At 37.5% G+C, this 258767-nt stretch overlaps 3 protein-coding genes and 1 non-coding gene across 10 annotated transcripts; 2 read left to right on the top strand and 2 right to left on the bottom strand.

The window, feature by feature from the left end:
- Positions 1-61359: 61359 nt before the first annotated feature.
- On the top strand, positions 61360-173349 carry Lnpep (leucyl and cystinyl aminopeptidase). 6 transcript variants are annotated; one of them, XM_090331594.1, is made up of 20 exons: positions 61360-61399; positions 95282-96122; positions 98900-99038; positions 100539-100670; positions 102789-102909; positions 103516-103670; positions 107121-107234; positions 110263-110394; positions 114126-114257; positions 116563-116723; positions 117162-117250; positions 124414-124597; positions 126154-126310; positions 132330-132514; positions 132592-132753; positions 133933-134073; positions 134573-134654; positions 135247-135454; positions 146031-146098; positions 146275-146499. In XM_090331594.1, the coding sequence occupies exons 2-18, from the start codon at positions 95305-95307 to the stop codon at positions 135376-135378; spliced, it is 3036 nt and encodes a 1011-aa protein (XP_090187720.1). In that variant the 5' UTR covers positions 61360-61399; positions 95282-95304; the 3' UTR covers positions 135379-135454; positions 146031-146098; positions 146275-146499. The 6 variants fall into 6 exon arrangements, with proteins under 6 accessions (XP_090187720.1, XP_090187717.1, XP_090187715.1 ...); XM_090331591.1 differs by lacking the exons at positions 61360-61399; positions 146275-146499 and adding exons at positions 62071-62301; positions 173331-173349 and having other exon boundaries at positions 146028-146098; XM_090331589.1 differs by lacking the exon at positions 61360-61399 and adding an exon at positions 62071-62301.
- Positions 173350-176308: 2959 nt separating this feature from the next.
- Positions 176309-228997, bottom strand: Lix1 (limb and CNS expressed 1). 2 transcript variants are annotated; one of them, XM_090331108.1, is made up of 6 exons: positions 228685-228995; positions 205728-205891; positions 187994-188134; positions 185948-186043; positions 179203-179280; positions 176309-176986 (listed from the first exon to the last, which is right to left on the bottom strand). In XM_090331108.1, the coding sequence occupies exons 1-6, from the start codon at positions 228764-228766 to the stop codon at positions 176699-176701; spliced, it is 849 nt and encodes a 282-aa protein (XP_090187234.1). In that variant the 5' UTR covers positions 228767-228995; the 3' UTR covers positions 176309-176698. The 2 variants fall into 2 exon arrangements, with proteins under 2 accessions (XP_090187234.1, XP_090187235.1); XM_090331109.1 differs by lacking the exon at positions 179203-179280 and having other exon boundaries at positions 228685-228997.
- On the top strand, positions 209597-209700 carry LOC150064181 (U6 spliceosomal RNA). Its single transcript, XR_016535361.1, has one exon. It is a non-coding gene; the product is annotated as a U6 spliceosomal RNA (small nuclear RNA).
- A 9222-nt stretch (positions 228998-238219) lies between the features above and the next one.
- Positions 238220-257148, bottom strand: Riok2 (RIO kinase 2). The gene is made up of 10 exons (XM_090331588.1): positions 256936-257148; positions 255140-255278; positions 252725-252841; positions 251181-251356; positions 250297-250385; positions 248449-248640; positions 245067-245159; positions 243663-244166; positions 241286-241382; positions 238220-238443 (listed from the first exon to the last, which is right to left on the bottom strand). The coding sequence occupies exons 1-10, from the start codon at positions 256999-257001 to the stop codon at positions 238279-238281; spliced, it is 1638 nt and encodes a 545-aa protein (XP_090187714.1). The 5' UTR covers positions 257002-257148; the 3' UTR covers positions 238220-238278.
- Between the last annotated feature and the right edge of the window lie 1619 nt (positions 257149-258767).

Here is a 258767-nt window from a genome sequence, read left to right as displayed (position 1 = left end):
GAGCAAGCCAGCTCATGCAAATGAATCTAGAAAAAAAAAAAGGCACAAGAGACTGTGCTTGTTTTATAACCACCTGCATTTACAATAGCAAATTGAATACGATGGAGAGCAAGAACTCACTCACTTTAAGATTAATCTAATCATCAGGGTTCTTCTCCCAAGATCCCTCCATCTTTCACCGGACTCTATCTTCTATCACTGAGGAGTTAAGCCCCACCATGTTTTGGTAAGGGCAACTTATGACTGAACAATAATAGTATATTGTAACATTGAAATGGATGATCCTTCCATCTTTGTTTTGAATATTTTGATTATTTTATCATATTTTTGAATATTTTTATTATTTTAAGTAGTTGTACAAAGGAATCACCATATACCAAAGCAGTTTATGAATACAGTCCAACTTGATCAGTTTCACCGGATCAACATTCTCATCCACCCCTCCCAACCTACCCCTTCCCTCAGTCAAAAAATTCAGTACATACTCATCAATCTCTTAAAATAAACTTTACTAGGTTGAACAATAAGAAGCTAAATAAAATTGATTTCCGTGAAAAATGCTGATTTTTATATTAAGTACTTTAATTTTCTGTTAAATATGTACCTCAACTTTGTACATTTAATTTAGCACCTAAAAACATTGATCAATAAGATTGATACAAGTAAAAATTATTTCTGGAGAATTATACCCAGCATAACTGATCAGTATAGATTGTAATATCCTTGTATTACTCTGTTACCAATTTTTAGCCTTCCATTTGAAGTGTGTCCTAATAACTAATCATATTAATTACATAGTGTGGCATTCACAAAGTCTCTTCCATAGAAGAGTAGATCAGAAGATTCTCTATTATTTTGTCTACATAGTATTAGTACATACTTTATGCATTGTTTTCTCTGGTAGAGAAATATTGCAGATGGCATGTTTCCAAATGCTATTACTTACATTTCTTGCCAACCCTCCCCCCCCAAAATAAAAGTAAAATCCTTCTCAACCCTATCCAAGCCACTGCTTTCCCAATATATTATTCCCATTTTCTCCCCACCACACCTCTACCCTTTGAATATACCAGGGCATAGAACTTCCCTAGAGTCGTAAACCTAAAAATATAGACTATCCAAGTTAAAATATTTATTCATTTTTCCCTTATCATCTTCTCTCTACAAATTATTTGGCAGTTGAAAACCAAAGATAATCAAGTTATCTATATTTAATTAATGCCTTATAGTAATTAATTTTTCTTCCAATTGTAGGATGAGGTTAGTTGATTATCTAAAGGTAATCTTCTATTAAATAATTCTTCCATGATGGAACATCACTTGGAAAATGGGAAAACATGGGTCACTCTAGCTACACCAGGCCCTGGAGCCCGTGTCTCCTTTCATTGACAAAGAAGAATGAGAGGTGCCATCAGAACCCACAACTTATACTGAACACTGCCTCTCCAAAACTAAAAATCCTGAGCTCTCTCCAGGTGTAGGAAATAAGTCAGTATCTCTATTATTTAAAATTAATACAGAATTTAATAACAGATACTTTCATAACAATAAGAATCACATCACGTTGGCATAAATTTAATGTTTTTCTTCTTTCAAAAGAACAATTTTCTATGTGAAGTTAGCCTGACAACTCAACTACACTTTTCGAAAAGAAAATCTTATAGTTCTATAGTATTTAATTTAGTCTTCCAATGTTCAGATGGCAACAAGAATAGAAATGGTGACTCAGTTACTTTTCAAATGAATTGCTTTGATGAGTATATTCACTTTCTCCTGACGGGGAATTATTATTGCCTTAAATTTAACCTTACTTCTGCACATGCTACAGGAATTTTTTTTATGGCTAAATAGTTTTAAATTACCTTAACTTATGATTCATCTACTATGAAAAATGAATATGCTCCACCCACAAGATGTCAGAATGATATGTAATAATCTGTAGATGACATTAACTGTGACTTCTTTAAAGATGTTTTCTTAAAACATTTCTCCAAAATGACTAAAAACCATGCCTTTTGATTCACTTCAGGAGCAATACTGGGAGAATGACCTGAGCTGGTCATTCAGTCTACTGAAGACAGAGCCAGCTGGTCTTCTCTAGCAAGTGTTATGGTTGCTCTCTGTCCTAGTTTGGAATAACATGTGAGCAGAAAGTAAAGGGGAACAAGATCTAGAAACAGAGTAGAAGTGTGTAAGTGTGATTATAGAAGGTAAAGTCAGACTATCTGCCTTCACTTCATACCTATCAACACTGCATATGCTACAGAATCCTGAAAATTATTCTTTTTTTGTACTAAACACATTTTTTAAAGAATTTATTAATGTTGATTTTTACATCATATTTTAAATGACAAGTTTAACAAACAAGTGTTCAAGGAGAGAATCTCTATTTACAATCACTGGGACTTAGTAACTAAATACATTTTTAACCAAGTGTTTTTCTGATAAATATGCCAGTGCAAGAATATCCACAGAGAAGAAATTATATTTTTACATTGTCAACTTGAGACATGCTTCCAACCCTTTTTGCTGGTTATTTTTTTTCTTTTTATATTTTTTATTGTAATTAATAAAAGGGTTACATGATATTTGCCATATAGAAGGTGCATTAATTCACATACATTGATACCCTTTCACATGTCTTGGTACCCTTTATCCTCCCCCCACTGCCCCCCCGTCTTGGTTTTCCCCCCTTCCCTATCAAATTTCAAATAATCAAATACAAATAAATTCAATATATCAGATAACAAAGTGAGGTACTGTAACAATATGAGATAACGAAGGGACAGCAAAGAGATGAGAGACAACATAGTACCTTAAGGACAACAATCATTCGTTATATGGCTTTTGTTTCAACATCCTGGAGGTCCTTTCAATTAGCTTCATACTATATGGCCTTATGTATCAAGGTTTTGCTCTATTGCAGATCTCTGCTAGTAGAGCCCAAGGTTTCTACTGATAAAAATTATTCTTAATGGTAGTAATGACTGCAGACTTTCTACTAGTTAGTAATGCGTACCAATAGACAAACATTGACAGGCAGTTCTTAGATAAGTGGGACAGATAGGATCAGCTGAAATTGGCCCAGTAAACACACTTTCCCTCAGCTAAGCTTTGTGTGATATGAGTTGTACTTATTCACAGTGACCACTAGAGAGCCAACATAGAAAGGCCACACTCCTTTCTCACACAAGTTACTGGGAGATGTGAATTTGAAATCTGGTAAATGTGACTTGAGAACATTTGTCCTCCTTGTGCAGTATTTAAAAATCAGTTTGATGAGTTGAGTGCCTAAGTTCAGAGGAGGTAGTGTTCTAAGTTGATAAGACCAGCAAGTCTTCAAGTATTTAAATGCAATAAATAAGAATTTTCTGCACCTTAGAAAGGTTCATGAAGCAGTGCAGGCTCTTAGTATCAATTGCAGCTACTTTGTATCTATACGTTCACTTATAAAGTTTACCTGTAAAATCATTTTTAAGTAGCCATACAAAAGTTTAAATTCAATGTGTCAGTTTACAAGTTCAATGCATCATGATCCATGTCACACCTTTCATTATTCTCCCATTTTTCCCAACCTCATTTTTTCCAGCTCCCTGTTCACATATATACATTGGCTATTTGGACTTCATCAACCTATCTTTCCTATAAGACAGATCGTAAGGAATATAACTTCACTATGTAAAAAATGTTGGTTATTTGAAATAGGATAGGGAAGGGGGAAAAGAAGATGGGGGGGAATGTGGGGAGAGGGAAATGGGGACAAAAACATGAGAAAGGTTATCAATGTTTGTGAAGTAATGCACCTTCTATCTGGTGAATATAATGTAACCCTTCTATTAATTACAATAAAAATATATGAAAAAATAGAACAATAAAAATGTCTGTAATCTAAGCCACTTCCAATTTCATTCTGAGTCAAATAATTTGGCTACAATCCATTCCTCTCCTCAAATCTTTCATACATGTGGACACATACTCAATACTTAGTTATTTCTGAACTAATTATTTAATGTCCAGTAATTCTGCTTTTCTCTTCCATAAAATGTGAGTAATGATATCAGCCTCCTAAATCTGTTGTGGAAATTGCAACAGGAATTTTTATGATAGCATAGTGTCTTTCTCACATGCAGTAAAGGTTCGCATGAGACTGAAAATTGTTCTGTTCTTGATTCCATGGATGCTACACGTTTTTAAATAAATATTTATGAAGTGGTTTATGATCTACAATTGAGCTTGGATTTAAAACAAATTATACCAAGCAGATCTAAGTACTCAAATCATCGAAGGCCAAATCAAGTAAAAAGACTATGAGTACTATGGATTTATTTTTAATATATATAATATTATACTAATATACTTAATATATATTATACTATATGTATATACTATATGTATATATGTAATATATAGTATACCACGTGTATACTCTATATTATACACATTATTTTCCTAGAAAATATTACATTTTGCAAAAACTGAACACAAGAATAAACAAAGCATAGAAAAAAATAATAAAACGTGTGAACCTGTTGGAAACCAGTATGTCAACAAAACAATTAAAATCCTGAAAATGAATTCTATCATATTGTTAAATTTCCAAGGACATTTGCTATAAAATTCCAATCATACAAACCTTGGTGGCCTTTTAGAGAAGCCCTGCTTCCCCCTCCCACCACTTTTGTTCTCTTAATGACATTCACTTCAGCTTAATCTGAATTTTAAAATATAAACCTTTTTGATCACTAGTTTTTCATCTTATGTGAAAGAATAATTTCAGCCTTTTTACCTCTGTAGCAAATTCTCCAGAAAGCTTAACATAATAAAATAAAAATGTACCTCTTTTGCCAGGTGTGGTGGCTCATACATGTAATCCAAGCTGCTCAGGAGGCAGAAATCTGAGGATTAAGGTTTGTAGCCAGCATGGGCAAAAATATCTGTGAGACTCTTGACTTCAAACTCAAAAATGCTAGAAGTGGTGCTGTGACTCCAGTGGTAAAGTGCTAGCCTTGAGCAAAAGAACCTTGGAGACAGCATCCAGGTCCAGCTCTGAGTTCAAGCCCCAGAACCAGCAAAAACAGGTCTCAACATGTTGTGAAAGTTGTTCTTTTCCTGTTGTAAAGCCTTCATGGATTTAAAACATTATCATGCAGGGGAAAATTGTGCCTAAACTACCACACCTCTTCTGAACTGGCTCATCTGTTTACTAGTCACATGTGAGTTAATATTACAGATATGTACTGGAATTGAATGGACTACATATTTGCACCACAACTATGATGACAACATATATCATATTTATCACCAATCCCTATTGCCTGTGGAAAAACTACTCTCAATCAAAGATAAGGAACGTTCTAAAAGAATAAATGGTTGGAAACTGAATTACAAGAGTACGAACAATGATTTTGTCAGGAGTACTTTCTCAGAATATATTGTCTCTCTCACACTTGAGACAACTGTGTATCTAGGTAGAAGGCTTTGGAAGGGAAGTAAGCAAAAACAAGCCATGTGAGTGATCCCACTTTAGTCCCGTCAACACTCTCTCTGGGGCTCCCAACAACTTTTATGACAAGGGATGTCTGAGAATTTATAATATCACTAATGCATCATACAAATTTATCAGCCTCAGAATTATCCCATTCTACTTGTCAAACATTTAATCAGCTCACCTCTAAGTCCTGTCTTTTCTGGTTCATGTCCATCAGCAGGGGAGAATTTGGGCTCTTTGGGATGGAAACTTCTCAGAAGAACAGCTGACAGCAGTAAGTTGTTTGAACACAGCCGTGTTTTTCAGCGGATGTCTTTTCCATGTTTGATTAGTCGTCATTGCTCATGTAACAGCAGGAGGTACAGCTTTCAGCTTAGCATTGCTTTGTAGTTGAATGATTTCTTGTATGTTACCCAGCTTATCAGCTGGTTCCACTTCCAACTCTGTGGCAAAGATTGTCAGCTCCTTTTGTTTATGTTTAATACCTTTGACTCTTCCATTAAAGGTTTCAGTTAGTTTTGTACTTCTTCTCAAGTGCCCGAAAGGCTTCCTTCCTTTCAGACTGGAGAGATATACCTTTTGAATTTCACTTCCACAACATTTATATTTGAAAAGCAGGGAGCTGAAAAGCTTGCTGCTTGACATTCTGCAATGAGAAATACTTGGACGTGGCTACCATGAACACTAGATCACAGAAGCATGTGCTATCACTTATTCCCTGATAGAATTTCTCTTCATTTCAGTGAAGTGCTTGACTTTATTCTGCAGTTTGTAGAGCCTCAAAAGGTCACAAGCTTGTTACTGAAATCCAGCCACCACACTTCACAATGATAAGCAACATCATTGTATTGAATTAAGATGACCCACTAACTCCAACTATCAGCTGTCAAACACTGCTTTTGACAAACTTCCTGCATGACCCATCATGATACCATCTGACACCATAGTATTGAACCATAATAACTCTTCACAGAGGCTTTTTTTGTAAATATAAGAAGCAAAGGCAGATAATTAAATCACTAGGATTATAATGGAGACTTCTCAGTTTTTTCTTGACGAATTCATTGAACTCCTTTTGTGAGCCAGCTCTAGCTGGTACCCATCAGTTTTAGGGTCACTGAAGTTTTCAAATGTTAGCTCCAGCTTTTCCACCAATAAAACAAATTTCCACAGAGCTTGTAGTTCCATCCATATCTTCCAATGACAGCAATTCCTCTTATGCGTCTAATTATGGTTATATTACAAATACAAGTGGCCTGCTGGGAAGTATTTGTTATGTCCATTGACTCATCACAAGACAGAGAAAAATTATGGAAATCTCTTGCAGAAATCATCAATGTTTTAAAAAAATGTTGTGCTGTCAGTAATTTGATTTGAGATGGTTCTGAGACAAACATGTTGAAATAGTTTTATTTTGCCTGGTGCTAACAACTCCTTGCAGTCGCTATGCACACTCACAACTCCCTCTACATGAGGTAGGGGTCAGCTTTTGTGCAAATAGCCGACTTACCACATATCTTCTCTGAGTTTTGAAGCCTACTGAAAATGGCTTATTGATCAAACCCCAAACTGTATTGAAGAGCAGAGTCTGATTTTATGCAGACATTGTTGACTTTTGAGTTGCTAGAGCTTAGCATGTGTTGAGCTGGATTGACACTCCAGACTAATTTTTATCATTGCTGCTAATAAAACACCACAAACACCATACCAGTAATAAAACACTGCTAATAAAACACAGATTTGCCTAGAAATGCTTTATCCAATTTTCTTTTTTGTAATTTGCTATTTGTAAGAGGTTACCCCACATAAGTGTCAATAACTATCCATTTTGTGTTGTCTTGATGTAATTATTTTGCTTTGATTGCTCTTCTAATCTTACATCTTGGATTTGCAACATATCTAACTCAAGCTTTTTTTTGCATAGTGTAATTTTTCTTAACCTTCATCTTAGATTCAATTTGGGGTGGGGGAGGGCATCTGTCATTTTGCCACAGTAGTTTTGCCACAAACTCTCAACACTTTCACAACCTGTGCACCCCCAGCCTGCCTGGTACTAACTGTCCTCTGAGTCACCACATTACAGGCAGATGGCAGAAGGCAAAAAAAAGCATGCATATCTTTCCTTTTCACATGTTCATATGTTCCTATGTGTTTATCCACTAGCTGTGACCTGTTACTCATTTAATAATGTGAAAATGTATGCTGCTTTGAAAAAATGAACAATTTCTAGATTTATTGAATTTCCAGTGTCACCTGTGATCTCCTTGGCATGGCTGGACTAAATTACTCCATGGGGCTTACATAGCCTGTGGGTCAGTCATTCCCTGGTGGCCAGGATAGAGATCTATGCTTTTACCCCAAAATCTGTTTATTCCTTTCCAAGGTTTCCAGAAACCAAGCACTTAGTTCCAAAGAAAAGAAAGGATAATGATATTTTAATACTTTGACCCACATTAGAGGGAACTGTAGTTGAACTTTTTCCAATACGGGCTCATTTTCACCTCTCTCCCACTTACTGATAGCATGAGTAGCCCTTGGATCTGCTTTCACAGTCAAGTGACTCAGTCCCCAGACATCCCATGTTAAAGGGAATAGAAAGATGCAGGGGTAAGAAATTTTCAATTACTCGATCATATGTGCATATATACACATATCTGTGTAGGTACGTATATATGTTTCCCTCTCAAATATAAACAATAAATCACAGATGGACTTTTCTGAACATTCCTTGCTAGCAATGGCATCCAGAATTGGGCCAAAACAATCAGGCAGTTAAGCAGTCTCCCAGGTCCTCAATCTTTGGTAGCTGTCAAAGCTAGGACTGAACTGTATGTGGTGGTCTCACTTCTCATTCCAGAACTCATGAGGCTGGACCAAGTGGATAAAGAAAAAGAAGTCACACCTCCCCACCCCCCATAAATCACAGCAAAAATTCTAAGCCTGGTACAATTCTTTCAGTTACTAAAACTTCCACATGGATAATCATGAGCCTTACAAGGCACTATGCCATTACCCTCATGTGTCTAGTTCTTCCTCTGACACTTTCACATGACCTTACCCCTTGATCAAGAGAAAGAAAATGTCTACTGCCTGGCCCAGCTGGGTGCATACGTCTTGTGCCAGGGCAGCACAACCATCTGATTGATCTAGGTTAACTACGTAGTGTGAATTATTAAATTATTAGATGCAACCATTCTGAGAATGTTACACATAGGGGAATAATGATACTGCTGGAACTTTTATAAAGGAAACCACTATGAGATTCTGGCAGAATTAGCATTAATATCTTTGGTAGCGATTTCAAGAGGGATGTTCAAAGTCTATGGATATCTGAGAAGCATGGAGTTTGTTAATTAGAGCCTTAGGAATGATTGTTTGTGACTACAGAATAATCATGGCAAAATAGTGATTTTATTCTCTCTTCCTAACATGGAATCGTTAATCTTCTCTTTCAGTAAATACTGAGCAAATATTTAAAGTATTTTAATTCTTTATGTGTGGGGGTCATGGGGCTTGAACCTGGGTAATCAGCACTGACCCAGATCTTTTTTCTCTCAAGGCAAGTGCTCTACAACTGTGCCACAGCTCAACTCTTAAATTCAGAAACTATGGCTAATATTTCTGATAGCACCATTGTTAACATTCTGTCTGGCTTCTATGTCGCACCTACTGATCTCAAGTTCAATAAAATCAGCAAGGTCAATGTTTAATGATCCCACAGAAATTTGAAACAAAATCTAAATGGTATAGAACAATAGCCAGAATGTTGCCTGCTATGAGCATCACTAAAAGCCTGCCATCATGGAACACACAATTTAGCTTAGTTCTATGCATACAGTGTCATTCTGTTTTTTATGTTAGCATTGCAATGAGATTTCTAAAAAACGAGCCTCCCAGAGATAGCTACTACACTGTTGGTGGGAGTATAAACTCATTCAACCACTATGGAAAGGAGTATGGCAGTTTCTCAAAAGACTAAACATCGAGCTCCCCTGTGACCCAGCAATTCCACTACTTGGCATTTACCCACTTGTCCACTAGCACAACAATGTTCATTGTAGCACTATTTACCATAGCAAAGATATGGAACCAACCCAGATGCCCCTCAGTTGATGAGTGGATCAACAAGATGTGGTATTTATACACAATGGAATTCTCTACTGTCATTAGAGAGAAGGAAATTGCCCCATTTGTAAGGAAATGGAAAGATTTGGGAAAAATCATATTAAGTGAAGTAAATCAGACCCAAAGGAACATAAATGGTTTCAATCATTTTTAATAATTAGTACACACCTAGGACTCTTCTAGCAGAGGATTACAATAGCGTAAAACCTAGATACATAAGGTCATATAGGAGGAGGCTAAATAAAAGGACCTCCAGGATATGGAAACATGAGCTTTATCATGTGTGATTATTGTTCTTAGTGTACTATGTTATATCTTTTCTCTTTTGTTGCCCTTTGGTTAATCTCATATTGCTACTGTATCTGACTTTGTTACCTGGCATATTATATATACATTTATTTGTTTATTTGAAATAAGAAAGGGAAGGGGGGAAAACAAGATGTTTGAGAGGGGGTGAAGGGAGGGAATTGGGAAAAAAACATGAGAAGGGGTATGAATGTGTGAGAAGCAATGCACCTACTATCTGGCAAAGTAACTGTAACCCCTTTATACATTACAATAAAAAATAAATTTAAAAAATAAGCCTCCCTAATAAAAGACCCCATATAGCAAAAACAATTCTTAGCAGAAAGAATAGCGCAGAAGGAATTTCAATACCAAACGTTAGACTCTATTATAGAGTGATCAAAACACTTGGTACTAGCACAAGAACAGGCCTGAAGACCAATGGAATAGAACTGAGGACCCAGATATTAAACCACAAACCTATGACCACCTAATCTTTGATAAGGGAACCTAAAAAATAGAATAGAAGAAAGACAGCCTCTTCAACAAGTGGTGCTGGCAGAACTGGTTAAGCACGTGCAGAAAACTAAAGTTGGATCTTTCTTTGTCACCCTGCACCAGGATTAACTCCAAATGGATCAAAGACCTTGAGGTAAAAGCAAATACACTGAAAACCTTATAAGAAAGGAGATACAATAGGTCTCCTTAGCACAGGTTGAAACTTTCTTAATAAAGACCCAAAAACACAACAAATCAGAGAAAGTCTAGATAAGTGGGACTGCATTAAACTGCAGAGCTTCTGTATGGCAAAGGACATGGCTAGCAAATTAACTAGAAAGCCTACAGAGAGAAAATCTTCACTAACCACACAATGGACAAAGGCCTCATATCTAAATTATATCAACAGCTCAAAAAATTGAATCACTCCAAAACTAATCTCCAAAGAAACAATCATCCCTTTAAAAGATGGGCCAAAGACTTAAAAAGAGTAATCTCTGAAGAAGAAATAAGAATGGCCTATAGACATATGAAGAAATGTTCGACATCTCTGGTCATAAAAGAAATGCAAATCAAAACAACTCTAAGATTCCACCTCACTCCATTTAAAATGGCCAGGATCAAGAAATCTATTAACTACAGATGCTGGAGGGGATGTGGCCAGGAGGGATCACTATTACACTGTTGGTGGGAGTGCAAACTCGTTCAACCACTATGGAAAGCAGTATGGAGGTTCCCCAAAAGACTAAACATAGAGCTCCCCTACAACCCAGCAATTCCACTACTTGGCATTTACCCAATGGTCCAGAAACAAGGACATACTAAATCCACTAGCACAATGATGTTCATGGCAGCACTATTTACCATAGCAAAGACATGGAACCAACCCAGATGCCCCTCAGTTGATGAGTGGATCAACAAGATGTGGTATTTATACACAATGGAATTCTATGCTGCTGTCAGAAAGAACAAGATTGCCCCATTTGTAAGGAAATGGAAAGACTTAGAAAAAATCATATTAAGTGAAGTAAGCCAGACTCAAAGGAACTTAGGCTCAATGGTTTCCCTCATCTGTCATAATCAGTAGAAACCTTGGACTCTCCTAGCAGAGATTTACAATAGAGCAAAACCTAGATACATAAGGCCATATAGATTGACACTAAATGAAAGGACCTCCAAGATATAGAAACAAAAGCCATATAATGAGTGATTGTTGCCCTTAATATACTATGTATCTCTCATCTCTTTTGCTGGTTATCTCATATTGTTACAGTATCTCACCTTGTTATCTGATATATTTTATATATGCTTAGTTGGTTATTTGAAATAGGAGAGGGAAGGGGGGAAATCAAGATGAGGGGTGGGGGTGGGAGGAGGGAAAGTGGGATCAAGACATGAGAAAGGGTATCAATGTTTGTGAAGTAATGCACCTTCTATCTGTTGAATATAATGTAACCCTTCTATTAATTACAATAAAAATATGTGGAAAAAAATGAGCCTCCCAAATATATCCTACCTCCCAACATGATAGAAAATCTTCCTTATTCAATGTACTACCACACAAGTTAAATCTCTGGAAATACTCTCACAGATACATACCAAAAAAAATATCAAGCTTTACTTATTGTTGAGGGGCTCCACAATCTAATTGTCATGAAACATCCCTTATCATATTCCTCCAAGGTTTTTAATTCCAGTCCCATTCTTCATATGTCCTCACGAAGCCATTTGTATCTGTTGTATCAACTGTACCAAGTTTCCCCAGATTCCTCTCACAAGCTCTCAGTCCTCCAACCACCACTTAAGGTAGCCTCAGTGTGGTTTAAATGGACTCTTGTAGTATGTCACCAAACCCAATGGTCCTTTCGACCATCAAGCTTATTCATTTTGCATTGTCTGTTCTTCCTCACACTTTGCTTACAAAGCTCTCCTCCTAGGGCTTCTGTGCCATTCTTTGGTGACCCTCCTTTTCATTGACTTCTCCGGCTTCTTTTCCTTTTTGAGTTCCTATACAGGGGAGCTCCTTTCCCTCTCCCTCTTAGTGCTCTATGTATTCTCTTCACAGCAGACCTCCAGTACCATCTTTCTTGTCATTTGAAGTGATTTCAGCTTGCCTTCATCCCCTGAATTCATATTTATATACAAACTAACTGATGATGTCCACATGAAAATTCTTATCAGTTCTTTGTATTAGATAAAATTAGGACCCAATCATTCCTCTCATTTTTCTCTCTGTAGTTTAAACCCCCAGGTTTCATTCAAGAAATTGAGAGCTTTTCTGTCCTTTACAAAAATCTCAATCTGTGTCACTTTGCTTGTTTAATATAACTTTCTACATGTCTTTTCCCCTTTATCAGGTTCTTATTTTGTTTTTCACGCAGTCTTTAAAGAAAATTTATTGCAAAGGTGATATACAGAGGGGTTATAATTACATAAATAAGGTAATGAATACATTTCTTGTTGAATAGTGCTACTCCTCCTTCACTTGCCCACATTTTCCCACAGCTCTCCCCGCCCTGGAAGTTGTAAATTTCATTTCCAACATGGTATCTTGTCAGTATCTCTGTTGCATCTGGTTCATCCTTAAACCACTTCCCTTCCCCAAATCAAATAACCATAAATACAAGATAGAATATACAGAAATCAAAAACAGTGACATTAGGGAATTTTACCACATGCATATATTATTTGTGATTTTAAAAAGTGGACACATTCATAATTTCCCATTTACATATATACAAGGTATTTTCAAGGTGTACTTGACTCCCTAGCAGTGTGTGTGTGTGGGCACACACACACATACACACCTGTTCCATGAATCACATTGCTACAACCTCTATTTAAGTAAGCTTAGTGGTGATTTGTCATGGTTATCTTCCAAAGCAAACAAGATTGTCTTATTGTTAACATAGTAGTCAAGCTTAAAATAACAAAACTTACACCAAATATGTCAAACCCATGTGTCTTTATGTTTTTCCTTAGACTGGCAAACAGATGCTTGCTTATTCACTAAACTAACACTCAGTGTTCTCAGCACTTCAAAGAAAATGAATATACATTAAAATCAATCCAGTTCTCAGTACAGAAAATGTGACATGAAGTCTGATATACTTTGCCACTTTTTGTAAGCATCATGTTGTTCACAATTGTACAGAAACATTTAATCAAATGTTAAGCCAAAGTGTTAGTTCAGTCTGTTAGAAGGTTTAAAATTATGTTAAACAAAATCACCAGCTAAACTGTTAAGCATCAATTACTCAAGAAACATAATCTCTTAAAAAGAAACGATGCTTCATAAAAGAATTCTGGATTTTTAAGTGGTATTGATTTTGTTCCTCTGGAAGATGAAGTTAAATTGTGGTTTCCTAAAATATAAATTACGAGATATTTCTGGACTCTTACTTTACCACTGATATATTTTCTACTCTATGGCAGTAGTCTGCTGTCCTGATTGCTGTAGAAGTCTTGAAATCAGCTAGTTTAATTCCATCAGCTTGATCCCTTCATAAAAATTCCTCCAGACCCTTTTATACAAATTAAAGAGATACCAATTTCTTCAAAAAGTGTAATTTTGCTTAGAATTATGCTGTCTGTATAAATCAATTGGGAGTCATTATTTAGTTTTGGCTTTTAGTAAACCATTGTTAGCCTATTTCAAAAAAATTAATGCCAAATATCTATAACATACTTTGAAAGATCTCCTATTTATGTTATTGGGTTTTTTGTTGAATAATATATAGAGGGGTTACAGTTACTTCTTGAACATTAATACCCCTTCTCATGTTTTACTCCCTTCCCTTCCCCTATATGTTATTGATTTATATCTTATTGATTTCAAGCTTTTTTATCTTTTTATTTATTTATTTATTTTTATTGTAATTAATAAAAGGGTTACATGATGTTTGCCAGATAGAAGGTTCATTAATTCACATATATTGATACCCTTTCACATGTCTTGGTCCCCATTACCCTCCCCTCCCCCTCCCCCATCTTGGTTTTCCCCCCTTCCCTATCCAATTTCAAATAACCAAATACAGATAAATCCAATATATCAGATAACAAAGTGAGATACTGTACAATATGAGATAACCAAGGGACAGCAAAAGAGATGAGAGGTAACATAGTACATTAAGGACAACAATCATCCATTGTATGGCTTTTGTTTCAATATCCTGGAGGTCTTTTCAATTAGCTTCATACTATATGGCCTTATGTATCAAGGTTTTGCTCTATTGCAGATCTCTGCTAGTAGAGTCCAAGGTTTCTACTGATTATGACAGATGAGGGAAACCATTGAGCCTAAGTTCCTTTGAGTCTGGCTTACTTCACTTAATATGATTTTTCCTGTCTTTCCATTTCCTAACAAATGGGACGATGTTGTTTTTTCTGACAGCAGCATAGAATTCCATAGTGTACAAATACCATAACTTGTTGATCCACTCATCAACTGAGGGACATCTGGGTTGGTTCCATATTTTTGCTATGGTGAATAATGCTGCAATGAACATTGTTGTGGTAGTGGATTTAGTATGCCCTAGTTTCTGGATGGTTGGGTAAATGCCAAGTAGTGGAATTGCTGGGTCATAGGGGAGCTCTATGTTTAGCCTTTTGAGGCACTGCCATATTCCTTTCCATAGTGGTTGAACGAGTTTGCACTCCCACCAACAGTGTGGTAGGGATCCCTCCTGGCCACATCCCCTCCAGCATCTGTTATTGTTCGTTTTCCTGATCCTGGCCATTCTAACTGGAGTGAGGTGGAATCTTAGAGTTATTTTGATTTGCATTTCTTTTATGACCAGAGATGTTGAGCATTTTTTCATGTGCCTATAGGCCATTTTTGTTTCTTCTTCAGAGAAGACTCTCTTTAAGTCTTTGGCCCATTTTTTAATGGGATGGTTGTTCTCAAATTAAGTTGCTATGATATCTGCATAAAAATATTGTTACAAATTAATCATAGAACTGTGACTTTACTAACTTATTAAATCATTGATAGTAATAGTTCATATAAAAAATTGTGGTTTCCTCAGAATGCTGCTTTCCTTAGAAAAAATTGATAGATTGAACAAAGGATTTGGGAGTCTCATTGGTAGAAATATGCAGATCTCTTTTTTAATAAACCATTTATCAGAGAGCTGATAAGCAACTGGGTATTATACCTAACCCAGTTTATATGTCCCACTGGCACCCAGTTGCTCTCTTGATTCCTGTCTAGAATTTGCAAATAGCCAAAACTCTTCACTTAACCATAAAGCCTTAGCTTCTGTCACTGTAGCTACAACGCACATAGGCATCAAAGCAAAGCATGTTCTAGCAAGGAAAGACTTGAGACTTGCACAACAGCCATGCTAGAGGTTTGGCAGACAGGGAAAGGAATCTGCTAAAGCAACCAGGAACTCCTGGGCACTGAGATACTGTGGAGGTGTCTGATTGCTGACAGTCAATAGATGAGAAGGAGCTGGAAGATCCCCACACTTTAACTCTGATGAAGCCCAGTGGTTCCCTATAACTATGCAAGATTTCTTTTATAGCCCCAGGACATTTTCTTGAGCTATGATCAGCTTCTCTGTTTTACTTTGTCTCTGATAAAATTTTTAAAAAATGAGGCAAAGATGATCTGCAGCTCACTAGCTCACTTTACTGGCAATGGATGCTGGCTGTCCTCTGGATGTACCTAGCTAGGTAGAGGTGTCTACAAGAATCCTGTTATGTGGTTTCACCTATTGGCCCGAGCTTCTTTATCAAAGCATTGTGTCTGAGTTCTAAGAACCAAGAAGGATGCAAGTGGCGTGGGGGAGAGGAGAGAGCCATGAAATAGAAGTATGTGGTTTATTTCGAGCCACTAATGATTTGAAGTTATTGAACATGGGCAAGGTTAAAAGTCATACATCAAATCTGTTCTCACTTCTAAGCCAGCTCTGATACTTAGCTGGTACAGAGGTCATCTCTTTCATATGACCTGGCTGTAGAACACAATGTCATTTCTACTGCTTAAGTTGAAGGCAGTGAGAAAGCCTTACTGCAATTAAAGGGACACAGAGACCTCACTGAGGTAAAATATCAGCCTCTAAACTTTGTGTTTGATTCTCTTTTGGGGGAAAGTTTGAGTAAAGCCGCACAGATTGTTTTTATTGTATTTGAGACTGGGGAAAAGTCAGAGGAATAATTTTCTTCCCCAAGGCCACCCAGCCATTAAGAAATTGAGCTGAGCTGGGTGGGAGGCATGCTTTGGTAAACACTATCCTAGAATATACTTCTAAATCACTTACTCAAGCATCCAAATTAGATTTGGTAATGGTATCCTATGAGTTCTGACCCTCAAATCATTAGCATTACTTCTCAGAAAGCTAAGCCTACCTACAAATCTGATTATCCTATATCTAAATTATATATTGCATAAACAGATAAAATTGTATTTTGAATTGTGTGTGTTGTCAAAGGTCATGTATTTGCAGTGTTAACTATACATGACCCTCTGTAGTTAATACTTATTACTACTAAATGAAGCTCCTGCTGCTTTTTCTCAAGAGAACTTCAGATTAGATTGTTTAGAATTTAACATTTATAACTAGGATTGTTCAAGTTTCTCTGGGCTTTGACTGGACTTGTTAATTTCAATACAATTCAGAAAGCTAGCAGTTTGAATATACACACTTGGCTTTAAGGCCATAATCAGTTAAAGACTTCATAATTTTTTTGGAAAATATGGTTCATGACCATAATCATTTTATTTTTTAAATGAAAAATACAAAAAGACGCAGAAGACGCCTTGAATTTTAAATGCTACTAGCTCTGTGGGGGAAAAAATAATCCACTCAGAAACAATGACCAAGTCCAGAGTTCAAGCCCTAGCAGAAGAATCAAAAGACTCAAAGCCAGTAGTTGATATGTGACTCAAATTGTAGAGACTGCTATTTTGGGGGTGGGGAGGTCATGGAGCTTGAACCCTGGCCTGGGCACTGTCCTTGAGCTCTTCAGCTCAAAGCATACCACCCTATCCTTGAGCCATAGCCCCACTTTCCATTATCTAGTGATTGATTGTAGAGTAAGAGTCTCTCAGGTTTGTATTGCCCAGGCTGGCTTTGAACCTTGATCCTCAAATCTCAGCCTCCTGAGTAGCTAGAATTAAAGGTGTGAGCTACCAGGACTGGTGAGGCAAGACTTCATAATTCTTTATTGTTATTTTTTTTTGCCAGTCCTGGGATTGAACACAGAGCCTGGGCACTGTCACCAAGCTTCTTTTGGCTCAAGGTTACTGCTCTGTCATTTCAGCCACAGCACCACTTCCGGCATTTTCTGTATATGTGGTACTGAGGAATTGAACCCAGGGCTTTGTACATGTTAGGCAAGCACTTTAACCCTAGGCCACATTTCCAATCAACCTATGACTTCTTTGTTTATTTAAAAAATATAAGTAAATATCATTGTTATGCTAAGTATTGGATTCTGACAGATACAAGCAAAAACACATCATGCAAAGAGTAACATTCCATTTCCTCAGCATTTTTATCCTATTCTCTAAAGCGTAATGATGAACCACCCACATGTACAGATTTGTTGGGGGATAGAGACAGATCTGGAATTTTTGTAGAAGACAGTGGTACAAACAGCAATTTGGTTAGAAGAAAGTGTTGTACAAGGAAAGGTTTCAAATGAGTGGATCATTTAGAAATTGAGGAGGAAGTTTTAGATTATGCACACTAGTCCTAGCTATGAAGTACTCAATAATCCACATATCAAATTGTAGAACTACTTTTCAGTAATCAGATATGTATCTGGGTTGAAATAGTTCTAGTAAAAAAAAAGATGAATGTCCAGCTAAAGGCACACAAACCCTTTTGAAGACTGAGGGAGAGCTAGAGATGAACAGATACTTTCAGTTCAGTGACAATCAAACCAATCTGCAGAAGACAATCATAAATATTAACAAAATATGAAAGAAGACAACTGTAAACATTAACAAAGTATAAAAATATCTTTTAAAAAGAATCTAAGCTAATAAAATATTGAATATTTACTGAGCTAATAACCTAGGAGGGATGAAAATCTGAACGGCATGAGCAGAAGCACCTAAATAATTCTGCAAGGTACTTTTTAACACTTTCAGAGATCCTACTAAACAGAAATGGAAGACGGGGAAAAGGCAACAGCTGTTAAAACAGCTCCATGTTGAGAGGCCATGACAAAGACCAATCCAATGACGGCGTTAAGATGAGAATATTTCACAGCCATTCTCGCAAAAGGGAGGAGAGTTACTACTTTCTCATTTGCTAGGAAGTCATTTATCATTTCATTTACCTTGACACAACTGGCACAACAAAGTCATTTTTCAGCCACCTGGGTATCTGAAGTAATATCTCTCTAACTTCTTTGCTATCCTTTGAGCTTGTGGCTCATCAGCTAAAACAATCTGGAAACAGGCCTAGGGCAGAGGTTGAAAATGACTGAAGGTGGAAATACAGGTAAAGGAAATAATTGGTAACAATTGGTAATAAACTCAAAAAATTCCTAAAGAGAACAATGTGGTATGATTTATTTATTCTCATTTGCTTCAAGGATAGGATCAAAACCATTGGTTATCATTACAAATGTCACTGACACATGTAAACAAATATAAATTTTATAAAACATTTACAATTTTTATCATATATTAACTGAAATTGATTCAGTGACTGAGAAGAATTCCCTGTAATAGTTAAGGAATGCATTTCTAATCTTTTTACACATTTAATTGAATTTTTAATAATTTATTGCAAAGGTGATGTACAGAGGGGTTACAGTTACAAAGTCAGGTAATGAGCATATTTCCTTTTGAACAATGTCACCTCCTGCCTCATTCTCTCCCAGATTTTCTCCTCCTGACTTCCTGTCTTCCACTCCCCAAGTTCACGGCCGGCCAGTGTAGTGTCTAGTGAGAATCACTGCTGAATTTGTTCATCCTTTGTCTCACTGTTTCTGTACTTTCCCCTTCCCTTCCCCAAATCAGATAAACTTAGCTGCAAGACAAAGGGATCAGAACTCAGAAGGGAATAAACCCAAGAAAAGGGGAAAGGAAAAGAAGAAAAAAAACACCTGCAAACAGTACAATAAAAAAAATCTCTTGCTTCCATTCCTTGGAGTTCATTTGTAATCTTAAGAAGAAGTAACTGCTTTTAAGAAGGTGACTTAATCCCAGTTCTTTTGATTGTAGGTTATGTTTGTCACACGTAAAAAAATTTTTAGTCATTAAGATTTAAATCTTAAATGTTTTTAAAATAGACAAATTCAAACACCATTGATAGGACAAGTGATACATATGACAAGAAACCAACTCCCCGGCTCCTGTGCCACCTCTATATTCCTTCATACAGAAACATTACATTTCTACAAACAGAACTTTGAAGCATCTTCTTTGTCTCCTTTTCCTACTCACTATTTCTACACCCCACCCCGCAATCCCTTATTGCACTTCTAACTACGTGAATTATAACTCAGAGACCATATTCAGCTTTATGCTCCTTGCCTTAGATTTGGTTAGCTCTCTTCATTTTGCCCCTTCTACTTTATCAAATTATCTATTGAGGCTGAAATGATAAAGTACAGAAAGAGAGAAATTTAGTTCTCAGGGTTAGTACCTACTCATGGAAACTTGTAATTCTGGACAAAATCAGAGGCTGAAAACAAATGTATAGGAGAATAAGGAAGGTAATTCAAGTGTATGGAGAAGACACATTAAGACCACAAGAGCTAGTTATGCTTCCATTGAGACTAGCACTTGTGATTTTTGGTGCCTTTTATTACACTGGGATCTACAAGAAACAACGAGAGGGTAAAGCACAGCCTGCCTCTTGGCTATGCATTGTCTTCATATTGAGACTCACTTCCCTAATAAGCCTGTTAACTGCAGAAAGATCTTGTTGAGTAGGAAGCGGCATGATCCAGCAGTACTTGCAAGGATTTATCTGGTGGTGAATAATTAGCTTCCAATGGGAAGCCAGAAGACATGTTTGAGGACCCTTGTCTTCAATTGCTCTATATAATGGTCTTCAAATGGGTCATCCTGAAGTCATGGACTTAAATGATTATGGGTATTTTCTTAAGTTGATTAGAAAAAGACTTTCATGCAAGAATTCACAGGGCTTGGTAGCAAACTGGAGGGTAACAGATTTGTAATAACTTTGTGTTCCAGTCACAGACAGCGGAGGAAGACTTGAAGCAGATGATCAGAGAAGGGTGTTGATGTGGGCAAAGGAGACATTGTTGAAGCTGTTGGAAGAACAAGTCTGTGACAGTCCATTAGGCAGTTGGATCTGCCACAGCTGAACCACTAGAGGACAGAGAAGAATGAGAGAAATGTGAGACAAATTAGGCTAAATGCTAACCTCTACACTGAAAGGGGTGAAAAAGAAAGTTGGGCACAGGACAGTGGTTTTGTCTGAACAGAAGTCCCAACTCTACTTGGCTAAGAAAGAAGGAGACATGCCCAGGAGGCAGGAGGCTAAACATGGAGAATCAAAGATTTTCCCTTAGAAATGAACAAAGGTTTTGTAGTCTTGGAGTTACTTTTGGAGAGAGCATGGACAGAGGCCTGATTTCATAGCACTTACAGCAAAGCATAGTAAGGATTTCAGGATCAGAGGTTAAAATAACACTAAAACATTAGCTAGATACTGAAAGTACATTTGGAAAGGAAGCTACAGGGAGATAAAATAGTAGCAGTAGCTGCCGTGCTTACTGGAGTTTGATCCTATCTTGCTAATTCTAGAATTAGCAAAAACTTTGGAGAAATTAGCTAAAAGTCTAGAAAATAATTTTAAGCTATTTAGAATTAATCTTTTGGCTTAGGCTTCATATATACTCACAATAACACACACTAGATAGAAGTATGCAACTTTTGAATGTAACAGAGTAGAAACTGAAAGCAAAAAAGAAATCTGTATTCAAATCTACAGCTACATGGGTTAAAGAAACATATCAGTGTTTTTCTTGGGTTAATCTTAAATTCGGATTTTGTTGTTGTTGTTCAATGACCTCAACTGCAGGCACAGAACTGCTATACTGAGGAAGTTTTGTTGTCAAAGATTGGACTCTGGGGAAAGAGGATAGATTTGGCATTCTATACTGGAATGTCTATACACATGAAAACAGGATCTGATATAAGGTTTGTTTGGGTTGATTGACTGATCCCTCTTAAGGAATCTTTTAGCCTTCTCCATACATTTCAATTCTTTTATCCTAGGATGATTTGTTTCCTGCAATACAATTTAAGGTATAGAGCAGCATAATAGAAAAAAGTCTACTTAGTTCAAAGGTCAGATATCCATATCTTAGTCTGGAATCTACTTCAAACTTCTTACATGAATGTGAGAATTTAATTTACCCTAGAAGCTTTACATGGACAATAAGACTTGTGTTATCTGGCCTTTAAAAACCTCACTAGATCTACAGGCTATCTGAATAAATGTCAAGGCCTTTTTCTACACTCTTATCAGTAAAACTCATTACTCTGGAATACTGTATCTGCCACAAGTGGGCAATGAACTCCTTAAGCCAGGAAACCCAAGTTACAATAACTATAGCAGCTGATGCTCCTGACGTGCATCCTACAGGCAGTGGTTGTGATGTGTCAACTTCTTTACATTAGTGAGTTTATTTAGTCCTTCCAACGTGACTTTATTTATCTCTTATGCATTTAAGGAAAATGATGTCCAAACATTGAAAAATTTACCCCAGATCGCATATGTAAGTTTGGTGAAACTAGTGTTGGAATTTGAGTGCTTTGACTTCAAAGTTTGGAATAATCAAGAAGCCATTTGCTTTTAATTCCTCAGAAACTTGAGCTACACTCTGAATATGAGTTTATTGTTTAGAGGTTCTTAAAACAGAAATTCATTAGCCATAATTTAATGCTTGCCTTAAGAGGGAGAGAGGTATATTATTTAACTAATATTTTCTCTTTTGGTTGGTTCTTTGTGATGCCTATTGCTTTTTATTAATATTGCAATTTGAAAATTTGAATTGTATTATTAATTCAGAAGAACTTAGAAAATAATAACTAAAATTGTGGGACTAAGTTGGAGTAAGAAGGAGGTAAATAGAAGAAAATGGCATGTGGGAGACAGATACATTGTCTGAAATAATTACATTACTTGTCCTAATTTTGTAAGTTTTCTAGTAGGAAGATAGTGTCCTATTTTATTTATATGGCTAGTGAATTAAAATTTCACTTACATGTAGGCTTTCCCACATTTTTATTGCATCAATTAATTATACAGGTGGTTCCATTCTGACATGTTCATGTATGGATCCAATTTGCCTTGATCAGACTCACATCCTCTGTATTCCCCTAGCTCTTCCTAAACCAACTTCAGAATGTGAAGATGACCAAGACAATTTGGTGATGAGGTTGGGTAATTTGCTCTGTAGCTCTAGAGTAGCCTCAAATTCTTGATCCTCCCACCTCGTTCTCTTCAATATTGGGATATGTGTGTACCAACGTGCCAGGCTGCAATTTTAAATAACTTCTGATGCTTTGAAGGAAGTCAAGAATAAACATATAACTTGAATCCTGGCATCAGCAATCACAGAATAAGGTCACTCAGGTGATATTATTTATTGAAAGAGGTCAATTAGTTCGACACTATTAATAATAATGTCAGTACAAAGTAGTATATTCTTTTTGACTCATTAAGACAAAATAGACCCATAATATACAGTTTATTTTCAGGAATATAGGAATATAATGATATAACCAAATTTGATAAACATTCCACATGTAATTAATTTGCACACCTGCCATGTGCTCATTGCACAGGAATGCAGAAGGGATCCATTACTTGCAATTTTAGAAAGATGACTTTAATTTGAGCATTAAAGGATTCTGATTTTTAACACAGAGAAGATAGATCACTTTTACTACACTTATGAATACTTTCCTTGATTCAACTAGAGGGCAGTTTTCCCTATTCACATATTTTATATCACATAAGTATCACATATTTTAAGGTTTTATTCTTGATGTTTTTTCATATTGTAAGTGGTTTTTCCTTTCTGGGTTAAATCCATTTATCAGGGCATATTTTACAAATCTTCTGTGATATAACTAGCACCAGTGCAGTGTAACTATGAGATTGAGGCTGGAAAAGATAAACAGAGTTTCCCTATGACCAGGTAATCCCACTCCTGATCTTGTATCCAATGGACCAAACCAGATCACACTAAAGTCACCAGCACAATTCTGTTTATTGTAACATTGTTTGCCATAGCCAAGATATAGACTCTGTCCCACAGTAGACAAATGGGTCAAGAAAATGTGGCATATATACACAATGAATAATATGTAAGAAAGAATGATATTGTGCCATCTGTAAGGAAATGAAAGACTTGGAAAAATTGTATTAAGCAAAGTAAGCTAGAGCCAAAGAAACATTGTCTGCATCATTTCCCACATTTGTGGTAACTAGAATGTGCCTATAAATCTATAAGTAAATACACTGAATGATTTAAAAATATAGATAGGTAGATATGCACATACACTGGGACATGATAAATTATATAGGATTCTAGACATTTACACACTGAGGCCAAGAAATGGTTGACAAAGGCTCAACAAGTGCAGATGAGCATATAAAATAATATTCTGTGAAACGAACTCTGAGAATAAGAAACAAGAGATCGTTTTAGTTGCAATTGTTGCTGTTTATATTTTCTTTTCCCTTTGTCTTGATTGTTTGCTTGTGTTTGGGAGGGTAAGGGCACAGAAAAGGTGGGACAAAGATGCATACAGCAGTGGTCCTCACTAGATACTACGTGCAAAATGAACTGTATGTCTTGTGGGTGGGGATGGGAGGGGAAACCAAGAAAAGAGTGATAGAAGAGGAACATGGTTCAAAAAGAATTGTATTCATTACTTATTGCCTGATTCATGTAGCTGTAATCCCTCTGTATATCAAGTCTACAATAACAATACAAAATAACTCGTCTTCTTAGAATAGCATTTCATACTTCTGCACAGGCTAATACTTAATATTGACATAGGATTTTTACTGCCCAGATACAATCCTATTCCGTCTATGCATTTGTTCTTACTTTTGTCTACCATCAAGCTATTAGCTCAATAAGAACCCAATAACCTTCAGTGGGGAACCATTTCCTTGGCCTGAGCTATGGCTCTCCAGTATGGTCAGTCATTATGGCCTTGCATTTCCACCTAAATCTCACTTCCCTGGACTTTGAGAAGACCGAGGTTTTGCTCATAGATGATTCCCATTTACCATCATGCATAGCAAATACTAAATGATAAATGACACTCTTAATTCAGACGAAATTTTGAGATCCATAAACACAGAATAAAAGATGTCTATTTTTAATTACCTGCTCATCAACAATTTGCCTACTTGTTCCGGAGAAATATATAGATTGCCTGACTTATCATGTTGCTATTGATTTGTAGGCCAAGTTACCTGATGGCATTAATACAGAATAAGAGTTCTGGTGAAGGAGGTGTCTTTGCTCTAGTCATTTGTGCTTGCTTATGACACCTTCTTTGTGAGTTATGCCCTTCTTTTTTAAAGTGAAGCTGAGGATGCTTCACCTTTCATTTCCATGGAATCCAGTAAACTGTAAAAATCTCACCATTCCTGATACTGCAGTAGATGCAGAAAAACACAATGCAGTGACATGCATAGTTGGCAGGAGGAGATCGGTCTATGATTATGATAAGACAGACTCATAAGCTATTGGAAAGAGTCGACAGGGTAGAGAGAGCTGAAAAAGGGAAGATTGAAAAGAGCTAAGTCTTCATCTAGGACCAGAAAGAAATGTGAAAATTTGGTTAGAAAAGAAAAGAGCATAAACATGGCCAGGAAATGCCAGGACTCAAATCCAGGAGACAGAAACATGGAACAAATCTGTCTGGCAACTTGCAGAATGTAGTCAATTATTCATTCATTCAGCACATTCTATGCGCCAAGCACTGCCATTGACACAGAATGTCCAGTAGGGAGAGATGGTGAAAGGCACAAGAACAAAGAAGTACATACAACAGCCAAGGAGGATGACAATGGCAGTAAAGGGCATGGAACAAGACACTGCCATAGCAAAATGAGGGGCTGGGGGACAGCATATGTTTTGACAAGTTGGCTGGGAAGTTTTTGTTTGAGAGAGAGAAAAAGAGACAGATAGAGATGGAGACAGACAGAGATTCATGAGAGCATTGTAGGGACAAGTGATTGCACTTCTAAAGTAGGTCTGTAGAAAGAAGGATGGTGTCAGTAGGGGCGGAAAGAGTGAATGGAGGAGAAAGAGGTCAGATCACGAAGAGCCTTGGAACCCTGTGAGCAGGTTCTTGCCCTCAAGTGCAAGAGGGAATCATTGGAAGTTGTCACTTTCACTTATGCATTCTGAGGGCGGATAGTATTTTTATAGACAGAAAACAAAAGCAGTGCAATAATTATGTAAAATAATATTAATCCGTTTGTGTAGGAAATTATGGAAAAATAGGACTAGTCTACTGGCATTGCTTCTATGATTGAAACTGGCATTAATTTTGGAGGTAAAAATAGCAGAAGTTAGAATAGAATAGATAAATTGATATTGGGTGGGTGACTAGCAGGGTTTGCCACATCCTTGCTTTTCCTTCCTCATCTTTGTGTTTACTGCCCCTGGAGCTTCAAAGAACTATCCACAGCCCCAAGTCCATCTCTCCCATCGCCTTGGTGACATTTCACCTCACTGTAGAGCCAGTGTTCAGGGCTTAGCACATTACTACAAATCAAAAATGGAAAGTACCAACCCCTCATAAAACACTATATGACCAACAACTGCTTTCTCTCCCCTCCCCTCCCCTCCTCTCCTTTCCTCTCGTCTCCTCTTCTCTCCTCTCCCCTCCATTCTCACCTCCCCCCTCCCCTCCCCTCTCCTCTCTTCTCCTCTCTGAGCTACCTGCTCTCTTCATTTTCCTCTCATCTCCCTCTCCTTTCTTCCCTTCCTGCTCTCTTCATTTTCCTGTCTCCTTCTCCTCCTCCTCCTCCTCCTCCTCCTCCTCCTCCTCCTCCTCCTCCTCCTCCTGTTACTGCCCTCCTTATTCTTTCTCCTTTCTCCCTCTTCTCTTTATCTCTGATTCTTTCTGTCTCTCTGTCTCTCATGCTCTTATGAAAAATGCTCTGCCCCAAATAAATAGATCTTTCCAGACACCATTTGTTGAGCTGCATGAGATGTCAGGGGTAGAAATTTGGAGTAAGAGCTGGAAGACTTTCATTGGGCCTCTCATCATTAACTGAAGGCTATTTCTGCATCTTCTTATGATTAATTAATTAGTTCTGTTCATACCCACTCATCTAGACTAACATGGGGGATAATGTGCTACATTAAGCCAAATGGCTCTAACTGAACTCTCTCTCTTTCTCTCTCTCTTATCTCTGTCTCTTTCTCTTTCACACAGACACGCAGACACACACTTGCACATATAACTCAGTGATCAATAGTTCCTTTGAGAACTGTGCATGTAGTAGGTATGTAAATGTATGTAAAAGCAAAGAAATGGTTCTCATTTTTGCTTTATTCATAACCCTACCCCTCCCCTTTAGATCAAAGACCTCGAGGTAAAAGCAAATACACTGAAAACTTTACAAGAAGGAATAGGAGATACACTAGGTCTCCTTGGCACAGGTCGAAACTTTCTTAATAAGGATCCAGAAACACAACAAATCAGAGAAAGTCTGGATAAGTGGGACTGCTTTTTAGGGTTTTTTTTCCATTTAGTTTTTTGAAACAGGATATTTCTGCATTGTCAAGTCTGCCTCCAGCTCTGGATCCTCCTGCCTTAGCCTCCGACTGCTGGGATTGTCAACATATACCACCAACTCTGGCTAAATTTACCTTTCCCAACAAGCTCCTAGGCTTTATTGAAGATGGTCCATGTTTGCAATGGCAATCACCTCAAACATCCTGCCAGGACTCAGTGTGTAATGGAATTTTTTTCATATATTTTTTATTGTAATTAATAGATATTTGCCAGATAGATGGTGCTGTAATGGAATTTATGATCCCTTTCCTAGTTTTTCTTTAAGTTTCACAAGCCATTTTTCAGCTGATTCATAAAATCTATTTGTTGTGGTTATATACATTTTTTGTTGAAAGATAACTTTGTTTTGGAGGGTATGCATTTTAGTTTTCAAATTTTGAAGACTCTGAACGACACAGAGATTATCATTTTTCCTCACTACTGAAGTAGTTGTTGCTTGTGCTGTTCAAGACTGTCTTGAAAGGAGGATGAAAATAGAGACTTTTCTAGCTGTGCTTCTGAAAGGCATTGGCACCAAAACCATCCTGGTCAGCAGCAATGTACACAGTGAACCTGTGACCATTTTCCTCTCTGCCCTGTGCTGGAACTGGTCTCTGCTGATGGAGGAGAAAAATGAGTCAGAGCTCTGACCCTGAGACTTCTTTTGACTTCTGTTCAACAGCGATGAGACAAGGGAGAGGTAGGAATTGTTCAAGTTTTCCCATGACTGAGCACACACTAATTTGTTCAGTAATGATGATCTGATCTGCCACCTTAGTTCGGAGTCTTCTTTCCAATACCACATTTATTTAAGGGTGGTAAATCATTTCTATCCCTTTCTTGGACACTTTGAATTGATAGAAAGTTTTCATATAAGCCAGGCACTGGTGGCTCACACCTATAATCCTAGCAACTCAGGAGGGTGATGAGATTTAAGGATCATAATTCAAGGCCAGCCTGGGCAGGAATGCCCCTGTGACACTCCTATCTCCAAGCTAATCACTCAAAAAGCAAATGTGGAGCTGTGGCTCAAAGTGGTAGAGCACTAGACTAGTGCAAAATGAACCTAAGGACATTGCCCAAGCCCTGAGGTCAAGCCCCATGACTGGAAAAATAAGTTTTTATGTAAGTAATCATAGAGGTGAAAGTACAAATACAATAAGGTCTTTTAATTACAATATGATGCAAACAGAAATTGCCATTATTGTCAGTATGTCCAGATGTAACTATTCCTGCTTAAGGAAAGATTTCTGTGCCAGATGACTAGAATGGCTTGATGAGTTAAGCGATTCCTAGTTAATCCTGGTTTACCTCGCTCACCTTTGATCACCCCACCCAAATCACTGGTGATTAATCACAATCTAGATAATTTTTATAACTCGTAAGATGAGGTATTATCTGGTGGGAAGAAGCAAGAGTGTTTGTTTGTTCCTTGGTTTATTTTAAATCTTGGAGCTTACATCACCATCCTGGAAGAATTTGCGCTAGTATTTAGTATACCCCCATTATTTTTAAAAGGAAGAGTAAAGGAGCTGGGAGTTTGGCCTAGTGGTAGAGTGCTTGTCTAGCATACACAAAGGCTGGGGTTTGAATCCTCTGTATCATATATATATAGGAAAAAGCAGGAAGTGGTGCTGAGCTTCAAGTCGTAGAGCTCTAGCCTTGAGAAAATCCAAGGACAGTGGTTAGGCCTGAGCTCAAGCCCAGGACAGACAAAAAAATAAAGAAAAAAAAGGAAGAGTAAAATTGTTTTGTTAAACTATGTACATCATGTGGGTAGTGCAGAGAGTTTAATTAATAGCTTAATAATTACCACTGGCACATTAACATTCTGTGGTGGAGTGAATTTCTATGAAAGAAAATGTTAACATTCACTAAACTATATGTCATTTTTCTACAAGTCATTTGTGACTAATTACTTTATAACACTAGTGATCTTGGGGCCGAGAGTTTGGCCTAGTGGTTAAAGTGCTTGCCTAGCATGCACGAAGACCCGGGTTCGATTCCTTGGTACCACATACATAGAAAAAAGCCGGAAGTGGTGCTGAGGCTCAAGTGGTACAGCTCTAGCCGTGAGAAAGTCCAAGGACAGTGCTCAAGCCCTGAAATCAAGCCCAGGACTGGCAAAAAAAAAAACAAAAAAAAAACTAGTGATCTTCCCAGCAGCCATCCCAAATTGCTTAAACTACAACATTGAAAGTATAACCAATGACTTTCAAACATCTGAAGGCAAATTCTATGCTAAATTCTCATTTCAATATTTGCCCATATATATATATTTTCCCATAGGGTATTCAAGACAATTCATTGGTATTCCTTTCTAGTCGACTCACTGAAAAATTTAATGATGTGATACTTCAGGTTATTCTATAAACTAATAAACTGGATTGAAATAAATAAGGTGCAGTAGAAAGCCATAGCCAAACTTCTACTTCCGTGGATTCAGTTTATCACATCAAGATGGATTTAAGAATAGACATTCATTTTAAGAAAATGCTAATCTTCATGGGCCTTGAGAATGGACCCTTGAAATCAAAGTGAATTCTCCTCTGTCCCTTTTAACAATCTTTCCTCCAGCTTTCACCACTGCCCCACAAATCCCACTGCCTCCCACTCTCCATCTATATGCTTGGCTTGATAGTTGTACTGTTGAGTTTGACAAAGGTCACAATCATAGATAACTCATTTTTGTCCCCAATAGAAAAAAGTGCATTTACTGGGAGCGCATTTTCATAGAACCCTAATTGAAACGGATTTCTTAACGTAATGTTTGTTGCTAGGCAACATTATTTTGCTGAACAGACTAAAAAATTACAGATCTATATGTACCCCTATCTTTCTCAGAATATCTGATAAGACTTTTGATCTGTTGGCATTCAAAAATGGATTTTGGTCAATAGATTTCTGTAGAATTAAATTTTGTAAAACAATAGCTGGCACATTTGTGGAAGCAGGCAAAGTTAATAACACTTCAAGCTATTTTTTCTGGCTAAAACAAAGTATAATCATATCTAACACATAAAAGATGATTAATGGACTGTGGTGATCGAGCTTATTTTTTGTATGAAGGAAGCAAGTAGGGAAAAGAAAGCTAGAATTGTGAATATGTGTCTTCAGGTTGCTGGGGCTGCATTCATTGAGTTTTTAATGGCATTATGCAATGATGAGGACCATCTCTGGGACAAGTTACACCAACTAAAAGAAGATAGAAGTCAGTAATTGCCCAGCGGACTTGATGGATGCAGCTGCCCAGACTATGGGCTGAAGACTTGTACTTCCGCAGTCGATGGACAGAAGCTTAAATTACTAATGACCTTCTTGGCCTGGTTTTCATTGCTGAATCAATGAAGCAAAGATAAAATAAGACTATGACTCAAGCTGTCATGTAGCCAGCGAAAGGATGAGCAACGTCTTTGCAGTCACACGGTCACATTCTCCACATCTTGGTCGTTGTGAAACTAGGCGTGTGACTTCAAGCAGTCCAGTTAACATTTCTGAGCGTCTGTTTCCTGTTCTGTGCAGTAACACCTACCTCATCTATGCATAATAAGGAGCTGGGAAGATTATGTAAAGCACCTAGCATGGTGTTGCTTCCCATTTCTGTCTGCTGCAGAGATTTATCATGCACTAAAGAGATGGACCATTCTCTGACATTTTTACTGTGGCGTAAAGAAGCTGAATTTATATCAACATTGGAGAATATTCCATTTTAGGAAACTAGAGCTGAGTACCAGTGACTCATACCTGTAACCCTAGCTACTTGGGAGGCTGAGATGGAAAAGATGCTGTTTTAGGTTCAGTCAGATCAAAAACGTTAATAAGTCCCCTCCATAGTGAATAGCTGTGTACAGTGGCAAGTGCCCAGCCATCCTATCTATTATGGAAAGCCTTAACTAGGTGAGTTGCTGACCAGGTGATTCCTGAACAGTGATGCTGCTTCCTGAGCAGAAAGCAAGACCCTATCTTAAAAAGACAATAGGGTTGGATTAATGTCTCAGTGGGGAAAATCTGTCTAGTAAGAGCGCAGCCCTTTGACAGTATCCCAGGAATGTAAGGGAAAAAAGGAGGTGTCTAAGATGGTCTTATGATTTCAAGCAAAAAAGTAAACTCTGGGTATATTTTGTGATCCCCAAAGCATCTTCAAGTAAAAGGAATAAACATGGAGGTGGGAAGAGAAAGAAAATGGGAAAGAATGATTTAAAAAAAAGATTAGAGTTGCATATAAGCATGTCTGGAAATGACATGATAAACCCCCTTACTATATATAGTTTAGTACATGACAATGTAAAAAAGGGGAACTTTTAATTCTTTTCATTAGTTTAAAAAAATCAAACAATAAGGCTTAATTTACAAACAAAAATAGGTTAAAATTACATTAAAATTATCATTCATCACATGGGTACTGGTGGCTTATGTAAAACTAGCTATTCAGGAGGCTGAGACCTGATGATCATGGTTCAAAGCCAGCTGGAGAAGGAAAATTTGTGAGATTAATCTCCAAGCATCCACATGCCACAATTAGAGCTGTAGCTCAAGTTCTCAAAAGAACTTACCATGAAGAATCAAATTATATAACTAAAAATATCTTTAGAAAGCTAGGCATTGGTGGCTCATGCCTATAAACCTAGCTTCTCAGGAGGCTGAGATCTGAGGATCACAGTTCAAAACAAGCCAGGGCAAAAAAGTTCCAGTGAGACTCTTATCTCTAATTAATCACTCAAAAACTGAAGAAAGCTGTAGTTCAAAGTAGTTGAGCACTAGCCTTGAGCAAAAGAGCTCAGGGACAATGTCCAGGCCCTGAGTTTAAGTCTCATAGCTCACACACACAAAAATATGTATATATGTGTATATACAGGTATATATACTTATATAAGTATTTATATGTATATGCATATGTATGTGTGCACATATATATACACACATTTTTAGAGAGTCCATAAAATAATGTCTAGGAAAAATAGGTCTACAATAGCTATTAAAACTTGAATACAAATTATACTGTGGTTTCTACATATGTATTATTTCTGTCTATATACATACCATCATATCTTTACACATAGATGTAGGTAGACATATAGATGTAGTAGCCTGTACAGTCATAGGTGTTGTAGAGGTAAAGTGGAACTTCATTTTGGAGGGATATATACCTGACAGCTTCCTTGAAAGCACAGTGTAGTTCTACATCTTTCTAGACCTGGGTGAATTGTAAAACATCATTATGATTTAATCTTCATATGTTTTGTGTCTTTTGCTTCAATGCACCCATTTTGTAGAGGGTGTGTGTGTGTGTGTGTGTGTGTGTGTGTGTGTGTGTGTGTATGTGTGTATGTGTGTGTGTGTATCTGCTTATCAAGGTAGATTTTCCACATGATATTCTACATAGTGCCTGGCTTAAAATAATATGGTGCTTAAGAAAAATAAAGCAGATAAAAATACTAATGGCAATGGGAAATAATCCAATTAATATAAAATAATACAACTTAGAAAACTTAGTTTCATATTTGAAGGCTAATGAATACTAAATACTATTAGTACTATTTTTGTCTTTTTGTTGTGTTATAAATACTTGCTTTTATACACTAGCAAAACTAGTATTAATTCTAAATATTGTCATTGTAAGATACATGACTTGGTTACATTTCAATCTTAAAGAAAAATTCTTTTAAAAAAACACAAATTTAAAGCATCATCTTCCTCTCTCTCTTTCTTTCTTTTTTTATTGTTGTTGTTGTCATGGGGCTTGAACTTGGGCTGGGTACTGTCGCTGAGCTCTTCAGCTCAAGACGACTGCCCTACCCTTGAGCCAAGCCCCACTTCCCTTTTTCTAGAGGTTAATTGGAGATAAGAGTCTCAGGTCCTTTTGTGCCTGGGCTGGTTTTGAACCTTGACCCTCAGAACTTAGACTCCTGACTAGCTAGGATTACAGATGTGCACCACCTTGCCCAGCTCATCTTCCTCCTTAGCCAAGTGTCTTTACAAAATTCCCTGAGAGATCTAAGACTAAAGATGAGCCAAAAGTTTCTAACCTACACGGAAGTAATTGCAAAAAGATGCACATGTGTATGTACATACGGTGAAAGGGAAGTATAAACAGAAGCAAACATTTTACAAAAAATATTAAATAAAATTTTACCACTAGGAACAACTCAATAAATCTGTATTCTTGCGTTCAGAGTGCATGCTAGGCAAGCACTCTTACCAGTAGGCCAAATTCCCGGCCCAGAGTGTCTACTGATGTCTGTTTTTGAATGTAGTTTTGAAAAAAATAATCACAAGAGTTTTATTGAGTTCATCCCAGAACCTTATCAAACCAGCAGAATCTCCTAAGCAAATACAGAAAAAGTATGATTCAGTGTTCTATAACAAAGTAGTAAATGTCTTGTGTAGGTGTAAGTTCTGATTTCAGATGAGCTATAGTGATAAATGTAAACTCAGCACATTAAATCAATAGTGCCAGGGTACTGCTTTCCATTTCGTTTTCTGTTTGCTATATTTTTTCAGGCTTCATACATGTTTATAAAATTTGTTTCCTTGTGTAATGGATGTAAGTTGAAGACAAATTAAGCTACCTTTAAAAACATACAGGACTACCTTCTTTTTAGTTCCCTTCTCTCTGTGTTTGTTTCAGGGCACTTAAAATTTGCAAAAGCATCAAGGATTTTCTGAAGAGAGATTCCAGAAACAATTTACTACTTAAAGTAGTTCAGCTATAGAAATGCCAAGAAAGATGATTGGTAGGACAGTCTGTCAAATGTAAGTCATATGTCATGTAATAGTAGACTATCCAGTCTAAAAAGATACAGGATAATTGTGAAAGTTTATAAATGGTTATGTTGTCCATCCAGAACTTTGGTCCATTTTCTAGGCTGCTAGGGACCACAAGAGGCGACTTCTTCCTTTTTCCTCTGGTACCATATGAGGATAGAACACTGGATGGCATTAATATTCTGTTTTCCCTTCTGTGGCTATTCCTAAATTGTATTTCCTTTTCTTTCAAGAGATTTAATGACTTCCATATTTCTTCCCATATAGTCCCTAGTTTTCTCTACTGTTCTTCAATCTGGTTTTGTTGTTATAGTTATTGTGGGAAACTACTCTCCCACATTAGAAATGCTGCTCAATTGTTTTATCACTAGTGTTAGTTTCTAGTGCCCTTGACTGCCAGAAATTTTCTTACTTCTTTCCAACAAATCTAGTTTTCAGTAGCTGAGAATTTTGCCTTCTTCTATGAATTGCTTCACTCGTAACTGGTTTGCCCCTCCTAAGTGAGTTTATGATCTGTTCATGCAAAAAGATTCTCTTTTATCAATTCCTGTTGATTTGATCATAATCATAAGATCGTCCTTACAGCCAGAATCATGTCAATGCACTGTCACCTGGTGTACTATTTGGCCTATTTGAAAGTGATTAAGAATGTTAATGATTAAGAATATGTCTTTTTGAGCTTATATGATAAAATAGGAAATGAAAATCAGAAAACTTGGGTGATATTAAAGCTTTACTAAAATATTTTAAAATATTTTAGTAAACAAATGGACTGAAAAGGACTGTGCCTGTAGGTAGAAGGACCTAAGCCATTGTACCAGGCGATGTCTTTCTGTCTATCTCTTTTAGCAAACAGTAATAATGATGCTTCATATTTGCATAATACTTTATAGTTTAAAATGCACCCTCATTTTACTATCTCATTTCATTGTCACTCTCTTATAATGTACCATTATATTCCGAAGTCATGTTACTTTGTTGTCAAAGAAACCGAGCCCAAGAACGAAAACAAATGTTTCAAAATATCTCAAATCTTTTTACTTGAACTCCTTGAAATGCCTCTTAATATTTATTTATAAAACGGGTCTGTAGTATGCATTTCCACCACCCCTTTTCAATGATCCAGATACTCTTTCCCCATGACTCTTCCTAGACTTCTCATGCTCCAACTCCCTAGTTCCTCCCACGTGTGTGTGTGAACATGTGTGAGTGTGTGTGTGTGTGTGTGTGTGTGTGTGTGTGTGTGTGTGGCCTTCAGCCCACCCTTCCCCCAACAAGAAAGACCTCGTCATTTGGTACACATTGTCAGAATGGGGTGATGAAAGGAAAGTAATACTTGGAGAATCGAAAAATGCTCTACCCAATATCATAAAATCACGTATGACAGGGCAAGGTTCCCTAAGTGCTAATAGGATGGTGTGTAGTACAGAGTGTGCAAAATTAAAATAGGACTTTTCCTAGGAGAAAGAAAAAAAGATGGAAAATCCAGTGAATTTATTCTTCCTTAGAGGTGACTGACAACACTGAACTTAAGTGTTCACACACACACACACACACACACACACACACGATAATAACTATTGTGCAGTTCTACCCTATGGTCACTAAAATGGTGGCTTTTACATTTCCACCTAGATGTGGATGACATGGAGAATTATCTACCTGCTGCTTATTTTAAAAACAGGAAGAGATATTTTACAATTTAAGAAAAAAGAGCTAACTGGAGGAGGAACGGTCAGTCTGTTTGCTATAGGAATGGAAGTCATGCTATTATTACTGTATTTTTGTTGTCATAATTCAGTTTTCCCACAATTCCACTGAGAGCTAAAAATATTTCAGCTCAAAATTCTTTTGATTTTTTTTGCATTGGCATCCATTATTCTCTAAAAATGCCAAGATAAATAAATGTTATATTTGAACACAGTTTTCTTGAGATTTTGTATTTCTTTATTGCTGGAAAATAATGGAAATGCTGCGGGGGGGCAGGAGGAGTGATTGGGAGGGAACTAGCCAATTACATAGTCTTCTAAGTTACAATTTAAAAAAAAACAGAGGAAGGAAAGAAAAAAGGAAGGAAGGAAGAGAGAAAGAGAGAGGAAAAAAATTCAATATCACCCAGTGATGAGAAATGCTATGAAAACCATGGGGACTAGAGGTCTGCCTCTTCCTTATTCAGTGTAGTCCTTTTGATATGAGTGTTCTTGGAATATTTATGATTATAAACAAAATGGAATAATATGACAGAAACGACGGAATGGAAAACATTTCTCTTCAAAACCTGCACAATCAGACTCTACTATGGGATTGTTTGTTTGGTTGGTTAAGAGGCAGAAGAAGGATGCTCTACTTCAACCCTTTCCTTGCCTCTTTTCCTGCCATATATTACCACCAGCAAATCTCTTGACTATCTCCCATTCAGGTTATTTGCAAAGCATAGCTCTGGGGTAAACAGCCCCAAACCACTGCTTTGCACAGAAATACCAGCCTGAGCCCTTTTGCTGTCTCCTTCCCCAAGCCTTTTTTTCTGAAAATCCACAGACCTGGAAGCTTCTGATGCCTCTGGAGAGTCTTTCCTCTCTTCCATGTTCCAGTGGGGGGTCAAAGAGAAGCTGGCCACATGGACTCTCTTGAGAGGGATCTGCCTGGCCCTAGCTAAACAAGGTGGGTGTTCCCTGAGACTGCAACAGGATGGCTTCCTAAAGGCATTCTCAAAGAGAGTTCTGCAAGGAGGGCCCTGCAGGAAAGGTGGCAGGTTTTCTTCTTCCAGTCTGATTTACCTTTTCCAAGCTGCTCATGATTTCATTAGCTTCCTTTAGTTCCTCCAGCAGCTTTGTAGGATACCATTTCTATATAGGAATCCCATGCTGGAATGAGCCTTAGAGGTTTAAGAACTTCAGGTGGCCCAGATGGCTTTGTTCAGCAGCCTCATTCCTGGAACTCTCATGCCGCTTTTAGAGCCTTTGTTCTGGTACAGAGAGTGGATGGTTATGTTTCTGTTAAATAGCAGTGATTTGTAGGTACTAGTAAGTGGTATGATGGGCCTACACTTAGGAAGTGCTATGACAGCATGCTTTGTATCCCTAATGACTTCACTATCTGACAGTTTGCATACTAAGACTGCCTGTTGCCTTTTTGTTGTCCAGTAATAGATGATATATTTCTGGAAAAGAGGTAATTTTCTTGATAACAAAAGAAAATCCATTCAATTTCCCTGCCATCTTGTTTACTAGCCTATCTTGGGAAAACTTGAAGTTATCCTGAAATAATAAAAAATAAAAACACTGTCTATACTCCCTGGATATATTGGTCCTATTAATAAAATGAATGAAGTTAATTTAAAATGAAATACTTTAAGAGAACCTTTGCTGACTCTTACAATTATTATACTATTTCTAAGGGCATCGTGGTCTAATTATTTCTAGAATTTCATTGAAGGTCAGAAATAAATGAAGACCTTTAGCACAAGTTATATTAATATCTTTTCTGTTTCAACAGTTCCATATTTCCAATACAATGGGAATTCTCATTTCACTTCAGTGTGACATTTCTCACCCTTCTCTTTCTGTATTTTCTTTTGAAATCTAAGCCTTAGAGCAGTAACACAATCTAGGAAACACAATATTGGATCCAATGTTAGTTAAAATGTCACAAGAGAATAAAACTGTGAATGTTTAGAGAAATGCATAATTAATATGATAATCCCTATTTTCTTTTTCTCTGGAACAGTATTTACACAGATTTTGTGAAATGATTATCTTTTGGAACTTGATTTAAAAAATATGCCCTAGACCTGTTTATCTAGAAAAAATTCCTTTTCTTCTAGAATTAAGACCTATCTATGAATCCCAATCCATTGTGTCTCGGCAATATCCATGTTTCTATTTTATCCCTTAAAGTTTTCAAGTTGGCATAGAAATTAACTATCTGTCCTCTGCATGTTAGCATACAGATTTATTTATTCTGATTCTTTACTAGATGGAGTTGATCATGTTGTTTCCCTTTTCTTCCTTCCCTCCCTCCCTCCCTTTTTTCCTTTCTTTTCTTCCTTCCTTCCTTCCTTCCTTCCTTCCTTCCTTCCTTTCTTCCTTTCTTCCTTTGCTTGCTTGCTTTCTTTCTTTCTTCCTTTCTTTTTCTTTCTTTTTGTGGTTCATGGGGCTTGAACTCTGCCTGGGCGCCGTCCCTGAGCTCTCCAGCTCAAGGCTACCACCCTACTCTTGAGCCAAGCCCCATTTACCATTTTCTAGAGGTTAATTGGAGATAAGAATAAGGATCTCAAATCCTTTTGTGCCTGGGCTAGCTTTGAACCTTGATCCTCAGATCTCAGCCTCCTGAGTAGGTAGGATTACAGGTATGAACCACTGCACCCAGCTTCTTTTTTTTTTCCATTCCTGGGGCTTAAACTCAAGGCTTGGGCACTAACCTTGAGCTTTCTCAAAGATACTGCTCTATCACTTAAACCACAGCACCACTTCTGGCCTTTTCTATATATATGGTACCAGGGAATTGAACCCAGGGCTTCATGCATGCTAGGCAAGCACTTTACTACTAGGCCACACTTGTGACCTATTGTTTATTTTTCTGTGCTATAGTTTTTCTAGGGAAGAATGGATAACTCCCACATTATGGGTTTTGTTTAATGCCTATTGGTGTTCTTAAGCACATAACTTCACGTGTGTGGGATTTATTATAGCTAAGATGTCCTCGTCTAATAAAACAAAAGCCTCTTGAAAATTAGTTTTAAAATAAATAAATGAACAAACAAAATATGCACATTGCTCTTACTTATGACAGCAGAGCCACTGAAAGGTCATGGAGGTTTTGTCTTCTAATCAATTTAGCTTTCTGCTCTCTGCACTCTGCTCAGCACTGGCTGACCAAGATTTATTTTCAGTATTTAGCAGATAGAGAATATACTAAACAATAAGATGACTGTGTTATTACTTATGCATTTCCCTGCAGCTGTGGTTTAGTTCTTTGAATTCACTTAAAACTAACTAGCAGCAGTCATGTGTGCACACACACAAACATACAAGCACACACACACACACACACACACGCACACACACATGCACACACAAACCAGCCCACTGCCAATTCCTCTTTCTTCCTCATTCTCACAGAGGAAGAGGGCTGAGTATGGATGGTCTCCCTTTAGGCTGGCTTATGATTTCTATGCACAAATTTCCCAAATGACATACAGTGAACTGCTGTGTGGTGCTTTTGACCTGAATTTAAAGTTTGTTCATAATATTTATAAATTCCTGTGTAATCTCTGTCCTCCTTTTTTTTTGGTGGTTCTAGGGTTTGAATTTAGGAGCTTTCAAACCTCTGCTACTTGAACCAAGCCCTTTTTGCTTTCCTTGTTTTGTCAAATGAGATATTTTACTGTTGTCCAGTCAGGGTTTGCATCATATTCCTCTGAATTATGTCTCATGATACTTGGGATTATAGGTAATCACTACCAGTTTTCCAGGCTGGTCCGGAGCTGCAGTCCTCCTATATCTGCCTCTTGAATTGGAATTACAGGCATGTATCACCATACTCAGTCCACATCTCAGAACAATGCATATCTATAGAATTACCTTTTATGATTTTAAATGAATTGTTAGCTTTGGGCACAATTCATTTGTTATTTTACTTATGGTGTAGAAATCAATGTGAAATTGGTAAGACAATGAGTAAAAAATGGCTGTTACTATGTATTGCTCTTTAGCTTTTCCAGGAAAGATCAAAAATGTGTTCTTTCCTGTCTCATTTAGCATCCACAGACTAATATGTAGAATGAGTCAGGTCACAATCTGCCAATGGGAAAAACTGCATAACAGATAGAATATTGTGCATTCTAGGCTGCTTTTGAGAATGACTGTAATGTACTCAGTTTTTTCAGTGACACATTGTTTCATTTCGGATGGCTATTTAAGTCTAAATGAGTGAACTGAAACAGCATGACTTTTATCAGGTAAAGCGTTTTGTACAGCAGAACTCCCCAGTTAGGGAGAGGAAAGATGCTAAGTCTTCAGTCCCCTGGCCTCAGAACAGCATGATGGCATATGCACTTTGGAAATCAGGAGGAGATAAAAGCATTTCACTTAAGGGCAGCTAACTGCTCTTATCACCAGCTAACTAGGAAGCAGGTTGTTGGTAGCTGGAAGATAACTGTAGGATGGAATAGATTTATTTATAAATAGGTGATTTTTTGGAGGGGGAAACTAATAATCTTTGCAACTCAGCAAATTCAACCCAATCTTTCAAATAGTGGAAAAGTCCTTTGTTCTATTTCTAACCTACACATTCATGGGTAGTCTAAACTTCACAGGAGGAGTCCTACAATTACTGATGCAACAGTGGAAAACAATCTTTACTAAGTAGACAGATGAGTAAAGAGTGTAAGTTTTGGACTAAAGCAGAATATGTGTTACCTCTTCACTGAGTCTCCGAACTTGGGCAAATGTTGCTGTCTCTCCAACTCTAGAAGTAATAATGTATAATATACAAGATTGCTTGGAATATTGCATTGAAGATTAAGTACAGCACCTATACAAATTCAGCTGTTTCTGGGGCTGGGAGCATGGCCTAGTGGTAGAGTGTTTGCCTAGCATGCATAAAGCCTTGGGTTTAAGTCCTTGTTACCACATACACAGTAAAAGCTGTAAGTGGTGCTTAGGCTCAAATGGTAGAGCTCTAGCCTTGAGAAAGCCTATGACAGTGCCCAGGCCCTGACTTCAAGCCCCAGGACTTACAAAAAATCAGCTGCTTCTATAAATACAATTGTAATTGCAATACAAACTGCTTAATACATCTGACTGACTGAGTAGAAAGAGGAGGGTACAATATAGAAAACTATATTTCAAATAATGTGACATAAGCAAAAGCATGATTGTATTTTTGTAACTACAAAAAACCCAAATGAATGATTCCAAGCTGCTATTAGTAAATATAGAGGGTAAAAAATTTTAGTCTTTCTTCTTTCACTTGTGAGATTTCCAGTTGTTTTATAATTTGTTTAAATTTCTTTTATCATTAAAGTATCGCCTACCTTTGTATTGTGGAAGATTGGCACTTGAGCCTCCTTTGAATGCTATATTTGTAGTTGGTCAAAACCTTATATATTTAAACCTTGATATATTTTAATGATATAGTAGTTAGGAGTACCCTCCATACATTTTGCTTTATACTTCGGACTAACTCTAGATTGCTCATAATACCTAATAAAATGTTAAAATTTGTGCAAAAGGTGGCTACATTATATTGTTTAGGAATAATGACATCCTCAAAAGAAGTTTGTATATGCTCAGTACAAACACATTTTCCCCAAAATATTTTCAATAGTTTTCCCATTTTCTACCATATTTTCATAGATTCATGATTGAATTCATAGATATCACAGATAGTGTCAGATAAGGATGACTGTATAAGGAAACAATGTAAAACTCTCATAACTGATCTTAAATAGTGTTGCTTGCTATTCCCTCTGAATAAAATATACAACTTTTCCTCCCTGCTCTATGAAACATCAGTAAAGTAAGTTATCAATGAACATAATTAGTTTGGAGATAGAATGTTTCAGGAATGGATGTTTATTTGCATTTCCTGTTCCTTTTTAAAATGGGCCTTGTATGTTTATTGAATGAAATTATATTAGTAACTTGTGTGTACGTGTGTGCATGCACTTGTGCTTTGGTACTTTAACTAAGGGACTATGTGCTATCCCTTAGCTTTTTCACTCAAGGTTGGCATTTTACCACTTGAGATACAGTTCCACTTCTGGCTTAATTGGAGACAGGGTGTCTCATCAACTTCCCTACTCTGACTGGCTTTGGACCACAATCCTCAAATTTCAGCCTACTTGAATAAAGTGGTCATTTTGAATTAACCTTTTACCAAACAAAACAATATTTACTTTTAGTTTGCTATCATAAAAGAAAATCTCCAAATTGACGCTGTAGGAATATTTTGGATCTTTATTTCACAAAGTTAATATGTAGCTGAATTTGTATACAAATAAATATAGTTTTTTTGTTAGTTCAGAATAAATGCTTACATATATGCTTATTCTTTTTGTATCTTTGAGCTTGTTTTGGACTCAAGGCTAGGACTGTTCCACTTGAGCTATAGCTCCACTTCCCACTTTTTTGGTGGTTAATTGGAGCTCCATGGACTTTTCTACCTAGGCTGGCTTTGAATTTTCATCCCCAGATCTCAGCTTTCTGAGTAGCTAAGACTAAAGGAATGAGCCACTGTTGCCCAAGTATGTGTGTTTATTCTTATGCTAAACAAGCATTTATGTAATTTCTGTTCCTAAAGATGCAGACTTTTATTAAATAATATATTAACTATTTTAAAAGAATAGGGTCTCCTCACAAACAATATTAATATAAAGTATACAAATATAAAAGTAAAGATTTCGAATTATGGCACTTGCCATATAAGTTAGTTTCTAATGCATCAAACCCTGAATGGTGACCCTCATATACAATATCCTCTTCTTGCTGGGGTTAAGGTCATCAATTGTTCTGTATCTTATGATATCTCTGCATGTAGAGAGAAGCAGTGACATTTTGAGATCTGTTTCTTTAAATACAGACGACTATAAGTCAGACCATCTGGTCTACCCCTCTGTCTTCAGATAAAGTTTTTAGGGAAATTGACATACTTCTGTTCTGAAACATGCCATCATACTGATTGGGAAGAGAAAGGGCATAATAGAACATGCTCTTTTCCTTTTTATCTCTTTCTAGCCTCACTTCTTTCTTTTGAGATATGTTGTTTTTTTTTTCAGTTGAAGAGTCAAAGAAGTTAGAGCATTATGTTAACAAAACTTCAACAAAGATCTCCCTGTTCTTGAGTTTGCCATCGCTGGACTGTGCTTATTCTGGGGGTTGGAGGTCAACAAGAATGGCTTGTAGATCTGCATGGACTACATCCATCCAGAAATTGGCAGAGAACTAATTCTCAAAAGTGATATAGTAATATATACTGTCTCCTTTACAAAAGATACTCTAGCATTTTGGTCCTCAGAATAATAATTCTGTTTTGATCTCTCATAGCTTTGGAGTCTGAATTGGATAAACATTATGTTTTGTTTTCATCTACCTATAACAGTCACTTCATTTTCAGTGGGATTGTAGCTCCTCCCCAGGCCCTTTTGCCTACTGTATATCACTCAAAGGAGCTTTACAAACTAGAGTTTATTCCTTAGGCAGTCAAGTGTGAAGGTGGGAGACACAAATCTTCAATCCATCTCTTCAGGGATAGGATTTGGGATATTGATGACATAAAGAAGCAAGGGGAGTCTGCAGTCTAAGGAAAGATGACAAGAGGTAAAATAACCAGTAGGCCTGTGTTTGCAAAATCAAATTTTGGGGTTTCCATAAGGCACATGTTCTGATAATGACTGAGTTAGTATGATCTGAGGGTAGAGTTTTCACCTTCCTAATGTCAAATGGTCACAGAAACTTGTGAGATGATGGTAGTTACAACAAAAGCAGCCTTCAAGTCTTTGAAAAGTAACCTAGGAAATCTTCATCATCAAAATCCACGAGTCATAAGAATTATCCTCAGCAAATCTAGTTAGATATTATGTATTGCTCAGCTGAATTATGGCCAATATTACTGATTCTTAAAAATAACTAAAAGTAAGTGAAGCTGAAGGCTTTAGTCAGAGTTTGCCTGGGTTTTATAAGGTCAGATATTTACACAGATGTCATAAATCCTTAGAGGTTTAAGTTTGTTTAAAGGAACAACTCATACCTATGAATGAAGTAATAACGGACCAGTATAGAATTGGGGCCATAATTTTATGCTAATTTTATATTCCTTATATTTATTTAATTTATTAACTATGTATTATATTCTAGAGATTGGTCTAAGTGTAGTTTTATGTCATCTCATTTAACTTTCACAATTGCTTGAAAAGAAGACTAATTTTGTTCTCCATCACAGAGGTCAAGAGTGGTTAGGTAATTTGTTCAGAATCACACAGCTAACCAGTGGCAGAGGTATGGTTTAAATCAAATGGTCCAGTTATGATGAACTACTTTTGTCATTGCTATTTCAAAATTGCCTTACTCTTGAGAATGCTAAAAATTAAGATATGCGCAAACCACCCACATTTGACCCTTAGTGCATGAAGACTGAACAAAGGCCTCGACTGGACTCACCATTTCCCATATGAGAAAAGCAGTCTCAATGCTTCTCAGGTACTTAAAAATACAGAATTGCAGGGTGGGCAGAGAAATGTGTTAGATGCCTCTGGAAACTGCAATGTTTGTGTTTGTTCATTTCAGAAAATGTATTAAGTGAATTCATAGTCTATGAGGCCTTGAAGGTGGCCTTTGACTCCCATCATTCAGAGAGCAGCTGAGCTCTTTTCTCAGTGGATGGAATCCAGGGGAAAATTAAAGTAGCTCTAGCTTTCTGTCTTATCCTTTGTTCTTTTCACTTTGATGCAGAAGTCTTTGATCAAACAAGACATGAGATGTAAAACCTTTTAGTGAAGATAGAAAAAAAAACTAAAAAGCAGGCTGGGGATCATGCACTCTACTTCACGCTCTCACATAGGTGTGTGATAGATTTGGCAGAAAGCAAAATCTGGGGTAGGGCAGGGGAATGTATGGTATGGCATGTAACCGAAGGGTAGCCAGCAAGTAGAGACAGCAACATGAAGTATACATTCAATGAAAACATCAGGGTTCATTTGATGAAACTCATTAAAAAATGGGGGTGGAAGAGACAGATTGCTGTTTTGTTTTGCTTTTTTTGTTTTTTTTTTTAAATGTCTTAAATTAATTACCAACTAATACCAAGGGCTGTGTTTTGGCCATAAAGTTTCAACTTCGATGGAACACTGATCATTTTGATTATGTTAAGATGGATATGGCTGCAAAATTGGTTCTGATGATGCTTATAATAAAAAGTTGCACAGTGATCAAATAGGTTAGAAAGAAGCTCAGTTCGGCTGCTGCAAACGTAGACAGAGATTATCAGATACCACAAATTTGTCAGTGTAAGTTTTGATTTCGTCCAACAGTTGCCACATATTATTTTAATAATTTAACTCCACAGTTGGATGCTTTCTCCAAATCATACTTACATAAAAAGTCAGAAAAATGTAAAAAAAAAACAAGCAGAAAAAGTTCACATGTTACTGTTATGGGCTACAACAGTTATCAATCTTTCTTTTGGCAGTCTTCTATAGTATACTATCAGTGGACTCTGAAATCTTTTCTTAAATGTTTGAAGAAAAACAACTATAGGTTTTTCTTTCCTTTTTATGGACTTTTCTGCTTGTTGGGATTTAAGCTTGAAACCAGTTTTAGAAAACATCTTTTAGAGCTATTATTCTCGTTTGTTGTTCCTATTTGAATGGCTATGTCAAAAATGTGAACATCATACAGTAGAGTATTATTAATCCATCCTATACAAGCTATGGGAGAGATGATCTTAACCTGCTACAACTTTATAACAGACATGAGATTTCAATAGGTTGCATATACCTATAAAATATGCTAGGTAAAGTTCCTTTACTCTCCTAATCAAGAGTACATAACTAAATCTCAGAGAGAATTTTTTTCCTACCAAACTCCAAGTCTGCTAGTATGAATTATAATGCAACATGGCCTTACAAAGATTTGCTTGCTTCATACATTTGTGAATTCAATTAAATCTCTTCTGTGCCAGCTAGAGCTCCAATAAATGTTACAAACAATTTATACAACCAGTACTATTCTATATCAAAAGGTGTTACATATTTATGGGTTTAGTATACTTCCTACTTTTTTGCCAGTCCTGGGCTTGAGCTCAGAGCCTGAGCACTATCCTTGGACTTTCTCAAGGCTAGAGCTCTACCACTTGAGCCTCAGCACCACTTTCGGCTTTCTCCTTTGTCTGTGGTACTGAGGAATTGAACCTGGGTCTTCCTGCATGCTAGGCAAGCACTCTACCACTAGGTCAAACTCCCAGCCCCTAAAATATTTTAAAATAAAAGTTTGACAAAGTACACTGGGCACTGGGAATCATTGATGATTGATTTTATTATAAAAAGAAATTTGTAATAAGAAAAAGAATTTCTTCTTTGATAAAACTTTTCCTTTATTTTTGTGAATAATATTGAAGTATTCCAATAAATATGTTCTCTTATATTAGCATATACAAGTGTGAGCCAGTGATACCTGGCAATTTCATTCTTCTTTACGATTGAGTAATAGTCTGGTGAAAACATATGCCACATTTTGTTGATCCACTTGTTGGCTATCGGGCATCTGGACTCTTTTCCTAGCTTGGCTATTATGAATAGTGTGCAGGAACTTTTACATTCTGACTCACATTCCTTTAGATAAATGCCCAGGACTGGTATTTCTTGATCATATGACAGTTCTAATTTTTGTTTGCCAGTCCTGGGGCTTGAACTCAGCGCCTGGGCACTGTCCTTAGACATTTTTTGCTCAAGGCCAGTGCTCTACTCTTGAGCCACAACACTACTTCCAGCTTTTTCTGTGTATTTGATACTGAGGAATTGAACACAGGGCTTTGTGCATGCTAGGTGAGCACTCTACCACTAGACCACACTCCCGGCCAGACAGTTCTACTTTTTGAGGATCCTCCAAACTGACTTCCATAGTGATTGCACTCATTTACAGTCCCACCAACAGTGTTTTATGGTTCCATTTTTTTCACATTGCCTGCATTTACTATTGTGTTCTTGATTGTATTAACTCAGACTGAAGCGTGATGGAAATCTCAGTGCTGTTTTGATTTTCAGTTTCTTTATGGCCAAGAACGTCAAGCATTTCCCAATATATTTATTGGCCATTTGTACTTCTACTTTTGAGAAGTATCTGTTCAGCTCTTTTGCCCACTTGTTAATTGGACTATTCTTTGTGAGTTTGATTTTGTAATTCCTTATATATTCTGTTTGCTAAACCTCGTCAGATTTACTGCTGGCAAGTATTTTCTTCCATTCTGTAGACTGTCTTTTGCTTTACAGACTTTTTGTTTTTAGCTTGCCAATCCTCTTTGCCAATCCTTATTATTATTTATGTAGCCATTGGAGTTCTGTTCAGGAAATTACTGCCTGAAAACCAGTAATTTCTACTACTTTCCTTATTCTATTCTGTAGCTGCTTTGAAGGTTCAAGTATTAACACAGAGTGAGAGACAGAGTCCAATTTCAGTCTTCTACATGTGCGCACTCATTTTTTGCCATCACCATCTGTTAAAGAGACTATCTTCTCTCCAGCATATGTTTTTGGTTCCTCTCACAAAAATTAGAAGGTTATAATATGTGGTTTCATTCTGGATCTTGTAATATGGTCCATTCTTCTTCAGGGCTATTTTTGTGCAACTAACACAATGTTTTATGCCACTAACACAATGTTTTTGCTGTTATGGCTATGCAGTGTACTATTTTTTCTTTGTCAGTCCTGTGGCTTAAACTCAGGGTCTGGATTCTGTCCCTGAGCTTCTTTTGCTCAAGGCTAGTACTCTACCACTTGAGCCACAGCACCACATTGGGCTTTTTTTTTATATGGTACTGAGGAATCAAACCCAGGGCTTCATGCATGGGCAAGCACTCTATCACTAAACCCCATTCCCAGTCCCTGTACTTTTAAAGACCACCACAGCATTGATTTACTTTATTTTTCTTCTCAAGTTTGCTTTGGTGATTCAGAACCTTTTGTAGTTCCATATAAATTTTAGGACTGAATAATCTGTTTTGGTTAGGGACAGCATTGAGAATTTGATGAATATTGTACCGAATTTGTAGATCTCATTTGACAACATAGCCATTTTCGAGATATTGATTCTACATCCATAGGCATAGGAGGTCTATTCTCTAGTGCCTTGTCTTTATTTATTCAGTTTTATAGTTTTCATTCTAGATGGCCTTTAGCTCCTTGGCTACAACCTCAGGAACTTCAATGAGAGTTATCTCCGCTTCCAGTTCCCCAGGGAGGTCTCAATTAAGGTCTCAAGAGACCCTAGAACAGGTCAAAGAAACCCAATCACCATTTTTGAAAACCTCTTCAATATTGTATTGGTTCTGAGGTTATTTGGGGCAGAGGGATTCGACTTTTGAGAGAATTAAAACTTATTCCAATATATTCTTGGGCCTAAAATATTCTGGAAAAAACAATCATGAATAGATTTCATTGGAATAGATAGGGTCTCTCTTTTCTCTCTCTCTCCCTTCATCCTCCTACATGCACACACACACACACACACACACACACACACACACACACACACACACATTTTACCAAAGCATTTAGCCATCCTTCATCCTAATCTGAATGTCACTTGTGATCTACATTAAAATAACTAACTAAACAAACATACAAATGTATCATACTTATCAGTGTATTATCTCAAAAAACCTGGATGAACACACTTTTGGCGTGAACTCTATTTTTTCACATGTCTAAACTGAAAATTCAGTTTGTCTCTTTCTGTACTTGAGTCATATGCAAGTGGGTTTACAAAAATTCCATTTCTTGCTTAACTAATACATTTATACTGTCAACACAAATGATAAACTTTTAGAAGGGAAAAGAGTATGTAAGAGGACAGACAAATGCATATATGCAAAAATTATTCCATTGTATATAAGGCATTTGATCATTTCTGGATTTTGATATTCTTATATGTTCAGATGTGAATTACTGTGGATGTAGATAGAGGAATATGTTAAATTCTCTGCTGCTTAATACTTTAATTTTACCAAAATCCATTCCCCAACAAATAAAGAGGAGGGGGCAAAAGAGATTGTACCAGAAGCCAGGCTTAAATTCAGAGTCTTGTTTTTGCTCCTGGATCACTCTCTACCACTGGATCCATGCTTCCATTTCTGACATTTTCCAAGTTAATTGAAAGTGTCTGTCAAAGTTTTCTCTGTCTTATCAGCTCCACATCTGATTCTCAGAGCTGAGCCTCCTGAGAAGCAAGGATTGTAGACATGAGCCACTGGCACTGGCAGGAGTGTTAATTATAGCCTTTCATACTGTACTGAACAATAACAGATTTAGTTAATTGTTTATCTTTAATATATTATCTATAGCACCATTTCTTTGAATTTTTCTATATGCTTTAGTTTTAAATGACTCTTTTGCAAGCTGAGTCTATGTTTATTCTATCCTTTTATTTCCTATTATGTCCTCCCATTTAGTCAAGCCCTGGGATATGCCATCTATTCCCAACATCTGGATTTCAGATGACCTCAAGGTGAGGTTGGTGTCACCTTTGTTTTACCCTCTTGGTGTTCCTGCCTTCACTTAGATGTTGTATCATGTTTTTTTTCCTTGAAAACTCATTAGGCCAATCAATTAATGAAACTAAATGTTCAGTGTTTTATTCTATATTTTTAGCTGTTTATTAGCAGGGAGATCGATAAGGGTTCCTGGTCTAGCATGTTCCCAGAAACCATTATAATTTATGCTCTAGTATGCAAATGCCTAGAACTTTTACATAAAAGGTTCCTCAGGATGGAAATCTATTTGCAGTATTGGTGACGTAGAATTGATTTCTCATAAATAAGGCTGTGGGTTGCTTAACACTGTATCATATTTATGAAGTTGTCAGAAAACAGACCAGTTGTCCATGATTTGGACATTTTCTTTTGGACATTTTGGAAATTTTCTTTTTTCAATTAATTTTTATTAGTATAATGATACAGATTCATTTTGACATTTACTTACATGCATGTGATGTATATTAACTAAATTCATACCACGTATACTTCACTTTCCTAATGCATTCCTCCTTCCCTCTCTTTTTTAAGTCTTTAATGAATTTCATAATGCTGTTTTCACATATATAATATAGTTCTAGTGTGTTGTCTCCATTGCCAACACCCTATCCTTTCCCTAGCACCCTTCCTGCTGATTTCCTCAGAGATCTCTTTTTATATGTTATTGTTATTATTACTTTTAGGTCTGCATTTCACATATAAAGAAAAACATTTTTCTTCTGAGATTGAGTTACCTCTCTTGACAGGATGATCTGAACAGTTCCATCCATTTCCTACAAACAACATAGTCAATTCTATACATACATGGAAATATCACAATGAATGCTCTTGTACTCAATATACATTAATTGCTATATTAGTAGCAAATAACATTAACAATCAATTCACAAAATGATATTAATATAGGAAAGTAATATTTTAAATTAGGAAATTTTCAAATATTCATAGGTAAAAATTCATTAGAAAATATTGGAAATACTGACTTCATTAAAAATAGGAAAATATTCTATATCTTGCCCTCATTTTTTTTCAAACTTACTTCCCAACAGTATCTTTTGCTAATTGATTTTGCTACCCTTCATCTACTATGCTGTCCTAACCTACTGTGCTCAGCTTTCTGTTTTCAGCATTGACTAAGTATTCCTCATTTTTAGTACCTAAATATGTAATTTCCCAAGCCTTTCTCTGCTGAAGAACATGTGTGCTTTAAGTACAATATCTCAGGTTCATTCTTCTGTAAAGAATTCCATATTAATGTTATTCCATGCAGTCTTCTGAACAATACCACATTTAAAACTACAAGTTTTCTGTTAAAGAAAGTAGAAAGGACTTAAAAGAAACTTTGCTTTGCAATGATCAAAGGAAACTTCTGACCTGAAATAACTGTGTACAATTCATGTGAAACAGACAGAGCCTTCTATGGCAGAGGCTTTGTGGTCAGACCCTTGTTCCTGAGATGGATAATGCAACTCACACTCAGGCTAAGATAAGGTTACCTAAACAGCTATTGATTAAAGAAAGAGAATGGATAGCAGCTAAACATTTGTGTTTCTGCATTCCTGTTAAAAGTTGTGCCTTGAAAAGCTAAAGCCATTCCCTCTAAAATCAGGATGCCCACTCTCTCCACTCCTCTTTAACATAGTATTAGAATTCCTAGCCAGAGCAATAAGGCAAGAAGCAAGAATAAATGGGATCCAAATAAGGAAAGAGGAAGTGAAACTTTCTCTCTTTGCAGATGAAATGATTCTGTACATAAAGAACCCTATAGACTCCACTCCCAAGCTCCTTGAGCTGATTCAAAACTTTGGCAAGGTAGCAGGGTATAAAATTAACCCTCAAAAATCAACTGCCTTCCTCTATGACAATAGTGAGAGGAACGAGGCAATAATCAGGACAGCAACTCCTTTTGCAATAGCCTCAAGGAAAATAAAGTACCTAGGAATTAACTAAGAATGTAAAGAACCTTTTTGATGAAAACTTTAAAACCCTGAAAAAGAAAATTAAAGCAGAACTGAGGACATGGATAAAACCTCTCATGCTCTTGGATTAGAAGAGTCAACATTGTGAAAATGACAGTCTTGCCAAGGGCTATCTACAAATTCAACGCAATACCTATCAATATCCCAATGTCATTCTTTAAAGAAATAGAAGAGGCAATCCAAAATTTCATATGGAATGATAAAAGACCTCGTATAGCAAAAACACTTCTTAGCAGAAAGAACAGTGCAGGAGGAATTTCAATACCAAACTTTAGACTCTATTACAAAGCTATAATTATCAAAACAGCTTGGTACTCACACAAGAACAGGCCTGAAGACCAATGGAATAGAACTGAGGACCCAGACATTAACCCACAGGCCTATGGCCACCTAATCTTTGATAAGGGAGCCAAAAAAATAGAATGGAAGAAAGACAGCCTCTTCAACAAATGGTGCTGGCAGAACTGGTGAAGCATCTGCAGAAAACGATCCTTCTTTGTCACCCTGCACTAGGATTAACTCCAAATGGATCAAAGACCTCGATATAAAAGCTGATATACTGAAAATTTTACAAGAAGGAATAGGAGATACAATAGGTCTCCTTGGCACAGGTCGAAACTTTCTTAATTAGGACCAAGAATCACAACAAATCAGAGAAAGGCTGGATAAGTGGGACTGCATTAAACTGCGGAGCTTTTGTATGGCAAAGGACATAGCTAGTAAATTAGTTAGGAAGCCTACAGAGTGGGAGAAGATCTTCACCAACCATACAACGAACAAGGGCCTCATATCTAAAATATATCAACAGCTCAAAAAATTGAATCACTCCAAAACTAATCTCCAAAGAAACAACCATCCCATTAAAAGATGGGCCAAATACTTAAAGAGAGTCTTCTCTGAAGAAGAAACAAAAATGGCCTATAGACACATGAAGAAATGCTCAACATCTCTGGTCATAAAAGAAATGCAAATCAAAACAACTCTAAGATTCCACCTCACTCCAGTTAGAATGGCCAGGATCAGGAAAACGAATAACAACAGATGCTGGAGGGGATGTGGCCAGGAGGGATCATTACTACACTGTTGGTGGGAGTGCAAACTCGTTCAACCACTATGGAAAGCAGTATGGCAGTGCCTCAAAAGACTAAATATAGAGCTCCCCTATGACCCAGCGATTCCACTACTTGGCATTTACCCAATCGTCCAGAAACAAGGACATACTAAATCCACTAGCACAATGATGTTCATTGCAGCACTACTTACCATAGCAAAGATATGGAACCAACCCAGATGTCTGTCAGTTGATGAGTGGATCAACAAGATGTGGTATTTGTACACAATGGAATTCCATGCTGCTGTCAGAAAGAATGACATCGCCCCATTTATAAGGAAATGGAAAGACTTAGAAAAAATCATATTAAGTGAAGTAAGCCAGCCTCAAAGTAACATAGGCTCAATAGTTTCCCTCATCTGTCATAATCAGTAGAAACCTTGGGCTCTCCTAGCAGAGATTCGCAATAGAACAAAATCTAGATTCATAAGGCCATATAGTATGAAGCTAAATGTAAGGACCTCTAGGATAAAGAAACAAAAGCCATATAATGAGTGATTGTTGTCCCTAATGTACTATGTTATCTCTCATCTCTTTTACTGTCCCTGGTTATCTCATATTGTTACAAAATTTCACCTTGTTATCTGATATATTTTATGTATGCTTAGTTGGATATTTGAAATAGGAGAGGGAAGGGGGGAAATCAAGTTGTGGGGGAGAGGGGGAGAGAGAAATGGGGACTATGACATGAGAAAAGCTATCAATATTTGTTAAGTAATGTACCTTCTATCTGGTGAATATAAGGTAACCCTTTTATTAATTATTATAAAAATATATTTTAAAAAGTTGTGCCTTGTCTATAGATAACAATCATAAGACTACTGATCAAAGCAACTTTGTGCATATTATAGTTTTACCTTATACAAATGTCATTATCAAATAGATAAAATACATTATATATCTAGTATTATATAATTGTGCCTCCAGGAAACCTACCTATTTGGATTTTAAGGATAAGGTAAATATGCCAACTACTGAATTTTCATTCTCACTGAGTCTTGAGAAAGAAATAGCATCAAAAGAGCTAGTCTTCAAAATTAAACCTACAAGAGGTAGTCTGAAAAAAGAAAATAGCAAATGCTTTTGTTGAAATATTTCTTACTTTAATTAGTTGCCTTCATTTTATAATTTCACCATTGCGCACTAATTTCTCTGGGCTAATAGAAGGGTTGCACATATTAAATTATAACTTCTAATCAGACTTTAATATGACTTAAAAATGGATATTTATTTATTTGTAGCTTGCTAAGAGAGAGGTCCCTGAGGAAAGAGAGGATCTTGATGATTGGGATTAGACTGAAAAGCAGATTTTGGAATTCTGGAGATGGCCCCGAAAACAATGGTTGAGGAAGAAGGCCTAAGAAACACTCACCTGTCTCTTACTGGGTGTTATACACAGATAGCAACTGACAGATATTTGAATGTGAAAAGAAAATTAGGAGATGGGACATAGGAAAACTGAAAGATGAGTTTGCACTGCAATTTTGCATCAGGCTGATCTTGTTAACACTTGATTTTTTTACACATTTGTGCCATGTGTTATGCATTATGTATGTATCTTACAAGCTTGTCCTGGTTGGCTCAGTATAGTATATCATAAGTGTCTTCAAAGCAAAGCTGTAGCACTTGTTTTGGTTTTAATTATCTTTGGTACTTGTGCACTTTCGGCCCTTCCTAAATGTTTCTAAGTGACTGACAACTTGTGCTGGCAGCCTTCAGCCAGAGGGTGGAGAAAAGCACCTGAGTCAGCTGAGATTCAGCCAAGAACCACAGTCAAGTGTAATTTACTGCATAAATATTACAGGACACTCTCCTGCTAAAACACAAACAAATGGGTGAAGGACATGTGTTACAGAAGGAAAAATTAGGCTCTCTTTCAACAGCTCTGGAACAAATAAAAGATTAAAAAACTAAATCAAAATGTACAAGAGTATGAGTGTTTCCTTTGAAAGAGCAAGATCAATAATTTTTTCCAGCTGTAGATCATGTCTAAAAAATATCTGATATGCTTTCTGACTTTTATAGAAAAAAACCCTGTGGTTTGCCCATCACCCCGTTACTTCTAATCTTATAATCCGGGTTTGAATGTTAACTCAACATGGAAAATTGGTTTGGTCAGAACATTCTTATTTTAATTTATCAGCCTAGTACCATCAGTATTCTAGAACTTGGCTTCTATCTCAATATACTTTCTCAGGCCTATTTTTTTGCATGCAATCTAAACAGTATTAAAATTCATAATTTTGGTAGGAAACACATCTTTAGAGGTGAATTCCTGGCAGCCTCTGTTCTAAGTGTACTTTGGGTAGGGTAATCACCCTGTCCTCACTTTGGAAGAACTTGTCTTCCATTCCTGAAGCCCAGGAAGTGGTATGCCATTTGTCTCCAACACAGAGGTGGGACATGTTTAATGAAGGCAGAATTTGAGCCCTGAGAGTATAACCCCAGAGGTCTACTCTACTCTTCAATTCCATATTCTCTGTCATGTGTTCTAGTAATTCCATTACATATAGTTAACTGATTACCAGCCATACATAATCATCAGTAATACTTGGCATAATCAAGATTTTTATGGACTACTTTAGACTGACTAGGATAAAGCCCAGGAAGCCATTTTGTTAACATGGTCTCTGACTGTACTACTCACCATCTTAGAGTATAACTTCCAGAGTGAAGATTTCTTTTCAAGCATTTCTAGTAGCTTTAGTGTACCTATTTGCAAAAGATGTATTAGAACCTGCAGGATTTTCTACAGCATTTCTCTATATCTAAATAGGCCAATGCTTAATTGGATGAATCTAAACATAAGGATAGGAGCCAGCTTAAGAAGAACAAAGAACACACTCGTAGTGTGTGATTTGTATTGCTATTTAATTCAAATCAAGCATGATTATTATAGGTATGTAAAAACACTTACCTCCTAATGTTTTATATGATTCATCCATTCAAAGTTATAATTCAGTAAGTTTTAGTATAGTCAGAGTTGAGAAGCTATGAATATAATTTTACATTTTTGCTTCCGTTGGAGAACCAAGGTCTTACATACACATGGTAGACAAGTGCACTGTCCTCAGAACCACATACTTCCTTCTAGGGCATTTACTCCAATAGGAAACCCTGTATCTCTTAGTAGTTACTTATTATTATTCCTTCTCTCAGTGTCAGGAAACCACTTATTTTCCTTCTGTCTCTAAATTTGCTAAGTTTTGGAATTTTATATGAACGAAATAATTTGACTAACTTCTTTCACAGGACATAATATATCATGCATCAGAGTTTTGTTATTGCAAATTTCAAGTATACTACATGTTTAATTTGCCCATTATTGGTTGAACATATTAATTATTCATAATAATCAGAAATGCTGTTATGAAAATCTTTAGCACAGATATCTTTCCAGTTGTTTAGGGTAAATACCTGGGAGTGGAATTTCTGGTCATATAGTGCCTCTACATTTAACTTTTTAAGAAATTTCCAGACTGTTTTCAAATGATGCTGCATCAGTAGTGTATGAAGGTTCCATTTTTTCTACATTTTGCCAGCATTTACCACAGCTGGCTCTCTGGTTCTGTCATCCTAGTGGCTAGGGTTCTGGCATCTGGATGTATCCCAAGACAGCAAAGAAACAGGAAGGGAATTTGGCTGTATGCAGAAGGGAGAGACAACACAGAAGACAGCAAGCAAGAGACTTGGGAAAGGGGCTATGACTACACTTTTTTTGTCTTATAACACCTGGATCTAATCTAGTTTCAGATTTGACACTTCCTACAAGTCAGCATTAATCTATTTCCAAAGCTAGAGCCCTCATGATTACCTTCCAATAGGTTCCATATCTCAAAAGTTTTGCCCCTTTATCGTTACTATTCAAGGAGTCAAATTCCATTAGGTGGACCTGTTAGGGTTACATTTAGACCATACCAAAGTCATAGTAATATTGAACATATGTTCATATGTTTTTGTCATTTCTGTACTTCTGCTGTCTCCTTTAAATCAGAGTATTTTCATTATTGAAATGTAAGAGTTCTTTATAAGTCTTTATGAATCAAATGATTTGCAACTATTTTCTCCATTTCTGTGTTGCTTTTTCATTTCTAGATGTTATTCCTCAAGTTCCAATTCATCTTAATACTTATTTGTTACAACAATGATGTTCTGAGTTGACTAATGCTCTACCAAAATTTTACATGTTAATATTTTGCCATCTCTCCGAGTGTGACTTTATTCAGATAAAGGATTGTTGCAGAGTAATTTAGGGTAATATTGGAGTGGATACATGTTCAATCTCAGTAGAGTTCTTACAAGAAGGACAACCTTGAACACAAAGAAGCATGCCACTACTAGAACTAGGAGAGACAACCAAAACAGATCTTTATCTGGTGCTCTGAGAGGGAGTACAGCCTTTCCAGCCCCTTCATCTCCTACATCTGTTCTCCAGAACTCTGAGATAAACTCACTAAAATTACAGTTTTAAAGAATCCCTAGGAGAGTAATATAGGTGCTTAACATGAGAATTAGATTTATGCTTCAGTTTCAGTGGTTACATCAGGTTGAAATTCAACAATTGATAATATTGCATTTATGCAAATAATTTAATGAAACCTAATTAAATCACCTAGTTCTATGAAAATTACTTTATCTGTGTACGTTTCATAGGGTTGGTTCTATTTTAGTTTGACTGAAACAATATATCGTACTAGATAGCTCCTTACATGCAAAAAGGGGAAATTTGAGTACTCATAGTACTCATGCCTCAGGCTTCTGAGTGCTGAAACTACAGGTGGGTGCCACCATGCCTGGCCCTGTCATAGCGCTTTAAAAAGTATCAAAATACTGCTGAGACCTACCCGCCTTAAATGGACATAGAAAGGTTTTGATTTTCTTCCTCAAATATCCCCTCCTTTCTGTCATATGAACCAAAGGAAGTGACTCTAAAATTATCACTTCAAGACTGCTTTGCTTGAGAAAACAATCATGCTAATTTTTATGCTCCTGGTGGGTGGATTCAAAATGTACAAAACACAATTTCAGGGAGTGAAATTTTTGGTGAATTTTAATGGATAATTTCTGAGAAAAGTTTTCTTGCTATTGACAAAGAAGTATGAAGAAAAAGGATTCTTTTTCCTCCTTAATGACAGCCACATTCTTAAAAATATATTTTTATTTTCTTTAAGTAGTCGTACAAAGGAGTTACTACTCATTCAGAGCAGTTTATGAAATATAGTGCCTCTTGATCTTAAACGTTCTCCCCCATCCTCTATTTTTTTTAATCACATAATGGTTGGTCTTTCAAAAAAATTGCTCACACAAAGGATATCAGGATTAAAAACATGGGAAGTTGAATTTGTGATGTGAAGGAGGTTATCCAAGTCTTCAGAGTTGCTATGTGAAATGATAACTTCCTCTTTGTTTTAACTAGTTTGCTTTGGTTTCTGTAGTCCAGAGCTACTAAACTGCCATACAGCTAATAATGGAACTGTTCCTTTCTAACAGTTACTTTCTTTATTTGGCCAACTATTCTTATTAATGTGCAAACTATATAAGAAATCTCTTTGCTATTTGTTCTGCATTTTTGGTGTGCACAAAACACTTTAAAACGTGATGTAACTTCAGACATCATTAGTTCACGCATAGTGGATGTGCTGAAGATGGATAACGAGGAAATGAGATATTGTCCCTAGTCCTTTAGGAGGCTGGAAACTTCCCACTGTTCATTCCTGTAGCAGCTGCTGCTTTTTTTTTTTAAATTCAAGACTGCTGAGTAAAAAAATGTTTCCATAGCCAGGTTCCAGTGGCTCATGTCTGTAATCCTAGCTATTCAGGAGGCTGAGATCTGAGAAATGCAGTTGAAAGCCTGGGCACAAAAGTCTGTGAGACTCATCTTCAATTAACCACCAGGAAACCGAAAGTGGTGCTGTGGTTCAAGTGGTAGAGCACTAACCTGAACTGAAGAGCTAAGGAACAGTACCCAGGCCCAGAGTTCAAGTCCCACAATTGATGGGAAAAAAAGAATTTCCAAATGTGGGCTAGGAGTTTGGCCTAGTGGTAGAGTGCTTGCCTAACATGCACAAAGATCCGGGTTCAATTCCTTGGTACCACATACATAGAAAAAAGCTGGAAGTGGTGCTGAGGCTCAAGTGGTAGAGCTCTAGCCTTGAGAAAGTCCAAGGACAGTGCTCTGGCCCTGAGCTCATTCCCAGGACTGGCAAAAAAAAATTTCCAAATGTGTGTGCTGAACCAATATATTGCTTATCATTTATTTCGTATCAGCTAGACCATTTAATAATAGTGGTACATTTAAAGATGACATATCTATTCATAATTGATGGAATAGCCTTGTAGCAATTGCATGTTAGCTGTATTTTTAGATCCCTTTAATAGACAAGAACATTGGGGGGGGGAATATAAGATAAAGTATTTCACTATGTATACCTGATGTACTGATCAAGCCAAGGTATTTGATGTTCTCATCTCTATATTATTTTATGCTTTCAGCCTTTGCATTCATGTCTTCTATTTATTCATAAAATATAGTAAGATATTTTAAACTATAGTCACTATAGGCCATATGAATTCATCAATTCTATTGAATGTAGATAATGTACCATTATCTAACCTCTCCAATATGTCCCTACCTCCCACTTACAAATTACTGGTAAACATTCATGTGTGACAGGATTCATGGTATCTGTTGTCTGACTTGAACGCATCACACAATGCCCTGTAGTTCAATTCATTTTGTTAAATGTTAAGCCCACATCTTGGGGCCTAAACTCAGCTGGGATGCTGTCCCTAAGCTTTTTACTCAAGGCTCTATGACTTGAGACACAGCTTCACTCTGGCTTCTTCGTGTGTTTGTATGTGTGTGTGAAAGAGAGAGAGAGAGGGGGGGGAGAGAGGAGAGGAGAGACAGGTAGAGAGAGAGAGAGAGGCAGAGAGGCAGAGAGACAGAGACAGAGATTAATTGGAGATAAGAATCTCATGGACTTTCCTGTCCAGGCTTTGATCTATGATCCTAAGATCTCAGCCTCCTGAGTAGGTAGAATTACAGTCTTGAGCCTCCAGCACCTCTCATGGCACATTTTTCTTTATAAACAAAGCTGCTTGATATTTTTCCTTTCATTGGTACAGTTAAACATTGAAATTTAAATGTTACAATAGTATACAACAATGAACCTGAAAGTTATAGATGGCTATGGGAGATAAGAGCCCTTTCTCTATTGGTAATGAATATTGACTTGGTAATCACTTAAAGCATTATAACCTTAATCTAAAGAGGAATTTATTTAGAAACATAATGGGTTTTAAAAGTGAAACTCTAATATTTTGCTTCAACAAAGTCAAATGTTAAGATATCAAACAACAAACAATGAAAGAAAATTATCACTTCTTTGGGGGTAAGTAGGCTTCTGAAACATACTGGTTTTATTTACTTTTTATCTCCAATATAGAAATCATGAGTCCTTTAAATGGCTAATGTCTTTGGGTATGTGAGAATAGTAAGGATGAGAGGCAAGAAGTTGGCAAAGAAATTATTTGTCTTGTTATCACAGATATCTCCGATAGGCATCTTGATCCAGCTGTATTTGCTAATGCAATTGTGAAGCACTTTTACCAGAATTCTTCAAAGCTGAAGTATTTAAACACCAGATAACGTGTTTCACACTTAAAAGCATGATAGACTGTAGCTTACAGGTAAGGTGAGGTGATTTAACAAGCTATGGAGTTTTAAATATCTTGGATACTAAGTGCTTTGGTTGAAAAAAAATAACATGACCTGAAAGAATAAGGGTTTATTATCTAAGCAATAATATACGAGGGCCCATTTGAACAAAGCCCAAGTTTTTTTTTTAATACCATATGATATTTGGACATCCATATCCTCCTAGTCTTGTGCTTTACTTTCTGAGTTAGTGTAAGTCCCTTTTTATAGAGATGGGGGCTAGAGGAAGGGCTCCCGGTTACCTTTCACAAATGAGAAGAGGAATCATATGATAGAACAGAAACAAATCAATCAATCATTCCCACAAAGGAATTGTAACATGCACAGAGAAGTAGGACTCTTAATATCACCATGCCCATTCCCTTGCTCACTCGAAGTACTCATTGCACACTTTTCCAGGATCAGGATACAGGTCCACCCCACCCCCGCCCATTCCCAATTACTAAAGTAATTATCTGTTCTTCCCAAATTTGCACTCTTGGAAAGATTAATAATTAAAGGACAGATCACAAGCATTGTTTCAGTCAGGAGTGCTGTGAAGGAAACAAAAGCAGAGCCAAGTCTTGACAGCGTGGATTATGTGTGAGGCTATTTTAGATGTGTGGTCAGAGAAGGGTTCTCTGCAGAGGTGACATCTGCTGAGACCCGAATGACAAGTGGAAACCAGCAAGAACAACACGAAGCGGAAGGGCAGAGGGCTGTTCTTGGGCGAGGAACCTGCGGAAAGCGATGGTTACTAACGTTGGAAGGACTGGCACAGCTTGAAGGCCTCTGCGGTCAGCGCTTGGTAAGCATGTAGATGAGCTCCCACGGTTCGGTACTAATATTTCTAAGTGCAATTTGGTATGCATGTTAAGTTTTAAAGCAGGAGTGGGAAGTAATCGATGTAAGACAATGGACATTTCAAAAAAAACACGATATTGCACTTTTGAGTCTTCGAACCTCAATTTCTAGCTCCCCGTGTCGGTCCAACACTCTCTTGGCCATCTCTGTTAGCCCAGGATGTTTGCACACGCGGAGACTTGTTTGCACCCCACACCCTGCTGCGGACAGCCTCTGCGGAGCTTGTGACAGTTGGCAGGCTCAGAGCCAGACAAGTGGCAGCCGGAGCCAGGGCTGAGGGAGGGGAGGGGGGAAGAGGAGCCGTAGCGGCGGGCCCGGACGGTGGTGGCGGCGATGCTCGGGCGGCGGCCGCCCCGAAAGAGCCCTCCTTAGAGCTCTCACGGCCCCGGGACGTTCAGTCCCCGAGGCTTTGCGGGGGCATCCAGGACCTGGCACCGTAAACAATAGGGCTCCGAGGCTGGAGGCTGGCAAACGCACGCGGGCGGGGGCCGAGGGGAGCCGGAAAGGCTCGGGGAGCTTCTCCGGCCCAGGAAGGCCGAACCGCGCTCGGAACTCCCGTCTCCAGCGCCCCCAGGAACCGCAGGTGTCAGTTTAGGGCTGGGCGGGCGGGCGGGCCTCTACTCACACCCTGCAGCGCCCCGGGCGGGGTGGTCCGGGTCGGACGATCCGGCACCGGGTTTTGCCGTCCGCCCATCTCTAACAGCCCGGATTCCCTTGCCCGAGCGGTACCTAGGCGCGCTCCTCCGGAGGGCCGCCCCGCCAACGCCCAGCCTCCACCCCCGCCCGCGACCCCTCTGGACCCCCTTCCGGTCGCAGTCCGGTCCTTAACGGGTCCGGACCTCAACCCACGCTTCACAGCCCGGGGAGCGACTGTGGTCGCCGTCCGTTCCCGCGGCGGCCGCAGATGGCGACTTCTGGGGCCCCTGGGCGAGGCCTCTCCCCACCACGCCCTCCGGACGAGCGGCCGGCTCGCCGTCACAGCGCCCCGCTTTCATGTCCTGCGGGGCACGGATTTCGTTGACTCTGGCACGACTGGGGAACGGGGGTTTTCCCGCGGAGCGTCGACGTCGCGGGCCCCGGCGGGACGCAGCCGGCGCAGGCCAGGGGCTCCAGGGATAGCGCACCCCTCCGCGCCGCGCCGCGCAGTACGGGGCGGGGGCCGAGGGCGGGGCTTCTTCACGCCCCGCCCCCCTAAGACACGCCCCCGGTATGGCTCCTCCCCCGCCTCCGAATTTGGCTTGGTTGGAGCGCTGGCGGTCGCTCTGGCCATCTTCGTTCCTTGTGCTGCAGTCGTGAAATCCCGGAACGACGGAGTCTCAGAAGGGCGGAACGGCGCCGCCCCTCGCCGCACCTCCCTGGCAGTCCTCCGAGGCCGCGCTGGGCATGCTCAGTCGGCAGGGCCGCTTCAGCTCTCGGAGTGGGAAGCCTGGGCGCTCGGCTGGCGAGGAGCCGCGGCGAGGGGGAAGATGGAGCCCTTCACCAATGGTGAGTGGGCGGCCCGGCACCCGGGTTCCCGGGCTCTCGGCGGCCCCGGGGGTCGTGGACAGCGGTGACCAGCGAGCTGGGGCTGCAGTCGCCCCCCCCCCCACCGCGGCCTTCCCCCGCCCTCCCCCGAGAACTGGGGTGAGGGCGGCGGAGCGCGGCAGCTGGGAGGGGGGCGGCCGAGGGGGGCGGGTGAGGGGAGGGGGCGGCGGGCAGGGCCCCGCGCGGCCGGGGGCTGGCGTGAAGGTCAGCGCCGCTGCCCGCCCGGGCTGCGCCGGCCCCCGGCTCCGCTGCGCCGCGCTGCCAGGTGAGCGGACCACAAAGTTTGCGCGGAAGAGGGGGCAGCGGAAAAGTTGGCCGCCTCGTTGACCCCCGAGAGGGGGTGCCGGTCCCGAGCGGGCCGAGTGGGGCTGGCGGAGCCGCGGCTGCCGCGGGACTCGGCTGGCGCGCGCCCCGGGAGCTGCCCCCCTGCCCTTCACCGAGTTGCCAGCATGACTTTCCGTCATAGGGCGGGGTGGGGTGCGGGCTTCGGCCGGGTGGGTCGTGAAGGGGGGGGTGTGGGGGGAGAGGAAGGGGAACTTACCGAAAGGCAGGGTTGGCTCCGGGTCCCGGCGAGGTGGCAAGCACCCCGCCGCCCTCCCGAGCGTCGGTCGGTGGCGGTGGCCCGGGGAAGGAAGGACCCTCCCCCTGGCTGTCCAGTACTCCCCCCGCCCCGGGCCTCATCCGTGTTTTCTAGTCCATCAAGGGCCCCCCCATCACGGTGAGATCACAATGTGACAGGAGGCCGGAGTGGAAGCAGGCGCCTGCACCCGGAAAACAGCCCCGGCCATGCCGGGAACAGGGAGAACACAGTCCCCACCTAGTTAAAAACCATGGCTTTTGTTTGGACCAGAAGTGCGGCAGTCGCAACGTTGGGGTGAGATTTCTTACTCTGAGTCTATGCATTCTTCCTGACCATAGCCCAGGGGGAAGCCCGCTGATGAAGATGCTAAGTGCGAGACTTAGGGGCTCTGGGGTCAATCGGTGTTTCCTAGGGCGGGGGGCTGGGGCTGGGTACTTCAGGTCGGTGGAATATCGAGATAATGGGAAGCAGTCTCTAGCCTAGGTTGTTGGGTGGGGGGCGAGGTTCCAGGACCTCTGAAAGATCAAGACTTTGCCCACTCTTTTCCAAACCCCAGCCAGACTTGGTTCTGCAAACGACTCGCAATAATCTCCTGGTCCCCAGTTCAGCACTCTTTATTCTACAGCCATCTTTGTAAATGTGCTGTTTAATCAGGCTTAATGATGACAACTTGAACTCTGAACTTCCTCTTCTCATTCGGGTCCTCTTCGTAATTAACCCAAGACTCAAAGACGAATCTGGTGAAGTTCACTCAGAGAATTAGGAAGACCTGCAGAGGCAGGCATCTGCATAGAGAAACCATTTAGGACTGAAACATAAAGAATGTCTAAAACACAGGTCTTAAATCCTTGCAAATGAATCACTCCAAAGCTTATTCTTTGTGCTAGGCAGAGTACTTGGGGGTTTCTATATTTGTAGGATTTTTAAATGTGAAGTTTCACCCAGTTCTTTAAAAAAGAAAAAAAGTCTCCACAACAGGGATGAGTTCCCGGTGTGTGTGGTCTACAGGAGTATTGTGGGTTTGTTCAGCCCATCACCACCCAGGGCTGTGGAACCACTAGCCTGCGGGCATTATGAGACCCAGTGAAAGCATTCGGTTGTTGGTGGGGGACAGTGTGCTTTTCATAGACTGCCCCAGGCTATCTGCCTGCAGAGCTCATTTTTTATGTCCCTGGAATGATATAGTATCCAAATGACCGTTTGGAGAAAAGTGACCCCACTCCTAACAGCATTAAAGTGCATTCTCACATCTTAAAAAGGAGTGAGTTTTTTTCCTCCCCTCATAGAATATGCTGCTGCAAATAAGAATATTTGCAAATTGTCATATTTTGAAGGACAATGGAAGAATCAGAGAGGATTTAAAAAATAAGCAGATTTTGAAGTTTCATAAAGGACATTGCATTTCTAATTCTTTCCTATCTATTTTCCAGATTTTTCAAAGTCCCTGGTGAAGACAGATTGACAATGTATCATTTTAGTTAATGTAGTAATCACTTACCTTTTAAAGAGGAAAATAAAAACTGGAACATGCAGTGTAAGCAAGACAGTAGTTATTGATAATCTGAAATGCTTTGAAGGTTTACAGTAGGTATTTACCACAAAACTTTTTGAAAGGTTGACTGTAGAATTTTCTGGTGTCTTCAAACAACATAGTGTAATGGAAAATATACTTATTTTTGTATTTAATCCTTCTAAACAGAAAAATATTTACACGAAATTTTCCCATAGATCTATGTGTTGTCCAGCTGAATATTTTATCATCTTAGAACATATGATTGAAAGATTTCTAAAAGCTCAGAATTGGCTTTGGTTCCACAGTCACTCTCTTCATAAAGCATTTCCCAATTAAGCTATCTTGTATATATCTATATGTATACACAGAGAGAAGGATTCTAACAAGAACAGATTATATAAGTCTGAACTGCATATCGTTGAGTTATAATAATTTCATTATTTGACCTACATTTGTAAGAGAAGTGAACTTAGTTTCTATTCTGTCATTCTGGCTTCTAGTTTTGTTTTTTGCTTTTTGGGTTTTTTTTTCCTCCCTAGGGCCGTGCTTACTAATGGGTTCATCTAATGAATATTCAATGTTATTATACTCCTGAAACCTTTTGGTGTTTCCAGAAAGGGTTTATGAGGCTGTGCCTTAATGCCAGGAATTGGCTCAGGAGATATTTTTGTCCTTGTCCTTCAGAGGTACTAGTGACTATAAGACTGAAGACTGGACATTAGGTTTAGATTTGGACCTTTGATGACTTTTTTATGGGGGAGGGAGATGTGTTAGATTAGTGCTTAAGATTAGTTTGGCAGTAACTGTGTTCTGTGAGACAGATATAAATGAAACTTTGAGGAAGTAGTGACTTCTATATTTTCCATCACAACAAAAAGTTGATGGCAATGTTTAGGTAGAGGTATCTAGATTAAGGTATGTGATAACTTGATATCTATCTACTTTTGTCCTTTTCATTCAGGGTTAAAATATTCAGAATAAATTGTTTACCCTAATACATGTCAAAACTTTAGCTCAACCTCCATAATATGACTGAGAAAACCTGAGGTTGGTCTCTGAAGTCTCTTACTCCATTTTGAAGATAGTAGGAATATTTACTCCAAAGGAGTATTTGGTAAATTTAGTAAATAAACAAGTTCAGGATTTTGAAAATAGCACTGAATAAATTTCCTCATATTATATTTTGTCATTACTTACTGACTTATGATGTGATTTGAAATATATTTATTTGAAGCCCCTGAACTGAAAACATAAGTGTGTCATTTTTTTAAGAACAGAGGACTCCATGAATCACTTATTTCTACATCTTGGTGCATAATAAAACAAAGGAGACGTTTTTACAAATGTAATTGTTTGCGTTGTTTTGACTAGTATCTGAAAGTATTTTTCAACAATGCCAGGTTTGGGCAACATATATATTTTTGGATAGAAGAACATTATAAAATTGTGTTGTCATGTTTTTGTCTAATAAACAACAGGTGTTCTATAGATATGTGTATATTTCTAGGGAAAAACTTTTACTATTATCTCAGAAATATTTTGTTTTCAGATATATAAATAAACAAAAAACATTCACACAAACATTTATGCACATATAGTTAATTTGTTCCATGATAAATTACTGTATTGAGAGAAAACATAAAGTAGAAATTTATAATTTCTCTGTGATATGTTGTTTTGTTTTTGTTCTTTTATGTTACTTTTTAAATTTCAGTAGATAATATGATATAAAAGTTGAGGTTTAGCATCATTGCTATTTGGTAACTAGAAATCAACCTAGTTTTTATTAGAAAGTAGAAGCAAAAAACTTCTTTCGTGTTTCCCATGTCTGCAAAAATGTCTTGAGATAGAATATAAAACAGCATAGTTTAGTGATTATCATACATTGATGTCTGATCCTATATCTGAAGGATACAGAACTATAAGCAAGTTATCATATAGCACAGGAACTATTATGATTTCCTGCTGTATAATTCAGTCAGACACCACCTTTGAGTGTTCATTTATAAGTGAACTTTCTTGCTAGGTATAGTTACAGAAAACTCTGCAAACCCATCATCACATGATGCTAACTAAAGAGAACTGATTGGAAGAATTGGGTTTTGTTTTTATGCTAGTACAAAATTACAGAAATACAGAAGAAATAAAAAGCAGTGCAACTTTGTCTAAGATAATATTCTAGTGATGAAAGAATGTATAGAATGGCCTTTATATCCTTTTCATAGAATATTTGTCACCAATACACTGAGATTTATACTAATTTATGATAGTATCCCTATTAGGATGTAGGGATATGGAAACGTCAAATCAAGATCATCCAAGACTTTGAAGTAGAGTGTAGATGGGGCCTGAGGAGCTTGGCACTGGAGGGGAGATGGTTGGTGTAGCCATGTTCTGCTGATGATAACCTCAAGTCTTGCAAACTGCAGGAGTTAGTGCCGAGCTAATACTTCCAGGCCTTTTCCTATCACCACTGGAACAAAGAGAAAATTGGTATTTTTAAAGCTTGAATCCTTAGGTATTTTCTGACCATTTACAGGAAACCAGAATTGGGAATGGAGGGAAGTTTTGGAGTGCTTTGTGTCTTACAGTCTTTGTAGAGAAGGTGGCTGCTCACTACAGTAGTGTTTCTGGATGACATGAAGACATCCTGTGTCTGTAGAAGGGTCTTCAGGAGACCTTTGTAACCTGATCCTCTGGCATAATCCATCTGTGATTACCCAGAGGTAGCACTTCGAATCTTGCAAAAGACCTTCAGAGAATATTGGAGCTTAACAGAAAAAAATTGGGAAGAAGATAAAAAGAATATGGAGATTTGAAGGTAAAACAGGAAATTGCTACATAGAAAATTTCAAAATGGTTGTGTCTTAAGCTGTGCCACTCTTAGCTCAGAAGGGAGCCTTTTTAGGGGAGCAAGAACCTAAATGTAGTCTTTCCACCTTTATGAAGTTAAATGATAGGAGTAGAAGGGGAAAGATAGGTAGGCCTGTTTGGACAAACGTTATTGAGAAGGCGGGAGTGAATGAGCCTTTGAACGTTCTAGGCAGGAGATAGAGAACATTGGCTTGGAATTTTTTTTTTTTTGCCAGTCTTGGGCCTTGAACTCAGGGCCTGAGCCTTGGGCTTTCCCAATGCTAGAGTTCTACCACTTGAGCCACAGCACCACTTCTGGCTTTTTTCTGTGTATGTAGTACCAATGAATCAAACCCAGGTCTTTGTGCATGGTAGACAGGCACTCCACTACCAAGCCAAACTCCAGCCCATTGTCGTGGAATTTAATTGGTGTTTTCTTTTCTTCATAATCAGGAAATTTATAGTCAGTTGTAAGTTATTACTGTTTATTTTCCAGAGTATTTTAGAGTTCAAGGTAAAAAATGCAAAAATGGCTAAAATCATCTACACTTTTCTACCATAAAAGCAGTTTTTCTTCTTTTGTAGCCTGTTGTGGTGTTTTGTTTTGTTTTGTTTTGTTGGTGTTGATGGATTTTGTGTGTTTGTGTGTGCCAGTCTTGGGGCTTGAAGTCGGTCTGGGCACTGATTCTGCGATTTTTTCGCTCAAGACTAGCTCTCTACAATGAGAGCCACAGCTATATTTCCTGAGTAGTTAGGATTATAATCAAGAGCCACTGGTGTTTAGCTACTATTGCCTGTTTTTTATTGTAATGTATAGAACGGTTACAGTTATATTCGCCAGGTAGTAGGTCATTACTTCTCAAACATTGATACCCCTTCTACTATAGCCTGTTTTTAATTCACTTTTCTACTATTGTTTATGGTTGAACGATGAATTAATTTAAAAAAATTACTGTACCATCTAAATTAAGAGGAAACCAGATTATTTGCCAGATGATGTTTGGGCTAGCAAAGAGTGTCTAAAGAGAATAAAGCTTTGTTGTAAAAGGCCCTTTGAAGTTTTTTTTTTCTTCTTTGTATTGCATAATGAACGTTTCATGTATTTCAGGAATATAGTCACTGAAGCAAAATATGAGTCAGTTGTGTGTACTTTTCCAAGTTGGGGCATTGATGATAGATTTTCCAGCTCCTGAGTACTACTTGGGGAGGTAAGCCAATGATACAGGATTTGGTGAGTTGAAGAGGCTTCTTGATTTTCTGTAAGAACACTATCAGAGAATAGAGAGTGCAATGAGAGGATACCTCTGTGGGTCAGTGAGCCCCTTCTTCTGCAGCAAATGAAGACCAGGGCTGTGTGGTAATGGTTCTCAGGCAATTAGAACAAATGCTAGTTGGTATGTTAGAGGAAATTTCGATGGGAAAGGAGTCTTTGGTGCATGTTACTTCTTATAGCTAAAACAGTTACTTTTTAAGATTTAAAATAACATCCATCACCAAAATGGCATTATGTAATCTAAAGGTCTCCTGTAAAGAAGAAATGCATAAAAATTGGCAGGAATACTTGAGGAGAACTAGGTGTTTAAAATATCTTTAAGTTGATATTGGTAGTATGATCTCAAGATAAAAATAGAACCACCACTTGTCTAGTTTCAGTTACACAAAGGCCTCCATGTTCAGTAAGGAACTGCTGTCCCACTAGCGTGGGACTAGTATTCCCTAATTTACCAAGATCACATACGCAATCATCCTTACAATAATTATACCCTTAGCAGTAATTTCTCTGCTCTTCAAACTGGTTACTAAATGTCATCCCTTATAGCCACTGATTGGGTGGCGACATTAAGAAAACTCTGATCACAGAGTATGTGTGGGGTGCTCTTCTGTATAAATAAGAACTGCATTGCTCTTTAAAGTAGCAGTCTGTCTTTTGTATATATTACTACATGCTACTGAGTGACTTTCCAGTGGGAATAAACACACAGAATGCCCAGTGAAAGATCTAGTTTGATGGGAAGGAAGAGAATGTGGAGGAGGGAGTCTGTTACTCTCCAGAATTTTCAAAAATCAAGATCAGAATTCAACTCAACATTTTCCATTTCCATCTTTCATTTTCTGCGCTTCATGACTGGAGACCTATTGTGCATCTGAGGCTAAGTGGTGCAGTTAAATCAATTCCTTTTCCTGCAGTACTGTAGGGCCATCTGGGTGACCTGTGTTGAGACACTTTGCCCTTTATTAAAGAGCCACACAAGCAATTCCTAACTCAATTAGATTCAGCCTTTAAGAAGGAATTTTCTAGTATTCCACAGAGTTGTTATGAAGGTCACACACAACCTTTCACAGAGCCCTATGGAAAGAATAAAGAAGGTCATGGTCTGTTATAGCTACCCATTGGATAAAGTCACCAAAAGGCACAGTTCAGCTAGTGATATAACAAAATGGCTTGTGTGATTTGTTAGTTATAGTACGACAGCATGCTAGTCTGATCCTAACCAGAAGGAAAAACTATGGTTGTTTCTATTTTAATGTTAATTAAAGGATAAATATCAGATATATTTTGAAAAGAAATAGAACCTAATCAGTGCTTTAGCAGCCATATACTAATTGCTGTTGAAATAGGAATGTTATATATATTGTGATGTGTAGTACTGCAAAAACATTGATTCATAACTCTTCTTTCAAGTTTTTCCTGTAATTTCTTCTCTTTCTTACTCATTATGCTTAGGGAGCATAGGACCAGGAAATAGGCAGTACATGTCAGTTTTGGCTGCCTCAGTGAAATAGCAATAGTCATTTATCTATTCAAAGAGAAAGGTACCAGCACAGTTAATTTTGCCTCTCTTTTACACTTGCAGGTAGCTGTCTTCTATGTTCTCACTTGGCCATTCCTCTGTGCAGGTGTGGAGAAAGTCAACTTTAGTGTTTATTCCTCTTCTTGTAAGAACTCTGTCTTTATCAGATGTGGGTCCTGTCCTAGTTGATCTAATTTAATTCTAATCACCTAACCTTAAGTCATTTGTTATCACATTGGGGTTAAAGACTTCAACAAATGAATCTGGAGAGGATCCCAATTCCTGAGAGGAGTATTAATTTTGTCAGATTATCAGGGTAAAGAAGATTGTGGGTTTTTTTTTACATAGGAACAAGTTATTAGAATTCATAATCTTATTTAGAGATGTTCAAAGGAGCATAGATTGTTCATTATTTTTTTCTTCTGAAGATAGGTGTGCAGAATGACTCGTCCTTATGTGTGTTTATTCCAATGCTTTTTCAAATGGTATACTGAGTTTTCATGCTTAAATAAAAAGGTTTGGAGAGTTAAGGAAGGTTTTTTTATCTTTTTTAAATCTTCAAGGCCATTATGCTTCTCATTCGGTTTATTCTCAAGACCTCTCATTTTCTGAAAAATGTCTGTGAGAGCTTTTATGTATGAGTTATACTTTTAGATACCATGTTAGAAATTAACACTGAAAAAAAAGCTGTTTTCCAAAACATAAAAGGTAAGTGAGACACATTACTTCTTGGTGATACACATCTTTTTTTTTTTTTTTTCCAGTCCTGGGCCTTGAACTCAGGGCCTGGGCACAGTCCTTGGACACTTTTTGCTCAAGGCTAGCACTCTGCCACTTGAGCCACAATACTACTTCCAGCTTTTTTTGTATATGTGGTACCAAGAAATTGATCCCAGTGCTTTGTGCATGCCAGGCAAGCATTCTACCACTAGGTCATAATACACATCTATTAATGTCTGGCTTAATACAAGATAACTGAATTTTCAGGTTGGGGCTTCATGCAGTTCATTGTAATATCATATATCATTCATAGCATGAAAAAGTATTGTACATTCATGATAAGGAGGAAAAATATAAAAATATATAAAATAACATCTTATTATTATAAAAATAATTTCACTTTGAAGATCCTCTGGGAGTGTATTGCAGCTTCCCCAAGGTACTGTGCCACTTCTGGTTACTTGAGACATTAAATCCACCTTTTATCATAACTGAAGAATAACCTAGGTGTCCACAGAATTTAGGAAGTGACACTGGAATTGAGAGCAAGTAGGCAGAAATGCTCTAAATGCTCTGGCCTGGAATATCTGCCAAGGAGCCACCTTATTGGATATCTGCTTGACAGTTCCTCAGCATTTCTTCCAGCATTCAATGATTTTAAAGCAGGGGAGATGCTGAAGTTTTTAAAACTAATTATGTTATGAAATTTACTTTTAAATCCTTGTTTTATTTTTTAAACTTGAAGAATTTTTAGTTTGTAGCATGTACAGACTTCTAACTCATACCTAGTAGTGGGACATAATTTATCTTCTCAGGCTTTTTAGTGAATTAAGGGTCTTTATAGCTAAGCTCTACATAGCCCTGTCTGTAGACCTAGGGGTCTAGGATGACACAACATATTTTGCTTAGATATAGAATGATATAGAACTTTAAGAGAATAAAAGTCAATCCATTCCTTTCTTCTGGGCTGTCTTGAGCCATGAATAACTAGATTGATCTATGTTTCCAGCTTTACCCTGTGCCTAACTAGGTCATTTGGGACCAGCCTGTGAGGTTTGTCTGTACCTGAAACCTAATCTGTAATTAGCTTGCTATGATATGGTTTCCATGTAACTGGCTGTGGGAAAATGAGGGCACATACAAATATTCACCCAGAATGTTGGACTCTCACATTCCACACTGGCATTTTGTTGGTGTGATGGGTGATAAAAGGTATTAACCTAGTCCCATCACAAAATGTGTAGACATCTTTTATCTTGTCCTTTTCCTAGAGCAAATTTAATAGAACAGTTAAGCACATAAGACTTACTTAAAACATTATTTTATCCTACCAACAACTATTATCTGCTTCACGTCTCTCTCACATAGGAAGTCATAGAAGGCAACCTAAGGTGTCCAGTTAATTTATCCTATCGTATAAAACAAAATGGAGGACAGACATTCTCCACATTGGCTTCCCTTATATGGAACCAATATGTGGCTAAATAATACATTTCTATATAGAAGTGTGTGTCTTTCATTTTCAGAACTGCTATGTGTCTCAGCTGTTGGTAAGAAAGTTTTCTCTGTCTAGTTATATTTTGGTAGTTTCTTTTTTAATTAAAATTTTATTTTTTAATTAAAAAAAGCTATGATCAAATGTACATCCTACAATGTACATGTAGGTTCAGGTTGACTAAACTAGACGTCTTTGTAATCCATTAAAACATTTTGGAACAGACAAGTAGCCCTTTACTCTGCTAGTGTTTGTTTTAAGCATCAGGAATATGTTTTACTGAGAAGACTTTGTGTGGCTCCTTTATATGAGTGGACAGAAAATAACCTAGAAAGACTTGGAATCTAGCATATAGTAGTTTAAATGAATTAGCTTCTCAAAATGACCTTTGTATGATTAAAATCAGTAATGAAATCCTTCAAATTCCCAATTATTGGTATTATATATACTAAACTTAACGGCAAAATAACAGCAGTTAGAAAATATATCAGATGTAGTGACACATTCCTGTAATCTCTGCTACTCAGGAAATAGGGATCAGGAAGATTGCAATTTGAGGTGAGCGGTAAAAATTTAGGTGTTATTACAACAAATAAGCCACATATGTACACATATAATCCTAGCTATGCAGGAATCATCAGGTGGAATGATCTCAGTCCACAGCAAATCTGAGAGCATTGTCTGGAAAAGCAAACTAAAGACACAAAGAGTTGTGGACATTGTCAACTGGTATAGAGTATCTGCCTGGCAAGTCAGAAGCCCTGAAATTGTATAGATCATTATATAAAATAGAATCTTTTTCCACTTAGCTTGCACTCAGCATAATTTTTCATTTAAAAATTATTGAATAGTGTTCTACTGTAACATCATTTTGTTTTACCATTTGATGTACATTTTTCAAGCCTTTGCTTTTATTTCTTTTATATTTATATTATCTTTCAGTAGCTCTGCAAAAGAGTTGTCATTCCAGTTGATGGAATACAGTGCATCTTGATCAATTCCATCCCCTTTATCAGTCTCCCTAAAGCCTCCCAACTCCCCTCCTCCCAGTTTTCTTAATTTTGCAGGATGTGTCTTGAACTTCATGACTGCAGTCTTCCCTTTTCCCTTTTCCTCTTTTAATTTGTCTGCTCTCTTCACTTGTTATCCTCCCTCATCCCTTCTGAGTACCTATTTCTTGGTGTTTATTTTGTTGGACTGTGAGTTAACCTTTCTAAGGTATTATGCTTTTTTTGAATTCTCCCATGAAACCACCATACCATTCTGAAATGGTTATTTATTTATAAATTAATTCTAGATTCCACATATGAAAGAAAATGAAATATGTATCTTTTTTTGTCCCTCTGAGCCTGACTTCACATAATAGCCTTTTCCAGGTCTTTTCATTTCTTGGCTCATGATGCAATATCATTCTCTCTATGGATGAGCAAAATTCCACTGTGTACATATACCATATTACCACATTTTCTTTACCCTCTAGGGGCTGTGGTGTATAGTGAGGCAATGAACATGATTATGCAGGAGGCCTTATTGTATGCTAATGTGTAATCTCTTGGAAAATACTCAAGTGGAATTGCTGAATGGTATAGAATTATGCTATGCTTAATTTTTTGAGGAACATCTATACTACTTTTCAGAGAGATTGAACATGTTTACATTACTACCACTAGTATACTAGGGCTTCTTTTTGCCCATATACATACATCTGTTATTGTTTTTATTCTTGATGATGGCCATTCTAATGGGGTTGTGTGGTGCTGTATTTTTTTTATTAGTTGTGGGACTTGAACTCGGGACCAGGACACTTTTCCTAAGCTTTTGTGCTCAAGGGTAGAGTCACAGCTCCACTTCCGGAATTCTGGTGGTTAATTGGAAATAAGTCTCATGGACTTTCCTACCCAGGCTGACTTTGAACTGAGCTCCTCAGATCTCAGCTTCCTAAGCAGCTAGGATTACAGGCATGAGTCATCAGCACTTGGCTTTAGTATTGTTTTGATTTGCACTTCCTTTATGGCCATAGATGATGAACATTTTTTCATGTGTCTATTGGCAATATTTACTTCTTCTGAGAAGTCTCTGTTTAGCTCATGTGTCCTTTTTTTTAAAAAAATTTATATTAGGCCATTTTTTGATGAATAGCTGTGAAAAATCTCACAAACTGTAAGTTGTCATTTTGGCTTGTTACTGTGTCCTTTGCTGTGCAAAAATCTTTTAGTTTGATGCAGTCCCATTTATTGATATTTTTCTTTAATTACCTGTACTTCTGAATCTTTACTTAGAAAGTTCTTGTTTATGTTGAGTTATAGTATTTCTTCTACTCCTTCCCGCAATAGTTTTGTAGTTCAGATCTTAAATTTAGGGCTTTGATCCATTTTGAATTGATACTGATGCGAGGTGATCCAGTTTCAGTCTTCTTCAGTAGCTATCCCTACAGTTGTCTTAGCACCATTTGTTGAAGAGGCAGTCTTCTTCCTCTTCCTCTTGTTCCTCCTCTTTCTTCCTTCTTCCTCTTTTGTGTTTGTTATTTGGTTGTATCATCTTGTTGTTTTATGTTTTAATTTTCTGCTAAGGTTTCAAACAGATTGTACATTTCACAGCCCCATCAGCAGTATATGAGTGCGTTTGTTCATTCAGTATGGTTAATCGTTTTAATTTTAACCAATCCCATACATGTGTGTAGTAGTGTCTCCATGATTTATCTTTGTACTTCCTTAAGGAATGTTGACATTGATGATCCTTTAGTGACTTTTTTTAACCATTCATTCATCTAATAATTGTCTGTTTTATTGAATGGTAAGAAGTTGTCATATACTCTGGATGTATGAGAGATAATGAAATGCGTCTATATTACATAAATATTTGTAGTAATAGTTCTTTCTGTACAAAAATGCTAAAGCTATTCCTTTATCATTTTCTTTTTTTTTTTTTGTCAGTCCTGGGCTTTAAGCTCAGGGCCTGAGCACTGTCCTTGGATTTTTCTCGAGGCTAGAGCTCTACCACTTGAGCCTCAGCACCACTTCCGGCTTTTTCTAAGTATGTGGTACTGAGGAATCGAACCTGGGTCTTTGTGCATGCTAGGCAAGCACTCTACCACTAGGCCAAACTCCCGGCCTCTTTTATTATTTTCTACTCTCTGTAGTTTTCTATTAAGAATTCTATAATAATTTAAATTGTCCTTACATTGTATGTAGTAGTCAGTTTTTTTCTTCCATTTTTACCGTAATAATTTTTGACTTTGCTTAATTACTTGTATCTTAGTTTGGATTACTTAGAGTTTATTCTTTTTAGGCTTCATGGATTGTAAATGTTTGTTTTTCATCCTATTCACAGAATTTTTTTAGATTATTTTTTTACCATAATATTTTTTTTCTGTCATTCTGGGGCTTCAACTACCTATTTTAGTTCTTCTGATATTTTTCTGTAGGTACTGGTCATTTTTTCATCATTTTTGATATTTCACTACAGGTATTGTTCATTATTTCCTCATTTTTTTGACATTTTCTTAGCAGGCACTATTCATTTTTTTCTCAGTAACTTTTCTTTTTTTTTTTCATTTTATTTTTTTTATTGTAATTAGTAAAAGGGTTACATGATATTTGCCAGATAGAAGGTGCATTAATTCACATACATTGATACCCTTTCACATGTCTTGGTACCCATTTCCCTCCCCCCCCACACCCCCCACCCTTCTTGGTTTTCCCCCCTTCCCTATCAAATTTCAAATATCCAAATACAAATAAATTCAATATATCAGATAACAAAGTGAGATACTATACCAATATGAGATAACCAAGGGACAGCAAAGGAGATGAGAGACAACATAGTACATTAAGGACAACAATCATTCATTATATGGCTTTTGTTTCAATATCCTGGAGGTCCTTTCAATTAGCTTCACATTATATGGCCTTATGTATCAGTAACTTTTCTTGATGAGCTTCAAACTTTGTTTAAGCTTATCATTTTTGGTCATTACCATTCTGCTCTTGAGACCAGAAATGTTTTGTTTTATATTGTTTTTAAATATTCTTGTTAGCATTAATTAGTTGGTTAGTTGTATAAAGAGATTTTATTTTGACGTGCACATATGTATACTACAGTGTACCTGATTGCGCTCACACCTTTTGTAACTCTCATTCATTTCCCCTCCTTTTCTCAAGCAACCACAGTAGGATAGTTGTTCTGTTTTCACACATGTACATAAACTGTTTATTTTATCTTATTTTATTTTGTTGTTGAGGTATTGTAAAGTGTTTTGACCACAGTCAACCTCTTTTACTCTCTTTGTAGCCACACCTGGACAGGAAGTGGTTTACGTTCTTGGCATTCTTTTTTCTTAGTGTATGTTAATCTCAGCATGGTATTTCACATGTATATGCAGTGCTGATTGACCCTCCCACTCACTTTCCAATCCTCACTAACCCCTCTTACTTAAGGTTTCCAATAGGTTTTTTCTTGCCATCTTCATTCACCCTCTAACTTTCTCTTTTCCTCCCTTAAACAGTCCCACAATTACTGTACATTCAAATGTCATCAAATAATCATATATATGTGTGCATGTATATATGTATATGTGTGTATGTACATGTATATATATATATATATAAACATCAATGATATATGTTTATCTTTTAGAAAACATGACCTTGTCCTCTGAACTTGGCTTACTTTACTTACCATGTTTTCCACTTCTCTCCATTTTCTTGGAAAAAAAAATTCATCCTTGTTAAAGGCTAATTTTTTAATTTAAAATGTTCTAATTCTTCAAATTGTTTAAAAAATTTTTCTGCTTAGAATTTCAATTTCATTCCAACTGGTTTCAATATGCTGTTTATTTTAGAGTATAGTTATGATAACATGAAGTGGAAAATTCTGTCAGCTGTTGTCTTTTCTATGGAAATTTGTTCATATTTTCTTGATTCTTTGTGTGTGCACTAGGTTTGGATTATATCTTGGACATTGTTAATGATATGGTATGTTGTATAGACTCCAGGTTCTGGTTTGGTTTCCGAAAAATGCTCAGTTTTAGTAGGTGGTTAGCCTGCTCAGGTTTAGGCCATTTTACTTTCTGTGCAGTATCTTTTCTATCTCAGCTCACTTTTATTAGCCTTTGTAAAATAGGCAGAATAATGACCTCCAAAGATATTTATGTCCTAATTCCTGGGGTCTGAGAATAAGTCAAGTTACAAGGTAAAGAAGAACTAAGGTTACAGTTGACAGTTAGAGCTGGGCTGAGTATAGAGATGCATATTTATAATTCTGACATTGAGGAGACTAAGGCATGGGAATTGGAATTCAAAGCTACAAAGTGAAACCCTGTCACAAAAGGCCAAAACAAAGTTTCAAATTTATAGTTGTTAATCTGCTAATTTTAAAATAATTATTTAGGATTATTCGCATGGGTTCAATGTAGTATAAAGGATTTTTTTTTTTTAAGTGGAGGAAGAAGAGGTAAGAATCAGTATTAGACTGAGATAGTATGAAAAAGACTCAGCCTGGGCTGGGATGTAGCTCAGTGACAAAGTACTTGTCTAGCAAGTGCAATGTCCTGGGCTCTATCTCCAGTACCAAAAAAGTAAAGGCAAAAGAAAAGGCAAAAAAACTCATCCAGCTATTGAGAGCTATAAGAGGGAACAAGCCAAAGAATGCAAACAGTTTCTAGAAGCTAGAGAAAAAAAACAAACAAGGAAATACTCTCCTGTAGAGTCCTAGAAGATCACTATTTTACAAAGGGATTTCACTGTTAACCCTTTGGGTATGGCCTACTGAGACCCATTTCTAACCTGCAGAACTATGTGATGAATTTGCATTATTTAACTCTCCAAAATTGTTAGTAATTTGTAATAGTAAAAGCAGAAATTAATGTCATTTGCTATATTGATTTTGATTTATCTTCAATATTTGGTCATTGTGTATTCATTGTATATTCATCGGTCTCATAGGCTAACTTAGTGCATCCTTGTGTTCTTGGCATTACATCCCTTTGGCATTACCTGAATAGCCAGGAGGGTTTCTGGCTCCTGCTTGTAGAGATGTGGTTGGCAGTGATGTTTTACCTAATTGGCATTGTCACCCAGGCTGACCCTCAGGGATAAGTGGAAAAGAAAAAAAAAAACAAAAAACAAAGTCAAAATGGACTTGCATTCCCATGTGGATTGCTTCACAGAGTTTTGACTTCATAACTCACCGTAAAGTGAAGTGAAACGTAGACAGGTGAGAAGTAATCTGAGTGCAACATTTGTCTAGATTTTTGTCAGGTCTCTTCAGTATTGTCTCATCTCTAACTTAGGTGCAGTTTTAGCGGATTGTCTCTATTGGGTTTTTCCAAAAGGTTTATCTAGAGTAAGGCAGTATGATAAAAACTCAGCCAGCTATTGGAAGATATAAGTGGACACAAGCCCAAGAATGCGAACAGTTTCTAGAAGCTAGAGAAACAAACAAGGAAATATTCTCCTCTAAAGTCTCTAGAAGAATCACTATTATACAAAGGGATTTCATGAAGTCATTGAGTGCCTGTCTGCTAGGACAAACTTGACTAGAAATGCCACTGTTGATTTTGGCTAAGCTCTTAACTACACTGGATTACAGGCAAGAAAATTGATCAGCCACTAATGTTGGATATATCCTGGGTGCCAGTTTCTTAGTTTCTTTTTTCACCATAACAAATACTCATAGATTTAAACATTAAAAGAGATATTTGTTAACATATAGTTTCTATAAGTTGGGGCCCTAAAATAACTTACCAGACTCTAATCAAGATGTTACCAGGGCTGCTGTGTTCCTTTTTGTAGGTTCTGGGTAAGGTTCGCTTTCTTCACTTTTCCAGCTTCTACAAGTTCTCTGCATTCCTTGGCTATTGGCCCCATTTTCATCTTCAAAGTTGGCAAAGGGATATTAAACCCTTTCTGTATTACTTTACACTGCTTTCCTGTTTTGTTTCCCTGTCCCACTTTTAAACATTGCTGTGGTTATATTGGCCAAGATTAATTTTAACTTTTTATAGCTTTTTTTCCCCCAGAGTTGAGGACAGAACCTTTGCACTTGCCGGCAAGTGCTCTCCACTGAGCTAAATGACTTTACATTTAATATAACTTTGCATTTTGTGGAGATATTCTGTGGATAGAATTGAGGAAGAGATAGGAGTAAGATTATTTTTTGTCATAGTTCCTGATATTCCAATATTTTTATCCCTGTGGTCAGTTTACCCACATAGCCATACAGATTTCTTTTTTTCATATATTTTATTGTCAAATTTCTTTCTTTTTTTTGCCAGTTCTGGTGCTTGAACTCAGGGCCTGAGTGCTGTCCTTGGGCTTTCCCAAGGCTAGAGTCTACCATGTGAGCCACAGCACCATTTCTGGCTTTTTCTATGTACATGGTAATGAGGAATTGAACCTGTGTTTTTGTGCATGCTAGGCAAGAACTCTACCACTAGGCCAAACTCCTGTCCCAAATTTCTTACATATTTCTATGTGTAAGGCTTATACGTGTCTCTAATATCAGGGAATGTGTATATCAGTCTGCCATATTACAGCTTAAATTTACATAATTTCACAGATTTGAAAAGTGGCTTTATCAAATATTTTTCTGTGAGACTTTCTTTTTTGCCAGTCCTGGGGCTTGAACTCAGGAACTGAGCACTGTCTTTGGGTTTTCTCAAGGCCAGAGCTCTACCACTTGAGCCACAGTACCACTTTCAGCTTTTTCTATATATGTGGTACTGAGGAATCAAACCCAGGTCTTTGTGCTTGCTGGGCAATCACTTTACCACTAGACCAAACTCCCAGCCCTCAAATAAATATTTTTAAATAGAAGTAATAGCTTACTGTCTGAAACTGTGAATCATAATCAAAATTGGCTTTCAGTCTTATGGACAAATTTTCTGAAAAGGGTAGTTTCAGTAAAATGTAGTGAATAAATCTAAACATAACCTTGAACAAAATAATTGAATGTGCATTACTTCACATTAATGCACGTTCTATCTGGTGAGTATAATCTAACCCTTCTATTAATTACAATAAAAATATATGGAAAAAATAGAATGTGCTTTGTTGTAAAGCCTAAGCTGTTAATTGAAATGCATTTTTGTCAAGTTGGCCAAATTCTGGAGTATAGGTTGGGAATTGTCATTACCTATGTTTTAGCTAGAACATAGTAGTTGTGTCCAAAAAGTAACAGAACAAATAGTGATTTTTCTCCCGTGGTGTTCAGACTAGTGTTTTTAAAATACAAGAAAATAGTAAAATTTGTTAGAAATAATTGTAATAATTTCTTAATTGATGAGTTTCATTACTTAGACAAGAAGCAATTAAACAATTAACAATTGCTTATCCTATATGTCTCACTTTACTATTTCTATTTTTACATATGGAAAAAGAAACAACAGATAACTTTTTCACAAAAATAATACAAATTTCTCTAAAAGTACATTTTTTCCCACAGTAATATCTGCTGTTTGTGTTATCTGAGATCAGTATAGAATTTTGTTGCTTCAAGACTGTTCAGTCCTGAACTAATAGTTTGTTCCCTGATGAGACTTTTATTCTTCTGATTTGGTTTTAAATCTTGAGACTTTATTTTATTATGAAATGTAAGCATTTGTTTCTCTAGTGCTCTTTTTAAAGACATGAATATGTCTGGAATTGAGCAGTAACATGCATTATGTAGACTTCCTTCGGTTGATGAATACTTTGACAATTTTAAGATACCCTATAATTTGAAAATAACTATTAAGGGCCAGGAGTTTGGCCTAGTAGTAGAGTGCTTGCCTAGCATGCACGAAGACCTGGGTTCGATTCCTCGGTACCACATACATAGCAAAAAGCTGGAAGTGATGTTGTGGCTCAAGTGGTAGACCTCTAGCCTTGAGAAATGTCCAAGGACAGTGGACAGGCCTTGAACTCAAGCCCCACGACTGACTAAAAAAAGAAAAGAAAAGAAAATAGCTCATTAAAAAAAATGCTTGTCTGTGGTACAAAGACAAATGATCTTTCTGAGGTTGCTTAATCATTTCCTGTGAGTCTGGGAAAGTGGTTGTTTTCAAAATCAAGATGAATTTAGGTAGACGTTAACTTAGCCGGACAGTTCTGTGGGTTAAACTCACTAGTTTATTTCTATCTTTCTGTAGAGAAGTACCTATTAAAAAAAAAAAAACATTTAAATCCCATTATTTCCATTGACCAATAAATATCTTTAAATAAATGGTAATTGTTTTATGTATAAAATACAATAGAATTCAATTGCTTTCTTAAACACTTATTTGGGGCCAAGTTGTGGCTACCTTTCTTCTCTAAAAACTGATATAAGTTTCCCATCACAAAAGCACCTCAGAATGTAAATGTGGAGTTGCGCTCTTTAAATAGATAATTAAATTAAGTTAAGGCCTCTGGGTATGATTTCATTCACGTCTGTTGCTGGGCTTATAAGAAGAAATTTGTGTGCAAGTTTGTGTCCACAGAAACATAGGGGTTGTGTATGTTCACGGAAAAGGCCTTGTGTGGTTGTATTTAGAAGGCAGCTAGATGGAAAGTGGCCAAAGAAGAACCCACCTCTACTGATATGTTCCTCTTTGATTTCCAGTTCTGAACAAAAATGTCTTCAGAACAAAATTTATGAGAACAAAAATGTCCTCTGGTTAAGCCATCCAGTATATTGTATTTTTCTGCAACAGATCTAGAAAACAAATATATATGCTTATTGTCATTAACATTGAAATCAAAGCCCATATATTTGTATTTATAACTAGAATTATTGATTCAGTTAAATTTAGACGTTGTGATGGTTGAAAAGGTAAATTGAGGAAGTACATGATATAAAAGCCATGATATAAAAGTCTCCAACCATTAAGTCTCCCAGATCCTTGGCATTAAACATTCTTGTTTAGGTTTAGTCTGGGTCTACTTCTTGTGAAGATTTGAGTTGGGACTGTTGGAAATCTTGCTAACAGGACTCCTGTGTCTTCTCATAGACCTTTTCTTTCTTTTCCTTTGTCATTTCATTTTGTTTCACTAGAATAAAAGCAATATTACACAGATCAAAAGAATTATTGCTTAGTGGATGGTGTCTTTTTCCAGTTTTAAAAAAGAAATGAACGCAGGGAAAGATAACATGTAGAAATACTAGTATCATATAAAGAAACTCTGTGAAGTCCAGATTACTGTTGACCAAGTAGAGAAGGTGCTTTTCTTAAATTCAGCTTACCAAGCAATAGTTAGAGAATTTACATCAAAATGCGGGCAGGGAGTTTAGCCTAGTAGTTGAGTGCTTGCCTAGCATGCATGAAGACCCAGGTTTGATTCCTAGGTACCACATACATAGAAAAAAAGCCAAAAGTGGTGCTGAGGCTCAAGTGGCAGAGACCTAGCTTTGAGAAAGTCCAAGGACAGTGCTCAGGACCTGAGCTCAAGCCCAGGACTGGCAAAAAAAAAAAAAATGCTAATTAAGCTTATATGTCTGGATCTCTTTACAAACCTTAGGGAATGAAGGAATGTTCTACCAAACAGTCGTCTGTGTTGCAAAATTTGAAAAGATGAAATTTCTCTAGTATTTAATGTTATTTTTTTCATAGGTCAACCATTGTGGCCCCTGCCTATAATCTCTGCTATAAAAGGAGTATAAATAGGGTGATCGTGGTACAATGCTAATCCTGGGGAAATGAACTTTGTTTAGTATGTTAAGGAATAGTCTTTAGTGCTTTAGTCTTAATAACATGTGACCACTAAAATAGATGTTAAATAGGAATTTTAGGCTTATAAAATAGATATCTAAAGTTCCAGAATGGCATTTCTATGGCTGCTCCTAAAAGATATCAAGAGCCATAAGCATAAGTGTTTATGGGAGCCAAGGACCAACTGAGATTTCTGCATTTCTGTGATTTGTCTACAGATGTGTTACAGATGACATTTAAGAACCATCATTCACAGTGAAGGTGTGAGGAAGAAAATTTGTTTATGTATCTTGAAGGGAAATCCTACTATGCTTGGTTGAAAAGTAAATAACATGTCTATTTGCTTATCACTTTGAAGTGTCCACACTAATTATTTAATAGGAATGAAGTCAATGTTAATATGATACTTTATAGTGACCTACTTACCTTATTTGATCCTGGGATAAGCTAAGTTGACAAGGTGTAGCTATCCTTATTTTACTATTGGAAAAAAAAAGTAGTTTCAGTGTTATTAAGTGTTAGCCCTTGATAAAAATCCCTAGGTTTTGCTTCAGTGTATTTAATTCCATAGCTGATTTAAATTACATACCAGTTTTGAGAAAAGAAGAGGAAATGTAATGAACAGGGAATCGATGTCCACTTTGCAATAGTCCTGCATCCATAATCTCTGAAGTATTATGAGATTGAGCTTATTTATTACCCAGTCCACTGCAGGTACCTGAGGACTTTGTTCACAAATAACTAGGATAGACTCCATCTTATAACAAGTTTCAATAGACCTAGATTCAGACATTGAAGAGGTTGAAAATTGACATGGCACTCATTTCCATCAATTAAGACTTCATTTTAATGTGTTAGATACTGTTAGTTCTATTACAACATTCATTGCAGGCTTCTTTCCTGTTGGACATTGGAAATGCCAAGATAAACTATATAGGAGCCTCTCCTTGGAAGAACTTTCCAAAATTCTGCAAAATTTGCAGTTGCAATTTTCTTGAATTTTCCCTTCTCTCCAGAGTAAGTTGGGCCTTAGATTTTTTCCTAATCTTTGTTTCTTTAAAACTATAATTTTTTTTTGCCAGTCCTGGGCTTGAGCTCAGGGTCTAAGCACTGTCCTTGGACTTTCTCAAAGCTAGAGCTCTACCACTTGAGTCTCAGCACCACTTCTGGCTTTTTTCTATGTATGTGGTACCGAGGAATCAAACCCGGGTCTTTGTGCATGCTAGGCAAGCACTCACTCTTCGTGCATGCTAGGCAAGCACTCAACCACTAGGCCAAACTCCTGGCCCTAAAACTATAATTTTTAATAAGCAAAAAGTAACCAGGATTTATATGTACCCAGTATTCTCAAAAAGTGCATATTGTATCTGTTTTGGAATTCACTATTTCACCCGTCAGGAAAAAGGCTATATAGACTAGCAGTATGTTCAGTTTTCATATTACAGAGTGTTTGCTAGTATGGGGAGAGTGACGTGACTCATGATTTTGGAATGAATGTTTTGATGGCTCTCTGTAACCTGTGTAGAACATTGGCAGGGCACCAGTGTAATTAACACTGCACTATCTACTTATAAACAAAACTCTATATGCAATGGCTTCCAGTGCACTGGATAATCTTCCAAATTGGCAGACTAACTAGATAATGTGAAGTTTATTGTAAATTAAATTGCTCTTCCTTGATAGTTACCATGGAGGGAAAAATATATGTATAAGTAATATATGTGAAAGTCTTGATTAATTTTTAGAAGTCTTATAAACAGTTCTACACTGCATTTCTTCTATCCATTTTTTCCTAAAAGAGAGCTATGTATCTTAAATAGTACACTATTATAGGAGAAGAATTGATCAGTTAGTAACTGATTTGAATTTTGTGTTTGTGTGAGTATGTGCTGGTAGTGTTGTTGGAACTAAGGGCCTGAGTACTGTCTCTGAACTTTAATATGTATTTTTTGCCCAAGGCTAGAGCGCTACCATTTGAGCCATAGCTTCACTAAGGATTTTTTGATGGTTAATTGGAGGTAGAAGTCTTGTGGATTTTTCTGGCTTAAAACTGTGATCCTTAAATCAGCCTCCTGAGTATCTAAGATTAACGTATGGGCCACTGTCTCTGGACTGGTTTGGCTTTTTTCCTTTTATTTTGTTTGTTTTATTTATTTTTTATGTGGTACCAAGAATTTGAACGCTGGAGCTTCCTGCATGCTAGGAAAGCATTCTACCACTAAGCCACATTCTCAGCCTGGCTTGACTTTAAAGAAAGAGACTAGGAATTTGAAAAAACTGTGGGCTGCAGAGACTGTTATAAAGAAATGAGAAGAGGGCTCAAAGTGTGCATAGCTTCAACAGCCATATACATGCTTGAGAGAAAGCAATTTATTTAACTTGTGTATAGTCTCAAGTACTGGTCAGAAATAGCAACACTATGTGTGGTTGTATTGCTTTACAGATTTATTTACGCATGGCCAAGAGCCAAGGTCTGATTTAATTAGTTTATATATAGGGTTAATTAGTTTATATATAGGGTTTGGGCATTAAGTCTCAGAACCAGAGCAAAGGTACAAGCTGTGGAGATTCATTACATGTAGCTGTTTATACTAGTTCATGATCCTTGTATGTGTACAAAATGGCCTTACAGTTGTTGTAATTTTAATGAAGTGGGGTTTTTTTTAAAGCAAATGCTTAACAATAAAGCCCTTTTTCTAGTCATAAATACTTGGGGTCAAAATTTAAATGGCTCTTTAAATGTCTTAAAGGAGGTTTCCCTTTTTTTAAAAAAAAAATGGACTTGTTGAATGGCCCACACCTGTAATCTCATCTGTATGGGAGCTGAAGGGTCAGTAGGATTGTAGTTTGAGGCCAGTCTGAGAAGATAGTTAGCAGGAGCCATATCTGGCTCCTGTGAGCATGGTGGCTCACATCTATATTCTCACCTATGAGGGAAGCTGAAGTAGGAAGATACTGGTCTGAGTTTGGACTTGAGCAAAGATGTGAGATCCTACTTGAAAAATATGGACTGGGAGTTTGGTTCAAGTGGTAGAGCACCTGTTTAGCAAATGTGAGGCCCTGGTCCCTATAGTGATAAACTTTGACTTTTACTTGGAGTGTTTGATCTATTCACAATACATGTGGTTATTTATAGTTAGGAGTAAGTCCAATATTTCACCAAGTGTTCCTTTTGTTTTTGTTTGTTTCTTCTAGATTGTTTGAGATGAGTTTTGTCAGTTTACCTGAAAATGTCTTTATTCTCTTTTTGTTTCTGAAAGATATTTCCACTGAGATGGATAAGTTGATATATAAGTTGATAGTTGTTTTTGTTTTGGTTTCCCTAGAAACGTTGTCTACATTAATCTTTTGGCTCTCACTGTTGAGAAGATAATTCAGTGTTTTTTGAATTGTCTTTCTTTTGCATGTGGTGTGTTATTTTCAGGTTCCTTTTTTGTTGTAGCTTTGGTTTTAATTTTTGTTTGGTCTCAAATACCTAGTCTTCCTGCTTTCTCCTCCTGAGTAGTGAATTTACAGTTATGTACTACATGCTCAGCTTAAGGCTTCTTTAAACATTTTGTTTTTAATCTTTGGTTTTAAGCAGTTTAACTATCATGTGCCTAGATATAGTTTTCATTTTCCTATTTTCTTTGCAGTTTTCTCAGTATTTTGAATTCTCAATATTTTGGTATTCATTGAACTTAGATTTCTGTTGTTGTGGTCTCCTTTCTAAAACCTTTCGTATCTTCAAAATTAGTGAATAATAATAATGTATCAAGTGCATGACCTTTTTCCCTGTACCTCTATTCTGCTGCTAAAGTCATCCAGTGAATTTCTTTTTTTTTTAAATTTTAACTCTTGAATCTTTCAGTCCTGCAACTTTTGCTTCTATTTTGTTCCTTAAATTTTTTTTGACAGTACTGAGGATTGAACTCAGGGCCTCATGCTTGCTCAGCAGGCACTCTACCACTGACTGAGCCACATGGCTATCCCTTTGATTCTTTTTTTCCCCCTTAATTTCAAATTATTTGCTGATTTTTCTATGTATACATATTCTCTTATTTAATTAAACAAATTCAACTTATTCATTGTAACATTCTTATAATAAACTACTTTAAAGATTTGGCTAAGTGTAGTATCTGGGCCACATTAAAGTTAACTTCTAACGACATTTTCCCTTGAAGCATTTTCTTGTTTCATTTTTATATTATGTTTTGAACAGTAATGAGGACACATGGTAGAGGTTTTACTTTTTTAAAATTTCTTTTCTTGTACACAGCTAAGTTACTAGCCAATCAAAAATGTAGGCTTAGTTTCATAGTTTGTCAGGGCAGGTCTCAGTGGAAGTCTGAGAGTGATTTTGGGACCTTTCTAACTTAGTAAGACTCATCTTGAAATGCTCCTTTTTTTCCTATGGATTTCATTAGAACTTGGTATTAGACTTCCTTAGTATGAGTGTATTACTATAATTTGCTGTAGAGTGTGACTGTATGTCCATACTGATGTCTTTCCAGTGTTTCAAGCTGATGCCCATTGGTGTTGATTTTCTTCACACTGGCTAGCTTGAACCGCTCATATTTCCCTTACATTGCTTTATCTCTAGTATTTCTGTTCTATCTTAACTTCATTGCAGCTACTGTTTTGTAGATATTGCATAATTATGTACTGCATTTGGCTAAGGAGTCTCAGCAAATCTGTGAAAACTTATGTGTGCCCTCTCCCCCTAGTACTCAGCTCACACCTCTTGGGTGCCCTGGTCTCTGCCTGTCAGAACTGTATTATTTGGGCTCCAGGTTGCCATAATATAATTGAGAGATCCTCCTAAAGCATGCTTATTCTGTATGTGAAAATAGTAGTCTCATTTTATGCAGTTTAATACTTGTTTATAAGAGAAGCCATACTCCGATATCAGTTACTCTGTAGTATTGGATGAGGAAGTCTTCCACTGAAGTATTCTTCCCTTTCTCTCCTTTCCTTTCCCTCTCCCCTCTCCTCTCTTCTCCTCTCCTATCCTATCCTCCCCTTCCTTTCTCCCCCTTTTCTACTTTTTTCCTCTTTCCTTCTTTTCCTTTCCTCTCTAGTAATGAAATCCTATTATTTTGTGCAGACTGGCTTAGAACTCGGAGCTCAATTAATACTTTTGCCTCAGCCTTCCAAATAGTTGGGACCACCAGCAAATACCATTGCTCACTGATGAGAAAAGTAAATCTTGATTCCTCATGTTGAAGATTAGAGTAAAATGAATTTAGGGTGCTCACAGCCTAAACCATTTTTTGTTATTTTTTTGCCTCTTTTCCTGTTTCCCATTTACTTCTTTCTTTTAAAAAGTGACAGATTTGAAGTCGGATAGGGAAGGGAGGAAAAAAAATGAGGGGCGGGGTTGGGGGAGGGAAATGGGGACCAAGACATGAGAATGGGTATCAACGTATGTGAAGTAATCTGGTGAATATAATGTAGCCCTTTTATTAATTACAATAAAAATATATGAAAAAAATGACAAATTGGATTAAGAATGGAAAAGGGGCTAAAAGAAAGACTTTATGTGGATTTAGCATTCAGGGTTATTATCTTTCTGCATATTGTCTAGAAAATTAAAGGTTGTGAAAAAGCACAATATGCCAGGGGTAAAGTATATCCAGAGATTTTAAAAAAAAATAATAGGGAGAAAAACCTGCAGCACTTTTTGTGTTTGAATTTTATGGCACTGCTTATACATTAAGATATAAGTAAACAAGGTGTATTAGTGAAAGGAAGTACTTACAGGCATTTTGTTCTGTGTTAGTAAATGCCTTTTAGATTCTGGCCAGATAGGATATATCTAAATGCATAACAGAAAACAAGCTTGGTGACTAATGAGAAGAGATTTTTCTTTGATCATGGGTTAGGAAGGTTGGGGAACATTTCTTACCTGATAAGACCTAGGCAGGGGGAAAAAATCACCTTGTTTTTGTTTCTGAACTCTACATTTTCTTTTCTTCATTGAGATGAAATTTCTTTTTGATGGAAGAAGATTAGGCAAATACTATGATAATTTGCCATCATTTTGGAAAATATAAGTCCTGTTTGATACATAGAGCTTTTAGCTTCATGTAACTATATCTTAGGGCTAGAGAAACAGAACAATGCCTTTTATTGTTAGGTCTTCATTTGAATATAGCTAGCTTTGTCTTCCTGAGAACATTTACTTAGATTAGGTCTATTCTTTTAAAGATGTTTTGGCTCGTTAATTTGAAAATCCTATTTCATTTTCTCAGAAAATGGGATGGCTAGCTGTGGGAAGTTTGCTCCTTTGTAATTTAAGTTACTTATTGTGTTATTTATCATGGCTTTTGTACTGACTTCTAAATTACAGTTAGCCCTCAATCTCTTGCCAGCACTGTCTGTACATTCCCCCTGGCCTCTTACCACTTCCTCCCTATATTTATAAAACCAGAGCAATCTTTTGTTTTGTTTTGTTTTTTTCTGTTTTAAACTTTTTGCTTTTACTTTTAATTGTAATAAAATATGGCATTTGTCTTCTCTTTACACCCAAGCTGACAATATTTCTGAGTATGTTTATGAAATCACATTGTCTGGCAAACTCCACTAGGCTTCTGAATTTCTTAGTCATATGTTATCTATGGAGTTATTGTTCCCCTGTTTTTCCTACGTGTTACCTGTCCTTTATTATTCTCAAGCCATCTTTGAATTCTTCACAATTGCCTATGGCTCTGGGCAAATGATCTCATTTCTCCTGTCACGGAGAACATGCAGCATTATATTTTTCCACTCTCCTAGGTTTGATTTTTTTCTTTCTCACCTCCAGGCTCAGAAGAAGTGTGCCTACTGTCATGCTGGAGTTTTTGTGATTTCTCTCAACTTTCTGAAATTTTATTCCATTTCTTTCTCTTGTATGCCTACATCTACATTTTATCTTTCTTTAATTTTAATATAGAAACACATAATTTGTTCCCAAGTTAAAGCAAGCAAAAGAAAAAAGGAGTTAATATTTCTGTAAATTATACTTTCAGTTTAACCCTATGATTCCCTTAGTCATTTCTTTGGAAAACTAGAATCTGGCTCTATTTCCCTGTTCCACTGAATGTACCTGATAAAAGTCACTCATTCTGTGGCTGTTAAATGCAGGTGCTTCTCTACTCATCATTTTATTCACCTTCTAAGTCAGTTTAATGTCAACTACTTCCTTGCGAAAATTTACCTTAGGTTTGTGGAATGCTCCTGATTTTCCTACTTCTAGTCCATATTTCTTAGTCTTCATGGTCACCCTTCTTTTTTTGTATATTTTTTATTGTAATTAATAGAAGGGTTACATTATATTCGCCAGATAGAAGGTGCATTAATTCACATACATTGATACCCTTTCTTATGTCTTGGTCCCCATTTCCTTTCCCCCACCCCCTTCCCCATCTTGTTTTCCCCCCTTCCCTATCCAATTTCAAATAACCAAATACAAATATATCCAATATATCAGATAACATAGTGAGATACTGTAACAATATGAGATAACCAAGGGACAGCAAAAGAGATGAAAGATAACATAGTACATTAAGGACAACAATCACTCATTATATGGCTTTTGTTTCTATATCCTAGAGGTCCTTTCATTTAGCGTCATACTATATGGCCTTATGTATCTAGATTTTGTTCTATTGTAAATCTTTGCTAGGAGAGCCCAAGGTTTGATTATGACAAATGAGGGAAACCATTGGGCCTATGTTCCTTTGAGTCTGGCTTACTTCACTTAATATGATTTTTTCTAAGTCTTTCCATTTCCCAACAAATAGGGTGATGTCATTCTTTCTGACAGCAGCATAGAATTCCATAGTGTACAAATACCATAACTTGTTGATCCACTCATCAACTGAGGGACATCTGGGTTGGTTCCATATCTTTGTTATAGTAAATAGTGCTGCAATGAACATCGTTGTGCTAGTGGATTTAGTATGTCCTTGTTTCTGAACAATTGGGTAAATGCCTAGTAGTGGAATTGCTGGGTTCACCCTTCTTTTTTTGTGCTCCGTGTAAACACAGGTTATTTAGAAATTTTTACTTTCCAGTATCCCTCTTCTGAGCCCCAGACACATATGCCACCCTTATGACAATTCTAGAAATAAAGTTGTAAGGTTGCCCACATTTATAGATGAAGAAACTGAGGTTAACAAGTAATCTATTTGCGAGTAGTCAATAGAAAAGTAAAGAATTAACCATTCATGTAAGATTAAGTCTTCAACTTTGGTCTATGCTGTAAATGAAATATTCAGATATCTCATAAGTAAATATATCATATCAGATATCTCATAAGTAAATATATCATAGCCCATTCAGAATGACATTTTAGAATCCAGAGAGAGAGAGAGAGAGGGGGGGGGAGAGGGAGAGGGAGAGGGAGGGGGGAGAGAGAGAGAGAAGTATTAGAAAACATTTTCAGTTTTAATGAATGACTACTTCTCCCACTTTTTCAAACAAGAATTTGTATAGGGATTGATGCGGATTTCCTGCTATCTCTGCTCAAATGGTCCATCTGGCCTAAAGGAGCATTTATTTCCATGTGCTCTAACTCTTTAACATACCTAACTTATCAGTCATTTCCTCTTCACCTCCACTGCTATTATAGTTGAGAATTTTATCTTGAGCTAGAATATCATACTCTTTATAACTCAAAGTATCTAACCTAGGACCCAAAGTTTTTGATTTTTTAGTTCAAGTTTTACTCTGTTGCATAGATTTTGTAGTGTATACAATTAATCATTGAAAAAAATGACATGAATATAAAAACAAGCATTTAAAATGCTACTAAATTCAACAGGCACAAAAGTATTGTATCTAATAGCAATACAATTTATTTTTTTATTTTTTTGCCAATTCTGGGCCTTGAACTCAGGGCCTGGGCACTGTCCTTGGGCTTTCTCAAGGCTAGAGCTCTACCATTTGAACCACAGCAGCATTTCTGGCTTTCTTTTTTAGTTATGTATGTGGTACCCAGGAATCGAACCCGGGTCTTTGTGAATGCTAGGCAAGCACTCTGCCACTAGGCTAAACTCCTGACCCAGCAATACAATTTTTGAATACGAATTTTCTATCCTGTCAGATAGGTAACAAAAGTGTATGGATTGGCACTGGTCCACAATGTCAAGGACCACAGGTTTGCAATATCTGAAAGGAAAACACATCTTCACTTCCTAAATTCTGATCACAGGGGTTTATATTGTATAAAAGTAGAACATTTCAAACAGGAATATTTGGCTTGTAAATAGCTCCTGTGTTGGGGTTTTTGAGGTTTTACAAAATTCCTGCTTGGGTCTGGTAATGTGGCTTAATGGTAGAGTGATAGAAGCACTGGGTTTAATTCCTTACTACCATATAAACAGAAAAAGTCAGAGATGATGCTCTGGTTCAAATGGTAGAGTGCTGGCTTTGAGCAAAAGAAGTTTATGGACAGTGCCCTGGCCCTGACTTCAAGCCCTAGGACTGGGGAAAAAAGGCAAAAACAAAAACAGAAAATGTCTGCTTGTCTAGGATACTGTCTTTTAGTAGAAATAAATTCCAGTAAAGTAAGGTGTAATCATCTATTACATTGTAATTTGTGCTAAAATCTTAGTGCATTAATTTAAGAATCAAAGTAACATTAAAAATTGATGCAAAGTACAGTGTTCATAAGCTACCTGTAATAAAAGTGATTTTTACCTAGTGTTATATGTTTAGCTTGAGATAACTATGTACATCAAAATAGTATACTCCTAACATCATTGAATAAAATATAGCAGATGGTTTGATATCTTCTAGTACTAGAGAATTAAAATTCTACATTAGAGTTAATCTGATAAAGTACAAGGTGCAGTAGCTCACGCCTGTAATCCTAGCTACTCGGGAGGCTGAGATCTGAGGATCGCAGTTCAAAGCCAGTCCAGACACTAAAGACCATGAGATTCTTATCTCCAGTTAAACACTAGAAAACTGGAAGTGGGGCTGTGGCTCAAGGGGTAGTGTGGTAGCGTTGAACTGAAGAGCTCAGGGACAAAGCCCAGGCCCAGAATTCAAGCCCCATAACCGACCAAAAAATAAGTTAATCTGATGGAATATTAAATAATGAAGGTAAGTTATCTGAATTTTGCCAGTCTCCCGATGAGCTCAAAGTATGTGAGAAGGAAGTGAAGACAGGAGCTGGTGAATGGTCCAAGTATAAAGTGCCCCTTTCCTGGATGCAGGACTTGGATGAAGACTCAAATTCAAAAATAGAGCTCTAAGGGAATGTGAGAAATGAGAAGATTCTAAGTATTAGGCGGAGACTCTATGCAGATTTGGGTAGAAATTTATTACATAGAACCAAACCAGGTAGTTCATATTGTTGTCAACACCAGGTCCAGCACAGAAGAAAACACAGTGTCTAACAGCCTTTTCCTAAAGGACAGCAATGAAAACAAACCAAGCCAATGTAAAAACCAAGACAACAACAACAAAGTTTGAAGTAAACCAAGTAAACAACATCTAGTTTATAACACTTGAGGTACTAACAAACTACCATAGAGAATTCCTACCCCTTAGAAGAATTTATTGAGAGTTTAAAAAGTTTTTTTAATTCAAATGAGGTATGTGACTGTCAAAACATAAGTAACTACACATTGAAAAAAAAAAAAACAACAAAAACCCCAAACCCTAGAAGGTGGGTCATTATAGGAAGCTTAGAAAATTAAAATTTTAGAAGCAGAATGTGTAACCACTCCTCTATCTCCAGACCATTACCAGGAAATGGATAGATAGCTGTTTGCTAAACCTAGACCTAGAAGATTATTACAAGTTTTATTGTCGTCTGAGTTTTAAAGCTATAGTATGGAATAAACAGATGCTTACCAGAACCCTAAGGAGGGAAGGAGAAGTGAGGGCCTCCAAGTTGAAGGCTGAAAGGTAGGTAGCAGCCTGGTTTATCAGAGTAGTCAACAGTGTGGGATGCCAGAGCACGCCCAGGTCTACCAGGACTACTGTCACTAGGGTCAGACCATACTGTGTCAATGCTTTCAGGCTTGAGTCCATATAAATCAACTGAGCATTTTTTTAAAATTCATACTTAGGGACAGGGTATGAGACTCTGCTTTTTTTGAAGAACTGCAGTGTAATGAGGGTACCTGCCACTGGCCATAATACAACACTTTATCCTAATATGTGTCAGTGCTTCATTTCTGGGCCCGGATATCAGTTAAATGTTTATAAATAGCTATATGACTATACAAAGAAACTTATATTTTTGTTCCTTCATGTCTGCAATAGAATATTTACTGCTTTATGCAATTTATTGTAAGGGTTAGAAATTAGATGTGGCTAAAAAAGGACATTATTGGGAAAGGTTAGTGGTGTTTTAAAGTTGATTATTTTTGGGATCTCTTAAAATGTGTCTAAATAAACAATATTGCATAGTCTAATACTAAATTTATTGATATATGTGTGGAATTATTTGTCCTTCTGTATTTTGAGGGCATTTTTCTCATCAACTTGTAAAATTTGGAGGGACATTTCTTTGTAGTTTGTAAAAAGCTCTCACAACTTCTTTACCCAAGATTCACTAATATTTGTGCGGTATATTGTGGAAGTATATTGTACTTTTGAATGCTGTAAAAGTGTGAAAAAATGGGTTGGATTGTAATTTTTCTCTTGTGTAGAACTTTTATCATGTTTTTTTATTGCTTGATTGTGAAGTCTTATAATTTGCTGTTTCTAGTTTGTTGTGGGACAGGCCCATCCTCATGTTTTGCTACCACTTGAGCCTAGTAACGTGCAAACAAACTTTGTACTAGTCCTTAGGTAGAATGTGACTCAGTGACCATGGAGTCACTGGGTCATGTTTTTTTTTCCACAAAGCTTCTGGAACCTAGTTTGAGGCCTTTAGGGCAGGAATACTGAGATCCCAGGACTCAAATACTGGAAGCAAGACCAGGACTACATTCTATTTGATCCTACTTTCTCTGTGCGGTCAGACCCAGCTTCAGAAAAACCAAAACTGGTAAAAAGAGCCCAGGTTGTTGATTAGGAGTACATTAAGAAAGTTAGTAGATAGGTCATCTCAGCTGTCTTTTTCATCTTACTACTAATTTGTTCATTTAGCTTTTTGAATTTTTGACTGTACTACCTCTATGCTTGCATTTTTTAATGGTTAACTCAAGAATATGTGAAGCATCTTCTTTAATTTTATAGCTCTGAGATGGGACTGTAAGTTGTGTGATTTAAGGAATCTTAAATCTTTAAACCTCGCAATTTCAATAAGTCTTGGATTGAATTTGATCTTTCCAGAAGACGTTGTGCTATTGTCTTTCCCCCTAACTCTGAACCTCGTCCTTTTGTTCTGACTTTTTAGAGCGACTTCAGCTTCCCAGGAACATGATTGAAAACAGCATGTTTGAGGAAGAGCCAGATGTGGTGGATTTAGCAAAAGAGCCTTGTTTACATCCTCTGGAGCCTGATGAGGTAGAATATGAGCCACGGGGTTCACGACTGTTGGTGCGAGGCCTTGGAGAGCATGAGATGGATGATGATGAGGAAGATTATGAGTCATCTGCAAAACTGCTAGGCATGTCCTTCATGAACAGAAGCTCAGGCCTTCGGAACAGTGCATCGGGCTACAGGCAGAATACCGATGGGGCTTGTTCTGTGCCCTCCACCAGGACCTTGGTGGTCTGCGCTTTTGTCATTATAGTTGCTGTCTCTGTGATCATGGTGATTTATCTGCTGCCTAGATGTACTTTTACCAAAGAAGGATGCCATAAAAAAAACATGTCAATCGGACTCATCCAGCCAGTTGCAACGAATGGGAAATTGTTTCCATGGGCACAAATTAGACTTCCTACTGCCATTATGCCACAACGTTATGAACTTAACCTGCATCCAAACTTAACCTCAATGACATTCAAGGGTTCTGTGACAATTTCACTTCAGGCTCTTCAGGCCACCTGGAGTGTCATTCTTCATAGCACAGGACATAATATTTCAAAAGTGACTTTCATGTCAGCAGTTTCAAACCAAGAAAAACAAGTTGAACTCCTGGAATATCCCTATCATGAACAAATTGCCATTGTCTCTTCTGAAGCCCTTTTAGCAGGGCACAATTATACCTTGAAGATTGAGTATTCAGCAAATATTTCTAGTTCTTACTATGGGTTTTATGGCATCACCTACAAAGACGAAAGTAATGAGAAAAAGTATGTAGATCACTTTAGTGATACTTGTTTTAGGCTGGATGATGACTTCTGTGATATATATCTCTTGGCTCATACCAGAGACATCTTTTGAAGTTTAGGAAGTTATGTGAAAATGATATTTTAGAAGATGATATTGTTTGACTTAGACAGAACTTAGGACTTGTATATAATTGTGAGGTGGAAGTAGGTTCTGCTGCTGATGGTATGAAATAGATTAAGATTCAATGAATTATATTCTTTATTACAAAAACACTATCTTGAGCTTTACGTATTTTAAGAGATGAATCTCATTTTCTATCACACTTTGGAATTCCTATCAGTAATTGACACTGATTATTTTTTTAAGTCCTACTTTCCTAATGTGTAGAACTTTTAAGGCATGTTAAATGAGATAGAAACAGGGCAGGAGAGTGGAATGCTTGTATATACCATTTTTAGTATACTTAATCTTTACTGGTTCATTTTTGGTTAAAAATCTGATAATTTAATTTCTCATGGCAACTTTGAAAAAGTCCAAGAGGAATAAAATGGTTTACAAGCGAGAGAAAACATAAAAGTACTTAGCACTTATATTTTGTACCTTAGTATTAGTATTCATAGCATGTAGCTGGGATTTCTAGAAAGATGCACCACATATTCATTCTTTTATTGAAAAGGTCTATTTTCATCTGTTTTGTGCAATCTGAACATTCTTTCTTATCATACTGTGTAAACAAGTATGTGAATTATTGACATTCACCATTTGGTTAATATATGTTAAATGTTTTAAGAGAAATAGAGAAAACTGTGTTAGAATACTTGTCTCCTTGCCAAATGAGTATAAGTCCCTAAGTTAAATTTCCAGTAACTCCAAAAGAGAGAGGAGAGAGGAGAAGAGAAGAAATTAGAGGAGGAAAGAGAAAAGAGAGAAATACTTAGAAAATAATATTTTTAATCTATTTTAAGAAAACTTTTTAAATGTGGAAAGAGACAAAGAAAAATCTGTAGTTCTATTCTCATGATAGTTTGTTGTTGTTTTTATTGTTTCAAAGATTTTAAAATGTTAAAGTCCATTGAAAGAAATGAAAGTTATGTTTTTAGAAATAGCAAGGCTGGAGTAAGAACAAGTCAATATTTTTTGAGATGCATATTTAATCATCTATAGAATGGACTTTTCTAACTTTGGTCAAGCTTTTATTTGTTTTTTAACTATTTGTAAATTTATCAAAAAGCACTGTAATGCTAAATGGGCTGTTTGAGTATAAAGTCTTACCTTCTTAAGAAAATTGATAACCATCAAAAGCTGCTATAATTTCCCATATTGTAGTACTAAATTATATATTTATTTTTTAACATAAGTTGATAGTTTTACATCCATGACTTGAACTTGAAAAGTCTGGTCATATTTTAGTGAAGTTTTACTACATTGTAAGAATATCTAGATAATTAGTTTTCATATTTTCTTTTTGTAAAATACTTATAAATATATAATTTATGAAAGTATTACATAATATTATAAATGGTATGCTGTCTCTGTATTTCTGTTCTTCCATGGTATCTGAAGTGGACCACAATTTGAGATTGCAGGGACTGTCCTTTTTCTTTAATTCCCATAACCCTAGGAAATACAAAATATACATGGAAACAGTTACTTTGTGGATGAAGAGACGTTTTAGGTTTCTAGCCGTCTCATCCAGATTATTGCCCCCAGTCCTTGAACCTGGTACTGGTCAATAGGAAGGATGGATGTTGTGTATGAGAGTAAAGTGGCATTGTCACATGCTTATTCTTACTGTGAATGGGATTGACTTTTGGAGCATTATTCCTTAAAATTAAGAAATTGAGTCATAAGTTAGTTTGTGAAACTGCTGTTAAAAGCACAATAGAAGTTTATTAGCCTGCCTGTTAGAATAAAATAAAGGCCTCACACTCTTGTATATATTGGTAGAAGACAAAAGTTGAGGAGATTATAATTATACCTTTTTTAGTGGTTAATTGGAGATAAGAGTCTCATTGGTCTTTAGTGCCCAGACTGGCTTTAAACCGTGATCCTCAGATCTCAGCCCCCTGAGTAGGTAGGATTATAGGCATGAGCCACTATGCCCAGCAACTTAAAATTTTTTGTATTCCTATTAGATAAGTTTTTATACTCTTCCTTTCTGCAGTACAATTAGAATAAATCATTAGGGGATTCCATATTGTACACTTTGCATTGATACTGACAAAATGTCTATGCAAAGTAATAAGGGGATTTTACCCATTTTCCATACAGCTGCTACTATTTCTATGTATTTTATTATGCTTAGTATCATCATTATCATTATCATTTATCTGGTATTACTAAGGTTTGGATTCAGTGTCTCATGCTTACTAGGCAGATACTCTACCACTTGAATCATGCCTTCAACTCCCTCAGTGCTTTTTTTCTCTCATAAATTTTTAATAGGGCCATGGCTAAATGACAGGCATGAACCACAGTGCCCAGTTGTTAATAGCTCGTGGGAGTCTCTAGTCTCTACCTTCTCAAACTCTCCTGAGGTTTTTAAGACCTTCTTCAACCTCTAGTCAGAATTTGTTTCCCACCTTTCGTGTGCACTGCTTTGTTTTCACTGTTAGCATATTACTTGCAGCCTCACATATGTTTCTATTCTTTTTGTAGATCTTTGCCTCCCAACTAGTTGTGGATTCCTTGATAACTGATATTTTATTTTATTTATCTTAATGTCTCTGGTTCTTGGCAGAGTGCCTTGAATAGAAGGTGTTCGTTAATTATTGGATTGGATTTGCATTTGTTATAGGTACTTTGCAGCAACTCAATTTGAACCTCTGGCAGCAAGATCTGCTTTTCCTTGTTTTGATGAACCAGCATTTAAGGCCACATTTATCATCAGGATTGTAAGGGAAGAGCAATACACTGCTTTATCAAATATGCCTAAGGTACTGTTCTGTTCCTTGAAGGTAAAATCTTTTGAGTTGGTTCTCTTTCTGTAAGAATTTTTGACTTTTTTAAAAACTGGGCATCTACTGAGAATGATTAGAATCATACAAATAAATCATTTTTTTCCTTTTTTTGTCAGTTGTGAGCCTTGAACTCTGGGCCTGGGTGCTGTCCCTGAGCTCTTCAGCTCAAGGCTACCACCCTATCCATTGAGCTACAGTGCTACTTCTAATTTTCCAGTGGTTAACTGGAGATGAGAGTCTCTTGGACTTTAGTGCCTGGGTTGGCTTTGGACTGCAGTCCTCAAATCTCAGCCTCCTGAGCAGCTAGGTTTACAGGCGTGCCTGGCTTCAAATGAATTATTTCTTCAAATACTTGAGTCAACATGAAATAAAGTTGTTGGGATTAATTGGGAAGTCAGCCTGAGAGGACCACTTAGGTAAAGACAGAGACCTGCTAGACTGGGAAAGTATAGCTAGGAAGTGTGATGTGAGTCCTATGTACTACTAAAGCTCTGAAAATACAAATACTATGAACCAGTCCAACTCTAGAGTGATATTTTCTGAAGTATAGTGAGTTCCTTATTTGAACAGTGTTATACAAGAGAATCTTGTTTGTGTTATTGTAGTCAATGAAACAATTACATGCTTATAATTTGGAAGTTGAGGACAAGAACAAGGAGCATCTTTCTTGAGTATGAACTCTCCATGGGAGGCAGTGGTGGTGTCACCAAGTGCAGCAATTTTCATCCTAACAGAATCAAAAATTGCTTTTTTTGAGTAACTGCATGTGCAGCTAGATGGGAGCCTCTTGAATTCATAATATAGTGAGGGGAGGGAAGCAATGAAACCCAGTAGGTATGGATTCAGCCCCAGAAGAAAGCAAATGACATATTTTCTTAACCAGCACAATACTCCCAAATCTCTATTCATCTATGAACCAATAGTATTAGCTATTCTCTAAAGGAGACAAACACCTGCCTGCCTACTGTCCCAACACATACTCATGATTGGCAGTACTGCAAGTTGCCACCATTTCTTGATTTTATGTCTATTTCAGACATGCCACTTTAACTAGTGACATACCATACCACTTTGACCTCATTATACTTTCTTAGGGATTCTCAACATAGTTCTTTGGGAAGCATTTCCAGATAATTTGGAGGACTATCCAGTCATATATCTCCGTAAAGTAGGACATTCCTAGGTCATAGGGGAGTTTTGAGGCTTTGGTGAAACTTTAAAGAAGACACGGAGAATCATTGTTGCGGTGTGTGTCTTATACTTGTTTAAGACCACATTGGAGCCAACACTCTAGGATTTCCACTGTGTCTAGTATGTCTTCATGGTGAAAGATGGTAAAAACAAATGTCAACTTAAGACCCATCCCCTCTTGTTAAACGTAAAATGAGGGAGTGCAATACACCACCTGTTTCCCATGTGAAGTTTTAGTTTCTCTGTGTATTTCCCATTGTGGTCTTTTCTTCTTCTTGTCTACAGAAGTCATCAGTCCATATGGAAAATGGACTTGTTCAGGATGAATTTTTCGAGAGTGTGAAGATGAGTACTTATCTGATTGCTTTCATTGTGGGAGAGATGAAGAACCTTAGTCAGGATGTGAACGGAACCCTGGTATGTTGATGTGGTGACTGCCTCAAAGCCTGTTTCACAGGACGCTGAAAAGTATTTTTTACTTGAATAATTCCTGGTGGTTGCCTTAGGTATCTGAAATTGTGTTCCCTTTTCTAAAACCTTTTGCGTCTTCTTCAAATTAGTAAATAATACTAATCTGCATGGCCTTTCCCCCTTGTATCTCCATTCTGCTGCTAAAGTTATCCAATGAATACTACATTGGATATGTTGTAAATATTAGATTAATCCTCTTTAAAAAAGCAAGTTATGGAGACGAAGGGTTAGGTGTTAACAGCCTGTGCTTAGCATAAGTAAGGCATTGACTTCAATCTCTACCATAAGAAAAAGGTGGGTGGGGGAGGAAAGGAATCAAAAAGATAGGATAGGAGGAAAAGAGAGAAAGTGGGAAGAGAGATGGAGCAGTAGTGAATGAATGAGATCATTTAACTTAAGGATCAAGTTTATCCACATCTTGTCAAAATTGACCATTTCTTCAAAGAAGTCTTCTCCATTGTTCTGCCAGTGTATCTGTACCTGTCAGTACCTTAGCTGTAAACGATTATTTGATTGGGTATTTAATTTCATTAGAGATCTAATAAAGATAATCTTTTCCTGTATCAATGATACAGAAGGAAAAACAATTCTTCCCCTCCCACTCTTTTTCTTTCATCTTTATTTTTACTGCTCATGTTATTTTTAGAACAACCCAGATAATAAGCACAAAGATTAGATGGTTTATCTCTAGTAAGAACTTAAAATACATGTTCTTTGAAGAAAATAAAAATAAATAAGTGCATGAAAAGAACAAACTACGTTTATTTTAATCATGGTATTCCAGGAATAGGAATAGGTGGATCCTTTGAGAAAATTTCACTTTATAGTTATATTTATTCACCTTTCGCATTTTACCTGAAAAAGAGAGAAAAAATATCACCCTATTTAAGTAATTGGGGTGATTCTTCCTTTAGCATGTAACATAGAGTGTATGGATGATAGCAATTATAAATCTGTTATTCCCTAATCTGGTTTTAATTACTGTATGTCACTCATAATGTGAGCCTTTAATTTTTTTATACTGGAACTTGATCTATAAAAATAAACCAACAGGGGCCGGGAGTTTGGCCTAGTGGTTAAAGTGCTTGCCTAGCATGCATGAAGACCCGGGTTCGATTCCTCGGTACCACATACATAGAAAAAAGCCGGAAGTGGTGCTGAGGCTCAAGTGGTAGAGCTCTAGCCTTGAGAAAGTCCAAGGACAGTGCTCAGGCCCTGAGCTCAAACCCAGGACTGGCAAAAAAATAAATAAATAAATAAACCAACAACTTAAACAATCTTTCCCAACCCTATAAGAAAAAAAAAACACCCTGGTTGGCCATACTTGCTAAAAAACAGTACATTGATCAATAATCAGTTTTTCTCTAATACAGTTTCAATAAATGTATAGTTTCTGTCTCATATTAACTTTAGATTCCTCTGTGTTAGTGCCTACTAGATACCAGTCACTCTGATAGATGCTGAAAGGATAAAACTTCAGTATTCGCTTTCAAATAGTTTACAATCTTCCTAACTCCTGAGAGCAGCTGCATATAAGGGCAAAGTAATTGTATCACAAAATTAAATGGGGAGGTACTTATAAATTGCTGTAAGATAATTAGCTAATTTGAGATATCACGGAAACTTTAAGAAAACAGGAATTAGTACTTTTTATTGTTTCTGTTTTGAAAATTATTGTGCGGATGGAAAGAATTTGTTAAAAATTGTGGCATCTGGGCTGGGAGTTTGGCCTAGTGGTAAAGTGCTGGCCTAGCATACATGAAGACCTGGGTTTGATTCCTCAGCACCCCACATACATGGAAAAAGCCAGAAGTGGTGCTGTGGCTCAAGTGGTAGAGTGCTAGCCTTGAGAAAGCCCAAGGACAGTGCTCAGGCCCTAAGCACAAACCACAGGACTGGCAAAAGAAAAAAAAATTGTGGCATCTGAAACAACGATAAACAAGAGTTTTGTCCTTAAAAAAAAATCATACAACTAAGTGTTCCCAGGTGTGAGAGTCCTGAGAGTGCTTTTGTGAATAAGATGGCATTTTAATTATACGTGCCCCTAAATCATCTTTCCTTTAGGTTTCTCTATATGCTGTACCGGGAAAGATTGGTGAAGTTCATCATGCCTTAGAAACAGCCGTGAAACTTCTTCAGTTTTTTCATGACTACTTTGAAATTCAATACCCACTTAAGAAGTTGGGTAAGAATCAAGCAGTGTCTTTGGTTTCTATTGTAATTATGATGGAGCTACAATGTCTTACAAATATTTTGTCAAAGGAGTACAAAAGAAATATCAAGAGACTTCGTTAATGTTTACAACAATGTTTTTAATTGTCGAGATTATTCAGATTCCATTAATGTATCCAAATTTGGTTATTAAAATCCTTAGACATTTTAGAGACTATCATAAAAGTACTATATATAAGTGGAAAGTTTCTAAAAGCTTAGGACTTTAAATCACCCTAACTCCTAAGAAGTTCCTGCCTCAACTAACTGAAACTAATGGAAGCTCAGGGAAGTGGGAGGATTTAAGTACTAGTAGATGTGCATTGGCCCTGAAACTTGGCCCTGCTTTGGTTCTACTTAAACTACTAAGAAGTTCAGTTGGAAGAAATTTTCTTTCATATACTAAGGAACAGTTACCTGACAAGAGTCTATCTAGTATTCTCAGCTGACAGGCACAGAAGACTCCATTTGTTAAGGAGAATGTAAAAAAAAAACTCATTGCTGGATGTATAAAGCATTTTGATTCAATAAGGGATTTCCTTTGATGAGAAGTTGATCATGGCTTTCCTGTTGTATCTAGATTTGGTGGCCATTCCTGACTTTGAAGCAGGGGCAATGGAAAATTGGGGTTTGCTCACATTCCGAGAAGAGACACTTCTATATGATAACAATACTTCATCAGTGGCAGACAGAAAACTGGTTACTAAAATCATCGCTCACGAGCTGGCCCATCAGGTATTAACAGCCAATAATTTTATACTCATACCTCCGGGCAACTTAATGTCCTAGAGTTATAGATTGCATTTAGACATTATCACTCAGGTCCTTTTATTTTGTAGTTTCTTTTTTAAAAAATTATTGGCAGGGTGATGTATAGAGGGGTTATAATCACATTCGTAAGGTCGTGAGTGTATTACTTCTTGAACGTTGATACACCCCTTCTTATGTTTTTCTCCCACTTTCCATTTTCCCACCCCCTCCCAACTTGTAAAATTCATTTCCAACATCTTGTCTTATGACTATTATGGTTACATTGTTTCTTCCTTTGTCCTTTGTTTCATCATCTTATTTTTCCCCTTCCCTTCCCTAATTCAAGTAAACAAATAAATGTGTATACAATACGCTAGTTACTAAAGTCAGGAGATAAACCATAAGGGAAAATAAAAACCCAAAAGAGTAAAGAAGTAACTTCTATAGTGCATTAAAAACAACAACCACAAAGATAAACCTCTTGTTTCCATATCCTGGAGTTCGTTTCACTTAACCTCATCCTATACAGCCATATACACATAGCTTTTGAGCTATTGGGATCCTCTGCAAGGAAAATTCTACACGTATAATAATTATTACAAATGAGGGAAACCATGGAGCCTATGTTCCTTTGGATCTGGCTTACTTCACTTAATATGATTTTTTCCAAGTTTTTCCATTTCCTTATGAATGGGGTGGTGTCTGATGGCAGCACAGAATTCCGTTGTGTATAAATATCACATTTTCTTGATGCATTCATCTATTGAGGGGCATCTGGTTTGGTTTTATCCTTTTTTAATATTGCCTTCTTTCATAATAAAAAAATGCTTTTTATAGTCAAACTTTCCAGATGAAAATATAGTCTGTTTTTATAGCTTAAATATTTCTCACATTTATTATCTCATCACTTCTCTAAAGGGAATAATGATCCCATCTTACAGGCATGGAAACTGAATCCAGGCTTAAATAAAACATGGTGATTAAGGGTAGCATAGAAGAGTCTTCATGCTTTCTCCTAATAATAAATACATAACTGCTTCTTCTCTGACCAATGCTAGCTGCTCAGTGAAGAAACCTTTTCCTTAAGTTTTATACCTTCTTCTAACAACTTTAAAACTATTAGTGTGTGTGTGTGTGTGTGTGTGTGTGTGTGTGTGTGTGTGTGTGTGTCTGTTTACTTTTGGATAAGGTCTTGCCCAGACAGACCTTGACTCATGATGGTCTTGCCTCAGTTTCCTTAATTCTGGGATTGCTATATGTCATAGAAGACTTGGCTTGCAACTCTTAAACCATAGTTGTTAGGTCCAAACATTCTTTCGTCTTCAACTAGAATTGAGTTCTCTATTATAGTGAAAGAGAAGGTCTTCAGTGAAGGCTGAGCTATTTTCTGCGTGACATAGAGTAAAAGAGAGAATATTATATGAAATCTCTATATATCAGATGTCCTTCCCAACACCTTGTTTCTGAAGGGAGGTGCTAGTTGTACCTCACTTAGATGTAAGGTGTTTATCAGTACTGGGGGTGGTTTGGAATGTCATGAAGTGGCAGTATATGAATGAAGAATAGAAGTGCTTTGGTCAGTCTACTGTCTGCCCCCAAATGCAATCGGTATTAGACCCGTTCTTGTCAGGATTTCTTGACAAGCTGGAATATAAAATGGGTGCTTACTGTTATAAATGGGCTGTTTTATTTTGTGGAATCTCTTCTGAGTCTGTTATTTCTGGGACCATCCAACATCACATAAAATATTTCTCTGACTTTTTCTTTAGGACTTGTAAACCAAGATGGTTTTAAGATAACATCTTAGAAAGTATAATAGTTCTCAAAAAACAAATATTTTTGTGTCCATTCTGGGACTTGAGCTCAAGGCCTGGGCCCTGTTCTTGAACTTTTTTTATGTTCAAGGCTAGTATTTTACCACTTAAGCTATAGGTGATTAGAGATGAGAATCTTCATGGGCTTCTCAGGCCAACTGTAAATCTCATTCTTCAGATCTCAGCCTCCTCAGTAACTAGGATTAATAGGCCTAAGCCATAGGTGCGAGTTCCAAAAAATGTTGTGTTCTAACTTCTGCTATTGAGTTGAAGATTTTTTTTGTATTTTTATTTTTAATTAATGATTGTATTTTAATGTTGGGATAATATATAAAGGGGTTACAGTTACATTCATCAGGTAACTGATGTGGGTACATTACTCTTTTGGGGGGGAGGTATCATGGGGCTTGAATTCGTTCGGTCTGGGCACTGTCCCTGAGCTCTTCAGCTCAAGGCTACTGCCCTATCCTTGAGCCAAGCTCCACTTCCAGTTTCTAGAAGTTAATTGGAGATAAGAGTCTCAGGTCCTTTTGTGCCCAGGCTGGCTTTGAACCTTGATCATCAGATCTCAGCCTCCTGAATAGCTGGGATTACAGGCGTGAGCCACAGTGCTCACCGTGGGCTCGCCATGCTGGTGAGGTACATTACTTCTTGAATGTTGATACTCTTTCCCAGATTCTTCTCCCAATTTCCCTCCCCCCATCACCTCCTAATCATCTTGGTTTGTTTTCCCTTCCCTTTCCTATTTCAAATAAATAAGTGAATTTACAACATACCGGGTACCAGAGTCAGATACAGTAACAACATGGCATAAACCATAAGGAGAAAAAGAGAAAAATACAAAACAAAGAGAGAAAAGAAATAGTTTCACATAGTACATGAAGAACAACAATCATAAGTATAAACTTCTTATTTCCATATCTTGGAGTCATTTCACTTAGCCTCATCCTCTATCGTCATGTGAATTTTGACATATATAGTTTAGGAAAAACTTTGATTCTAAAGCTCTCATAGAAGAAAGCTTTCAAATATCTTTCATTTGTATATGTGTGTGTGGTATATGTGTGTGTATGTGTGTGTGTGTGTGTGTGTGTATCTGTGTATATCTGTGTCTTTGTTTATGTCAACGTAAGAAATTGAATTAAATGGAATTTTACTCAAACATGGGCAAGTGAGAAAAGAACAGAAAATATGGGCCTTTGACTATAGAAAAATTACCTCACATATAAACTTCCTAGTTATCAGAGATGTTTGTACATATAATAGAAAATAATCTTAATACCCTGATATTAGAAGATCAAAGAATATCATTATCTAGAAAATCTTACTATTAGGAAGTACCTAAAAAACAATATTTCCCAGTTTAGCTGTTTGTAAGTTGACAACTATACTGATAGATAGGCTTCCTTGTTTGTTTTTGCATTTAATTAAATCATTACAGTTTTTACTTACCTTTAATAAGTAAATTGGTATGACTTTTTGTAAGTAATTTGAAAAATTGGCTTAAACTGTAATACAGATACTTTCATTACAGGCAATTAACAGGACAATTTATCTAATTTATTAGAGTATTCTTGAGACTGTACACATCATGTTCATTAATAATGTGTTTCTCCCGCAGTGGTTTGGAAATCTGGTAACAATGCAGTGGTGGAATGATTTGTGGCTAAATGAAGGCTTTGCCACTTTCATGGAATATTTCTCTTTGGAAAAAATATTCAAAGACCTCTCTAGTGTGAGTATAGGAAGTCTTTGTTTGCTAGAAATGTATCTTTATGCACGTGGGGTCAAAAATGTTTCTAGAAAGCAATAGTAAAATTAGACATTGTTATTGATACTAAAAACTGTACTTATTGAGCTGTTTTATTGATGGCAAAATTATATGTGATTATTTTATTCTTAGGATGAATATTTGAAATTGATACATTTTATTTTATTTTTTCCTTTTTAATATTTTTATTATTTTTGAATGAGTGTACTACAAAAGAGTTACCATTCAACAAAGGAATTTATAAGTACAATGTATCTTGATTCATTTTGCAGGATTCATGTCATCATTCTCTCCCATTCCCCCAACCAAACCCCTCCTCTCAGTTTTCTTAATTTCATAGGATATGCACTAAATTATTATGACTGAATCTTCCTCCTTCCTTCTTCTCTTCATTTATCTGCTTCTACCTGTTGATTTTCTTGAACACTTTTCAAGTTCAATTTCTGGTATTCATTTTTTTAACTTTATGTTAAGAATCAGAATGCCAAGCACAATTCTGGTGTACTTATACATTTGTTAACTACTTGCATACACTTTACTAACATACGATATGTCATCTAATTTTAATGTCATGTAGCACTAGAATATAAGGATTAAATTAGTATAAATAGAAGTTCGGGTATTCCCTTTTATGGCCCACTGTATTCTCTTGAGTGCCTTGTACTCAGACCTGTAGAAAAACACCAGAAGGCATTGGTTCTCACAAAGGAGTGCAACATTCCAGGGCAACATACAGGCTTTATGCCCTTAAAATCATTACATTACATTATCCCCTCCATATTACTCGAGTATATAAATATTTGTCAGGTTACACTGATTCACATTTCATTTCATACTTTCAAGTTCAGTTTTCAATTCTTTTTTAATTTAATTAATTAATTAATTTTTATTGTCGGGGTAATGTATGGAGGGGTTACAGTTACATTCACCAGGTAGTAGGTGCATTACTTCTCAGACATTGATAACCCTTCTCATGTTTATGTCCCTATTTTCCTTCTCCCACCCCTCCCAATCATCTTGTTTTTCCTCCTTCCCTTTCCTATTTCAGATAAACAAATAAATATATATATATATACACACAATATACCAGGTAACAATGTCAGATACAGTAACAATATGTGATTAACCAAACTGATAAATTTTATTTTAACTACTGTGACCATCCTACTTGAAGAAAAGGTTGAAGTCTTTTTTTTGGGGGGGGGTCATGGGGCTTGAACTCTGGCTTGGGCATTGACCCTGAGCTCTTCAGCTCCAGTCTAGTTCTCTACCCCTGGGCCTGGGCACTGTCCCAAAGCTCTTCAGCTCAAGGCTACCACCCTACCCCTTGAGCCACAGCCCTACTTCCCCTTATCTAGTGATTAATTGAAGATGAGAGTCTCACAGTCTTCAGTTCCTCTGGCTGGCTCTGAACTGCGATACTCAGATATCAGCCTCCTGAGTAGCTAGGATTACAGGCTTGAAAGTCTTTTTTGAAAAACAGAAGAATTTTGCCCCATGTTTAAGGAAAGAAAACATTATGAACTCTTCTACTAATGCTTCCACATGATAACTATTGCATGCATACTTATAATAGTGATGCATATATTGATACAGAAAAGTATCTTGCCTTTATTAGCTTCGAACCATGTTTTGTGGTTTTTTTAAGACTCAGAATGCCATTCTGTTATAGAGCAGCATAATGATGTTGTTACGGTATTATTAAACTGTCTGGAGATATTTCCTGTTCTTAAGAATATTTGAACATATTCAGTCATGATGTGACAGATATCCTCAAAATAACTCAAGTGCTGGGTGGGAAATTGCAACTATCCTTTTCACCACTAAAATTTTCTGACCTTCCATTAAGCCTTGTGGAAACAAGACCCAAGTACTTGCATAAGAAGTATGAGACTTTCAGTTTTAAGTTTCTGTGTAGGACGTAATTTAAAACGTTAAGGAATAGGGTGAATTACTTTTTTTGCTAAAATACCAATCATGATATTCCAAATTTGTGTATGCTTTCTCAAGCAATGAAATATACAGTTCTACCACTTGGTGGCGCCCAGAATGTTTATAAATCTTTTATGTATTTTCTAGAGGTAGTCATTGGCTCTTATTATTATTTTTGCATTTTAAAAGTGGCCCTCAATTAAGAGACCATGTATATTATCTTATTAGAAAAGCTGGACTATATATCAGGAAAAAAATTTAAACCAACTTTCTTTAAAAAAAAAAAAATCAGGCAAGGACAGTGGCTCATGCCTGTAATCCTAACTACTTCAAGAGGCTGAGATCTCAGAATTGCAGTTCAAAGCCAGCCAGGCATGAAAGTCCATGAGACTCTTATCTCTAGTGAATCACCAGAAAACCAGAAGTGGCACTATGACTCAAAGTGGTAGGGCTCTAGCCTTGGGCTAAAGAGCTTAGGGACAATGCCCGGGCCCAGAGTTCAAGTTCCACAATGGACCAAAACAAAAACAAAAAAGATTGTGTGTGTGTGTGTGTGTGTGTGTGTGTGTGTGTGTGTGTGTGTCTGGGCTTTCTTGCTCAGTGCTAATAATTTACTACTTCAGCCATACTTCTTAGCTTTTTGCTGGTTAATTGTAGGTGGAATCTTGCAGCCTTTTCTGCCTGTGATAGCTTTGAACTGAGGTGCCAGTGGCTCATGCCTGTAATTCTAGCTATTCAGGATGTTAAAATCTGAGGACCATGGTTCCAAGATAGCTTGGGCAAAAAAGTCCTCGATGAGACTCCTATATCCAATAAACTACTCAAAAGAGTGGTACTGTGGCTCAAGTGGTAGACTGCTAGCCTTGAGCCAAAAAAGGCCCAGGGACAGCATCTAGGCCCTGAGTTCAAGCCTCAGGAGCAGCAAAAATAAAATAAAAAATGAAGCTTAGTGAAGCTTTTGTAGTGATTTTAAATACTAAATGCTATATATCATGTAAATAATTGTTAAAAATACATTGACTTTTATACTGTTCATGACACACATTCCATTTTTTGCTAGTATGAAGATTTCTTAGATGCTCGATTTAAAACCATGAAGAAAGATTCCTTGAATTCATCTCATCCAATATCATCATCTGTTCAGTCTTCAGAACAAATTGAAGAAATGTTTGATTCTCTTTCTTATTTTAAGGTACTGCTATGCACACACAAAAATGTACCTATGCTAGCCTTCAAATTAGTTTCCTATATAAACAGTCTGCATAATTTGAATTATATTAAAGGTGAAGTGCGTATTAGTTTTCAGTGTTTCGTTGAACTTCAAAGTGTTTAGATGTTAAGCATTTAAATGTGTTGCAACTTTGCTCCTAAATTTTTGGGATTTTCTTTGTTTCTGTCTCCTTTTAAGTTCTGTGACTAATGTTGCAGGTAGTTAACAAGATCTTCTAATGTTGGTTTGTTCTGTAGATCTATAGATAGCATATGTCCTAAGAAGGTCCTCAGCAATCCCTAGGCTGTGTACTTGAAATTGAGGTATATTTTAGGGCTGGATATAATGGTGCAGGCCTATGGTCCTAACTCCTTAGTGAACAGAAATAGAACTGCATTTTAGGCTAACCTGTACAAAGTGAACATGAGACTAACGTGTAGTAAGCATGCGGCCCTGAATTCAGTTCCTAATACCAGGACGGAGTTATGTTCTAAAGTTAAGTTTGTCAAAACAAGTACAAAAAAGACATTTAAGAAGTGAATATTATTCTAAGGATGTGAAGCACCAAGTTTGGGGATGAAGAAAATATGGAATATTAATAGACCTGGCAGAATCACCATTGGTTTAAGAAAAGAGAAATAAAGATAGTATTGTATTGGAATGATAGGATAAATGTTAGTATCTATTTTATTGAATTAATTAGTTAATAAATTCCTGCATTAGATACAGAAGAAAATACATAAAATGTGAGGAGATATTTCATATAATCAAAAGCAATTTAAGAGGAAATTTGTGCTAACATAATACAGAGAATTTCTTCTGCCTGAGGTGTTGAAAGAGAATCTTTAAAGTAAAATGGAAATTGAACTGAGTTCAATTAATAATAAAATAATGAGAAAATAGATGAAGAGGGGTGGGGAAAGTATGGTAGGACAGAAATAGAATTATGCGGTCTAAAAAGAAAAAGTCAAAAATACCCATAGGCAAGGAATACAGGAAAGATGAGGCAGTTAGGATGTATTACATGCCAAAGTCCTGAATTCCATAAGGAATCTGGATTTTTTTTCTATAGTCGATAAGAAACTTTTGAAACATTAAGGTGGTTCCAGTTTATAAAATGGGTTTAGGTGTGTAGAGATCTAAAGTTAGGAAATTGCTACTGAACTACAGATTGAAGCCTATCGGAGAAATTATAGCAGTGTTAATAATGAGCAAGGAAATCAGGAGTTTAATTAGCTACATGATATATACACTAGTTACTCCGTAGTTGCCTTTGAAAAACATTGAACACTCTGGAAATAAATAATGTGATACAGCTCATGTTGTCCTGCCCTGACTTGAATCATCCACTTATTCCATATATCTATGCTATACCTGTTTGCTTCTTAGTAACCAGCCCAGTTATCAGATCAACAGTCACAGAATCACAGTGCATGTGTTTGATTAACCCTTAGCATTTCCTTTAAGTGAACCATTAAAAATTGTTATCGTCATAAACAAAAAATGTCATATGGTAAAGTTGTTAAGGTCAGCAATGAAAATAATGGTATTTTGATATAGACAATTATCATATAATTTTCATTATAGTGCAGTATTATAATTGATTTTTATTATTATTAATGTCTTGCTGCCTAATTTATGAATTTAACTGTCCTGTGTATACATAAGGAAAAAACACAGTCTATATAAAGCTTGGTACTACCTGTTATTTTGGCTATACACTGTGTGTCTTGTAAAAGTATTCTATATGGATGTGGGGGAATTACTGTGTTCCAATTAAAGTTACTATAGTGAGCTTTAAAGCTCATACTGAAATTGCCAATAATGAAAAAAATTAATTTCAGTCCTGTTCTTATAGAGAACTGAAATAAAGTAGCTATGTTCAGATGTGTTGTAACAGAGTCTTCTCTATGTCCTTTACCAGACTTCATTGTTTTCTAATCCTGTTATTTCTTAAGCATAACTACCCAGGTTACTATGGCAACAACTTATTTTACAATTGAGAATCTGACAAATATTCCATTTCACTACAAAATAACTATACTTGGCAGTTATGTGTATTTTGTATATCATATAATATGACAGTTGTTACACCAACAAAACAGTTTATGTTGAGGATCTGCTTTTTTTGTGGAGTCTGGAATTTTAGTATATGCCAAGTAGAAGGCACCTAATCTTGAGTTCAAACCCCATTCTCTCCTCCCCTCTCCACCCCACTCCAAAAAAACCCAGTAGATGAAGTTAGCAGAATTATAAGGATCAAATTATAGGCCATAAGAAAGACCTTAATTTTAATGTAAGTGAAATAAAAAGGTTTTTGAACTGAGAAATATTATGATGTATCTTATTTTATGAAATGAGCACTGATTGAATAACAACAACATATAGAGTTAGAGTGACTAGTTAATTTGTGATAACAGATGGACAAATGGGTAGTAGTAGTGAAGGAGAGATAGACTTGTAAAATTTGACACTAATAATTGCTGATAGAATAATAGTTGTAGAATGTAATAATATAATAATGTAATAATAGCTGTAGAATGTAAGAATCAAAAACTTTATTTTTGGTCTGAGCAGTTGCAAAGTGAACTACCATTTGCTGAAATGGAGGTTATTGAGGGAATGAAATGAAGGCAAGAAGAAAGTAATGTAAGACATATTTTAGATCCATGATTGGACTAATATTAAACAGACAGTTGGTGATAAACCTGGAATTTAGAAGGGAAATGCAGTTAGATATATGTAAATCAGGAAATGATTTAAAATTTCCAGAGTTGAGTTGACCAGGAAGTAAATTTAGGTAAAGATAGAGCAAATACCAGGAAATGCAAAAGTTTAATCCTTGGGAAAACAAGGCCCAGCAAAAGACACTGAGGAGACTCTCCTGGATCAAGGTATAGCTAGCATAACATCCTAGCCAGAGACAATGGTGCTTGCCTGTAGGTGTAGCAACTTGAGAAGGGAGATTGGAATATCAGGATTTGAGGCCAGACTAGGCAAAAATTGTTAGGGACACTCTATCCCTATATATTATAAATACGGAAATCAGGAAAGGATTCACAGATGAGGTGGCTACTTCCATAATGGGAATGATTACATGTGTCTCAGTGAATAGTCTTACCTACTATTTGCCTGCCTGCCTGCCTGCCTGCCTAGTTGTGAATTATTAGTGTATGCTTACTGCCATGTGCATTCAGTAATTTCAAGAATGTTTAAAGTGATTCTTCAGGAAGAAGAGAGATCCTTATTACCTCACACCATGGTACACTGAAATTAGAAAATAGTACACTACCTATAATTAGAGTTATGAGAGCTCGGCTAACTTCTTGTGCCTGTCTGTGAATTCACCTGATACTTTAAGCATCATGAATGGGATAGAGATGCCAGAGAAAATTTAGGATCGGTTTCATTGAAATTATTTTTTAAATAGTGAGCATTTATGATATTACTAATAATCAAACAGTGAATTACTGATAAGACCACACAAAATGGCTCATGACTCAGCATATATGGGAATCTAACTTCATTCATTCTTCAAATCCCTTAAAATAATTTTACTTGAATATAGTCTACATCTACTTAAATGAGACTAATAGTGTATTATGTTGTACATAACACATGTTTACAGAGATTATCGTGTAACTTTAGATTCTAAGTTCTGTAACATATGATCTATTATTTTCTTCTCTCCCCTCTACCTTTTTTTGGAATAGGGAGCATCTCTCTTGTTGATGTTGAAAACTTACCTCAGTGAAGATGTGTTTCAGCGTGCTGTCATTCTTTACCTGCATAATCATAGCTATGGATCCATTCAAAGCGATGATCTTTGGGATAGTTTTAATGAGGTAAGTGACGGATGATTAAATTCTTTCTTAATGTAAGAGAGATTCTGTTTATATGTAAATAAGTTTATAGCACCAAGAGTCATAACTTAAGAGAGAGTGGGTAGTACCTTCTATATTAATACTTGAATTTAAAGTCAAGAAATAAGACTGCGGGTCTTAAGTGTGGAACACCTAGGCATGGCCTTGCATAGCTATGATTATTGTGTGTAAGTAGTTTCCGCTTGTATTTTTTTTTAAAGGAAAATTGTCTTCCCTGTGGTAATGGAGTAATACCATATTTTTGGTACTTTCATTCCCCCTGAAATCTCTTTTCTCATTCATAGAATTCGCCTTCCATTCATGGTTTTATACTGTTTCCCATGAATCTCTTGTCTCCCAAATCCAGGTCCTCTGTAGTAGAAAGTATATTGTAAGCTGAATACTCTGAGCTGCATCCTGCCCTAGGTTGTTGTGTGCTCTTTGGATTGTATTATGTCTACAAATATTCTAAGAAGCAGGTTAATTAGGTAGAAGTTATGCTTCAAAGCCGTATACGACCTTAGCCAGATTCATTGAATGTATGTTGACTGAGAACCCAGAACTTTCATAGTGTTTGAGTTTGTTTCTCTTATCCAGAGCCATAGTTGATGTTCTGAACAATCAGAGATGTGTTTAAAACTGGTTGAACTCTTGACCATGTCTTCCTTAAAATGTTAACTACCTACATGCATATGCTAAATACATATAACACACAGTGTTTTATGGCTGGTTTATAAATACACATTTGCTCTGAATCTTTTCTGTCTACGTCTGCTTCCTTAGCTTCTAAATCCTGGTGTCTCCTACCTTCTAATTTTTGTTCCCTAGAAGACCTAACTTCTCTGCTTTCTTAGTTCTCTTTGAGAAGAAAAATCAGCTTCCAAATTATTGGGTTTTTTTTTCCTCCAGTCATGTAGTAGCATTTCAGTTAAAAGCCATATCATGTACTTTATACCCACTCTTTGTGCAAATTAATTGTACAAAGGAGCTTCACTGTGATAATTATATACATGAAAATGTATATAATGGATTGAATTCATGCAGTCTCTATTACTTTCTTAACCCTCTCTTTATCTCTTGACATGTGGAACATATTTCTGCCCTTCTGGCTGACTGTAACTTTTACATCATGGTATTGTCTTAGTTCAACCTATTCCCTGGTTATCTTCAGTTTTTTCAGCATCCACTTAAAATTTTCACATAGCCATAACCAGCCCCTTACTTTCCTTTTCCAGCCTCAAATCCAGAAAGTTGAGAGGCCTAGAAATATAAGATTAATAGCACAATGACTTTGGAAAGAACTACTCCCATATCTTTGTGCTCTAATTGAGTGGGCATATCAATGATTGGAGGAGGATCTGCAGTAGTGGTATAGTATTGCAAAATTAGATACATGATGACTTAGTTGTTTGCAATTCAAATCTGTATGTAAACTGGAAAAATAATCTATATCATACATTCAACCTTCCCAATTTAGAGTAGTAGTTTATAAATTTCCTCTTGATTGCTGATTGTAGATTTTTTAGGGACAGCAGGCTTTACAATGTCTGTGGACTTATAGCTCCGTGGATTCTATCTTGCCAATAAGTTTGTCTGTTTTCTAGGAAATAAAATCTATGACAATTACAATGTCTATAGTTATTCTCTACTAAAGAGATTTCAAGTCAAGGAACTGGATGCTTTTGCTACTGCTGCTGCTGGCACTCCCTCAGGACTGGGCCTTGAAGGGACCAGCTCTGAGGGAGTGGAGGTAGGAGAACAAGAAAAAACTTTTTGAGTTGTGGGGAAGCCATTCTAGAGCACATATAATCATGTCACTGAAATGATGTGTTATGACCAGAAAGAGCACTCATTCCTTCATCTTCATGAAGTTAATGATTTTAATTTTAATGAACTCTCAGCTGGTTGACATCAAAGATTCTGCTTTTCATCATACTCCCCTTCTCACATCCTTTCAAAACACGAAGTTCTGTTCTAGGTTATTTTCCTTTTAGCATTTGACCATTTACCTTGGTTAAAATGAAAAACAGAAAGGGGTAACAATGTTCAAGAAGTAATATACCCACTATCTGATGAATGTAACTGTAGCCCCTTTGTACATCACCCAAACAATAAAATAAAATTTTTTAAAATGCAAACTCAACTTAGCATTTACCCTTCTTTTTTATGCTAACCTACCATATCGTTTTCATAAAATATGCTAGGGAGAAAGGGAAGGTTACTGACAGACTATAAAGCTAAAACTAATTTTTCTCTTCAAGTAAAAAAAATTGTTTTTTTTAAATAGGTAACAAACAAAACACCAGATGTAAAGAAAATGATGAAAACGTGGACTCTGCAGAAAGGATTTCCTTTAGTAACTGTTCAGAGGAAAGGAATGGAACTTTTTATACAACAAGAGAGATTCTTTTTAAATATGAAACATGAAATCCAGCCTTTGGATGCAAGGTCCTTGTCCTTTTTCTTTGTATGCTGTTGGTCTGTCTGTCTGTCTGTCTCTCGTTGCAGTAAAAAAAAGACTTAGGTTCTTGGGAGTTGGGAGTTTGGGCTAGTGGTAGAGTGCTTGCTTAGCATGCACAAAGACCCGGGTTTAATTTCTTGGTACCACATCAACAGAAAAAGCCGGAAGTGGTGCTATGGCTCAAGTGGTGAGCTCTAGTCTTGAAAAAGCCTAAAGACAGTGCTCTGGCCCTGAGTTCAAGGCCCAGGATTGGTTTTTTTAAAAAAAGTCTTAGGTTCTTATGAACCCTCATAAGATTACCTCTCTCTGAGAATACTTTGAAAAATATCTCCTTTCTGCCCCAAACTCAGCAAATCATGTGTACCTAACTGAAAGATTGGAAAGAGAAATAATGTTGGTTTTTTTTGTTGTTGTTTTTTTTACAGCTACCTGTGGCATATTCCAATCTCCTATGTCACTGATGGAAGAAATTTTTCAAAATATCAATCAATGTCATTACTGGACAAGAAATCAGGTTTGACTATAATTAGCATTTGATAAGAAATAAAAACAAAACAAAATTTTAGAAAGCTGACCAAGCACCAGAAAAGAGAGTAGATTTCCAGATTAGATTCCTGAACTGGTCTAAGATGTGACTAAAATGAGATTGATTCTGTACATGCACAGAATCATACAGAAATTTGCATGGTGTGTGTTATCTTGGTAGGAAACTGTAAATGACTTATTTTTAAGTACTGGATAAATAAACTATTTTATAAACAAGAAAGAGAAGTAAAGAAGGTTTTTAAAGAGTTAAGCTATTATTTACTTCCTACATGTGGTGTGGGGCAAATGAGTTGACCGAGGTATGACGGATGATTCATAGGACCTAGACTTATTGTAAACACTTAATAATATGTCCTGTAGACATAGAATGCAGCTGGTAATAAGAAAGTGAGGTAGGCAGGGAGGAAAGTGATAATAAAATTTTCAGCAATTTGAATAATAATTCAAAATCTGATACTTTGAGTACTACAAAACATTCAGAATGTTTCAGATTTGGGAACAATTTAGATTCTGGATTTGGGCTATACAACCAGTAAATCTGTACAAATAGTACAAAATCTGAAACAAATTCAAATTGGGAATATTTCTGGTTCTAAGTATTTCAGATAAAGGATATTCAGACTGTATATGCTGACCCATAAGGAGTCTATAAAAAGCAATTGAGTTTTCAACCATCTGTTAAATGCCACTGTGATATGCCACACCATGTATCGTCTTAATTTACATGCTAAAAGTGCATTTAGCTCTTTAGTTCTGTAGGAATCAGTAAAGATGCTTTAGATTTGTGGCAGAGGGGAAGGAAAATTTCTTGTTTGAACTAGAAGCAGGTATTTAAACTACACTTGAAAGATGAATGGAGCCAGATACCTTGGTTCATTTTTTGGCTCCACCATTCATCCTTGTATGATTATAGATTAGTTATTTGACTTCTCTGAGCCTGATCCTCTAGACAGTAAAATGGAGATGTTAATTGTACTTACTAAATAGAGTTGTGGTGAAGATTATGAGTTTATACGAAACCTCTACAATAATGCCTGGGTGATAGATCCTATATAAATGTTAGCTGTTATTACTAATATTATTCTTGAGAAAAACTTGTCTTTAGACATAGGCTATGTCAAATAAACTATAAAAAGAATAAGTCATAAGGACTCTTAATTTTTTTTGCATTTTAAAATTAATGTTTCTACTTGGTTGATATCATCATGTACATGTGATTTTTATAACATGCCTTAAAAAAAGACATAGTATGCCAGGTGCCTGTGGTTCATGCCTGTAAATCCTAGCTACTCTGAGATCTGAGCCCATCTGGGACAGGAAGCCCATCTGGGACAGAAAGTCCATGAAACTTTTATCACCAATTAACCACCAAAAAAGCCAGAATTGGAGCTGTGACTCAAACAATGGAATATTGGCCTTGAGCAAAAAAGCTTAGGGATAGCTCCCAGGCTCTATGTTCAAGCCCTAGGACTATCACACACACACACACACACACACACACACACTCTTTCTTACATAAGAATAATAACAACAACAATAATAACATAGTAATTGATTTAGCCTTCCCTCATTAGTAGATACTTGATTCAATATTTGTCTTTCATTTTTTAAAGTTCTTCAATAAAAATTTAAAATCTATTTTCTGTATTATATGAACTGTTACTTAGGAGTGCTTCTCAAATATGAAGATAGTTGCCTATGGTGATATGATACACATGGCTGAATTGCCCTATAATAACAGTAGGCACTGCCCTCTGAGATATCAGAATGTGCCAGTTTCACTGACACTAGACTAAAGACTGCAGTGTAATGGTACTATTACTTCATAGTAACAATAGGAAGTCTGGGCATTTAAACCAAAGGAGCGATTAGTAGTACTGTGCTATCTTTGATTAATATAACATGGATATAAGCAAGGAAGTGCTGCCTTCTCTAATCAAAACTCTGCACATTTTTTACTTTCTTTTTTTATTTTTTATTTTTGACCAGTCCTGGGCTTGAGCTCAGGGCCTGAGCCCTGTCCTTGGACTTTCTCAAGGCTGGAGCTCTACCACTTGAGCCTCAGCACCATTTCCAGCTTTTTTTTTCTATGTATATGGTACTGAGGAATCGAACCCAGGTCTTTGTGCATGCTAGGCAAGCACTCTTATCACTAGGCCAAACTCCTAAATGTTAGATTTGAATTCAGCCTCAGACTGCTAGCCTATACTATTTGAGCCATAACTTAATTTCAAAACTTTAAACTTCAAAGGGGCCTTAGAAGGACACTCTTATTACCCAATGGAGGAAAATCTCTGCCTCTTTATTGCCAGCTTTTTTTTTTTTGTATGTATGTGGTACTGAGGAATCAAACCCAGGTTTTAATGCACGCTAGGCAAGTACACTACCACTAGGCCAAACTCCTGGCCCAATCTGCCTCTTTGTAGCTAACATAAAACATGGCTGGAATATTTAAAAGGAGCCAATGAAGGAATCTTGTAAATCTCTTGATAACACATTAAATATCTGTTGGTATTATCTCCTTTAATATGTGACCTTATTAAACGTTTGAAATTCATAGGTCATAAGTTCAATTTTTTTTTTTGGCCATTCCTGGGCTTGAGCTCAGGGCCTGAGCACTGTCCTTGGACTTTCTCAAGGCTAGAGCTCTACCACTTGAGCCTTAGCACCACTTCTGGCTTTTTTCTATGTATGTGGTACTGAGGAATCGAACCTGGGTTTTCATGCATGCTAGGCAAGCACTTTAACCACTAGGCCAAACTCCCGGCCAAGTTCAAATTTTTTAAACCTTGCATTTCAAAAGTGACTCAGGTAGCCATGCTTCTTACCCTCACTGAACACTCTAATAGGGGCATAGGTATAAGAGAAGCCATTATGTTCAGTAGAAAAGTAGAGAATGTTATTTGAAAACAAAAGCAGAGAAAGCCTCCCTGGAGAAAGCTGTGTTTTGTCTCTATGACAGGATACATAAGAGACAGTTTAAAAGGGAGAATAACTTCTTTTGTTTGGCTCACAGTTGCAGAGGTTTCAGTTCATTGCCAGCTGGCTCCATGGCTTTCAGGCCTGTGGCCAAGCAGAGCATCCTGTCAGAAAGCCATGGCAGAGGATGCTCAACTCCTCACAGCCTGAAGGCATGTCATTGAAGGATGTATTTTGCTCTGGCCCCTTCCTCTATGTTTTGTATTTTGCTTCCTGGCTGTGGTGAGGTGAGCAGCTTTTTTCTCTGCCATGTCTTTTTCCCACAATGTAGTGCCTTGCCACAGGCAAGAGTCTTAGTCTAAAGGAATCTATCAAATGTAATTAGTTTAATCTAGAACTGAATCTAGGCCATTATGCACTGAAAGTAGTATCTGTTTACCTCCCTTTCTTAACCTGTGTTTTTCCTCTATTGCTGCTACTATAATTCAAATTTTGAAATTCACTGAAAATGTTAGGTTCTTTTTTCATATATTTTATTGTAATTAATAGAAGGGTTACATTATATTCACCAGATGAAGGTACATTACTTCACAAACATTGACACTCTTTCTCATGCCTTGGTCCCCATTTCCCTCCCCTACCCCAACCCCTCATCTTGTTTTCCTCCCTTCCCTATCCTATTTCAAATAACCCAAATAAGCATATATACAATATATCAGGTAACAAGGTGAAGTATTGTAACAATATGAGATAACCAAGGGATAGCAAAAAAGATGAGAGATAACATAGTACATTAAGGACATCATTCATTTTATGGCTTTGATTTCTATATTCTGAAGGTCCTTTCATTTAGCGTCATTCTATATGGCCTTATGTATCTAGATTTTGTTCTATTGTAAATCTCTGCTAGGAGAGCCCAAGGTTTCTACTGATTATGACAAATGAGGGAAACCATCGAGCCTATGTTCTTTTGAGTCTGGCTTACTTCACTTAATATGATTTTTTCTAAGTCTTCCCATTTCTTTACAAAAGGGGCGATGTCATTCTTTCTGACAGCATCATAGAATTCCATTGTGTATAAATACCACATCTTGTTGATCCATTCATCAACTGAGGGGCATCTGTGTTGGTTCCATATCTTTGCTATGGTAAATAGTGCTGCAATGAACATCATTGTGCTAGTGGATGTGACCCCAAGAGCAGTTGAATGTTCTTGGTTCCTAATCCTCTAATGCTAATTTCTCTTAAAGTGTCTTTTTATATTTTTTGTTCTTATTTTTATGTTGTACAAATTTAATACACTATTTTTATGATGGTTTCTTAAGTCCATACCATATTGTGTGTGTGTGTGTGTATGTGTGTATTGTTCTGGTATTGGAGATTGAACTAAGGGCCTGGGTACTGTTTCTGAACTTTTTCTCTCAAGACTAGTAGAAAGATCTACTTTCCAGGTTTTTAGTGGTTAGTTGGAAATAAAAATCTCATGGTCTCATGACTGGACTGGCTTCAAATCACAATCCTCAGCCTTCTGAGTAGCTAGGATTATAGGTGTGTGCTGTATTTGAAAATTACTACTTTGCATTAGTTTTAGGATGTCTGGATTAGTTCATTAGTTTAATCACATAATAATTATGTTTGGCTAATATCTTTGTCACATTTGCCTATGAACAATTATTTGTTGTTTTTCATAAGAAAAGCTAAAAGGGTCCAGTTTCAAAGCTTCATATTGAGGAATACACTGAGAATATTTCTTTCTCCTTTACTCTTACTTTCTTACTCTGTTTTCTTACTTTAACAATAGGAGAAATCTAGCAGAAAAAATCATGTTTTGAAAAACATTTAGCTGTATCAGAAATATTTCTGTGAGATTAAAAGACATAGAAATAGCAGGCTTATGCATGTAATCCTAGCTACTCAGGAGGCTCAGATTTGTAGATTGTGATTGGAAGCTAGCCTTGGCAGGGAATTCCTTGAGATAGAGTACTAACCTTGAGCAAAAGAAGTTTAGGGACAAAGCCCAGGCCCAGATTCCCAGATTTCAAGCTATAGGATTGGTGGGGGGAAAGATATAACATGAAGGAAAGGAAATGTGAAAGAAGAATTACCATGTGCCCTCCTGCCATTTTTGTGCTTGCTATTTGCTTTCCTAATGAGAAAGGGTTTGAGTCTGGGGTGGTAATGCTTGTTAATGAGTGGAGGTGTTGCAGAGCAGTCCTCTGGAACAAATGGACGTCACATTTTATAACTCTGTAGAAAAAACATGTTTTTGCTTCCATTTTAATGTTTCTTTGTGAAACAGTAGTTGATTTCATAGCTCACTGACAAGTAGTTTTTGAAAAATCACAATTTAATTATTTTAATAAATTAAAGGCAGATGAGGTAGTTTCATCCACATGGAAACTTCAGTAGTTACCTCCCTTGTGTGCAAATTTATTATTTTGATACCTGTGGTTTTCATTTTGGATCATTTTAGATATTGATTCTTTAAACGATGACAGTCCTCCCACTTTATGCTGCTGGCTGCAATGCTTAATATTCTGTCAACCTCATGACCATAGTAAGTTCTCCTTAGCTCCATTCCTCTGCTCTACCATCTGGACACGGCTGGGTTTGCAGCATAGCAAGTTGCCTCTCAGCCAAGATACTCAGTATTTCATAATTTCCTGCCCTGACTACTGCAACAATTGCCACCCCTATTCCTTGTCTCCTTTTTTTCAGCAATGGAGACTTGGATTATTTTGCCCTTCATTTTTAAAAGGACCCAAAGAATTACATGTAATAACTTAGAGAGTGTTAAATAACAGTAATTTTATTAGTCATAAATTTGTTAAAAATGGCTCCATAACAAATATTCCTTAGAATTGCATTCTACATTTAATCTAATTTATTTTTCCCATCTGTTGCTGTCAGCAATATAACAAATTAGTACTGAATTTCTCAATAAGAAAGAATGATATATCCTATTAAGATGTATGTGATCAAAGGCTGGAAGCAGGGCCCAAGCTGTAGAGTACGTAGGTACAAGTACAAAGCCCTGAGTTTAACAGCCAGTGCCTAAAGAGAAAGGTCTTTTCTCTCTTAAACAACTTTTTAGTAGAACAGAACTGAAATAACAAAGGTAATTTGATACATTTGACTAATTCATGTATTTGAAGTTGACAAGTGACAAAACTATAGGTACTAATATGTGCATCACTTTAAAATTGTCTTTCTGAAATATTTCATAAATGCAGAATTTCACTAGAGAATTATTGTAATGTGAAATGTTAAAAGTCTAAATTCTTCAAAATAGGAGCTGTAGTAGACCTTGAAATGGAATATTAAAAGATATTTAAAAACTATGAAAACAAGATGAATGGGAGGTGGGGGGGAAGGAAATGGGGACAAAAACATGTGAAGGGGTATCAATGTGTGAGAAATAATGCACCTTCTATTTGGTGAATATTACTAACTCCTCTATACATTACAATAAAATTTTTTTTTAAAAAACTAAGCATGAAGAAAATGGAAAAAAGGGGAGACGGAAAAAAGGGGAGACCTGGTAGTTGAAACTGTAGGATTAAAAATAATTGCATATAGTTCTACTGTATAATATATATTAATTAAAACACATATAGGTAAAAGCTTGACAGGAAATACACCCCAAGATGATAACAGTTCAGATTGTTTTCCTGATTTTTATTCTTCTTTATTTGTAGTTTAAAGTATTTATTACAATGAAATAGAATTATATCATAAATATATAGTTTATTAAGATAGGATTTGAAACTTTCCCATGTCTTAGCCAGTATTTGTTTATTAATTCATTAATATAACCAGTGTCTTGTTAGCACCTGCTAGGTACTAGCTAATCTACAGTATTAGCAGTAACAAAACAAAGCTCATAGGACAAAGCACATAGGACAAAGTTCATATTCTAATAAAAAGTGAATCTCAAAATACCTGGAATCATACTGCTGTTATATTCTTATTGCTGACTTTAAAGATTTTTAATTTGGGTGTTAGTTCCTCATGATTTGTTAATCTATTAGTTGAAAATATTTCCATAGAGATTTCACAACATATATGTATCTAAAGGTAGGGACCCCCAAAACACTTTCCTAGTACAAGACCCCTAGTTCTATCTTCAGCTCTGAAAAAAAAAAAAAAAAACAGTTGTTTTCCATTGTCCTATTGGGTTTTCACATGATGTCTCACTCTTTGGTGTCTTAGGTGTCATCAACCTTACAGAGCAAGTACAGTGGGTCAAAGTCAATACAAACATGACCGGCTATTATATTGTACACTATTCAGATGAAGACTGGGAAGCACTTATCAAACAGCTGAAAATAAACCCTTACGTTCTGAGTGACAAAGACCGAGCCAATCTCATCAACAACATCTTTGAACTTGCAGGGTAGAGTATGCTTGATTTGCACTATTGTTTTGTTGATAAAAACTGTTAGTGAAATGAGGAACATTTCAGAAATGGTTTGAAAGCAATGTTAAGTATGACTCAAGTACAGTTCATTTTCCAAGATGAGGGAAATGCAAGTTATATCTGTCATTTGCTTGCAGGAGCTTTATAATCTTTTTAGAAGCATCTACTACAAACAAAATCCCAACAGCTCAGTAAAATAGAATTTAGTAATAATATCAGCAAGTGGGATATATATTTTGCCAAATAAATTATTGTAGGACTCCAAGCTTCATGTTGTTTCATGAGAATTATCAAGCACTGGTTTGTTTAAGTGTGAAGCTTAGTGCTTATCCATTGGTCTGGTACACATGGCTAGTTGTCTGACCCTTTCTGTTTGCTCTTCTTCATGCATTAGCAAATCCCAGAGCCAAGATTGGCAGTGGTCTCTTGAAAATTATCCTCTACAGAGATTAAGATTGATAATAGGTCTAGAAACCTGGAGAACATTCACATAGATCCCATCTGACTATACTTGACTTTCCTATTTTGGTTCCTTCTTATTATTTTTTTTGTCAGTCGTGGGTCTTGAACTCTGGGCCTGGGCACTTCAGCTCAAGGCTGCCTCCCTACTCCTTGAGCCACAGTGCCACTTGGTTCCTTCCTTCTTATACATCCTTAACTAACACTGCTATGACCTCTGTGCACTGACTAATTTTTAAATAGATCTTTTCTTAACAAATTTTGCCGAAAAATTCCATACAGCAATAAATAAAAGTTGTTTTCTTTATTTTTTCTTCTCTTCTCTTTTCTTTTATTGGTGTGTGTGTGTGTGTGTGTGTGTGTGTGCCACACTTGGGCCTGGGCACTGTGCAACTCAGATACTGAGTGCTGTTCCTAAACTTTTATGCTCAAGGCTAACAATCTACCATTTGAGCCACACTTCTACTTCTGGAGTTTTGGTGATTAACTGGAGATAAGAGTCTCCTGGACTTTCCTACCAGGTTGGCTTTGGGCCTTGAACCTCGCATCTCAGCCTTTCGCATAGCTAGGATTACAAGCATGAGCCACTGGCACCCAGCAAAACTTACTTATTGGGCTAGGGTAACTTTCTATGTCCTTCCTTCTCTAGTAAATATAAATACTTAATAAAATTAATACTAATTATTTTGTCTCATCTAAAACATTCTGATGAAACTACTGTTAGTAGAACAAATGGCTTATGGAATAAAAAATGAGCTATGCTAGGTATTTTTCTTAAAATTCTGCTTTACCCATGGGTGAAGTGTTGAGTGTATGCATTACAGTATTCCACTCTAAACTTAAAGTTCTGATCTACAGAACTTACCATATAGCCATGCAGGTTTCTCTTCAGCATGCCTAGAGTTCTGTGCATCTCATAATGTTTACCTTCCTATTGTATTCTTTTATTAAATTTTTATTTTAATGTATAGAAGAGTTACAGTTATATTCGCCAGATAGAAGGTACATTATTTCTCACGCATTGTGATACCCCTTCTCATGTTTTTGTCCCCCCATCCTATTGTATTCTTTAGTCTAGGCAAGGTGCCTCTGAAGAAGGCCTTTGATTTGATTGATTATCTTAAAAATGAGAACAATACTGCGCCCATCACTGAAGCCCTTTTCCAGACAAACCTCATCTATAACCTTCTTGACAAACTGGGGCACATGGATCTTGCCTCAAGACTAGTGGTAAGTCTACCTTCTTTTTTATTTTTTTTAAATTTTTTGCCAGTCCTGAACCTTGAACTTAGGGCCTGAGCACTGTCCTTGGAAGAGCTCTACCACTTGAGCCACAGCACCTCTTCCAGCATTTTCTATGTATGTAGTACCAAGGAATCGAACTCGGGTCTTCGTGCATGCTAGCCAAGCACTTTACCACTAAGCCAAACTCCCAGCCTATGTCTACCTTGTTACCAATTTCTTTTGTTGGCCGCTTTTAATGTTTTTCCATTCAGTTTTTAATGAGCTAAAAATAAAAATAAATGCCAAAACAAAGCAAAACAAAACCAACTAGCTGAATTCCATTTTCTTTACTTTCTTGGTTATGACATTTTTACTTTAAATCAAACCCATTGCTTGCCATTATAAAGGCTTCCTATAAAGAAGTGTTATTTCAAAACCAAGATACTAACTTTGATACTGCCCTCAGAAATGAGATCACATGAAAAGAAAATGTCTATTTTCTTTTTACACAAAGAATACTTGAAATAGGCCCCTTTTTCAAAATTATTAAGTGCTATTTTGTTTTTACACAAAGAATGCTTGAAATAATAGGCCCCCTTTCCAAACATCCCCACATCATACAAAGGGAGGTGTTTTTACTGAAAATATCCTACTTCGGCTTCTTGCTGATTTTCCTGCCATGTGTAGTGATACTTCTGAGCACAAATGTCTCATCAAGCACTAAAGGAGTCTTGGTACTGAACTGTTGACCTTAAAACCAATCTTACTAGAGGTATGGCTCAAGGAGTAGATAGCCCTCCCTAGCAAACGCAAAGCTCTTAAGTTCAAACTCCAATATTGCCTCCGAAAACAAACAAAATCTTCATAGTTACTATTTTAGACACTTTCAGTTCCAAACTATGGGTTGGGTCTTCAGAATACAGGGCATGCTGTGTAAGTTTTTTCCAACTTGCCTTTACAAAAGGCAAGTTTTGTAAAAAGGAAGTATTAGACCAAGAATTAGGATAAGTATTTTGTAGTTTAGCTAAGTTCACTGGAAAATGGAATGGGGTACATCTTCTTTGAAGGCAACTTTGATGTTGCCTTACTGCACATCATCTGTGGTAAGCTGTCTCCCTCCCTGAGGGAGGAACTCTGGGCAGGTAAGCCATGTGGAGTTGCAAACCACCACCTCCCAAGAGATTTCTGATCTGATCCCAATGGAGGCTACCCACATTTGATACTAGTATGAAGCTCTGAGATCTCTTTCAATAGTTAAGCCTAAAAAAATCATTTTACATTTCATAAATGCTTTCAACTACCAGCTCTAATAAGAACAAATATCTGGAACATAACCTGGTCCATAGTGACACTAAGCAAATATCACTGATCTTAGAAACACATATTAACTCTATCTACTCTGAGTCCCATTTGAAAGAAATACGTTCCTTATGAACATAATTCATCCTAGAAAACTGGGAACTGTCTAGCATGAACATGCAATAGGAAACAATATGTCACTTGAATTTTAATAGGAAAAGATTCCAAAGGCCCAACTCCTTGAATTGAGTTTTTCTTTCTTCTCAGCACTGAGGTAGCTGTCTGACACTAAACTCCCTCCCTCCCTCCCTCCCTCTCTCAGCCCTACAACCACAAACCCATTCCAGATCCATTGCACATTTAAATGTAAAAGGTAAAATTTAAGTTTCCAGAAGTAAACAGAATATCTTGGTGTAGGTTAGATTTAGTTTGCTAAAGCCAATTTTACTGTAGCTCATCAAGAAAAAGAGTATTTTTTAAATTTGTACTTGAATCTTAGGGCATTCTGGTACCATCAAAACTCTCAAAAACTATAAAGTTAGGTGCCAGTGATTTGTACCTATAATACTAGTTACAGAGGGGACAGAGAAAAGGTGGATCACAGTTTGAGGTTAGCCCAGGCAAATTATATATAGCAAAGATGCATGCCTGTCTTCCTAAAATATGTAGATTGTAGGCTAGCTTGTATAGAGAAGTTTCCAACACTTTATCTCAATAGAAATAAGCTAGATGTGGTTGTATATGCCTGTCATGGACCATGGCAGATTATAGTTCAACCATGTACCAGAGCAGAAAGAAAGACCCTATCTCAAAAAATAACCAGTGCAGGGGCCGGGAGTTTGGCCTAGTGGTAGCGTGCTTGCCTAGCATGCACGAAGACCCGGGTTCGATTCCTCAGTACCACATACATAGGGAAAAAAAGCCGAAAATGGTGCTGAGGCTCAGTGGTAGAGCTCTAGCCTTGAGAAAGTCCAAGGACAGTGCTCAGGCCCTGAGCTTAAGCCCAGGACTGGCAAAAATAAATAAATAACCAATTCATAAAAAGGGCTGAGACAGTGGCATGCTTGCCTAGACAAACACCAGGCCCTGATTTTAAATCCCAGTATTTCCAAAAGCAAGTAAAAACTTTCAAACTATGAGAGCAATTTGTAGCTAGGAGTTTGGGTGACAGACCTTTCTAAGTCTAGTGGGAGGGGTTTGGGGGAGAGAAAAGGGGACAAAAACATGAGAAAGGGTATCAAGGTTCAAGAATTAATGTATCCACCAGGCACAGTGGCTCACGCCTCTAATCCTAGCTAATCAGGAGGGTGAGATCTGAGGATCAAGGTTCAAAGCCAGCCTGGGCACAAAAGGACCTGAGACTCTTATCTCCAGTTAACCTCTAGAAAATGGGAAGTGGGGCTTAGCTCAAGGGTAGGGTGGTAGCCTTGAGCTGAAGAGCTCAGGGACAGCGCCCAGGCTGAGTCCAAGCCCCATGACCCACAAAAAAAAAAAGAATTAATGTATCCATTACCCGACAAATGTAATATACATTTGTCCTGATGTACATTATTCCAATAATACAATTTTTAAAGTGTTAATATTCATTTTATGCTATTTTAACCAGAAAATAATGTATTTGTAGGGCATTTTGGTAAAAATAAAAGCTGCAAAAATAATGTGGTGCATTTTGTGATGTTATTGTAGAGTCATAGTGGGTAGAGTCCAGAGATATATTTAAATTGTGTTAAGTTCTTTTCATCTGAAGTTAATGTCAGAGCTTAGCCATATTCTTATTTTATCATTTACAAATCTGTCATTCTCGTATATATGAGGTATTGGTGGGATAAACCCTTTACTATAAAAACTGACATTTCACTTTTAAGGAACTCGGTTGACCTACGAAAGAACTCCCCGAGCATATCAGTGTAAAATTAAAGCAGTAAATCAAAATGTAATATATAGCATCAGTGCCAGCATCTTTCTCTATCTGCTTTATTTTTAAAATCATTTTATATTACTGTCGTTTCAATTTCTTGAACATCCAGCATTTGTAGTTTCTACAATCTATCAACTTATTCCTACATTTCATGTCCTATTTTTAATTTATAAGATCATAGTATTGGGTTCTAGAATTTAATGAGCTTCAATTTCTAAAGATTAATGGGGAATCTATAGGAAAACAGGCTTTGTGTATAAAAGAAAAAGGTAACTTTGAATATATAACCATTGAAAATATAACTTGTGGCCAGTTATCACTGCTCATGCCTCTAAGCTCCACAAGAGTTAGAGATCAGGTAGATTCCAGTTCTAGACTAGCCCAGACCAAGAATCCAGGTTTGAAGCCAGACAAGGCAGAAAAGTCTGTTAGATGTTATGTTCTCTAAAATAACGAGCAATTAATGCAGGTTAAGAGGCATAGTGTATGGACAGAGCATAGGCCAAGTAAGCAAGTGTGAGTAGGATTGGTTTTTTGCTTGTTCTAGGCTTGAGCTCAGGGCCTGAGTGCTGTCCTTGGGTTTTTTCTCAAGGCTAGTGCTCTACCCCTAGAGCACCACATCCGGCTTTTTCTGTGTATGTGGTACCAAGGAATTGACCCCAGGTATTTGTGCATGCTAGGCAAGCATTCTACCATTAGGCCAAACTCCCAGCCCCTTTAATACAACTTTTTATGTTATAGTTGTATATATACTTAAAATCAACTGAATTTACCTTAATTATTTTATAGGGAGTCTGAGTAGCTCAACCCCCCCTGTATTTCCAGTGGCATAATGACTCAGGATCTGCCTCAACATCTTGTGCTGTTCAGTGTTCTTGTCACTCAGTGCTATACTGTGCCATTTCCCTGGGCTTCTTGTGTTGTAGTAAGGTCTCAGTGAGGATTGTCATGATTTTTCTCTCTAAGGCTTACACTTATAAACTTTTTTTCTTGCCTTATTCTTCTGAGTTTATTTGAAAGGAAGGAGTATCTTTTGAATTTCTTGTATTCGTTGCTCATTTGGGGCAGCATACTGTCAGGGTTATCAGAAAGTGGAGGCAAGCCGCACTGCACACTGGCATGTGCCCACTCTGGATTGCCTACACTGCTTTCATCAATCCCATTTATTAGTCAGTGAATCAAGTCAGCCCAGTCCCTCACATCCTTGGCCTGTCACAATTCTACAAGGCTTCTATTTGCTTTTAAACAAACTAAAGTTAGGGTGACATGTTGTTAAACAACAACAAACTCTGAGTTCTCCTTTACATGGATTCTCTTTTCTATTTACTGTTGAGCTCCACAGGAGAAGGTCCTTCCACAGGGCAGGTCTGCCAAGAAAATGACCTCAGCAGTTTAAAACTCTTCAAGTTGGATTCACTTTAGTGATTGACAGTAGTTCTCATGGAGAAAATTATGTTTTATAAAGAACTTGAACTCTGAATGTAGATGTCCATTGAGCTATTGCATTTTTTTTCTATTGGCTTAAAAGATTTTTTCTCCATATATTTTTTATTGTAATTAATCGAAGGGTTACATTATATTCACCAGATAGAAGGTTCATTACTTCACAAACATTGATACCCTTTCTCATGACATGGTCCCCATTTCCCTCCCCCCCACCCCCTGCTCATCTTGATTTCCCCCCTTCCCTATACAATTTCAAATAACCAATTAAACATATATATAAAATATATCAGATAACAAGGTGAAAAATTGTAACAATATGAGATAACCAAGGGACAGCAAAAGAGATGAGCGATAACATAGTACATTAAGGACAACAATCACTCATTATATGGCTTTTGTTTCTATATCTTGGAGGTCCTTTCATTTAGCGTCATACTATATGGCCTTATGTATCTAGATTTTATTCTATTGTAAATCTTTGCTAGGAGAGCCCAAGGTTTGATTATGACAAATGAGGGAAACCATTGAGCCTATGTTCCTTTGAGTCTGGCTTACTTCACTTAATATGATTTTTTCTAAGTATTTCCATTTCCTTACAAATGGGACGATGTCATTCTTGGTTTGAAAGATTTTATATTAAAAAAAAACTTGGAAAGGCCAGGAGTTTGGCCTAGTGGTAGAGTGCTTGCTTAGCATACACAAAGATCCAGGTTTGATTTCTTGGTACCACATACATAGAGAAAAGAAAGCCAGATGTGATGCTGTGGCTCAAGTGGTAGATTGTTAACCTTGAAAAAGCCCAAGGACAGTGCCCAGGACCTGAGTTCTAGTCCCACTCCCCCCCAAAATAAAAGATAGGGAAAATGAACTGAATACCTATTCTCTGCAGCCCTCATTTTCTTACTCAGTTGGTTGGGTTAACTTACTATATCAAACTGTTGATTTGTTAAAATATGCATTTATACCAGATTCAGAAACATTTAAACAGTAATGAAGCGTATTTTTCTCTCTGCTTCATGGGTTTCTAGATTATAAGGTCAGGAAGTTCTACCTTCTTTCCAGCTGTGGTCATGGGTACCTTTTTGAGAGAAGATGACTTCTTGCAGAGAGAATGAAAGTTTTCTACACAGAGGTCCTTAATTCTTTCTGAGTTATATCATCATAAATCCACATTACCTATAAATGTGTTTTGAATATTTTTGTCCCAGCAATATTTAAGCTTTGTATTTCAGTTAATATTTAATGAGTATGTGCTCATTTTTCCCTTAGTGTATAAATATTGGGGAAAAGCCATAAACTTGTATTGACTGTTTTGACAGTCTAATTGTTAATCCGCCATTATAATCTGCTTTGTCTCTCTAGACAAGAATATATAGCTTGCTTCAAAATCAAGTTCAACAACAAACTTGGACCGATGATGGTACCCCATCTGTGCGAGAACTTCGGTCAGTCTTGCTGGAGTTTGCTTGCACTCACAATCTGGGGAACTGTAGCGCTATTGCCATAAAGCTGTTTGATGATTGGATGGCATCCAACGGGACCCAGAGGTAAAGTAACCACCACACTCCCTTTTTGTACTCAGGGTATTTCCTGATTTTCTTACATTTCATTACCTCTCTTACAGCCTACCTACTGATGTCATGACTACTGTATTTAAAGTTGGAGCAAAAACGGAGACAGGCTGGTTATTCCTTTTACGCAAGTACAGCTCTGTAGGCTCAGAAGCAGAAAAGAACAAAATACTCAAAGCTCTTGCCAGCTCAGAGGATGTACGGAAGCTTTACTGGTATGGAATTACAGTGATAAAATGGAGAGACAGTGTTGTCTGGTATAATTATTTGTTACTAATAAGAGTACATTATAAAATATTCCACTATCAAATTACCTAAATTAGTTTGTTTCTTTTTTTCTTTTCCTTTCTTCCTTCCTTCCCTCCTGATTGGTGGTAGGGCTTGAACCCTGGGCCTAATTGCTGTCCCTGAGCACTTCTGCTTAAAGTTAGTGCTCCTTTGAGCCACAGCACCACTTAGAATTTTCTTGTGTTTAGAGATGCGTGTCTCATGGGCTTTCCTGGCCTGGTTGGCTGTAAACCTGAATCTTCCAGTCTTGGCCTCCTGAGTAGCTAAGATTACAGGCAAGAGCCACCAATGTCTGGCTCTTTTTTCTTTAATCATATACCGGTTTTAAGTAAGGCCTCACAATTGCTTACTTGGTCTGTGCTCTGTCCATACACTATGCCTCTTAACCTGCATCAATTGCTCGTTATTTTACAAAACATAACATCTAACAGACTTTTCTGCCTTGTCTGGCTTCAAACCTGGATTTTTTAGATTTCAGCCTCAAGTAACTGGGATTACAGATATGAGTCACTGGGAGTTGCCAAAAGAGTCCGGGTTTTAAGAGTAGTTATATACCTGTCTATTGAAATCAAATGATTTTTTAACTAAAGAAAAAATGTTATTTTAAAATATATATTTATATAGTGTGTGTGCATAGATGTAGATATGGATGTTAAATTTCCTTACTATGTCAGAAACTATTAGGTGACAGTATATGTAAGTGCTTTAGTGATTTCTTCATTTAAAAATAACAAATTTTTAGGGCCAGGAGTTTGGCCTAGTGGTGGAGTGCTTGCCTAGCATGAACAAAGACCCGGGTTCAATTCCTTGGTACCACATATATAGAAAAAAGCCAGAAGTGATGCTGAGGCTCAAGTGGTAGAGCTTTATCCTTGAGAAAGTCCAAGGACAGTGCTCAGACCCTGAGCTCAAGCCCAGGGCTGGCAAAAAAAAGAAAAAAACAATAAAAATAACAAGTTTTCAATTTATACTATGTTAGACTAATGTTAGACTAACCTATTTCCTTTGGATTATTCTAGAGCATTAATTAGGAAGCTAATACAAAGTTAAGTTCAGATGTCACTTCTTCATGAGCACTTGGAGGCTGAATCTGTTCTGTTTTTCAGGTTGATGAAAAGTAGCCTTCATGGAGATATCTTCCGAACTCAGAAGTTGTCATTTATCATTAGAACAGTGGGCCAGCATTTTCCTGGACACTTACTGGCTTGGGATTTTGTTAAAGAAAACTGGAATAACCTTGTACAGAAGTAAGTTTAAGTAACTTTTCCCATTTCTCAGACTCTGCATTTAGGGGGAAAAAAGCTAAATGTTGTATTGTTTTGAAGGAGTTTTCCTTACAGAAAACACTTTTTGGATACCCAGAAATGTTTACATTTATAAACATAATTGCATAGCGTGAGTTAAACTTTGCATGTTGGAAATGTCTCTATTGCCAAGTTATCAGTTAAGAACTCACAGCATGCTAGACAACACAAGCGGTTTGTCTGTTCTTTTGTCTTTTACAGCAAATAAAATATTCTGGGTGCATATGATCTTTGAGAAGATGAATTTTTCTGTATATCCTAAATTCCCCCTCCCCTTTTCTGCCCACCTTTCCTCCCGATGTAAGTAGGTGTATCTGACCCCCTGAAAGGCAGCAAGACTCCACTCTGCCTTAGGCAGTAAGGCATTCCTTCCCACTCAGAAAAAGGGTCTTGTTTATTAGTATTTGTCACATATTTTCTCTTTTATTTGTGTTTTTTTCAGGTTCCATCTGGGGTCCTATACCATACAAAGTATTGTGGCTGGATCAACTCACCTATTTTCAACCAAGGCACATTTGTCTGAGGTCAGTTCTATAAATGGGAGTAAGGGAAACTGGGAAACCCTTTCCCCCTTAGGCCACTAAGTTTATGTGAATGTGGTGCTTTATTTTTCATCCTAATTCCTGTCCCTTCAATGCTTCTCTTCATCAAGGTTAATGGTGCTTCCATGTCACTACAAGTGTTGAACATATGACAAAGAGGGAAATTTCTGAGTCCATTCTCAGTACTATTGCTTTGTCATTTTAATACCGATTAAGTGGTTAATGTAATTGTCTCGCAGAACTATAGCAAAGGGTAAATTTAAAGCACCAAAGCTAATTTCAAATTCTACTCATTATATCCTGGGCATATTTTCTTCTTTTTAGTTAGAAGTAGTACAGAGCAGAGTATAGCAGTAGTAGTGGTAGTAAAAGACCATTTCACCATCTCTTCAGATATCCTATTTGACTAAAATCTCCATTTAGACACCTTGAATATTAAAATACTTCTCTCTACTGTTTTCAGGATGTTAGCACAATCATGTTTAAGTTAAAGTTTATATCAGGATTGTCAGTTACCTGAGATTTACTAGATAACCCTTTCTTCTTTTAAAACTTTTGCCCATGGAATTTACAGGTCCAGTCATTCTTTGAAAGTCAATCAGAGGCAACCTTTCAGCTCCACTGTGTTCAGGAGGCCTTGGAAGTCATTCAGCTGAATATCCAGTGGATTGAGAAGAATCTGGGAGATCTGTCATGGTGGCTGTAGCACACACCTGTACCTCATTCTGTCACCCATTCAGAGAGCTGTGAACTTGGGCTCTGCTGCTTTTGCAAAAGCCAAGGTGAAGCCAAGACTGCTGCCAAGTGTTTGCACTGTTAGAACTGTAGTTAGCTCAGGGCCCAACTGTAGTTTTCATCTGTCTTTTCTAAAGTATCTTTTGGCAGTATATAGTTATTTATCATCAAATTATGTTCACCTATATGGCAATCATCTGTAAACATAATGAGCAGTTTTTCTGCTTTGAATGAATACAAATGGGAAAGAAATTGATTTGGAAATTCTGTTCTATTTCTCAATATCCAGAAAGTTACTGACACAATGAAACAGGGTCTACTGTAAGTGGCACCATCTTTACAGGCTGCTAATTGTCAACCATTTGTTGCTGCTTGTTGATAGATGCTATTGAAATATTGTAGAGTTAGCCTTGAATTCAGCAGTGGGATATTGCAACTGTAGAGAGCTGTTCTCAGGCATACAGGTCTACTTTGATTTGTAGTTTTGAAATAAGTCTTTATTTGCAGAAAAGAGTTTTTAAAATAATGTTATCTGTTGTCCTTTATCCTGTAAAAATAGCCAGGTGCTACAGAATTATTTTGTTAGATTAAACAGTTAAATAACCAGGCCAAAAAGTGAGTATTTCCAAGTATGTAACACTTTCTATTTTATTTTTGTTTTATATTACCATAGGAAAATAGTCCAAACTCACTTAGCTTTAATTAGAATTGTTTTATTCATGAATACCAATATCTTTCCTATCTGTACACCATTTTCCTACCTATCCTAGACTGACCTTACATGATAACCTAGTATTACTGTATTCGTAGCAAGCATTCTGTTTACACTGGCATTTTTCCTCATGACATTTTTTTAAATCATCATTTACTAAGAATGCTGTTTGTTGCCTTTTGTCCTCACAAACTATACACACCTTCTCTGAATCATAGCCAAGTATAGATTTTCATTTTTAATCACACACTGATATTAGAAGCATATTTTAAAATAAGTCCCTTGAGAAATTGGATTTTTTTTTGACGTTCACCATAGTACCTTAAAGGAAAAAAAAAAAAAACACGTGGAAAGGAGAAAATTGAAGTGATGTTCAGTGTGGCAGGCTTTGAATTTTTTTCCAATATTAAAAATAGTAGTTTTTTATTTGATTATATATATAGAGATATATGTAGTTTTTCTTTTGGTGTGGCCAAATTAATATTAAGTGGAATGGCCAATGAATGAAAGAAAATAAGGGATTTAAAACTGTATGGTATTTTCACTCCTTCTCAAGGAGAAATTCTGTACTTGAATTTTTTGAGCTATGCAGACTTACACCTAAAGTTGTGTTTTGTTGGTTTTTAGGAGAGAAGTTTCCTTCCTAATAACTCCTGAGACTTTGTATTTTGTTTGCAAACAATGTCTGTGTCCATACAAAAGGAAACGTCCCCCAATGAACACTTACACACCAGAGGCAGGCAGTAGGAAAGGTCACCTTTTTTATTCAGTGGATGTGAAGTTAGAATATGTGGAGTGTGTATAAAATTATATTTTATTTTATGGAAATATTTTTATATAAGAAAATATAAAAGTCTGGAAAGCTAAAATATACCTTGCTTTAATCCTAATATATTTTCCCCAAGTTTGTCTTTTCTAAATATTTATCTCTGTTTTTAAGTAGAATATATTGTATCTTGAGAATCACAGATTCATCGAAAAATGTGTTAGACAAACAGAGATGATTATAGATCTTTATCTTTCTTGTGTTTTGGTAAATGAATGATGATTTAGTTAACACTGAAAGTTGGTGTGGCTTTGTATTTTAATGTGAAGGAAAAGTACTAACTTTGAGTAAGAAGTTTGAGAGTTTTTTGATATAGTGTAAATTTTGCTACTTCTCAGAGTTAGTTAAGAGCCTTCAATTTTACAGCCCATCTCAACATTACTTTGAAAATGTGTGAACTTTGCATATGGCAAATCTTAAATCTTAACTAATATAATTTTGGTTCCATTGAAATATGTGCTTGTATATATGTATGAGTGTGTGTGGTGTGGGATGTTATTAAAAGTAAATCCTTACAAAAATGGACAAAAAGAGGTAACTTATGATCTAATATCGTCTGTATACTCAAAGGCTATTCATTCCCATGTTTCATTTATAACTTTCACCTCAATTATTTGTAGTTTTGGCAGACCTCTTCTTAGTTTCCCCACAGAATTTCATAATTTTTAATGTTATGCTATCACATTTATAACGGGACCTCTTAGGAATGAATCAGAGGTACAATTCACAGTGTAATAAATGCTTTTTATTCTATGCATTATATTCTACTCAGACTAAAGCACAGAAGTTGAGCACACAGATTCCTGACCCAGCTGGGTATCCATTGAATCATCATCCTGTTCATTGCAGAGAGTCTGCCTGAATGTCATGTAACAGACATATCATACCAGATTATTAGGAAAGATAGAATTGGAAATCCCTATTTGTATATCAAAAATCTGAGAGCCTGTGAAATAGAAATTAATATCAATGAACTAATGTGTTAATATGAAATGATAAACGTTAAACTTCAAGAAGTGGCAGCTTCTACCAGGAGCTTTGTCTTGTCTGTTTGTCTCTTTAAATCAGAATGTGTTTGCTATTATTTTGAGATTCACAAACTTCACTAATCACTTTACTATAATTTTCTCTGCCATGTGTGTTTTCATTTTATGGGTTTTAGCTACTGTAGGAACAGAAGAGCTGTTCAGTATTTGGTATACAAAACCAAATCAAGCTACACTAGAATTACTGGTACCAAACAAATAGTTCAGAGTATTAGAAGTAAGAAATTAACAGGTGTTGAGTTTATCGGATTACTCATAGTCTGTTGAATTAGTTTTAAGGTAGTCCTCAAATGAAAGACTGGAACTCTGGACCCATGATTTCCAATCAGCTATTCGAACACATTCCCATACATTCTGTGGGCCTGCAAGCAGGCTTCATTGCATCTCAGTGCTGCCATCTCCAAGAGCAGCAGTTCCTTGGCCAAGTTTAATACCTAGATTTTAATACTTAGATGAGAATTGGTGTCATAGGTATGAGGCAGCTCTTCTCACCTTTGCTTTCATCAATTTTTTTAAATTGAAATTAACTCTGCTTTTATAAAGTTTTTTTTCCCCTTAACCCACTTGTATTTTTTAAATCTAAGATCAGTCTTGGGGCTTGAATTCAGGGCTTGGGTGCTGTCCCTGAGATTTTTTTAGTTATGACTAGCATTCTACCACTTGAGCTATAGCTCCACTTCCAGTTTGAGGGTGGTTAACTGGAGATAAAGAACCTCATGGGCCTTTCTGCCATGGTTGGCTTTGAACTGGGATCATTTCTCACAAGTGAAAGCCACCAAGCACCTTGCTAGTTTTGGTTCTTTTATTCTGTGTTTCACTCTCTGCATTAACTACAAAATGAAAAATGGAGGTCCAAAAGTGTGCTAAATCTCCTCTTCTAACCCCTTCCCTTATTGCCTGACTGGGCAACAGCTAGTACAGTAGCTAATCAATTTGTTAATGTATAGGGGGATTGGATATATATTTTTCAAATGTACATATGTAGTCTATATATTTTTATATTCTTTCACTTTATATATTTTATCCTGGTGAAGAGTTCAATACTACACCCATGAAACCATTTTCCCATATTATGTATTATGGGCAAAAGCTACAGAGTACTTATTTTTTTAAGGTGACATTAGGAGTGCAAGGTAGTTTATTTTACAAGCTGTGTAGAAATGTTTTTGCTGCTATTTTTATTGTTATTTTGTTCTGCACTTTGCTCATACTTTCTGTGGACATGTGGATAACCCATAAAGGTCCAAAGGTATGGCATTGTCCCATTTACCTGTTTCCTTACTGCATGCGTGCACAGACAATAGCTAGGGCTAGTCATAGTGGCTGTTGCTTTGGTGTACTCTTAGAGACTGAGGTTATCTATAACTCAAGGGTATATAAATGTTTTTTTATTTCATTTTATACTTGTTCCTTTGTATAAGTGCATATATACTTAATGAAAATTGAAGTTCAAAGTTAGTGGCTCTCCTCTTTTCCCTTATTGCTTCTTTAGACAATAGCTGTGTTTGGGGATATGGAAGGGAATAGGGAAAATGTTTGTAAATGTAGCTGCTACTATATTTATATTGTCTTACTTATTTTATACTGTGTTCTCATGAACATAAGCATACCTTCCAAACAGGGAGACATGGATATATACCATCAACTCTTCTCCCTTACTGTCTGTGGGATAATAGTAATAGAATAGTTGTGGGAGAGGGAGGGAAGAAAGTGTACTCAATGTATGCTCCTACATATTGTATTTACTTCATTGGATGCCCAAATCAGACTATACCTAATTAACCACTGAGTTCCAGTTACGTAACAATCTATTCTTCCTTTTCCTTTTTGCTTACCTGGGCAATACTTTTTTAGACTAGTTAGAGTTTGTTTGAAACTTGGATTTTTTTGTTGTGTAGTCTTGTTTTGTTTTTACTATATAAAAGAAAGTGCTTTCAAAAATAAGGATATGTGCTTTTAAAAGACATAAATGTTTTGCTGCTTTTTTGTTGTATTTAATTGCCATCTGTCTTTTCTAAGGATATGTAAATATATATATATGAAGCTTATACTATCAAGTTTCTTCCTTTTCCCTTGCACTGGTGTTGTGAAATAGTAGTGTGGTAATCAGTAGAAGAGCTGATTCGTTTCAGGCTTCTCAGGGTTTGGGGTATGTAATTTTTAAAGTATGTTCATGCTTTTACTTTATTACAGTCTTTCACTAAGTTCTGGTCCTTCTGTTGGATTGAGGCTTTCCTGATGAATCCTGCAGCTCTGGATGTGTAGTGCCTTTCCCTTTCCCTTTCTATCTCTGTGTTAGGCAGTCGTTTTCAGGTTGTCTGGGATTACTTTTTAGGTTTTGAGGGTTGGGAGTAGGCTAAGGGTATGTTATATGTGATCTTCTTAATGTACATACTGTGTTATTTCATTTTGTAGAGACTCTCTTGCATGGATGTATAAGTCCTTAATAAAGTTAATGTGGAAGTCCAGATTGTACAAACTTCCCTCTTGTGCCCTTTCTAATCACTTCTATAGGCAATAGATATAGCCCAGTTCTTTGTTAGCTGGTTTGTTTACTCAACCCTCCCAGGAGGTTGGAGTTATGTTAAACTAGATTTTCAAATCTGTATATAAGAGGGTTTGCTTCTTTTTTTTTTCCTGGTACTTCATTTTGTACCTAGACCTACCTGTGGACATTAGGTACATAGGAAAATTGAGATTCATTCTATGAAAATGTGTCCCCTGCCCTTTCCCCATATTGCCCTCTGGGGCAATGGCTAGTAGAGTAGTTGCTTGGGTTTCTCTGTCAAGAGGACGGGAATACTCCTATATTGTGCTTTTTAAACTGTATATAAATATTTGCCTTTTTTTTCATTCTTTCACTCTCAACTGGTTTTCTGTTTGAACTTTTAATTATCAAATATAATGAAAGGCCTATAAAGAGACATGGTCTAGCTTTCTTTCCTTATTGCTTCTGTACGTCGGCAATGGTGTATACACCTGGTGGGGCTAGTTTGTTTCTTGGTTGCTTTTGTTTTTGTTTTTAAGGGAGTAGGCTTATTATAGAAACAACTATGTATATATTTTAAATATGTAAATATTTTGGGCCATTTTTGGCATTAAATTTATTTTGAATCTGGTCCTTTGCATGACTAGATACTTAATGAATGCTGAGATTGACTCTATGAAAATTCTCCCACACTCCCCGGCCCTCATTGCCTGGTAGGCAATGGTAGAATAGATGTTTGTGTGTCTGTTTGTTTGTCTGTTTAGGAGGATGATATACATGTTTTTAAATAGATGTAACTATTTGATATCTTCAGTGTGTTATTTTATGTCGAGCTCAGTCTTTTACTGGGACTTGTAGATACATAATGAAACACGGAGGTCCAGACGTATGATAACTCTCCTCTTTCCCCTTCCCTCATTGCCTGAAATGGCAATAATTTTATAACTGGGTTTTTTTCCTTGTGTGTGGGAGGGGATATTTGTGTGGGTAGTATTTAGGGGAAAGGGATAGGATATATGCTTTTTAAAATTGTATATAAATATTTTTATCTCATTGATTGGTACCTAATCCTTCACATGGATATATAGGTACCTAATTAAAATCGAGGATCAGTGTATGACAGATCTCCCATTCTCCCCTTTCCCTTATTGCCTATGGAGGCAATAGTGATTAGAGTAGTTACATGTTGTTTATGTATTCATTTGTTTTGGGAAATTTTCTATTTTTGTAACAGATTATAGTTTCATTTTTTCTGTTATTTTAGGTTTATATTTAATAGTCCTGTACATGGATATAAAGAGCAGAATAAAGATCGAGTTCATAATATAACAGAGTACTTTTCATTTAAAAGTAGCCAGTATAGTTGTTTTTGTGGTTATTTTATTTTATTCTTTAGGATGTATACTTTAAGATTGTAAATATATATATACACAAATATACAACTTACCTATTTCTCCTCTCTTCCCCTATTTCCCTTTAATACTTAGTTCTTTGCAGGGCTCTTAATGTACCTAACCCAAAGCTTCACTAAGTTTCTGGCATCTGGATTGAAGGTGTAGCCATGTGGGACTCCATGTGTAACTAATGGCTACAGGTGTGCAGCAAATAGGATTCAAGTGGGCACTTGGATATTGCTGATATTGTGAATGCTAAATCAGATCCAGTATTTGTCATATTGATAAAAGTGAGATAGCAGAGAGGGATCTACACTTTTTGAAATGACTGAAAAGCAGAGACAGCACCGAGCAAAATGATTTAAACCTGATTGCTGATTAATCTTTCAGAAACAGGTAAGCCAGTGAGGCCAGTGAGCCAATAATAGTGATCTCCATAACTTGTTCCATGATCTTTGAAGCATAGCTTTTATGTGGGGCCTGGACTTCTGAATGGTCTAAAGTCTCTTATAGTTCCAGCAGTAGCTGTTTTTGTTTGCCCAGGAGAAATAATTTTGATCATTGGAATGAACCTTTGAGTTATTGTTATTGTTACAAAAGCTAATCTAAACGAAATTTGAGGGCAAGCCCTTTCCACCTATCAACACCCACATGTGGCAAGAGAAGTTGGCCCTTCTTCAGAACTCTTGTGTGGCTGCATTTGTTTCTTCAACTCTCTATTAGCCGAACCATTCCAGCTCTTTTTTCCGCTTTTGTCTCTGGTGCCTGCACTGTTTGATGGCATCTCCAATTGCATTCAAAAATTGAAGCCACTCTGACTCATTAGTCTTGTGTTTTTGTGTGCATTTCGTGCACCCAGGCCTGCATGTTTGCCCTCAGCATTCTTCTATCATATTTCACCTTGTCTCTTCTTTAGCCACATGGTAAATGTTATGACTGCTCATTTGTCTGCATCAAAGAAAATGCATGTGTAAATCTCCTTCCATTTCTTCCTTGCAACGCCTTAGCTTATTTCTTTCATATTTATAATGATGCTATTCCATGATGAAGATTTGCCATATCATTATTTAAGAAACTTTGGGTGATGGAACTCTTAGAAAATTTGCAAAGAAATCGTACCACATCAGACTCTCAGACTTTAGTGCTAAAAAATTACCCTGCACATTGCTGTGACTTATACCTGCTGCTGTAGGGGAAAAAAATGTTTATTCATGACATGCTTAACTTTGATCATTAAAGAGAAACAGGCACCTTTTTGGAGTTAGTCATGGTAGTCATTAGTGATATTTCTGAACAGTTCTTAATTTGAAATACTTCAAAGGAAGAAAAGGTCACGGCTTAGCTCAATGAAATACTCCAGAAGTGGGGCTGTATAAACCACCAGTACAGCAATACACTGAGTGTGTACATGTATGTAAAATGAAAATTATAGCATAACTGAGAATTCGCATTAATCAACAAACTCACAAACCTTTGTCTCACCACTGTCTTGATTAAAGCCAAGTATTCCATGTTGCTGTGAAGAATCGTCTCTTTCAAATATTTGGAAAGTAATTTACTTGGAAACTTATAATGGTATTACAGTTTTGTATTTAAACACCTGTAGAGATCTTCAAATCCTTCAGTTTGAGTTTGTGAGTGCAATTCTAAATTTATATCATAATCTGTATTTTGTGAAAGATTTTAAAAATAATATGTATATACTATTGTTTACGCAAATTGTGTTGTTTCGCTTGTAAAGGGGAAAGGCTTACATTTCCTTATAGTTCTAATCAGTTGTTTGGGTTTTGTTTCTCTTCTGTTCTTTTTTTTTCTTTCTTGCATATGACCAGCACTGATTGAAAGGCATGTTTAACTGCAAATATTGATGCTTTTTGTGAAATGAAAATAAAAGTATTTAAATACAACTATTACTTGGGGTCTTCAGATTAAACAGTGTACATAAAGTCTTATTTCTTAAACTCAGCTTCTGAGTTGTGTTAGGGCAGCTTGCATTTATCTTATTCCTCATTTGTTTTGAATGCACGAAGGTAGTGCCCACTCCCAATATGTCAAATCTACACTGGACATTTGGAAATGGGGCGGAGGAAGGCTGCTGTTGGACATCACAGGATGTTGAACTGGCCCCTAATGCCAGTTGCAATGGAAATGCAAGCCGCTAGATTCCAATAGCAACCTCTCCTCACCCTTGGCTCCTGCTGAGTAAATCAAGAATGTCTACTTCACACATTGCCAGATGTTTCTTGGAGAGGAGGTTACAACTTTTTCAATAGATGCACTAGGCAAGAGACTCAGTGACAGTTGGAGACACTCCATCTAGGACTGCAATGTCAGTGTGTTGCTTATTAAAGGGCCAAACCAGTACTGGGAAGTGGAAAGCCCTTTTGTTAGCCCTTTTGTTCAACATTTTCTGATACTGTTGCTGTTCTATAAGAACATAACTTCATGGATACCTGGCGCCTTATGTGCTATTGCACTTTAGCTGCCCTCTGGATTTAGTGACTCTATCTTCATTTCTTAATTACAAAGCCTTTAGTTTCAGAAAATGAATTTAAACATCAAAACTTTCAATGAAACCTTTCAACAAAAAGGTTTTTAAGAAATTAAAATTGTCAACAGGCTAGGGCACATAGACTGGTAGCAGTCCAGACTAGAACAGATTTCTAGTTCAGTTATTCTCCGCATACAGAGACAGTTGTTTTTTAATTTTCTAGCTTCATTGTCCTTTTCTTCCACTTGTAAAACTAGGATACTATCTACCTACATAGGGTAATTAAAATTACATAAAATGCCTTTTATTGTCCTACTGTGATATCTGGCATAGGATCAAATATCAATTGTTATTTTTAGAAGTGTCATCACTTGCTGAGATGTATAGGCTTAAAATGTTCAGTAACAACTGGAAATAGTTTTAATAAAAGTCAACAAGGTTATATAGCTTGTCAATTAGGAAGTTACAGAGATACAATCTAATGGGCTTACTTTTTTATCAAGTTAATTTTAGAAGCCTTAAATTTGCTGATTTCTTTGCACTGTAGTAGCATGCACTTACATGGTTTCCTGGTAGAAAAAAAAATCCTTAGGATGAATTTTGGTTAATTATAAGTAAACACAAAATAGGATTCTGATTCAAATACTTTTTATTGGGAATCATCTGCTTTAAAGTAAAACCACAAGGCACAATTTGTGGGAAACAGATCTTGTACATAGTGCTGTTAACAGATTTTTTTTCTCACTTTCTCAATTTGTTTGCCTTAAATTTTCAGAAATAAGCATATTAAATTCTCAACTCTAGTAGACAATAAAAATACTATACAAATTATGCAGTAGGTGGCAGGATGCAGAGAAGTTGGCCAAATGTTTTAGGATCTCTGGTGTTAGTGTTAGAGGGAACTTCCATTTGGCCTTGTCTGGTTTCTTCTTGTTACAGATTAAGGACACCAGAGATTACACCTTGGCTAAAAATCCTACATAACAACAAGTATGTGCTACAATTGTATATGTATTTAAATTAGAAATCAGTTGTACTTATTTTAGACAATAATATGCAATTGCCTACAAGCCCTTGAAAATGGCTTAAGAATTTTCTATTTAAAGAGGCGTTTTCTTTCATGTTCAATATGGAGCTAATATCAGGCTTAGACTTAAATGGGAATAATTCAAACACCATGATCTCAAATGAGTAAATCAGTGTGGTTTGTTTGAATGAAGTATGGTGCATTGAAGTAGCTCGACCTCAGATAGGGATACTCATATCAGGAGGTTCAAACTATCATCACCAAAGGCAGTTTTATAAACGAGAAAGGGATGTTTACCCCTCTTGTGTATGACAGAGGGAACTAACACAAATGACAACTTCGCTGCGTCTAGGAAAAGATAGTGGTTTGTAGTTTGAAAAATAGTAGTTCCGTTATTTGAAACATTTTTGTCTCCTCAGCCACATCTCCTAGAGCACATGAATTACTCTCTTTCCTGGCTTTTCAACATTTTTCTGTTGATAGAAAGATAGGACCTGCAATAATTTCCCAGAAGTGAGAAAAGAGATAGTGTTAAGGAATTTTTAAGTCAGCTATTTCACTTACTTTTGGCAAATGGTTCCTCTCTATCTGCCCCACATGTATGTCTGTCTCTTGTCTCTTTATTTTTTCCTTCAGCAGACTTGAACTCAGAATGTAGCACTTCTTCAAGATTCCTTCCCACAGGATGCACTGCTATACTGAGCAAGGTAAAATTTCCCCACGATACTGTCTAAGGAGAATCCAAAGATACTTTTCTGTGCCACTGAGTGAGTTTTTCATGCTCTCCTCTCTCTCCCTTCTTCCCCCCTGCCTGTCTCCCACTCACACACAACCACCTTTTGGACTCCTCGCTTCCTGAATTTGAAATGTCTCCCTCCTTCAGAGAACCTATGCCTCAGTGTCTACATCCAGGTACATGTGGCCAAGCATTTTGGGAGCTGAACACAACTGTGGAGCTGTAGTTAACCACTGACCGCACAATTTTGAAGATCAATTTGTGGCCATTTGCTATTTAGACATGCTTCTTCGAGTCACTGAATCATGCAAGCAGCTTATGGTTATGTACTTAAAGCAAGCACATTGTTCTAATAAAAAGGAAATGAACTGGTATATTGGTTGATTGACTGGAGATTACACCTAGGGCTTTGTGCTTCCAAAGCAAACGCTCTACCACTTAATTTGTGCCCATAGACCCATAAATGTATGTATTTAGATCTTCATCAGCTTTTCAGTCTATGTTTTCTCACTGGCTAATATGAATGCTAGTTTATATTATCTCATTGCATCTGACTTTGGCAGAGAGGAAGTAGTGGGTGGTAGATAATTGAGGTACTTGGTTCCTGAAGAGTAAGGATGAGTATTGCTTTTGGTGAATTCATCTGAGGCTGGTATTGCTCTAGTCTCCCTAGCTAATGGCATACCACCTGAACAAGACAGAGGGATAGATATTCCCCAGCTAGAATTCTTCATCTGCTCCTTCAAGAGAGCAGGGGAATATGAGAGCTGGATGCCTGTCTACAGATGTGGTTTATACACTGCATTTGTGAACCCGGGGCTCCTTTGATCTACACTGAGTCACCACACTGGTATTCATTCTGTGAGTGACAAGAAGTGGGATGTTAATTGCATATCAGTTTTATTCCATACTTTCCTTTAATTCTAATTTGCAATTAGTGAGCTTGACTCCCCTCCACCTGAGTTTTATGAGTGCTGAATTCCTCTGGGAGGCAAAGCAAGAACAAGGAAAACATGGAAGGCTGAATTAGATGGCATAGAGTCTTGTTTTGCTCCTCAGTTCAATTTAAAAAAGAGTCTATAGCCACGTTGGCAGAGATGCTAGAGCATAATTGACAGGAAATACACTGTTTGTCTGCTTGGCTTCTAGATAGCAGGCACCTGCCTCCATCATTTAGCTATTGCCTTCCAAGTCTATAGTCATCAGGGCAAGAGTTCTGGTCTTTTACCTCCCCAAGTTCCTTAATTTAAACTGAGCACAGTCTATTCCAAATGGGCTTGAGGTGTGCTAGGAAAGTCTGTGAGTCTATTCTTGTTCAGTGCCCCCAGGACTGACTAGGACCAGTTAAGAATCTTTTCTTGTCCTGAAGTGTTTTAGAATCCAGAGACCTCATGGAAGCAACTCCAAATGAATCAGGGAAGAGAAAGTTGAAGGGATTCAGACATGGGTTCTCATGGTGAGAAGATGCTTAAGAAAACTGCAGTTTTAGGCAAAAGACCCCAAAAGGAAGTGTTTCTCTTTCTTTTGATAGCACTTGCAAGGACATACTATACTACCTGTACCATGGCTGAGCTGATTTGTTGTCTGATTTTCATAGCAAAGAAATTGCCACCAGCCAGATCGTGGATAAGGCTGGTTCCAGCAGGACCTGGGGAAGATGGTGCCTTCCCAGGGCAGCCAGTGAGCACTCTGGATGGAGTACACAGTGCAGCACTTGATCACTTCACAAGTCTGGGCAGGCAAATATTATTTCCTGGGATGTGAGACATGAGTGCCTTTGTGGGTCAGGCAAAAAAGAGGACTCCTGGTCCTTAATGGCCACCCTTGTTGGCCTCACAAACATGCTTGACACATATTAAGGCTGATTACTCAGCATTGGAATGCCATGAAAAGTAATTCCAGACCCAAAACCAGTGCCCCATGCCTATAATCCTAACTACAAAGGAAACTGATCTAGAGGACTTCAATTTTCAAGGCTATCCTAGGTGGAACGGACTCCATCTGACTCCGTCTCCAAAACAACTAGCAAAAAGAGGAGCAGGAAGAATGATGGAAATGGTAAAGCACCAGCCTTGCAAGTATAGGATACATCCAAATAAGGAATTCCAAGTGTCATTACCCAGATGTTAAAAAGAGACACTTCAGCTCCCCTGCTGAAAAATTCAATCAGAAACATTCCTTCTTTCCTATCTTACCAATCTAGTCCAGTTCTTCAAATGTCTGTTATATTCAAATACGATTAGATTAATAAGAGGGATGGATATTTCAGAATATTAGACAATTCGGCTTTGTTGGGGAAATGTAATTTGGCTAACATTCTCTCTGTGATTTGAGTTTTTAGCTCAAATTTCCTCAATGTTTTATTTTTCGGTGATGACAATTTTGAGATTGATTTTCATCCCTTCAGATACTTGACAATTTTGAGATTGATTTTCATCCCTTCAGATACTGAGCTACATGCCTACTTATTGAAACCTTCTAGATCACACTTGCATTCTACAAACTAGTCAATGGCTAGAGAAATCTAGAGGAGAGAAAACTGAGCAAGGGTTTCTGTCTTCACACACACACACACACACACACACACACACACACACACACACACAGGTTGTTGGTGGGACTGCCAAAATAGAATACAGACATTTATTTATTCATTTGTGGACAGAATGAGAAGGAAAGGAACATTTTAAAAGAGATTTTCAGGAACTTCAGCCATGTAATATAGGCTCTTCCTCAGTATAACCTATAAATAAAGATCTACTCTGCTTTTTAGTAGTCTAGGAAAAATCACATGGTCATAACACATTTCTGGAATCATGTATTGAGTGTGAAATTTACTTCCTGTTATAAGAAATCTTTGCTTCTGTTTCTTTCACTCGCTTAGCCCTATATAAAAATTCCTTCTCTGGCCATTGGATTTTATAGAATTCTTCATTTGGTTCATTTATTTTCTTTGTTTAATATTCTTTTTTATTGTAATTAATAGAAGGGTTACATTATACTCTCCAGATAGAAGGTGCATTACTTCACAAACATTGATACCCTTCTCGTGTTTTGGTCCCCATTTCCCTCCTGCCTCCCCCTCCCTTCATCTTGTTTTCCCCCCTTCTCTATTCTATTTCAAATAAACAAATAACCATATACACAATATACTAGATGGCTCATTCATTTTCAAAGAGACCTTTCTCAGGTAAGCAGACATTAGTCAAACCTAACTAACATAAACCAGATACAAAAATCTACAAAAATCAATCACTTACTTGTCTAGAGCTACATATAGTAAATGTGTAGATGTAAATAGGATAAATGAAATATTGAGCCAGGGTAGAGAGGATATAAATAAAACTATGTACTTACAATTTTAAATAATGTCTCACTTGAACTTTTTATACTATCACATGCTATTTTCGTAATTTATGGAAAAATCAGTTTATTCTTCAATTCATTATAGAAAGTATTTGTTTAGCATTTTTGCTTAAGGCTGGCTCCCTAGCACTTGAGCCAAACTTCCACTTCTGGCTTTTTGATAGTTAGAGATAACAGCCTCTGCCTAGGCTGACTTTGAGCCACAATCTTCAGATCTCAAACTTTTGAGTACCTAGAATTACAGTGTGAGCCACTAACACCCGGGTTTATAACACTCTCTTAGTGGAAATATATCAAATTCTAAACCTAAAACTTCCAGGCTCAGGGCAGGTGGTAGTATGTGATGATTTAAGATGTTCATCTTCACTCCTGCAGCTCTACAGGACCTGTCTCAAGGCTTCTGTAAAAAGATGCTTAGGTGAATACTCTCAAAATGTGTGTTTCATTCCAATCAGTTTCTAATACATAAATATGTATACATGTATATATGTATATATATACACATATTTGGTGCTTTCTTTCTGTGGGCATTCATACATAGAAGTCATATTCAGATATTCCTTTAGTGAAGGGATTTTAGGTTGTTTCCAAGGACAGAAAATGGAGAACAAAGATGGCACAAAAATGTGTCTGGATAGGCTGGGGGTTTGGTCTAGTGGTAAGAGTGCTTCCTAGCATGCACAAAGACCCGGGTTCGATTCCTCAGCACCCACATACATAGAAAAAAAAGCCAGAAGTGGTGCTGTGGCTCAAGTGGTAGAGTGCTAGCCTTGAGAAAGCCCAAGGACAATGCTCAGGCCCTGAGCTCAAGCCACAGGACTGGCAAAAAAAAAAAAAAATGTGTCTGAACTTGAGGTGGAACAGGTGGGGATAATCTTGCAAAGCCACATTTAAGAAGGATGCCAGGAAACTGTGACATTGTGCAATGCCAAAAATGTACTGGAAAGCACAATTCTAGGGCTTCCCAATCAGAGGCATATGCCAGTGGAAGTTAGGTGTGAGGACTATTGATATACTGCTAAAACAAAATCATTCACATATGACTCCAAATACTAGAGAAGCAGCAGGAAGACCTACGTTATAGGAGGAAGTCTGAGAAAGACAGAAAAACAGAATAACTTAGGAGCAGATCTCGGGGCCTATCAAGTTTGGCAGTGTGAGGGGAGGAGATTCTCCACTCAGGAATATTCCTGGTGAGTCCAGCCCTTCATGGCAAGGCAAAGGAGATGCCATATCTGGACTCTCAGGAATCTCTCATAGCATGTAAGAACAATCTGGTTTGGGAAAGGATTTTAGCCTCCACTAGATGCTTGAAATTGTTTACCTAGGACTTAGAGGGTGCTGAGGGAGTAGGTAGGCTTGTGTCAGCTTTCCATCACTGAAAGAAATACCTGTGGCAAATAACTGAAAGAAGGATTTGATATTAGCTTCCTTGTTCCAGAGGCTTCACTTCATGGTTTGGTTATAAATGTTGTACTCCTGGCTCAGTCATGTTGCTTAGGTCTGTGGTAAGGCAGGGAGTCATTATAGGAGTTCAAGTCAGAGCTGGTTCATGGCAGACAGGACACAAGCGAGAGGGAGAGGGAGAGGGAGAGGGAAGGGTCAGGAGATAGAAAGAGGAAAGGAGGGAGGGAAAGAGGGAAGGAGGGAGAGAGAGAGTGAAAGAGAGAGAAGAGAGAGAGAGAGAGAGAACGAGAGCAGAGACACGAGGGTCTCAGCATATTCTACTCAAAAGCACACCCCCAAGTAACCTAACTTCCTCCAGTAGGCCTCACTTCCTGAAAGTTCCACCACCTCCCATAGCACCACAACTGGGAGGGGGGTCGTGTTTCTCATATACAGCCTTTGAAGGACATTTTATCATCCAGGCTGGTAAAAGGAACAAAAACCTACATCTGACCACTGAGAGAAGGTAGAGATAAGGAAAAACAAAGAAACAGCAGATCAAACTGAAAATAAACTGAGTGCAAAGACCCAAGACTGTAAAGGATTGTGAAGTATTATATTTAGCCTAAATAAGTAGCTAATATTTGTCAGGCTGCCTGGGGCTATTGCAAATAATTTGCATATATATAATTAAGCTACTTTTCTAAATGTTGGTATAAATGGTTTCAGTTGGGAGTCAGTTCCTGAGACTGGGGGATGGGGGTTGCTGCTCTTTCTGAGGGAGACTGCAGGCTGAATATACCCATCCTTAAATATCTGTATGTGGTGCATGAGTTCCTGACCCTACATACAACCCTTTAAATGAAAGCATTGCTTCCTTAAGGTAAACAACAAAGACATAGAAGCACATTTAACTAGCTAAGAACTCCTATTATAATGGCAAATGTTCCATCCCTAGTAACCTCTGTTTAACAGATTTATTTTTAAAATGTTAGGGTGAAACTTACATATTTAAGATTTCTCTTATTATTAGTCCCATCTTACCCATGTCCAGTTTCTGTGAGCCAAACTCCTATCTTAGCATGCTCATGCTAATTTGGTTTAGAGGAAATAGGCACATTTGAGCCAGGAACACTATACTCATAACATATACACACACAAAAATACACAAACCAGTTCATGTATTCTGGTAATTGCCAAAGCTTTGTGTATGAGTGTGTTTGCGAGGGGTGGGGGGGTGATCTAAATAGGGCTGAGAGAGCAACCATCCAGCCTGACAGGCAATTTAGCAATTCAAGAATTCAATTTCTCCTAAGAAACCTGTCAACCTTACCAGATCTTCTGATTTTAAACAAATACTTCTGCTGTCCCATTTCAAAAAAGTAAATAAATATTTTCTCTCTGATTTTTATAGTTGTTTCTCTTTGCAAGTGCTGTTTAGGCAAAACTTGAAACATCACAGGCAGATACAAAACTGATGGGCTGACAATTTGAAACCCTTAGAGTTGATGGCTTGCTTGACCGGGAAGACTTTGCCCTAGAATCATTTTATAGAAATATATTCTGCATTCTTCATATAGAAGTTTAAAAGTTTAGTAAGCTAGAGAAGGTGGTTTTTTTTCTGTATATAAGTGTCAGAATATGTTGGTTTCCTAAGAAATTTAGTCATTGGTGTGAGGGAGGCAAGGGATTAAAATGTCAGCTAAATTTGGAGAGCATGAAGTCTGCCAGTTCAAGTCCTGCCCCACCAGCAGGGAGAAACCAGCCCCTGCCATCACAGCAAGACAGCGCTGATAACAAAGTACCCACATGTGCACTCAGCAGTAGACTCTTGTCTTTCTCTTCCCACCACATACACAATGATCTCTGTAGAGTGGCTAGCAAATGCTGATCCGGTTTCTGAACAGCCCTAATGTCCACAGGATTTTCACCTCATAATAGGTTGGAGAGTAAAAGTTCCCAAGGGCCACAGAGATTTGCAGATGAAAAAATTAGCCTTGCCTTTGGTCCTCAGAGTGCTGCTCCTGTTGCTGAAATCTGCGCCTTAATCTAGCTGATCCAGGCCTGTTTTCCGGTATGGCCTCTCCAGTGATCCAGGTAACCTGAGCTCCCCAGCTCTCTGGCCAGGCCATGGAGCAGGAAGGAAACCATTTTCTTTCCCTTGGAGGTAATGCTCATCCACTGGGCAGAGCCATTTGCTCAAAGGCAGCTTCACTTTCTGCCTGGAATGCTGGGAGGAGTTGCCACAGGCATCCTCCTAGGAGTCTTTTGCAATGCCGGGGAAGCCTGCAAGCTACTAAGCAGACAATCAGCCAGGCAACAGCTGGAACCCATTAAGGTTGGCAATTTTTGCCCAAGGGATAAAAATGCCTTTATATTGGCAGGGCCAAGGACTTGGCTCCCAATAGGCCATATTTGTAAAGGGATGTTGAAGGGAATCTGAGGCAAAGGCAATGTGTCTTTCCTCTGGAGCCCTTTTTCTAGACCAGAACAACCTGCCTGTGGAAGTAATTAGGTGCTGTGCTAATGGGATCCCTGTCAACAACACTTCACTATGTCCAGAAACTGTAGTCCAACAGGCTGCCGGGCCAGTCTGTGAAAATATCTGTGAAGGAAAGTATTCAAGTAACAATGATGCTGTGCTTTCCTTTTGTTGTTTTCATTATTATCAATTATTGAAGCCCAAATATTAAACAGCATATTTGAATATGGGTACAGAGCAGGGGCCGTAGGAGCCAAAGCTTATGAGGCTGAGTTGGAAGATACTAATGTATTCTTTTCCTCCACCTGTAACTGTTCTTGCTGATCTATCATACTGATTTTCCAGCCTATCTTTTGGTGAAAACATCTTATAATTCACAACCTCTCCACTCTGCTTGTCTGCACTCTGGTTGAGGTCCCACTTCTCTGTGAAGAGCTCAGGCTCCTGGGTAGACTAGGGAGATTACAAGACTTTAAAATAGTATATCCTTGCTTATTTCATCACCTAACAGAGTGCCTGACTAATCTGGCTGTCGGAGCCTGAAGACCCTAACTTATAACAAATGGCACAACAGAGTTCAGAGTTTGTAAATGATTCTCTTCGTGTGAAATTGCATTGTCTCCATAGGGATTACAGACCTGCCATGGAAGTTAGCTTTGGTTTGGGGGCTCAAATGTTCCAAATTATAGATCACAGTTCTTTGCACTGACAACCCTAGTTTTTCTTGAGAGCTTAAGAGGGCAACGATGCAAATTTTAACTATCATAATGTTTATAAAAGTATATTCAGCAAGAGCTATGATGGAAAATTGTCATTACTAATAAATATTAAATCGTTCATGATACATTTTTTAGAAACATAATTTCCACCACAAACAGTGATTTTCTGATTTGCACAGATAAATTTGCTTTATGACAGCTCGGTGGAGGGTTGCCCACTAGGTGTGCCCTGAAGGCTTTTACTAATTTTGAATCCAGATCTGAATTCTGATTTATGATAACATGACAGCTCTTTCATTGTAAAAAACACCTGTGATCATCCTGTTGTAAGTGTATTGTGCTAACTTAAAAATCATATTGAAGTCCCCATCAATCAATGAATTGATAGAGTGTGTTATATATACAGTGCATTATTATTCAGTCATAAAGAACAGAATGATGTTGTTTGCACCAAAATGGACGGAACTGGAAATCAAAGTGAGCCAAATGGAGAATGACAAATATCACAAGTTCTCTTTTGTATGTGGAATCTAGACAGAAAAAAAATATGATGTAAAGGGGAATTATTTGTGTAGAGGAAGGGAGGCGAAGAAGAGAGAGTAATGGAAAGTGATTGTGATCAAAATATCTTTCATACATGTATGAAAACAGAATAATGAAACTTGTTAAAAATGGTTAAGAATCGGAAAAGGGAACAAGAAGGTAACAGAGAAAAGAAATGGTGCAATGTAATTCATGTGTAAAATTAAAACCAGTCAACACTAATAAAAAAATTCAAAAGAGATAACAGAACAGGAAAATCAATGTTAAAAGAGGACAGGTAGCATCTTTCTAGCAATCAGGGTCTTGAGTTCAATCCTGGGAGACTGACAGTGAGATAGAACCAGAGAGAGTGATAGTGAGAAAGAGAAGAGAGAGAGGGAAAAGGAGAGGGAGAGGGAAGAAAGGTTTATTTTGACTCACAGTCTGGGAGGTGGCAATCTGTTATCAGCCCACTGTTTCTCAGCTTGTTGAAAGACAGTGCAATCTGACTGTTACCTGGTATATTGTGTATATATTTATTTGTTTATTTGAAATGGAAAGGGAAGGGGGGAAACAAGATGATTGGGAGGAGGTGAGGGGAGGGGGACAAAACATGAGAAGGGGTATCAATGTACGAGAAGTAATGCACCTACTACCTGATGGATGTAACTGTAAACCCTCTATACATTACCCTGACAATAAAAAATAATAATAAGTAAATAAATACAAAAAAAAGAAAGTGCATTGTAGTGGAATGAGTGGTAGAGGAGGCAGCTCACCTCCTAACAGCTGAGAAGCAAACAGAGACGGAAGGGGCTGAGGTCCCATTCAAGGGCCCAGTGACCTAGGCCCCATCTCTTCAAAGCCCCACCACCTACCACAGCTGCCTTGGGATGGTAAGCAGACTTTACAGGGCTTGGAAAACACTTACCTATACCACAGCTAGTGGTTCTTCACCTGCTTTCAAGCAGAAAGAGCCTGTAAATAACCTCAAGCCGTCTGTAAGATTTATTGTTGTTATTTCTTTGACATAGATCATATAATCTCACTGTAAAATTTTGATTACTTTTTCTCCTTTTTGAGTGAGCAGGATGGAGGATTGTAAGTTATCATGTGTTTGTGCTGTCCTGCAATGACAGTCCACCTTAAAAAAATGCTACGACTTGAAATCTACACTTTCCCTTATGGTCTTCATAGGGTAGCTCTTATATAGCTGGGACAGACAGTCAAAGATGCTCTGAGACTGACATCGTGGTGTGTTGGTCTGTGAGAACCATGGTAAGAAACAACAGAGAGAAGGATTGGATGTCCTGAGAAAGAATTTGAAGTAAACTTCACATGGGAACAGTGCTGGAAGAATGTGTTTCTAAGATTTACTCCACAGGTGGTAACAACTGTTAAAGAAAACTCTGAGCATGGCACAAGGGATCATTATTGAGTAATAATTACTTGTGTATGTGTATGTTCAATTCTTGGGAGAAAACTTATGGGGATTTTCCCAGAGGCAATTTATAAGACCGTTGACTAAACTTTTGATGAAATTTGGTGAATTTGAGATCCTATGATTTCAGGAATAATTATGTCCTTCAATGCACCTTTATTTAATTTTCATCCCTTCAGTTGAAATCTGACTCTGTGGAATGCAAACAGGAAAGGATGGTAGAGATCCTTTCAGGACTGAAGTGTCTTTGAGACACATTTGTCTGACAGACATACCCTTCAGTGATGTGCTCTGGTCTTTTACTGATGTGACTTTACTGATATTATGAACAATGTTTCTGCATCAAATGTTGAACTAATCACATCTGGGTTTTTTTTTTTAATTTTCATATTTTGGTTGTTTGTTTTGGTGAGTTAAAAAAAATTCCAGGGAAACAAAATGAACAAGGATGAGGAAGAGAAAGAAAAGAAAATTCTTCTCTTTTTTTTTCAATTTCATTTTAATATCTTTTTACTGTTTTTTCTCATTTCAGTCGGATGAACTGAGGATGCCAAGAAATGTAAATAACTATGTTGAAAAGTGAATAACACATTTGTCTTGAGCAAAACGGGCTAGGCAGTGTGCCACTTGGATTCCAAAATGAGATCAATGTTGTAAAACAATGTCCCAGAATCCTTTATTAATTTAAATAATGGAATCATTACCAAGCCCTGGCTCCAACTGAATGGAGAAAACTTGGATGTGCCCCCTAATTAAAACCACTGCCTTCAAGAATACCAAACACCTACTAAATTGTGCTAGTTAGCAAAAAGATGACAGATGACTGCAGTGCTGGAACCATGATCCAGCATACTGGGTTTGGGAAGGCAGGCATGATGGGCCTGCACTTAAAGCCACACTGCTGACAAGGTAAAACCACTTTGAGAAAAGACGAGAACAAGGAAGAAATGGGAACTGTGTTTTTCATTTTTATTGCTTCTCCCAAGTGTTTCTCATTAAATGTGTAAATTGTGAGATACATTACACCAACATTATTATTAGTATTATTTAGCAAAATAGGTCCATTCATCTTGTCTAAAGGCACATTAAACCTGAGAGTTAGTGTGCCATTTCTATGGGGAACCTTATTTGGAATTAAAAGTCTTTTTTCTTTCTTGTGTTTGTTTTCTACACTCCCAGCCCATAAACCTTCCAGACACCCCCTCTCTAACTTTTTTCTGTATCTCAGGGTCCCTATTCCTAGATGAAGTAGTGCTAATTTTGTTAGGTTTCTAGAATGAATTTTTAAGCTGAACCCATGAAACACAATAGCCTTGAAAAACTTGGTCCATCCGTTCTAATTGCTCCTGCCTAAAAACAAGTGATCTCATTTTCAAATCTATGTTCCCTTTTTTCTTTTAACTCATTAAGTAATCTAATTTGAAAAGCCTTTAAAGTTGAGCAGAATTCATAGGTAACCACTCCCCTTTCCTTGGCACCTATTAAATGCTTACTCCTTTCCCTCAACTCAGAGTGCTTTTTCAAGAAGCTAATGCTTGAACACAGTCTGGAATGCATTTTGTCCCATAGTTTCTTATGCAAAACAATTCCTGCAGTAAATAAATAAATAGCACAATTAGAAAGAAATGGGGTTCCAAGACAGACTGATGGAGGATTGTGAAATCAGGAAAAGAGGCAGAGTGTTCAAGGGTATTTCCTTCTGAAATCTGTTTGCAACAGTCAGTCATGTTTTCTGGCTTTCTCCCGTGCTGCTCAGAGCAGCCAAGACCATGCCAAGATTCCCTGGAAGAGACAACTAAATTAGAGCGGAAAAGAAGCAGATATGTGAGCCTGACAGTTGGTTTTGACTCCCACCCACTGAGAGAGTGAAGAAGTTTATTGTTTCAGTTGATACCTGCTTTTTGCTGATATATTGTTTGTTGGTGTTATTTCTAAAGCTATTCGCTTACTTTATTTTGAAAGGTGGCTGTGAGAAAAGCCCTTCTTTTTTCTTGCATCTAGTCCACATCATAGCCTAAGCACAACAACAACTGTTATATGTCAGTCATTTTCCGGGCCCTGCTTGTGAATGAAATCTCAGGAAGCTTGGCCAGCAATCCTGAGATACTGGAAACTGTTTACATGATAGGGCTTTTGTGCTTCTTTTCTAGAGGCCAGAATATTTACTGTTGAAAACCACAGTGGGCCAGCTTATTCTGAGCTTCTAAAGGAGACTGAACTGTAAAGCATGTGCCATGCCTCTAGCAATTATGGTTATAATTAGGATTTCTATCCATTATCTCTTGTTCCTTATTGTTCTGCTTTAGAATTCTTGAAAACAAGAATATTTCTCTTTCTTTTTGTCTCAAGTAATTTTTCAAGTCTCCTCTGAAAAGTATTCTTCTATAATTAATATTAGAATCCATGCCATTGTTTCAAACTGTCCTCATAAAAATCAAAATAAAGGCCAATGATTCAATCTGAAGACCCATGACCAATCACTGCTAATACCTATGCCCGGGCTACTTATAATCTTAGCAAAATGCTGTTGGAATACTCACTGGACAAGGCCACTTATGTATGTTAGACCAGGGTAGTACTGACATTCTAACTACTCTTGACTCAAACTCCTCAAAGAATTCCATAACTCACTTCAAAGCCTAGGTGGTAAGAGCCAGGCACTGGAAGCTCATGCTTGTAATTCTAGCCACTCAGGAGTCTTAGATCTAAGGAGCTTAATTGAAAGCTGACTTGGGCAGAAAAGTCCATGAGACTCATCTCCAATTAGCCAGTAAAAGTCAGAAATGTTGTAGCTCAAGTGGTAGAAGCTAGCCTTGGGCAAAAGAGCTTAGGGACAATTTCCAGGCCCTGAGTTCAAGCCCCAGGGCCAGCATATACGTACACAAGCACACACGCACACATGTATGCACATACACGCACGCACACACACATGCACATGAAGGGAAAGGAGAAGGAGAAAGATGAAAGAAAGAAGAAAGAGCCATAGCTTCTCTCTGACATGGGAGCATACAAGTAGATTACCATTTGCAAGTCAGGAAGAGAGTCCCCACCAGGAATTGAAACTTCTGGCACTTTTTTTCCCCTGAGACTTCCCCATTTATGAATCTTGAAGAATATACATTTCTGTAGCTTGTGTCACTTCATCTATAGTATTTTGTTACAGCAGCCAGAGCAGAGATCCAAAAGTCTAAGTAATTTATACAAACATAACTGTATTCCCTAAGAATGTGAGGATTAAGTTGAGGCTTCTGCCTGTACGAACAACCTGCATACTCCCTGTGTTGCAAGATGTTCCTTTGGAACTACTTAGTAACCAACCAGTGACTGATCCTAGTAGTCAATTTTTGTTTTTGTCACTGTAACAACTCTCTGACATAAGCAACTATCTGAGATAAGGAGAAAATATTTCCGTTGGCTCACAGTTTGGGAGGTCAGTCCGGAGTCAGTTGGTCTTGTTATTTTGTACCTGTGACAGCACATTCAGGTGTTAAGGCACAGGAGTGCAAAATCCCCTTCCAGGGTACTATCCCCTTCCAGGGTACAACTACTATGATCCAAAGGCTTCCTCCTTAGCCATATCTCTTGAAATTTCCACCACCTCCAGTTCAGTTCCTGCAAAGTCTTTACCATGGGCCTCTGGACAACACCCAGGATCCTGACAGTAGCACAAAGCACTAACCACCTTCTTTCACTTGCTCATTTGCCTATCACATTCAACCATGGCCGTGAAGAATTCATAATGGATAATATTTCTGAGCTAGGAAATCTAGACTTTTATTCTGGTAGAGAAGAGATTCAAAGACCCATCAACTTTGAAATATCCGTTATTTCCTAAAATTCAATTTTCTCTTCTAGCTGTCATCTTTGCCCAGTTACTTCCTTTAGCACATTTTTTTTTGTAGATTGTCTTGTCCTGCTTCGTGACTTCAAAGATCCTTTCCACTCATCAAAACTCGGCTCGTGCATTGTGGCTTTCCTCAATCCTTCCTCCATGTGCTTTCCTGTATCCCCAGTTCCTATGTCACTAGACTGTTACCGCACCTGAACTTGTTGGTACAAAGTTCATCATCATGCCTATCACTGTGTTATTCAATGAGTTGAGGAAAGGGAATAAATAAATGCAACCATGACCTGACCTTCTCTCAGGCAAATTCCAGAGGAACATGCTGACTCTCTTAAATTAGTTCTTCCACATATTAGCAGTGTTGGGCTGTGTATTAAAATTCTCTTCTCTTGTGCTATAATTTATACATATGCCATATGCCTACCAAAGTCCAGGAATGATGGTAGGATGAGGAGTTCAAATCTGATTGAGGTATGATGGGGTTTATAATTTAGAGGTAGACCAGAGTGATAACCTTACTATAACCGGTAGATGTGGGGAAATTTGAAATAAGATGAGGTACTAAAACAGGGCACTGGTGGCTCATGCCTATAATCCTAGCTACTCAGGAGGCTGAGATCTGAGGATCAAGGTTCAAAGCCAGCCTGGGCACTAAAGTCCATGAGATTGTTGTCTCCAATTCACCACCAGTAAATCAGAAGTGGATCTGTGGCTCAAGCAGTAGACCACTAGCCTTGAGCTGAAGAGCTCAAGGACAGTGCCAATGCCCAGAGTTCAAGCCCCATGACTTACCTAAATAAATAAATAAATAAATAAATAAATAAATAAATAAATAAATAAATAAAAGTATTAGAAAGAGAGTTTGGATTCTTAGCCCAACATGAGAGTTTATGTCTTCCTGGCTCTGATAATTTTACTAAACTTAAATAAATAAATATCTGTTAATTCTGTGAATTATAGGGTACCTATCATGTCCTATATACTCATTGCTGTAAGTTTTACTCCCATGGCATCTACACAACAAGCCTGAGTGACAGTAGCCTCAATTAGGGAAATTAAGAATATTGAGAAATTAATAACCTAGTGGTTGAGTGCTTGCCGGAATCCCTGGGTTCAATTCCTCAGTACTGCATTCACTGAAAAAGCCAAAAGTGGTGTTGTGGCTTAAGTGGTAGAATGCTAGCCTTGAGAAATCCCAAGGACAGTGCCCAGGTCCTGAGTTCAAGCCCCAGCACTAGCAGAAGAAGTAAAAGGGAGAAGAAGAACAGGAGGAAGAGGAGGAGGACAAGGAAGAGGAAGAAAGAAGGAGAAAGAGGAAGAGGAGGAGGAGGAGGAGGAGGAAGAAGGGGCACAAGATTGAGAAATTAAGCTTTAGAATGTTTTGGCAATTGCCCTAGGGTACAAAGCTAGTAAGTTCCAACTCAGTTATGTAAGTGCAGGTCAGCCTGGCTGCCTGTTGGCTCTCTCTTGTATCCTGCGTAGCATGCTATCATATCAGAGTCAAATAATGCGGAAAGCACTCTGTGCTTGGAGACAAATCCCACCTCTCTTTCCAACTGTGCGCTGAAGGGAAAGTCAGGTACAATTCTAAGCCTTAGTCTTTTTTATCTAAAAAACAGTATGAAGTTTTTGTGTCATAGGATAGTTGTGATCATTCAATAGAGAATTTAAGATGCAATTATGTCCCACAAAGTTCTGAGATCTGTGAATATGCTGAAGAATAGTACTTATCTGTCTAGGTCTGACCACAGGCTCTTGCTTTTGTTGCATATATTTGTGTGAAACATTTTTGTTCTCGAATATGTGCATTTCAAAGACACAGTTGTCAGCCAACAGCAGTTGCTGGATAATAGTTCTGAGGTCTGGAGGTCAGATCAGTAGCTCTTCAGCTAAGTGTGACCCTGGGGAGACACTGCATATTTTATCTTTTACCCGTAAGTTTTTTCGCACTGCTGTGTGAAATAAATTGAAAAAGACTGGACTTACGATGTAACCTTCCTTGTCTCCACTGGTGACAGAAAGTGGATTTGACAGGAGACCAGCAACTCAAGACAAGTCCTAGGAGTCCAGAGAATTTTAATGGACAAATAAAAGCGAATAATAATTGCCATAGCAAGATGCAGGTGATCACATTCCATCCTCCCTGGCATCCCAATGTTATCGCCTCCACATCTCACGTATTTGTCGGACAAGTAACAGCACTGCCTGCATGCCACAATGCAGTCCAGAGCTGTGACATTTGAGAAGGGCATAAAGAACAGTATCCCAGCTCCATATCTGATCCTCACAAGTGTGTCGTCTCAGCATCCCATGGAAACTTGAAACCCCTCGCTTGGCTGAGACTGCTGAATCAGACAGTAGTAGTTCAAAATATTCCCAGGTGATTATTTTTTGTGGGGGTACTAAAATTTGAACTCAAAACTTTAAGTATAAAGCCAGCATTCTACCACAGCTTGAGCCGTATTCTCAGCCTTTACTCATTTTTGAGATCGAATATTGTTTTTTTTTCTGAGCATACCTGGACCATGATCCTTTCTATTTATACTTCCCATATGTCATATGATGGGTGCATGCCACCACATCCAGTTTTTTATTGGTTGAGATGGGGATGAGAGAGCCTCAAGAACATTTTTTGCTCAAATTTAACTTGAGACTCAATACTCCCAATTTCAGCCTTCTGAGTAGGTAGGATTACAAGAGGGAACTTCTACACCCCAACTTCTCCTGGTGATTCTTATATTTATTGAAGTCTGAGAAATCCTTAACTGACCCCTGATGAGGAGAAATGTGTTCATATTTACACAGACATAATAGATGCTTCCTAATTCCTCAGCTGTGTGTCTTTGGGCAAGTTGTATCATCTTCTTGACTCTGTCACTTCACTTTTACACCAGAGATAGTAATAGTTCCTAAATTACAGACTTGTTGGAGGGTAAATGTAGGAATACACGCAAATCATTAGATTAGAAGGGCTTTTGCATTAGAACCATGCTGCATAGTCCAAGTAGTCATAGAAAAGTATGATCAAAATCATTGATAGTTTCGAGACACTACCTTGGGATCTCATCAGTGATAAACCTGGAAGGAGGAGAAATGCTGGCTCAGTGGATCTGAGTTCATTGTCTCTGTATCAATCAATAGGGAGAAAGTCTTTCTCATCAGAGAGGTCTTCTTATATCAGGGTTTACTCAGAACCACCCCCAAACCGTAATGCTGAAGCTCCCCTTGTGATTTTATTGGACAAACTAGGACCACTCTAATGCATACACAGAACTACTTTTGTTTTCAATGCTCAGTGGCTAATGAATCAGAGCTTCAGAGTCCATTTGCACCATGGGGATACCAGGAAAGGAGAAAGGGGGAAAATATTTGTAGTTGTCTCTGATCCTTACTGTCAACATATTTAAAACTTCCCATTTACTATATACTGTGGCTCTGTAATGAAAGTGAGGAATCAGAGCTAATTTCCTTCCTGAATGGATTTGGTCAAGCCCTTGATGACAAAGGTGAAGCAGCTCATCCACTTAATGATGCATTGACTCAAGACATCATATGCTATACTCAACGAAAACAAATATGTAACCTCACATGGGCCTCATGTGAGTGAGCCTTTCTCTTTTCAGGTCTTTATGGGAGGGGGAGAGCAGTGGGATGGAAGATGAATGGTGAGGAATGGGGTGCAGGAAAGAAAACATCAGGCTATTGAAGGATATAGAACATCTGTATGGAATTATTCCACAGCATAATGGTTTGGTAACACACACACACACACACACACACACACACACACACACACACACACACACACACAATCTCTGTGGGTGTGCATGTTTATATATATCCAGTGGCTTCACAAAGCAGATTGAGCAAAGGAAGAAAGCACAGGAAAGAAAAGGAGAAACTGCTAGCATTATTTGAAAGGGACATTGGATGTTTGTACCTAAATTTTTCTTCTGCTACAGCTGGTCTGTCCAGAAACAGCATGACCTCCAGAGAGCAGGATCAGTGAAAGTTTTTGTGTGCATGATTTAGTGTCTTTTCTTTTGGGTGTATCAAAATTGAAAGTATGGTAGAGAGATGTGAAGGAGACCCGGTGGTTGATTTAAGGATTTAAGATAAACTATGGATGAACAGAGAGCTAGAATAAATTTGTATACATTCCCCACTCAGCAGAAACAACAGAGATGTGATTTATTATAACCTATTTATATGTAGCTACATTTGAAAATGAATAAGTTTTCTTCATCTTTGTATAAAGTTGATAATAATCTTTGTTAATCTGAATGACACACTTTCTGTTTACTCTTCGTTATGTTTGTGTTTAACATTGTTGCTGGCATTAGTCACTTTGTAAAAACATACATTACTTCCATATAATTGCCTCCGTATCTGTCTGAATCTCTAAACATTTTATATAGACATATGTATTCTCTCTCTCTTTTGACTGAGTGAAAAATTTTATCAGTGAAAATAGAAACAGAAGAACACAGAAATATAACTTTTCTGAATACTTGTTTTTGTTAGATCATAGCTCTAGTTTTTAAACAAGTACTTTTTTTTTCAAAAAGAAACATCAGTTAAAGCAACAATAACAAGGATTTTAAGACTTTGAAGAGTTGCCATTTTGCAATAACTGGATCACATATGTTATAATTTTAATTGGTTTTCTATTTTTGGAGAATATCATGAAATATGGAAGTGTTTATTACATGTTATGGACTTTCCAATGTTCAAACCATTTGTCAAGTTAATTCTACTGATAATTTGAATATCAAAATGATTAAGGCAATTTCTATGAAAAAGCATGTTATTAGGAGGTTACTCAATGATATTTAAAATGAGAGTGCAGGTATACTTAGTATAAACACACTTAGGAAAAAATAAATCAGACAGACAAAAAGTAATTTGTATACATATGTTCAGAATAGTGCTACTAAAAACTGGAAATAATAAACATTCCTCTGAAGAGCAAATAAAGTGGCTGCTGATATATTCTCAAGACACGTTTGGAAAGCATAGAAGCACATAGAAGATTTACATGAAATAATGTTAAGTGGCTACACTAGAACATAAAGTAGCAAGGACACAAATCAGAGCCATGTATATACGTGTAAATATGCCATAAAAAGTGAGATTATTCAACTTTGAGAAAAACTTTGCCTCTCCAAATTTATTTTATAAAACATGGAGAGAATCACCTGCCAAAAATATGTTTAACCTGGACTTCACCTTAGCAAGGGAGCATGTGGTAGCTGCATGGAATGGAATTTAAACCTTTGGTTCATTACCATCAAACCATGAGGGAAAATTATAAGAAATGAGTTATCAGTCAAATCAAATCTGCTTACCACCTAAACAAGAAATTTTGCCTGCCTATCTTTGTTGATCTATTACTTGTATTGATGTACAACTGAACAAATAATGGACATAAGAAGACAACTTTTACTCTTGTTTTGGGATAAAATATCATGATTTTTGCAATAGATCATCAAAAGAAATTTCTATAACTAATGAATACCACAACAGTATACACAAATTTGGATATTAACCAAATCCTGAAACTGTCACGGTTGGAACTTTTCCTGTGAGTTTGTTTTCAATCTTCTGCTTTAATTTAAAAAATTTCCCTAAAAGACATAGAATATAACTTAAAAGACTTAATGTAGAAAAAGTTTCCTTTTTCATTCCAGTCCCTACTTCCTCAACTATTTTTTGCAGAGTTTTCTAGCAAGTACATCTTCATACATGTCTCATCTTTTTGGGGAATTTATTCTTTGTATATTACTTTAAAAAATGTTTTTTCGTCAATCTACCTTAGACCTTTATGTATTTATACATAAAATTCTACCTTCGTTTAATAATGCAGAAACAAATGCGGAGTTCAGATGTGAGTTATATGCAATTATATATATATATATATATTCTACCAAAAATAAAAAGAGAAAAGGAGAAACAGATGACACATATCCCAATACATCCAAAGTATAATTTTAGCATGTAGTCAATATAAAATTGTTGATGAAATATGTTATTTTAAGTTTTCAGATTCCACTGTGTTTTAAATCAAACTAGATATGCACATGTAAGCACATTTCGGATATATATATATATATATATATGTCATCAAACAAATTATATCCATATTATATATAATTGCCTTTATGAACAATAAAATAAAGAATATCACTTTGCCGATGCCTTTAAGAACTTGTAGGGGTATGGATTTTGGTGTAGAAATGAGCATTTTGGTGTTAAAGGGATAAACTCTATCAAATTTAATAGTATTGAGTCCAAAATTATTATAAACATATACTCAGAGCTTCAATTTCTCACAGATTCATGACTGTTGGAAATTACAGTTTAGTATTTTTGGCCAACCTGATGGGTGTAATTTTTTATTGTTTGATAAGTCGTAAGGTTGAAAATTGAAATTCCTCTTTCTAGAAATTGCTGGTTGAGGTTGAATTCTTTTTATGACTACAACATAAGCAAAACCCTCTTCAGTTTTATGCAGTTTTATGGTTTATGCTTTGTGTCCAGATTCTGAACTCTGCCTGCCTCATACAGAATGGAGCTGACCACAATCTACATCTGAGAACTGGCCCCAAAGCCCTTGTTCAGCGCAGCGTCAGGAGGGAGGGCAGTCCTCAAACCTTTGGTTCAAGGTGCAGATGTGCACATTATCATTCTCTAAAGTTCCTCATATTTATAGACGTGAACCAGAAACATACTAGGTAACTATTGTTTTCTAGGCCTCAAGTATATAAGAAGCATTGTTGCTATAAAAAAAACCTAATTTACATATGATCCTATAAAATAATATTTATTAAAATGAACTCCAAGAAATGGAAATGGAATTTTGTTATTTTACTTTTTGTGGGCTTTTCTCTCCTTTGTCCCTGCTTTTGATTTCTGTAGTTTTGTCTTGTATGTAAGTTGCTCTGACTCGAGGAGTGGGAGGGGAAGCACAGAAATGATGGGATAAAGGGTTAATTCAGCAGTGGTAATAGACACCATGTTGAAAATGAACTAGACAACTTGTAGGGGGAGGGAGTCAGGAGGGAAAAACTGGGAGAAAGCAAAGGAAAAGGTGACACTGTTTAAAAAAGAAATGTATTCATTTTCTGGCTTGTGTAGCTGTAAACCCCTGTATAACACTTTTACAATAAGGAGAGAGAGAGTGAGAGAGAGAGCTAGCAGTGCTTATATAAATTACATATAAAACATAAAGGAGTCCAGACATCAATGATTCAGAAACCCATTGCAAAATGAAAAAGAAAATGAGGTTTTATTTTTTTAAATGACTGAGATCTAACAGGCGCATTATAGGGGTTATTTGGAAACTAAGCATCAACAGCACACACCTATAATCCTAGCAACTCAGCAGCCATTGATATGGAGAACCAGAATTTGAAGCTAGCTTAGGCAGAAAAATCCCAGAAACTTCATTTCCAGTTAATCAAAAAAAAGCTGGGCTGGAGGCCTGGCTCAAGTAGTAGAGCACTAGCTATGAGCAAGCAAGACAAGCAATCCTGAAAACTCTGAGTTCAAACTCGGGTATCAGAAAAAAATATTAACTGAACAAAAAAATAATATGTATATATTATATTGCTTGTAATCTATAAACAATAAAGTAACAATAGTAAAGTAGGTTTAAAAAAAACAAGACACGAGAAAGGGTATCAGTGTTTGTGAAGTAATGCACCTTCTATCTCGTAAATATAATGTAAATCTTCTATTAATTACAATATATATGGAAAATATATATACAAAATATATATGGAAAAAAAGAAGGTAGACTGGGCATCTCCTTGTTCTCCGGGATTGCTTTGAATCCATCAGTCCACCTCTTACCCACCTTCTATCCTCATGGTCATCAACCATCTACTTACTGTTAATCAGTTCAAAGTATTACAAATGTAGATTTGGTTAATTGCTTTTCTAAGTGTTTTATCATCTAAATAAAAAAATTATTTTCCACTAAAAAAAAGAGACAGAAAAACCAGGAAAGACTAAGTCAGGTAGCTTTATTGGCAATAAACAGAAATGAGAAGGCTTGCATTACCACAGTCAATTACCTTTAACTAGTTCCACAGAACTTTAATTCTCAATTGTGAATAAAGAGTAATTTGAATGAAACAAAAGAAATGAATAGACAATAACAGGAGAAGGAAATTGAAGATTGAGCTGAAGGAATAAATGATCTTTCAAGTTGAAACAGAGATTAATCAGCAGAGCAGAATCAAATGTTCTGTTTGTAACAGATACTGTAGGAGAGAGAAAAATACCATTTAAAGATATGATAATTGAGTCTATAAAGTAAATTGGCAATGTACAGATTCACAACAGAAAAAACATTTAATTGCATGCATACGAGTGGGAGATCCATAGAATAAGACTTGGACAAAGGGTCAGATGGTTGAAGCTCTTAGGGAATCTTGAACTAAGGACGGATTAGGGGCTTAATGTGTGGAGTGGGGGAGGGGTGGGAACAAGTTTTGGGAGTGTGGACAGAGGGAAGAGATGGAGAATACAGGTTTGCTGTTTATGCAAATGAGAAGCTTCTCAAATGAAGAAAGTTGTCTCAAAGGAGCCTGTCAGAGGGTGTTCCCCGTGACTAAGGGCAGTTTGTGTATGTTTGGTATCTCCTCTCTACTGGTTAATCTGTTCTGGTTGAGTTTTCTGAAGAGGGGAGGAGGCAGTCCAATTTTTCCATGGAGAATCTATTTACAGGACTAAAAGGAAAGGGCTTCTGAGAAAGCTGATCCCCATGCTTTGGGGCAAAAGGGTAGCAGAAGTCAAAGAGACCTTGTTGTTAAGTTCAGCAGATCAAAGCACCCCACTCCAGGCATCATTTCCTGAGTCCCAACAGTGTGATAAGCCCTCCATGAAGTTGCTCTCATCTCCCCCTTTTTTCTTTTCCTTTTCTTTCCTTCATTCCTTTCTTTCTCTTTTTTTTCTGTCTGTCTGTCCTGCACCTTGAACTCAGGATCCTGAGCACTGTCGTTGGTCTTTTCCTCAAGGCTAGAGCTCTACCACTTGAACCACAGCAATACTTCCAGCTTGGTATGTGGTACTGAGGAATCGAGCCCGGGTCTTCATGTATGCTAGATGAGCACTCTACCATTAGGCCAAACTCCCAGTCCCCACTTCTTAAAAAATAATTAACTTACTTTATTGATATTATCAAGATGGTGAACAGAGAGATTACAATTGCATGAGTAAGGTAATGAGTGCATTTCCTTTCATTCAGTGTCTTCTGTTCTCTCACTCTCTCCTAGTCACTTTCTCACTTTCATCAATGTCCCTGCACTCCGCAGGTACTTTTTCACCTTTTTTCCCTTGTTATTTTCCCCAGTTATTTTCTCAGTGAGCTCCTTCTCTTAACTCTGACATGATCTCTTCTAACTGTATATGTAGTTTCCAAGTCTTACTTTTATTTTAGGACAGGCGAGCTTGACTCTCATTCCACTGAAAAGAGCTTCAACGATGGCTTCTTGCCACATGAGTGACTTCATCCCAGGCATTACAAGAGCCACTTAGCTTGCTTGCTCAGCTGGCACTCTACCATTTGAGCCATATCTGCAGTCTAGCTTTTTGCTGGCTATTTGGGAGATGAGTCCCTCAGACTTTTCTTTCAAGGGTGTCTTTAAACTGTGACCTTGTGAATCTCAGCCTCTTGAGTATCCAGAATTATGTCTTATTTAACTCAATCTTTAACAAATATATGTATATGAGTCATCATTAATATAAAATAAAGCTATATTTGTCTTTAGGCTACTTGTAAAGTCCCTTTTTCTTTTTTTGTGCCATTTTAGGCCTTGAACTTAAGGCCTGGGCACTGTCCTTGGGCTTTCTCTAGGCTAAAGCTCTAACACTTGAGCCACTTTTGCTAGGTATGTGTACCGAGGAATCGAACCCAGGTCTTCATGCATGCTAGGCAAGCACTCTACCACTAGGCTAAACTCAGGCCCTCTTCTTACCTTTTGTTTACATGGCCTTAAGATCTCAATTTTTTAATTGGAAAACACAGATAAATACATAAGCAAATAAAAAGATTCCTAAATTATTTTAGAGATTAATTGAATATGTAAAAATTATCTCCTCTCTTTTATTGTTTCAAGTTATTATGGTACTAAGTTGAGTTTTCAGTCTTCTTGACAGTCTGGAATTTTGCTGGATTGTCTGTGTTTTCAGCATTTCCACGTGGAAAATGGAGTGTGCTAAATACAATTCACTTCCTAGGCATCACTAACAAACCATGCCATATTACCATGTGGGAGAGACAGGATGATTTGCCTCAGAATACATTGTTTCCCAGATCATTTATGGCTTATTACAGCTGAATGTCAGAGAGCAACACTTATGGTTTGCAAATCACTTGGTATCAAATAGTAACAAATAAACCATCCAGGATATTGAACTGTACAGTGTTGCTCCAACTGCTTTCACCTGTTTTCCTTTCTGGAAAAGAATACTTGCAGCCACTGATAATGAAAGCCAGGGCCCAGGGCCTATTTCTATAGACCAGAAGACATTTCCTGACTAACTTGCATAGCACTAATTCATCAGTTCTGAAGATATATGCCATGTGACTGCAGAATGATGTAAGTGATTAGGTTTCTCTACACTGCAGAACTCTCAGACAGAAATGAGCACTGTCCCCTTTAGGGGTCCTCAGGGAACCTGACTGCTTATTCCGAAGTGATTGGTCTGGAAACATTTGTGGATTTCCCCTTTGAGGAGGGAATATTCTTTTGAACATCTTTAATAGTGACAGTTTGTCCTTTGAGGATAGATTTGATTTTTGGAAATAGTACAACGTATTCATAGTATACATCTGTTGTCATCGTCTGCCCAGAAATCTTTCTCCAAACTTCTGGTGGAAAACACTGCATTTCTTCTATTATTTATTCTGTCTTTGAAGGCTCTCCTGGAGGAAATAGTTTTAAAATGTCTTGGGAAGTGGCCATTTCTTCCCTGTGGTAACTGAATTCATATTTTGTATGAGCTTATTCTCCTCCTCTACTAGGTCTAATGTTATTCAAGTGGGCTGGACTTGATCAGTCATTCCAGAGGGGCAAACCAGTGGCACAGGCCAGCCCACTGCATCAATCTGGGAAGGGATGGACTCATAGCAAAAGCACTGCGCAGACACTCAGTTGTAGAACATGAAGTGGTACTGTTGGGATGGGGAAAGGATGTCTCTCTCTGCTGTAACGTAATCATGAAGCCGTTTGCTACCTTCTCACTGCTATAGAAGTGGAATTCTGTACAAATTGGAGAGACCAAAATTAGAGCACCTGATGTACTCACAGCAAGAACTACCTTGGGTATGCTTTGTGTCTTTATCCCTTTCAGCTAACAGTATTGATCTGAGCTTTTGTTTTGTTAGCCAGAAAGATAATCCAGTAGAGCGAGTCAGTTGTGATAAATGAATGAACCCATCAGGCATAGGTAGGAATGGCAGCCGCACATGGAAGGTATTTCTGATCAACTTCTACTCAAGAAACATGCACTAAGTACCTGCTAAGGGTTGGGCTTAGTAGCTGCAATGCTAGGGTGAGCCAGTCAGTTGAGTACAGGTGCTTTCTGCCTAGAAAGTACTAAATTCTCTTCCTCTGTTCTCAGATGTTAAGGACTCTTGTCAGGGAGGACTTAGTGCAGGAAGGGCTTTGTTAAAGATGGCTGTTTTCCCAAGGGGACTAATTTTTGAAAAAAGACAGCAAATATTTGAGGTCATGAATTGTAATGAAAGACTGTTTACGCTCTGTAGCCCCACATCCTGTGAAACTTGAGAAGAGAGGAATGTCTATGTGGGGAGTGAGGGTGGAAGCGTTCATGCCCGTAATGCATAGGTTTATTTCATAGCGAAGAAGGACTCTGGACCGATGAGAGATCTTGCAGTGGACTGGGGGCCCAGTAACCCTGCCATTAGTCTTAGTTTTCCCCACAGCATTTCTGTTGCTCACACAAGATTGTTGTGCCAGTGGGTTTTTGGTATGTGTTGGGGTGGGGGAGGGAGAGGAAGAAAAGTAACAAATGTCATTTTGCTCCAAAATTAGTAGGGTGAGATTTCTTTTTTCTAAGGTGTTTCATTTGCTTAGGTATAAAAATAAAATAAAATGATATCAAGAGGGGTGTGTGTGTGTGTGTGTGTGTGTGTGTGTGTGTGTGTGTGTGTGTGTGTGTACAGCTGTTTTAGTTCTGTATTCACGTAAAACCTTTTGTCCTTCCTTACCCTGAGGTGTCCACATATTAATTGGGGTGCAATATCAAATAGAGCTGCCACTGCTTAGGCAATAGACTCTTATGCCCTTAAACCTCCACTTTCTGGGAAAAGCCTAGGCTCTCAACCTTGTACTAGAACTTTCTGAAAAGCTTTGAACATTGTTACCTGGGCCACCCTTCTTAGATTTCACTGGATTGGGAGCAGTCTGGACAATAAGGACTTAAAACTCTTTACATACTTCTTCTAATCTTCTAACGCACAACCCCAACAGAATCACCTATATAAGAAAACGAGTTTGTTTTACTGAGTCCTGATTAAAAGCAACTTTAATATTAGCTGTTAAGAAAATTTACTATTAAGATTCACCATATTATAATGTTCAATTGTGCATTTCTTTTTATAGAAAAATGTGCAACTAAAATAATGAGAAAAGATATCTTAAGTAGTACCTGAAATTACAAACAAAGGTAATGAAAAACAGTTTGGCTTCCTTTGCCTCCTGGCTCTAATGGCCCGACATAATGAAGCTCAGAACTCTCTAAAGCCTCTCAGCCATGGATGAAGTTATCTGCAACAATACTTGTGACATCAAATGCAGTCATCTATCATTTTCGAGGTGCTCAGATTCATTGTTGAGAAAATTTCAAGGATAGTTAAGGGATTGTTTCTCTTTGTTAGAAATAGATGAGAGAATTTGGCAGCATAATACAAGCAAAAATTATAGCTTTTGAACAAGTAGAAAATTGGATTCTAAATATTATACAATCATATTACATCTGAAATTTCTGATACATCTGCCCAAGTCACTTTCTAATGATTAACCCATACTGTTTTCTCATAGCAATAAGATATTTTGAGTTTGGAAAAGTTATTGTTTTTTTCAAAAATGAAAAGGAATAGTTTGTACTTCAGGGCAATGATGTTTGTCTCAGAAATTGGATAAGTCGAGCATGTCTGAGCTTTACTGGCTCACTGATGTGACACTTAAGAGATTCTGTGCATGTTCAAGTTTATGAGTTCTAAGCTAGAGACTAAGGATCATCTGGAGCAGTCTGTGAAGTTCTGCCGTTCCATGTGCTCTTCAGGTCTTAATTTGAATGAGCATGTTTCGTTTTGTTATTTACTTATTTACTTGTTTCTTTATTTAAGTCCCCCACCTGGCTACCTTGTTCCTTTTTTTTCTATAAGATAACCTATAGCTTTTATTATAGTCTCAAAGAGTATATGATGAAGAAAATAAAAAGAAAAGAGGAGTAAGAGCGAAGAGGAGAAAAAGGAGAAGGGAGAGAATGGAGAAGAGGAGGAAGAAGAGGAGGAAGGGAAAGATGAAGAGATTTGGAGGTACATGCTTATTTACACTCTTGAGTTTGTGTGTGTGTGTGTGTGTGTGTGTGTGTGTGTGTGTTTCTGCAGTGTAGTATTGAGAACAAGACATGAAAATAAAATCTTTGCTCCTCAGTACTATTCGTCTTTAAGCCAGAGTTACAGACATGTCTGTGAAGTACTGAGAACCACTATGCTCTGGTAAAATCTGATTTACTATGAAATGAGTATCAAATGGACCCATCAAGATGTTGACATTTGTTTGTTTTACTTTTGCTTCCAAGAAGAGGCACTGTTGACAGCTGGAAAAAAACCTAATAGTGACCATTCTTACTTTACAGATGGACTCAGTTTTCTGATTATAGGGAAGGGAATGAATTTGGTATTGTCATATCTAGTCTTTGTTGTTGTATCTAATTTGACTGTATTTGTTTGAGAGTGTAGTTGTCAAAGGTGGTAAATTTAGTAAAGTTTACTTAAACAGTCACAGACAACATAGAAATTTTGGACAGTTTTTGAAATGATAATGTAGAATGACGATTCCCTGAAAATTTTCTTTAAGGACAATCTGTCCTAAACATTCAAATTTAATCAACAATAAAAAAAAATCTGTTTCTGGGAACAGGAGTTTGGCCTAGTGGTAGAATGCTTGCCTAGCATGCATAAAGCCCTGGTTCAATTTCTTGGTTACCACATATAAAGAAAAAGCTGGAAGTGGTACTATGGCACAAGTGGTAGAGCACTAGCCTTGAAAATACTCAAGGACAGTGCCAGGCCCGGAGTTGAATCCCTAGGACTTGCAAAAAAAATCTATTTCTAATTCAAGGATATTTAGGGTTAAAGTTTTTCTCAATAATGTTCACCCTAATAGGCAAGTATATGACTTTATTAAAATAATATTTTAAAATAAAAATTTTATATTAAATGCTATTACCTTTCCAAGATATTAGAGTAGGTAAAATATGTAGCTAAGGGGCTGGGAGTTTTGCCTAGTGGTAGAGTGCTTGCCTAGCATGCATGAAGACCCTGGTTCACTTCCTTGGTACCATATACATAGAAAAAAAAGCCAGAACTGGTGCTGAGGCTCAAGTGGTAGAGCTCTAGCCTTGAGAAAGCCCAAGGACAGTGCTCAGGCCCTGAGTCCAAGCCTCAACTTGCAAAAAAAAAATGTAGCTAAATTTCCTTTAGTCTAAAAAAATGTGTTATGTGGTCATTTCATATTATCTAAATGAACTGCAAAATACATAATTGCAGCATAATAACCATTATGTAGATTGAAGGAGTAAAAACTGTATTTATTTAGATATAAGGTTTAACTATTTTTATAAGCCAGGCACTGGTGGCACATGCCTATAATCCTAGCTGCTAGGAAGCTAAGACTTGAGAATTGCAACTTAAAGCCATCCTAGATGGTAAAGTTCATGAGACACTTATCTTCAATTAATGCTCCTGCAGTGGAACTGTAGCTAAAGGGATAGGGTGCTACCCTTGAGCAAAAAGCTCAGGACAGGTGCAAGTGGCTCATGCCTATAATCCTAGCTACTCAAGAGGCTGAAATCTGAAGATTGCAGTTCCAAGCATTTACCATACAGAAAAGTTCATGAAACTCTTTATCTCCAAAATACTCCTCAGAAAAGGCCAGATGTGGTGCTGTGGCTTGAGTGGGAGACTGCTAGTCTTGAAAAAGAAAGAATCTCAGGGACAATGTCCAGCCCCCAGGACTGGCACTATATATACACACATATACACACACATATCTGTGTGTATATATTTACATATGTTTAAATATATTTATATATCCTTTACATACACTTTTTAACTGAAAAAATTACCCAACTAAATTCAAGAGTCATTTCCATATTGTAAACATAGAAGAACCTATTTTGAGGGTAAAGTTGATCAAAGTACACCATATGTATGCATGAAAATATCGCTATGAATCTCCTTTATAAACTAGTATGCATAGATACAAAGTAGCATTAAAATGACACTGGAATCATTGAATTTGAGTGACTATACACTCTAAAAGTTACTGCACATTTGACTTTGATTGATCCACAGAGACAGCCTGAGTAGAAAAAATAATGTCTCTTCTATCTTTTGAGAATAGCCCAGTGACTTAGCTTAATAATACTATTCTATGAGAGCTACTGATTTCTTGTGTTGTTGCCAAGAACCGAGTTACAATGTCCCTCTGATCTCCTTTAAATAAATCAAAAGCAAGTGCTTTTTTTATATGCTAATAATTTTTGAAAGTATTTTCACATTTAAAATGTGATTTTCTTCCTTATAGATTTATATATCTTCAGTGAGAACAATAAAGTATATTAATTCACATTATCTCTTCCCAAATTAAAAATGAACACTACTGACTGTAAAGCTCATTGAAATTAGATATTCCTTCAGGAATAAGAATAAGCACAAGACACATAGTGATATCTTCATCTATGGAAGGATATAAGTTTAAAATAATGATCAAATGGTTTATTTTTTTTTTTGAAGCCAGACCTGGGCTTGAGCTCAGGGCCTGAGCACTGTCCTTGGACTTTCTCAAGGCTAGAGCTCTACCACTTGAGCCTCAGCACCACTTCCAGCTTTTTTCTATGTATGTGGTACCAAGGAATCGAACCTGGGTCTTCGTGCATGCTAGGCAAGCACTCTACCACTAGGCAAAACTCCCAGCTCTACATTAAATTTATCTACTATTATTATATTACTGCCACTTTAAGATCTTTGCTAGTGAAATGTTCAGATAAAATTCCCACTTATAGCCTTAATTGATACCTAGTGGAATATAAACTATAGCTTAGAATTTGAAAATTAAGAAGAGACTTTAACCCTTTTATGTTTTCAAAGCAATCCATACTGTTTATTTAGTCTCAAATATTTTTAAAAAGTTGTTATCATGCTACGTGGCTTCATCTTGGCTGACATTTCGTGGGGATTGTATACTGGCCTGTTCTTTGAAACATAGTACATATCTCCTAGGCTTTAGATGGGAGCCAGCCCTGGAATATACAGGATCAAACCATCCTCTCTTAATCTCTTCATTTTGAGATGGAACCACTGAGAGTGTGGGTGTCAGCATGGATGTCAGGTTTTGTCAGAACCCAACTGTTTTCCCATTCTGGGAAGAAAATAGGTAGAGAGATTAGTATAGCCTCCAGGTAGTAGCTACCAATGCTAAAAACGAATGAGCTCTATCAGATAGTTTCCTAATGGTAAGAGACCTGGGGGCTCCTGGGATCTTCCCTTGCTAATGATAGCCACACAAGGCTGTGAGGCTCAGCTGGTCATCACTAGGGGAAGAAAGGTCAGGGTCACTATAGATCTGAGTTAGAGCCAAGCTCAGGATTTCTTTTTTTTCCTTGTAAAACCGCAGCTCTTGTCCCGCCTTCCTGGCTTCCTCCAGCTGCCTGAGGGCCATTCGTAGCTCTTGAGAGAGGATTCCTGGGGACTCTTGTTCCTTCATTATCCAGTCGAGGGCCATATGGCTACGCATCTTCTCATCGAGGGAATACTGGGAATAATAGGAGATGACTTCCTAGGAATGAAGAAGCGGAAGTTCAGAGTGTCAGAAAATGAAGACAAATGCAGACATGGTCTTCCATGAATTGCTCCCACGCCCAGCCACACACAATCATGGTTTTGTTTTTGTTTCACTCGCAAACTCTTAATATTAACAAACAAAAACCATATCCAATGAAAATACTTCTTAAAAAGGAAATCATGGGTTGATCTCATCCAACAACGTAAGTCATACAAGTTTGAATCAAAACCCACTCTAGGGCTGGTGGCATGTCTCAAGTAGTCTGACCAGCAAGTTTGAGGGCCTTAGTAAAATCTCTGTTAAGGTCAAACAACAATAACGGAAATCTACTACTAGAAATAATGATAATGTTCACAAACAAAGCTCTGACATCTCTCAAAAACACAAGCCTTAGCCAGGCGCTGGTGGCCCATGCCCGTAATCGTAGTTCAAAGCCAGCCTGGGCACAAAAGTCCATGGACTCTTATCTCCAATTAACCACCAGAAAACTGGAAAGTGACACTGTGGCTCAAAAGGTAGAGTGCTAGCCTTGAGCTGAACAGCTCAGGGACAGGGCCCATGCCCAGAGTTTAAGCCCCATGACCAACAGAAATAAATAAATAAAATAATATAAACCTTTAAAAATATATTCCAGTGAAAATTGTTTTGATGATTACCTCATTTATTCATGGGACCCTTCTGCCTAGCATTATTTCCTTTGACAAGACAGTGGGAGATGGTGATGCAGATAGATTTGGGCAGAATGTGCTTTGGTCACATCTGCTGCAAAAAGAAAGCAGGAAGTATTCAGTAGGAAACAGGACCACAAACTTGCCATATGCTTGCTTAGCAAGATGGCAGTTCAAATGGCCCATAGCAACTCCAGAAAGAAATCTAAAACAATGTTTTGGACTGTAGACATTATCATTATCTGTATCTTGGTGATCCCTCAATGATATTGTCTCTTACTTTGTGAACAATTAAAACTTAATCACTACCTTCCATTCTGTGAAAAAAATGTCAATATATCATACTGTCATGTGTATGTTTGGTCTTGGTCATATGGAGAGGATGTATTGCTTATTTTTATTTTCAAGAACATATGGTATTTATTTATGACCTTAACAAATTTAAAACAATCATGGAAAAGTGTTTATAACCAACCCAACATATTTCAAAGGGCCTTTGTAAAATCAAAAAGGGGGGGGATAGCCAAAGCCATTGTCAGCTACTCATTTCTTTTCCATATTTGACATTTTGAAAGCCATACTTTCTAAGCAAAGAACAACTTAAATCTCCTGGGGCTGTATGACGTGGAAAACTCCTCCATTTACTCTCCTCTTGCTGCCTAAGATAGGGGTTGTTTCCCCACTCAAATTCTTATTAGAAAAATCTCAAAAATAAATTACCATCTTTCAAATTCTAATCACAGGTTAAAAGAGGATAAATCCCAGAAGACTGCAGGTGAGAACCCTTAGCTATATAGGAAGAGGGACATATTTGTTATCATAAGGAGGGAAGGGTGCATCTCATAAGCAATGAAGTATAAGTGAGACTCTGTCTCTGAAAAATAAAGAAGAAATTTTTAAACCATAAAGTTGAGGTGATCGAATGCTAGCTAGTTCAACTTTACAAAGGTTTCTGCTGTTCATTGGGACTTTTGGTGGAGTGAAAAATATGATTCTGCTATAATCAGCTTTGCCTATCTTCTCTGAGGTTTCAGAGATAGTGAAGTCTCAACCTGCCTTCTGTAGTTTGGGGTATAAGAAGGTACAGACCCAAAGTAGACAGGCCAGATGCTCAGAGAAGGTTCTGGTTTAATGATTGCTCCATTCTATACTCAATATAGGTTTAGAAATCTATGCTGTGTCCAGCTAACATTTGTCTTGTATGTGTTTGGTTGGTCCCTGATTAATAAACATTGCTAGGTATATATCTTCATGTGCACATGCTCTTCCTCCATAAACATAATATGCAAAGTATATATGTGCAAAATGGAACAAGGAATGCTTGGGGTTGAGAAAGATAGAGGAGAATTGTGAAAAGGATGGTAATGATCAGGATTCATTGTGCTCATAAAAGGACATTAAATTGAAACCCCTTTGCACAACTTTAAAGATAATAAATACAAAATTTAAAGAAAAATAGCTACATAAATAAAATCTAAGAATATGATAAGCCATCTACTTAGTTCATACAGCACTGGCCTGTCTTGAGCGGAAAAATCTTACCTGTCGAGAACACTTTGTTTCACGAAGCGCTTTTAGACTCCCATTCCAGTGCAATAGCTGGAAAATGGTCATCAATTCCTACAAAACCCAGACATCATCATTGGTCTTGAAGGAATTTAGGTCAGTAGGAGACAAGCAGGTAATAATTCTGATATACAACATTGTTAGTACACTATGGGACTTTTTTTTGCTAGTCCTGGGGCACTCAGGGCCTGGGCACTGTCCTTGGACTTTCTCAAAGTTAGCACTCTACCACTTGAGCCACAGCACCACTTCTGGCTTTTTCTTTGTATGTGATACCAAAGAATCCAATCCAGGGCTTTGTGCACGCTAGGCAAACACTCTACCACTAGGCCGCATTCCTGGCTCACACTATGAGACTTTTGACAGAGCAGAGCAAAGCAGAGCACCTAGGCTCTGGGAGAATTAATTATTCACTCCCTTGCTTTATAATGTTTGAGTAATAACATATCTTTTGCTACATGACATATGTTTCCATACTAATATTGTTCACCCAAGAAGTTATCTAAATATAGTAGCCCTTCAGAGAAACAAATAGGCAAGTTTTTACATTAGGTTACTTATGAGATTGCCAGAGAATGGAAACAATTTACTTGTCCATTTTTTGAGATGTGGTTAAATAAAATATGATACATTCATATCACTGAATATATCATATTCATAAAAGATAGGACCTCACTATAGGATTTAATATAAATATCTTCTGTGATGTGTTATTAAAAAAATCCTAGTTACAGAGGCTGGGGTGTAAGGATTGAGCTGAAGAGCTCAAGGACAGCGCCCAGGCCCAGAGTTCAAGTCCCAGGACTGATGAAACAACAACAACAACAAAGAAAACAAAACAACAAAAAAAGCCAGAATTCGAGCTACAGCTCCAGTAGTATAGAAACAGCCTGGAGTGAAAAAAAACAACAAAAAAAAACTTAACAGACAGAGAACAGACCCCAATTTCAAGCCCCAGTACTGGCACATACACACAAAAGAAAATCTCCTTCATTTTGTATTCATTGTGTATATCAATTTTTTAATAAAGAAAGAAATACCACCCCACCTCCTCAATGGATCTCTCACCTACCCCAAATCTGTGTTGCTGGCTTGTTCTGAGGTACTGATGTGGGTGAATATAAATAACTAACACTAGTGTTTGAGGTCCCAATATTGCATATGCTAGACAAGCCTTCACTCACTGAGCTACATCTCCTGTGTTAAGATAGCAATCAGATCTACTAGACTAATGGGTGGTTTCCATCTTGATCTAGCCCTGACACCGGTGAGGCTTAGTTTGAGAAACATCATACAATCAATAGAGCTCTAAATTCTATCTTCTACCAGGGTCTTCTGGTTTCCCATTCTTATCTAGACAACCCCAGCTGCCTCTTTCAGATGCACTGCTGTCATTCCATCTTGTGATTTCCCCAAAGCCTGCACAATCTATGATTAGACTGTGAATACCAGCAGAAACCTTTCTCATGCCCCCTAACAGCCTTGATCTTTCAAAAATTTCCCCAAAGAGATATAAACTATTTTTGCCTCTAGGAAGAAGTTCATCTACATCCCTCCTTTGGTTTGGCTAAATCATTCTCTTAACACCAAGCAGCACAACCCTCCCCCCTCAACTTCATTCACTTGAGAATGTCTTCCTCAATGTTGCTCAGGTTCTCAAAACTCTCTAGCTCATCTCATCCTTTCATATTATTATATCTGTATCTACATTTTCTTGCCCTCTACAGTGATATTAATCCTATCATCATTACATCATTAAACTATGCTTCAGCATTTCTGTGTGTTTTTGGTCCCCTACTTTATTTCTTCTCATAAAACCAAATTCTTCCCCAATATGTATGAATTAGTTCTCTTCCCCAGGAAGTCTTTGAATCCCTCTGCCTTATTCCACTTAAAATCTTGACTTCCTGCTGGCTGACAAGGGGGCAGAGCTATGACATGTGGACTTCTGCGGGAATCACTTCCTGATTTCACTGTATTTCTCCCTGGTTTCTTTTACCATCTTCCTTGCTACTTGGAGAATCCCTGTCACTGTTCAGGAAGGCGACATTGTCCTGTTCTCACTGAAGACTTTTGTACCATGAGGGCTAATCTAGAAGTTTGGGTTCTTGGCTGTACTGACTCTAAAGTGAGGTGCTGGCCTTTTTAGGGTGAGGGAGTGTGGCAAATCTTAAGCTGAGTGATTCATGAACAGACTCTGATGTTGTGCTCATCAGAAATTCCCTCCCTCCCTCCCTTTGTTGTTGCTCGTGGGGCTTGAACTCAGGGCCTGGGCACTATCCCTACGCTCTTTTGCACAAGGTCTAGCCTTCTACCACTTTGAGTTACTTGCTTGATCACTGAATTTCTTAGTGTGCCTTTCAGTGTGTACAAGTATAAGTTGCTCAGTCACATAACCCTAGTCCTGACCTTCTCCTGGGTGTGTACAGGATTAAGCATGGCTTCATAAGTCTGAGGTGTATGCAGCCACACAAGTCTCTGTCATTAGTCTGACACTTTGCTCTCTTAAAATTCCTACTAGGTTTCAAACAAAGTCCTTGTATTCTTTATTTTGCTCTGAATCCCTTAAAATTATTTAGTTTATCTTGAACAACAAAGTGAATTTTAAATTGGGTGGAGAAGAAAGAAGATTATTTCCTCTCCTTCTTAGGGAAAATTGCCCCTGGAGTTCCTACTCCACAGTTTTCCTGGTTCATTTTGTCATCTCTGTCTTCACAGCTATGCCTGGCATTGCCTTCTATTAGACACAATGGCTCTCCTGCTACTTTCTCCTGCTAGGGAGAAAACTGCTAACTGCTTCTCTTTCCAGCTTTGTCTAGGAGGCTGGCCTGGTTCTGTGATTCATCAGAAATAAGACAAACAAACACTGTAAATGGAGAACTTGGAAAACAGGTGGGTACCATCTCCCCACCCACGAGAATGGATTTAAGAGGAAATTTGTTTATGGGAAATTTGTTAAGGGAATTTGTTTAAGGTTTTAAATGGCGACCTGGAGAATTTAGCAAAGATGTAAATAAACAACTCCTGGTTGGATTGCATTAGGCTTCAGAATAAATATATTAACCAGTCTCAGTCCAAGTCTGCCTAGATTCTGACCTTGACAAGACCCAGTGCCTGTTGCCAATCCTGTCCCTCCCCACAAACAGAGGCAGTTTTCTCTTTGGTAAGGGCACCTCAAACAGGCAGCCGGCTGCCCTCCCAAAAAGGGAAGGTAAGCAGTCGCCTATCATGTTTCCTTGGAGAGCTGGATACAGGATGTCCCCCCACCACACACACAAAGCCTGAGGGCAGGCAGGAGACACCAGTCTTGTTTTCTTACCATATAGTCATCCATTCCAGGATCCAAACACTTGTCTATGGCCCACCAGGGGGACAGAATTACAGAATCTTTGCAAAAACAGCCCAGGCCCTAGGGCACTTCCCATTGTGCAAAGACACAGGCCATTAAGGAACTAAGCCCCAGCAGGCGGCAGAAGGGAAAGGAAAAGCTCCTAGGCCCTCCTCCTGAGTTGCCAGGACCCCTCCTGCAGGGAGAAGGACTCCTGGATTTTTCCCCACCCTTACATCCTCCCCTTTTCTTTGTTCTGTATCTGGTACTCAACCTTCTTTCTGAGAATTTATGAAGCATTTCCACAGCACATTGAATGACTCTTTCATTTATTTAAAAACCTCACTATACACACAGCCACAAAAAGGCAATTAAAGTGTTAGCAAGAGGATGACTAGAGTCTTGCCATGGAATTTTCATAGTACATAGATGGACTTTTAAGGGGGGAAAAGTATTCTCACCTGCCTCATCTTTGGCCGACCGCACCAATGACATTCAGAATCATTCAGAAGTTTACTAAGAATAGCTACTAAACTACATCCCAGCTACTGTGTGCCGGGGCAGACTGTTCCTTCTATAATACAAGAAACATAATGTTCTTTTAATAGAGTGAAGGGAGGCACTAAATGATCTTTTCTTAAGAGAAGGACTAGGCTACATGTTTTATAACTGCTACCTTATTCTGTCCTGTAAAGTATCAGTATTATTTCTATTTTGTGGAGGACAAAACTGAGTCTCTGAATAAATAAGCTCTTGGGTGGCAAGGGTTAAATGAGCATCACACATAGGTATGCATGATTTTTACATGTTTGTTATTTCTTGTGTGCCATTCTCCTTGTTCATTATTTTTATCTATTTGGTTTGAGGCTGTGGGTAGGGAGGAATACACTGTTAATATTTTCACCCTTTATTCCACAGCAGAGGGTTGAGCATTTTGGCCAGAGCTAGCTATTCTGTCCTCATCTGAAGCTTGTAGCTTCATGAAAGCTCTCACAGAAGTGATCTAGAATGCCCTGATATTTTAAGTATAAAGCAAATCTTCAGAAATGCTCAGAACAATCATATTTTGCTTTCATGAAGAATTTGCTATATGTCAAGCATTGTCTTACCCTCTTCTCATCGTATTCCATTGAATTTTCACACTGACACTGTGACGCAGTACCATTATTTCCAAAATCTTGCACAAAAATAAGGAAGCATTTGAAAGTAAGGACCAGAATAAGTCGCACGTGACCACCTGAGCCAGAACCACTGAGCTCACATAAGCTGTCATCCAGTGCAGAGGACAATGAGTCCGTAAGGACACCTGGTTATTCTCAACCCAAATCAAGCTCAAAGGTCAGTAAGATGATAGTCACTGAGGGGGTAATTGGATAACCAAAGTTTAAAAAGGGGACAAAAAGATATATACTTCACTCATATGTACAACTGATAAAGACAGATAGCCACATAAGCAAGAAAAAGATTTCAAAGATAACAAAAAGGTATTTAAAAGTTGGCTTCAAGCCTCAGCTGCAACTCTATGGTAAATTTTACATGTTGAACAGTTTTGGGGGTTGTTGTTCTTTTTTTCCATGAAATTGTATCTCTGATTGCTTCTTGGATCTAACGCCATAATCTGATTACTTCTTGGATTCTAACCAAAGATAATTACTTGGGGATAAAACCCCTTGGTTGTACTATTAGATATTGATTTCTACAGCATTTCGTGTTGTCAGACATTCAAACTCAGTTGTTTAGAAGGGCAAAGAGGGCTAATTGCTGTTTCTCCCAGTCACTATTGAACAATTATCTACATAGCCCTGCATAGGATAGGAATCAGGTGTATGAGGTCAAAGGTCAGACTACCTGGGTCAAAAACCTGAGCAATGACAAACTTCCTTCAATAACAATGTAGGTATTTTTGTAATGATTAAATTATAATAATGCTTCTTAAGTGCATTATGAAGAAATGCACTATACCAGATGAAGAAAGCATCCAATGAGCATTTGCTATTAATATTTCTATTGTTATTAATGCAATAATTTGTTTTGTAAATACACATTCATCATTGGGTTATGTCCCAATGTATGCTGTATGCTGAAAAATATCATCAAGTCAAAATACTTAAGAAATATGCATATAGTGATGAGGTGAATTTGCTCAAAGTATTCTGTATGCATGTATGGAAATACTATACAATGAAACCCTTTCATTATAAAACTATGCTAATTTAAAACAAAGTAAGTTAATAAAGAAAAATTATATTTAATATACCTAATCTACTATGAAATGTTATAGTTTAGCTTAGCCTACCTTAAACATGCCCAGAATACATATATTGACTTACAGTCATGCAAAAAACCTTGAATAAAGTCTACTTTATAATAAAGTATTGAATCTCTCCTGAAATTTATTGAGTACTGTATTGAAAAAGAATAGCTACATAGGTATACTTTTGTATCATTGTAAAGTTAAAAATATCAGAAATTGGGGCCATCTGTAGGAGGTAAATGTGATTTCCCAGCTCTGTTACTGCTTGTCAGCAGTAGTCTGAAAGGTTATGGGTTGCTAATTTTTTTATTTGGTTGATGATAGGGGGAAGCAGAACTCTTAATAAAAATATCAGAACTGAAGGGCCATTGTTCAAAGAATGCTGCAGGAGGCCCATTCTATGACTTCTGAAAATTAAGAGCTAGTTGATCATAGGGTAGACTTCCAATTTTTTATTTTGTTTAAAGAGGAACTTTGTAATAAAAAAATTGATGAAGCATAACAGGGTCATAATATGTGGTGTGAAGTTTTCCACTTTCCTTCATAAGAACTAAGACTAAGTCTTGTTTGCTTGTTTGTTTTAGTTTATTGAATTGTGCCTAAACTGGGCCTGCTGTATTGAGTGAGTTCTGGGATGGCCTAATGGTAGAGTGCTTGCCTAGCACACACTAAGTCCTGGGTTCTATTCCTCAGTATCACATACACAGAAAAGGCCAGAAGTGGTGCTGTGGCTCAAGTGGTAGAGCTCTAGCCTTGAGAAAACCCAAGGACAGTGCTCAGGCCCTGAGTTCAAGCTCCAGAACTGGTTAAAAAAAAAGTTGATTATTGGAGAAATATTTAGCAAAAAGATTTGCAAGAGTCAGGAGCGTGGTATGCTTGTAGATACATGCCTACAATGCACAAAGCCTTAGGTTTGATTCCCAGGTACCACATACACAGGAAAAGCTAGAAATGGTGCTGTGGCTCAAGTGGTAGAGGGCTAGCCGTGAGCACAGAGAGGTTCAGAGATAGAGCCCAGGTCTTGAGTTTAAGTCCCGAGACTGGCAAAAAAACCAAACCAAACCAAAACAAAAAACTTGCTTATCTTTGAAGCTTCTATATTGAATAAACAAATAAAAGTGCAGCAGGTAGTCACATACCTGAAACTCCAGCATGGTCTTTCCCATGTTTGACTCCAACATGTAGTGGTAGGCGCCAATGCTGGTGCTGGGGTCATCTGCATCATCTAACGTGCCCTTGAGACAGAGAACAGAAAAAGAAAACATTGCTGATTTCTTTACTCCTTCTTTGAAAGATCAGGTATTAATCCTATTGCTGGTTCAATCTCCAATTGGTTTAGGATACAATTTATCGTGATTCCTGGGGTTTCACAGTCTATTTGAATCTATTGTTTTGATTGGACTGTTAACTGATAGTTGATAGAATAATTATCCCGAAGCAGAAATCTCTGAATTCATGGTCAAATCATTGATGGTGTGGCATTAATGTGTGTGCGGTTGCCTCCATTGCACACTGAGATCTTGAAACATTGACTTTGCTCTAATTGTAGTGATAAGCAGGCAAGGTAATGTGACTGAAATGGAAAGAATTCTCCAGTTGTGCAGACTATTCATATGCTATCACTTTGATTCTTCATGGGCAATCGTCTATATTATGCTAGTGTTGGCCTGGAATCATGGATCATTGTTTACATTTCTGTACTCTTAGACCACTTAATCTTTAGGAAGCAAGGTGGGTGAGTGACAGGTAAAAATAAAATTCTCTTTCAGGTTTATGATGGAGAGTGGAGCTAAGAAGCTTCCATGGCTCTAGAATAGTTTGGGGCTTTTTTTTTTTTTTTTGCCAGTCCTGAGTTTGAGCTCAGGGCCTGAGCACTGTCCTTGGACTTTCTCAAGGCTAGAGCTTTACCACTTGAGCCTCAGCACCACTTCTGGCTTTTTTTCCTATATATGTGGTACCAAGGAATTGAACCCGGGTCTTCGTGCATGCTAGGCAAGCACTCCACCACTAGGCCAAACTCCTGGCAGTTTGGGGCTTTAAAAAAAAAAAAAATCCCATGGCCTTGGATTCCCAGGAAGCAAGGCAATAGCAACTTTGTGAGACTGAAGAAACAACTGCCAGGATCAGATAGGAGTGAATTTATAGCTTTTGAATGCAATAACATTAACACACCGCTGCTGGAATATTTATGTTGGCTTTTTAAATATCCCAGAGGAAATCCATCCAGAAGCCTGGAAGCCATATATATTCTCCTTCCTTAGAAATTTCCATGAAAAAAAAAGATAAATTACATTTACACTGAGGACCCTTCTCTGCTCCTGAGTAAATTCCACATATATAAATCAGGCATCATTTTCCAAACTTCTCTTCCTCAAAGGCATTTGAAATCTACAGAGCTGGAAAATAAAGGCTTTCTTTCATTCACAGACCAGATACAGGGCAGAGCTTTCTACCTTCTCCCAGCCAGATCAGTCATTCTTTCTGCCCCTTCCCAATCTCCCTTCCAATAGAGAAGCATTTCCAAGTGAAGAAGGTCACTGAGAGTCTGATATCTCTACTTCTTTTATCAGCAGCTATTTCAGAATGATAGAACCTTTCTAGCCAGATTAAGCAAAACTAAGAAGGTAAGTCTCAGATCAAGTGAATGCACATTAAAGGGCAAGCCAGAAGTGGCTACTGTCTTTGATAACGCCAAATTCCTGCCCTTGACTACCTGTTCACAGACACAGGAAAACACCTGTCTCATGTCGAGGCCGCTAGGGCTCCTCTGTGGTCGTCATGGGAACAGGAGGATCCAATTACTTATGGAATAAATAAATAATCTAGTGTTAGATGACTGGGGAAATGTTATCATTTACATTTCTAAGAAGCATTTTGTTGTTCTTAAAGCATCACCCACACACATCCACACACTTTCACATAAATCAAGGTGGATCAAATCACCTACCATGACTTAGAGCTCGATTAACTGTGATCCAGTGAGGTTCAGGATATGACTGACTTGTGGAATGGGAAGCCAGTTCAAATTTTATGATTTCCAACTAGAACATTTCTTTTCTTTTCTTTTCCCTGAAAAGTGACCTACGCAATTTTAAGGTTAAGAATTTGCTCACTGTAGCATCTCACTTTTCAAGGCTTAGTACTCCGGGTGTGGTTGGCTCCTCCCTCCCCTTGTGGATACTCACGCTGGTGGAGGCCACTGCTTCCTGAACACTCTCCATAATGAATTCCTTGGTGATTCTGCGTGAGGGCAGCTCATTGAAGAGGGAGTTGATCAGAGCCACTTTAGCTGCATCTCGTCTGGCCTCGGCTCTACTTAAACAGCACTTGAGAAGGTAAGGAAAAAATGAATCATGAAAGAATTCAGCATCTCAGCATTTCATCCCTCCATCAATGAGTCTCTAGATATTTCCATTCATACTTTCACTGTCATGCGTACTGTTAATCTCCCCGAAGATCACATAGACTTTCCCTCCCAGCTGTGGAGTTCATTCAAATGCCTTGGTTGCCTTCAGTTGCTTTTTGTCTTACATCATAGTCATGAAATGCCTTCTATGGGCAGAGGCCTTGCATATTCTATTAATAAGGAATAATAAAAGTAATAATTCCTACTATTGTAGACTGGTTAATTTACATTCCTTACCAGGACCTTACTCAAATCTTCATTTTAGGGGACAAAAGTAAGAAAAGGAGAAAATCAGGGAAACGAAGAATAGTTGTACTAATACTTAATACAACTAATAGTTTTATTAAGAACACAAGACTAGAGTTTGTCAGTTAGGGTTCAAATGCCGGCTCTAGCAACTTTTTGGCTGTAAGATCTTAAACAGGGCCTGTCTGGAGGGTGACCTAGTGGTAGAATACTACCCTAGCATACATGAAGCCCTGGATTCGATTCTTCCATACCACATACACAGAAAAGGCGGAAACTGGTGCTGTGGCTCAAGTGGTAGAGTGCTAGCCCTGAGAAAGCTCAAGGACAGTACTGGGCCCTGATTTTGAGCCCTGGGACTGGCAAAAAAAATAAAAAATAAAAAAAGATGTTAAGCAATTTAATTAATCTTTGCCTTGATTTCCTCTTTACTGAAATGGAAATAACAGAGTTAAAGGGTTAAATAGATGAGTTTCAATAAAGTACTAGAATAGCTGGCTCCATAGGGACACATAGCTGGACATTTTTACCTGAGATTAGAACCGGAGTCTTGTTGCTTGGATCCACTGTTTTTGACTTTCCAACATTTACCCCCAACATCCTTCTAGTGGTGGTGCCCTGGCACCCACTCTTTTTCTTTTGCTCCTAGTTCATGCTGTTTGGTTGAGGCATACTCCATTTGGCCCCCCCCAAAATGAGAGGCTGTAGACAGTCCATGAGTGGTAAAACTTATTAAAATAAGTTTGCTATCAAATGTACTATGGCTTCTCATCCACTTTGTCAGTCTTCTTCACCATGCACAGGGATCTGCCTATGTTCTGTCCTCTCTGACTCTTTCTCTAAGAGCTAATGATTCCCATCCTGCAAGTTCTCATTTGGTGTGACTCTTGGCACTCTGGAATGACAGTGCTGAAGCCCTGTGAGAACTATGTTGAGCCCACACCATTAGAGGATGTGCTGGCGATTTCTGGAGAGCTTCCAGAATTCCTAGAGGAAAACTAGTCCCAGGGGAAATAAGCCCAGGGTCAGGAGTGGTGGGTAGGAGCCCACCACATGGAGAGCTGGACCACCTGCACTGTAGGGACTGATTTTTTCAGCCAAAGCCCCTACTGCCTAGAATACATGGATCTTCAGAATTAGCTTGCCCACTAACATGAAAAAAGAAAGGAACAAAGATATCAGGACCCATCCCCTGCACTTCCCTTCATTTCCTGGCCACCTTGAGGCCAGCAACTTAGCTATGTATCCCTTGTCACGATGCTTTGCCTCACCATAGGACCAGAAACAATGGAGTCAACTGACTGTGAACTGAAACCATAAGCAGAGACAATGATTCCTTCTCCTATGTCAATTTTACCAGGGATTGTGTCACACTGAGGGAAAGCTATCACAACCCTTCAAACAGAGCAAAATGTCCATGGGAGATACTGTCCATGCTTGAGAGTAATTTCTTGCTCATGCTCTGTTTGCCCCTTCAACCCCAGTTTGTGAGTCCTCTAAGGAAGGAATGTTAGTTGTAGTTGCTGTTGTGTTCCCTGCCTCTGTAACAGTTTATTGGATAAGAAAATTCAACTTAGGAAAATCAGAAACAAAAAAGCACTAAGAAATTCTCTTAAAAGATTGAAAGGTGTGTTTGTGTGCATGTGTACTTATATGTACAAAATTCTTATTCTTAAAAAATGAGAGTACCATTTCAACACACCTTATGTGGCATATATAATCTAGTAATATAATGTATTCATTCATGCCTGGATTGCATAGGGATAATTGGATACTATGTTTAAACTCTCTAATATAAGCATTTTTGCCTAAGTGCAGAATATGTTTACTATTCCTAAGAAAACTCAGTTCCTCATTAAAAAGCAAACAAATTTCTTGCAAGTATTACCTGACATCTGTAGCAGCAGCACATTTTAATAGCAATTTGGCTTTACAAAAGCTACAATAGAGCTGCTAGGACTTTACAATTTGGAGAATTGGATTCAGATCCCAGCACTCTTAAGAAACAGCTCTCTATCTAAATAATAGCATTTAAAACATCTTTCATAGAGAGTAAGAGACCTAGTAAACACTAGTAGATAAAAGAAGTTATCTATTTTAAATAAGACCAGCTAAGTACTAGATCAAAGGAGCCACATACATTTACAACCAAATGGCACTGCTTCAGAGATCAAAGTGCAGCTGGGCGGGCTGAAAACAGAAAGAGCATTTACCCAGGAAGTGAGGAAAAATGACTAGGGAAACCCAACCAGCATCAAGATGTGAAGGCAGACACATGTCTTTACTTACTTTGTTCTTTGAATGCACAGGATCTTTCCTTAAAATGAGGGAGAAGGTGTAACCTATTAATAAGTACGTAAAATAAAATAAATTCTGATCCATCCAAGTGCTTTCTTTTTCTATGGCTCTTTACATTTTTGAAAGACAAGTACTTCAAAATGTCCACCATGCTAACCAGCCGCTTCTTTCTAAATTCTGAAACTAATCATCCAAGGCAGTCATTACTGAATATTTTTTTCTTTCAACGTTTTTTAAGAGAAGCTGTACTTGGGTAAGAACTCAGTCCAACTGCAGCCTGCTTGATATATGTAAATCATAGTGTAGATATTATATAAGAAAGGTATGGTCAAAGTCCTACCAAGCAGTGAGAATCGCTATAAAAATAAAATAAAACAAAACAAAATAAAAGATGGCAAGGGACAGAACAATTTTATTGTTGTCCATACCAGTCTGGTGGTCAAAGACATCAATCAGAAGGAGAGTGAAGTACGATGTTATTTCAAAGCAGCTTCCTGCTGTAATAGACTGCCCACATTGCATGGTTTACTCTTGCTGTTTTTCAGCCAGATCCCATCATAAATACAGATTTGTAATGTGTGCCTTGTCTGCTAAGCATTCTTACTTCTTCATGTGGAGACAACTTCTGTCCTTTGCACTTCGTAGAAGTGCAGAGCTGGAATATTAATGGTTGAGATTTTATGAAAATCAGCTGTGGATTTCTTAAGCATGTGGAACCACATCCTTGCCAAGTGGTCAACAGACCCCCCTAAGACACTTGTCTTGGTGCTCAGATGCCTTTCATTTGCTGGTCAATTATAAACCATTATACTAATTTCAAAGACTCCTAAAATTAAAAATAAGAGTGACTGTGACATTACTTGGGGAAGCCTTTTTTTTAAAGGCAATGGTAGCAAGTTTGCAAGATGGCCCCAGTGATTCCTCACTCCTGGAATGCATATCTTGTATAGTCCTTGCCACATGGCAGTATACTGGGTTGATATCATGTCACATCTGAAATTAGATTATAACGCTGCCTATGGCTTCTATCTTGTTGCTGCTTACCTTTGTTTTTTGATTAACTGCTTGAGGAAAAGACAGCTGCCATGTTTTGAGCAGCATCATTGAAAGACAGCCTCATAGCAAGTAAGAAAAGTCTTCTCCACCTAACACCATCCCAAGAAGGAGTCAAGCCTTTAGATGACAGCATTTCAGCCTGACAGCAGAGACACAAGGCAGCTTGACTGCAATCTTCAGGAAAGCAGAACCATCCAGCCAAAAAGCTTCCAGCATTCCGCTGCTCATGGATTGTATGCGACAGCAAATGTGGTAGGTTTTGAGGCCAGTTGTTATGCAGCACTATGCAACTACTGCAAAGGCTTTACTGCTGAAAATTAGGAATTCCCTTAGCATACACTCTTGAGGATGAGCTCAATAACCATGAGTTCATTGCTGATGCTCTGTGCTATGCTACGTGCTAAACTTTATGGTTTTAATCATGTTTTGTTACCATAACTATCTTACAGAGTTGGTTTTGTCTTCATTCTTATTTCACAGTTGTAGAAACATGAAAACACGAATAAAACAAGATTCACCCCCAAGTCTAACTTCAGTGTTGGATTTTGATCACACACTATTATTTTTTTCTCACGGAAATAGTCACTCACAATGGATTATATCGTATGGTTAAGGTCACATAACATTTCTTAAACCAGAACAACATTCTAGACAATACAACTTTAATCCCCCCTGGATCATTTTGGCAGAAGTTTCCAGGAGTGCCTCCTGTCCCTAACTGAGAAACTTGACTTACTTCAAAAGCAAAAGCCAAGAAACATTCAGTTCACTGTGGAAATGGATTGCTCACTGAGAAGAAAACTGTCCTAATGATCACCTTGATACCATGATTTTTGGATCTGTATGGGGAAAGAAAACAGATGGAAGGGACGCCTAAGAAGAGACTGGGGAGGAAGTTTCTTATCCTATAGGAAGTGTCTCCTGGCTGTGCAATCCCTCTTGGTTAAGTCCAGTGTCAAGGGTTTTGGGAATTCTACTACATTGGGTTGCTCAATAATTTTAAGAAATGTTTGGTAACTCTACAAGAGCAAGAGTCATTTATATTAAACTTTCCCAGTTGTACTGAGTATGAACCTCCCCCCAACTAGTCCATCTTTTCCTGGCTTTGTATTTTATTTCAAAGTTTATATTATCAACAAAACATTGGGGACCCATAAGTGAACCTACAAAAATCACCACCAAGTCTAGTTCAGGAGTTTGGAACCACAGTTTAAATATTTTTTATTGTTCATGTTACAGTCATTGGGAACTTGTTAAATCAGTATATTCTCAGTCTCCATGCTGACCTATTGAATCAGTCTTTTTATTCCCCAGATGAATCATTGAGAGAGAGGGTGTTTGCTTAATTTACCTTTCCAGCTGATTCTGAAGCACCTTAGGACTACTCTTAGAAGAACGTTGCTCCACTGACTTTGCCTTTTTCATTTCTGACTGGCAGGGACAGAATCAAGTTTATGGGACCTGAGACTTGTGCAAGGTAGGGAACAACTTTAGGAAATATATTCAGTGATTGGCGGTAGGGAGGGGAAGCTGGCATTGTGATTTGCATGGGCTGATGTAGAAGTTTCTTTATCTTTGTAGCAAATTGTCTTCTGTTAGCATCTCAAGTGCTGAGATCTCAATAGAGAAAGTACTTACTTCTACCCAACTAATAAAAAAATAAGCATTCAAGTTTGTTGTTGTTATTGTTTGCTTTTGTTTTCCTTGCCGTTGGTCATGGGGCTTGAACATGAGGCCTGGGCACTGTCCCTGAGCCCTTTTTGCTCAAGGTTAGCATTCTACCACTTTGAGCCACAGCAACACTTCTGCTTTTCTGATGATTAATTGGAGATAAGAGTCACGTAGACTTTCCTGCCTGGGCTGGCTTTGAACTACTTGTGATCCTTACATCCTACACTCCCGAGTAGGATTATAGGCAGTTTTCAATTTTATTTTTCTGCTCAGCAGTTTTACTTTTATCTAGTGATCATTTCCTACCATGCTATGGCAAGATCCAACTAAGATTAATTGTAGACTATTCTTAAAGTAGTTGCTAGTCACTTTTTAGGATGGATAGATCTTAAAAGAATTGAAACAAAATAACAGACAAGTTATTATAAGAAATTCAGTTTATCGTTAATTGCTAAATCTCTGATAGAGATTGCTAATCTCTGTTAGAGAACATCTTCTAGCCAAGTTGACATATTTAGACTCTGAGCAGTAACGTTGCTGGTAGCTCTCATTTGATTAGATTTTTTTCCATGCTTTAGTTTCAAAAATAAGCTGACTGAACATATTAAGGCATTTTTGCACCATAAGATTTTTACTGAACATACATCCCAATGACAGTACTTTCTTTAGGGATGTATGAGAAAACACATTCACACAGAGATTGTTCTTCATTGTAAGTAACAGACTTTCCAGGATTGTTCTTATATGTGTTTTAAAGATTAAGGGGAAATGCCTTTAGATCCAAAGTTAGGCATACTTTTTTCAGTGTCTTTCAAGAGTACCTAAGGAGTTACGACACTAATAGCAGATTTTTAAAAGACTAATACAATAGAAAAGCTGCAGAGTGTATCTCCATGTTAACTGAGTTAAAGATGACCCCCTCTCTGGGGTCAAGAGCAGGCCAGTGTTATTTAGAAGCATTCACTCAACAGCATGTTATACCCAAGAGCCAGACCCAGGACATTGCAGGTGGCAGAACCAAATAAACTGACAATGAGAGGTGAGAATTCTTGCTCCATTCCTGTGGGCTGTTCTGTCATTCGGGTGGTTAAGGACATTTTATTTTTGCAACTTGTCATTTGAGTCTCAGCAAGTGACATAAGAGTTATGTGTATGGCTGCTGACTCTGGTCAGTGTCACCAACACCTCTGTTGCATCTTGACAGGGAAAGAAAAAATTGCTCCAAGCCAAGGCCTTGGTATTTTCAGCTCTTTAAGATTTTGTCTGCCCTGGCCGAAGCTTGAACATTTGCATGTGTTCCAATTTCTCTAATTGTGGGTATATTAGTATTTCCTCCCATCCAGATGGTGATGTGAGAAAGGGCAACGGTTGAAACTCAGTCACCCAAGTGAACACTGTGTCTCTGCACAGGTCAGGCTGTGGGGAACAATTTAGAGGTCTGTGAGCCTAGGGAACAGGCGTCTTTGCTGGGGGTGGGGGAAGGCTGGTTTGAGAGTCCAATTTTCAGAGAAACCTCTCCAGTTCCTGTCAACTGAAAGAAACTTTTCAGGCACATGGTGGGTCAGAATGTTATTTTTATAATATAAACCACCTGGCCTTCTCCTCGTTTACCTCTGCTGCAAATGCCATTCCACACACATACCAAGACCCAAGCCCCTGGTAACTATTACAAACCCATATTGTACTGTGCTCCTTGAGGACTTCAGTTTTCTTTCTTTTTTATTGTTATCTTTCTTCTTTTTAATCTCATCATTTTTTTTTCAAGTTAAGGTGAAGACAAGATGAATCGATTAGGGCTCAGGTTTTAAAAAAAATAATAGCTTTGATATAAAGGGTTGCATATGAGAGAAATGAGACAATGGAGGAAGTCAGATGCAAGCTCTACTTAATAGGCCGTAGTGAGGGAGAGCATCTTTCTCATGTTTATGTACCAGGATGGACAGTCCAGGGAAGAGAGCATGAAGTTTTCACTCACCACAGGGTCTTTCTAAGTTTTCCTTTTATGCCACTCTACTGTTCTCTTCAGATCCCAAGCAGTCTAAAACTAGGTAAAGAAGCTGGGGAATAAATAAAGTGGCTCATTAAGACAATATGCCCTTCCAATTTAAAAGGCAGGCTATTAAAGTTTGATAATTCACTGACATGACTTGGTAGGGCTATAGCTACATTTTATTCTTGGGCCTCATTAGTTTTAAAAAACAGGATGCTTTTCTGAAGAGACTTGTTTTTAAACCAGGAAGTCTTAGAAGTTATGACACACATAGTGTGCAGTGCCTCTTAGTCTAAGCTACAGAGTGGTAAAGGTAGACAGGAAGTCAGGGATAATTTCAGAAAGAAATATTTACCATTGAAATAGCATCGGTGCCATATAATAATCACAATTTTACAGAAGACACTGAATCTCTCTTTGGAGTATAGAATGTTAAGCTAACTTTGATTCAGTTTTAAGTGAAGGGAGCATCACTATTCTATTTAGTCAAATATAAGAACTGATCAAATTGTCTCTCAGTCATTCCCATCTGGGAAAAACTTAATTTCATAAACTTATTTCCTTGTGATTTAATATCCTTTTACTTCCTTGAACTTTAAGAAGACTCATATAATACATGAGAATATATAACATGTGGAGTTTTTTTATGTGCTCACACAGATAAAGTGCTTACTTCTTGGAGTAACCAAAATAAGACAAAATTAAACATTTTTAACTTGCTTTAAGCAATACAATTCATGCCAAAGACATTTTTTCCAAGGTATTTTACTAGGCAAGGACTTTGATTTGACCTTTATTGTGACATGGTAAGCAAAGGCCATTAAATAAAGTCATTGTCTTTCAGAGAAAAACTCTTTTGCCCTGACCCTTCCCAGTCTCCCTAGATTTCAGGCTGCTACCTTGATATAAAGGAAGAAAAATTCAATTAGCAGTTCGCCTGTGGAGATAGTGACTGTTTGAAATTCATGCGGTACCTGAGCATTACATAACTAGCTTAGTGTCTAACAACTATGGTTATTTTCTGTGACACAGCCTTAACAAAATCAACATCATTACATGAAAGAGAATGATATCTAATAAGCAAACATCCCACACTTCAAATAAGTCAGGCACCCATGTCGATATATGTGTGTGACATTTTAAAATTTAATTATAATTCATGCATGTAAATAATTGTATAGGATAGTACTATATCCAAGGGAACTTTTGCTGATACTCAAAATAAGAATGAATTCTTTAATTCAAGTCTACAGTGAATTCTTTATAGAGGATCGCATCATGGATGTAGAAACAAACCTTGAATCACAAACCTTTTAAATCAAAATACAAAATCAGACAAAATACTCAATTTCTCTTTTGGATTTAGACACAAAAACAACGATGGAAAGAGTTAAAGCCTTTCCTTCTAGCTTATCAAGAGGGAAACAAGCAGTGATGTGTCAGCCCCTGAGTTGCTCTTATTGTAAAACATGGAAATTACTGCAAGCACTCATGATAGGGAAGGATGAGCTGCCTAGAGAGAGGTGGCACCAAGAAAACACATGCAGAATGCGTGGATTTCTAGTTCATATTAGAAGGGAGCTTCTAGAAAAGGCACAACCAATAATAAGGTGCTTCAATCTAACTCCCTGAAAAATCACTCATTGTAAAAATTCAAAAATAAAACCCAAATTTTACTTTTAATTCTCTACACTGTAGTAGAGCATCAAGGCCTGAGTTTGAGATACATTCCCCCCCCCCCTCTCTCTCTCTCTCTCTCTCTCTCTCTTTCTCTCTCTCTCCTCTGTCTCTCTGTCTCTGTCTCTGTCTCTCTCTGTCTCTCTCTGTCTGTCTGTCTGTCTGTCTGTCTGTCTCTCTCTCTCTCTCTCTCTCTCTCTCTCTCTCTCTCTCTCTCTCTCTCTCTCTCTCTCTCAGTGTTACAAATAACTAAAAAGTCTTTAATTAGTCTTCAAGGACCCAAGTTTCCCAATTACTTCAATGGGAAGTTTTTCTGCATAAACACAAGTAGATTGTGTCTAGTAGGGGACATTCACTGGACTGTATTCCTTTGATTGGTCAGAAAGCTAATGTTCAGTCTGAATGCCACTTTTGTAAAGAATGAATAGGCATAATCTCTTCTGGCTTTCATGAAACTGCCTGAAACCAGAAGGATTAGCCCTGCAATCCAGTCCCAAACTCCACGTCAAGTATTTTCAATTACTTGGCACCACTGGAGGTGACGTGCATGGCTCAGTAAGAAGGCTACTGCTGGCATAATGGTTTCTCCGTGTGCTAGCACATGGTCTTGGCATTAACAATCCATCATGAAATGATTTGCAAGGCACAGGGGTGACATTTGATTATGTGAAAGGCATTGCAAGAATGAGTATGTGGGCTCTTATATGCCAACTGCTGGCTAAAACATGAAATACTATATGGTGAAAATAGCATTTAGGATGGTTTCTGAGCTGGCAAAGTAAAGTGTAAGGACAGTACTTTTAGAAAAGTTTTGCTTCTTTACTTTTTCCTTCATCAAATCATATTTTGGAGGGCCACATGGGTTAAGAGGCCTGATTTGGCAGCTAAGCATCCAAATACATTTTAGAAACATATTTGCTTCAGGAAATTCTGGATCTTTTTAAGCAAGGATGTTAACAATCCTCCAGAGAACCTTAAAATATGATGGTTTAAACATAAGGAGAAGGAGATCCTAAAATCATCAGAGAAATTACCAAGGGGCCACCCTGCTCAGATGCTCAGTTTTTCATCTAAGTTTTTGTTTTTGTAAAGGTCATAAGGAAGATGTTGGAACTGCTGCCTGTGGGAAATCCTATCATTTGGGGTCAAAATTTATGAAATGATAGGGAAATTCATTGTTCTCAAGGTAGCAACCATAAGAACAATATAATTTCTTTGACTTACATTTTGATGTAGCCACTGATCTGCCAAATACGTTATGGTCCAAATAGACTCCAGAAGCATTTATTAATTATGAACAAATATAATATATGCCTATGAGTGAGAATAGCCAGGGTTGGCTATTTATAGTATAAAAGGTAGGGGAAGTTGCTTTAGATACATTCAATCCAGAGAGAATAAGAGGGCTCTAAACCACTATTTCCTTTTCTTTTATATTTTATTTCATTGTCAGAGAAATGAATAGAGGGGTTACAGTTACATTTGTCAGGTAGTAGGTACATTACTTCTCACACATTGATACTCCTTCTCATGTTTTTGTCCCCATTTCCCTCCCCCACCCCTTCCCAATCATCTTGTTTCCCTTCCTTCACTTCTCTATTTCAAATAAAGAATCATATATAAAATATACCAGGTAACAAAGTCAGATACAGTAACAACATGAGATTAACCATAAGGGCAAAAGAGAAAAAAGAACAACAATCACAAATGTAAACATCTTGTCTCCATATCCTAGAGTTCATTTTATTTAGTCTCATCCTATATGATCTTATGTGCATAACTTTTGAGCTAGTGTGGTCCTCTGCTAGGAGAGTCCTAGATGTGTACTAATTATTACAAATGAGGGAAACCATTGAGCCTATGTTCCTTTGGCTCTGGCTTACTTCACTTAGTATGATTTTTTTCCAAGTCCTTACAAATGGGGTCCTTACAAATGGGGTGCTGTCATTCCTTCTGATGGCAGCATAGAATTCCATTGTATATAAGTACCACATCTTCTTGATCCAATCATCTACTGAGGAGCATCTGGATTGGTTCCATATTTTCACTATGGTAAATAATGCTGAAATGAACATTGTTGTGCTAGTAAGTTTACTATGCCCTTGTTTCTGGACATTTGGGTAAATACCCAGAAGTGGGATTGCTGGGTCATAGGGGAGCTCTATGTTTTGTCTTTTGAGGAATTGCCATACTGCTTTCCACAGTGGTTGAACGAGTTTACACTTCCACCAACAGTGTAGTAGTGATCCCTTCTGGCCACATCCCCACCAGCATCTCTTGTTAAATTTCTTGATCCTGCCCATTCCACCTGGAGTGAGGTGGATTCTTATTTCCTTTATGGACAGAGATGTTGAACATTTCTTCATGTGTTTATAGGCCATTTTTATTTCCTCTTCAGAGAAGTCTCTCTTCAAGGTTTTAGTCCACCTTTTAATGGGATGGTTGTTTCTTTGAGATTTTGCTTTTGAGAAATTCAATATTTTAGATATGAAGCTTTTGTCTATTGTACGGCTAGTGAAGATCTTCTCCCACTCTGTGGGCTTTCCATTTAACTTGCTAGCTATGTCCTTTGTCATACAGAAGCTCTGCAGTTTAATGCAATCCCATTTGTTCAAACTTTCTTTAATTTGTTGTGTTTCTGGGTCTTCATTAAGAAAGTTTCAACCTGTGCAAAGGAGACCTAGTGTATCTCCTCTTCCTTCTTGTAAAGTTTCAGGGTATCTGCTTTTACCTTAAGGCTTTGATCCATTTGGAATTAATGCTGGTGCAGGGGGACATAGAAGGATCCAACTTTAGTTTTCTACATGCTTAGCCAGTTCTGCCAGCATCCCTTGTTGAAGAGGCTGTCTTTCTTCCATCTTATTTTTTTGGCTCCTGTATCAAAGATTAGGTGGGTCTATAGTTCTCTTTCTTTGATGAGTCCCTGTCTAGTTTTGAGATGAGGATTATGCTGGCTTCATAGAATGAGTTTGGCAAAAAGCCTTGGCTTTCAGTTTCATTGAGGAGTATTGGTGTGAGCTCTGCTTTGAAGACCTTATAGAATTCAGCTGTGAATCCATCAGGTCCTGGGCTCTTCTTGGATGGGAGGTCTCTTATTGCCATTTCTATTTCAGTACTCGAAATAGGCCTGTTTAGTTGGTTTATCTTGGTTCAGTTTGGTTATGTTAATATTGGCTAGGATGAAGTTTGGGTATGTTAATATTGGCTAGAAACATTTGTTGGCACAAATGTTTGAAAAATATTCCCTTATGATGCTCTGGATATTGGTAATTTCTGTCATGATATTTCCTTCTCTCCATGATTTTGTTTATTTTGGTATGCTCCCTTCTTATTTTGGTAAGATTTGCTAAGGGTCTGTCAATTTTGTCAATGTTTTCAAAGAACCAACTCCTTGTTTTGTTGATTCTTTCTATTTTTTTGGACTGTAATTAAATCAGTATTTTCAAAAGCATCCCCTCTCAATTTAAGTACAAATCTGAAAGAAATAATATCAACTGATTTCAGTTTTACTGAGTCTTCCTTCCTAATCTATGACCTTGAAGAACTAGGTGAAGTGTTTTTGCTGCCTATTGATTATATATGAGACTGCAAAACATTAAATTCATTCATTCATTCTTGGAATATTTTATACACTTCAATATTAGGTAATAACTCATAAAAACACAGTTTTTGAAGTCTTAAGGATATAGACCCTATCCTTGAGGAATTTACATTTCTACAGACAAAACATGTATGTCATAAGTAACATTACCATAAGATAGGTGACATCAAACACTAGTAGAAAGACAGATAACTGTTTGGGAAAATCAGAGGGGATAGAAATTTCTAGCAAGGAGATTCAGAGAATAATCATGGAGAATGTGACTGGAGTGAAGTACTGGAAGGTGGGGCAAGGGTTAGACAGGAAGAAAAGGTAGCAGCGATACTCATCAGTAGGCCACAGTGTGAGTATGCAAATGGTAAGGATCAGTGTCAGAAGATAGGTTCTAAGAAATAAAACTTGGGGACAGTTTTAGAGACTATTTGCCAGAGTGAGGCTTTTAGACTTTGATAAAAAGATAATGCAGCTGGATGTGTATCTGTAATGCTAGATAAAAAGAACATGGAGCCCAGAAGACCAAGGGGTCAAGGCCAACCCTAGTAGAGATGCTAATTCAAAAATACAATACAGACAAAAGGGATAGGAATATAGCTCAAAGGCCCAGGTTCAATCCCCAATATTTAAAAAAAAATTCTAGGAAACTTTTGAGATCTGTAACCCTCTCAAAACAAATCATTTTCCCTTGAAATAGTTTCATATGTATAGAAGAATTGCAAAGATAAGGCAGTGTTACTATGTAAAAGGTAGCCAATATACTTACTTTGTTAATATTGTGACTTATTTATGTAGCATTCTGATATTGTACCTCCTCTCACATACTTAATGTGGCATATCTTGGTGTTTTTCTTGGTATATTTCTCAAAGATGTGTTTTTCTCATCTACCTTTTCAAAAACATAAGTTTTGCCAGGTGCGGTGGCTCATGCTTGTAATCCTAGCTACTTGGGAGGCTGAGATCTGAGGATCAAGGTTCAAAGCCAGCCTGGACACAAAAGGACCCGAGACTCTTATCTCCAATTAACCTCTAGAAAATGGGAAGTGGGGCTTGGCTCAAAGGTAGGGTGATATCCTTGATCAGAAGAGCTCAGGAACAGCGCCCAGGCCGAATTCAAGCACCATAAAAAAGAAGGAAAGAAAGAGAGAGAGAGAGAGAGAGAGAGAGAGAGAGAGAGAGAGAGAGAGAGAGAGAGAGACACAGAGACAGAGACAGAGACAGAGAGACAGACAGAAAGAGAGACAGAGAGAGAGACAGAGAGAAGGAAAGAAGGAAGGAAGAAAGGAAGGAAGGAAGGAAGGAAGAAAGAAAGAAAGAAAGAAAGAAAGAAAGAAAGAAAGAAAGAAAGGCAGACTCACATAGTTCTCTGGCTGTGTAGGGCTGATGGATAGCAGTTTACTTAAAAGAGCAATTAACCGTGCTGGTGACACATGCCTGTATTCCTAGCTACTCAGGAGGCTGAGATCTGAGGACCGAGGTTCAAAGCCAGTCCAGGCACAAAAAGTCTGTGAGACTCATCTCCAATTAACCATCAGAAAACTAAAAGTGGTGCTGTGGCTCAAGGGGTAGGGTGGTAGCTTTGAGTGAAGAGCTCAAGGACAGAGTTCAAGCCCCATGATCTACCAAAGGAAAAAATACATCCAGATAGGGTCTTTTTATGATACTGTATTTATATATTAACTTGTTTAACCTGTTTTTAAAATGAGATTTTCTTGTATATTATTCTTGTGCTCTTGTTTCTTCTGTTGTCTGAATTACTTGGCTCACTTGTTTACTTGCCTTTTCTCATAAAATGTCTACGTTGTTATTTTGCACTCTAAGTGCAGTCCATCAAATTCTGACCCATCTCTTCAGGTTATATGAGGATTAGTTTTCCTTTTCAGTGTTAATTAGCTTAGCTTAGCCTAGATTTCTGAAAGGCCTGGTGAGAATTAAATTGCGACATGCCTTCCCTCCATCTTCCCCATTGTCCCCCAAGCAGACCATCATCGTCTATGGGCTCATCTCACTGGTTGTGTGTAATATGGTTGAGTTCAGGTCTTTGCATTTCAGTCTCAAGATATCACCTGCCTTCGTTTCCAAACCTACTCCCCTTCCGGCTCTTTATATTTTTTCTACAACATTCAGAGAAGGAGTCTTTTTTGTTGTTGTTGTTGTTCATTTGTTTGTGTGTGTGTGTGTGTGTGTGTGTGTGTGTGTGTGTGTGTGTGTGCACGCGCGTGCGCAATAACGCTTGCACTCGGCCTGGGCTCAAGGCTATCTCCCTACCTCTGGACCTGGGCGTTGTCCCTGAGCTCTTCAGCTCAAGGCTACCGCCCTACCCCTGGAGCCACCGGGCAACTTTTGGTTTTCAAGTGGTTAATTGGAGAGAAGAGCCTACGGACTTTAGTGCCTGGGCTGAACCATGATCCTCAGATCTCAACCTCCTCAGTAACTAGGATTACAAGAGTGAGCCTTTGTGCCCTTCCTTTTTCTTCTTCCCCTTCCCTTTCCCCTTCCCCTTCCCCTCCCCCTCCCCCTCCTCTTCTTCTTCTTCTTCTTCTTCTTCTTCTTCTTCTTCTTCTTCTTCTTCTTCTTCTTCTTCTTCTTCTTCTTCTTCTTCTTCTTCTTCTTCTTCTTCTCCAAACCATTCCTAACAACACATAACTTCTTGATCTTCTCATATCATGCATCTTCACTTGGTGGTGATTCCCGCAGACATAGCCCCAGAGTCTTACCGACTCTGTTCTCAGCTTCCACAATCCCCACTTTCCTCCTTTGTTCTTTGTCCCAGTGGTTAAGGTCAATGCTGACATGCATCCTAAATCCTGAATCCCATCCTACTGAAGGCCTTTCACTTTTCTTCCTAAATACATGACACATTCTGCTCATTTCAGGGGCACTGAATGAGTGACAGCGCTTAATTTATATGTGAGGTATCTTCGCAGCACTGCCAAAGTGATCCTTCTGACACCATCCCGAGCCTTTGATCTCATAGAACACAGGCCCTTTACTTCTTTGCAAGACTTTATGCTCTCTTAGCTGCTTTACAATTGTACTTCCCATGGACCTTTGCCACGTACACTGACACTTATGCTCCCACAATTCTGAATATGCTCATGGGTTTTTTTTAACGTTTATTTTTTATTGCTGAATACCTCCGCACACATCATTCCTTATGCAGAGAATGTCAGCTTTCCTTTTCTGACTGGCCAAGATACCCTTAGCTGCAAATCTCAGTATGCACTTACATTCCTAAGAAGCCTTTGATGTCTTAGAAGTATGGGTTTGTGATTTGTTTCTTAAGTTAGACCCTTCACTCCATGAAGGATTTGAGACTATGTAAAACATCTACCACGCCACAGGATAAAATAAATGAGTAAGGCAATAAATTAAAAGGGTAGATAAAGTAGAAAATAAATAATATCAGTTATGATATTAGCCTTAAAATATGGCATTACATTCTGTAGACTTACATTACACAAACATATGCTGATAGTTTGCCTGTGGACTTCTTAGTTGTCAAAGATAAGAAGGAAAATTGATGGTGTATGAATTTTCTAATGTTTGTAACTATAAGAAATGTATCTATGCCAGTTACAGAAAATTAAGAGTTTATTGCATTAAAGAGGTACTTAAAGAATACTGGCAAAATTAGAAGACCCTTTTGTATGCCTTCATTAACCCTTAGATATGGCTCTATAATTACCATCACTTTTTGTGCATTGATTCTCTCAGGTTACAGACCTTATTCTCAGATGAATGCTTGATATTTCTTACTCAATGAGCATTTGTCACACATAGGATAACCAGATGTTAACAGTAATATAGGCAAATGTTTTTGTGTAAGCATATAACTAGAAAGCAATGTTATTATTTACACATCCTCATCAGCATAAAAATTTAACCAGCTGGCTGATTCTTTAAAATCTTTATAAGAATGTTAATAGAAACTTCTCTAAGGCACAAGTTACCATGCTCAATACATCAATTCTGTGGATATTATTTTGTATCCCAAACTTGTGGAAATTTGTAAGTTAGATAAGTTTCTCAAGGGTATTAAGGTAGATAGAGGAAGAAGTTGGCCTAGGCAAAAGTGATTGATCCCAGTTTTCAGTCTTGTGTAGTTGGTTCAGGCTCTTTTTGTGTCCTATATTAATTAAATTGATTAATATTTGATAACAATTAATAAAAGTGGAGCTTCTATTGAAGGGTATTTCCTTGTTTTGTAAATCATGTTCCAGAATATTTGTTGCAAGAGAAAGCAGCGGTTGTATAGTATATAAAAAGTACATTATAAAATTCATGCTTTATAAAGAATTATTAGGTTATATCCCTAAATAAAACACTCTCCTTTAAAAAATTAAAACATGTTTTTTCAGCAAACATAGTAGCATATGGCACAACTTTCCTTACTGTCTCTAAACAAAATAATTTCATCATTTTTTTTTATTGTTGTTGTTGGTCCTGGGACTTGAATTCTAAGCATGGGCATTGTCCCTTAGCTTTTCGCCTCAAGGCTACCACCCTGTCCCTTGAGGTACACTGTCACTTCTGGTTTTTTGGTGGTTAATTGGAGATAAAAGCCTCACAGGCTTTTTAGTGCCAAGGCTGGCTTTGAGTCAAGATCCTCAGATCTCAGCCTCCTCAGTAGCTAGTGTTATGGTGATGAGCCACAGTGCCTGGAAACTTTATCATTTTTTTCTTTTTCTATTTGCTTTTCTTTTTCAAGTGTTTTTTTTTTTTTCCCCGTCCTGGGGCTTGAACTCAGAACCTGGGGCTTATTTTGCTCATGTTCAAGGCTAGTGCTTTACCACTTGGGCCACAGCTCTACTTCTGGCTTTTCCTGTGTATGTGGTAGCAGAGAATAAAACCCATGGCTTCATGCAAACACTCCCTACTAGGCCCCAGTCCCTGCCCAACTTCATCATTTTACAAGAGTTTATTTTTCCTGTTTTAACTTAGTTAACTTTCACTGAGAAATCGATGTCTGCTTCTTACCTGGAAGTTGCCAAAACAGCTTCCCCCTGGGAGAGTCACATAGCTCACGAAGGGGGGTCCAGCTGAAGGCATTGACTCATACACCACGAGCCCTTCACTGGGGAAGCTGGCTCTCTGCTGCTGCTTACTTTCCCAGAACTCCTGTAGCATGGACACAACATTCACTACAAAAGACAAGAAACATTGACAATTATTACTGAGAATGGCCAGACCCTAGGAAAAAAAAAATTTAGTTGAGGCTAGATTCTATAACATGGCAGTTTTCACACTTTTAGCTATTAAAGAACTTATTTTAAATGTATTTAAAGTATGTAATATTAACACACATGGACATTTTTTAAAGGAAGAACTCTCAGTTTTAGTACTCCAAATATAATATTGATCATAATAGAATACTTGATAAATTAATGCTAATATAAATTTCTAGGTCTCATTTCTCTGTCTCTGAAATTTTGTTTAAATAAAGCTTTGTCCAGCCGGAAGCTGGTGGCTTCCAGCAGGCTGGAATCTGAGAAATGCAGTTAGAAGCCAGCTTAGATAGGAACTTTCATGAGTCCCTTATCTCCAATTAACCAACAAAATAAACAAAAATAGGGCAATGGCTCAAGTGGTAGAGTACCAGCCTTGAGAAAAAACAAACAAACAAACCCTAAGAACTATGATGATTTTAACTCTCTCTCTCTCTCTCTCTCTCTCTCTCTCTCTCTCTCTCTCTCTCTCTCTCTCTCTCTCTCTCGCTTTCATTTCTCAGTCACCTTCAAAATGAAAGCTAATTTGCCAAGTAAAGATGTTAGCAATGTATCATAAATGTGCATTGACCATTTATAAGACTTAAAAAGAAATCCAGAAGGAAGAAAACTCCTCTGTTTCAATCTAAAGGAGAATGAATGAAAAGCAGTTGTGGAAGAAGCAAAGAGGCTGGAAAGAACCAAGACTGAGCCTGGTAACACGAAGACCTTGTTAAGGACAAGGTCTGTTAGATGACTTCAGACAACATAGCAATGGCCTGGGCCATGTGTTTTAGATTAAATGACCTGTGATAGCCTGCAGACGTTCCAGATCAAATTAGGCTGGTTTGTTTATCCTGTACTGCAAACTGAATTGGGGAAATTAACAAGGATAATAGAATTTTAGAGTCAAAACTGACCTTGTGAGTCATGTGGGCAAAGCTCTACCTTACGCGGGATTTGTTATCATCACTCCTGATAACTGCACATCTGGACTGTACCCGAACATATAAAAGAACCTGGCATTTGCTACATCTGAAGCAACCTTTTCCCACTGCTTTTAGTTCGGAGTACAGGTGAGCTGAAACCTGATTTTCTGTGGCCTGTAGCAGGATTCTATGGTCACTTTTGAGGATGGATAGTGACTCATCTCATTACTCACAGGATAGCACATCACCTATTCCAAGGTAGTGTTGGACATCTGCTGTTTTCACCTTGATTGGTATTTACTCACCTTCTTCTGTGAACAGACCAAAGGTTTTCCTTAAGGAATTACAGCCTCTGGGAGTGGACCTGGGGATCAGGCCAAAGTTAGGCTATTTCGAGGTAAAGAGTCTGGGACTTTTATTGGAAATTTCTTCCTTTACACAAAGATTGTTGTAGGAAAAGGGAATTATCAAATCAGGAAGGGAAGCAGGCACAAGAAGGAAATCAACACAGAGAAGGATAGAGCCAAGAAATGGAGATAGAAAGACCAATGGCTCATGCCTATGACCCTAGCTACTCAGCTGAGAGATCTGAGAATTGCAATTTGAAGCCAGACCAGAAGACAAATCTGAGACACCCTTACCAATGAACTAGCAAAAAGTCAAAATGGAAGTCTAGATCTCAGGTGATAGAATACCAGCTGTGAGTAGAAAAGCTGAGGAAGAGGGCAAGGCCCTGAGCTCAAGCCTCCATACAAGAAAAGAAATGAAATAAGAAAGCCAAGATAGGAAGGAAGGAAGGAAGGAAGGAAGGAAGGGAGGGAGGGAGGGAGGGAGGGAGGGAGGGAGGGAGGGAGGGAGGGGAGGAGGGAAGGGAGGAGGGAAGGGAGGGAGGCAGGGAGGTAAGAAATGAAAGAAGGAAAGAAAGGCAAAGGAAAGGAAAGGGGAAAAAATAAAGAAGCAAGCAAGCAAGCTTGAGCTTCTTCTCCTAGCTTCATCCAAATTCAGGATCATTGAGTTACTTTTCCTTTGGACCTGACATCTTTTGTTTGCATATAAGAGATCTGGGTTTAGTGCAGTGTCAGAGTACTTTACTAAAATGTATGAGGGCCATGGTTGTATCTCTGTCTCCCCAAATGCACTACACTTCACCACACACACACACACACACACACACACACACACACACACACACACACCAATACAGGCAAATGTAGTTTTTTTTTAAATTCTAGATTAATCACTTTTTTTGTCTCAAACATTCTTTGTGTAAGATAATGTCTATGCCCTTTGTTCTTATTGGCAATACAATGTTGGATATGCTTCAAAATGTTACATATTAATAAGTTCGCACGAGTCAGGAATATTGCAGAAATTTACTTGGAGGGAGAAACATTGGATTATCATGTTCTGAGCTGTTAATAGAGCACTGGTCTCTTTCACCTCCTCCCTCAATCATTGATGACCTACATGAAGTATTGTTCAGGCATGTTCTGAGTCCACTAAGAACTTAGATGTCATTATATGTTATCAATGACAATGTTTAGTATTTAACAAGTGTTCTAGGAAGCACACTGAGAAACTATCATACTATCAATGAATGTAGAACATGAATAAAATACATATGGAAGGGATCAAAGTGAAAAGTGGTCCTTGTAGTGCCTTTAATTTCATTTACAAACTTTGTAACAGAATTTTCCACTCATTTATGTAACTGAAAATAGAGTGTTCAGATTGTAAGCTGTATTTCTGTCCCTCAGTGATTTATGACCTGACTGATTTGTGTCTCTACTTGCAGTTGACCTTCAGAATTCAGCAGGGACATTCTGAAGGTTGAACCTTGAAATGCAGCCAGTGACCTGTGGCTGTGGTAGTCATCAAGGATCATTAACTTCCTGTTTTAATTTATCCTATTTAATTTTATTTAGTTTATCATGGAATGAGATTAAGTTGGGAACTAAAATAGGAAGTGGAGGACTTATGATCAGACAAAACTGAAAGGGAACACAAGAATTTAGGCATAAAGAGCTCCTTGGATTAAAGAATTTAAAGGCATGCTCTCAGTGGTAATTCTGTATGAACAAAAGCTACAACTTTCAAAAATCGTGTTCGTCAACTCCAGAAGATTTCTTTGATGGTACTGCATATGTCATCGCCCCTACGATGTCCAACATATGTGTATGCCACACACCATCCATCTTTCCATCTCTGCCTACTCTTGTTGACTATAAAAACAGATGAACAGAGTGAGAAGGGAGAAAGGCCAGATTGCTGTTTGAAATCAAAGATCGGTGTCTCAGAGGATGAGGTATTTATAAAATGCATGTGCCTTTTGAGGGGATAGCATTGGCAAGGTTTATAGACATCACAAAGAAAATATGAGCAGAGGGACAGGTACTCCGAGGAAAATCACACAAAGTTTGATGTGATCCTTCACTGTAGTGCAGCATTTAGCTGCCACAGCTAATGACCCTACCATCCATGCGGTGCTGTGGTGATCTCTCTATCCAAGGGTGAATGTGTACAAGTGGCCAGCCCTGACTTATTTTCTACAGTGTCACATGAATCGTGGTACTGGGTCTTTTGAGAATTATTCGCTGAGAAACTGCTATGACTCCCTTTGAAATGTTTCCTCTTTAGTTACTCTTTTCAAACTTCAGTGAGTATGCTTAGGACAATGACTTAATGAATAAATACATCATACAAAGTTAAATGAGTGTTTGCTACAGTAGCATATTTACAGAAATTGGAATGATACAGAGATTAGCATGGCCCCTAAGCAAGTATGATACACAAATTTGTGAAACATTCATAATTTTAATACAATCCTTGGCAGAAAGAACAGTGTTGGAAGAATATAAATAGCAAACTTTAGACTCTTTTACAGAGTTATAGTAATCAAAACAGCTTGGTATTGGCACAAGAACAGGCCTGAGGACCAATGGAATAGAACTGAAGACCCAGAAATCAACCCAGAGAATTATGGCCACATAATATTTGATAAGGGAGCCAAAAATACCTTGGCACAGGTTGAAATTTGCTTTTTTTATTGTCAGATAATGTATAGAGGGATTACAGTTACATTGGTCAGGTAGTAGGTGCATTACTTCTCACAAACTAATACCTCTTCTCATGTTTAAAACTTTCTTAATAAAGACCTAGAAACACACCAAATTAAAGAAAGTTTGAACAAATGGGACTGCATTACACTGCAGTGCTTCTCTATGGCAAAGGATATAGCAAGTTAAATAGAAAGCCCACAGAATGGGAGATCTTCACTAACCATAAAACAGACAAAAGCATCATATCTAGATATATATCTACAGCTCAAAAAATTGAATCTCTCAAAAACAAATCCTCAAAGAAACAACCATCCCATTAAAAGACTTCTAGGAAGTCTCTGGCCATAAAAGAAATGAAAAACAAAACAACTCTTTAAGATTCCACCTTACTCCAGTGAGAATGGTCATGATGGAGAAATCTAATAACAACAGATGCTGGTGGGGATGTGACCAGGAGGGTTCACTACTGCACTGTTGGTGGGGTTGTAAACTCTGTAAACTCATTTAACTACTCTGGAAAGCAGTATGGCAATTCCTCAAAAGACTAAACATAGAGCAATCCCACTTCTGGGTATTTACTCAAATGTCTAGAAACAAAGGCATGCTAAACTTACTAGCACAATGATGTTCACTACAGCATTATTTACCATAGTGAAGATATGGAACCAACCCAGATGCTCCTCAGTAGATGATTGGATCAAGAAGATGTGATATTTATACACAATAGAATGCCATCAAAAAGAACAACATCACCTCATTTGTAAGGAGATGGAAAGACTAGGAAAAGATCATATTAAATGAAGTAAGCCAGACCCAAAGGAACATAGGCTCAATAGTTTCTCTCATTTGTAATAATTAGTATACATAGAAGATCATACTAGCTCAAAAGCTATGCACATAAGGTCATATGGGATGAGACTAAATGAAATAAACTCTAGGATATGGAAACAAGATGTTTATTTGTGTTATTGTTGTTCTTAATGTACTATGTTATTTCTTTTCTCTTTTTTGCCTTTATGGTTAATCTCATGTTGTTACTGTATCTGATGTTATCTGCTATATTGTATATGTATTTATTTTTTATTTGAAATAGGGAAGGGAAGAGGGGAGACAAGATGATTGGGAGGGGGTGGAGGGAGGAAATGAGGACAAAAACATGAGAAGGGTATCAATGTGTGAGAAGTAATGCATCCATACCTGACGAATGTAACCGTAACCCCCTCTATACATTACCCTGACCCTCGCCCCCAAAAAGTTAATGAGACAATCTTGGAACCATTTCTGGTTAATAGTTTTTAACATGTTCTTAATATAGCCAATCTGCTAGAAAGAATATGCTACACTGTCAGATTTCTACATGATTCTACATGATCATGATTCTCCCTGATTATGATTCTAGTTGCATGCTATACAAAATCAAAGTGTCCCCACAAGTAAACTTATTTCCTTTTCCATAGATTCTTTCCTTCATCCTGAATTTTGTGGAAATTGATGTTATCATCAACACATCAATCTGCTCACCTAATCATAAACCATACAGTAACCTGCATCTTCTTTTCCTCTCTATACCTAATAAATGCATAGATTCTGTGTCCTTGATATCTCGCACAGTTATCATTGCCTCCTGGTCCAGAGAAACATTTTGCTGCATCATTGTAATAGCTCCATAAGTGATTCACAAGACCCTCACAATTCCGATCATCTGTTATCCAATCCATCTTCCCAGTGTTTTCAGAGTAATATTTTAATCACATAGCTCTTCAAAACCTTCATGTCCTAACATTCTTCCATGATTCCTTCATCCTATGGAATAAGAAACTCCTTGACAAAGCATGGAAGATTCTATCCTTTTCATTTTCCTCTCCCCAAGTTTACTGTCTGGCTATTTATTGTCTCTGTTATTCCTATAGTATTGACAAGTCTCATACCTGCTTTCATCCAGCAAAATCTTTCTTTCCACTGCCCCAGTATCTTCTTGGATGGAAACTACTCAGGTTCCAAGATGCCCTTTCAGCATCTATCCCTCACAAAGGAAAACAGCACTGAACTCTTGCTAATGCAAGGGAAGAGACCAAAGAACATTATCACTTGGAACTTGCTAGAAATCCAACCTAAAGCCTAAAGCCTACTACCAAGTTTTTATTTTAAGAGATTTTTAAAGAAATAGGATACAACTGAAGTTTAAGAAGCCCTACTGTAGGAAGAAGCAACCACTTCCATTTCTCCTATGTACAAATAAACCATATGTTCTATGCATTCTCACTTAATCCTTCTAATTCTCCCTTGAAGTCTTCTCATTCACAATTTATAAATCAGAAATGAAAGAAGGTCAAGGTGCAATTATTACAAAATGTCAGACCTGGGATACCAATGGAGGTCTGTTTGTGTGTATAGTGTATGTGCTTTGCTCATTCTAAGATACCCCTTAATGGAATAGAACTTACACTGTTTTCATAGCTATCTACTTCTACTAGAGGCCTTGTTTGGAGGAATTATATAATTTCCCCCCACAATTCCTGAGGCATAATAGGAAGGTAGTAAACATTAATCATGCATTGAAATGTCATCAAAGAGATACAAAATTGCTGCATTTGTGAGACTACTGATAGAATAGGCATAGAGAGAGCTACACAAAAATTATTCCACTTGCTTTTCTCCATTATCTATTTTTCTGACATCTGTTCTTGACAAAGTTGAATAAAACAAAGGCTCACAAAGTTCTTTTTTTTTTGCCAGTCCTGGGCTTCAGCTCAGGACCTGAGCACTGGCCTTGGAATTTCTCAAGGCTAGAGCTCTACCACTTGAGCCTCAGCACCACTTCCAGCTTTTTTCTATGTATGTGGTACTGAGGAATTGAACCTGGGTCTTTATGCATGCAAGGCAAGCACTAGGCCAAACTCCTGGCCCTCACAAAGGTATTTTTTACAGAGGTGATATGACATCATTCCTGCCCAGAACTGTGATATTAAATGGGCAGTCTGTGTCCATGTGAAGAGACCAAGCTTCAAAATCAATCTTCAGTGACACCCTGTTCTAGTCATAGCAGTGGCAGAAATATCCACCTGCTTAGGAGAAACTGTGACAGAACAGGGTCTCAGGAGGATTACAAGGGCATGTTGATAAACCAATAGACAAATTTCCTAAGAAAAGAATGATACAAAAAAGGCAAGGTCAGGGCTGTCTACCTAGCTGTGCCCAGTACCTATACCAGAAAGCTATGGTTTAGAACACATGTCAGTTTTAGCTATGTATTATTTCTCTCAAAGTTTGGTAATGTTTATTTTGAAGTTCCTACTCTCTTGCAATAGATACTAAGTGAAAAGGCTTTCATCCCCAGCCAGGACATGAGAAATCAGTCATCTGGTGAATCTGGACAAGAGATGTGAGGGTGGTGAATGCACAGTGCGGGAGGCCTGGAGAACGCACATGGGAACAATCTAGCTGGTGCTGGAGTCTGATAAAAGGAACAACACTTTGGGTGCTCAACACTATCCATCTTTTGTCACAGTAACTGCTGTTTAACAAATAAAACTGTGATGAGGAAATAGAGCATCAAAATTTAAATGCAAAAAAAAGAACAACTTCAGAGACAGAGATCCAGAGGGCATAAATGTGAGGCCAGTCGAGAGAAAATCACCAAGACATTGTTTCAATCAATAAACTGGGTGGCAGCACCTCACAACTAGAATCCCAGCTATGCTATGAGGACTGCTGTCTGAAGCCAGTCTCAGGTCCCAAAACAAAATGGAGGCTCTATGAAAGGAAACACTGAAGAAGGAAAAGAAGGAGTATGGCTCAAGTTGTAGAGGCCTGAATTAAACTACAGAACTGTCAAAAAATAAAGGAAATAAAGAAAGAAGAAAGAAAGAAAGAAAGATAGAAAGATAGACAAGAAGCGGGAAATAAAGAGAATAGTGGGAGAAAAACAGGAATCAACCTTCAAGAAGTAATGTACCTAGTACCTGATGAATGTAACTGTAACCCCAACAATACTGCTGAATGTATTGTTACCCCAACAATAAAATACAATTTAAAAAATCTCAAAAAAAAAAGAAATAGAGCATCAAATGTGGAGGCTAGGGTTGTGGGAAGAAGTGGGAAAACCTTAGGAACAACAACATGAAATCCATTTACTTCTTGTGGTTTTTATAATCTCAAAATATCTGAGAGTAAATGTAACTGGCATGGAAGATACGCTTTCTTGATTTACTCCCCTGCCTTGAATTGCAATTCTTGAATATAAGTTATAAATAAATATTACATGTATCAACAAGACAATGTGCTATTTAGGCATCGCTATGGCTATCTTCCTCAATGTGTTTTGAAACTTGAACCCAAATAACTTCTCACAGAAGTGATTAGATCCCTTGGCAGGTGTCTCATGAATGAGTTTTATATTTTCTCCCTTCAATGTTTCCTTTTTTATTATGAAAGTTCAGCCATGAGATTTTCTCAGTCAACCAATGAAGTCATCAACAGTGTGGAATACCTTGTCTAATTAACCTTTGATCCTCACCAGTAGAAACCCCACACTCGCACCAGCCTAGATATTCTTTTTTCCTGTCTTGGAACACATGGAGCTTGTTTGTTATCTGTGTCTTGGTTTAAGTTCTCCCTCCCACCTAGAGTGTATTTCTGCCCCTCCCCTCTCCTCCTGACCTTCAGTTTACTCTTACACTTCAGCAGAAACATCACCTCCTCCATCATGCTTACCCCTGGCTCTAGCTCACATACATCTCCTTTTCTGAGCTCTTATTCCATTAGCATCCCTGAGTCTTAGCACTTAATCTCCTATAAACCAGGCTAATAAAATGGTGATGGTGCTCCTGGCTAAATGTATCGTCAGACTTGGCTGGGCTTCTTTCTGGCCAGAGAAATTGAAATGCCTTGTGGTAACAATTCATCTAACAGAGTACAGTTTTCTGTGACTTAACTCACAGCAGACAGACTCAAGAGGGTAAAGACTCTGGTTCATTCTTCTCTGTAGATTCCTTGAGTTCTAGCACAGAGCTATTTGCTTAGAAGCAGTCATTGGATCGAATACTCATAATCCAAGAACATGCCACATATCTGAACAGTTGTATCTGCAACTGAATTTGAACAATTAATATATAATTTAAAACACAAGTGGCAATTTAAATTAAGTCCTTGTCTAGCATGTGGCTCCTACAGTAAGGGAGTAGAATGAGTAGAGAGAGTGAAGAAGGGTAAATATGATCCAAGTACTTATGTACCCATGTGAAAATGTAACAGTGAAGCTTGGTGAGATTTGTTTGGGAAGTGAAGGGAGAAGAGAAGGGACAGTAATGGAGGGATGACTCTGATCAAGATATACCACATGCGAAAATGGACTTGTCAAAATGAAGCTCCTTTGTACAACTACTTGAGAAAAAAAATTGGGGGACAAAAGAAAATAAGTGAAGTTCTCTATGATTTCTCTGATAGGAGGTTTGATGTATGAATCCTTGTAGTGCCCACAAAGCTTGTCTTTGATGGTAGACCAATAGAGACACAAGAGGGACAAAAGATAAAGTCTTATCAGACTGGGTACATGAGTGACCACTTGTTCACTTGAGTGGTACATTTACAGTAACCATGGCTTAGGAAAATGCTAAATGGGCATGGTAAATCCATTTGTCTCTAATGCTAGCTCTAATTCAACTTTGTTTACAGCCTGGAGTGCTCTGTTGAAAAGATTTGAAAGTAGCTCCTAGGATCAGTCAAACAGGACACCGTAATTAACCATCTATGTGGCACTGTCATAGTCTAGGTGTCACTCCTGACCTTGAATACTATAAAATAATATGTAAGTTCAAGATAGGGTCTCTTCCCACAGAAATCTATAATCTGTTGGGAGAAATTATATATTCATCATATAATTAGTGAACAAAATATTAGAGTGCTAAATTGTAGAGCAGAGATGATGTTAAAGTAATAGTTAAAGCTTTAAAAATTGTGGCATAGTAATTAAATACGTGCAAGGGCAGATAAAGGAAAATGTGGGCTGAGAATGTCAAGAGAAATCTAGCTGGAAGGAAAGCCTGAGTTGAGTTGTTAGAGGAATGAGATTTAGGCAAATGTGGGGGAAGGAAGAGAAACTGCTTTCATTGGAGTAAGTGTGGCATTAAACAGGAAAAAATAAGAAAAATAGTTATGCTTCCATGAAATAATTATGTAAGGAAGTGAGAAGATGGCACATGAGAGACTTTCATCACTTCCCAATGTCTCAGAAAGTCTGCAACAACACTTTGGATGCATGCTTTCAGGGAGAGGTGTGTCCTGGGAAAATGCATGAGACTACAACACTAAGCAGCAAACAGAAACCAGCTGAAATCCAAAGCTTCTGAACTTTAGAGTTGTAGAGAAACAAAACAAAATGATAGGGAATAAAGGACAGAGAAGGAGACTCTCCTCACTTAGTCCTCAGACAAGAGCAAAACAGAATTTTGGTGAGCTCTATAGGTGCACAGTAAAAATACAAAATTGCAGTTTATGATGGGAAATGTGTGCTCCACAGAGCGAGCACACACTGGAGAACGATCTTCCAGCCTTTTTGTAGCGTAGTGGGGAACCACCTTAAAAAGAGGTCTTACAATCAAACATTTGGGCTGTGGGGAGCCAAAACCCACCCCGTCTTATATACCCAAGCCCCAAATATTTCCACTTTGCACTAGCTAAGCAAGCACGATAGCAAGGATAGGTGTGGATGGAGGAAAATAGTTGTGACTTGGATGCAGAGCCAGAGAGCTAGAGCTCTACCACTTGAGCCTCAGCACCACTTTCGGCTTTTTCTATGTATGTGATACCGAGGAATCAAACCTGGGTCTTCGTGCATGCTAGGCAAGCACTCTACCACTAGGCCAAACTTGGCCCTACATTCCTTTATATTACCCAATTACAAACATTTTATCTTTGCTTATTTTTAAATTTCTAGTTAATCTTGTAAGTAACCTAGCTTCTTTCTTTGTCATTTTTGGGGATGTGGTTGTTTTCTCTTTTCCCTCCCTCCCTCCCTCCCTCCCTCCCTCCCTCCCTCCCTCCCTCCCTCCCTCCCTCCCTTCTTCCTTCCTTCCTTCTTTCCTTCCTTCCTTCTTTCCTTCCTTCCTTCTTTCCTTCCTTCCTTCCTTCCTTCCTTCCTTCCTTCCTTCCTATACTTAAATACTTTGTTTTTGAAATATTGCAAAATGAAATTGTTAGGGATGTGGAAGGAGGAGGGAAAAATGAAGGGCAGATAAGAAAAGGCAAGAGAAGGGCTGGGAGTTTGGTCTAGTGGTAGAGTGCTTACATAGCATGCACCAAGACTCAGGTTTGATTCCTTGGTGCCACATACATAGAAAAGGCTGGAAGTAATGCAGTGGCTCAAGTGGTAGAGTGCTAGCCTTGAGAAAGCTATCAAGAACAGTGCTCAAGCTCTGTGTTCAAGCCCCAGGATGGGCAAAAAAAGGGCAAGAGAAGCCATGGGTATAATGGAAATTTACCATGATAATATGAAAACACTACAGTAATGCTCACTAATTTGCACAATTAATATAAGCTAAGAAGGAAAGAATTACATTAGTAGTGAAGAAATTTAGGAATTTCCACCCCAAAATCCAACACTTTAATGTTGATCACTTTAAAATGCTTGTACTTGAGAACTGTTAAATGCAGGTCCAGGCTTTTTCTGAGCTATTCTTACATACCTGAAGATGTATCTTCCAAAAGAATTCACTAGTCTTAACTCCAACCAAACAAGATCACAGAAGGTGAGGCCAATCTTCCATGTACACATAGACTATGACCTGCCCCTCCAGGTTTCCGCTGAGATAATGTTATTATTAGAGACACTGATGAATCTTCAGGAAACATACATTTATTCATCATGCATTCCCTTCTCACATTCCAAAAGCTTATGTCTCTACCACGACCCAAAGCTCCAAACCCTGCCCCTTCCCATAATTTAAGGAACCAGGTAAACTGCAATTATCTGACTCTTCTTGAAGTCTCATATTTTGTGTCAAATATAATTTTGTTTCAGATATAATTTTGTGACAAATATAATTTGTCTCCTATCAGTCTAGATTCTTGTCATGTTGGTTCATAGCCCAGCCAGAGAATCTAAAAGGGTGGTGAGAGCCATTTCTCACTTGCTAGTGGGAATCATGGGAAAGTTTGTCATTAGGAAAGAGATAGGACTTGACAAAAATACAAGATTGAGATGGGCCAGGAGTTTGGCCTAGTGGTAGAGTGCTTGTGTAGCATGCACGAAGACCCATGTTCTATTCCTTTGTACCACATACATAGAAAAAGCTGGAAGTGGTGCTGTGGCTGTAGTAGGAGAGCTCTAGCCTTGAGTGAACAGTGCTCGGGCCCTGAGTTCAAGCCCCAGAACAGGCAAAAAATTAAAAATAAATAAATGAATAAATAAAAAAATACAAGATTGAGGTTACTTAAATTCATTTTGTAATTGGGTATATAACATCATTGTCCTAATGTGACAGCTTGCTCCAAGGAGAAACAAAGGCAGGAATACATAATTCTTTTCCTCTGTGTGGCATAAGGTAGTATTTTTGTTATTAATGATGATTGTTCTACCATGAATAAGCAGAGGACTCAGACTCAGGGAAAGTGTTTTTGTATATGTGGAGAATTCACGGCAAAATGTTTCTCTAAGACGAGCATGGCCAGAACGATTCATGAGCAGTGTGAAGGAGAAGCCTGAGCTTTTCAGAGAAGTACATCAGTGTTTGTACACTGAGAGAAATTTTATCCTAAAATGTCAGAACGTTGCTGTATATGTGTATATATATATATATGTGCCTGTATTTCAAGTACCTATATGTATATAATAGTTGTATTTTCATATTCATAGATTGGCCATGACAGGGATACTAATAGGAAAATAATATCTGTGTTTTCCTTGGGAAAATATGAGATATAGATCATTTCAATATCCAGTAAATTACAGAGTATATTATAGAAAAGTCTTCATCTATAAGTGCTAGTTGATAATAAACTATGTGCTAAGTCTGTCTCTCTATTTTATCATTAGGCAGGCAGTTTACTGAGTGATTAAAAGCTTAGTCTCTGGAGTCAGAGGGTCTAGGTTTGAATACTGCAAGATACATAACTTCATCTGTCTCAGTTCCTCATCTGTTAAATTCAATGCTTATATCATAGAATTACTTTGAAGATTAAAATTAAAAATGGTCTGAAATTCACACATGGCAAGCACTATTGTGTTAGCTCTTATTTGTGATTAGAGTAGATAAAGAAAGAAAGGAAAAGACATGATTATATGTTTGTTATTGCATCTTTGAAACTGTTTCTAGATTGGAAACCCTACTATCATTCTAAACCTAGTTTGAAAACTCTCTGATTGAACAGTGTTCTATTTGTCACCAAGATACACAAACAGCTGAAAGACTGAAAAAAAGAAAGCTTGTGTGATAACATTCTTCAGTAAAGTCAAAACTTCATAATAGCTAGAAAAGAGATGAAACGCTACATTCCTCAAGGTTTAATATTGGAGTTTTGCCCAAATTCATTTTCTAATGGATGCTAAAGGCAACAGATCTTCTATGAACAGAAATTACAGAGAGGCATTAACCTTCATTTTAAACTAATACTTAATAAATGTATGTGCCTTAGGAAAATTAAAACAATATACCTCACTGCCCAGTTCAATCACCTAATAGAAGTCTCGCATAGAATATAGCCATTAGTTCACAAAAAGGGGGCGATCTTAAATGCCTACTATAAATCTACCAGAAAAAATTCTTTTAATTATTGCAGTAGGAAAAACCTCTAGTTGAGTAAAATTTTCCTTGCCAAAAACAGAGACAAACTGGAAAGGCTGTTGCTTGAGCATAAATCATTAAGAAGCTTTCAAGATGATTAACATAGTTTCAAATAGCTTTTCTGCATTTAAACAGATGGGTTTATGTTATGTAATATTTTAATATAATCTTCAATTAAATTACTCTTAGCAGGTGATATGTTAAAATAAAGTTAATTAACGTTTTCTATTCTAGCAATTCAGTCAGGTAAAACTTTCTTATCAATGTAATTTCCTAATTTTGTTGAGAATAAACAGGGAAAGGACTTTCAAATTACTCACAATAAGATGGATTTGTGAAAATCTAGAGACATAAAGCCAAATAATATGACACTAAATGTAAGGACCTCTAGGATAAGGAAACAAAAGCCATATAATCAGTGATTGTTGTCCTTAATGTACTATATTATCTCTCATCTCTTTTGCTGTCCCTTGGTTATCTCACATTGTTACAATATTTCACCTTGTTATCTGATATATTTGAAATTGGATAGGGAAGGGGGGAAATCAAGATGAGTGGGGGGGGCGGAGGAGGGGAGAGAAATGGGGACCATGTCATGAGAAAGGGTATCAAGGTTTGTGAAGTAATGCACTTTCTATCTGGTGAATATAATGTAACCCTTCTATTAATTACAATAAAATAAATTTTTTTTAAAAAGATGGATTTGTGATTCATTAAAAATAAGTGAGAAAGTGAGGTGCCTTTAAGTGTTGGGCTGGGCTTGGCTGAATCCCACGGCACTGACTGATCAAGTCTGGCTAGCTGTTTGCAACCTTCCTCAGCCTTGCTTTGACCAGGCAAATGGAATCCTACAGCTACAGCTTCTATGTCCAGTAGTGCATGCAGGAATGCTGGGCCCCATTTGCCTTTGTGTGAGCAATCTTTTAAAGGTAGCCACAGCTGCACAGCCAGACACAGGCATCTTGGAATCCTGCTTTGTTCTCAGCAGCAAGAATGGCTATGTTAGTCAGTGTTAGCTCCTTCAGCAGCTGGGAAGCTGCTGGCATTTTTTTCTTTTGTTTGCTTTCCTTTTTCTTCTTCTTTCACCTCTATCCCTAACCCTAAACATTTTCCTGAAGGAACTTTGATCCTTGGGTATTTTTTTTAATAATTAATCTTTCAGGAGATTTTACAACATATGCAAATGTGATGTCATTAATTCTTTTTTGTACTAATTTTCAGCCCTAGAATCTGAAATTGCTGAACTATAGATTCTTTGCTTTGGTAGGGGGAGGGGGCTGGAAATTAAATAACAATGCTTTTCTTTATATTTTCAAGAATATGGAGGAGCAAGATGGAATCACAAAGGCAAAATAAAAAGTGATTAGCTAGATCACACTGTGATCTACCTAAACCACAGTGGCATGCTGGAGTTCACATATGTGGTTTATATGGGCACCATGAGTCAGATGATGTCATCCATCTCTAAATCTGCAGAAAATAAAAACCTGATGTAACCTATTTGCCAATCAGAGGGTATATATCTTTCCCATATATCACTGGGTACTGACATTACGCTGTGTTTAAAAAGACTTTGCAGGAACATTGCTTTTAGACAATCAATTAAGGATTAGCCATACTGGTTGCTTGGCTGGTTAGGTCTACTTTGTTAAAATAGCAAATCTGAATCCCTGCTCCTGTGGTTTACAGGACCTGCAACCACAGCTACTCAGGAGCCTGAGATCTGAGAATCATGGTTTGAAACTAGCCTTGGCAGGAAAGTCCATGAGACTCTTATCATCAACAAACTCAAAAAATCCAGAAGTAGAGCTGTAGCTCAAGTGGCATAGTGCTAGTCTTGAGCAAAAGAGCTCAGGAGGGCCGGGAGTTGGGCCTAGTGCACGAAGTTTGCCTAGCATGCACGAAGACCCGGGTTCAATTCCTTGGTACCACATACATAGAAAAAAAAGCCGGAAGTAGTGCTGAGGCTCAAGTGGTAGAGCTCTAGCCTTGAGAAAATCCAAGGGCAGTGCTCAGGCCCTGAGCTCAAGCCCAGGACTGGCAAAAAAAAAAAAAAAAAAAAAAAAGAGCTCAGGGGCAGTGCCTAGACACCAAACCAAACAAACAAACAAACCAAAAAAGCAAACCTGGGCAAATGTGACTTTAGGTATATAAAACACCTTCTTTTCCTGGAAATAGTGGTATTTTATTTATTTATTGCCAGTCCTGGGGACTGAACTCAGGGCCTGAGCACTGTCCTTGGGCTTTTCCCACTGGGGCCACAGCACCACTTTCATCTTTTCTATGTATGTGGCACTGAGGAATCGAACTTGGATCTTGGTGCATGCCAGGCAAGTACTCTACCATTAGGCCAAGCTCCTGGCCCCAGAAATAGTGATATTAAGAGCATTCCTTAACACTTGTCACAGCTGTGTAAATAAACTATGTGTACATGGCACAGATCATATTGGTGCATAAAAAGGCCCTTGGTAACCCACAGCTGGAGGTAGGTTCTGAAGTTGAGTGTTTGGATTGGTAATTTAAGTCCCTGTGCCAGTGTGGTACATAGGATAACAGCTGTTTTGTGAGGTCAGCTAGAGGCAACTCTGGTTACACTGCTCTCTGGTTCCATTTAGGGTGTCTTCCCTCATACTCCTCCTGTCTATTTGGCGGTCACCTTATTCTTGCATGCAGTTAGGCTATGAACACGATGTCAGTGAATCCGTCATCTAGAAGAGCTCTGGCAAAGCTTAATTTATCGTAAAAGAGAGTCTAGCTAAACTGTGCATTGGTGGCTCATGCCTCTAATCCTAGCTACTTAGGAGGCTGAGGCCTGAGGATCACTGTTGTAAGCCAGCCCAAGCACAAAAGTCAGTGAGACTCTTAACTCCAATTAATCACCAAAACTTGAGCACAAAAGCTCAGAGACAGTGCCCATGCTCTGAATTCCCTGAGTTCAATTCCCAGGATCAGCATGAGAGAGGAGGGTGGAGAGAAAAGAGGAGAGAGGAAAGTAAGCAATCTAGTGATTGAGCAAGAGAAAGAGAGAGACACACAGATAGAGACAAAGACAGAGACAGAGAGAGATTGAGAATACTTGACAATAGGAAGCTCTTGCCCCATTTTCATGAGGGAGGAAAATCAACCAATCAGCAATCAGAAAACATCTGCTGTGCACCTGCCTAACTCTGTAGAAGGAACCATAAGACTGCAAAAAAGTCCAAGACCTAGCCCTTCTCTGAGCCTTACAACTAACATGTCTACAAAAGCACCCTGGAGAAACAATAACAGGCTGTGCAGAGTCATGTGAGAGAAATGTAAATGAAGCAGAATAGGCCATAAGTGCCAACAGAATGGTAACTAATGATGGATTTCCAAAGCTGCTTAATGAGATGAGATCAAAATAGGGTTCATCACAGCACCAGAATGGAAAATCTAAAAGCAAAAGCATAACTCAAACAACATTCCATAGACACCAGAGAGAAAATATAGAGAACTACAAAGAAGGTAATGTGTTCATTTGGTTAATATTTCAACCTTTTTTTCATTTAAAATAGAATTGTTTTAACTATTGCTATAGATTAAATGTACTTGGGCATTTGAACTTGGAAGAAAAGAAATCAGAGTTTGGGGTTAAAATGTCAATTTGAAATGTATTAAATAAAGATGATTCTTTTATGAAAGGCTTCTAAAGTTGTCTTACATTTCTTAAATCAATCTGTAGCACATAATCAGTAAAAGTGTATCATTTAAACAGAAAGATCATAACTTAAGAGACTCACCCTAAGGCAGCTGTAACCTATTATGGGCTGTAACTTAACACATGAGTTTCAGAAGTTGTTAAAATTGAGTTCAGGCTAACATATCTCAACTGCTGAAAAAAATACCCCTCTGGTGAGATAGAAGTCCATGAAGACTTCCCACATTGATCTCAAAGGATGAAAGAAATCATATATTTTATTTTGATTTGTTAAAATGTGAATAAATATAAGAAATAAATGCATCAGGATAGATATGGCTTTTATGTGATTGTTAAAACACCTATTTTCTTCCAGTATTGAAAATTTTTCCTCTTAGACTGAGACTATTTGTTTTAAACTCTAGCAATTGACTATTTGCTGAGAAATGAAGGGAACATCTCTTATGCCACTGATAGCTGAACTGAAGCCTCCATTTTTCTCTTACCATAAATCTAAATTAAAACAACTGTGTAGCCGGGTGAGGTGGCACATACCTGTAATCCTAGCTACTCAGGAGGCTGAAATCTGAGGATTGCTGTTCAAAGCCAGCCTGGACACTGAAGACCAAGAGACTCTTATTTCCCATTAATCATTAGAAACTAGGAAGTGGGGCTGTGGTTCAAGGGGTAGGGCGATATCCTTGAACTGATGAGCTCAGGGACAGTGCCCAGGCCCAGAGTTCAAGCCCCATGACCCACCAAAAGACAAACAAACAAACAAAAAAAACAACTGTGTATTTTAATAAATAAAATAATAACATAAGAATAGGCTTCTGTGTAAAAACAGGCAGTTCTACTTTATTGGTAAAATGATCAGTTCTAGTTTCCTGGTAAACAGGTATTTCTAGTTTCCTGGTAAAATTATTAATGTATTATAATTAAATTATAGTCATGATTCTAAAATGAAAAAGAGTAGAGGGTATTTTTTACTCTTTCTTTTAGTTGTTTAATTTATTGGATGGAATGCAATCTATGTAGGCTTTTACTACACAAAGAATATCATCCCTTATGTCTTACTCCATTCTTTAAATGTGAAAACTATAAACGTACCATCAAATTTATAGATATCTTAAAATAAATGGATTTAAAAAAGTTCTTGACTTTCTAAGATTCTGGCTCTTAGGCCACATATAACCAGGTTCATGTCTAATAAGATGTTTTTAATAGCTTGAAAGTTGGTCCTATTTTTCCAGGGTGTAAAAATATGCTCTTTGATGTATATTTACCTAAACAACATATCTGTACTTACAAAAACTTTTTGTGCAGAAAAAATATTTCCAAATAAAAGAGAAACTAACATTCAGTTGAGTAACATTTAGTAAGGATTCCATTATACTTTTTTGCCAGTCCTGGGCTTGGGCTCAGGGCCTGAGTACTTTCTCAAGGCTAGAGCTCTACCGCGGGAACCTCAGCACCACTTCCAGCTTTTTTTTTTCTATGTATGTGGTAACGAGGAATCCAACCTGGATCTTTAGGCAAGCACTCTACCACTAGGCCAAACTCCCAGCTCCCATCCTACTTTTTGATTATAAAATTTAGAAAAAATTAATGAACTCTAACAGTTCACTTCATAAAGTCAACTTAATCATCAACACATTTGAGTCCATTTTTCTTTTCTTTTTTTTTTTTTTTTTTGCCAGTCCTGGGCTTGAGCTCAGGGCCTGAGCACTGTCCTTGGACTTTCTCAAGGCTAGAGCTCTACCACTTGAGCCTCAGCACCACTTCCGGCTCTTTTTCTATGTATGTGGTACCGAGGAATCGAACCCGGGTCTTCATGCATGCTAGGCAAGCACTTTAACCACTAGGCCAAACTCCCGGCCCCGAGTCCATTTTTCTTGATTTTGATCTTCAGTCAGTGAAAATGGTCTCTCCACATAGGCATGTTTGGCATTTACTAATCTTACATCTTGCCTGAGTTGGTAAATGATTTCTTGTTTAGAAAAAACCTGCAATTCTTCCTAACTTTGTTATCAGGATCAGGAAGTGCAGCCATCTTGAAATCATTTGGTTGTTTGAGAAAGCATGAAAGTCAAACAGTGGCAAATAAATAGTAAGCTCACACAGTCCCCAGAAAGAGTAAACAGGAACTTTTTTTTATGATACTTTTTCTTTCACTGTGGCAAATCCAACAAGAAAACGAAAGTGGATGTTTTACAAATCTGAGAATAGATGGCAAAGCCACGCACCGGTGGCTCACACCTATAATCCTAACAACTCAGGAGGCTGGAATCTGAGGGACTGATGTTTGAAGCCAGCCTGGGCAGAAAAGTCCCAAGAGACTCTTATCTCCAATAAACTATTCAAAAAAGGCTGGAAGTGGTGCTTGGCTCAAGTGGTAGAGTACAAAGAGGCTCAGGGACAGTACCCAGGCCCTGAATTCAATCCCCAGAATTGAAAAAAAAATAGATGACAGCATAGAAATGTATCATACTTTTCACTTTTCACTGCAAAGAGATTCTGCCTGATTGAGTGGAGCTATCCAGTACTACTGTTCTGAAGCACAGACATTTGTGTAGTGGAGAAAGTCTACCGTGTTAGCCTATAGAAACAAACTTCAAGTAGGATCTCACTATATTTAGAGCCTCTTTTAATTATTTTTTTGGAAGGTGAAGTAAAAAAGTGAGAAGAAAAAGTGTTATGGAAGTCATTTCCTATCAAGAGAAAATAAAAAGAAACAATTACAACTATTGCCAGACAAACACCTTGTCTAAAATAAAATGACAGACTTACATATTGTAGAAAGCCATTTGAAGCAAGGACTCCTTGGCTGAGAAAAACATTCAATGTTTATTTCCTTAAATGAATGTAACTATTCCCACATGCGTCTGTGTCAGACCAATAAAAAATCTCTGGGTGCCCCTTTTTCTGACCAACATGAAGAGAAGACTTAGTTACTCTTGTTTGTTCACAAGCAAATCAAAAGCAAACTGAGGAGAAAACAATTAGTGACTACCTGTATTGTATGTATCCATAGAGTAATGTGAGGGGGGAAAAATGCCTGTGCATTCACAGAAGAAAAAGTCAGAAAAGCCTGCATATCTTCTTTCCTTCCTTCTTCCTTCCTTCCTCCCTTTTCTTAATAATGCTCCTTTGTACAGTAGGGCTGAGCTTGAAAATTTTTTGGATTAGTTTTTCATCTTGCAGGAAGGCAAGGTAGCAACTTTTTAAAAGTAATTGACAGTGATATGTTCCCTTCTTTCTGGCAGAAAGAGATTGGAGGAGAATGATAGTAAGGGAGGAGCCAGGAATGAGCAGAAGGCCAAGGGACTACTCAGAACCTGCCATTCAAAACAAGGGTAGCTTTTAACAGGCTGTCAGCAGAACTATGGTGGCAGCAACTTAAATTGGGGAGCTAAAGAAAAAAGGGCCTACATGCCAAACTGACACATGAAGGCAGCATTGCCTAGGCATGATTTACCCCCACCCCCCACCATAAACCTCTTGTGTTCTGCACCAGAAAGTAAACCCATTTCCACTTACACCACCTGGATTGTGAATGTTTGAATTCTCCAGAGCCTTGAAAGCTCCTGAATAGAAATTTGCCATCTGACTTAATTTTTCAGATTAGAAAAGCCAGAGGAATGAGGACCAGAAGTTTAACATTTAGCTAGGAAGCAATTGGCAGAGGGACAGTGTATGGTAGGGTATGCAGGAATGCTGTGTAGTCCAATTTAGTTTTCACAGAAATAAATTATATATATATATAATAGGGCATTTTTGGTCTTTCAATATGAAAGAAAGAATTCCTACAAAGGTCCAGGTGACAGGGTTTAGTGTATGCTTTATTATTACCCCATTAGAAATTCTATTCTCTCTTCCAAACTGTAAGCATTTTAGGAAATGACTTCAGATTAAGCAGTGGGCACAGTAATCTCAAACTTCTTCCCACTGTTTCTTTTTGTTTCTTTGCCTCTCCAAACCCAGCATAAGACCTATACAGTTTATCCAAAGCTTTGGGAAATCCTAGAGCCCTTTTATCCTTCAGGAGGAATTCAGTGCTATTGTAGTAGACACACATTCTTTCCTTGTCTTTTCATTTAAAGAAACATACCAAGCCTGAACAGACTCCAGCCTGGGCTGGAGGCTGGAGTGATTTTTATTAGCTCTATTTTTATTAGCTATAGCTATTGACAAATGCTTGAAGACAATATTTTTAAAAAGAGGAATGAAAGAAAAGATTTCTTTTTACTTCATGCCTTGGAGGGTAGATTGGTTACAATTTAATTTCTAAAGGGAAAAATTATGGAGTAGAATGGCCCAACATTTCTCTTTTTTCGTCTCACATATGAGAAATATAAACTACAAGGACATCTGGAAAGGAGCAATAATCAGAAAGCAAAATCCAAACCATTGATGTTTTGATGGAGACAAACATAACTAGATTCACAAGGAGGAAAGCTGTAACTTATTGAAGTTAGAAAAAAAATTCCATATGCATTTTACCTTTTGGGCAGTTCCAAAGCCAAGTTCTATTTCAGAAGCCCTTTGTAATATGAAACCCACTGTAGATAAGATACAAGTGAGGATAGTCTGTTTTGCAGCAGCAGGAAATCAAATTGGTTCCAGAAACAAAGTTACATGACAAATGGTTTACTAGTATTGCTGGAATTGGAAAGCTTGATTGAATTATTTTTCATAATCATCTTTTTAAAAGATTTTGGAGTAACTCTGCCATACTGGGCAGTGGAGGTATGCTGCTGACTTTGAGAGGTTTCTGATTTTATTGTGCTTTTCACAAGATTATTGTAATTAGTTATTAAAGTTTAAGAGATTGATGGTAATTTATAAGTTTTGCTTGTGCCACAATTTTTTAAATAAAACTTCGAAATTTCATTTAGTTAATACATATTGTCAATGATTAAGCAGGTTAACAAATACAGATATATTTTATTACAAGTTGGTTTTAGTTCCAGTCAGCCTTGCTTTATTTAAAACAAAAAAAGCACCTGGAAAAGTTCATTCAAACTTGACTAGTTTTAGATTTTAGAAGAAGGGACTTATAAACAGCAAGCTATATCACTTCAAAATAACCCAGAATCTAATGCATGTAGGTAAAATGGAATCATTCTTCTGACTGGAGTCAGGAACAAGTTAAATATCACTTAGAGCACAGCATTTGACCATGGAAATGTAGAAGAAATCACAGTTAAATAGGATGTGACTAGACGTTTAAGACTATTTTCCAACAAGAAATTAAAAAAAAAAAAAAGAAAAACCAAAAAACTTTTATCCCTTTCGTACTTACAGTCTTTGAAGACTACAGCCGGGTCTCTGTGAGGCAAGACTTGGGCAATGATATGTCTCAGCGAGTCCAAGGTCCTGTCCATCTCGGGTCTGCCTGTGTGAGCCTCCTGCACAGAGTGTCCTCATGCCTGAATTCTTGCCGTCCTGGACTGAATTTGTGCAGCTCATTGATGCACTGGATTACCAAAGAATCCCTTTTAACATCTGCCAATCAGACATTTCCCAGAATCTAAAGACCCCTTAGGGGGCCCTCCTCTCAGGCTTACTTATCTTTGTTGTATGCTGAGCTAATTAGCTCGAAAGGCTGGCTGACAGGCAAGTTCCCATTGCTTCCTTCTGTTAAACACACCCACCTACAGGCTAGTAAAGGAAGCTCAATAATCATGGGAACAGATTTCCTCTCCAACTAGATTTTGACTGAGTGCTGTGCAGCTTCTCATTTGAATTATTTCTTCAGGCCCTCCATCTTCAACTGTGCTATCCCTGGAACGTGGAATTAAGAAATTTATTTTTCAAGGCAATTTGCTAAATAACAAAGAAGCAGCTTGACCCTGTTAGCAATACAATCAATATGGTCAACATAAATTTTCTTTCGAAGAAGGAATATTATGAAGATTGTAGTTATAGTTGGATTATAGCTTGTATCAGATTTTAGGATTATCTCTTTTGTCGGCTGTAGTTTTGTGCCCTCAAGCGCCTCACACCATTGTGATGACTTCTGGTGAGCCAGTATAAAGGAAAACTACCTTACAGCTTGCGTGAGAATGCATGTTGTTCTGTTTGCCCTTCAAAGCAAATCATTCCCACGGTTGACATGAATTAATTTTGACATCATTCATTTCCTTTCATCTCACAATAATTCTAGTCTATTAAAAATTTCAGGAGTAAAGATGTATGTTTTCAAAGAACAGAGATGGTATAGTTTAAAGATCCTAAGGAAGCCACTCTTTATTCTCTCCTCCACCCCATAACAATTTGTTAAAATAATCTTTTGACAGGAGACACAAATATGTCACGCAATCCCACTGCAATAACAAGGAATTAGGCCAGTTATAAAATAACTGGTTTCAATGGCTCTAAACTATGTTAATTGTTAAAGAGATGTGGGTCTTCTTTGCTTTTACTTAAAAATATTTTTCCATAGCAAGCTTAAGAGATTATTTACTAATGTTCCTTTTGATTTTCAGATTTCATGATTATGTCATCTTTTATAAAGAACTAAAACTAGTCTTAAAATGACTACATAAAAATAAAATGTCTTTGTGAAAGGGTATCAATGTATGTGAATTAATGCACCTTCTATCTGGCAAATATCATGTAACCCTTTTATTAATTACAATAAAAAATAAACATAAAAAAGTACATTTTATATAAATAAATAAAATGTCTTCCATGTGATCAGCTTCTCCAGCCTGATGTAGGAGGGTGGGATTAACAAAAGAAAAAGGAACCATGGGGATGTAATAATAATTCTTATTATAATCACTATCATCTGGCAAAGGCTAATAGGGTTATAAACCACACAGATTACAAATATGGTTTTCCCCATGTTACAAACACATTAATTGATTGAAATCACACACACACACACACACACACACACACACACACTTGCAGGAAATTATTACTTCATGCCAAGATGCTTCTTTGGGGTTACAAAGTACAATGTGCATGATCTGAACCAAATATGAAACTTTTATTTGGTTTGTGCAGTTCTGCAGATTGAAACCAATAAGAGTACTCCCTGAGTAAAACATTTGTTCATGTTCTTGCACTCCAGAAGTTTTATATATTTATATTTATATTTTTATATTATTTTTTATTTCATGTATTTTATATATTTATTTTTATGTATTTGTATTTATTTATTTATTTATTTTTATATGTATATTTTTATATATTTTATTTTTATAATTTAATGCATAGACTTGTATAGTGTATGGTAAATAATAGATGCACTGAAATAATTTCAGTTAGTATTGGAATGGAAATCCCATGTACCTACTAGAGAACAGAATAAAACAATATGGGATTCTTAAAGAAGTAAGACTGATAAATATGAAAAGAGAAAAATTAGAACCAGTTAATGCTTGGGTATTTCTGTGGGCTTAAATTGAGTTATAATGATACTTAAAATTTTTGTTTGTATAATGTGGTCAAAGGAGCACTGAATGAATTTTGGACTGAGAATTGTCTCCTCTTGGCTCACAGTTCTCAGACATAATAATCAGGGAATCAAATATGAGGCTTTAAGTTCTAATGTTGATGATTCTATGACTTCATTACAAATTATCACAAATATTACAGATTTTCTAGTTTTTTAAAAGACAAATCATGCATTTCCTAAAAGCTGACTGGTCTTCAAAAAGACTGCTTTTACTCCTATAGTCCACCTATCAATCAGAGAGACGCAAATGAATACAATATATCCAAAGCTCACTGCTAATGCTAGCTGCAGTGAAAGGTAAGAATTAGTTATTACTCATCTAAAGAAGACAAAAATACATATCTTTATTGAGACCTCAGAGCAGCTTTGCCCAGAAAGTTCATATAAACATAAGTCTTCAATGAGTTATAGTTAATGAAATGAAAATAGGAATTCTAACAAAGATAATTCTACAACAGTCCAGTTAACAGTTCCATCAATAAGTCCATTCTTCAATAAGTTTTCTTAAACCTCTGCTTATTCATTTCTTCCTTACATAATCTCAAAATATCTTACCTTAAACTCTATTGTGAGTTAGTCAGAAAGCAACCATTCTCACTTTACTATAAAAGGTAACTGATAAAGATGGGGGTCTATTCACCATGAGATTTCACTGTGAAGACCACATGCCTAAAGTCATATGACAAAGGTACAATTCAAAAAAACCTGATGTTTAAAAATTAACAACTGATGGTAAAGTGGATAAAATGAAAGTGTTGGTCTTGTACTTAGAAATGTTAACACAGAGAGCAGTTTATAGACACTATGAGAAACAATTGTGAAGAACTCATTGCACATTCCAATGGAAGATGGGTAAGGAAAACTGGAAGAGTTAAATGTGGAGTTAGGAAAAGAGGATCAAAGCTGTGTTCAAGAGGATTCTGGACAGGGTTCTGGAGAGGGGAGCCGTGGAAGAGAATGGCCAGGAAGAATCTGACTGTGAAGAAGCAGAGACTAATAACTGTGGTGTCAGCTTTGTTTAGCCTCAGCTGGAAAGAGACAAGCAGGAAAGAATGGCTGGTTAGCATCAGTGTTGTTTATCGAGGAACAATCTAAAGGAATGGCTGCTCAGTGTTAATTTATTTACTGCCTCACTGGGAAGGAATCAATGTGGTATTTGAATCAGGGTATTGGAGAGCCATAGATAAATTCTAGACTAAAGTTAAAAAATACAAATAACAGAACTTTATCTGACTTTTGTTTGGGGCTATAACATTATATTTAGGATAGCATCAACACAAAGTGATTTGTTACACTACATGGTAAACAGAAAAATAACATCCCATCTATGGATTAAGGGTATTATATTTGTTTCATTTTTTATAGAAAATTATGAAAACGAACAGGAGCAAATTTATTTTTTTTAAAACAGGGCAGCCAGAATCACTCTTCAAAATCAGAAGAAATAAAAAAGCAACAATGAAAAAAAATCCCCAAATGAAGCCTTTTCATTGGGGAATATATTCTGGGATTTTGCATGCCCAGTCTTATATAACTCATTACCTAGTCTCATCTGTCCTAGAATTTGGTTTCCAAGGGACACAACTGATTCTTCAAGGAATACTTTGCAGTAAAGCTATCACTGGGTTTTATTAGGTTCACAGGCTAACACTTTTTTTTTTTTTTAGGATAAAATTAGTTAATCCTGAGAAATCTGGATGCTCCACGAAAACCAAACTGATACTCTGGATCAGTTGGAGGACTTACAGCACAATACATATTATCAAGGATTTACATTTTAAAGTTTTAGTTTATGAGGTAGATTTTGCCAAAGGTTTTATGTCAATCCTTTTTTTTCATAAAAGTTTAATTCTTGTTTCTCACTTTCCATTTTCTTTTTCAGACCACTCCCACCAGGACTGAAATATATATTGTGGTCAGGAGGGAATCAAATTGATCATAAAAGAGATATTCAAGCTGTAGCACAGTCTTCGAACCACTCCTCAAATAATGAGGAGGTCTTCTATAAAGCCATGCAAGGTAGGGGATAAGTCACATTGCCTTGGCTCCTTTCCTATGAAGGAGACACACATTTTTTTTTTCTCCTTTAAATTCACGTTTCTAGAAGTATGAGTTTTTCAGAATGTTTAAACCTTTGGAAAAAATAATAACCAAATTAAAATGGAACTAACAGAAGGGCATTGGTTTAAAACAAACACCAGGAGAATGTTTAGTGATTATTAACAAACGACTTAAGCCTGAGATTAGTTGATGATGTTAGGGCCCATCAACCAGTCATTGCACACCTTCATATATTTTAGATGAAGCTTCCTGTAAAAACTGCACCATTAGTATACTCTCAGCTCCATTCCAGCTCACTTACGGGTATGCTTACATTAAGATAAAAGCCTGATGCACATTCATTCCACACTATAAACTATAATTTCCACTCTGCTTCCATGCCACCACCAGAGCACTGCACTTAGCATGTATCTTGCTGTCAAAGAAGAAACATTATTTCTTTTCAGCATTTGTTTAAAGAAGGAGAAATCGCAAACTGCATGGGGGGGCCTTATTTTTTCCACAGATCGAAACTGGAGAAAGACCAAGTTACAAAATAATAAAGTCTTCTGATAGTCATAAACTCAAGAACGCATTTTCCCAGCATTGATCTTCCCTGATGCAAAAGAAAAATGTTTCCAGTGAGGGCTTTTGTCCATTGAAATGGGTTTCTTTGGGTGTGTCATGAGTTGAAAGGCTGTTTTATTACAGAAAGAAAACACACAACTTTGTTTTCCCAAGTTAGGGAAGAGTATAAAAATCAACTTAAAATCTGGTTGCAAAGATTGTCTTCTTTTACACCTCAGTGTCAGGAAGGCCAAAGTTTGAAGCACTGGGTAAGTTTGCAGGAGAAAACCTGGGCAGGATACAAACTCTAAACTACATTTCATTATTTATCCTTATGCTCCCATCCTTATTCATCCTGGGACTCTTGACAAAAAAAAATTTACTTCTAAAGCTATTTTCTTATGGCTACAATTAAAAACAAGGTCATAAAGAATGTCATTAATTTTAGTATAATAGATGGATTCCTTTCCACCTTGTCACAGCCTTAATCTTTAGACTACAAATTGCAAACTTTCAGCTTCACTCCAAATCGACAAATTCCTACTAATCACATTTAGCCTACTTTAAAATCAGATCACTGTGTTGCTTAAAACACATAGTTGCTCTTTTTTTCTCAAAACATCAAATTGTTCAATTTTGAAAATCATTTTTAATTTAGTATCTTTCCCTAACTGCAGCCTAGCAAGCAAACTCATTTCTGTCTTCTGGATTTTCTGCATGACTTCCTCTTTTGCAAGAGCTAGCTTTTTCAGTCTACCTATTCAGCCATATCCTCCTTGCATACCACCTCCACTCCCTATGGCACTGATTTTTCATTCAGAATCCTTGGAATTTCCTCTGTAGCAATCAGTGAGATGTATCAGGATCTTAGGGTATTTTTTGTATTGTCCTGAAATTCTGCTTTTCATCTTTCCAAATATAGTTGTGGCTTGCAACAGGTTTTTAAGGTATAACTGTATCATAAATACAACTGTATCATAAAAACCTGTATACCGGCCGGAGTTTGACCTAGTGGTAGAGTGCTTGCTTGCCTAGCACATATGAAGACCCAGGTTCAATTACTCAGTACCACACACATAGAAAAAGAAAGAAGTGGTAGTGCTGTGGCTCAAGTGAGAAAGCCCAAGGACAGTGCTCAGGTCCTGAGTTCAAGCCTCAGTATGGGGGGAAGGGGGCCTGTATACCTCTTCTCTTGATAATTCTACATACTATCAAAATATTTGGAAAACTAAAGGTAAACAACATACATTTTCCCTTCCTTATCTAATCCAAACTTCTGACAAAAGATTTAGAGCAAATAGGGTGTGAAGCATTTTTTAATCAAGTATTTCTTTTAGCTCTCTTAAAATGAAGCACATAAGATTTTCCCATTTATCATGGTGACATAAAAAATAATTCATGCTCCTTGTATCATAAAGAATACCTTATGGAATTAAACTTACAGTAAGTTGATGTTAATGTAGTATAACTTTTCATAATATTAAGATAAGCTTGACAGAAAATGTCTTTTGCAATGATAACATTTTCGTGGAAAATGTAAGCTTTGTGCTTTTCACTATACTTCTGGTTATGAATGCATGATTTCAATCTCCAGCTTGGTACACAGTTGTCTAAGACGTGTTTAGTACTAAGCTAACCAAGGACAAACTAAGATATGATTTGAAGTTCTCTGGGCAGATGTTCAGGGGAGGGATGAAGAGCTGCCCATCCTGAATACATGACAATGAAATCAATCACCCCTTAAGGATGCTCTGCCTGAGAGCCTAATAATCTCTCCTGTAGGGCAGCATCCGGCTGAGCTTCTGGCCAGTGCATTTATGAAGTTCTTGGCCAAAAGAATAATCATCGAAGGCATCACTAACTCTCAGATTAGTAGCTCCTAAACACTGTTAGGTTTCTGAAGGAAGCTCAATGGTAGCCAGCTGTGTGTTAAAGAACACGTCACTAATCATCAATACTAGGCTAGCATAAATGTACGCCATATTAATTTTTTGGAGTAGACTATGCAAGGTGTTGAGTAAAGTATCTAAGAATCTTTTTGGGGAGAAATGGATTGATCCCAGTATCTGTATCCTGCTAAGCAGGTATTCTATCACTATCCTCCAGCATTCCCAGCCCAAGTCTTAACAAATATCCAAAGTTGAACTCTAGTTAAAAAAAAAAGAACAAGACAGAAAAACATCATTCTGCACCACATACACACACACAATCTTCAAAAGTGACGAGTAATCTTTGTCCAAGTGAGATGAACATTCTATTTCTGATTTAAATTTATTGCGTGGCTCACCTGAATTTTAGGCGATTAAGGGTAGGAATTATCTATACCTACATGGCATCTAAGTTTCTCAAACAGTAACAAATATTTTATGTGCCAAAGTTTACTAAGTCAACTAAGTAAACCCTAATGGTATATGAGGTCATAATTTTATTCCCAATTTGCTTTTAACACTCTAAATATAATAGTATATTCCAAAATAAACATTGTGCGGTTCTATTATACTGCCTTTAGCAGTTATTTTGTTATAAAAACTTTTGACAGAACATGAAAAATGAACACCTTAAAGATGAAAAACTCTAAGGTTATGTAAATACTGCCAGAATCAGTCTAATTGTCCACTGGATTTGGTATTTTCTTATATCCATACTTCAAAAACATTTATTAGATAACAATGCTAGCTGTTGCAAACAGAACTGTTTTTTGCAAGGAAAAAGGAGAATTTGCTGATCATCTCAGGAGGTACCTACTAGTTTCACTGATGTAAAGCTATCCTGTAGGTGATTGTAGAAAATCATTGCCATCTAGTGGTCATGTCTCACCATCCATGGTGTCTACTGACTGGCCCAGGGTTGCTAGATAAGACTGAAATCTGGTACACATACCTACATGTTCATCTCTATAACTCAATGAATATAACATCCTTGAGGAAGGAACCATGGTGTATATTCTAGTATTTCATTCACTAAGTATTTTCTACTGCTACATGACAATATATTCTAAAGTCATTGATATAAACAGAGAAGTCTGACAGTGTAGCTCACACCCACAATCTCAGCTACTCCCCAGGTAGATGTGGGAACCATCAGGTTAGAAGCTAGCCTGGGCAAAAAGTTCACAAGATCCTATATTAAAATATAAAACTGGCAGGGTGAGGGCTGGGAGTTTAACCTAGTGGTAGAGTGCTTGCCTAGCATGCACAAAGACCTGGGTTTGATTCCTTGGTACCACATGCATAGAAAAAAGCTGGGAGTGGTGCTGAAGCCCAAGTGGTAGAGCTCTAGCCTTGAGAAAGTCCAAGGACAGTGTTCATGCCCTGAGCTCAAGCCCAAGATTGGCAAAAACAAAAAAACAAAAACCCACCCCAGAACACACACACACACACACACACACACACACACACACACACACACACACACACACACACACACACACACACACACACACACACACACAGCAGGGTGGGGTATACCTATGATCCAAGCTGGGTAGGAGGATTAAGTAGGGGATTTTAGTCCAGGCTAACTGAAGAATAACATTGAGACACTACCTGGAAAATCATGAAAGCTAAAAGAAGACAACTGAGATGCCTCAAGTGCAGAACACTTGAATGGCAAATTTAAGGACCCGAGTTCAAACCCCAGTATCACACACACTTACACACAAATGCATACTCATATGTAAGTCTTTACATATATAATATACTTACATACATATATATTTCAGTCATTCCTTCTAACCCCTTCTACCCATCATCTACTTCAGTTCAACCTAGCATGAAGCTGGTGGCTATAAAAAATTACAGTGGGAGTGGCTCAAGTTTCTGTTCTCATGACCACACTGCCTTTGTAAACACCATCAGGATTATAGGCTCATCTATTAAGGCTAAGAAAATTATGGATTATCAGTTATAAATTACTGGGTTATCCTTACTTCCAAATAGTAAAAAAAAACTCAGAAACATTCAATTCTCCAAAGGTCAGGTAGAAGGCAACAGATTGCATAGCTTCAGAAAGGAAAGTGTCCTTCTGATAGCTATGCCAGAGTGCTTATAACATGTTTTCATAATAGTGTTTCATGTGCATTATCTCATATAATCCTCAAAACAAGTGTATAAAGTAGTTAATATTGAATTTTTAACAGTAAGTCAGGCTGAAAGAAATAGGGGGCCGGGAGTTTGGCCTAGTGGTTAAAGTGCTTGCCTAGCATGCATGAAGACCCGGGTTCGATTCCTTGGTACCACATACATAGACAAAAGCCGGAAATGGTGCTGAGGCTCAAGTGGTAGAGCTCTAGCCTTGAGAAAGTCCAAGGACAGGGCTCAGGCCCTGAGCTGAAGCCCAGGACTGGCAAAAAAAAAAAAAAAAAAAAAAAAAAAAAAGAAATAGGATTACTTTAAACTGCTTCTACTATTAAGTAAAAAAAAAAAAGTGGTGTTTCAAAACCACGTAATCTACCTGTTCATGGTAGAGACCAAAAATCAAAACAGGACACTAACTGTGATACTGAGATTTATAAAAGATATGCAAATACTCCTAATCAAAATATTTTGAAAAAATTACTTCAAAAGATTTAACACTTTAGAGAATGGACTACTTAGTAGAATTACTATAATTTATGGACAGACATGATGAGAATGAGTCGAATTTATAGGTTTATTTATTCAAATACTGGTCTTCAAAGACCAAAGGTAGTAGAGAATATATATATATATACACACACATATATATATATATATGTGTGTGTGTGTATATGTGTATGTATATATATGTATATTTAGATTCATACACACACATATATATGAAGCATTCACTATACTGACTACATTATTCTCCCCAAAAGCTAGCTGCTTCCAAACTTGACTTAATATTCTGCATATTTTCTCTACGCTGCTTGGTAAATATATTTGCTTCTCCTTTCTGTAGTCGACGTCTGGTAGCTGATTTCTGCTGTTTCGTCAGCTGACGTTTCACCTTCAGTTTTACCAGTTCCTGGAAAGATTTGTAAAATTAGTGTCACTGATAACCATTTTGTAATGAACAGAAATTTACTTAAAACAAAGATTTACATTATTTATATCTTTCAAATGTATGTTAAGAAGCACAAAATTTAAAAATTCATATATGACCCCCCCCCAAAAAGCCGATATAAATTTCAAGAAATCAAGTTCCTAGCAGAAATTACAAAGATTACACAGCAAAAAATGGTAGTATACAGAAACAATTGTTTAGGCAACAAACTGCTACACTGCCCCCTAGTGTCAATTATAAAAACTGAAGAAAAAAAGCTGAAGGATTAAAGCTATTCCTATTTTCTAGGTAAAAATGGACATGGTTTTGTAACAAAAAATTTATTTTTGAAAGCATTAGCTATTGATAACATATACAAGAATGTCTTAACTTTAGCTGCATAAATGATTAGAAGGTAGCCATTACTCACAGACAAATATATATATATATATATCTTCCTAGACATGTAACATGCTTTGTCAAGGGTTGGAGGTGTAGCTCAAATGGTAGAGTACCTCCTTAGAAAGTGCATAGTGCTGAGTTCAAACTCCAGTCCCCTTACCCATCAAAGACAAAAGACTCAAGTAAAAGAAATAAACCATAAAAATCACAAGACTGAATTTGAAATATTCTGTTTGCAATGACTCTTTATTAAGAAAAGAGTTTAGGGACAGGGAGTTTGGCCTAGTGGTAGAGTGCTTGCCTAGCATGCACAAAGACCCAGGTTTGATTCCTCAGTACCATATACTTAGAAAAAGCCGGAAGTGGTGCTGAGGCTCAAGTGGTAGAGCTCTAGCCTTGAGAAAGTCCAAGAACAGTGCTCAGGCCCTGAGCTCAAGCCCAGGATTGGCAAAAAAAAAAAAGACTTTACAAATGATGACTCTGGCTCAGTGGTAGTTGATTGCTTAGTATCTGAGTACTTAATTTTTTTCTCCCCTCCCCCCACCCCCACACAAAGGAAATTGAGCCTAGAACCCATGCATACCAGGGAAGTGCTCTACCATTTGGGCTGCACTTTAAGCCTTTCCTTAAAATGAAACAAAAACTGTTTTGAAGACAGGGTCTTCATACCTTTGCCCCAGCTAGTCTCAAACTCATAATACTCTTGCCCTCCCAACTAACTGCCTTTACAGGGTGTACTGCTACACCCAGCTGCCTTTAGAAAAAGAAAAAGAAAAAAGAAAAGTGACAAAAATCTCAAGAGAGGTCAGGTGAGGTGTATGTACTCAGGAGGCAAAGGCCTGATGATTCCAAACTGGAAGTCAGCCACACAAAGAGACTGTCTCAAAAATATCTCTTTTCTTCAAGAGATGAAGAATTTTTTTCAATGATCAGAGAAATATCCTCATGATTAAAGTAGGCTGAAGGGATCTTTTAGTTTTCCTCCCTGCTTAAAAGGAGAATTTATATTTTATAATGTAATTCAAAAAACTCGAGGGTTAAGGTTTAAAAACTTCTCACTCTAAAACTTTAGTTCATGTCTCTGGCTGTAAGAACAATGAATAAAACATGAAAACACAATTTTATCCTAGCCTGATTGGCATCATCTTCATATACAAAGGAAAGCAAATTAGAATTTAAGAAAGCAGCATGAGTTAAAACTAACCTTTCTTTAATTATAATTACTAATTTTATAACATTGTTATGAGATAAACATTTGTTTCAACTCTAACAAATGAAAGAATAAATCCAGTATACAGGCCAAGAATGGGGAATATGCAGAAAAAGATAGATTGATCATACTTGAGAGGATTTTACTAGGGATTAAACCTTGTGCTTCTATGAAAGGACCTCCAGGATATTGAAACAAAAGCCATATAATGAATGATTGTTGTCCTTAATGTACTACGTGTCTCTCATCTCTTTTGCTGTCCCTTGGTTATCTCATATTGTTACAGTATCTCACTTTGTTATCTGATATACTGAATTTATTTGTATTTGGTTATTTGAAATTTGATAGGGAAGGGGGGAAAACCAAGACGGGTGGGGGGTGGGGGGGAGGGTAATGGGTACCAAGACATGTGAAAGGGTATCAATGTATGTGAATTAATGCACCTTCTACCAAGACATGTGAAAGGGTATCAATGTATGTGAATTAATGCACCTTCTATCTGGCAAATATCATGTAACCCTTTTACTAATTACAATGAAAAAAAAAAAACAAAAAAAAAACCTTGTGCTTCTAAACAGACACTACTACTTGAGGCTTGTCAGAGTCAGCTTTTTTTGTTTTTCACATAGAATCTCAGGCTAACTTTGCCAAGACTAGCAGCAAACCAAAATCCCAGATGTCTGCTAATTATCTGGGATTACAGGCATGTAATTATCAGCATGCCCTGCAATAGTTTTCTTTAATGTAAATATTTCATAGATTTTATGTTCAGAAAAATCAAGTAAATTATTAGACCTTCAGGCAAAGAAATCATAAAAACCTGAGATTCTTACATTTTAACTTTTACTTATTTCTGTGAGAAAAATAGTAGTGAAGGAGATACATTTTCACATCTCTTATAGCAGATGGGTAAGACTAATCACGTAAGCTATCTAGGTCTAAATTCCCCCATTGTTAAAATTCCACATGGGGATCCACAAAGTCCATACTAGACCTAAAATATCTATCATTTGTCCTTTAAGTTACTGGTATGTTGCCTTTCCCTGAAAGATCTGAGGGACCCTCAAAAGTGATTCTTTCTCCTACATGAGTAAATTTGTACCTATTACAATTTTACAAAAGTAATCTGCCAAGTCCATCCATATGTCTGAATCCTCCCAGTACCTAGCTCACAGCAGTGAGCTAGTATTTGGCACATGTGTGATTACTTACTGGAGGAATTGTTGAACAGCTTACAGCACTGCCTGCAGAAGTAACACTTAGAGTTCTTGTTCTGTTCTGATTTATACTTGTCACACTTTCTTCATCTCTGAAACAAAATTTAAAACCCCAAAATTTACCAAGTTAATTTCATAATAATTAATCATGCCTAACTAAATTATTTATTTGATAAAGCTTAGAAATAAAATGCTTGAGATAAGCCATTATATTTAAAATTTCTATGAATGTAAAACTCTACACAATTCAGCTTAACATTAATAATCTTCATTTTTCAATGTTGATAGTACAACCCCTACCAACTTGCTATGTCTTGTCTTTAAAACTTTACATGCAAATCTCACTTATAAATCTGAGACATTTTCTTTCTACCTTACTAAATAATCATTGGAACAGTAAAAATAGAGAACTTTTTTTTTTCCTTTTCAGACAGGGTCTTAATATTGGTGAGATTGGCCTCTAACACATGCACTTCTTGCTTTCACCTCTCTAGTGCTTGGATTTCAAGTGTGAAGCATTTAAGCGTAACCAGAGACGGTATTCTAAGCTTGCTTTAGAAGATAGGAAAAACATGGCAGCAAACTTATTTTTCACATTGCCCAAAGTTCTAATATTTACTCGAGATTTTAATATATATGATGTGCAAGAAGTCTCAGACCATACTAATATTCAGTATTTTTAGCAACATGTTTTACTTCTATATTCAGCAATAAAATTCCATGCTCAGACCAATAATGAAATGCTGTCCAGCATGTGGCCGAAGAGTACAATTTATTACTTGTTTACCCTGCTTAATAGACTACTTAGCTCTACGCAGGGTTTTTTCTAACATTGTGACAGTTAAATTAACAAGTCAACTACACTAGCCACTGAATGCCATGTATTTGTGTGACCATACTCTGGGTATGTCTGTGAGAGTGTTTCTGAAGTGGTAGAACTGCCTTCCCAGTGTGCTAGGGTATTCAACCCATGAAAAACAAACAAACAAACAAAAAGACAAAAAAGAAAAAACAAATCTTCTTGGTGTCTCGTGAGTTGGGACATCAGCAGTCTCTTGACTCTGAACTTCAAATCTACCCTAAGGGCTCTTTTGGTTCTCAGGCTTTCAGATACGGACTAGAGCTGTGTATCACTGCCTTACACAGGCTCCCGGCTTGCTGACTGCAAATTCTAGCATACCTCAGCCTAAAATATGGACCAATTCCTTAGAATGATACTAGGTTTATAATGGCATGGCTAACATCTTTCAAAATTACAATGATAAAACTTATATTTTGAAGTTTTCTTGGGCAAGCAACATGAGGTTTGAAACTCCCTTGAATAATGGAAAACAGTCTGCCACAGAAGCTGAGTCACATCATTAGGGTAAACAACAGATACTTTCTGTAGTATGTTTTCATAGCTTAGCCACGCTATGATACTTGGCAGTTTAGGTGAATTAAATCCAATTCTGACTTATATTCAAATAATTGGGCTACAGACCCACAGTTGAGGAGCACAATAAATCAAATCTACTGGTTTGGTTTGTTTGGAGGATCTAGATCAATAGTCACTCAAAATTTATATCCATCTCTACTCAATTTTTCCTCTTAAGCTTCTGCTTAAGTTTATTATTTAAACACAGTAGCTCTAAGGCTGAAGATCTACAGTTATTTGCAAAAGAAATAAGAATTCTTATGTTTTGCTTTATAAACAAAACTATAAAGCTAAAGGCAGCCTTAAGATGCAAGCCTGAAGACATATGAGAAAATACATGGTTGACATAATTTTGCCATATTCATATTTTGAGATAAATAAAACCACAACTGCATTAAACTATAATTTGCTAGTAAACTATCCCAGATTTTAAAATTAAAGTTTTAGGACCTTTGGTAATTTAAACTGGGCCTAGTTCATTAGCATTCTCAAAACATTCTGAAAACACGGAACCATTAATAATTTTAACTGTATGTGAACAAAATATAGAGGGGGCTGAAAGCACCAGAGAAAAATTCACTGTAGGTATTTTATGAAGAAAGCAGATTTACTGTGCGGTTTATACATGTATAGACCTTTGTAAAATTCAAATACACATTAGATGTGTAATTATGAAACCTGATGCCTCTAAAAAGACAATGATTCAATGAAAACTGTTGAGTTTATAGTTTAAAGCTGAATTATTTGAAATTTAGTCAATAGGCTACTTCAAATTCAATAAAAAAATAATTTCAAAATGTCCAGTTTTAACACCGAAAGATTAATTTCACTTTACATATAACAATGACGGAATATAACTTCTACATACTTTTTTTTAATTTCAAACTTATTTGCCAGAATCAAAGAATACTGGTCTCAAAATTAAGAGTCAAAAGCCCTCAACAAGAATGTCTACCTGAAAGGCCTGAATTCTTTGTTTAGTGATGACAAGGGAATCAGATGAGGGCATTCATCTTCATATTCTTCACAGCCAGCAGGGCTTCCTCTTTGACCACCACGAGCATCCTGCAAGCTGTCATTTTCTGTTCTGCTCACAAAAAACGGACTCCCAGAATTGTTGTCGACACTCTGCCTTTCCATTTCTTCTACAGCTTCATTGAATTCAGTCATTTCAAAATTATATGCACCAGCAGTCTCTTCAGATATGTCTTCCTTTATTTGTTCAAGGATTCCTGATGAGTCACCTAACCCATGTACAGAGTTCTGCTCACCTTCTATTTCTAACCTACACACTGTTGCTTCCTCCGAAGCCTCTTCATCAGATGGTGAGAAATCAGAGCCCTCCTCTGTCTCAGTACTTTTCTCATCGGGACCTACTGGATGTAGCAGTTCATCATCTGCCTGCATTTCCTTTGTGTAACCGCTGGCAGATACTTCAACATCAAGAGAGTCTTCCCTTCTAGAAAAAATAAAGTGTGAAGGATTTAAAGAGAGAGAAAATATCTGAGATGGATAAATGTTAACTATCCTAATAAACTATGATTCTCAAGTGTGTCAAAACTCCTAAAATCTTTTAAATAACATTCTTAAATTTTTTTGATTAAGTACATAAAAAAGATTTATGCTAGTTGTCATTTGAAGAATAAAATAACATAAATAAAAGGTAACTCACAGGAAAAAATTATAGAAACTTCAGTTATGGAAATTTATAGAAGTTACAGAAAATTACTAAGTTACTAAGTATTATCTTAGTAAATTAACTTTTAAGGGAGCTAAAGATTTCTTTTGAAATTATAAAGCTCATTTCAAGTCGAGAAATACCTTAAAATATTTAAGACAAATGAGAAATATTAGCTTAGAAAATGCATATGATTATATCCCAAGAATCAACTAAGATTTTTGCTCTAAAGAAATACATATAATATACCAACAACACAGACCAAAAGATTCTTGAATTTATAAGAAATAAGATACACTCAACCTAAAATTTAATAGTATTTAGTATTTTCAAATTTCAGTTATGTGCATAAGTGAACACAACAAGTTGTTATCATTTAGAATTAAATCAATCAGACATTTAAAAAGCCTACCATTAAAAGCAATGCTGAGCCAGGCACCAGTTGCTCACACTGTAATTCTAGCTACTCAAGCAGCTGAGATCTGAGGATCAAAGTTTGATGCCAGGGCAGGAAAGTCTGTAAGATTCATATTTCAAATGAACCACCAGAAAACCGGAAGTGGAGCTGTGACACAAAGTGATAAGGCACTATCCTTGAGCGAAAAAGCGTAGGGACAGCACCCAAGCCTTGAGTTCAAGCCCCAAACCTGACAATTAAAAAAAAGCAAGCTGAGTACAAACCTGATATCACTAAAAGCTGGATAAAGTTCACTTTCATAGCCGAAACGTTTTATGAAGAAATCTCTAATGCATTTAACATCTCTGTCAAAATACCTGAAAAAACAAAGTATTTTTTATGTCATCTTTTGGTTGCTCATTCTTTTCCTTGTTGGTCAATGACAGTATCCTTACTATTTGCAGATATTTCTATTGCTTATATCAAGATGAAAAATATTTTACATAAAAGAAAAATGCAGACGCAGCTCATGCCTGTAATCCTGGGAGACAGAGAATAGGAAGACAAGTGTAGGGAAGTTCTCCAGACCTTCTGTCAGCCGATAGTTGGGTTTCGGCTTGCCAACCCAGTTACCTTGGGAAATCTAAAATATGTACAGCAAGGTCCTGGTACATGCTTGGGCAGGAAGCAATAACCTATCTCAAAATTAACTAGCGCAAAAATGGGCTAGAGATATGGCTTCAAAGTAGAGCAGCTGCCTAGCAAGTGCAAGGTGCAAGGCTCCAAGTTCAAATTCTACTGTTAATACAATTTAGTTGCCAGTATGTTTGAATTTTTTTTTGGGGGGGTCAGTTGTGGGGCTTGAACTCTGGCCCTGAGCTCTTTGGTTCAAGGCTGGCACTCTACCACTTTAGCTACAGTGCCATAGAATTTTAAAATAAATAAAACCTCTAAGGGCTAATGCTGTCAATATTGTTTCTGTGATCAAAAAGTCAAGGTGTGTTGAGGGGGGGGTTGTGAACCCCAAAAAGATTGAGGTCTACAGTTTAGGAATAGTTTTCCACTTATTAATTCCATTTGTCTGGCTGTGCTTCCTCAGCAACACCCAATATAGTTTCCTAGGAAACTGGGAAAGATGAAGATTAAAATTAACAACTTATAAGCTTGAAGCCTGCTGAATAGTATTCCTGTGTCTTTAATATCCACAAGCTGATTTGTAACAATAATAGAATAGATAATGCTGTGGCTTACAAGTGACAATCTGGACTAACAATAAAATGACCTCGGTAATAGTCATCATTAAGCAACAAGAACAGTTTTATTCTCTAGAAAATCTCCAGATCACAGAGAATTTAGGACAGGATGGCGCAGAACTGACCATCTTCCTGAAACTTAAAAAAAAAAATCAATCTTCAGGACAACCTGAGGGAGAATCAATTACCATTCTATATATTAGACATATAAACATACAAATACGTTTTCAAAATTAGACACATGCTTATTTATATCCTAGTGGCTCAACTTCTTTGCTCCAATACTGACTCAGAATGTCCCCCCACCCCCAAACAGTACAACCTAAAAAATCTGCAGTAATAATCTGCTATCAATCCCTAACTTCGGTATCTCCTAGACATTGTTTCTTTCTTCTGTGACTACGCTTTTCCATTTTAGTAAAAATGGTGATTAATAAAGGGCCAGGAGTTTGGCCTAGTGGTAGAGTGCTTGCCTAGCATGCACAAAGACCTGGGTTTGATTCCTCAGTACCACATACATTGAAAAAAGCTGGAAGTAGTGCTGAGGCTCAAGTGGTAGTGTGCTAAGCCTTGGGAAAGTCCAAGGACAGTGCTCAGGCCCTGAGCCCAAGCCCAGGACTGGCAAAAAATAAATAAATAAATAAACATAAAAAAACTACTGACCATCCAGGTGCCAGTCACTAATCTTTCTGGATAGCTTTGTGGGAAATATTTTTTGAAGTTGACAATTCCTTTTTAGGAATAAGTGGGTTTTCTAATGGAAACCAGAAGGAAGACAAGCTTCAGTTAACATTAACTGTTTCAAGTTCAAACTTTATAGGAATAAAAATGCAAGAATTAAGATGGTATAAATGGTACCAGTTGCTACATTTATAAGTTTCTTATAAAATTTGGAACAGGAAGAGAAAAAACATTTAACTTTTTGGTTATTCGAAATTTGACAGGGAAGGGGGGAAAACCAAGATGGGTGGGGGGTGGGGTGGGGGGGAGGGTAATGGTTACCAAGACATGTGAAAGGGTATCAATGTATGTGAATTAATGCACCTTCTATCTGGCAAATATCATGTAACCCTTTTATTAATTACAATAAAAAAATAAAAATTAAAAAAAATTTAACTTTTACTTAATTACACTCAGTGGCATCATGGAATATGGGCAAATAAATAAGGGAAAAGGGCTGGGTGTGGTGGCTCACTCTTGTAATCCTAGCTACTCAGGAGGCTGAGATCTGAGGATCGAGGTTAAAAGCAAGCTAAAAGCAAGCCTGGGCACTAAAGACTGTGAGACTCTTATCTCCAATTAATCACTAGAAAATGGCAAGTGGGGCTGTGGGCCTGGGGTAGGGCAGTAGCCTTGAACTGAAGATCTCAGGGATAAATGCCCAGGCCCAGAGTTCAATCCCACAAAATCAATCAATCAAGAGGTCCTACTTTACAACTTGACTAGCTTAGATGGTTAATGTGAAGGATAGCAATAGTACAGAATACAAAAGTGAATCTGTCCTGGGTTAAGGGTAAAATTTGATGTGAATTCATTTCTAATAATAAAAATAAAAACCAACAATGACATGAAATTAGTATTGTCTTTTCATTGAGTCCAGTCCTGACTCACAACTTTTACTAAAGCCAGGCAAAATTATTAAATTATGCATGGTGAAACTCTTTCGAAGGAAACCATGTAATATAAGAAAAGGAGAAAAGTAAATGTAGGTGGTAGTCCTCAGGTTCTTCTCCACATCCCTACTTCTTAACAGGCTCTTGTGTTTTGAAAAATTGGGTTTCTGGCCAGGTGCTGGTGGCTCATGTCTACAATCCTAGCTAGCTGAGTCTGAAGAATGAAGTTAGAAGCCATCTTAAGCAGATAAATTTGAGACATCTCCAGTCAACCAGCAAAAAGGACAGAACTAGAGCACTACCCATAACAGTAAAAGTAACTCAGAACCCAGGGCTCCAACTTCCAGCCCTAGTAGCGAGCAAACACACACACACACACACACACACACAGCCCAGGTTTCCACTTAAAAGTGTCTGTGGCTAACAAATTTTGACTTGAATATCTATTCACAAAAGAAAAGCTCAATTTCTTTAGATGTAATACTGACTATAGTTTATATAAACAAAATAGATGATTTATTTTAATAAAACATCAGGAATTTGATATAAGAGTATACTTAAAGAATATGTTTTAAAAAATGGAGTAAAGTACATTCCCTTCACTTTAAAATACTAAGGAATGGAAGAATTCTCAAGGGAGAATTCTAGGATTTTTTTTAAACAAATTAAAAAAAAATTAAAACTAACCTTCAAACCAGTTATTGAACCAAATGATAACACCCATTAGAAAATTATGACTAAAACATGATTCTGTCACACACACAAACACATGTACACTTGGCATTAATTTTAGCATATACCATTCAGCATTAGGATGGGAAGTTGAAACCATCTGTGGAAAATCAATCATGGTGATATGGTCCTCTTGATCCAGTATGAGATTGAATTCATTGAAATCTCCATGAATCAGACCATGATTTGCAAGCTTTACAATGAGTTCCATAGCTTCATCATATACCGATGCAGGATCTTCAACATAGTGTACCTGACATCTGAAAGTATTTTTAAATATGAGTAGGTTATAAGTATTCATAATATTATACTAATGAAAGTATGTATGCAGATGTGGATAATTTCCATCGTTTTCTAGGTACCAAGCAGTTGCTCATTCCATCAGTAGACATTAAAAAAAAAAACAAAACACACACTGAGTTAGTTACTTCTGTATCTTCTTTGGATTACTACCTCCTTTATCTTCTTTATACAATTTGCTACAATTTGCTTCCATTTACCATTTCTTTCCTATTACTTTCCAACAAACCCATTTTAAGCAGTATTTTATCTACCTCATCCCAATTAAATAGCTCTTATCAAATTGACAATGATTTCCATGTTCCTAAATGGAAATTCTTACTCTTCATCATTTCTAGTCAGTTGACCTCTATTATTCTCAAGATAACTTCCTTACTAAACACTTGGAACAATATTCTCTTCATGTTTTCCTCTTTCTTCATCAACTCAGTTCAAACACCCTGTTGTCATCACCAATTCCCCAGTTTTTCACATTCAAATCCAGTCCCAAACAATTTAAGTTGGTCCGGGCTGCACAGACCTAGAATCAAACTTTTCATCATCTTCATGACACTCATACAGCTATGATCATCTCTTGCTTAGTTATATTACAAGAAAGACTCCTTCCACTAATCAGAGTGACACTATTAAGACATTGGTAAAGCATACTGCTTCCTTGTTCCAAACTTTCAATGGTTTTTGTATCAAAATTATAAATTCCTCATAAGCACTACAAATTCTAAATGGTTTTATCACTTAAAACCTCATCTATTGTTTTTTGTTTTTGTCAACACTTTTTAAAGTCATTCAGCTCCAGCTACACAGGCCTGCTCTTTCTCCAAGCATGGCTATAAACAGAAACTCTTCCCATAACCTCTTCACTTGCTGTCGGTTCTGCATGGGATAGTCTCTTAAGACTTCTTCCCTTTTCAAGCTTCTACACTGAAAAGGTTTCACCTTTTGAGACTTTTCCTGAGGACCCTGCATAAAACAGCAATCTCCAATATAAAACGTTAGTATTTCTATCTCATTTTATGCCAATTTATTCTTATGCATACCATTTGCAAATATATCGCCTACATCATGTGCTTTGTTGTTTAGGTTTTTATTCCTCATCTCTCCTTCCATCAGAAGATAAATTTGCACAAGGACTTGGTTTTTTGCAATACGGAGCTTAAAGTCCTTGGAACATAACCAATTTTGAATGACTATTCTATCAGTGAATAAGAAACCACAAAGTCCAAACTGTTAAAAATGAAACTTGCATCTTCCACTTATGAGTACACACCTCTCCCTGAGTTTCAGACTTCCCAGAAGCAATACTATTTGTGTGTGCTGGTTCTGGTGTTTGAACTCAAGATCTGGGCACTGTTCATGAGCTTTCTTTTCCTTTCCTCAAGGCTAGTGCTTTACTACTTGAGCCACAGCTCCATTTCTGGCTTTTTGGGTACTGAACTGGAGATAAGAATCTTCTGGACTTTTCTGCCTTGGTAGCTTCAAACTGTGATTCTCAGATCTCAGTCCAGAGTACCAGGATTACAGGCAACTACATGGCTTAATTTTTTTTTTTATTAAAGTAAAATGAACCTCCAATTCATTTATTAGAACTTATGGCTTTAAAAATAGTGAATACTTACAAAGGATAACCATTTATGAGCTCCATGACCACTGCATGGCGATTGTAATCAACTGGTTTGGGAACTGGAAATTTCCTGTCATGTAATGCCTAAAACAGCAAAGCAGGAATAAGTTAATAAAGAGATCATTACTTTTTTTTTTTTGCTGGTCCTGGGCTTGGGCTCAGGACCTGAGCACTGTCCTTGGACTTTCTCAAGGCTAGCACTCTACCACTTGAGCCTCAGCACCACTCCCGGCTTTTTTCTATGTATGCGGTACCGAGGAATCGAACCTGGGTCTTCGTGCATGCTAGGCAAGTACTCTACCACTAAGGCCAAACTCCCAACCCCAAGAAATCATTACTTTTAAAGAGCAATAGAAATATATGTATTTTCCCATATTAGAAGAAAAGGCCATATTGTCTTCTAAAAGCCTTTACACAATTACGTTTTAGTCAGGTACTGGTGGCTCACACCTGTGAGCTGTAGCTACTCAGGAGGCTGAGTATCATGGTTTGAAGCTAGCAGGGGAAGAAAACCTCCAATAAGCCACTCAAAAACCAAAAGTGGCGCTGTGGCTCAGGTTGTAAACACCTGTCCTTGAGCACAAAGAGGCTCAGGGACAGCATTCAGGCCCTGAGCTCAAGCCTAAAACTGGCAAAAAAAAAAAAAAAAAGTGAGTGACTGGAAGTGGCACTGTGGCTCAAGGGGTAGGGTGGTAGTCTTGAGCCGAAGAGCTCAGGGACAATGACCAGGCCCAGAGTTCAAGTCCACTACTGACAAAATAAATAAAAATAATAAATAAAAATTTAAAAAAGTGAGTGACTTAGAGATTGAGCCTGAGGTTAGGGAAGCACTTGTATCTATTATTTGGTTAAGAAATATAAAAATCATTAAAAACATACCTTCATATATGCAAATTCCTTCATGGCAGAGAGGCGAGATAAATAAAGCCAAGACACGCTATGCCTATGTTTATGGTAATCACGCTTGTTTTTCAGATTTCGAAAGGAGGTTCTTCCTAGTCTGTGAAGCTTTAATGCAAATTGCTGTCCTTCTTCATTTGCAACAATGTAAATATCTAGGACCAAGATTTTAAAAGGATCATTATGTTTCTGATTTTACTGCAGTCAATAAACATAAATCTAACTTTACAGGACTATATATTCACAGCTGTCATCTTTCCTAGTAGTGATGTTTATTTGGTAAAATTTTTCATTTCTTTAAGTCACAATTTATGACAGACCACTTAATATCCAGAGATGCAATACGTCAAAGGTTATTGCTTCTAAGCAATGGCTGTATCTACCATTGTGTCAAAACAATCAAAGCCAGGAGATATCATCTAAATGTTCTTTAATGGTCTGTGACGAGTTTTTGTTTTTTGTTTTTGGTGGTGCTAGGGATCAAACCCAAGGCCTTGCTCATGGTAATGAGCTGCATAACCAGCACAAGACAAATGATTTAATTTACTGTCTTCAACTGTTTTGATGACTAATACTTGTCATGATCCCAGAGGATCAATTAACTAGTCTGTTAATTATCAAAACAAATTGCTATTTGTAATCTCCACATTTAGACAGGTTCTAATTATGTAAGGGGAAATTCTAATTATTATATTTGTGTATATTAAAAAAAAGCAGGTCATTCATTATTGATACATTGAAGCCCTATTTACCATGGAACAGGGTCTTTAAAGAGACTGATGAGGTTAAATGAGGTCCTAATTAATAACAGGGCTCTAATCTAACAGAACTGTGTTCTTACATAAAACACCAGTGAAACAGAAAAGGTCATGCAAGGCAGGTGTCTACAAGCCTACATCATGACTGTGAAGAAATTAACCTTGATTCTAGACTCCTTTAACAAGTATCCACTGCGCATTCTCCCTGTCTCCCCCCTCTCTCTCTCTCCCATACACACACACAAGTGTGATTTCTTGTGATTATAGTTTCAATTGCTATAAACGTACAATTTATGAATCAAGTGTCTTTAGTGCCTATTTCCTGCATGGAAGCAGGAGATGTTTTTTTTTTTTTTTCCTCCATTTCTCCCTCTTCTAATTGTATTCCATTAAAATAAGTCCTTAATTAAAACTATGAACAAAAATCATTACCAAAATAACAAATGAAATATTTGCCAAAGAATTGAGTATTCAGAGGAAAGTAAGAGCATGTAGGTGGTGAAGCAGTAGTATTTAAAAAAAAATAATGTGCTCAGCACGTATATGAGGCCCATGAAAGGAAAAATTACAGGAAAACTAATTCTTGGTATAACTGAATTTTCATTGACAGATTTATGGAGATAATGATAAACTACTAAACAAAAGGTAAATTCAACAGTACTGCGGAGTTACTGTTTAGTAAGAAAATAAAGTAAACACTGAAAGAATATTTTCTCAATGGTAAATATGAAAATGCTACCAACAGCACTAATAGCACTTACTTACCCGATTCTTTTCCAACACCCATCTGATTTCCAACAGACTCAACTATTTGTCTGGAAGAAAGTGTTTTCAAAGCTAGGTAATCATAGCCTGCATTTGTCAACCGATAGCCCTGGACAGCTAAACAAAATCAAATGACAGAAACTATGTTTTAGTTATATTGCAGCATCAAGTTAGATCAATTCATGAAATTAATGTGTAAAAATAAAATAAAAGATGGGAAACCTGAGTTGAAAAAAGATACAGTACCCAGACTTTCGAGTTTCTCATTCATTTCTTGTCTAATGTAGAACTAATTGGTATAACTCACATACAAACACCAGTGTATAAGTATTTGTGGCAAGTATATAGACTATACACATTCAAAAAATTTACATTTGGCCAAAAAGTTTTGCCTGTTTTGAGTTTGTTAGCTGCTTTATTTATTTATTTATTTATTTACTTTTTGGTGCATCAAACCCAGCAGCTTTTGTGTGTTTTTACCACTGAGCTACTTTTCATTCCTCTACTTCATTTGTTTTTTTTACTGGAGGCACTAGATACTCTGAATTCAGAGCATCACACTTGCCTGAATGGCTTCAGCCACTCCTCCAGCCCTGACTTTATGCTGGGTCATCTTAGAGATGGGGTATTGAGGGATTCTTTTCTACCCTAACTAGCTTCAAACTGCAACTCTCCGGATCTCAACCTCTGGAGAGGTTTAATGGTGTGAACCACTGGCACCAGGATTCTCTTCATTTTTCTAATAATTACTTGATATTTTACTTTTTTGGGGGGGGCAGGAAGGGTACATGGGGCTTGAATTCTGGGCCTGGGTGCTGTTCTTGAGCTCTTCAGCCCAATGCTACAGCTCTACCAATTTGAGCCACAGTGCCATTTCTGGTTTTCTGGTGGTTAACTGGAGATAAAAGTTTCATGGACTTTCATGTCACTTCTGGCCTTTTCTGTTTACATGGTATTAAGGAATCAGACCCAGGGCTTTAGGCATACAAGGCAAGCACTCTACCACTACACCTTATTCCTGACCCAATATTTTACTTTTTTATTATATATATATATATATATATATATATATATACACACACTTTTTTTTTCCAGTCCTGGGCCTTGAACTCAGGGTCCAAGCACTGTTCTTGGGCTTTCTCAAGGCTAGAGTTCTACCACTTGAGCCACAGCACCACTTCTGGCTTTTTTCTATGTATATTTTACTTTTTTTAAAGAATTAAAAAAATTTTTTTAACATGTACCTCAACTAAAAAGAATTATAAGTTTAAACATTTTATTTTGTCTAGGATATAAGCATTAAAGGGAGAAAAGCAGACAAATGGAGAAAAGGAGGGAAGGCAAATATAGACCAAGTACTTTAATGAAAATGAAACACAGAAATTTACTGAGAATGGTTCCAGAAGGGGGAGTAGGGAGAATGGAAAATGGCAAAGGAGTGATAATGACCAAGAAGCACTGTATAAATAAATGAACGTGTTAAAATGAAATCCCATTATATAACAAATTGATGTAAATTTTAAAAACAGGCCTCCTTTTAACTCACAAACAGCAACAAGAAAAACAAAACCTCATTACTCACCACAGTTTGATTAGTACTGCTCTAGTCTTATGACTGAATTATTCAAAGGTGACAGTGACAATAACTCTATCCTACTTTTTTTTTGGGGGGGGGGGAGATAAGGAGGTGGGGTTGGTTATGGGGCCTATACTCTGGGCCTGGGCAGTGTCCCTAAGCAATTCAGCTCAAGGCCACTGCTCTACCATTTGAACCACAGCACCGCTTCTGATTTTCTGGTGGTTAACTGGAAATGAGTCTGGAGAACTTGAGACTCATGCCCCAGACTGGCTTTTAACAGTGATCCTCAGTTCTCAGCCCCATGAGTATCCAGCATTACAGGCGTGAGCCAACAGTGATCAATTGGCTTATCCTACTGATTCTTTAGCAATGGAATCTTGTTCTTCCCTTTACTAACTCCTTTGATCTAGATGGGCTTGGTTATTTTTTAAATTTTTTATTTTATTATCAGGGTAATGTATAGAGGGGTTACAGTGATATTTGTAAGGTAGTGGGTACATTACTTTTTGAACATTGATACCTCTTCTCATGTTTTCTACCACTTTCCCTCCTTCTATCCCCTCCCAAGTTGTAGAGTTGTCTTGTGAACATTGCTGTTACATGGATTTATCCTTTGACCTTTCTCTCATCATCTTTTTCTCCCTTCCTTCTTTGATTCAACTAAACAAATAAATGTATATACAATACACCAGATTTGGTTATTATTTTTGACCAACAGAATACAGCGAAGAATGTTGTGTCAGTTGTGTCAGTGTTTCTAGTCAGGCAACTTCTGCTTCTTGCCTTTGAATGCCAGCTTTAGGGGGACCCAACTGATGAAATTTACAAATACTTACTTTTGGTACGTTCCCAAGCTATCAGTTTATGCTTTACTAATTCTCTTAAAATTTTGTTACAGCCTCCATGTTTCAAGCTGGCAATAGACGCAATCAAACTGCAGGGAACGATTTCATGGTTCTTCATGCCCATTTCAACCTGAAATTAAAGGAATCATTTTGGAGTCATAACTAACACAATGCTTTGTCTATCAAAAATTTGCTATGAAATTAACCTCTCTTAAAAATATTCCTAACCAGAGAGTTTTCCAGGAAGTGTTGGCTTAACAACAGGGACAGATTCTGAGAAATGTGTCATTAGGCATTTTATCTTTCTGCTAACATGACAACATCTAGTACTGACATAGACTAGGACAGATATGTCATCACTAGATGACATGATTTCATGGAACCACTCTGTATATGTATGTAACCTGTCATCTGTTGCTGAGAGAAATGTTTCTCCCTTCTCTAATACATTTCAAATTACAATTGGATACACATGTTAATCAGTTATATTCACTGACTCAAGAGCAAGACCATGAGTGCTTAACAAGCTAAGCACTGTGGCTTGTATTAAAACACTTGATATCTAAACATTTGCTTAAAAAAATCATAAATATCCAAGATATTTAAGAAAATGTTTAAGAGAAACTAGAGCACATAGGTATTGTGTTAGGGATTACAGAGGATGAAAAATAAAATTCTTTCCTCCTAGACAATGAAAAAAAAAGTATCTAAAGGCAAAAACAGAGAAACTACACTGGAGAATTTAGAGAGCATTCCAGCTCCAAAGAATACTATCTAAATAAGGCAAATACTAGTGATTTTAGAAGGAAGAAAGGAATCAAAGATCCTTATGAAAACTATAGGATGGGTTGGCAGTTGCAAGTGGGAGGGTAAAAGGAATGAAAAGTGAAAGCTGAAAAGTTTAAAATTATTTTTTAGAAGAGTTTGGGGAAAAAATAAAGTGAGAAGATAAAGTTGAAAAAAATTTTGAGCATATAGTCAAATTAAGATACATGAAGGGAAATTAGAAAAGTGTCTAAATTAAGGAATGAATTTTATCATTAGAGGAAAACGCTGTCAATTTAATTTGAAAGAGTAATGTAAGAGGAATGCAACTACCACACAAGAGGTAAGCAGCAATAAAAGGAGTCGTATGTTTAGAAGAAGTTCATAGGGAAAGGTAAGGGCAGCAAGTCAAGCAGAGCTAGTCTTGGAAAATAAGCATTATCATTTTTATGTCCTGCCCATCAGACTGCATACTTACAAACTTATCTCCTTTCTCATGCTATGGAAGTGAACATGATGAGGAAGCACAGAAGAAAATTATCTTTTTAGAGGTGACTAGCTGTTTATAAAAGCCAAGAGGATAGCTCGCACCCGCTCCCCCCCCCCCGCCCCCGGTACTCTCTTGACAACTTGCTGGATGGTTTCTTTCCTCCCCTCCCGCATCCCGCCCCATCCCCTAAACCTGCTCCCGGGAACCCGGCAAGGTTTTGATTTCGTGGTCCTGAGGGAATCAGAAGGAAGAGCGCAGGAAGCGTCGCCGGCCGAGACGCCCACCGAGACGCCGAGCAGACGGGAAGGACTGGAGAGCAGGCTTCGGTCCCGTTCTCGAGGAGACAATCCCGAGCCACAGCCTTGAGACCTCGGGTCTGTGGAGAGCTTCTTCCCGAGGCTCCGGCCTCGGCCTTGCTGCAGGCCGGGGTGAAATGGAGCACTCCGACCCCCGCAAGCTTAGAGGGCTACGGGAAGAGACTCCGGGAGCGGGGAAGCCGGACAGACGATGGGGAAGAAAGGGGGTCTCTTACCGCGGTCAAGACCCTGAAGTCATCTCGGCTCAGGTACCGGAGTTTGGCCACATTCACTTTCCCCATGGCTGACACGCGCAGCGGTGCCCGGCGCCGTTCACGACAGCGGGAGGGAGGAGCAGAGGCTACTGGGTAATTGCACGTGCTTTACGGTCGCCGCCGGAAGATGGCGCATGCGCCACCCCGCGGGACTGTCCTAGTTGGCATTCAAAGGATTCTATTTTGGTCGAGAGAAAAATCCAAGTGATTTACAGTATTTAAGGCTTGGCATAGTAGTTTTCTGTATTCGTGGTTGTTTTGCATGTGGGTCAATTGTCAGATTGCACACATTCTGAACAAAGTGTCCCTTTATTGTTTAGTATCTGCCAGGACTTGCCTACGGGGGGGGGGGCGGGACAGGGAGGGAGAAACGGTCCCGCCTCTGAAAGGCGCAGAATTAAACTGCTGGGAGGAGCAAAGTTTAGTCCAAACCACAACTTCTGCTTTTGACAGACTCTTCCTAACCGACCGCTCGCGGACTGACCCTGGGAGATTGAAGAGTCACAAAACCTTTAGTAATGAAGTCCGAGAGCGGAAAGGCCGCGCAGGGAAACACGCATGCGCAGATTTCGTCCGTGCCCGGCCTTCCTTCTCCAGGCAAGCAAAGTTGTTGACCTTCCCTTTTCCTGCCCGGGCCGTGCCGGAATGACCGCCGCTGACTCGGACGGACTGCCTGTCTGTCCAACTTCACGAGCTAGGTTTTAGACCTTTACATGCAGCTGTTTGGTTCCCTCGCAGATTAAGCGTGGTGCTCCAGGTTTGAGGTCCACGGTATTATTCATCTCATTCCCAGCCTCTGCTGTGGAACCGCTCTTTGGCTCCCGTCGGAAAACCTTGAGTCAAAGCATTGGAATTCAGTCATTTACTGGCTTCCATTCCCCGGCTCTCTCGATGTCTATGCGTCACAGTTCTGATTTTCCCCCCCCCCCGTTTCAAGACCGAAGCAGAATCTGTTGTTCCATTCAAACACTACTCTTTCGTTCATGAAACAGGCAGTCGATTTTGAAGGCCGCCATTTGCTACGTCTTTCCAGCTAGGATCGCTAATACACAGAAATAGTGGACGAGTGGAGGAGAAAGAGACGCCTCTCTATGTCCCAGTCTTTGGCATCCTCTTCTCGAATGCAACTTTCTTTCGTTAGCCTCCCTCACCTAAGAAAAAACTTTATTTCCATGCTTTACTTCACTTAAGACACAAAGCAAAGAGTTTGAGAGATGCCAAATGACTAATTTGAAATAACCAAGGGTTAGTTCAGATAAGTTTCGATGTTTACTTCTAATACAACACTTTGGTGATTACTGTTGATCTATGATGGCACAATATTTAGACAGCTACTACTAATTGAGTGGTTAGGGTAAAATTGCTAGCCAATTTCTGGAATCTTATACTCAGTCAAAATTCTCCCCTCCTTTAATTATATAAGGATAATTACGATGATTATTAAAATATTTTTAAAGCTTCCTGCTACTCAGGACACGGAGATCTCGAAGCCCATCTCAGCCAGAAATTAGTGAAACCCTCCACAATTTCAAAAAATAAACTAGCTGGGTGCAGTGGCTCACACCTGTAATCCTAGCTATTCAGGAGGCTAAGATCTGAGGATCAAGGTTCAAAGCCAACCTGGGCACAAAAGGACCTGAGACTCTTATCTTTAATTAACCTCCAGAAACCGGGAAGTGGGGTTTTGCTCAAGGGTAGGGCGGTATCCTTGAGCTGAAGAGCTCAGGGACAGTGCCCAAGTCAAGTTCAAGCCCCACGACCCACCAAAAACCGAAAACAAAAGAACACAACTA

The sequence above is a fragment of the Megascapheus bottae genome, chromosome 4 (genome assembly GCF_031878675.1).
Source record: "Megascapheus bottae isolate mThoBot1 chromosome 4, mThoBot2.hap1, whole genome shotgun sequence".
NCBI lineage: Eukaryota > Metazoa > Chordata > Mammalia > Rodentia > Geomyidae > Megascapheus > Megascapheus bottae.
This window is presented reverse-complemented; position numbering and strand designations above follow the sequence as displayed.

Coding starts and splice junctions, on each gene's coding strand:
- Lnpep (XM_090331591.1), top strand. Junction 96,123..98,899: donor GACGAAAGTAATGAGAAAAA/GTATGTAGATCA, acceptor CATTTGTTATAG/GTACTTTGCAGCAACTCAAT. Junction 99,039..100,538: donor CTTTATCAAATATGCCTAAG/GTACTGTTCTGT, acceptor TCTTGTCTACAG/AAGTCATCAGTCCATATGGA.
- Lix1 (XM_090331108.1), bottom strand. CDS start 228,766: ATGGACAGGACCTTGGACTCGCTGAGACATATCATTGCCCAAGTCTTG. Junction 205,892..228,684: donor GGCTGTAGTCTTCAAAGACT/GTAAGTACGAAA, acceptor TGTCTTTTGTAG/TGAATGTTGTGTCCATGCTA. Junction 179,281..185,947: donor AGACCATGCTGGAGTTTCAG/GTATGTGACTAC, acceptor TGGGTTTTGTAG/GAATTGATGACCATTTTCCA.
- Riok2 (XM_090331588.1), bottom strand. CDS start 257,001: ATGGGGAAAGTGAATGTGGCCAAACTCCGGTACCTGAGCCGAGATGAC. Junction 244,167..245,066: donor CCAGCTTTTAGTGATATCAG/GTTTGTACTCAG, acceptor TATTTTTTCTAG/AAGGGAAGACTCTCTTGATG. Junction 241,383..243,662: donor AAAGAATTCAGGCCTTTCAG/GTAGACATTCTT, acceptor ATTTTGTTTCAG/AGATGAAGAAAGTGTGACAA.